The following is a 288358-nucleotide window of genomic DNA, read 5'->3' on the forward strand; positions in this document are numbered from 1 at the left end:
TACTCAGTTGGTTTCACCAATAATGATACAGGTGTGTTTTACATTGGAGTTAGTTTTGTGCCCGGTGCATCGGTATCAAACGCAGAGGGGCACTTACCGGGGTGGAACAGTACAGCCAAAGTGTATTCTTGCAAATATTTTCAATTTTTTTTGTTTTCAGATTAGATGTGTGGCTTGGGCAGCAAATCAATCAGTAAGTGCATATAGGAAGGAATCTGTTTGGTATGTGAGTGTCAGTACATGGACACGCATGTGCATGCAAGGGTCCAGCTTGGAGATGAAGAAGAAAGGGGTGCAGAGAAAATAAGACGTTAACATGAACTGATTGGGAGATGTTTTTCTTCTTCTTTTCTTCCCATAGGAAACCCTCAAGTGTTTTTCACATACAGTCTATGGTTTTTCAGCAGTAAGTAAGGGCCTCAGATGAAAAAAAGAAAAACATGCTGTACACGTGCCACAATGAAAACAGTTTGTATCATATCTTTCCATGCATTTTGCAACCAAAATGTAAAGTTTTTCAAAAGCCCTTCACTCCGTTTCCCTGATAACCCTGAGGGTTTTCTAATACCTGGAACAATCATTACCCTCGCATAAGGTTCTTATGCAATGGAAACGTTGTTCACGGCTCCAGTAAATAGGACGGACCTTAGATGCGACTTGGCAACAGGAGATATTTCTAGTCTGCTCACCTCACTGAACGCTTTTGCTAAAGTACTGCTAGCGAGATTCAAAATTATAAATATAGTTTGACAGTGTGTTTAGCAAAAAGACTTGCTAGCTATCCAGCCATGTCATTGTCCTCAAATCAATATGAACAAATGAGAGGCCATGTGTACTGTCGGCCACAGCCTGGAGTAGCGAGTTGCATAACGAATTCAGATTTGAGAGACGATTTTTTATGTGTCACGTCCAGAAGGGCAGTGTAACCAAAGACTGTAAGTTCTTTGGCTGTACTGCAAAAGTTTGTTACGACGGGCCCCAGTGCTCGCTACTTAACTTCTAGTTTTGAAGCACACACACCATCGTATTGTCTCGTCACAAGAACAAATAGAGACTTGACATTGGACATCTACATACACATCTACATCGGGTTTTTTTTGTTGATTTATAGTTTATGTAGAATAAGCACACACAAAAAAACATGACAGAGATGGGTTTGTATTTTCGAGAGATTATATATATCAAAACTCCTATAAACACAGTGTCCTTCTGAGTGGGCAAAATTAATCACTTGTAAGAGACTTGTAAGTAAGGGTGTCTATTTTTACACCCCTGACTGTAAGTAATGAGCAGTCTTCACCCTGTAATGGTGTTATAATTACAGCTAAAGATCTATGTCAGGGTCAGTGAACAAAAGTGTCACATGGTGTGAGGCTGTGAGAAACAAGCTGAGCTAAATAAGATGTGTGATCACATCTCAGCCACAGGGAAGGAACAAACACAGCTTTCAGCTGACTCACCGCAGGAAACAGACAACAGGCTATTGATCCAGTTGAAACACTGAAACACACTTTTCCCTCGTTAATGCATACTATAGTGTTTTCCATCACCATTTAATGTTCATGTCTCAGGATTGTTTATTTGTGCACTTCTGACAAGAAATGATCAAGCAGTTAATTTAAAAGACAAATTGTACTCTCTGCGCTGTTTATGTCAAATATTTTCTGTTATTTAGATATATTGTAGATGTGCATACAAACTGTTATTGTACAAGAAACAAAACTAATCAGTTTCTAAGAATTTAGTGACATCACAATTACTAAGATGGTTACAGATTTACATTACAAATAACAACTTACATGTTATTATTGGCAGAGAGGAATTCATTCAAATTGGGTCCATGAAGCAATAACATGGAGGTGATCTCCGGGGCTTCAGATGGAGATTGGTATCTCTGTCGTGAATCATGGAGGTGTTTTCTTTTCATAAATGGATGAGCATACTGCAACCCCAAAAACAAATATATATTTATGAGAGCAGTTCAGAATATGTGTTGCTTCTAAAATGAGCAATCTCATATGAGTGCAATCTCCATATGTCTAGCTTGAAGAAGAAAAAGAATGTGTACAGTAATTTCATGTATTTCAAAACTGTTCTTTGCCTTCCCCGATAGTGTACGCAGCAGTGATTTAGAATCATCGCCCTGATTGCAGCAGCTCAAGTCTCTTCCTTCTATTCCAGTAGCGTATGGGTGTTTGATGTAATCTCTGCGCAGCTTCATCGGGCAGGGTGTCGGGGCGTCAGGTCAGACGTTCAGTCGATGTATTGAAGCTTGAAAAAGGCCAAAGCTTCGTTCGGAAATCAAAAGCCCGGTGCTTCACCTGAGCCCCGCCGCCAGCTTCTCCATGGCAGCACTGCGCTCTTCCGCTTTCTGCTGCGAACGGCGCAAGATGTTCCTCAGCTCCTGGAGATGGTCCAGCGTGCCCACCAGCTCGCCCTTCACTGTCTTCATCTGGCTCTCCAGCATCTGTGTGTGATGGAGGGAGTTCCTCCTGTGTCGTCTGCTGGAGCGAACTCTTTCCTCCAGGTCCTCCACTGCAACAAGCGACCGGAAAAGAAACAGTCACTCACCACAACCACCAGTAAGAGTATGAAGGATAATGTGAAGTTAGTGTTTCCTTTGTGATACAGACCCATGTTCTCCTGGTAGGTCATGCTCTCTGAACCAGACTCCGTCTTCTTGTCCAAAAGGTTCTTGGTCTGCTGCAGCATCTTCTCCATCTTGACAAGTTCGGCTGCCTTGGTGTCGCTGTCGCGACGGATTTTTAGTAACTCCCGCTCCCTCTGAGTGAGCTCGCCGTGAAAGTTATTCATGTCGAGTTTTAGAAATCAAAACGGGACGATCTGCAACGTAACAATACGACTGAGTGATCTGCGATACAACAGCCGGCAACCTCAGTGAGCATAAGACACAAGGATGATTTTCAACATCCAATCATGTTCCACTCTGAAGCATAGACTTCTCTTCCTGCTGCTGCAGCTCATGAAACGCCGGTTTTGTTTGCAAATGAACTGCACAGCGGGTGATATTTAGCTTTTTTTATAGCTTTTTGTAACCTCGGCACATGTCTGAAAGTCATCTGGAAACAGCCGGTTCTCAGTACACACCATTACAATTGACAAGTCATAAGACTGGCTCCAAGCAAAACGGATAATTTTTACACTGACTCACTGGTAACAAAGCTCCCCTTACTAATGAGACACGGAGGAATGAGGTTCAAAACAACTTGAAAACATGAGCTGGACAGTATGCCGCCTGTGGGCTGTTCTCAACAGTATACTGGTGATACCTTTATCTAAATGAAAGATATCAAATACAAAGTAAACTTCATCTTTCAAAGTAAACAAAAACACACAAAATAGCCATGCTTTCTCTATTTTTGATCATGTTCCAAGAAACATTAACGGCAGCTTTAGAGCAGTGTGTTAACAACTATGAATTGTGTTACACAGTATATGTGAAAGGAGTCAGGCAGGCTGTGAACGATCTTCACTTTCGTCAGGCTTTTTCCCACATGCCATGCAAATGTGACTGTGTCCAAAGGCTAGCATGCAACAATTGTGTATGTATTTGCTCACACAAATATAATCCCTCTCAATCATCATGACCCACTAAACGTGTGTGTGGTGGTGTCGGTATCCCTCTGCCTGTATTTTCTTTGTGCTTCTTCTTTTGTTCGGGACGTTTCTGTACAGAAGGCAGGCGGGCCATAGCAGGATGAAGAGTGCCTTGGGCCGCATTCATTCCAAATCCGCCACCTTCCCGCAGGTTTGTGAGGAGGTGTGGATGTATTTATTGGTGCTTTAGAACGTATAACCGCTTTGTTCTCGCTAACATTGGTCCCTCTCTTCAATCACCCTCAAGCTTGAGCTACCACAGCTCTCTCTCTCTCTCTCTCTCTCCCTCTCTCTCTCTCTCTCTCTCTCCATAGAGCCAGAGAGGAGGGGCGCAGTTTGAATGCTATTTTTACAAACAGCAACCCACAATGTGACCATTGTACCTTTCATAATAATATACAACATTAATATAAATTAATAATTCAAAATAAACACAAGAAAATTATTTTGAATGTGCCAAACACTCCCCAACCAACAAAAGTGGCTCCTGAAATGTGTCCCTAATAATAACAAAAAACCCAAAAGGACACTGAATGAAAAACAATCATTCTTATTGGGAGAAAATGGAAATTGCAATTCATGCCCATACTTTTGCTAATTATTGGCAGCAGAGCCTCTTACTCAAACGCCATATGCTTCCAGTCTTTCTCAGGTTCCTTTGTGGATCATGGCGCCTCTTGTCTTTGCTGTTTGGGCTCCAGCGTTGTGTGGGCACATCATGCGAGGCCTTGAGGTGGGATTAGAGGCACAGTAGGGCATCAATGGAGACTTTGTTGTGTCTGATTTGAGCCAAGATTCAGAGTGTTTTGTACTTTTTCAGTCTCTCTCTGCTCTCAATCAGTGACCACAACATACCTCCTACATTTCTTCACGATGGCCAAATGCTTGATAGAGCATATCATAACTTCTCTACACTGCTGCCAGTTTGTCATATTGTATGATGTATTATATAGGTACCTGTAGGTATTATACACATAGGAATCTGGCATAAACCGCATTACTAATCTTGAAACCTATTTGTGTTACGCGCTACACAGAATTAGTGTTTAGCTAACAAATCTGCTACATTTGAATCAATAATCTGCGCTGCTCAAATTGAAAATCAAGAATCGGCCACAAATATCATTAGCACCAACAAAAAACAATGGTCACAAACTAGCTTGGTGAAATGTGACAATTATCAAGCCTCCTTTGTCACACTAAGTCTGAATGTAACCTTACCTGACGGGATGGTGTCCCGGATGAGGATTTGTGACATTGAAGGAGTCCTCGCACGATTACACTTAAAACCAACACAATGTATTCAACTCAGCCAATCAAATTCAATTCAATTTATTTGTCATGTGTGCTGTAGAGGTGTTGCAGGGTGGATGTCAGCTGTAGGAAGGAAAAGTGGACAGCAAGCACACATGGACCAGCTTTTGCAGTCCAGAAGGCCCCGATGAGCTTAATCAAACTGACGACTCTCGCTTGTCAGCCAACTGCCTGCTGAGGTTGTCCAGGACATCCTCCAAGACAGTGGGAGGGGCCTCACAAATCTCCAATCATGCCAAGTAAATGTGGCCTTCAATATCTTGAATTGAATGTTATGCCAACAGAAGAGCATTTATGCAATGATATTAGATTTCTTAATGGAGTAACATAGTAGCATAGGACAATTTGCCATGACAATGTTAGGGCGGACATAGATGCCAATACCTCCGCATTAAGTGAACTTTTGCTGCATTGATTTGCCCGTCCAGTTAGAGAGACTGAGGGGAAATGACCCAAAGTTAACGGTATTTTTAAAAACCTAAAATGATATCTGACAGTGGCATAAGCATCAAATTACATTTACCTGTTGAGTATTTATTTATCACGTACATTTTCAGATTTCAGTGGTTGCTGTTTTACATTGATGTTTACAATCATTATCAATGTAAATAAACCTCAAACTGCGTCATAAAACATTAACAACAAAGCTTCCATCATGGCCTATTGTTAGTTCAGACCTCTTCATTCAGTTACATTACAGATTGTGTCTTTAATGTTCTCCCCTTCTCTCTCGACAAACAATGACTTAAATCTGTTCGTAAGGTTTTCTCCTGAGGGCCCAGTGCTAGGTGGCCTCTCCCTGAGGCAAAGTGTTACCCGGCAATCTTGCTGCTCGCCTCAGTTATGGTGTCAACATTTGCATAAATACCAACAGAGAGCCGTCACATCCTGCGCATGCTGCACACTAGACAGGTGAGAACCGTGTTGCTGGCGCCCATCTGCTGTCTCGTTCTCCAGCTCCCCCTCTGTCTTATATGCACACGTCTCCAGAGCCAATCAATAGCTCCTGATTGCAGTGATTAGACATAGATATAAGCTGATTCGTGACAAATTACGTTCTTGTTTAATGTGTAATTCAAGTTTTCAATTTTCCTATGCTGTTAATACTTATAGCCACATGTCCCCTGCAAGAAGGTCGCTCTCCTCCTGGGCTTCCTGTGGCTTCATTTGTTCTTATATACAGTCTATGGTTATTCCTGCAGCGTGACTAGCGCGGCCTCCGTCTCCACCCCCTTCCTCCAGGCTGGCCACATGCAGAAACAAAAACAAAATCACATTTATTTTAACAACCTAAACCCCAACCTTAAGAAACTGAGGATGATGCAATGCAAATTCAATTTCAAAACAGTGAAATATCAGTAAAACTGATAACATTTTGCTGAGCAACGGTCACATTTCTACTCATCCGAACAAGAAAGCAATGTCTTTTTAAAACAGGGAGTTTACCAAGTGAGACCTCTTCCCTTCGGGGTAACCCAGTTGGAGGAACGCCCCATTAAAGGCTGCTGTGTTAGACATTTGATACACTTCTCTACAATGAAGCGATTGTGTTGCAAAAATCTCTGAACATGCACATGATCAGAAAGTGCATTTAGCATTGTTGATCTCGCAGTGTCCACAAGCCTGGCCATGTGGCACGCTGCACTGCATTGTGCGTCGTGTATTTGTTGCCGTGGTTGAAGATGATAGACCTACGTATAGGTCAGGAGTAGTCGTGTTAACCTAATCATTTGATGCTTAAATCGGCTGTCAACAGTTCAACTGTCCCAAGTTGTGGTCTCCAAAATCCTTCACATTAGAGGGAAAAGAGTGGGAGATAAAAGGGTCACTCTAATTATAATTTGTGCTGTCTCATTCCACATCCTTTCCATAATAACACTATTTAAGGAGCTATGGAAGTTAGACGGCATTAAAGGTAACGTAGAAATGCAAAAGGCCCTCTCTAGAGGCAGTGTTTGCCCGTTCTGGGCTAGAAACATGGCAGTGCAACATGGTTTATTCCACAAAGAGGACCCGCTCCCAGGTAGATATGAAGGGGTCATTCTAAGCTAACGAGAACACAACAATTCCTAATTTCAGGCAAATGAAAACATAGTTATGAATATTATATTGCGTATCCCGAAATGCTACATACTGGCCTTTTAATTCAAAATGAACTCCAGCAATTAGCAAGTCAGCCAGTCCAAAGTGTGGCTCATTCATGTGTTTTCAATGGCGCTCTAACGCACAGAGCAGTACGATAGGTCAGGCTGTGGATACGCTGACAATCCTAACAATACGGAATGTCACCAAACTCTCTTTAAAGGTCTGACAATCTTACTTTGCTCTTCACTGGACCTCTTCTGGTTAGAATGACTGAAAAAGACTTGCCTGTGCAGAAAAAAGAACTATAATCTTGGTGTAATCTTACATCCTTATAGCTCATGAACCCACTCCCTCCCATTCTGAATATCCATGTATTTTGTACCCAAGCTAGACACAGCTGTACAATTGTAATACAGGGGAGTCACCATGAGGGGGGAGGCTAACACCAGTTATTTCCCATGAGTCTGCCTGCTCTCTCTCAGCAAAACGCTTTTAATAAAGTAACATTTCTCTTTTGAGAATCATTTGAACATCCACTTTAAAATGAGAAATCAACCTCACACATCGACTGTCCTCGCTATCTCTATTAAGGTTAATCTGCAGCGCTGATACAAACAGATCCAAATCAGAAATTATTTCTGGCAGGCTGTGTGACAGGAAGCGTCCTGTCACTTGTTACCACGGTTACTTATTGGCTTGTGACGGATGTCAGTGGAACGAAGAGGAAATGAGCAGGTGTGGGCTGCAAGACTAAACAGGGATTAATGCAAGGTAAACTGAATTCAGGAGTGGAAATCTCTGTGGATGTTCTCCAGTGTTGATTAATCTGAAAGGTTATGTTTGTGGAGAAGGCCTTCATTACATTAGACATTGTGCGTGATTATCTATACTTGTCAGGCATCCAAAGAGGACTATTTCTGAAGCCCATCTATCTCAGTATTTCTATGTGCACCACTCCAGTGGTGCCACTTCTGCCTTCCTCTCTGCATCAAGGTTGTTGTTTGTTTGTTCTTATATGGAAAAAAAAATTTATCTGCCCACTCAAAGTGCCTCAAGGTAATCAGCATTACATAATCGAAGGAAACACCATATGTGCATCCAGTGTCTGTCCTCTGGGCTCATATAACTCTCCTCCAATCTCCAATCTGCTCTCCCAGCGAATCCAATATACCAGGCAGAGATGCCAGCTTTGTTGTGCTGCATGCGCTCTTTAGTCTTGAGCAAATCAAATCTCTTTCATTTCTAACTGTAAAGACAAATTGCGTTTGTGCTTTCGCACTCGGCAATGCCTTTTTCACGACATGCAATCGCAGAAAGTTTGTCTGTTTTGATGGATGATAATGTGCATCATGCTGCACCTGCTGGTGGGCTTTATAACTGTGTCCATTACCTTTTTGCTGGTGCATTCCTTCAGAGCACTCTAACAGTCTTGTATGTCTTCCTTTGTAGGATGCCAGCAGGAGATCTCACATGCCACTGCAGAATCAAGTACAGATTTTAGAAATCTTAACACATTTCAGGTAGCGTCAGTGCAAAATTACAGACAAAGTAATAATGTGATATTTATGCTTTTCACATGTCACATTAATATGCAAATCTCCATCCGAGCACATAAAGAAGAGGATGCTCTATGGCTGTTCCCTCTGCTCCCCCACTATTATGATTTAGTGACGGAAGAAAACACATCCATTCAATACAAGCTAATCCCAATGAGATGCAATGAGTAATACAATATATATCACAAAAAGGATGAAGGGAGTCATGATCTCGCTGAGGTAATGGAGCCAACAGCTTCGTATTCTCCACCCTCAACCGGACACAAGCTTCCCTCTCAGCTGGGAGACTTGTCCATGAAGAAAGCCTGAAGACATCTGTCTTTTTATGTCTTCTTTTTTATTGAAACCAGCAAGGCGTTACGAATCTTCCCTGAGGCAAGTTTTCATGGAAATTGAGGTAACATTTGTCGGCCATTTGTTTTAATATATTGTTGTAATGTATTACGACAGTATTGTAAAATGTTAAAGTTCTCTTTGGCTTAGGTAAGCTCAGTGGGTCTAACTCTGCATTCAGCCATTTCACATTAATACATTTATTTGTGACATATTTAAACATACAGAGTTGGTGAATGTTAGTAACTGCCTATTAAACAGTAAAACAAAAAAAACGTTATCTCTGCTTTGGTCTCCACCACTTCTTTAGGGTAATATGTGCTCTTTAGCTGCCACTATATGTTCCTCGGGACTGATATGAGATTTGAGACTGAACCAAAATGGTACAGTTGTGGACCACAAAAGCAAAACAATGAGCTGAAAGACACTAGAAAGCTCTGGAGGTGAGAAGAACCGCAGAGTATGGTGATAATAAGTGAAGGACCTATACGCCGAAAACACAACAGAGCAGCGGGCGAAGTGAGGCCAGCGGCAAGCTGCCATGCAGTGTCAATGGAAAGCTGCGGCAGCCGCTCTGAGCTCAGCGAGCCGCTGCCATTTGGATTCTGCGGCCAAACTAAAAGTTGGGGATGCTTTAACTTTTAGTTGCAAACTGCGGCCAGAGAGTACCCACCGCCAATCAGTGAACAGAGTCCTGTGACATGTCGACCTAAATAGTTTCTTCCTGCCTGAAATGCATGAACACGCCTCCTGGTCGCAGAAAAATGTAATTATTGCCGCTAGCCGCACTTAACCACGGCCTGGTGTGTTTTGCAGCCATCGCATTCATTTAGAATGGTGAACAGACAGTTTCACTGGAACTACTTAGTGAGTCAGGAATGAAGGTACACTCTGCAGCCAATCAGAATCCAGTATTCACCCAGATCCATACAAACATGTTGCTTAGTGCAGCTTTAATGAAGTGTTTAATGAAATGTGATTTTCTGCATGAAGCAATTTATTGTAAAGCTCATTTGTCTTACGTGATGTTTTAAATTCACATATGAAATCACACTAAAATAAATATATATATTTTCACATATAAAATAAGCAAAACACACATGTGGTTTTCACACACTCGTGAATGCTATGTAATTTATGCAAAAACACAAACAAATTGTCTGTCACCTAAACATATAAACTAATCTGCTATGGAAAACAGATCTTCATATGAAGGCTATATGAAGCTTGTTGTTGGAGGAGCCCCAGCGTGCCTGTACTCAGCATCCATCTTTTTACATGAAAACATATATACTGAAGGCTACACACTGTTCCCCATCCTCCTCCTGTAATTGGTCAAAACGCCCCGAGGAGTGATCGCGGACAATATGAGCCTCACTTCGCTGCAGTCGACGGCGCAGCTCGGTCTGGCGCCGCCGCGCGTCGCCGCCTCCAAACACGCATCATTCACGGTGCTGCCGACAGAATTAGTAATGTCTCATACTCGGGAAATGTCCAGGGTTCGTCCTATAGGCGTTGCCCGACACCGCGCGAAGCGTGCGCCGAATTTCCTTCCTCGACAGCTTGTGTGAGATGTTCTCCATTTGCCATGGCAAGAGGTCTGTTTCCATGGGGGCTCTTCAGAAAGCCGCTGCACATCCAGGTAAGCTTCTGGGAAATCCCTCCTCACTCTGGTGTCCAACTGGGAATCGACCCCTCGGGTCTGTTTACGCAGTAGCTTCTATCTGTATACACTCAGATGTCAGCTGTAGATAAGCCGCGATGCGACTGATTCATTCACCTGTTCTACTTTATCATTTGACCTTCATTTCGCACATCGATTGGTGGCAATTTGCAGGAATCACTGTTAAAGGCTTTTCCACACAGAATCATAAAGTCACTTGATGCTCGACGGCTCAACCATCCTCCTGATCCTCGTTGCTGTAGCAACCACATCCATAATACATCGTGCTGGTACAGCCAGTCACATTAAAAAGAGACTGTATCTGCGGCTGCAAAACTTTAGTATCGCCTTATGACATGAGTCATTCACTGTTTCCTTAGTCCTTCTTCGGGGTACCACAGAACACTTGGATTACATAAAATCATAGAGCTGCATATGACATGGCGCTGCTGCCCTGGTTCTCCTCATCTCGGAAGATGTTGAAGAACATTATGTAACATGTTTGATGTGAGTGAAATTAGGTGAATTCCACTGTGGCTTTCCTCATAAGTAAAATTAAACGCTGCTGCTAGGGAAGCCCCTCAATGACACGTGGAGGTCTCGGGAACCCACATTTAAGGTTAGATAATTGATAGAAAGCACATTCCCCGGCTGGCTCAAGTGTTTCAAAGTGCCTCCCTGCGGCTGCGTCATCACACCATTCTGACTCGAGCTCTCTGCTGTTTGTCTTTGAGACATTTGGCAAATGTTGGTCGAACGTGGTCTCATCTGAGCCGCTGGCGTGTGCTTCCTGCCCGCCTGCCCCCAATGCATTTCAGAGACAAAAACTGTCAAGTGCAGTGAAATAGAGGGAGAAACAGCCGGTCTCCAGGGACAGCCACCCGCATCGCTCCGTTTTCTAGGCCACCTCAGCCTTCCGGTGACAACTTAAGAAGTGTCAGCCTGTGATCCTGTAGAGAAGCTATTTCCACTGAAATACAAGAGCTGACAAGTCCTGCAAGCGGGAAATGTTGGTCTTGTTCCTATATGCAGATTTTTTCTATATCTGTACAGATATAGAAAAACACAGAATGTTCGTGCTCATCCTTCAAAGGTGATGCAAAGATCATTTTGTCTCTTGTGTCTTTAAGTCATGCTGCAGAGTTCAAAGACACCGTTTAAAGGCAAAGTGTGTGAAAGCATGTAGTGCCTATTGAAAACGTTAGAGTAGTTATCTAATGCTGTGACATCCATTGAGACAGTTTTCATGACGTTAAGAGCTTTGCTCGTTCCAAAAATGTAACTTTTTGAATGCAATTCAATATTTCAACAAGTCATGTACACATTACTAGTTTTTTTTTATCATTTCCATTTCTATTTAAAGGCTCCTTGTCGTAGTTTTTCTCGCTGATGTTCACATCATTACCTTGTACATGGTAATCTCCTGCATTTTATATTTAACATTAATACCCTAAAATTATAATAATCTGTTTTTTATATGCAGATGACATTATTTACATAACTGAGAGGAAAAGAGTTATCATTTTGATGGCTGTTTCTTACAGTAGTTTATTCTGGGGATTGGTAGTCCCTGCATTGTAAATATGTTGGATGAGGGTTAAAGTAACCTATATTAGTTACATAATGTTTGTACAAATAAAATATGAGTAAAAAAATGGCCCCAAAAGGGAGCATTTCAGCATGGAATAAGTTCAAAATCTATGATGATGTCTAACATATATCCTCCAGGTGAGTGCACAGCATCAACTTTAATTCCATGGCCATTAATTACATTCATTTATTAATTTCAAGTTGCACAAACTGCCAATTGTTGACATTTTGTTTGTCCTACAACCTTTTCTGCATATTAATGCCAAAACAAAACAAAAACACTGACATGCATTCACAATAGCAGAGATGGAAAGATAAAGTTCTAAAGAACATTTTCATAACCCAACTTTTTCACTGATATCAGCGTCAATTTTGAGGCTTTGTAAATATACACTCCAGTACAAACTGAGATGATGTTGAATCAGACCAAATGTATGTTGGGAGGTAAATCGTTAGAAGCCTTATTGGGATATTTTGCACAATGCACTTCTTGGTTCAGATCTGGGAGGGGGCTTCCCCACAGGGAGCTGCAGTCCTTGCCTGCATCGCTTGTGTGTGAACACCATGCTCTTGATGTGAGATTCACAGCACCATGACAGACAGAACAACTGCTGATAAAGTAATGTTCACATGTGTTATTGTCGCAGTATTGAGTCAGCATGGAAATATGTGGGCTTTGTGTGTGTGTGGGGGGGGGGGGGGGTTGCTTACTGTCTGGACTGTGATGACTCAGATCTCTGTAGTGTCTGTGCAGACAGCGTGGCATTCTTTCTTTCTTTTTCCTTCAGAGAGTCTGTGACAAGTGGAGAGGCATGCTACTGGTGCATAACTCTCAGGTTGTCCTCAGCATTTCATGCACAAACAGCATGCCGTATCTTTTGATTTTAATATTTGTCATGCAAACTATTTGCGGGTATATGCTGTTATTCACTCCCCTCGCCCCGTCCATCTTCTGTTATCATGTCTTTCTCGGCTCTGCACAGTGGCCCATTAACCGGCAGCCTCTGAGGGATAGCTTTATAATCATACATAATGGATGAATGGTGTGCAGGCTGCAAAAAGCCAAGTGTCAGAACAGTAATGTGCTGCTCTTGATCAGCTTTAAATCTCCTCTCTGCCTCAGTGGTTCAACATCAGCTTGCACGCTGTAACCGTACAGCGCTTGAGTCTTTGCATGTATAACTGAACCTTCGGGGTTGAGATGGTTTGAACACACAGGCTCCCCAACAGGGCTGTGGGTGGATGCAGACTAGGAGGGAGTTCAACCAGATCGAGGCAGACCGTTTCTTTCCACCCACCTCAGCACATGGCCACAGCTCCCAGTCAGTCTCTAATTAATAGCTGTCACAGCAGCCACAATCAATATCACCTCATTAGCCATGTTTGTGTAATTCTCTCCCTTCACAAAGGGTCAATACATAATCCCGCAGATAGAAATGCATCGGCCAGAGTTGAAATGAAAGCCACAGAGTATGTCGATTAGAAAAAGGCCAACCATACGTTTGTTTCCCCACAGAGTGTTATTTCCGTAATGCTTTTGCTGTTGATGCATTTCACCTACGGAAAAATCAATAAGGAGGTACTGGCAGCACTAGTGTGGTCACTGCTTTTACATTTCCTGTGGGCCAGCACGGTCAGATTTGTAAGTGAACCAGTCAATAAATAAAGCAGCAGAAACTATTTTTAAATCGCACGAGTTAAATTGCTTGTCAGTGATCATTTGATCATTTACCATTTCTGAGAGATGATTTGTATTGTATGTACAATAAAGGTATCTGTCAATTGGACTTATTTCCTTAACAGCAAAATCAGCTGTCAGAGAGTAATCTAAAATGTATAGAGGTGAATGTAACACAACATGTTTGATTTTTGTAGACTGGTTGAAGACCGTAAACCAGAAAACACACAGGAGCTGTCGGCGGATCGGAATCAAAGATGTGACTGACTGTACTCAGGGATTTTAGAAATACTAATATTGAATTAATAACTAATTATTAATAGTTAATCACTCCAGTGCAACTCAAAAGAATTAAGCTTGTGAAATGTACTGATTTCTTTTTTAATAATTGTATTCCTAAACTTAACTGTTAAATCATATTTTCTGTATCATAATTCTACTTTCTTTAAAGGGGACATATCATGCTCATTTTTATGTTCATACATGTATTTTGGGTTTCTACTGTAACATATGTACATGCTTTAAAGTAAAGAAAGAACACTTTATATTTATTATACTGTCTGTCTGTATTCGTCCTCTGTCTGAAACGCTCCGTTTCAGTGCCTGTCTCTTTAAGACCCTTATGTATGGTTAGTGACGGTCTGGTAAACAAAGCAATGCATGTAACAGTTAAGGACACATATACTTACTAATGATTAAAGACTAAACAGCTGAAAGGAGAGTGGATATTGAACTTAGTTCTTTCAGGTGACCAGATGTGTAAATTGGTAACCCATTCACCGATTTTCTATGGCGATAATATGTCAGTGTAATGTTGACAGGCTGTGATGCTGCCCCCAAGTGGCCACATGTAAAATAATGCAGGTTTGAAGATATTAAGTGTTAAAATGATCAGAATTAGCCTTCAAATACAAATCCTGTGCAACTAGAGTGTAAACTCCTCACGTTGTTAAATTCTCAGAATTAGAGAAGAACATAAAGACATTCTCAGCAATAATGAAGAAAACATGACCTCTACGTCCTCACTGGTATCTACAGCCCGGACAGCAATGGCAGGAAAATATACTGACATGCTTCCTCCTAAAAACAATAGAGTAACATGAGATTAAGGACCACTGCTTGGAGAGAAACTAGATTACAGAGTGACATATAGAGGCTGTCTGAAAGCTCTCTTTCTGTATTATCTGTGGTGTCAAAGGCACAAAATGGATGGGAAATCCATTTAGAGACACATACAAATGTAATCTCTTTGTCAACACTGAAAAGAAACATCTTGTGCTTCTAAGTTTGCTTTTTTTTATTAGTTTGAGTGCATAGGAAAAGAGTGACCAATGAGCTATTTCACATTTAACTGTAAAGTTGTCAGAAAGATGAAGATGAAGCAGCACAGAGTGTTACAGAAAGTAAAAGTAGTGTGTGTGTGTGTGTGCAAGAATCCATAATGGAAGTACTGTTAAAAACTCCTGTTCTCCAATTGGAAGACTGCCATTATTGATCTAAGCAGACTGTATTCATCAGCGGGGGAATTAGAAAGAAAATCAAAAGACAAGGTAATGAGGCTGGAGTCGCTCTAAATGTTCCACTGTTTCTGTGCCAGACCGCAAACACCATTTACTGTTAATTACTGAGCACCTATTTAGAGGCAAATGCACTAATGATGTACTCAGTGACACAACTCACTTGGGAGCTCATTTGTATTCCACTAACTGGCCCGTTCCCACACTCACAGACCAAATGACTTCACTGTAAACATCAATTAAAAGATTGCCATATTGGCTCCTGTATTCTAATCTTTAAAAGATTTGATATTTTTAGGTTAGGTTGACAGAACACACGCTGAGCACATATGTTCCATTTCATCAATAGTGATCCTGAGATGTTAGCCAAAGTGCTCCATGGGGGGTTGCACAGGAAATGCAAATTCATTGTCAGGGCTCACTGTGAGCTCTGCTCATGAAAGAAGAAGGGACTGATGAACCGGGCCTTTAACAACAAGCATGACTCTCATCCCCTCATCTCGTCTGAAAAATCCATTTATCCGTCTGGCCTCAGATCACCCCGGCCAGTTTAATGCACTGAAACATCCACACTGCCAATAATTTATCATTTGTATGGGCATAATCGGACGGAGTATTTCATTTAGAACACTGATTTACCACCGAACCTTAATATATGATGTAATTGAGTGATAGAAACCTTTGAAATCTGTTTCCAACAGGCCAAATTGTCCTACATGCATATGAAGTACCTGTTCTTTTCCTGGCTGGCCGTGTTTGTGGGGAGCTGGATAGTGTATGTCGAGTACTCGTCCTACACAGAGCTGTGTCGTGGGCACGACTGTAAAAATTCAATAGTGAGTATGCCGACCCATCCACACCGTGTTCTACATACTGTATGTCCTATATTCTTGCCGCTTGATAATATTGCTTTTTTTCCCCCAGTTCCTGACATGCAGCCTACCAACATTTCCATTGTATTTTTCAGTGTGATAAATACAGGAAAGGAGTCATCGACGGCTCGGCCTGCAGCAGCCTTTGTGAGAAAGACACGCTTTATCTGGGGAAGTGCTTCACTGCCAAGCCCAAAAGCCAGGTCAGTCTTTTTATTTCTTATCAAATACTCCTTCCCAGTCTGCTTGTAGTGAATCCAGCTGCACCTCAGGCCTACGCTGTTTATTTTAGGTGTACTCTGGCAGCTGGGGAGACCTGGAGGGTGTCATTAAGTGCCAGATGGAGGAGGCTCCTCATTACGATTTGGGAAGCGAGATGGAGCCGAGGAAGGAGACTTCGGCCTTCAACAAGCCCACCAAGGGGACCTCTGTGGAAAAGTTCAGAGAGATGATCCTCAACCACCTAAAGGTCAGGAAGCCCTCGTTAAAGCTGCAGCTGGTAACTTAAATCAAAACAACTTTGTCATATTTGCTGAAATTGTCACTACATCCTGACAGATACTATAAAAATCAGGTTTCTCCCCCTCTTCAGCGCTCCTAATTGGCTTTGGAAGATTCCACCGCGCCCAAAGAAAAACCACAAATCAGAGCTGAGGAGTCTCTGACGCAGCAGCCAATCACTGCTCGCGAAGCTCTTGAACTCCGATCAAACTGTGAAACCACGCAGCTACGATCAGATACGAATCGAGATTCTGATTCTGTATTTACTTTTTCTCGCCTCAAATGTTATCAGAAACATATTTTAGTGTATTTTTTTCAGCTGTAAAATGAGTAAGTTGGCTCTAGTCATTTTCAACATGGCGGCCGGGTCACAATCTTTCTCATTTGACAGTGTGATAGAACATTTCATTGTGCTTAATAATGTTCTACTGTGGTTTTTCTTCTTTGCTTTATTCAATGTTTGACAAACCTATATGGGATGTCTGCTCTAACCTCCTTCTCAAGGAAGGATCTGAAAGGGAGTGTTTGTGGAATGTTTAGATTAGATCAGTCGTATCTTTGATGTAGGGAGTGCAGACAGTAATCACAGAATGTTCAGTTTAGAGGTAGTAAACCACTGGATGGACAGATTAGGATCTGTCGTAAATGTTTTATTGCAGGTACTATTGTAAAATGTGTAGAGTAGAAACACACCTTCCCCCTTCTCTCTTGATGCTCTGACCTTTTAAAAGATGTGCTCAAACTGCACACAGGTCACTCTCTCCATCCCACAGACAACACAGTGCGATGATTGAGTCTTCTCTGCGCAGGGAATAAATACTCATTCCTTATTTCAGTGTTATAGGACTCACTCAGTGCTATTGTATAGTTTTTCCACCACAGCAGCTGAACAGTAAACTAAAGTATGTTTTTGAAAACATTTGAGGCGAGAAATAAGACAATACAGTAACAGAATAGTGATATAATTGTTGAACAGCGCTGCGTTCATGACCAGTGATTGACGGCTGCGTTGGAGACTCCTCGGCTCTGATTGGTTGTTTTCTTTGCAGGCGTGGTAGAATCTTTAAAAAGCCATTAGGAGCATTAAAAGAAGGCAGAGGAACCTGATTTTATCACAGATTATCGGTCTCGTGTGCTACTGTCAGGACAAAGTGACCGTCTGAGCAGATATAATAAAGATATATTTGATAAAAGTCACCAACTGTAGCTTCAAACACAAGATCAAATATAATCCAGCATTGAGTCCAACTTAAAAAGCTCTGGTTTGTCTTAAAGCTTCTTTCCTTTTCTTTTACAGGCTAAAGTGGGCGATCAGGCCAACATTGCTGACCTGGCAACCCAAGTATTGTCGATAACGGATGCCAACAAAGACGGTCACATCTCGCTGCCCGAGGCTCGCTCCACGTGGGCTCTGCTGCAGCTCAATGAATTCCTGTTGGCATTAGTCCTACAAGACAGAGAGCACACGCCCAAGTTACTGGGCTTCTGTGGAGACTTGTACGTGATGGAGAAGGTGCCACATTCCCCCCTGTACGGCATCAGCCTTCCCTGGATCATCGAGGTGTGGATTCCTGCGGGTGTGCGCCGCAGTATGGACCAGTGGTTCACCCCCTCCTGGCCACACAAAGCCAAGATCGCCATCGGACTGCTGGAACTGGTCGAGGACGTTTTCCACGGCACTTTCGGCAGCTTCCTCATGTGCGACGTGAGCGCCACCAGCTTCGGCTACAACGACCGGCACGACCTGAAGGTGATGGACGCGCGGTACATCGTTCCCGAAGCCATCTTCCAAGAAGACATCAGGCAGCAGCGCTGCGATGCGGACGAGGATTGCCTCTACGGGGCGGACTGCCTCACTTCCTGCGATCTCACCAAGCACCGCTGCACACCAGAGGTCACCAGGCCCAACTTGGCCAAAGCCTGCGAGGCGCTCAAGGACTACATCCTGAGAGGCGCCCCGTCCGATGTCAGGGAGGAGCTCGAGAAGCAGCTGTACGCTTGCATCGCACTGAAAGGTTCAGCTGAACAGATGGAAATTGAGCACTCGCTGATTCTGAACAATCTCAAGAGCTTACTATGGAAGAAAATCTCTCACACTAAAGACTCCTAATAAATGGGAAAGCGTTCGGGGGCAAAGACTGATTCCTTCCCTTCCGTTTTGAAATAAAATATTGGACTGTTTTCCACCGTGGAGACAGAAGTACATGATTCCCCGTATTTATTCATCTCGACGTGTAACTGACGTTTTATCCTGAAGCAGTTGTCAATGAATGTCACCTTTCATATTATATCTTAAGTTAACTTTATTATAGTGGAGCAAAATGAGCAAGTGCAATTTCTCTGAAACCGTGACTGACATCAATAAATTTGACTCAACTGTACAAAGTCTGAATAGTGAGCGCTTGCTTAACCCTCTGCAGTGCACCATGTAGTAGTTAGTGAGCCCTTGACTTCTTGATTTACCCTTTGGTTCAACTCACTCAATAGACAACTTCTGTCTAGAACACGGCAGTTTGCAGAAATTATTTCATGACTGCTTTTTTTTTTTTCTTCATACAAGCACATCAGCCTATAAGCCACGATGCCATCAAGTGGTTAAATTACACAACACTTTCCTATAAAAAAATATATATATAATAAGGGGCTCAAGAAACCCCCGACAGTGCCAATAAATGACAATACAATATATGAAAAAGTACACAAGAGGACGTGACTCCTTTTCGATAGATTTATTAGAACAAATTTCCACATGAGGAACGGAGCAGACCGACGCCTCAGTCTGCATCCTCCTGTTCCTGCGCCCGGAGGAAGCTGGCCTTCTTCTGGGCGACGCGGTCTTTCCTCTGGGCCAGAGAGAGCTTGGCACGGTTCCACCTAGGTCACACACAAAAAAGAAGCACAGTTAGCATTTGCAGTTTTTTGTATTTAACAGTTGCAAGTCTTGTTGTACTTTCCTGGTGTCCGAATAAGTCTTAACTTTCATTCCAAGCTGTACTATACTACGGCCATGTGGCAGAGTTGCCGTATTCAAGAGCTCAGACTGAATACTTTACTCCCAACTTTTAATCAAACTGGTGTGAGATCTTAGAACAAGCCTAAACAAATATTTTAACACATCAGCATTTCTCACCTCTTCTTCTTGACTTCTTTGGGGATCTTCTTTTCGTGGATTGGATTCTCGCGAATATCAGCATGAGCCTTTTTGTACATTCCCTCAATCTGAAAGAAAGACAAGACGAGTCATCAGAATTATGGGTGCAATTCATTCTTCACTCACTCAAGATGCAAATATTTGAAGTTTCATATCCAAGAAATTAAGATTTACTCAACATTTCTCATGTAGCTTCAAACTTGTTAGCTCTTTCTGTGGTCATTTACAATTACCAAGATTTAACAAGCAGTCTAAAGAGGCCGTTTGTAAATCTTGAACCGAGCATTTTCTACAGAGACAATCGTTAAATCTCGCTCCTCTCTTGTGCCACCAGGTGGTGTTGCTTACGGCCCAAGAGTCACAAAAACATGAAACCCTTCGACTGGAAAGATTTGAGAATGAATGTTTTTAGATGAAGCTCTGTCAATGGGATTATGATGTTAATAAACATGAATTACTGGGACAAATGGAGCCACTGCCCAATTACACAGGGCTATGGCTGAATTTAAGCTGTTTTTTAACATCCAACACTTATTTATTTTTAACAGTGCAAGCTGCGTCATCTATTACAAGCACCAAAACCAGATTAATTGTTGGGTAATTATGTATTTTTCCTTGATCACTGTGCCATGACTCGAGATCTTTCTTCTGATAAATCACTAGCAGCCGTGTGCAACTGTGGCTAAGTGGATAGCAGGGCCGTCTTTCAATCAGCGGTTCAATCCCCGGCTCCGGCTCTGCTAGTCGCATGTCAATGTGTCCTTGAGCAAGACACTTAACCCCAAAGTGCTCCCGTAGCTGTGCCTACGGTGTAGAAATGTGATAGACTCTGAATTCTAAGTTGCTTTGGATAAAAGCATCTGCTAAATGACTGTAATGTAATGTAATCTGCCACTAATGAGATCAGTTGATAGATAGAAGCTCTTCCACCACAAGTTGATTGGTTCACGTCTACCATCCAGATGCAGCACAGTTTCACGCTGCGTAAAGACGACTTGCCATATCGGGGGCGACTCCGTTCTTGATGAAGCGGGAGAACTGCTTCTTGTAAGCGTCCTCGTCCTCCTCCATCAGGTAGCTCATGTACTCGGACACGTTGACGCCCATGATGTGCTTGCGGTGAACCTCAGCGTTGAACTCCTTGCTCTCTGGATCATAGCCAGGGAAGCGCTTGGTGCTGTGGGGGGGGAATAAAAAAAAAAAAAGGTTAATCCCAGGAGGTTCAGTAAGCATTTAATAGACAATATTCAAAATAGTCAAGCAGAGCCGTGTGACTTTATATCAAGGCACAATGAACACAGCACTGCATCATGGTGCGCACAACTCCCGTGTGTGTTATCCAAACAGCATTACATTCTGTATGGGGCAACTACACCAGCTTCATAATGACAACATCTCATCGTGTCTTCTGCATTCAGGCAAGCTGTTCAGAGTCAATAGTCACACGAGCCGGACCGCCTCCACATGTGGCCAGGCAGATCCACCACACTGACCCTGTGGTGCACAGTGTAGTCAGCTGCAGGTTGTTCATTAATGCTCGGTGGCAGAACCTGCCATACGGATCCGTTTGTAACCGGACAACTAGCATTCAATTTCACAGCTAACTGAATGCATGTTTTAGTACTATGTCCTTGCAGTTTTTCCACGAGAAATTGTGTCTTTGAATCATCTCCTCTGAATTACGGGCAACACAAATCAGATGCCGTGTCGGCCATGCCAAATGAGAGTTTAAGTGCAACACCAGATATTTCACTCATTGTACAAGCGCACAGATGAAGCCAACATGTAAACTATGAGTGTCCTAATTGGCACCTCTGGAAGACATCCGACAGGATGGGGGGGGGGGGGGGGGCCTCTTCAAGCAGCAAGAAACTCAAGTAACTTTCATTCAACATGCTCGGATCCCTTTATACAACCCCCTTCCTACTCAAACCCTCTTCAAGCGTTCACAATTTTCTGAGAGCCTCTATTTAGATATTTCATGCATTTAAAAACAACACCGCCGCGATTAAACAGACCATAGCTCAATATCTGTCAAGGCGGTCACAGAAACATGCCTTGAATTACATCCACATCACCATGACAGGTGAGGTAATACCAACTGAACCATTTCTTCACTGCACTACAATTTTAATATCAAACCTCACCGGCTGTCATTACCACAAGTCAATTTATGAGACAGGCCGTCTGTGCAATATAACAAAACTATTTAAAAAGAAAAGCTTGTCAAAAGATGGCCTGCATTAAAAGGCTTTTGTCACAAACATTTTGACTCAATAGTTTGAAACTCAGAGGTGCGACTGATAACATTAACGAAGACTCTGGATAATTAAAGTCTCCCAAAGCAAAGCACCAAGAAGCAACATTGAAGATTTCTATAATGCAAGACGCAAACACTATAAATTATAAGTGTTTCCACCAGTCTGACCAACACACATTGCATTCAAGGTGTCACGTAAAAAAACAAAAAAAGACGAAAATCTTTTCAACCAAATCCTATTTTGGAATGAAACTTCATTGCTCTCACATAGCAGAGAACAGCATCAACTCTACTGTGACAGGTTACCTGTGTGGGATGGACAGGCCTCCATCCACAGCCCCCTTCAGAGCGCCGAACACCTTGTTGCCTGTGGTGGTTCTGGCAAGCCCGGCATCCAGGTAGCAGGTGAACGCGCCCGGCTGACCGTCAATGCTCTCCACGTTGAACTCGTTGCCCGTCACCTCTACCTGGCCCTCATACACCTTATCCAGGCCAAACTTGTTCAGCAGCTGAGGGCGAAAAAAGAGTCACCCGGTACAGCAGAATTTCTCTCATTCAGGTTAACCTGGATTAGAACACAAAAGGCCATTCACCATGAAAACGCACTTAAGTTAAGGGTCATATGATATCACGTATGTAAACAGATGTCTGTACGTACTCTACGGGCCAGCAGCAGACCAGTGCTGTAGGCTGCTGCGTAGTTCGTCAAGCCCACGGTGACCCCGTACTTTGGCAGCTCGTGTGAGTAGGCCGCACACACGATCATGTCGCCCTCAATCTTGGCATAGGCGATCTGCAATGCAATCACAATCAATCAATTTAAAAGCACACACATGTTGATCTGGACTGCAACAGCCCTCGACTGATGACGAGTATTTCTAGTACACCATACATGGTAAAGCAGTTCAGATTGATGTATGGATGCAGCATTCGACTGTGTGAAACAATTGGGGAAAAACTCCACATCATGATTTGACCATGTTTAAATTAACTCAGAAACTACCATTTACAATTTATTTCGTCTGATTCTCTGTTGTTGGCGTACTGCAGGCCACATAAACATACCGTCAGTTCAAAGATGTCAACAGGTAAAAGCTGTGTAATCTCAGCGTGTGCTCACCTGGCAACAGATGTCCCTGTTGGAGAAACGGACGATCATCCGGTACTTGGGTGTGTTGTACTTGTTCTTATCTTGTACGACAAGGCGCTTGCGGGCAAAGAAGTCAGTCTTTCCCTCTGGAAGAAACACACAAAAAGTATTTAAAAATGACACTAAGCTTACTTTCGAAATGTCACTGAGCTCAGACTGTCACAGGGGGTCTTACCTCTCCTCCTCCTGAATTTCACCTGGTACCTCTTGAAGTAGGACTTGTTCTTCACCACTTTAACAAAACCCTGCAAGAGGACACGCATCAACTTAGCATCAGGGATAAAACATACAGAAACAGAAGCTAGCTTCACGTTAGTGTACTTTGTCCACAGTGGTTCGGCTGTCACTGTCACCGGTAGACCAAGCTAACATTAGCCAGCTCGACCAGTGCAAATGAACGAGGAGTTAGCACAACCGCTACGCAGTGTTCGCGAGCAGCAAACGAGCTAATACGGAGGTGTAGGACATGGAAATTGGGGGGGGATGTGAATTTAAAGACCCACTAGTCAAGCACGGAGGAAAATATCACAGCAAAAATATTCTACAGGAAAAAGGAAGCATTGAGTTTGTGAGGGTAGCCATTAGGCCACGTTCAAGCAGACCGGGGGTAAGCATTACCAGGACTCAATCTATCTTCATCTGAACACCAGCAGCATGTTTTTAAATGTCTGACACCACACAGCGCTCGATGTATGTCTTAGGCACACATGTAGACACGTATTGGGACGAATTACAAACCATATTTGCAGTATTTTTGTCTCCTTATGAAGGAGCCCGGAGCCACAGATTGGGGCTTGACTCCGCTGCACTGGGAAAAGGAAGAGACGCCGTGCGCATGCTCCGTAAATACCGTGTCACAGGATGGGCCGCAGAGGCGCCATGCTGCAGAGGTTTCGCCACTCTGCCCCCTATCGAGCTGGGGCGGCCATTTACCCAAATAACAGCACTCTTCTATATTCCTTTAACCAGAACAAAAGTCTAATTGTGATTGAAATCTGGCCACGGTGTCTCTTTGTTTTGGTCATATTACCATTTTCAAGCCAAGTTCTTCTCGTGTGTTTTTTGGCATTCACTTATAACAACCTATTTTATCAAAACGACAACATGTTCAGCTCATTTAGGACATGGTGGCTATTCAATTCCTTCATATTGTTTTAAAATACTCAACTTTTTCATATAGAAAGAATGGGGACAGATTGAGGGGAGTTTTCAACCACATACTCATTCATAACTTCATTCAAACATTGAACTGCTCACAACCATTTTGTAACCTGCATGCATTTAAGATGTGTATGGGGTTATAGTGGGCTCAGTCTTTTATTCATTGCCCTCAAAGCGAAGGGTCTGCTGTCCAGACCTCATATTACCTCAATACCTCACACAAAGTTGGCAAAAACTAAAATGGAGACAATTTTTTAACCTGATTCTTCCCCTATTGTGTGCATAAATTATATATACGATGATGCACTTGTAACATGGGAGGTACACAATATGTGTGTCATTCAAGTGTTTTTAGTTGTGAGAACAGTGTTAGTGTGAGTCCTTGTTATTTTGTGTTCTCTACATTTCAGTGTCACATTATAGAACAATAAAATTGGTTGACAATGTGATATGGATACAATGCTCCATCATGGTAGGCCTACATATAGTTTTATTTTTTTGTAATATCAATAAACAGTATATCATGATATTGTTAGTTATGCAGTTGGGCGCCTTCGATAGGAAGCTTCGATTTTGGTACTGAAATATCATGTTGTTCCATCAAGAGCTGATTTTGGGGAATTTGTATTCCTCGGAACATCAGTTCACACGGTTTGCACACAAACAGATTTAACCAGCTGGAATCTGCAGATAGTTTTATTGGTGCTATTTAAAGATAATATCTATACTACTAAGTCTTCAGACGTCACCATGCTGAGTCAGGTATTATTACCCATTACTATAGCAGAAATCCAGCATGTACTTGGCCATTAGTCTGTGAGGATTAAAAAGTGCATCAGTAGAGCATCTGACATATGAATGCAAACAATAACAGCACAGTCACAGTTAACTGAGTAATAAGTCAATTAAACATCTAATGCCACGTAATGATTTTGATCTTTGCTAACTCACCCAACACAAATCTACTAATATTTTTCAGCATTTATTTTCATTCCATTTGAATCCTTTTAGGGCCTTAGTGAATCACTATTCCACCCCGTGTTCATAGCCATCTAACTATTTATGCCTGGCAGACTGAGATGCGATTGTTGTGACGGTGTATCAGATTCCGTGGCCTACAGTCTCCATGGTGTTGCCAAGTCTAACCTACAGCGTCAGCTGCTTTTCCGCTCCATCAATGAGCAGAGGAGTGTCCAACAACCGACAAAAAGACATGCGTCACTGCTCCCATGTAAAACCTGAAAAGTAGGCTGCAGGACTGTTCGGTATGTGAGTGGAGCTTACTCATATTTTCACCAGAGATGGGATGTGGTTACCTCGTGAGTTTCTATTGACAGCCATTGCTCAGTGAAAGCCAGCTGTGTGAGACTATCAAACAAAGAGAAAGAGCTCCTCGTCAGTTTCTAATTCATTTTATCCTAATTTAGGTTCATGGTTTTAGTAAGGACTAACCACTGAGTAAGAACAGAGGGTTTTTTTTTTGGTTTTTTTATTGATTGGTTATTTTCTGATTCAACTATTAAGACAACATACCTTAATTGAATGACAACTGAAGCAACGTTGTTCAGACCTCCAGTCTACTCGGACAGAAGTATCTTTTCTCTCAGCAATGAACATCAGGTAAGTGATCGTAGGTAGATACTGATTAGGAAGCCTGAGACTCTTTTCTGTGACCTAATGTGCTGGGTTGAAACTTCACTGTTACTTGAATAACTCTCAAGGTGAGGTGACATGTAATCATATACGTGCTGAAAGAATGAGTTTGGCTGAATCTGAGATGCTCCCTTTTCTTGGCTCCTGTTTCCTGAACACATTGTCATATACTCTCTATTCTGAGTGCTGCCAGATTTAAAATTTTATATCCAAATGTTGATATTGGTGTCAATTTCAAATTCCAACCAGTTTGCTAGCCCACATCAGTAGACATGTACAGTTTCCAAAAATCAATGTAAAACATCTGAATAAAAGTAAGTAAAGATAAGTCAAACAAAGCTAGCTTCCAGGTGGTGCTGTGGCCATAGCTGAAATACACGTCAGTGCCCTCTGGATAACCATAATGACATAGTCTGGCACTCAACTAGTCGTTTGTAAGGCAACTATTAGCCTACAGTGATGCAGTTATGGTCCAACCAGGATGACATGCTTGACCCCACTTTAGATTGTTTATTATCCAACACAAAGTCAATTGTGTTATATAGTCAGAAGTTTGTTTGCAACAAAAGTAAAATACATAATTACACTTCTACTTCTACTTCTCCTTCCACCTACAAATATTTTTTAATTCAGTATTTCCTCTTTCTGAATGACGGAAAATATATAGCCTAGTTTAAGGTCTCTAATGTGCAGTTCCTCGTCATGAACACTTGGTGGTAGTGTTGTGTCAGGTTTGAGCGGAGGGCGCATGCTCCGTGCGATGTAAACATTTGGTAGGCCGCCGCCGTCTGTCTGCGCTCTGCAGACATTTGTGTACACGTATTATACGGCTGCATGGGCTGGACCGGGGAGTCAATGGGAACTAGCTAGCTAAGTCAACACTGGCTAGCTTTCAAGTGGAAACCTAGCTATGCTAACTTGGAAAAAAATAGCTGATGTGTTCTGATAAAGTGTTGGAAAACCAGTCTTTTCCTAATAACAGTAGGACTATACTTTGGTGCATGGGAAGCAGACGACGTTCGCTGCGGCTGGTTGAAAACGCTTCAAGGTAAAGATGGTCTTTTTTTTTCGGGCTCTGACTAAGTACTGGCGTGAACACTAACTCATAAAACGACTTGGAAGTTACCACCGTATCAGTTCAAGTGAGTTGTATGACATTACATCGAGAAAGTAGACTGTGTCAATCCCAAACTCTTGCATTTGGCTAGCGCAATATTAGCTTTTGTCACAGGTTTCCAGTCAAGCTATTGTAAGTTTAGCTTACAGTTGGAAAAACTAGCTAATTAATTGGCTTGCGAAGGGCTCCAGCTATCGCCTGGAAAGAAAATATAATTAGGTTTGATGAGTTTTTTTTTTCTTCTTCTTCTTGGCAATGTCGAGTTAACTTACCGATGTAACTATTTAACTCTACTGTAAGCCTCGTGGAGCTCGCCAACGTCGGAGCTTTCTGGGAGAAAGACGCTGTATACTGTTGCATTTGATGCTAGATCTCCATTTCAGCTCACTACACCAGCGAGCCATAGAAGGATCTTCTCTGTGTCCGACGCATCGCTCCTCTGTTCACTGCCTGTAAACCAAATGTTTTTGGTGAGAGCATGATGTGTGGCCCCAGCAAAGGGTTTAAACTGCTCAGCAGTGGCATTGGCGGTGTTCACGTGAAGGATATATTTAACTCAAACTCCCGAGAAGTGACCTGCAAGTTACAACAACGCGGCTCTCGGGCCAGAGATTTACCCAAAGTTTAACTACTTAACTGCAGAAAGTACTTCTTACTCGACTGTCATGAAGTATTACAGTAAGCCACACCAGGTCTGATTAATATATGTGAGGACAAGGTCGTGAGAGAGTAAAGGAGGTTTTTGGTTAACTTGATGATCATGACTTGAACACTAGTCACAGCATGTTGATCCAGTGAACTGGGAAAATTGGGCTATTTGTATGCAGAGCCAAACTAATGCCAACCATAAGGATCCATTAAATGTAATGTTATAGTGATATTAGATTCCTCACCTAAAACCTCACCTTTTATGAACTCAGAAGTGTGAATCCACATTGTGCTCTACCAATGACTAGAGCTAATAGAAGAAGAAGAATACATTTAAGTATTTAGTCCTCTCAAAAGGAAAAAAAAAAAAAAATAACCCTTCAATGTATTTGGTTGATTTCATATAAATGTATTTTTGTTGTCAGAATTCTCTCTGTGCTTAGCTTATCATGTATAGTGACACTTCTATCAGTGTAAAACTCGTGCCTGTGAGACTAGAGTTGGCCATGAAGCTGCGATGGAAACCTTCACAAGCTTTACTCTGACCCCCAACCTCAGTATGGTTGCTGAGGAACATATCGTGCTTTAGGGAGTAATAATACATCTTTTGGAACTAAGAAGGGAGCAGAAGATGTGCGTGTAAGCCCGTATGTTGTTTGCTTTGTATCTACTTTTCAGTAGTATTATTTGGGAGGTATCACAAACATAAACAATAATAAACAGCTGAGTGACTTTAAGAAGTCGTGGCATCTGTCAAACAAAGTGAGTGCAAGTGAAAGAAGTGAGCCTTTCAAGTAATGCCACATATGGGCATATCGCAGGAAGTAGTCTGTGGAAGACCAAATGCCAGTCACTGATGGAGACAATGGAGTTTGCGCACGCTTTCCCAGCAGAATGCTTAGCCAAGTAGTTGGTGTATTAGATTGACATTAGCTGTCACTCCCACAGAATAAACTAGCCAAGCCTAAAATGTATGTGTTGGTGTTATTGATTAAAACTTCTTCTTTAATAAGGCTACTTTTTGCAGTGCAGGGTTTGCAGGCCAAGTGTAAAATAATAGCCGGTGTCTTTCGCTCTCATTATGTGGCTGCATCATGAAGAATGGCCTTCAGCAAGACCATTGAGATGCTGATTGTACTCTGGGAACATGTGAGCTTCCTTCTGTGTGTGAAGTGAAAGGCCTTTCTACCTCTGTGTCCGTGTGTCATTGTCATTGTAAAGTCAGGCCTGTGTTTTAATACCCTCACACAGCTCATGGGCGGCTTGTTTCCCTGAAGACAGACTCTCCTGCTGGGCACAGACAATTGTGTTCTTCTTCTTCACTGCCTCGAAATAGCAATATGAAAGAGAAGTAAAAGCGAGATGAATTAAGTCTTATTTTTCACCTCAGATGATGACTTTAAAACGACTTCTACATTTGTCCTGGCTTAAGAGTTTATGACAGTTTTCTTCCCCCTGGTCCGTCTGACAGCACTGAGCTATCTGTTGGGTGCCGTGCATTTTGAATTGGGGGAAAAAGGAAACGCGTCTCTGTTCTGCCTCTGGTTTTTCTCAGTTCCCCAATCGTCTTGAAGTTGTTTCGCCGAGGCTTTCTTCTCGCCTTGCTGTGCGTTTCATTAGCTATGCGCGCTGCGTCTCAGGGCCCCTTTGAGTTCTTTGACAAACAAAAGTAGAAACAATCTCCTGTATCCAGGATTTACAGGGAAGCCTTGCTTCAGTTTGCCGGGCTTGCTAGAAGAAATGTAGATTTCTTTTTTGCTGCTCGTATTTTGGTCCCTGAATTAGTTTTCAGGACATTTTTAGTCTGCTTAAAAGAACTACAATAAGGCACACTGGTATTTGTTTCTTTCCCCAATGTTTTATAAATAAGTAAGCCAATTAATAAGGTTAATTATCAATGAGGTACATCATTAATCAGACCTAATAAGAGCACATAAACACGGTCCAGGCTGTACCTCCACTTGGTTCATCGTTTCTCTCCCCAGTTAGTTCTGCTTGGCATCCCACATCATGCCCTTACTTCTTCTTCTTTGCTTCCAGAGAGAGATTACAGACACAATGCTAGCTTTGCTCACTGAGGCAACAAAAAAAGAGTTGGTGGAGTGAAAACAAACTCTTTTTTCAGGATCAGTTTTATATTAATGTTCACATTTACCAACATTGCTAATTCTTTTCACACAAATAATTCACTTTCAATATCCTTTTTAAAGTGTAATAATCAAGTTAATTGCAGTTATGTGTAAGTGTATTATACGATTAGACGTCCTGCATTTATTGTGCCGGTCAGGTGAATCTAGTCGCAGTGTGACTCTGTCGTTTCTTTGTAAGCTCAATTATGTATTAATGAATTTGACTCCCGTAATTGCTTTTGCTGTTGAGATGGACAAATGTGCTGATGGCCTTCTGAGTCAGAGTGCACCGCACGCACACACCCATGACATATTCTGTCTCTGTGAGCAGCGTATGTCTGGTGCTAACTTTGTTACAGGCAGTCGGAGTGAGTAAATGCAACCTGTGTTTTCACAATACCTGTCCTATTGTTTGTGTGAGCAATGTAGTGGGTTGTATGGACTAAAGATAAATCCTGAAGGTCTTCCTATATTGATATCACAGTGACATAGACGGATATCATCTGTCATATTGATAAATCACTATTTTAATTGTCGGATTACAGTACCAGTTGATGTGTAAGACCGCGATCTACATGTTCCTTGTAAGTCAAACTGAACATTTTCAGAAATCAAGTAGGGAGGAATTTGGCTCACTCAAGTGTTTGTATCGGAAAAAAATCTACAATGAAATGTATTAAAATATATCTACGTACATATTCTGCAGACCTTTGTTGCTCTTCCCTACAAAGTGAGTGTTGCCTTCTATAACCTAGTTGTCATCATGGTGTCATCTCTCCAGGCTCATGTAATGCAGCCAGCCTGTAGGATCTACAGGATGTGGATCTGTTGGTTTAGCTGCCTGTCATGTCAGATTGTTGAAGAAGGTCGGTAAATATGCTTCAGACAGGATACTTTGGGAGAGGGCGATGACACACAACTAGTGTTGTAACTACTGTCCCCAGTTGGAATAACACCTGGGACGTTTATCTTCATTGCGTCATAACCACTGGGCCACAAGGGCGCCTGGTACACTGCAACTGGTTTGATTTAAGAATGAGGACATAGTCATTTGTCCTGTTCCTACACACACTTCTCAAGATCGCTATCAATTGTCCTCATCGTCCAAAACTGTTCTGTTACGGTACCCTATATCTACATCTACAAAGGTAACCAGCTGTTAAACAGATAAATAAACAGTAAAGTCACTCAGTGTTTGTGTGCAGGAGGGTTAAAAAAACCCTGAGCTCAGCTATTTTCAGTGTGTACTATAGCACATTCCTATCACCACATTGACCACGATCCTTTCCTCCTCCTCCTTTGTTTTTTCTGATACTCACAGAAAAGTGACTCATCGTTATAGACACAGTAAGATACATGACATGTTCAGTATCCTGCCTGGTGGCAGTCTTCAGACTTCCTGTTGGTTTGAAACCAAAGGCAAATCGTTTCTTTATCAGGTGTGAGGTGAGTTTTTGCTGAGCGCAGAGGTCCACTTCCCGTTGTACGCTGATTTAGAAAGAAGTGGTATAATCTTTAGTGGAGCACTTTGACCCTTCCTGACAGTGTGATCAGCAGATGACTACAGATCAGTGGCCGAAGGTCTGACGAGTGGATTTCCGTCAGGATAGAACTTGTTTCTGACATTTCAATTTAATGTTTTTTTTTTCATTTCTAGTAGTGGTTTTCTCTTAATAAATACATACTGGACTTCCTCATGGAGTATATAAGCAGCTGAAAGCCAATGATTTTGGATTATTTGGAGTAGCAGGTAGGAGTAGACGGTTCCCTGCATTCAGCTTTCAGTATTGTGCATCAGGCACTCACATCCTCCCTGCTTGTGTGGACAGTAGATTGGCCGTTGCTGAGCACCGATCCAAATACTTGTTTTCAATTCTTCATGCTGTTGTCATTGCTGTGTGTGTCAAATGTCAGCTGTAGGTTATTGTTACATTGTGACAGAATGCATTCAGACCTGTGTTTGGTGGTGAGGTGTTACAAGAAGCTCTTCCTCAGTGACACTGAACTATTACATGTGGCACACCGGACTGTACTTGTGCAGAGGATTGGTCAAAGTTAAAGGTAAAGAAATGTCAATCATGTAGGATGATGATCTTCAGAGAGCATCTCATTTTTTATATTGAGTGAGTTGACAGAATCATTGGTGATTGTCACTCAATCCATCATTTAAAACACTGGAAAAGTCACTTCATGTATTGATCTTGGTATCAGAAATAGAGTAATTAATTTGCTAATTGCTCAATTTAAAACTAAGCCGCTGAATCGATCCAGACGATACTGACTGCTGGATCTGTGCTACCAGTGCAGCTTTTTCATGGTTCTGCCAGAAATTATGTTTAAATACATATTTAAATTTGATTGCAAGCAAAACATAACTGACATGGAGAGAAGTTAAGAAGTTGTCTGATTCAGGCTAGACTGCCCTGTGAATGCGGGTGGAAAATAAAAAATGCTCCCAAAAACATTGCTGAATGTCGTCTCCATCCTCTGCAGGTGGCGACAGACAAGGTTGCTTTTAAGCTGAGTTCTACTCTCTCATGGGTGAAGAACTCGGTGTCCCACACGGTCAGTCAGATGGCTAGCCAGGTGGCCACGCCCACGTCCCTGCAGACCACCGCCACCTCCTCTTCCACGTCTCTGTCCTCGCCCGCCCTCTCGCCGTCCTCGCCGGCGCCGATTAGTCCCGACGATGTGGAGCTGCTGGCCAAGCTCGAGGAGCAGAACAGGTGAGCAGTCCGTCTCTTAAGCTTCTCCTGCCCATCAGATGAACACGTTGTGAGGTAGAGCGTAGATTTCCACTGGATTAATACCACGTCTTCAGTAGTTAGTTACACAGAGATATAGAGCGCACAGGCTGGCTGACAATCACACAAGCTGTTTTTTTTGGGAAATAAATACAAATGTACTGAATTGTTATTATTAAAATAATGGTGTCCGATACGTTAGGCCATTGTCATCGATACCTGATCCGGTAACGGGCCAATATTCGTTGTCAGTATTGGTGTCGGTGCATCTCTGTTACAAATGTACAGGAAGTTAATTTTGCACAATATGTAGGAAAAGTGTTGGATTTATCTTCTTGTTGCTTTGAGGAGATATATTAAAATATATTGAGATATTTGAAGCTGCCCTTGCTTAAAAGACCCATTGAACTACAACAGTGTGAGTTTGCCTTTCGCTGAGTTCTCTTCTATTATATTAACATAACGGCGGAAAACAACGGTCATCAACAATTTGACCTTTTAACTGCGAGCCTGAGGGAAGCAGCTCAGACTGTACACAAAGAGGACAGGGTGGATACTCTCCCTCCTGCTGAACAATGTGAGACAGGTTCTGGCCTGTGAGATCACTGGACTGTCTTTGTGCCGTGCAGCTGGTTCTCAGCACCAGGAGACAGATTACTATGCTCAGAAAAGTGAAAGCGTTACACCCCAAACAAGTTAAACTTCCTCAGGAAGTACTACAGTTGCTGTTGGTCCGGCTACAGTGATATACAGATCAACCATTAATTTTTTTTTTCTTTGCCTTGTTTTCGTTACACATTCGCACCACTGTGACTGCCGTAGAATCATTCTGCACATCCCCCACCCGATCACGTATGCACACACACCTACAGGAGAGGGACGCACAACAGGTTGAGACTTGCCAACTAGTTGAGAATATAAAGAGTCAAATGTGGTCGGAAGAAAAGAATCTCAATTTAGTTTTTTGGGGGTTTAGCTCGTCTGTTGAGAAGATTTTGAGTTTTTGTTCTTGGACGGTTTGTGTGCTTTTTGTCAGTGTGTGCTCCTCGCACATGAAGGCAAAGTCGTGGGTCTGTTTTTAGTGCGTGCATGCGTGCGAGAGAGATGGTTTGCTCATTTGACTATAGCCTCACGTTAGACCCTGTCATCCTGTGGTTTAACAGTACCTGGGTCAAGATTTATAAAGGTTAAGATGTGGGTGGTAGACTGCACTACCTGCAGGGAGTGAAAGAGCAGAAAACACATCCTCTAATAGGTAGCAGGATTAACAGGAACCTCTCATTGATTCTAAAGGTGCAATTTGCAATGCATTGTGATTGTAATTGTACATTTGAATTGTTGTTACTTGTTGGTATTGTGGACTATTGCATGCAGAGTGGTGGATTAGTATTTGGAGGGTTATCCCCTAAAAGTGGTGTTGCTGCTTCCTTTCTTCTTACTCAGCATTTTTAACTCTGTGTGATGTCGAGCCAGATGTGCTTGTGTTTATTCTAGTGCTGGGCAACGATTAAAATATTTAATCGCGATTAATCGCATGGATTTTTTGCGATTAATCGCATTGTTATGGCAAAGTTCAATAATGAATTCAAAAGTAGTGTATTGCGCACTTTTATTTTAGAAGTACTGCTATATGAACAAAAGGTCAATAACATTTGGTTCGCGAGATGCAGGTAGCATGTTTTATACTTAATGTGAATATAATTCATACTTTGTTGGCATCTTATTCTGAAAACCGGATGTTCGTCTGAAGAAACCGGATGTTGTCTCGTTAATCTTTCCGCTAACTTTCAAAGTCCTTCGCTCGCTCCCGATCTGTGCCGTTTAAATGCGTTTACCGTGAATTTCAGCATATAGGTGCACTAACATGTAAGTGTCTGCTGACTTTACCGGAGATCTGAGTGTCTGCTGACTTTACAGCAGCGATGTCCAGTAGTCTCCAGGGAGAGCAACAGCTGGTGCAGCTTCTCTCTTTATTTCTGCCCCCCCCCCCCCCCTCGACCAGAAGCAGAAGTCGCCTTTTCTCTACGGCAACCCTGAAGGGACATATCATATCTCTAATACAAAACAATAAACATGAGACAGTCTGTTACAATAATAATAAATTAAAAATACTTACCTGTTTTTTTTTTTTGTTTTTTTAATTATTATTATTATTATTATTTTTTTTCCCATCTCAAAAGGCTCAAGGACACACCACACACACACACACACACACACACACACACACACACACACACACAACTGACTATAGGATGTTTGCTGGCTTTTATCCCACTGTTCTTGTCATCCTCTTGTTGTTATGTATATGTGTTGTCTCTTGTCTTTCAAAAAAAATAAAAAATTATAATAAATTTTAAAAATGCGATAAAATAATTGTCGGCGTTAATTAATGAATGCGTTAACGCGAAATTAACGCGTTAACTTGCCCAGCACTAGTTTATTCACACAATATGTGTCTTGGCCATCCATGGCGGAGTTCACAAACTTTTTTCCCAGGCCCCTGTTACAAGAAGAGGGTTTTGCTGTGTTGTCTGAAGTGTGCTAATTAAAACCAAGAACAGGCTCAGATTTGAGGCGACTCCTGGTTTTCCTCCTGCAAGTTGACCGATAAGTCCGTAAACCTGCCTCTTAGAACAAGAGCCTCCTTTGCATGAAATTGTTAATATCTCCACAAATCGACATCGTAGCATGCTTAGTTGTAGAGCTCCTAATTTATTGCAGATGTCATGCACCTCTGTACTGCGTCTCTGTGCATCTGCCACACATTGAACTGTACAAGTCTTTTGTAAGTTGAGATGCGTGTTCTCTGGGCCGTCCCTGACGTGCTCATTGTTAACATCAGATCCCAGTGCTGCTGAAGGGTGACACAACGCCCCTCTACTGCCAGCTTTGTGAATTCTTCCTCCGCTGTGACTCTCACCCATGGCTAGTGCACTCCGTGGCAGCATGGAAACCGAGCGCTCGGTTCAGAGTTGGGGGGATTGTGTCACGGTTAACTCCAGTGAAGGAAGACAGCGACGCTTTCTGTTGAATGCAGATGTCGGTGACTCATCGGTACACCCACGACCGCTCCAGAATGCCGAGCGCTTTTCCCTCATAACGGGAGATCAAAACTAACCAGTTTCACTGTTTAATTTTCTCCCTGATTCCCCTCATGAAGCTCTGAGCAGACTCCCGTCTGGTAAACACAAGTCGTGGTGTCGAGGGGCTCATTGTTCCTCTGCCCTTTGACCCCTGCCTCCACACAGCAGGGCCCCTTTAACGTCTTGTTAATTAAAACATTGCTCTGCTGCCACGCTTTGCTTCTGATTGATCATGCGGTCTTTTCTTTTGAAACACCGCCGTAGCAACATGCTGATACTTACCAAACATGCACATCTTATAATCGTGTGTGTGTGTGTGTGTGTGCGCATGTGTGTTGACAGACGAGTGCGACAACAGGAGGGAGGACTTTGGTATTCACATGTCTGTTACAGATACCACGGTGCCTCCTGCGCTTGTTTACCGGGTGTTTTGTGTGTTTGGTGAAGGCCTTTGTACCCTAAAGAGCAGATAAAAGGCTCAAGCATTCGTTCAGTAGTGACACACGGACGAGGAAGTCCCGCACTGACCGCTCCAATCTGTAAATCAGACAAGACGTTGCTCCAAAATTCCTAGAAACCAGAGACATGAAGAGAACACCATGAGTTTGGCTTGGTAAGGTTAAAAGTATTTTCAGCTTGTTGTCCTGCTGTAATGAACTGCAAATTGAAGTCATGATATTGTAACAGTCACATGCTGGGGAACGAATGTAAAACTAATGGTTTGGCATTTCGTCCGAGCTCAAAATATCGTTCAAACTCTCTTTTTAAACCCTGCAAGTATTGCTCGACTGCAACCAATTCACTGCAGTGTTCTGCTATTCTGTGTTTGTAAAGCTTCAGACTTGTGTTGTGTTTGACTACTGGTGAATTATTTGCAGAGGTGCAGGTATGTTCATGTGTAAACGCAGCCCGTCCCTGCAGCACGTGTGACCATTTGTAACGAACTTGAACGAACCTGTTCGCTCTCCGTCAGAGCTGAATACAAGTGAAGGAGCTCCGTTGCAAGCTGGTGTCTCTGGCAGTCCACTTCGCTCCCCCCCCCCGACCCACATAGGGCTGTAACCCTAGACATTTTGGGAGCACCCTCACTGACGTCACAGGCTCCAGTGTAGAGGCCCAGGCTTCTTCTTTTTTTTTTTCCGAGATCAGGTGTCTGAGCCTTTGTGTGTCTATCACGAGCTTCTCTTTCTCTGCACACTGATCCTTGATTGGGTCACTCTGTCAGTAACTGCAGCGACCAACTGATAAGAGTGATAGAGTGATACAGTGCTAGATTAACCTGCTGAGGAATGCATTGCTTGAGCTTGTCATCCCTCCACAATGCACTTCAAATGCCATCCATGATGGAAATTCATATTTTACCGACATCCAATATGCATTGTTGCTTTTATAATAGACCTGTTATGGTTTTTTATAAGCCACTTAAAGCAGTTGCAAGTAGCAACACGTGTTGACTTTGATAAATGATTGAAACAAGCATTTGTTGTTAGTGGACTTGACGGTTAAAACCCAATATTCTGTGTGTGCGCAGTGTTAACGGTCACCTTCCCTACAGGCTGCTGGAGACTGACAGCAAGTCGCTGCGCTCCATGAACGGCTCCAGGCGAAACAGCGGCTCCTCCCTGGTGTCCAGCTCCTCTGCCTCCTCCAACCTCTCCCACCTCGAGGAGGACTCGTGGATCCTGTGGGGACGAATCGTCAACGAGTGGGAGGACGTGCGCAAGAAGAAGGAGAAGCAGCTCAAGGTGAGACCGGTGCTCGGGCCTACCTGTGGAGCGCTGCTTAGGAGCGTACTGACCCCCGACTGCTTTAGGAGCTTACTGACACACATCTGACCCGTCGGCTGAGAACAAGGTTAAGACAATCATAGAGCTATGATTTCATAAATGTATTTTAGAGATCATTGTCCATTTGAGAAGAATAAAAGCATTCCAGGATAAAGAGACGGGGGCTCCAATGATATTCTGGATGCAAATTAGGGCGGCCGCGACTACTCTGCATGATTGATCATGGCAACGCTAAAAATGCTTCAACATCAATATTTTAAACCGACACATATTTTTAAAAATATATATATATATATTTTGTCCTTATAGCTGCTAAATACACTCATAACACCATAGCGTGTCTGCCTGCTGCTTTAGAAATAACATTGAAAAAGAGTTTTAAAGGAAGCATGCCGCTTTGTGTCACTGCGTTGTGGGCGGTGCTTGCGGATGAACGGGACCCTCTCTCACTCCGGCATTGCTCGGTCCGACAACTTATGCCGCCGTGCTACCGTAGCGCGAATCGATAGCAGGGTCGACCGATTCTGATAACAAACGGGGCTCAGTGCTCTGTAAGAATATGGGCAGCATATGTTGATTCTCTATTATAATATCTTCATTTAAGATTTCAGGGGTAACATATTTATGTCGAACAATATCCCCTTAGAGAGAATGCTCCCACTGCAGAATAGTTTTATATTACACCACTACTCACTCCATATTGTAAGAATATTGGGAACATATTTTTTGCAAGTCCAGAACCGCAAGTAGCACATCTTGATAGCACATACAAACCTACGTTTTAGCACTTTAACATGTAAACATAGGTTTACATGTTATCTTGGGCCGCAGGATACAGTTTGTCAAAATATAATACAACTTCATTTTTTGGGGGGAGAAATTAACCGTTTAGATTAAAAGTCAATTAATGAATCGTTAGAGAAATCGTCTTTAGTGGCAGCCTTAGTGGAGATGGCTTTAAACTCCACCAGAGAGTTCAGCTCTCGACTCTCGTGAGACACGTTTCACAGGCATTCGTATCAGCCTCTGAATGCCACAATGGCCATATCTGTTTGAGTGTTTACTCCGTCCAGAAATAAGTCCCCAGGCTATCTTTGTTGTAGGTGCCACTGTAGTGTTGTGCTTGAACTTGTTATTTTAGTTCTTGACATTTGAAGCTAATATTAGGTCGCTTGTTTCTACTGTTACTCTCCGAGGTCTTGTGATAATCATATGCCCAGTCGCTGGCAGTTTAGATTTACACTACAGGACAGTGGAACAATAGGAAACCCTGTTTAGTACTTTGTTGGATAACAGACATTATGGCAGTGGCTCAGCAAGGAACTTGTAGTTTTCTTATGTACCGCTGCTCAGCAGGTCCTGAAGGCCACGTCAAACTATTCCTGGATGAAGCATGCTTCTAGTCCATTCATTGCTCTGCTTTGAATTACACCCCAGCAGCCCAACAGTCATGGTGACACTTAAAACTCCCTCATCATCACCCATGATTATGCCTTTCTCATAGTCGGTCGAAATTAAAGTCCATTTTCTGTAATCCGTTCACATGCAAAACGAGCTGCTGTTGCATGAACCCGTTGATGAAACCACACACACACACACACACACACACACACACACACACACACACACACATGCAAATTTGATGGAACATCCTCTGCATGGGCAGGGTTTCTGTTATTCTTGCCACGTGAATGGGGAAGTGTTGCTCAGAACCTGTGAACATGCATGGGTGTTATTATGTAATTTAACAGAAGTAGTAATGACCAGATGGCGGCATCTAGACTGGGAGGTTAATCATAACTGCTGAGGCCTCCACAAAATGAGTGTTTTCTTCCCCTTGGCTTACGGGGAAAGACCGATTCTGTTGCGCAAAGCACTTTTCTGCACTTGTCAGCAAAACCCCTGATGTCTTCATGTTTTCAATACCCACGACAGCTGAAGAGAAATATATTTCATTTGGTGAATAAAATGGCTAAACGTGATGTTTGTGTCGTGATTTCCTGCACATCTACACCGAACAAGTTCTGGAAAACAGGGAACATTGAAGTCATTGATGATGTTGTCGCCTGTCACGGAGCATTGATTAGAATATACAAAGAGGTGTGTTAACGTGGCGGAGCGCCTCAGAAAGCAGCTTTCGTTGAGACGCAGTGAAGACATGAGACGGTGCATTGTTCCAGCACAAAGCTTGGTTTGTCTCTCTCTGGCCTCTGAGAGGCGAGAGGGATCCCCTGCTGAAAGCCTGTGTGGGTGGACCTCTGCTCCAGATGCACCCTGGACCGACCAGATGCACACACACAAGCAGGAAAGACCAGTGTTCCCTGTCAGCACAGGAAATTGCTTAATCAAATTGTATCAGCAGTAATATATGGAAACAAATCGCTCTGCAAAGTGCCTCACTGACAAGATTATATTTGTCAGTGGAAATGGTATTGTTATGAGATGCAGACTGTGCTGAAATGGGATGATAAGTACTAGAGCACAAAGCATGGCCGAGGCTGTATCCTGTTGTAAGAAATGCAAGTGTCTGTTCTTTCCACATGAAGCCGAGGAGTTTCCTTACTCTCTTACACTGTTGTCCACATTCAAAAAATGAACAAAGACCCCCCCCCCCAAATGCTCTTTTAAATTCCTCATAAATGTCTTTAAAATACAGCTAGATTATCGTCAGTCATCTATCCTTCTTCTTTTCCACAGGAACTTGTCAGAAGTGGGATTCCTCACCACTTTCGGGCAATAGTGTGGCAGTTGTTGTGCAACGCCCAGAACATGCCCGTCAAGGATCAGTACTCTGAACTCCTGAAGATGACGTCGCCCTGCGAGAAGCTGATTCGCAGAGACATCGCGCGCACTTATCCCGAGCACCAATTCTTTAAAGAGAAAGACAGCTTGGGCCAGGAAGTGCTCTTCAATGTCATGAAGGCAGGTCACCATTTGTGTTTGCAGATAAACTGATAAGCGCGTGTACAGGTATCAAAAAAGAGGTGTTTAACAGGAAGTCGTGTTAAGGAAAATAACTGAGTACAGTAAATGCATAATGAAGTTTGTACTCATCCAAAGCTAATCTGTTACCTCAGGCATATTCTCTGGTTGACCGTGAGGTTGGCTATTGTCAAGGGAGTGCATTCATTGTAGGACTGCTGCTCATGCAGGTAATGATCCAATCTTCACCACACGCGCACACAAACACACTGATTCACCAGCTTCCAGCAAACAGTTTTGACATGTTTTAGTGAATAACAGAACAATTTGAGATTTGACTTCATCCTGTTATTTCAATCATCTTTTTTCTAGATGCCAGAAGAGGAGGCTTTCTGCGTGTTCGTGAAGTTGATGCAGGATTACAGATTACGAGAGCTCTTCAAACCCAGCATGGCTGAGCTGGGACTCTGCATGTACCAGTTTGAGTATATGATCCAGGTAACTTAACATTTCCAACGGCCATTCCTGAAATCTATGTGGAATGCTTCAACACTAAGTGAGTTGTACGAGACTCGATTTGAGAACTATTATTTTTAAAAAGCCATTCTTAATTAAGATAAGTAAATATACCGCGGTGCTGGCGGTTGACCTAAAATCTTTACCACGGCCAACATTCACCCTGGATTAGACGGGTGGCAGGTGCTAATCTCATTCCCTGGTACAGTGGTAATAGTGTGAATCCCTTTTTTTTGCCTCGCAGGAACAACTGCCAGAGCTGCACATGCATTTCCAGGCTCAGAGCTTTCACACGTCCATGTATGCCTCCTCCTGGTTCCTCACCATCTTCCTCACCTCCTTCCCTCTGCCCGTCGCCACAAGGATCTTTGACATCTTCATGTGTGAGGTCAGATTAAAAGAACCACCATCTTTGAATTATCTCATGTGTCTGCTTACATATATTTATTCTGTGAGGAATTAGTATGCAGATTTGAAATCTAAAAAAGGAACGGCAAACCCCTTGCACTCAAGCCAAGTGTTTCCACTTAGAGAGGTTAACGTTTCCTCCACTGCTTTGAGATTGTCTACATTTCTAGATTACATGAAGGTAACTGTCATGGAAAGGTTATCCGTTAGCCGTTAGCACCACCTGGTGGAGAAAACGGAAACTCTACATTCCACATTTTATAGTGGCTGTGAGTTGTTTCGTCACTCCCTTGAGACCTGTTGTAACACATCCTAAATCCTCAATCCGCTTTAAAAGAGGTTTCACGCTGAACATTGTTTGTTTTTTCTTTCAAAAGATGACTCCTCAGTGATTACTGGTGATCTCTCTCTTCAGGGTCTGGAGGTAGTTTTCCGCGTGGGACTGGCCATCCTTCAGATGAACCAGACCGAACTCATCCAGCTCGACATGGAGGGAATGTTACAGGTATATCAGCCGGGACCTCCACAAGACTTGTCATTTAACCAGCTCAGATTTTCTGGTCTAGGAACCTCCACCACACCCAAATAATTGATGCATGCGTGTCTCCCGACCCGTGCCTGCTGCGTACATGTTGACTTCTGATGCGCTTTGATGTCTGACTAAGACAGCACGCTGCCTAGTTATTTGAAAGTAGCTGGTTTACGTGTGTGTGTGACACTTATCCTGTTTCATTATTGTGCTCAAGCACTTCCAGAGGGTCATCCCACACCAGCTGGACAGTGGGCCGGATAAGGTCATCCTGGCTGCTTATCAAGTTAAATACAACGCCAAGAAGATGAAAAAGTAAGTTCATCAACACCTACCAACCTCTCCTTTTGCTTATGCATTTATTTTGGAAATGGGGTAGAGAAAGTTATGACATGCAACAAATGTCCCACGGCTGGAATCGAACCTGGGACGTCACGGTAATGTCCTGTAACCATGAGGCACGAAACCTATGAACGTATTTGTTATCTTGTTGTTATTGTGGCTTAGAAAATACATTTTGCAGGTCTCATTTCTTGCAGAAGTTTTATATTTGGCCCTGTTTTCATTGCCATTTCTTTTTTTCAGTACCCCAGCCCACGCTAGACAGATTGTATTCTGTCTTCATGTCGTGAGTGAGCGCTAACGTCCTTCACTGACATTTTTTTCAGGTTAGAGAAAGAATACACTACAATCAAATCTAAAGAGATGGAGGAGCAGGTGGAGATAAAGGTGCGTGGAGGTTGTCGGGGGTTAAAAGAAATGCTCTGAAGGCTTCACTCTGTGTTTTTTTTTTGTTTTGTTTTGTTTCATGTGGTTTTTGCAATGTCTTGTTTTGCAGAGGTTGCGGACAGAGAACCGGCTCCTGAAGCAGAGGATAGACACACTAGAGAAAGTGAGTGCAGCGTTGTCTGTAACAGGCGCTCCGTCACCAGAATAACCAGTCAGACAATGCCCATCACCATCACATTAACCCCATCCAGCTGTGTCTGCTCATACGCCGTGCATCTCTTGTGTATGAAGGAGTCTTGTCTTTCACTAACTGGGCTCTATTAGTTGAAAGTCCATTTCCATGATAAACCGTCACTGGTTGGCTGGTACAGCATGGTACGTTTTTTCTGATCGCAGATAAATCAGAGGTTGTCTTGGTGTCTCTGTGACTGTCTGTGTGGCTCGAATAACAGACACTAACCGAGGCCGATACTTTTTTGACATGCCTGTTCGGAGCGTGAAAGTGGCCGTGGCTTGATGCTGTCGATGCAAAGCACTGCATGCCCAAGTTGCACTTTCTGTGTCTCTTTTTGAATGAGCGCTACCGCTGCCAGGTGAAGGCACCATGCATGAGGTCTGCCATGGATAGCGAGGGCTACGCCATGTTTGCCTGCAGGGAGGAACACCGTGGTCTAAATGAGTCTGTTACTTACAACCAGCTCGGGGGCTGCAGCTCTCTGTCACGTAACTCCCAGCGCCTTTTTTTTTTTTTTTTTAACTCTCCACTAACTGAACTGTTCAAAAGTTTACATGAACCACATCAAAGTTCATAGCTTCTGTTCAGATAAACAACACATGGCTCCTTAACACTGTGACTGTGCTGCCGTACCACCAGACTTCACTCTCTCTTACTACCGGAGCTGTCCTGTGCTTCTTCCTGTCTGAAACCTGTCACTTTTATCTGCACCGCCTCCAGCTCATTTGCACCCTTTTTCACCACACCTGCATGCAATGTTCCTTTTCTACCCCCGAATGTAAACACGGTTCTACAGTCTGTAAACAGATATGTCTGGATGGGAAATGAACATTGCGTTTCTTCTCTTAAACAATCAATTGTTCTTTTGTTGTTGTGTGCTTTAAACTGTCCTCTGGATTGTCTCCCTCTGCTGTCTCTTGCTGATATTTCTGTTTTGTAGGAAAGTGCTTCCTTGGCAGATAGATTGATCCAGGTATATTCCTCATTTTCTCTTTTCTCTATTACTCATGTTGCAACTTCCTTCTCTCTCTTTAGCAGTGCATGCTCATGATTAGTACAATGAAGGACATCTAATGAACTCTAATGATTCTCTGAATTAAGAACTAAACCAGATTGTGATAACATTGTTAAATAAGTGCATGAAATAGCACATTGTGGCATGTCAGGAAAGGTCAGACAATCACACGTTACGCTGAAGAAAGCAAAGGAATTGGAATGTAAATCACACGTTGCTAGAACTGAGCATGTCCTTAGAAAATCCAATCCCTCGTCTCCTCCTCTGATTCGCCCATCCTTTCCGCCCCTCTGGTTTTCTCACTTCTTGTCGTGCTCACGCCCCTCCTCCTCGGTTGGTTATGTTAAGGGACAAGTGACTCGGGCTCAGGAGGCAGAGGAGCTGTACCTGGTCAAGCGGGAGCTGGCCACAGTCAAACAGCAGAGCGAGGAGGCCAGTGCTCAGCTGGAGCAGGCCAAGACAACCACCAGGCAGCATCAGCCGCACGCGGTAAGGAGGGGCCACCGAGTCCCCAGCTGGCAGGTTGCACCGGCTCGGATCCCGCCCGGTCTGTGACGGGAACTGAGACTTTTTGAGACTGGGATGTTTCCCCCCGATCAGTTTGTGTTGTGCCGAAAGCTCAGGCCGACCCTTTCAAGATGATGTGTTGTGCTAGACACCTGGGCCTGTAAACATGACATAGCAGTGGCAGAGCAGGGCTTCTCTCACTTTGCACATCGGCTTTGGGTAATGATCTGTTTTGGCATGCATGAATTCAAATTGGGACACGGAGTACTACACAGTTCAGCCACCTTACTGTCCAACTGCATTCTCAGAAAAGCATTCATGAATATGCAAGCAGTCGTCTCACAGGCCGGCAGATTTCACACACGGCACCCTGTTCACAGAATCCTCTCGTTGCATATCCATCGACCTGAACGCTCTTAATTATTGATGGTTGCTTTCCAGATGATAATGTGCAAGCGTTGCAATGTTTTACATAATTTGCTATGTTGCTCCACAATGAGCAGTCATGAAATATTGATGTGAAAGGCAAAATGGTTGGTGTCCGCTGCAATTAGGGTTCAGTTCTTAGTAGTGGAGAGTGAAGAGGCATTGAGGTGTATTTTCTCCCAGAAGAACAGAGCAGGGCCAAAAAATAGTCTGTGAATCAACTATATAATAAAGTCTGTTTTTCTATAATCCTGTGGGAATTAAGTTCTTGATTAATTGTGTATCACGATATCTCTTCATTAAATGCCAACGTTGAGGACACTCGGGCATCAACATGTGTAGCTCTGCCTTGCTGTCTGTGCTCACGCACATGTCCTGTTATAGAAGGGAGCCCCTCGGTACTCCGAGGAGGCCGTCCTGCAGCTGGAGAGAGAGCTGGTGCAGGCCCGTCTGAAGGAGGCGGAGTCTCAGTGCGCTCTCAAGGAGATGCAAGACAAGATCCTGGATATTGAAAAGGTGTGTTTCTGCCTAATATTCGCAAACATACAATATGATTGCATTAACCTGGCTTGTGTCCCTGTGCACCCACTGCTGCATTTCTACAACATGTTATTGTTACACTCCTTGTGCAGAGGAACACGTCGCTACCAGATGACACCAATGTGGCGCGTCTTCAAGAGGAGCTGATCGGGGTGAAGCTGAGAGAGGCGGAGGCTCTGACCGGCCTGAAGGAGCTGAGGCAGCAAGTCAGAGGCCTGGAAGAGCACTGGCAGGTGAGCGCCAACATGTCGATGTCATGTCAATACATTATTTCTGTTGTAAATACTCGAAGCCAAAACAAATCATTTAATGACAGGACAGTCCTCTCCAGGGTATTGAGGGACAGCAAGGGTTCAACTGGCTTTAAGATAAGGATAGGACGCCGATGGGCTCAGTCATGGGGAGGAGTGTCCTTAATCCATGTACACATTGTGGGAGGAGCATATAACTACCTGACTCCTTGGGTGTGTAAAAACCACATTAGAGAAACAGTTCTTCAGTCATCAAGAAAGTCTACGTATACAAATCTGAAAGGTTCGGTGTCTAGAATGTAACATTTGCGTACATTATCGCTGTCCGACGTTTTGAAAGGGCAGAATGTCCCCGTCAGTGAAATGGAAAAAGGAAAGTGTATCTGTTTAATAAGTAATGGAAATGTGACGGACCGTAACGCCTCTCCTCAGCGTCACTTGGCACGCACCGCTGGTCGCTGGAAGGACAGCTCCAGGAAGAACACCTTGAGCGAGCTGCAGGACGAGCTGATGAGCGTGAGGCTACGTGAGGCCGAGGCCCAGGCAGAGCTGCGGGAGACACGGCAGAGGATGCTGGAGATGGAGACACAGGTCAGATGTCACAGCAGCTTCTTAACCACATACACCCGATAATTATTCTTTTGATCATTTTTGTCCAGCATTTTCAGATTCTTAGCTTTACTGGCCTTATAATGCCAATAATCATAGGAAATCAAAAGGCGTACTGTAGTATGGAGAGTTTAGTAAGTACGGCGGAGCTACAGTTTCTCTAATTAACAGTAAATACGCTTTAAAAAAGTGAATTCTCGACCTGTACTGTCACACAGTATCCTTCAGAGGGCAGCAGGCATCTGTTCCAAACAACTCACAAACTAAAGTGTGCGGGCATCATCCCATTTTAGTATCTCAGATCTTTTTGGATGGAATTGATTGTTTATCAAAGTCAAAATATTGTTGTTGTGTTTTTTTGTTTTTTTTTTTACAACCTGTGCTCACACAGAATCAGATCCACAGTAACCACCTGCGACGGGCGGAGCAGGAGAGTCGCTGTCTCCAGGAGTGTGTGCAAACACTGACGGTGCAAAATAAAGACCTGCTTGGGCAACTGCAAGAGATCAAGCGGAGACAAGCTGAGATTGAGTGCAAGGTGCGACTGCTGATCCACAATACTTCTCTTCTTATTGTGTAAAATAGAATTATAGATTGATGTTTTTTATGTTCACGGTCTGCTTTTCTCTTGAGCTTGATTTAGACATAATGTATCATTTAATGCCTGAGATGTCTTGTTATATATTTTGATGGTTTCTGAAGAAGTCAGGAGATGCTGCTAGATTTCTGTTTAAACTGCTCTCTCTTTCTCAGGAAATTCCACCTGCATGATTCACGCGTACAAAAATAGAAAATACTCAAATGTTGTACAATACGTGTTTTTATACCTTTCAGCATCACCCCTCCCCCCCCGGGGCTTTGGCAGAGAACCGTCTTTAGCTCCTTTTGTTTTTATCTGCAGAGTAAGGAAGAGGTGATGGCAGTGAGGTTGCGGGAAGCTGACAACATTGCTGCGATGGCTGAACTCCAGCAACAGATCTCAGAGCTTGAGATTCAGGTAAAGTCCCAGTACACCTTGAGACGTCTGGAACGTTTAACACATTTAAACTTCCCTCAGGCAGAGAGAGACTTGTCCCATCCAGGAGTAATCGTGCATGAGTTCTTATTTTCACAGATGGAAGGGAGACGTTGTTTCTGAGTTACTGGTCCCGACATATTTAAGTTAGAACTAAAGTGCTTATTTAACAAGACAGATTTCTTTATTTATGGTTTATTCTGAGCTCCTCCCACTCGTTTGAAATAGAAAGATACTCTGAACCTGATAGCAGTTGAAGTGTTGCTTGCTTGTGTTTCCAAGGAAACACCGGTTTCAATGAAATCTGATCAACCCACACGGCCCCAATGACGCAGATTATCTGACTTATCTCATGTTCTTTCTAACTTTGACTGTTGCTCATTCACTCATGAATATGTAAAGTGGCGCAGACATTAGACATGCAAATCCAATCATCCTTTCATCCTTTAAAACTGCTCAAATGTTACATCTCATTGGGACTTAAAATCTGGATGATAAACGATGTAATATTTGATGATATTAAGAAAGATTGTCTGGAGCTGCTCTACAAAAAATGCGATTATATTATTGTAGTTTTTCAGTTCAGACACTGACATTTAATGAAGTTGGGGGCGGATTCACACATAAAACGTACATCCTCGTATGAACCAGTCTCCACAAGCAAGAGAGAGCCCAGTGTTATTTATCCCCAAACAAATGTAACGCCACACACAACAAGGGTGACCAAAACAAATACAGGCCTGTTCTTACACTGCCGACACGCAGCAGCTCTGATTGATAACCGATAAAGTTATCTAAAAACAATACAATCATACGTACGTTTGAGGCTCGTTTGTGGGCTCAACACGGCTCACTTTCCAAATGAGTAAAGCTGTGCAGCAACAGGCAGATGCCGATCGCGTGTGTTTTTGTTTTGCGAAAGCAAAATAATGTTCTGATGATTCTCAGTTAGCAGTTCAAGGAGCACTTTCACATTGATAACGCTTTCGCTGGGAGGCTCCATGGAAGAAATAAAATAAACAATTTATAGTAAAAGACAAAGAAATACAACAATAATATCATCATTATTGCTAGAATGGTTAAATACAGTATGAGTAGTATTCATTGCTCACACTGATTTATTTAATTTGGAACACTTTACTTTATGTCGCCCTATTTGGCATCTATAAGAAGTACATTAGCACTCAATAAATGGCTGTAATAATGTAGTTGTCAACATCTATACCTGCTGTTGTGGACACTTATAAGTGGAGGCTGGTGTATAAGGACGATGAATGACAGTATAGTAAAACACGGCTGTATTAGTATAGAGTGTGTGTGGGGGGGGGGGTCTGTTGGAAACATTGGTGACCGTGGGAGTAGGTTTTTGTAAAGTACCGTTCTAAATGTATTCCCGAGTTTAAGGTGTTTCAGAGAGTCTAACCTGAAGACTATTTATAAGTATGAAACCCTCCCCCTCTTCCCCTTCACAGGCACACACACACAATCACACAGTGTGGTCTGAGGTTTTGTTACTAAGTGATGGTGCATCAACACGCAACACCAAAGTTACCACTACCGCCCTCGTGCTTTTTACAATCCGCGTAAATGAGCTCTCAATAACGCACAGAAGCATTACACTTCATTTATTTCCCCTGTTTTGAATTGAGTGATCGGCGTCTAGAACGGCGATGCAGAGGCTGCTAACTCCATCTTAACTTCTGTCTGAGCTGAAATCACTGTGTCAGCGTTGGCTTCTCGGTCTGTGGTTTGGTTACTTGCTCTATAAGTTGTGGGTGAAAACTGTTTCAATTACAAGAAAAGAAAAAATAAATCAGTTTCTTGCTTTCCTCCGTCATAGATGGAGTGACGCGTGTTGGCGGTGAACATCTGCAGCTTGCGTTATGATGCGAGAAGTCACCTTATGATCAGATTAGCTTCGTGTGTGCCTTATCGTCCTTCAACAGATCATCCTGCAGAGAGTTAATCAAGAGATGCAAATTAATAATAACCACCGAGTATTGATGGAAAACATTCGTTCAATGAGACTAAGACGTCTAGAGGTTAACGTGTAGGACTCCTTCACTGTCACAGTCGTGGCCTCGGCTGAAGGCCACAGCTCCAGAGTCTCTGGGCTGATAGGAAGTGGTTTCTCGTCTTGAAGCAGAGGCTCTACCAAACGTGACATGCATGGTCTATTTTGAGGTTTCTATGGCTTGCTCATAGATTTATACTAAATGTTTCAGACACTAAAGGACATCCTCGTGTTTACTCGGTAAAGAGATTGTCATTTTGGGCTATGCAAAATACATTGCATTGATTTCACATGTTAAATATGCTAAAAAAACAAAAAGTCAAACTAATGACAGTTTAAAACTCTATATAAATCACTTGGAAGGGTCATTTTTTTTTTTACAAATGGTATCTGGTCTTCATTGAGCGGCAGCTCATTGGTCCATTGAAAGTTTAGTCATAGTAAAACTTCAGTCATACAGTTTCACACGTCCCTCGCAGACGTCTTTGCAGATTAAAAAAAATAAGCTATCGGTTGTTGCAATGGAGACAAACAGTGTAAATATGAATGTGCTAACTGAAACACGGGCATTTCTTTTTTTGAGCCATGATTTTACTCAAGATGTGATGTTTGTGATGATCGGCTGCTCAGTTCACTGCTGCTGGTTAAAGTAAACAAAGTCACTTTGCCTGACTTTAGTCATTGGTTGGTGTCACTACACGTAGTTTCCTCTTCCTTCTATTCCTCCGTCTGTTAGAGCTTAACAGAGCTCTGCAGACTGAGGGGGCAGGAACGTGAGGGAGACATTTTTGTTGAGACGTTTGGCGTCCCCCGGCCACAGCCTGACACCTGTTGATCCACACAGCTGAACACCAGGAAGTCTTATTAACTGCCTGGCCCCTTATTGGTGCAGTGTTTTGCAGCGACCAAACCTCAAAAACAGTAGGTTCTTGGAATAATCTCACTTGTTTAGACTTCTTGTGAGGAAAAAAAAAAAGCCTACTGGGACCTGCCGTATTCACCCCCCCCCCACCCACCCACCACAGGAATCAGAAACCCCCATGTGTATTTTTGGGGTGTTGGCCAGCCAGAGAAGACTCAGTCTCACCTCTCTACCTCGACACCCCACCCCTGCTGTGGACACGCATCTTCCCTTTTTTTTTTTTTTTAGTTGCCTCAGTGTTGCTGGGCTGTGGTTTGAACTGGTCTCACTGTAAAGAACTGACTGGTTCGAGGGTGTGATTGAGGTTTGAAGCAGCATCCGTGTTTGTCTCCAATGCCTGCAGATGTCTTCAGTGAGGAAGGTAAACATCACATGGGCTGTTTAACTGCTAAAGCTAACAACCTGCCTCATCCCTAGGGCCCCAGGAGGAAATCCAGCACATATGACACTGTTTTTGTGTCGTCCCCCCCCCCCGACATCTGTCACTTTGTGAGGCGTCTTTTTTTTAAATAGTGGGGCTCTAGTACCTGTCGGTGTTTGTCCTGCTTATACAGTAATTCACAACATTTGAACCCTGTACATGAATGCTGCTCGTATCATTTTGTTCCATGTTGAACCACTTTGCTCTGCAGATGCTAAAATGTATATCTTCACGTCCCTCCGTATTTCAGGAACGCCTCGTGTCTCTTATTTTTAAACGTGTCTCTTCTACTAACAGAAAGAAGAAGGAAAGGTCCAAGGCCAGCTGAACCACACCGACTCGAGCCAGTACATCCACGACCTCAAAGACCAGATAGCAGAGCTAAAACACGAGGTGAGACTCGCAACAGGTCCATTAGTAACCGCGCTACCTTTTTTTTTTTCTGGTAGAGATTCAGATTTTGCCGTTTCCATTTCTCTGATCAAGCGTTCAAGAAGATTTCACAACATCGCCTCAGATATGGTTTCTCTTTGATGCTGACAGATTGGTAGAAGTGTTAACTACACCCAGAGACTTCCTGTGCAGAGTTGACAGCGCACACCTCTTGCAGATACCTATACAGATGTTCCTACAAGAGGGTTTTACCCTGCTGGTCAGAGTAGAGCCGAGACGTATCATAACCATGCACGTTGAGAGTAAAGAAGTGATGAGAGCAGATTTGATCATGAATCAATTCACCTGTATTCCTTGTTTAGTCCTCACCGACTGTGATGCATGTACTATGCAAGAAGGTCCAATGTCACGGGTTGAAAATCTGATGACTAGTTTCTACGTATTAATTATTCAGAACCGTGTCTTCATTGAGATGTTTTCCTTTTTTTTAAACACAGATAGAGTTCCTCGTTGTTTTCCAGCAAATCAAAACAAGCGAGAACAAACCAATGCCTGATGCAGTTGGTGGTTGTGCTTAATAAACCGGAGTTGCATTTAGTTTCTCCTCACTCCGGTTTATATCAAGTCAGTGCAGTCAGTCATTTCCCCTCTCACTTGGTTTGGCCTTGTGGTCATTTTGGTTTCAGAGTGGCCTGCTATGAATCATGCTAACTCGAGTGTCTGCTGCAAAGCAAACCCGAGAGTAGCGAGTGGTGGCTCAAGTCCCACCATCCTCCCTCCCTCACAATTTGAGTTCAAACCTGCATCATATTGCTGGAAATCTTGACTGCAGCCAGTCAGATCTTGATTAGATCACAATTTCCCTTTTTGTATTTGCTTGGCAACAACAGGAAGGCAGACGCAGGTAAACGTGGGCTTGTTCTTTTTGTTTGTCGTGTGTTGTGCTCTGAACCGGCCTCTGAAGGCGTCTCTTCCTACATGTCTGGCTGCTGCGTGGCAGACCAACCCAGGTGAGTTGGTGCCCATGTGTCACCTTCATTCCACTGGCCATCGCGTTGCTCCCACCTTAGCCCCGTTCGGGTCGGTTTACTTCACAGCGTGGGGGGAGGGGGGGGGGGGGCGGTCCTGGATGCTTCCACAGAAAAGTGACAGTGAACTGCTCTTAATTGGCGGTAGTTAAGACGACCTCATGTGCAATGGTCGAACTAGCCAGTAAGTCCTCATCGTTTTGGTCTTTTCACTTGTAAAAAAAACAAACATCCTGTTTAGAAAACACTAACCGCGTAAGTCTATAGTGCAGCCAGAATAATCTCATTGCCCCCTCTTGTAGCTGATGGAGGGGGGGGGGGGGGGACATCCACCACATCTGCACTTCAACAGCAATGTGTGTTTTCATCATCCACCACAAAGGGCGGCTCACTCTGCCTTGATGCAACAGAGAGAGGGTGAAGCAGGCCGTGCACTTGCAACCGTAGTTTGACATGCCGCATAAAGATGAGATTCACGCCTCACCAATAGAGGAAAAGACTTGCAGGATGAGGACTAACTTGTTGGTTTGACACATACGCTGGGTTAGCTTCCGCCCCTGATTAACAGCAGAGAACAGCAGAGAACGGCCAACAGTTGACACTGTTGTCCTAATAAACAAATTATTAACCATAATAAAGTTCTGCACCTTTGCGAAACCATTTCTTGGTGCACTTCTTCTCCCTTCTTCATTTCCTGTTAGTACAGAATGATGAATGATATTTATTTGTTGTATACTAGCTGCAAGATCCGTACACTAAGTAAACTGGTTTGTAGTATTGGGACACGACTCATATCTTAGGAATGACATTGTTGCTTTGTGGTTGAACTGGTGCATGCATGTTGGATTTGTGAAAGACTGTTTGTGCCATTGACGCTGTTTGAATATCTGCCATTTGACCCATTGTGTTTGCACATGTCATATCAGTCAGTCCTTGTTTCCTCCCTCAGAAGTTACACATGTATGTCTTCAGTCGTTGTGTCACTCCTAATACTCACCGTGCCCACTCTCACAGATTTGCTGCTTAAAAGGACAGAGGGGCCTGGCCAATCAGCCCACTTTTGATGGGATCCACATCGTCAATCACTACGTGGGGCATGATGGGTCTTACCAGTCTTCAGATGAAGATGGAGTCAAGGGCCCGAGCCTCCTGGACGCCCAGCAGAGCAGCAGGGGCCGGATCAGACTGCGCCCCAACCTCGGGGACACCAGCAGTGAGGAGGACGAGGACGAGGAGGAGGAAGACGATGACGAGGAGTCCCTGCGACTCTCTGTACCTCCGAGCGGCAGCCACAAGTCCACCACCGTGTGACGAGCGCCGCGAAGAGTCGGGACTGAGGCTGTCGGCACCTACTGAGGAAGAGGAGGTGTTTCCAGCAGCCATTTCAGAGGAGAAGCCTGGATCTGGAGTTCAGAAAGGAAATGCATCATCATTTCATATCATGAGAATCACAATTATGGATTTAGTTTTGTTTACCTCCCTTTTTGTTTTCTTCCTGAGGGCAGCAAACGCCTCTGCGTTTTTTGACAGACCATCAGCGTGGACCTCAGACTTTGCTAATGTGGAGCGTATCAAACTGTGGACGGGGTGGAGGGGTTAACCCCCTCCTGTAGGTACAACACAGAGCAAGAGACTGTGCAATAAATCCTTTTATGTCATATAACACACTTCATTCAACGTGTTTTTATATTTTTAAAGCATTTTATAAATTAACAGCAAACACGTATTGATGCCGTTACTACTAAGTGTCCATCACGCAGAGGCAGAATTGTAAAAGCGCTGTGTGTAGAATAGAAGTGTGTGTATATACATATCTATTGTCCTGGTCAGCAGCTATTATCAAATCCTTGTGTCGGCCAGCGCTGGCTCGAGCTTCATGTTGACGTTATGGCCTTAGCACATGCTGCATGCCTTTCACTAGGCTAGTGTGTCACGAGGTCAATGTGACATCTGCATACTTGTAGATATGTAAATCTGTATTATGTTTTTTTTTTTTGTTTTTTTTTTTCAATTCCTTTTGAACTTGAAATGATGTATCTATTGCATATCTGATGTTTAGAGTATATAGTCAAATGCAGAAAAAAAAGGGACGTACGAGTTTAATGTGGTAACACAAATGGCAAGTTACTGTTCAGAGAAAAAAAAAGAAGAAAGAAGTAGTTTTTTTGGGCAGTTCATTGTCAGGGCAGAAAAGGGGGGAGGAGGGAGGGGGGCAGGTTTATGTTGCTGTTGCGCCGATTTCTCTGAAAGCGTCCCCGCTTTGTTTTCAAAATGAGCGGTGAGTCGATTGAGCTGATGAGTCGAACATGAGTAATGTCTGTCACGTTTGTGTGTCACAAAATTTGCACGTGGGATGGATGGAGTCCTATAGGGAACTCAAACTGGGAGATAAAGCTGAGATCACACAACATAGTATATACACACTTTGTAACACAAACTGGGGGAGAATCGGGAGCCGTCTAGTGTTACCAAAGTAAGCACTATCTTCTGCACTGTGCTCGCCCTGCAGGCCAGTTCCACTCCATTTCATGCAGCGAGGACCCCCGGGGTGTGTGAGACTTTTGAATTCCTCTGAATGTCTGTATCGAACACTAACTCCTGAAGGCCCCGGCCTCGTCTCGTCATGTCCGGGAAAAGATTCAGACTGTTGAGTTGGTGGTGATAATGTCCCTTTTGATGAACGCGTGTTGTTTGACGGGAGAGGAACACATTATGGCACTTTTTGAGTCTGCAGTGCAGTAAGGACACGCACAGCAACACTATGGAGCAGTTGGCACACTCTGGAGACTAAATGAGATTGTGGTGTGTGTGTCTGTTTGTCCGTCTGTACGTACGTGTGTGTGTGTGTGTGTGTGATGAGTTCACAATAAAAACGTTTAATGAACTCCTTGACTGATTTCATTTCTTTAAGTAGGCAGCAGACTGCAGTGTGTTCAGATGACTGTGAGCTCAGGGGGATGTTGTGTCTCAACGCTTGCCTTCCTCTGTAAAGATTCTTGCTTAGATTGACTGCTTTCAGGAAGTGATTTCTCGCGGTTTCCAGAGCTGAGCCTCAACTACCAATCATTTCATGCAGAAAACCACATTTTTAAAAGAGCCTTTCTCTTTCTCAGGCCTCTGTAAACATTCACCAGGTCTGTGTTATTACCAAATGCTGCTGCTGCTGCTGCCGATTTGATTGAGTTCTCCGTAAAGTCTACAGTTGTGATGGTCAAAGTACTTTGATATCAGACAGAAGTGTCATCTCAGTGGAGTCGGCGGATTCGAAGTCCTGGACCCAGACAGCAAAGTACTGTGAGTAATTTAATGTTTTATATTGCAGTGATTGATGGTGCTTGACACTTTGAACATGCATTTCATGGCACAGTGCCAGTTAATTCACATTTTAATAGGCCGGTTGTCAAACATCTTCAGTCCAACTCATCCTGCTGCCAAACGGACACGCCCCCTGGTTCTGTTGCCAGATAAGATGTTTTAGATCATGATTTTAAATTTTAAATGAACTTGTTTAAATGAGATCCCTTTTGTTTAAATGTATGACTCATTACAGAATATGTGTCATTTGGTGTTTTCACGTGTTTTTAAGGTTGAGTTTCAATAGAAAGGGAAACAAATTTGACTAAATTATGCAGAAACTATAAGACATTTTAATTGTTAAATGTATTTAAAAAATCTGACAAACTGGCTTCTGCAGAACAGGTAATAAAACCTTTAAAATAGTATCATTAGCCTATTACTGTTATTTATTTTTCAAAGTTAGTATTTTGTTATTATTGGTATTATTATTGTTGCTAATATTAATATGGCACTGGATCTGTTTCACTCTTTTTCACACTCATGGCAGGATGCCACAGTTGGTATCACGCGGCATTAAAGCCCTCTCTGTCGGCCTATCGGCTCGCTCCGGGCAGCAGGGTTGGCCTGCTTCTACTTTTATCGTTTTTCGGACTTCATATCTCCACCAACACGGTGTCCGGATGCAACGGCCGTCTAATCGAGCCTTGACATGTGGCGCTTTGATTTCCTGCCCGCCGTGTACTGATAGGATGCTTTGCCTCAAAGCCGCGAAGCGCTGTTCTGATGGTGAGCGTGCACATCCAGTGCGATCTGCAGCTGTTCCAGAGCGAGCCAGTAAGATAATGAGTCCAGGTTGAAAACCGGTCTATGTCTCCAATATGGTTTGTTGTATATTGTACAACATCACAGATATGGAAGAGTAACTTGAGCGGATTTACATGTGGATGTAGAATATGATCTGTGATCTAAAACATGATCTACATGTTGACACCCATTGGTAAAATCTAATAAGGAAAAAATCAAAAATAAAAGAAGGATAGTAACATAACTCCAATTAAATATTAATGATTGCATTAACTCTGATGGTTCTTTGCCTCGCGATTATCTAAGTCCACCTCACTACATCACTATAATAGTCTTGATTTACTTGTTGCAGCTGCAGAGGATGAAAGGCACCAGGACGCACGACTATTGTTCGGTGCGCAGTGACGCCTAACCTGCGCTACAATCTGCGCCGAACAGAACAACAAATTGTCTGTTTTTGAGCTTCTTCCTTTTCAGCATACAGTAGCCTACAGAGTAACCTGAAACTGTTTCACCGCGGGCGTGTCGACGGCGAGTGTCTGTCACATAATTACAGCCTGAGGCCCAACCGACCACCAGACCGGGACGAAGCTCCACCAAACCTTGTCGTGTGGGGACTCGTGGAGACTGAGATTTACACACAATTTACGTGCGTTTTATGTGAGAATATATACTGAGTTATTGACAATTCTTGCATATTATTATATGGTGTTTTATTGGGGGGGGGGGGGGGGGGGGTTGCACCAAACGCACTGACAAACCAGGCTATAATGACAAAATTATGTATTTCTAAGTGATTAAGATCTGTATTAAGCAGGAGAGAACTGTTGATTCAGAGTTCCCCCCTGCACTATTACTTTGTTTACCATGCAGGCACCCTGGGGTGCGCCTCCGCGTTTCCTCTCCCCCTGTCAGTGTGAGCAAGGCGCTGATAAGGCCTGTCTCGTTTCTCCTGATTGCCACGAGCTCCTCTGAGACACGAGCCAAAGGGGGAACCAGATGTAAAAGTCGCTTATTGTCTAAATAAAATCAATTGCTGATAATTCCACACGGGTGTTATTCTTGAAATCCTCGTCATGTGTTTTCGGTTGAAGTTCTGAAATGAGTGATTTTGCGTTGAGGTGAAAGGACGTCGCCCCCGCTGTAGACGGTTTTCCTAATACCTGTAAAAAAACAAAAAAAAACGCACAACGTGCTGACTAAAACACTACAGGCGTCTCTTTTTCTTTCCAGTGCACTGAGCGGAGGAGTCTCTGCAGTGACACCTGTCCGCGCAACACCTGGCAGACGGGGCGGACGGTGTGCGCATGCTCCGTCGTCAGGTTGACGTCTGTTAAAGCACTTGGACCCCGCACCTCTCCGCCAGTGGAGATCGAGTCTTTGCAGGGTTCAGAGCGAGCAGCAGCGTCCACCCGCGAGGTCTCCTCTCTACACACAGCTGGACTATTTCTCTGTTCTTCGGCCGCTCTCAGATCAGAGATGCCTCGCTCCTTCATGGTGAAGAGTAAGAAGGCGCACAGTTACCACCAGCCCCGGAGTTTGGAGGATGATAACAGCAGGCTGGACACAATACTGGCGCACATTTGCTCAGGTGTGTGCGAAATGATTCCGTTTTTAAATAGTCTTCTTAAATTGTGTCATTAGATGTTACAATGTTTGTACCATTTCACTATAAAAACTGAAACACCTTTTCATGGTAACAATTGCAAATGTGTTGACAATTATTATTGTAAAGGCATATTAAATGATGACACACTGAGGGAATGCATGCATACTAATGGTAAATCCCTGATTGCACAGTTTAAAGGACAAACAAATGTTGAGTTTACTGAAATAAGCATTCAATTATTTTCTAAAAATGCTGAAACAAAAATCAAAAGCGGAATTTCTGATGTTTACATGCTGGTAATCTGAGATTTCACGTTAACATAAAACAGTGATGCATCTCTATTCTCAATTTCCTCACTATTGTTTTTTAGGTTATTGCAATATAGATGCGGTAATAGTGGCTTTACCATTTTGTAATTTTGCACACTAATCCTGTTTTAATTTTAAAATGATGTCTATAATGTCATCATTTTAATTTAAGTGTCATACAGTGGCCTTTTATTATCATGTATCAGTTTTCAAACCTCCAATAGTAACCAACGAGTGCAGGAGAGTACAGCTGTGCAGTGAGTTTAAAAACATCAGATGTCCCTCACTTCCTTTTCGTTACGATGCTGACTGTCCTCCGTGTGTCCCCGCAGAAACGGATAAATTCCAAGAGGACTCCGACGGGTCGGTGGACAGGTACGGCCTCTCTCCGGACTCCCACCTGGCCGACGCTGCGGATTTCTCCCCGAAGTCGCCGCTGAGCTGCGCCGACAGTTTGTGCGGTCGCTCCCCGGACTACGAGGACTTCTGGAGGCCTCCGTCCCCCTCTGCGTCCCCAGGTAAACACCACCACCGGCACACAGACACGCCACCTTCTCATTACTCAGCACTCAATAATTAAATACTTGTTTGGTGAATTAAGACGATCCTGACAAAAGTGGGGCCTTGGTCGTAGACGACTCTTACATGTTTTAGGATTTCTATGATTTCTATAAGAACGCTGTCACATTTTAAATGATCCTTCTTCAGCTAATTAGTCTACTTTTAAGCTATTTGGGTTTTGCTTGTTTATTTATAATTGTATTTAGGCCTAAATCACTTTATTAATAGTACTCCCCCTTTAGATCTGATATTAGGGTTTCCCCAACGGCATCATCATCTGGGAATTCTCTGAAAGAACATTGCATGACTTCTTCTGTCCCATCGGGCCCTTTGGGCTCCCGGAAACGCCCCGCTTTAACCCAGTTTCATTAAATTTTCATCTGGCCTCTGTCCCCCTCTCCAGTGGATTCTGAGAAATCCCTCTCCCCTCTGGTGGATGAGACGCAGCCCTTCGCCATTCCCTTCCGGCCGTACGCCTGGAGCAGCTACCAGGCGCCGGGGCTCAGGCCCCTGGTGCAGCATAACCTCCACCCAGGCATGGAGGTGGAAAGGGGCCCGGCGGCGTTGGCCTTCTATGGGGACAGGAGCGCCCACTCGGCCCTGTACGCAGACCGGACCCTGAACGAGGAGACGTACGGTGACTACAGGAGGCACGCTGCTGCTCTGCTGTTCCCCGAGGGAGGCCTGAACGGGAAAGCCCACAATATGAAGGCACAATCTGACCTGCTGTGCTCCAGTCTGATCCTCAATGGCGGTTATAAGTGCATCAAGTGCAGTAAGGTGAGGATGGAGGCACACGCACATTTTCTGCATCTAAAAGTATTTTTTGAAAAATAGCAAAAATTGGTGCTGCCTTGAAGAACAAGTGATTCCAATGGTTCATGACTTCAAGACGCTGGCTGACCTCTGACCTCCATGACGGGATTATTTTAAAGAGATTTCACAACTGGAACTCTTTACTGACCACGAAATATATTTATATTTTCACCTGAACTGTATTGTTATTTTCTTTCCACCAGGTGTTTTCCACTCCGCACGGTTTGGAGGTCCACGTGCGCAGATCGCACAGTGGCATCAGGCCGTTTGCGTGCGAAATCTGCGACAAAACCTTCGGACACGGGGTCAGCCTGGAACAACACAAAGCCGTGCACTCTCAGGTAACTTCAGACACACACACACACACACACACACACACACACACACACACACACACACACACACACACACTTCAAACCGCTTCCTGGAGCTCGCATATTTTCTGCGTGTTGTTGTCAGCCTGCTTTTCGGTCAGGATGGGCGTGCTGACTCGAAGTCATGACTAACCCCCGCTTCTGCGTCACGTTTCAGGAAAGGAGTTTCGACTGCAAGATATGCGGTAAAAGTTTTAAGAGGTCGTCCACTCTGTCGACGCACCTGCTCATCCACTCCGACACGAGGCCGTACCCCTGCCAGTACTGCGGGAAGAGGTTCCACCAGAAGTCCGACATGAAGAAACACACATTCATCCACACAGGCAAGTGGAGAAAAGGCAGACCTTAATACAACACATAATACAGTGTTGTTTTTAAGTGTGGTTTCTAGTGTTACTTAAAGAATCTGTGCGTAACTTGCGTGTAAAAGTCCCAAATCAGCCCGATGTCCACGATATATTTCATCTTTTGTTCATTAACAATACAAAAAAATAACCTATTTATGTGTTTCCTAATTGTGTTGTCCAGGTGAGAAGCCACACAAATGCCAGGTGTGCGGGAAAGCGTTCAGCCAGAGCTCCAACCTCATCACGCACAGCAGGAAGCACACCGGATACAAACCTTTCGGCTGCGACCTCTGCGGCAAAGGTTTCCAGAGAAAAGTGGATCTGAGGAGACACAAAGAGACGCAGCACGGCCTGAAGTGAAGCGACCCGTGCACACATGACGTCATGTAATCTGACTTTAGTATTTGACTCATTATTCTTGAAAGGAGTGAGGACATGTGACAAAGACATTTCTTTCCAACCGCTCAGTTTGAGGACATTTCTTGGATCAAGACTCATTTTGGTCCACTTTGTAAAAAAACTTAATGAAAGACTGCGTTGGAAATATATATATATATGTATATTTATAAATATAATTATCTCGTCCAATATTTATTTATTTTAATAAAGAAAACTCACGAGTAAGACTTGCTCTGACGGACATTTTGCAGACACTAATTATTCTACCGTCATACTGCTGGTTGTTATAAAGGTCCAGAGATAAGCTGTGAATTGTGCAGAAGCGTAATCAAATGAATGGATCACGTTTATATCTGTTGACTGATATGAATCAGCGTCAGAGGGCGTTGAACCCAAAATAGTTGTCCCCACAATTAAATAACCGGATCGACGATTTTGAAGCCAACAGAGATGGAAATCTGCGCTTCTTCAAAGAATCGAGGCATTTTGTTTTCAGTGCGGAGACATGCTGGCAAAACAGACTGTGTGATTTAATAAACATGGAGGGTTACCGCCTTACTCACCAAATTTTCCATTTTGCACATTTTATTGTCAGAATCAACTTTTTCTCGTGACGAATGAATATTTTCCCCTTGGAAAGACGAGTAGAAAATAATTATTTGTTTTTGTTATTACAATTTTTAAATGCAATAAAATCTGAAAGTGAAATGATTCAAAATTACTTTTTCTCCAAATAAAGGATGTATTTAAATATTCAGACTGAATATAGTCATTAAAACAGGTCATTCAACTCAGGGTTCACCCCGCAAATTATAGCACTTTAAATGATAGAACTTGTCTATTTTATATAATATAAATGTAATTATTATTATCATTAACTCATTTCGCTTTGGCAGTCATTTATCTTGAATTAAACTGTTTCTTTATAATCTCCCACCTGTAAAACCACACTTGTTTGAGCTGTTTGAACAACTAAAAATAATCTTTACAGACCTTTATCATGTTTTATATTATATATTTGTACGAATTGTATTTGTTGTGGCTGTATCTGGAGGGCTCTAAGGGATGAATGATATGATCTAAAATGATTATCTCAATAACGGTTCTTATCGTTATGCATCAGTCACTACATGACATTTCCTGTCTGGCCTTGCTTTTCTGCGTCACCTGTTTACTCATGAAGTTCAGTGTATTCATCATGACGAGAAGGCTTCTCAGCCTGCATAAACAAGTCTGGTTCTCGAGAGATCTTTCTTTATTTGAGAAGAGAGGGCGTGGAGACTCTAAATTCATGATGGAAAGCGTGTCTGGCCTCATTCTGCTTCTTTTATATATACATATGTACATATATAACGGTATGGCAAGTCTACAGTATATATATATAGATAGACTTTATAATAAACTTTGGTGAAGAGGTGTGTTTGCTGAGTTCAGTTTTGAGACCTTTAGAATGCGCGTTTCCTCGCTCTTGAGTCTGCAGTGCCTCGTGCTGAGTTGTTTTTGTTAATGAACATTGTGTTAGTTCTTGTCAGTTATAGAGAGTCAGATATTTGCTCCCTCTGTATTTAATTCAGTATTTGGTGATAATACATGGAACATATTTTCTGTTCAGATAAAACCAGCATCAATTGGATCCAGCCTCACCTGCCCTGTATACCACCTGTCCAAGTCTACAATAAATCAAAATTGACCCGCAACAATAACAGGAGGGTTAACAAGTGTTGGGGTGAATTAGTACACGCCGACGAACAAACAAACAAAGGGCCAAGACGTGAAACCACGGTGCTGCTGTGATTGTGATTTACCCAGAGGCGACCGCGGCTCCTGTTTGTTTTGACCACTGCAGCCATGTGTTTGAACCCTAAACAGTCTGAGCAGATTTAACCGTTAACCAGATGCCTTTGTACCCTCATGGCTGTTATTTAAAAATAAGAAGGCCCAAAAAAAACGACTTTTGGCAGGAAGCAGCAGGCAGGCACCCACATGCAGCAGCTGCGATCCACTGAGGAGGAGGGGGGGGGGGCTGCTGCTGCTGCTGCTGCTGCCGGAGTTAGAAATAGTTACAATGTTATAAGCGATGAGCAGGCATTGGTTTAATCCTCTGGGTGGATTACAGGACATCCATTTGAAATCAGGAATTAATAAATCCCATTAACTGACAATTAAATCAGGTTGTTTATGAAAAGTGGCCCAAAGAATGGTGCATAATGCGACAAAAAACGTCTTCCATTCAGTCATCATCAGAAGGTATAATCCATGAATATGAAACGAATTAATCAATTTTTTTGTCAGAAAAGCATTCCTCGTATTTTCTAATAACCCCCATCATGTTTTGCATCGATGCTTTAAACCTGACGGCTCTATGCGAGTACGCTGTCATCATTTTATTCTTTCACCATCTCCTCTTTTATAATTCTAACAAAGCTACAAAAAACAGGAACAATCAGTAAATCGTCTTCCTTCAACATTGATTGAAATCACTGACTCACAAGGATTTGTGAGCCAAAAAAAAAAAGAAGCCTCGTACAACATTCAGGCCTGAATATTTAAAACCCCGAGATGAACAGACAACGGGAAGGAGAAGAGGGAGGGCTCATTTAAAGCAAGACTCAATGGAGCTGTGCACCTTGGCGCTGTGTTGCACGGCCACGACATTTATTCTCTTCAAAACAAAATAAGCTTCCCCTCACACCCCCAATCTTTGAAATGGCATGAGACAAATGCTGCAGTCAGAAAAGCGCGCACTCTGTGTTCAGACTGCTGGAGCTCACGGGGACACGTGTCCTCCTGCTGGAATCAAGATGAGTTTGCCTTTAAGTGCCTTAAACAGTCTGAGGCAGCCTCGAGCCACCTGACCAGTAGCCTATATAACACTGTTATGACGGGCCCTAATGCATGCCAAACCAGTTAAGAAGCGCGCGCGCACACACACACACACACACACACACACACACACACACACACACACACACACACATTGCATTGTCTCGTAACATGATCAAATAGAAACTTCACATGGGATCAACATTAACATATACACACATATCAACATTCATATTACCCAGAAATAATCATTGCATATATGTTTATGACAGAAACAATACAAAAGAACACGAGGGTATTCATTTAATTGAATATTGTTTTTACATATCTCATTAGTTTTATAGTTTATGTAGAATAAGCATATCATTTTGTTGTCACCAATGACTATTTAACAGCACGTATCAATGTATTTATCTTTGCACTGTTATTCGCTGCTCATCCCTATCGTTTCCCATTAAACGGTGTGATGTTAATAAAGCGGAGTTTGACTCAACTTTTGACATAAACCTCACTGAATCAGAAGGCTGGACCCATTGCATGGTTCCCTCTGAGAGCGCGCTCCTCAAGCACAATCACAGGGAGAAGCTTTCCGAGCAAAACAATCTCCAAACGAGCCATTAGGCTGACCAGATTTCCTCCAAGGGCACGGGGTGTATTTTTTCCTTCAAGCATTACCCCACTGCCCCGAGGCATATCAAATATGAATAGAAGACGGCTCAATCGATCGCAGTAGGCGAGTAATCAGAGCATTGCAGTCTAAATGCTCCAAATCTAGGCCTGCGTCTTGGTCCATAAGTGCACACACATCTGTGCACACGGCCACGCGTGCGTGCACCCAGCGGTATGACTGGATTCATTTCTCTTGACAGACATAGTTGTGCAATTAGAAAGTTCAGCAGTCTGGGTTTTGTGGGTTTTTGGATGATTCATTATTAATAGAAAATTAAACATGAATAATGAAAGAGAGATTTTAGAGAGACACTTTGCTGTTTGATTTTGATTTCTTTCTTTTTTTATAATTGTATTTTACATGATTAATTCTCACTCTGGACTTGACTATTCGGGCTTTTATTGTCAGATAGATGGTGGGAAAATTAGTTTTGCAAATACCATGTCGGCCAAAAGAAGACGCCAGGAGAGAATCTGATTAAAACACAACACGCAATACCTCACAGATAACAATAAAATGATCCAGGTCACGCCCACACAGCTGACTATAGAGTAAATACGTAGAGTCAGGGACACCTGGTGAATGGACAGATTGATCACGAGAGAGCAGATAAGGAAGACGCCACGAAGAGAGAGAGGGCCAGTGTGATTGTTTCCCTGAGGGCGAGCAGAGCTGCTGTGTATATTGTAATAATAATGTGGTATTTGCTCTCACGCAGTCAGCAGATTTCACACAGGTTTGACGAGTTACAGAGACATAACCTGAGAGAGAGAGAGAGAGAGAGAGAGACATGATTTCTAACAGCAAGCACTGATTATTATGCTGTTAAACGATGGTAAGTTCTTGGACACTTAACATTGATGAAATCAAACCGTTTTCATACATTCTGGATGCCCATTTCATTTCAGAAACTTCCTGTACCAGAGAGACTTTGCTGCTCACCTGTCCCCCCTCCCCAGAGGTTGACACGCCAACTAAGCTGGGACAGATGAAGGGAGGCAGGGCACATATAGGACATGGCTCTTTTGTTGCAGAGGCTTATTCATTATTCACCTGATCTGAAAAAAAGAAAAAAAGAGACTGCAAAACCAACTGCACAGCTGTCATCAAGCAACAAGGCGTAGGCACAAATTATTCATGACTCTGCAAAAGAAAAGGCAGCAGAATGAGAGGAAAATAATAACAAGAGACACCAGCGAGGCAGCTGACAGGCTGAACACGTGTGGGGAGGAAAGCCGGGCCTCTCCAGGGCTGACAAGCGTCCTCTGCCCAGCCACTTCCCCTGGACCCCAGCTACACAGGCAGACCTGCTTCTACAGTGTGTGGCATGTTGGCTGATGACTTTTATACTTTTAGATTTTTGCACCATGAAAAAAATATACATGAAGTTTCATAGAGCGAGCTCAGGTGACAGTTAAGTATTTTGTGATGTTATAGCAGCCCAATCGAAGGTGTACCCTAACTCTTGCCCATTGCATTCTGGGTGAGCCCCCCCCCCCATAAATGTGAACAGAATGAGTGGCTATGACAATAGCTCACTGTTCAAAGATATTGGAGTAATCCACCTGATCAGAGAATGTGTGTCCTGTGAGCCTCACTGTGCTTTGTTTACATGGCCGGACCGGCTGGACTAAGTGCATGTGAGCTAGCGCTGGCTGTTCCTCGTCCGGTAAACACTGTTAGCTCTGTCGGCGCTGTTGCTGTGTTGTTACTGTTAGCTGCGAGCTGCCGGCTCAGCTGTCGCCATGTTGAGAGCTGTGTGGAGGCAACTGATATGCTCTGAATTTTGGATTTAGCACCTTTCATAATCCAGAATGCTATTTTACTATATTTTCTCTGTTTTTACTCCAACTTGGTGTGAGATGTAAAAAAAAAAGCCAGAAAAAAAAGCCCACTGCGCCTTAGTATGCGGCACGCGTTACAGAACTGTCTATACTGATACTGAAAACTATTATTAACTTTACCCTGCCAATATAGGATTCTTATCGTGCAACATTAAAGCTTTGCTATAAACTGGTATAACATCTGATCCCATTTTGCATTTAATGCATTATATTTCCTGCCTTGATCAAAAAGGCTCAGGCTTTTAACTACTAAGATACAGGATTATATTACATTATGTTAGACCTGTTTAACTTCTCTACATTGGCTGCCAGTTCAAATTAGAATTTTAAAGCATTGCACGACCAGCCAACTGACGAGGCTACCACTTTTAAACCACTTCTCAAATCACACTTTTATCAGTTTACCCTGATTTTAGTAAATTCGACTGCCTCTAATGTTACCCATGTTATCCAGTCATTTCTTCATGTTCACAATTGTCTTTTATATTATATATTTATTTCATATTTTCTATTTCACTGTTGTGGTTGTCTGGTTTGGCTTTATGTTGTCAAGCACTTTGTAACGTTTGTTTAGAAATGTGCTCTATACATGTAACTCCTTCTACTAGTTTTTATAATAATAATACTTTTAGCTCAATATGATCTGACACATACATGCAGGCCAATGCTAGTGTGTGTGTGTGTGTGTGTGGAGGGGGGAGGGGGAGGTGGTGAACAGTCTTGTTGTTTTCAGTTTTGGGGCCTGTTTATAACGGCGTGTCCCAAGGTGTTTGTGCGTGTGTGATTCTAAAGCCATGACCACACACACAAAGATGGTGGAGGCCAAATGAGTGCCGACATTTTTTTTCTCTCCAGCCGCCTTGAAAGCTTTCCATTAGCCGGGCTCTGTTATGAGGGTCTGGGGGCCCTGAACAGCATGAGTCCATGGGGGACTGGTGGTGGTGTGTGAGGGGGGGGCGCTGAGATAGGGACCCACAGCATTGATGAAAGAGGGTAGGGGGTGGTGGTGCCAAGGCTGTCCGCTCATTTAAAGACATGTTTATCCGGTTCATTTAGCATTACATATCACTAGACAATTTGGATGTGAGCTGTCACTCAGGAATAAAAAAGGCTGCTCTGCCGCCGCTCAGTTAGAACTCGTGTGTGTGTGTGTGTGAGTGTCACACTCATCTGCTCTCTGGGTGGTTTTTACACAAATCATTTTATATTCTGTAAATGTACAAAAAGAACCTGTGTTCAATCCTTTTACTGCCTCTGCTCCTAGAGCAGCTCTCTCTCTCTCTCTCTCTCTCTCTCTCTCTCTCTCTCTCTCTCTCTCTCTCTCTCTCTCTCGCTCTCTCTCTCGCTCTCTCTCTCGCCTTGTTGGCCTGGTTTCATCTTTTATCCGAAGTCATGTCTAATAACATATGAATCCTGAAGGTGACATTAAAAGGAATCCGCTCCGGCTAAAAGGCCCGATAACAAAGGATTCCCTTCTCTTCAGGGGAACGAAAACACACGGAAAGGAAATCTTCTGAACACAAGTGACAAGATTGAGAGTTTTGTAGCCTTTTAGTTTGCAGTTTGATATTCTTGTTCACTCGTAAAAGGTTTCACATCGCTGGGTATTGGACGTGTGGAGTGTAAAGCTGTGAGATTCATCCACAAATCCTTACATATGTTAATTAGAGAATACGATTGTGCTCTTAGTTGTGCAGTAAAATATTAGAAAAATACTCGTAGGGCTGGAGATTGAACCTCAATACTTTTTTGGTAGCGATGGAAACTTGAATATTAAAAGAAAACGTCATATATCGAGGTTGGAACAAAATTCCTGCTCAGATTTTCCCTTTATTTACCTCATCAGAGAAGCTTCTTTTATGAAACGAAAAGGAGTTTTGGACATGATTATACATCTCAAAGTAAGGTTAATATCAGTACTAAAAGTGAGGTTTTGTATCTACTTCTATTGGAAAATTCACAAATGATACCGAGCCTTAAACATTGTGGAACTCAGCAAAACAACTTCAAAGAACACAATGTTGTGCTGATGTCTATTATCCTACCACTCACAAGTCTAAGTTACAAAGTACTCGCTGTGGCTACAAAAAGTATTCACCCTCATCTGAAGTTTTCATATTTGATTGTTTTATAATATTAAATCAAAGTCTACTTAATGTGACTTTTTCTGGCTCCGATCAACAGACAAAGACCGGCTATAATGTCAAAGTGAAAACAGATCCTTACAGAGTCATCTATCTTACACTTTGTGTCAATCACGTGTGTAGCCATCATACACCTGTATATCTGGAGGGTCCAACTTTCGGGGAGTTGATATTGTGGCAAAAGACAAAGAAACACTGAACATCGCCCGGAGTTAAATCAGTCATTAAGAAATGGAAAGAGCGTGACATGCTGTGAATCTGCCCAGAGCAGGCCGCTCTCAAGAACTACACTCTATGTTATTGTCCTGGAGCGGCCGAATCAGATCAGAGTCCAGATCTCAGTTCAATCGGTAATTAGTGGCTGGACTTGATCCCCATGCAAACTGACTGAGCTGGAGCAGTTTTACAAAGAGAAGAAAAACCCAGTGTCCAGATGTGCAAACCGTATCCACACAGACCCGAGGTTTATCCGAGCTGCCGAAATAGCATGTGTGCCAAACTGACTTGGAGCAGGTGAATACTTATGCACACATGCATTTTGTATTTGTCATTTATCTAAATCAATTTGTAGGAATCCGATTCACTTTTTCTGTTCACCGTTGTCAAAAAAATCTATTTTGATTGAGTTCTTGTGAATGAATAAGTCAATAATACTTTATATAGGGACTATGCATAACTAAACAAACCGTGTACAGTACAACCCACCGTTGTGTAGCCAAAATGTAAAAGCAGCAGTAACCGTTTAGCGTGTCCTATATTGTCTTTGCAGGAAGCACATGATTTGTGAGCGAGCGTGGCAGCAGAACGTGTTACTTTGTGATACAGCCTTTAACCAGGCCTGATTTGCAGCTATGAATCTTTCTAAAAAATTCATAAGATCTGTTTCACAAAATGACCAAGCCCAGCATGTGCCTGTATCCAAAACAGCAGAGCGAGAGAGAAAGAGAGAGAGAGAGCGAGGCGATGAAGATCTATAAGAGGAGCCCCGCAGCCAGAGGGAAGGAGAACAAAACGACAAAGATTTATTCTCAGCCGCGATCAAATATTTATGCTGAGGCATTCAAGTAAAGTTACTTTTTGTGTTCTGATTTAATGAATGATTTGAGCAGTGGCAGTGCTGGGAGGCACAGATGTTGGGTTTGCTGAAGCCTGCACTAATGCCCATTCAGGGGTCTGTGTGGTCATGTGTCAGACTGCAGCAGGATCAAAGCACAGTAATGACATTGTGGGGATCCCAGCATAGAGGAGTAGGAGGGAAAGTACTTCCACAGCCCCAGAGGTTTACACCGGGCCATGGCTGGGGAAGATGAAGCGAGAAAGTGGCGGAAATAATTATTTATATGTTGTCTTTGTTGAAAAATCCTGCAGGAGAAAAGGTGTTTTCCTTTTTCCTTTTTTCTGTTCTCCATGAATAAAAGATTCATTTATCAAAATGCACGTGTCTTCAAGGCAAAAACATTAACCCCCGATACCTCTGAATCTTTTCATCACGTGCCAGTATGTTGCCAATCACTCCATTAGAGACGAGCCACTTTACAACAGGCCTGTGTTGGGTGGGATTGATCCAAAATGACAAAGCCACGGTCAAAGGAAATGGATCCCGGCAGTGCAGTGACTCTCCCATTCTCCCTCTGGCATCCTCTGAAACATTAATGACCCCAAGCTGAATCTGATCTGGCCTCTTTACTCGCTGTTGTATCTTTCCTCAGAACCGTCTGCCCACTGGTAATATTCACTTAACATCATCTGAAACTAAGATAAGAGGATTAGTGATTAGTTGCGTCAAAAAATGTCTATAAATGTTTTTAGGATATTTACCGAAATTGAAATTACAATGTTAAGTCATCACAAAATCCATAAATTAGAAGTAATTAATAATATATTTTCTGGAAAAAAAAATGTTGGCCTTCATAAGTAGCAGTGAAAGAAAAGATAAAGTTGTCAAGTCTGTAAATTCAAAGAAGGGTCCGGATCAGGTGACCTGAAAGGAAGCTGTGAGTGGGCAAAATGTGCCAGGAGACGTCTGTAGCAGGTGGAATAGAAACTCTAACACTTGAGTGAACACTTAAACGGATAAAAGGAGTTTAGAGGAAAAAAAAAAAAAAAAAGGCTAAAAGCCTCCATCACTTCCAAACAAGACATTGGTACCCCAAACACAGTGTGGCAGCATCTTTAAACACCGGAGAGAAGGGGAGATGACAAAATCGTTTTGACAGCCAGTTCACATGTAACATCTCCGATTCGTCCACCTTGGGGAGTTGCTGGGCAGTTTTTCCCCCAAGCTGCCGGGGGAAAACCAAGCCCCGTGTGTGATAGCAGAGTGGGCAGGGCCGAGCTTGTGCATCGTGCCACGCGTCACTTATTGATCCGAGTCAGACAGGGTGTCAGTCTCCTCAGCCCAGAGATACAGCGAGAGCAAGCAGCGGTTATCTGTGTCTATTAAGGCGTTCGCTCTGTGTGTATTGATTGGGAACAGCTCGACACAGGAACTTGTCATCAAAATGACGATATACAAAAGGTTGAGCAAGGCGGTGGTGGATTCTGCATGGTCCAGGCAGTATGGATTTGTAGTTCCCCCCCCCCCCCAAGCGGTGCTCGATGCCAGACAGATGCTGCAGCTCAGGAAACACGGAGGCGTCCGGCCTTTGTCTCACTTGGGGAGCTTTCACCTCACGGTACACTGGCACATAAAGCAGCTGTACGCCATGTTGAAAGATGCGTGCTCACACACTCAGACTGCACCCGCACAGCCCCTCCCTGCCATTGTTTGCTATACAGGGGCAAAGCTTTTACAAAAAGGGGCCACGGTCAAGATTTTCCCTTGTGAGACCACCATCTCCATTAGCTCTCAGTTCACTGGGGTATCCCTCGCCCCCTAAACATATAAAGATATTCTAGACTCCACTTCCAGACCAGCACCGTCGGTGAGAGAAGAAGAAAAAGAAAGACAAATGCAAATTGACCTCCACAGAAGAAGTGTGTAGGAGTTGGTGGCATCTAAGCTGTGAGTTTAAAGATTGCATCAATTTGAATACCCCTTAGTTAAGCCCTCCCTCTCCAAGCGTCTAGGAGAACTACGGTGGCCTTCAGGTGACATAAAAACATGAAAAGCCCTCTCTAGTGTCAGTGTTTGATTTGTCCATTCTGGGCTACTGAAGGAACATATACATACTGTAGATATAAAGGGCTCATTCTAAGCTAAAGAAAACACAAGGCTACTTCGTTCCAGGTGATGACACACGTATGAAAACAAAGTTATGAATATTATATTCCACTTAATCCTACACACTGGTCCTTTAAGTACATTATTGAATGCAGATATAGGGTATTTACATTGTGTGGGAATCTGAATACTTCAACTGCTTCTGGAAATAAACACTTATTTAAGGCTCGGGTGGCTTGAATGATGAAATACCGTCCATTGTTCTTTCTGTGACTGCTTCCTTTAAATGTAAGTCGGGGTAAATTAAAAAAATATATCTTCTGTGTGATTTGGAATTCATTTGAGATCCTTTAAATCAAATAGTAAAGCAGCAATCACAAAGCAAATCTGAACGATATAAAAATATGTCCGGCTCAGAAAGCATGCAGTGGAGCTGAAGCAGGGCCCGTGGGAGAGGCCCCTTAAACACGGCAGTTTTTCCTGACAAGCACAGCGGGGCCCGGGGAGGGTTTTGGGGCAGACAGGAGAGCTTGCAGCAGTCTGCGGAGGCCTCCGGGGGGAGCCGGCTGGATAAATAGTTCACTTAGAGCCTCTCGCTCTCTAAGAGGTCACCAAGGAAATGTGGGACGGAAAGGGAAAATGGAGAGGCTTTATCTGGCTCTCATAGGATCGCTGCTTGTTTGTATACTAGACTGCTCCATAAATAAATACTGCACTATCTGCTGCACGGCTGAAATGATACAGTCAATCCTTTTTTTTTCTTTCTTTCAATCAAAGAACAAACTAATGTCACTCTCTCTTGTCCAGATGCAACGACTTGGAATAGATCTTGAGCATGCATACACATTTCATCAGAGAAAAGGACATTTAGAAATGAGTAATACTCGTGCTATAAGCTCTTCAACTGGAGCTGGGACTGACACAATGCCATCCCTCCGAACTGTGTTGTTGTAGTCCAGCAAATTAAATATAAATGGAGATGCGATATCAGTGACCCGAGATACATGTGTGCCTCTGAACACTGCCGACCGCTCCCCACATGCCTAGACAGCACGCAGACCGTCACACGGTGTCTTCACCTGGCTCGAGGATCGCTCAGGATATTCATTCATGGAAATGGATACTTACGTCGGGGGCTTCCAAATAAATGTGCCTGCAGATAAATTGCAGGTTTAAAGCAGCAGACTGTGGGGTCAGATTTCACACTGGAGCGTTTTATCTCCTGACACAATGATACCGGTATAGCAAAATATACATTAATAGCCTCACTGTATGCCGATAGCTGCTGCTGTGTGTCATTTAATCATCAAACCAAATCTAAGAGAAAACATTTGCCAACAATCTGTTCAACAAAGTAAAACAAAAATGCAGATATTTCCTACTTAGTAACTTCATTTTTTTTTGCATTCTTTTGTATATACGGTGGTAAAATATGGATTTAATTTGAAGTTATAGTTGGTGATAGATGTATAAACATAAACATTAAGGCATCAGTAGTTCCTTGATTCCATAACAAGTACTGTTACTGATCATTTCAAGGTGCTGAAGGCCTTATTGTCTCAGCTTCTTACTATGAGTAGCGTCCTACATGAACACACATGTCAAAGTTAGATCCACTTTGGTTATTTCACATGACAGATTTCTCTATTTCTTTTTCTGTGAAAAGGTGACATCAAAGGGTTTAGTTTTTCAGATTACTGTACAGGAGGAGGAACAAAACACGAGCATGTTTAAAACAAAAATAATTACAAAAACATTTTACACAGTAAAACACAGCAAAAAGTCATCAAATGTATCAAGACATTGACTCACCCCATAGGCAAAAAAAATAGTTTAGTCATACTATAGTGTATAGTGTGTCAAAAGCTATAGTCAGGTATGGCATAAAAAGGTCATGGTTGTCTTTTAAAGGAGCATACATAAATATAATATCATAACTATGTTTTCATCAATCTCCTGAACATAAGAAATGTGCTTTCTTTACCTTAGAATGAGGCGTTTATACATATATAAATATATGTATATGTATAAGGTGTTTATATATACATAAAGGGTGGGTCCAGCGCCATGTTTCTACAGTAGCCCAGAACGGACAAATCAAACACTGGCCTTTAGTTGTTTTACGTTACCTGAAGGCCGCTGTAGTTCTCCAACACGCTGGGAAAGGAATGGGTGAGCAGAGGAGTGTTCAGCTGGAGGCAATCTGCAACCTCTCCACTAGATGCCTCTCAATACTACATACTGGTCCTTTAACCGTAAGGTTGGCGGTTCGATCCTCGGCTCCTACTGATGCTCAACCCCAAATTGCAATGAAAGGTGTTCATTGTTGAGCTTGTTCACATTAGTGACAACATATATAGTGAAAGCTTTGAGGAGTGTGAGGACAGTATTTGATCCCTCAGTTTCACATGTCATGTCCTCGGGTTGAGCCAATTACCTCTCGGACCTCTTCCCACCACTCACCATTCAGGCAAACCTGAGAATAAACCATGTCAGTGGCCAGTTTCCTGCTGTCTAAAACAAAACTATAAAACATGTAATTTATCCTCTAAATAACAATTTGCATTTGTTCTGACTCGACCAATATGTCCTTCCTACCTGTAGACAAACAAGTGACACATTAACGCTAAATTACCTTATTTATTGCTCCAAAATGAATCCAATAATGAACTCAAATCTGTGAATCTATCCAGCGAGTTCCACAAAGCTCAACTAATTTTTGAACCTTTATTTATTATTTATACTTTGAAGCTTGGTTCTTACAGCAGTGCCCTATGACTCCACACTTATTTATTCATGACTTTGTATGACTGATTCTCTTTTTGAGGAGAACATCTAGTAGTGTAGTAACATTACATTCATTTATCTGACGCTTTTATCCAAAGAGACTTCTAATAAGTGAATTCAACCGTGTGGATCCAACGCCAAGATTGCAAGAAACATTTGCAAAAACAACCTCAGCAGAGATGCTGAACTGCTTCAAGTGCTGCATTTAGAATAACGAGAAAGATAAATTTTTGTATTATATATTATTTAATGGGACATGGTGCAGTCAGAACAGAGGAGTATTCAGTCTGCGACTGAAGACGTGTTGAGTTCCTGCTGTCTTGATGTCAATGGAGAGCTCACGTTGCAGCAATGATAATAATGATGAACTTCATTTATACAGCACTTCTCTTTAAACAAGTTACAACGTGCTTTTCAGAAAAAACACAGATATAACCAAAAACCACAACAGAATAAAATGCAAACAGCAGTGTGATCTCAATAGATGGAGTGCTCCACATTGGGGGCTCTAACAACAGCAGGATAGACGGACTGACTTAGACCATGTCCACACTACTCCGTTTCCATTTGGAAACACATGTTTTACTACGTTTACACTGAGCGTCCACACGACGCCGGAGTTTTAGAGCACCGTAAACGGATACGTTTGAAAACGCTCCCGAGGTCGGATGAGTTTTCGTGTGGACGGCCGAAATCGGATACGATTAGAAACGATGACGCCCACACCCGCGTTCGCTACTTGATTGGTTCTTAGCAGTCATGACGTGTCCCTCCCTGATTCGTCACACGTCTATCACGTGACCCTTACCCGGAAGCTCACAAACGACAACATTGAATACCGATCGACTACCAGGTTAATTTAACACGGCATACTATACAGTGACATTTTTAATGAAATTCTGTACAGTTTTTATAAGATACTATATTATGGCATTTGTATGAAATTCATATGGCATAATATGCTATGACATTTTTATTAGATGCTATATTATTTGTTATATGGCACACTGCACTATGACATTTTCTTTGACAATGTTATGGCAAACTATGCTGTATATTATTCTAAGATACTATATTATATATGTTTTATGGCATACCATGCTATGCCTTTTTTATGATACACTATATTATGATTTTTTATGATTCTTAATGACGTACTATATTATGACTTTTTTACGTCATACTATATTATTTTTTGTTTTATGACAAAGTATATTATCCATTTTTTATGACACTTTTCTTTAAATTCTTATTGCATATTATGCTATGACATTTTTCATGAAATACTTTAAACAGTAAAAGCAAAGTTTAACAAAAAAATATTTACTAAATTATTGATTTAATGTATTAGATGATCGGCTGTATTTCAGCAATTTAAAGGTGAGAAGACACAAATAATATCCTAAACACGCACTGATCCTAGACATTATTCACTCTTGTGTTTCATGCACCCTGTCAAAACAAAACATCATCAGCCAACAATTAAAATTGACAAAATCAGGGACAAACATGGAGTGAGCAGCAGTGAGCCCTGTGTTTGCCTAGTGGGGCTTTTGTCTAAAGGCTTTCATCACACAGCAATACAGAGAGCAAACCTGAGCGGCAGATGTCGGCTAAATCCGACCGTTCAAACACGCTTCTCTCCCTATTCATCGAAAATCAGGACTTGAGCTGCTTCTCTACTGAAGCTGTCTGGCTGCAGCAGGAAGCCAGTGATTGTACTTCTATCATATTACACATGCACGCGACCGCTGGGGGGGGAAAAGATGATCCGAGCCTTTGAAGCCTTTGTGCTTACAGAGAGGAGCAATATGTTGTCATCAGGCAATCATGGAGAAGCATTCCTAATCCTCCGTACAACAGGCTCCTCCATTTAATTAGGAATTAGAGAAGTCAGCACGAGTCACAGGTGAGTTTATTTGTCCATACTTTGGAATCACAATGAGGCTCAGAGCAGCGCTGCTCGTGTTATATGACTGAACAAATGTCTCCTCTGTCATGAAATCAAAATTCAGAGGAACTACAACACATACGTCACATTATTATTGACCTTTTCCCCAAATCATACCATTGCAATGTGCACTAAGATGCCTTCCTGTTGTGTACAGCTGTGCAGCAACATTCACGTGACAGTTACAAAGTCAGACATGATGTTCTCATACGGTCAAAATCTTCTATCCCGATATAGCTCATATTATATCTCGATAATGATATACATCACATTATATCTTGTTTTCTGGTAATTCAATAAATTAACAGTCTATATGAAATAACCACATGGCTTCTTTACGCCTGTGTGAGTTATAATACTAGACAAAGGAACAGTATTTAGCATTTAGGATCTATCGGCAGAAATTGGAATATAATATTAATATTATAACAATAATTATATAAAATAAATATTTCCAGCTGTGTGCACTGACTATGTTTATAGACGATGCACACATCAAGAGTAATCTGATTAGTCTGATTCAAATACACCATCAACAGGATTATTATCACGTCACTTCAGTTCGTGTGTTTGTTAACATCGATTCAGCCGACAGTGTGTTGCATGATATCGCAATATTCAATATTCAATATCATTCTAATGACACACCATGAATTATCATATTGAATTATCGCCCAGACCCAATTTCACGACAAGAGACAAAAAAACTTTCACGTCGATACAATCAACTCAAATATTAACACAACATTTAAATTTCCCCAAATAATACAGCAAGTGGAGAGTAGATTGTGCTCGATAAGCACAAACAAAGTCAGTGGACAGGTTTACAAAGCTATTCACAGAGGGGTCCCTGGTGTGGATATATCTGAGGTCCTCCCTCAGTGTGACCACCTCAGCATTATTCCTTTCACACAACTGAACGTGTTCTTCAGCTCGATCCTTCCAGACTGTTCCACGTTTTCTGTGCTCTGGTTTAATCCTATTACATGTCAAGCACAAAGGGAGATAAGAGGTTTATGTTCTGGTTCCTTACAGACAGTCTCTCTCTCTCTCACTCTCTCTCTCTCTCTCTCTCCCTCGCGTCACCAGGAGAGCTACACATTTGGTCCTTTAGATACTGGTGCTGACACCGGTTCTTATAGCTGCCAAAGGCATCTATTGTGGAGCCTTGAATAAAGACGTATTGATAAGAGGATTGCCTGCGAGGGCTGAGGAGACACTGATGGCGACTGAAGATCAGGTGAAGGACATAATCCACAGATGGGTAAGCCAACAATATTCTATCATTTTAATACATGTCAGCTGAGGCAATCATCATCACCTTTCATAATGATGCCAGTGGGGGCGTGACCTTCAAGCGAAGGGAACCTTTGTGTGCACTTTTTAAGAAATCAATCAAATAACACGCCCACTTTGAGCTGCTGGCAGTCTGCATTGTACGCCATGCCGTCCTCCTCATTCACTGACACGACTTATCAGAATACAAAAAACAGAAAAGAATCAATTTCATTAAAGTATTCGTCTCTTGTGGTTTGTGCTGAGAATAAAAAAATCTGCCGACAGTGGCGATAACTAACAGGTGTTCTGCCTCCGTTTTAGCAAAATACTCCAGAGGACGAGTTGAAGCCAGAGGACTACCAGCGGTTCAAGAATTTGGGATCTGCCTGTCTCACCCGGGGGGACGCTGCACAACTACTGGAATTCCTTCAGGATGACAAAAACCAGGTAGTTCCACCGCCAGAGACGGCTCTGTTCCACCGTCTGTCCTTTCTACTCACACCTCACACGCTGAGACAGTGACGTTCAGTGTTAAACTGTCATACAGCACTAAAAGCACACACACACACACACACACAGTCACACTGCGGCCTCCTGAGCAACGACGGCCACACATATACCGTACAGCCACTGAGGCGAACAGCAGCAGCCACTTCCCTGCTACCCAGCTTATTGCTGACTCTGGGCCTGCTGCTGACCTCTTGACCTGGAGGTGCGGGGAGGAAACAAACAGATATTCAGTCAGATTTCTCGCTCCACTGGTAACCCTTTTTCGATACGGCACTCCTCTAAGTGCCCTTGGTTTGTCCCTCATCTCTCCGCTCTTCACGCAGTCGTGTGCAGCGTATACTTTCAGAAGCTCTTTCTGGGGCGGAAACAATCCCAAGAGGTTCAAGTGATCGATTATCAGATGAAGAGATCCCTGGCTTTGTCACGGAGGGAGATCAAACGGCATGTCCATGATGTATGTTCTAATGAATGCAAGAAAAGTCAATATTAATAACTAAGTTTACATTAATACATGTGTGATGTATTCATCTTAGCTTTGGTTTAAATTGTTTTTTTTCTGTCAAGGGTATTCGTCTTTTCCCTCGTACCAAATGACATCATACTTTCCAGGCACTTTTTTTAGGAAATGACCGGTTAATTCCGGTGTAATCCATGATAAGGTAATAAATATGATCGTTGTCTCTTGCACTTAGGGGATCGTGAGGTGTATGGGATGCGTTCTCATGGCGCCTCTTCTAAATGAAGTGGTTCAAAAGGAGAAGAGTCTCGATCGCTGCCAGGCTGCCATCACACATCTGACCAGGGTACAGGTTCATTCTATTCATCTAGAACGTGAGACGTGCCTCCTGCACGCTAGATGTAAAGTCGAATCTGTTGTGCAGACTTGCAGGCCCGATGAACTCCTGCACAGCTTGCTTGAGCTGCTTGAAGACATTGATCCGGGGGCCATTTGTGAGACCATCTTAGCCCTCGTTCCCCATCTTCAAACAGGTGACACGACTCACGACGCGATGCTGTTACTGTGCTCACACATACTCAACCCTCAGGGACATAAAGCACCGCATCAGCACGTTCTATGACACCTGGAACTCTTTATGCCAATAACCATAATACTTAATACAAGGTCAAATGTTACATTTGCTCATAATCTCCATGATGTGTTTATGAAATTCATGCAAAAAAGTACAGCGGACAAAGAAACCTAAAGGCCGATATCAGCTGCTAATATTCCCTTTAAAAAATGCATAAATGTATTGATATTACTTGTTCAACGTGTGGTAGTCGTGGTACTCTGTAGCCAGTTTATCCGGTAGAGGAGAGGTGTTTCTGTTATTTTGCCTACCCTCCTTGATATAAATGGGGTTGACAAAATAATAGAAACACTTGTAAGTATAATGCAAAACGATTCACCAGCAGATAAAAGTGCAGCCCCCAAAATGACTATGAAGTTCAATCAACAACAATATTAATACAACCTTGATGAAGGGAGGTGTGGTTGCAGGACTTTGGTATTACACTGCATTTGTTTGGTAGTTAATAAACTGGCTACTGAGCAGAAGTCAAGTCCCTCTTGGTGTATTGATGGGCGGTTTACTGCTGATCAAACAGTTGTTTTTCTTTATAACGTGGGGTCTGTCTCCCCCTGCTGTGCATCAATGCAAACAACAACAACCTTGTGTTGTGGAGCAGTGCTGCTGAGGCTGGGTGACAGAAAGGCGGCTGGCGTGGGCTCGGCTCTGACCGCCCTGCAGAAGCAGCTGTCCCGGCTGCCCGTGCCTTACAGCCGGCAGCAGGAGGAGGCCGACGAGCACGGCCTGTGCCGCTGCTGCAGCGCCCTGGCCGTGCTCGCCAAGCCATTTGTGGAGGAGGTGAAGGGGAGGAATGGAGAGCACGTGGCCACCGCTGAGGATGAGGAGCTGAGGACCGAGCTTCTCAAGTTGTAGGTTTTTGTCACTATGTTTTGGTTGGCCTAAAGGCAGAGTGATGGGATGTTAATAGATTATTGTTTGAGATCGTTTTACCGGTTTTGGTGTATTTTTTTTCTTGTTTCTTTAGTAAAGAAAGACTTAAGAACACCACTTCTCATTTTAGTACGTGGTTAAAATAAAAATGGTGGATAAGCACTCATGACATTTGTGATTTTCTGCAGCTGCATGAGGAGCTTGAGGGAGCCCTTGCTCGAGGCCGAACTGACCCGGGACAGAAGATCCTCCCTGTGGCTCTTTGCGACAGAGATACTGGTGAGAGCGGTCAAAACATCAGACGGTGTTTCAAACGTTCATTTGGTTTCTTAATGTTGCCACCGTGCATCACTGCAGGTCACGCTGCCTGCCATCCAGGAGTCTCTGCCAGAGCTGCTGTTCTTCAGCCCTCTGAAGAAAAGCAGCAGTCAGTCCAAGGAGTCCAGAGCCTGTCTGGCTTACCTGCTGTTCGTCCAGCTCATCGGCATCCACAGCTTCCCGGCAGTATTCAGGTGAGCTGCTGCTGAATGTGATCAGACTGACTGATGATGCACATTCACCGACGGTGCTCGTTTTTTACTTAACGAGTGACATTGTACCGTTTCCTGCCGTTCCAGTCCTCTGTTTGTTCTTCAGTGCAACATGGACTACATCAATCAACTGCTCAGTAGGTACGCTGTCAGGCACGACGTGAACTGAATCTTTGTGTCATTTTCAAATGATTTCATTGTGTAATCTGTAATCTGCTTTCCTTGACAGCAAAAAGGAATCACACTTGCTCAAAGGACTGGTAAGGCCACGCCGACGTGCAGAGTAAGAAAGCGGCGGTCGTGTTTTTTGGTGCATAATTGTGTGTGTTTTCCACACAGGCGCTGTATGCAAAGAGCTTGGAGAGTGTGCAGGACAACAGCCTCCCAGTGAGTCTGCTGGAACTGAAGAGCTTCTACAGCGTGCCACAGGTAAGACAAGCAAGCCACCAGCCTCCGTTTTACGCTCCTAAAAGCAGCAATGTGTTATCCTCCATTAAAATGACCATTTTCTTCTGTAGGGGTCTGGTAGGATGTTCAACTGCACACTTACTTTGATGTGACGAGACATTAGACTGGTTGGCGTTATTTAAACCGTAGATCTGATGTAGGATTAAGCTTCTTTTTAAATATGGTAATATTTTTAATAAAACACAACTAAGCCGGGATGCTGATCTGCAGAAGTAGCTGATTGAAATGAATCTTGCTGTGCGCTGTAATTCACAGAATCTGAGGCAGGTTCTTACCGACTGCCCAATGCAGCATTTGGTGAGTAGAGTTATACGCTTGATGAGAAAGACGTATTCTACATCTGTTGGTGTGTAAAACGCACCAATTTGTTGCCTTGTCTCTTCTGTCCCCAGAGAGAATCCGGACTACAGGTTTTCCAGCTCTTCATCAACAAATTAGACGCTGAAGCGAAGCACAAGTTCTTCAGGTGAGAGGAGGAGGAAGGAGGAGAATACCGAGCCAAACGCTTGTGCGTCAACAGCACAGATACAGACAGAGGATGCTTTTATACGGGTGCACGATTGATGTGGACTAGATCGCTGGAATACAACATATTGCATGTGATTTAAATTCACATGTGATTTTATTCCACTGTCAAATGTATTCAGAAGCTACTATAGATTTATGTTTATCTAATTCATAATGATAACTCACATTTTTGGTACATTTTCCCATCATAATTTGAACACATTACTCCTGGTTTAAACAGCTGTATGTTTACACCCATTTGAGGGCGGATCTATACATTTTCCTATTCTGCTCCGCTGCTAAGCTGTTGCACGTGTTCATGTTTAACTGTATTTCAACTGATGTGTTTTTCTTCACTGTATTCTCGCTGCAGCTACATCTCATCTGAAGTCCATCAACAAAAGTCTTGTGTTGTGTTGCAGGTGCATGTTAAAAACCAGCAACCATGCAGGAGTCGAGAGTTACATAGTAAAGAACATCAGGAGTCAAGTGGAATTTGCTATGAAGGTGAGAAAAAGTGAAAAATCATTCATATTTATATATATAACATGTTTTGTACGGCTTTAGGAGGTCCTGCCTCTGTATTGGACCGTGGTCTTGATTGTGTTTGCGCTGGTGATTTTATCCTCACTTGTTTAATCTGTTAACTCTCCTCCAGCCGGGTACTGCCAACAAAGGGTTCCTGGGGGCGGAGTTTCTCTCATTGATGGGACTGGTGTTGAGTTTGCCAAAAGGTGCTCAGACAGATTTGCTTCACAGCATGGACAGGTCAGTAAAATGAGCAACAGTTAGACATACAGACAGGCCTGCTCCGATATGTTTGGGCCGATACGTAAAATACAACAGGTCTGTAGTTGTGAGAACTGGAGCCACTGAGCGATGCCCCGTCTGCGTTTGTCCATCAGGATAATGGAGAGTCTGAATCTCCTCCGCTACCTCCTCATCAGAGACACAGAACTGAGGAGCGCTGTAAGTCTCACTTCTTCAATGCCTCCACAGCTCTTCAGCCTGGTTAATGCACTAAGCTGATGCTCTACTCCCCCCCTCCCCCCCTCAGACAGATGTGTGGGAAGAGCTGAGCGGGATTAAAGAGGAATACCTGAAAATGCTGCGTGTGTGCATCGGCAGATCAAGAAGACACTATTCCTCTGAACTGAAGGCACTGAGGGGGGATCAAAAGCTGAGAGCAAAAGGTCGGTGTTAGCTGCTAATCTGTGCAACTAAACAACATTGAAATAACCTTTCCATGCTGTGAACTTTCTCCACTTTCCTCTCCAGAAGCCAGAGAGGCTGCCAGATCCACCAGAGTATTAAAAAGCATGGCGGTGAAACATGAGGAAGTGTCCGATATGTCCCCAGAGGTCCAGCACCAGGTGAAGACACTTCCTCTCCTTTTATTTAGCACTTTGGATTTTGACCCTTTTTTTAGGATCAGCAAGCTGACTGTAGCCATGTGCCCCACAGGTGCTGCAGAGTGCTTTGGTGACCTTTGACCTGATGGAGAGTCTTATAGTGCGTATCGAGGAGATCACGGAGGAAAAGCGGAAGAACTGAATCCAGGTGTCACTTCAGACCGCCGGGATATTTTCAATAAACACCGTTTTATTTCTGTTTGACTGAAAAAACATGCAGGACAAAGAACCTTTCCTTTTTTATGAAACAATGTAAAAGAAAAATAGAACAAACTGTGCTAATATATTGAAACACATCTTTTAAATTTGCTTTTGTATATTTACCAAGTAACACTTGTACTTTAGCATCAAATAAAACAACACACGTGTTAAGTGTGTGAACACGCTGAGGTTCAGAGAATGTCTCTCAGCATCTCCCACACTGGACTGCTTTCGATGACGTGAGCCCGAGCCAGAGACATCCGATCGCGGATACGGTCTACATGCGGCTTACTGGTGGCCTGCAGACAGAGGAGCCACGGCTAACTTCAGAGTATCATGAGGGAACAGCAGCATGTCTAGATTATCATCAAGAGCTACCACATAACTCAGCCTGTATCTTTACCTTGGCAATTGTCAACATTCCTTTCACAAGCTCTGCGTTGTTTCGCACAGGGAGGATCCTGAGACTGCTGCCAAAGAATCTGAAAAAGAAAAGAACATGAATCTTAGTATCATATTGTTACCATAACAATATTAACAAAACAAGAGGGTCACACTCTGCCAGGTTGAGAACTTGCGGAAGTACCTGTGTTGAATCACCGATAAGACTTCCAATTCCTTTTTCCCATTAAAGGGCGCGTACAGGAGCAGGAAGCTGTTCCTGTGTACTTGCACAAAAGTCTTTATCCTCTCAATGAGTCCAGATTCCTCAAAATGCTCCAGGAGGTCTTGGGGGTCAACCAACAGAAAGGCAGTGCCTAGACAAATAAGTTACAAACGGTCCACCTTATTCACCTAAACACAGCATATTACTTGTTGACTGTGAAGCACTGATGTTGCATTTGTGGTCCGCTTTATAGATCAGGTAAGGGTCCAATAGCAGCCTATCGAGGCACTGCTGTGTGTGTGTGCGCGCGCAGAGCTCATGTTGATAACGTGCTTATCTAACAGCAGCTGTACCTGACAGAGGGAAAATAAAGGCTCCAGACTCAACGCTGTCTGAAAAGCGGATTCGGTGCTGCTGCGCGCTTAACATCCTGTTTGTGTCATGGTTCTGAAAAACAAATAAAGATAATTAGACAAAGTTGAACGAGTAACGTTTCACTAACTCTTGTTATTCGAGCGCACACTTAGCGTGTCTGTCCGTGTTATAGCTTTAAGCTAGCTAAGTTAGATAGCTAGCACACCAGGGTCAGGAATTAGCATCAGAGGCCAGACTGCTGGTGACACGTGCAGGTGGGTTTGATTCACTGGCAGACAAAACAAACACACATTGGTAATCTATTGAGTGGCTGCTACATTTTCCAACTGCCACAAAAAAAAGGGAGTTTCTAACTCTATAGCAAACCCATATATCATATTCTTCACACCTGAGAGCAAACTCCAACTGTGTGACAGCTGAAGAGACCTGAACACCTACCTGGAGAGACGAGCTCACTATGATCGTTGTTTTCCACTGAGGACTCGTTTCTGCGTGTGACGCCATCACCGGCTCATTAAGAGTGCACTGCTGGTAATGAGACACACTAACTTTTTTATTTGGCGGGGGGGGGGCTCGGTGAATTAATGTCGTCGCGGTACATTCGCACGAGACAGCCGCCTCTGTATCTTGAACACAGCACGAGCGTCAGTTGTAATGCTAGCATGAAGCCACGAGAGGGCGCTGCGGTACTATCTAACAACACTTCCTGGCTTCTCCAACGTTTTAGTGTCTAAAACCGGCGTAAACTAACAAACCAATGTGCAAAAAATACAAAGGACTGGAATGCACTTTGTATTTTTTCACAGGTGAGTTTTTTTTGGGTTGATATTTTGCGGTGGACAGACGTTTCTTTATTAGTTATGCTAATTTACAACAGCTGTGTCTTTAGAAATATCCGTCCACTCGTGACTGTATAATTATACATTTTAACTCGTCATTGCAGGATAATGAATTCAAATGTTTAGGATGTCAGGATAAGCACAGGTGTACGAACGAAGGCTTTACAATAGAAAAACAGGCGCTAAATCAGTGTACAGTGTCACATTCCTCTATGACTTGACAGTGAGTGACACTTCTTTTTTTCAATAAACACAAACCTTTATTTTCAATATGACACTAAATGCAAGCCACTAGGCCAATCTTATTTTTTTTTTCTTTAAGAAACTTCAGTCAACCATATTATCAGAAGACTGTCATGAGAAAGAGGTGTTTTTTTTCTTACTCTATTCTTTTCTAGAGCTTCGAAGCAACATCAATTAAACAGTCAGACATACAAAAATAGCATGCATAACAGCCTGTTTGTGTCAAAAAAACAGTCAACCGAGGGCATGATGGGAAATTGCAAATAAGCTGCTGCAAAGCCCAGAGTTCTGCAGAGTCCAGAAAAAAAGACATGTCAAAAAGACAGACAGAGCATGATTATAAATCATAATGAATTAAGACAAAGTTGATGTAAAGACGTTCATAGAGAAGGTGTGAACTGTCCGGCAGGCTCTCTCTCTCTCTTTGCAGTCAGTGATGCGTTTCCAGTTCCACGATGGTCCACTCCCCCTGTGGAGATGCAGCGTCTTCCGGGGAGAAGCTGGTGACTGTGATGCTGGTGGAGGAGTCGTCCATGGGCGAGATGAGCTCCGCCCAGCGCTTGAAGGTCTCCTTCTCCGGGTACAGGAAGCCCTGCGAGTCCAGGCAGTCCCGCGACAGCGACAGCGTCTGCTTGATGAGGTACTGGGCCAGGTTGAGCTCCTCGGGCACGGGGTTTATGATGCCAAGGTTGGACTCGTGGTCCGAGAGGAGCTGCCTGAGCAGGCTCCAGTCCCGCTCGGCAAACTCATTGCTTTTGTCATCGTCCCCTCTTTGCTTCTCCTGCTTCTCCTCCTCCTTCCCTCTAACATTCCTGTCCCTGTCCGAGCAGCGCTCAAACGCTTCTCCCACATCCGTCTCGTAGATGGGGGAGAGGGCTTTGGACGGTCGGCGGTCATGTTTGCCGGTTTGATCCAATCTGTCACAACCATTGTCCCCTAAAAACAATTGACAATACTGCAAAATGACAAAGTGCTTCACTGCTCCACAGTTCTTTTACACATTTCAGAGACTAGTGACTGCGCACTACAATAAAACACTGATAACTGAATGTTTACTCTTAATGCAACTGTGTCCTGTAACAAGCAGGGAAGTTAGGTGAGGACAGCACGGAGAGTGACACTGACGGTCACATTGGGGTCAGTTAAATGGCTAAACCATCACAAAACTTAAATCCATTAGTTTGATATTCACCAACTTCCAACATGGATGTCAACGGTATACAGTTGCTTTAAAGGTAATGCAGGGAGGACCGCTGACCTGAATGCATCTCTTTATCCACCTGTTCAAACAAAGTAAGCCATGCATCGCCAGCACCAGTGAACTGGACACTGCATGTGTCCGTCAGTAACAGTGAGATGTGTTTTTGAGATTTACGTGCAGGTCTAATAAACAGACTTAAATATTGTCCAAAAAAAAAAATGCAAGCAACGGTGCTTTACTTTAGCAGCACAAAAGATGGCACACCACCGAGATTCTTTTGACATTCTGAGTTTTCTGTTTCTTACAATTTCAAAAAAAAAGGCAAAGGATGACGTCACCGATCACCGTTTGATAATGAAAACAAAACGATTGACATGTTTGCAGCGGGATGGACCCTCAGTAGTGGTGCAGCAGGATTTCTTATTCTGACTATGGCAGTGAAAAAAGAGAGACATGGCAGGACCGTGACGGCCGCTCTAGAGACGCATCACACACACTTTACAGAGGAGGCTGCTGACACTACACCACAAACCTACTGAACACAAGCTTATAGACAACAACAACAACAGTCTTCTTCAAAAGTAAAAGCCTATGTATCTAGACAGATATACGTCTACTGGGTATGACAAAAGGTAATATGTATGATGGAGAAAAACAAAGATGACAGATGGTAGAGGGGAATGTCAAAATAATTTAATAATAACATGCATGTGTGCAGTGCAAAATAAAACAAATACAAACAAACAAAAAGAAACCTCAGGAACAGGTACATTCTCCAGTAGAAATAACAAAAATGAACAGCGAGGAGATGCAAGGGGAAAGTCCCCCGTTTAACACACTTTTCTGAGAAGCAGTGGCAGTTTAGTGTCATCTATTAAATGATACCTTAATGTCAGGTAGTCACTCAGAAGAGACTTCAAGGAAAGCATTACTCGCTTGTAATTTACTTGAACACAAATAATAAAAAAAGGTGCCACACAGCAGTTTAACATCAACACATCTTTGGAAATTCATTTCCAGATGTTAGTGTGATTACTGTCAACTGAGAAGTCGAGCAGCGCCTAGTGATGCTATAACTGACGTGGTGTACCACAAGGTCCAGAGCTGTCTGTGCTTTTTTTGGCACCAAAGAAGAAGAAGCGTCTGGAACCAGAAGTTTGTGTTTCTCAAAATGGCAACGGTTCAGTACATGAGAAGCCAAACACATTCTTCTTTTACAATGAAGCAAAACCAAAAGCAACACACGCGGCAACATCTGCTGGGGGAAGGGGTTTATGGGACATGTAGTCGAACATTTGAAGAAACACAAGCTTCATCAACATCACTATCGGTGGCATAAAATGATCTCAACGATGGTCAGTGTAACAGTAATTATACCAACAAACCACAATTGATTTGGCAATGATATGTTGATGTTAAAGTCATATTTAAAGCACCTTCCACTATGTCACATGATCTATGGCTTGAAAAAAAAGGCCAAAGACTGTTCCACTGCATGAAAGAAATGACAAAAATAATCAAAGAATCTTATTTTTATGTACATAAAAGTGCATTGGTATGACTATGTCACAGGCAGATTCTTTTTTGACAAATACAATTCTCTGATCAGTCTTAATGAAATGTACACTGCCCCCCCCCCCCCCCCCCCCCTTGATGTTGAGTTACCAAAGCCTGAAAGCCTCTGCCTGAAGGTAGATCAGTTGTTTTAAAATGTACACTTTAGGTTACTTGCTATGATGAAACCAATCTCCATCTTTAAAAGGATATCGATGTTGCAAATTCAAATTGACAACAGCTACACAATCAATGGGTTGAAATGAGAGGAAGCTTTAGCTATGAAAATATGATGACTTCATTTGAATTTGAACTTGTATGTTTAACTAGGTACTGCACTATATCCTTTTTTTCTGAGAGAGGGATGGGTATACGCTGGATGTGGGTAAGGTCTAGGGATCAGAGCGGAGGAGAATGGATCTTGCGGGGATAAACTAAACCTTCACTGATGGAGTTTAGGGATAAGAGATGGCTTTGGATTTGGGGTCTAGGAAGGGTCCGTAGATCATACGTTACCTGCTGGAGATTGTGCAGCATGTACAGGAGACTCCCCTGTCAGCTGAGGCTCATTTAAGTCTAGATGTAAATCAGCTTTCTTGCTTTCTGAAGGGTTGCTGTGATTTTTGCGCAGCCCTCCGTTGTATTGTTCAGTGTGCCGCAGATCCAGGTGGCACGGGCGCTCCTGGGGAGGGAGGTCTCTGGCGTCGGCGTCGGCGTCCGGGAGGGGGCCGCTGCACTTCCCTCCATCGCCCTCCTCCCGCGCGGGCTCCCGGATCTCTGTGAGGAACACGGAGGATTTGTCTTCCCGTTCCTTGATGCGTTTTCCGCGCCCCGTCTCTGCACTTGTAAGGTGGCCCGGCAGGTGGTTCTGTTGGTCGCCGGCGGGGGCGCAGTTGGACCGAGGCGCTGCAGAGTCGGACTCAAAAACGTCACAGGGGGTCGCCGCGTCATCGGGCTGTTGAGGCGGAGTTTGGACGCCGCCCTCCTCTGAGCCCAGCTCCTCGCACTCGTCGACGGAGAGCAACACTGAGCGACGGAAGTTGGAAGTGGACTGGTAGTCGGGCTGGTCGTTCTCCTGGTCCACGCCGTCGTCGTCGAAAGCCAGGTTGATGATCCCCTGGAAGAGCGGCGAGGGCTCAGTTGGCGGCAGCGGGCCCGGAATCACCTCAACTTCGGACCTCTCGTCTTCTGTGGCCTCCTCATCTTCGTCCTCCTCTTCTTCCTCCTCCTCGGAGGAGAAGAGCTGCGGGTCGGGCACGCTTTTCACCGTCACGGTGGCCTCGACCTCTGAGGGCTCCTCCTCGTCGGGAAGCTCGTCTCTATGCAACCAGGAGCGAGGACGCTGCCTTACCGCCTCCTCCTCGCTGGTGGTTTCTGCTTCCCGCCCGCGCAGCCGCACCTCCACTCTCAGCCCCGCCCCGCCCTCACATATCTTCAACTCCTCCGGGGTGCTCGTGTCGCTGCTGCTGCGGCCCAGGAAGTCGTGACAGCGCATGGTGCCGCACTTGGACACGCCCCTGTCGTTGGAGCAGTCGTCGTCCTGCGAGCCCCCTGCGTCGTAGTCCTCCGAGCGGGGCTTGATGTCGTCGGAGGACGTGGTGTGTGTGCTGCCGGTCTCGGACCCCGGGCTGACCTGATGGTGGTTGCCGCTCCAGGAGGAGTCCTCTAAGGGAGTGTCGGTGCTTCCCATGCTGCAGGGGGTGTCTACGGGCCGTTCGGTGTCTCTGGGAGAATTTTGGGAGCCGACCTCGTGAGCTTGCTCTCCGCTGATGTGAGCTGGGATGACACCGCTCGGAGATGGTTTCACTTTACTCCCTTCAGTGTGCTTGCAAGTGTCTGCGTTAGCACATTTGCCATGGGGGGGCTTGTGAGCTGCTGGTGCACTCGTAGTGCTTTGTGACAGTATTTCAGTCTTCTGGAGACTCTGCTGAGGGCTTGATTCTAGTTTGAGGCTGAGTGGATCCCCTCCGCTCTGGCTTGTTGGCTGTGTACTACGTGCTGCAGGCTGGTCAGACAGCGATACCTCCTGACTTTCTTCACGCACCGCCACATTCCCAGTATTTACAGTTGGTGCAAGCTCGGTTTTACAGTCTGAATTATTACCATTCGCTGCCTCTTTTCCTTTGGTTCCTGATTTCTTGGAGGCAGATGCAGCTGAGGTTTTGGAATGTCCTCCAGATTTCGGAGAAGCTTTCTCTGCAGATGAATCAGTAGCGCTTTTCAGCTTTGGCCCAGACTTGGCAGCTACAACTGAAGATGGCTTGGAGGGGGCTTGAGAGGCTTTTGGTGGTTTAGTGCTGGATTTAGCCGAGGCTCCAGTCACCGAAGCGGGTTTGGTGATCTTCTTTTTATGAGCTTCACCGGCTGCTTTGTCTGGTGCTGAAGATTTCAACCCGTCTTTGCCGTCTTCTCTCCTGGGGGAGGCTGGCTTTTTCATGGAGGATCCATGCTTAGAGACTAACCCAAAGACAGAACAGGACATTAGGACGTTGCTCCAGTATACTGACAGACATTTGGATGAAGCAGACTGTGAACATCTCACCGTGGTGGTCCGGTGTGCCTCGTCCCTTGGCGTCTGCCTTTGCTGCCGTCACTCCGCTGGACGCTCTCTCTGCTGCACCAGTCTTGACTTTGCCACTTTCTCTCGTACTGGCCTTGTTGGTAGGACTGTGATTGGTTGATCAGAACACACACAAACGACAGAGTGACTACACACGTTTTACCAAAAAGATCTCAAATAATGAATACCTCTGGCTCACATCATCGTTAAACAATATTTAGGAGAGGAGCTGCAGGGAAATAAAACCTCAAATAAATATTCGACACCAGAGCGGGGCAGCAAAGCGTTTTCACCCAGTTTGTCAAGGACAAGCTGCTTTAGACATGAGCTGATTATCAATGCAAAGAATTTCAAGTTGTTACTTGTGTCCTTGTGAAGGATGTTGCATCCTGCGTATGAACAGAATATGACTGTAGGAACCGGAGAACAGAGAGCACACTTTGCTGTGTGCCAAAGGTTGATGGATTTTCATTATCTGACATCTTAGCGAATCTACCGAGGACAGTTTGATAGAATCTACCTGAGATTGTCACAATAGAAATAATATTACAAGTCAGCTTTAAAAAATTCATAATTTACAAATGATTTGTATCGAGGAGAGTTCAATGTTAACTACTCTCCCGGAGTATCTTCCCTCTGAGGGTATACAGCTAACTTCAGCACAATGTGTATTCTCCACAGATGAACACCTGTGCCATCTGTTTCTTTACACAAGACTGCAATGCAAAGATGTTTTCTTAGGCTACCAGCTATTTTGTTGGCTAACTTGCACGATTGCTTTCCAGGGAGACTGTTAAATATTGATGTGCTCCCGGGACAGATGGAGTTTGGATGATGCAGATTGTAAAAAGGGATATTTTTAACATCTTTGAAGGACAGATAAGAGGCTCGTCAGAAAACGCTACGCAGATGCTTTAAAACCTCCCGACAGCCGCACGTGGACTAAAAAAATCCACCAGGTGATACCGTCATCATATTTGTCCTACTTTTACATTACTGAACATGTAGGAAGGTAGGTTCGTTTTGCTTCCTAGGCCCGGAATGCTTTCCGCTAATGGAGGTGGGTGTATTGGCATTGAGCTCAGATTGCAATTTGGCCTGGCCATGTTAGGAATGCAGTGAGGATGCATGGCACTCAGACTTGTTCAGACTAAACTCAAACTCAGCCTTACAGGCTGCAGTGCGACCGAACACACACACAGTCAAAATAGTCAGTTCAACTGATTTCAGTCATTTTAGAGTAGGTGACTGCGGTCAAAAGTGCTTTTGTACAATTTAAATTGATTTAGCGTTCCTTCAAGATTTTGATTCTCATGATATATCTTTGGGTTACGTAAACTTTTGTCCTTCTGATATACAGTGCATCCGGAAAGTATTCACAGCGCTTCACCTTTTCCACATTTTGTTATGTTACAGCCTTATTCCAAAATGGATTAAATTCATTATTTTCCTCAACATTCTATACACAACAACCCATAATGACAAAGTGAAAACTGTTTTTTGCAAATCTATTAAAAATAAAGAACGAAAACATAACATGTACATAAGTATTCACAGCCTTTGCTCAATACTTTGTAGAGCCTTTTGATGTTACACCTAGCATTTCACCGATTACACAAGACACAATGAGAAAGCACTGACTCACCTGCTGATCTTTGCTGTATCCGATTTCTGAGGAGGTTTCGTCAGTGGGGATTTGTTCACCGCCTTAGCCTGCTGTTTGGGCTTTGCACCTAAAACACAGGAAATGAACCACATGCACAACTGTTAATTAGAATCTCAATTTGCTGAAGAATAAACCACAAGATCTTCAGGGTAGCAAGGATACACAGTGAGGGAGGAGGATGTGCTGCTAGTGAGCAAGCTCACACCACAGTCACGTAGAAAGTCACTTTCAGGGTGGGGTACGGGGACACATGCTGTGATTGTACGGGCAGGACAGGAAGCTGAGGCCCACTAACATCAGTCTGGGTTACCCTACCTCCTTAACCCCCCCCCCCCCCCCCCCCCGCCCCAAAGAAGCTCAAAGTGATCAGTCACACGTGACAGCTGCACAGGCTTTGACCTCTGCTGAGAGTTTCTACGCTCCGCTTTGCTTCCTCAGAACATCAACATTCATACATGACACTGCCCTCGTCTTTCACAAAGCCCTCTTGGCCATAACACAACATTCCTCATACTAATTAGTCTGCAGGTCCTTTCCGTAGATCAGCTACGGTATTCTGCCTGGAGCGTAATACTTGCCGACGCTAAAGCTCGTCTACTCTGTTGTCCTACATTGTAATTGGCGTCCGTCACGACGATGAAATGTAAAGAAGTCAAGAAGGAGAGTGAACCTGGGATGGAGTGGGTGTCGTTGCGAGGGCTGCTGGCACCGTTCTCTGGCGAGGCGCTGCCTGATGTGGATGAGGCGCTGGGCTGAGCGTGGCTGTTGCCAACAGTGCTGTCAGACTTTCCCGCTGAGCTCTTTTGAGCCTTCACTGCCCCAGTCTGGCTTGTAGACGTGCAGCTCGGGGGAGACGTTTTAGGCCTTGCACCGGGGTTTGGCTTCTTTTCCTGCTCCCTAGCGCCATGAGAGCTCCTGGGGCCATTGGCGCTGGCTACGTCCCGCCTGGCCCCCGCGGCTCCTGTGCCATTGACAACCGGCGTGCCAGCTGACGCCGTCTTTGCTTTTGCGGCTACACTGCGGTCCCCTGGCTTCTTCACATTCTTCGCCTTGGGCGTGGGACCCTCTCCCGGTTTGGTGGCTGTCCCCAGTCCATCGGACTTCATGGCTGATGCAGCGCTACGGGAGACAGAAGTTGCGTTTTCAGACACCCTCTGTGTCCTGTGCACAGGAGGACTCTCAGGTGCAGATGAAGGGCATTTTACCGCCCTCGACTGCAGAGAAAAAAATGTACCAAATTAGTCACGTAACCGTGAGGCAGGATTAATCAGCAAAGACCCAGGGCATGGTCATATGGAATATGAATAACATTAGTACAGATTACAGACAGGCAACGTTCTTCTTTTGACTGCATCAAACCACTTTGCCAGAGATCTGTAGGAGCTCCACTGCTCTTAACCGCTCATGCCTAACACGTTGGCAATCCCTCCCTGGATCGCCTCAGGCCGGCTTATTTTAGCTATACATCTGTTTAGAGAGGCCCTGCTGCTAATTCTATACTGCATCTGTAGGTGGGGCATTTATGACATATGGCATCTGTTGGCTCCAGACCGTCATCACTGTCAGGGATTAGACAAACTCACACGGATGTTTCTAAAACGGCCTCAAAAGTTCACATCATCAAGCTGAGTCAAAGTCAGAGTTACAAGTCAAATAAAACGTCATTGTGTTTTTGTTTCTGAATCAAAATTAAACCGTAAATAAAAAGATAAATGTTAATGCATGGTAGGATAATATTACCTGGGAGCTCGTGAATACAGGCTTTTTGCCAAGTCTTCGATTGTCCCCTTTATCAATGGCATCTGTGAAAACAGGATAAAAGGAAGACCGACGATCAGCCATTAGCCAGTTAGTATGCAAAACACACTGTTCAAGAATAAAAAAGATGAAAAGGGCTGCACCAATTATTATTTCCAAGATGCAAGAGGATCTATTCTATTCATTCACAAATCCCCATTTCCACACCCTGTGTTTACCCTTCGGGAAACAAACAATGAATCAATGGGTCGATCAGTCAGGCAAGGACTAACCCAAACAAAGCACAGACATTTCTAGACTTAATACAGTACAATTATAGAACCTACTGATTTATTTTATAATCAAAAGCAAATGAGGTGAAATGGACTCTATTTGCTTGTGTTATGTTTGCATGTGAGACCTGGAATCCGATTTCACTGGCAAGAAATGTACCAGTAATAGCAACACGCTGATACCAGCAGCCAAATTAATTATTCATGCGGTGAATTTCAACACGTTACAGCAAAGAAAACAGCACGCTATTTGTAACTGAGGAAGCTTCTAGTCATGGTCGGACCCACAAAGAATCCAGGCTTTCACTCCCACCCATGAAAACAAGACGGTTAAGAAGGTAGCTCACATGAAGCAAAATGTTTAAGAGCAGCACTGTGCCAACTGTATATGGGTTAGTAGTAGCCAGGCGGCTGTGTAGAGAGAAGCCATTAAGTATTAAATCAGCCCACAGCATATGCTCCAAGGGCTTCGGTTCATCTGCAGAGCCACTGCTTCAGCGCCAGGCTGGGTTAGGGGAGGGGGGCAAATACAGACACACCGCAGCATTAATATCCTGCTGTGTCTCACAGCGAGGAGTTCCTCCCTTACCTGCCAGTATCCTCTCTCTGTGTTTGGAGGACAGGGTCTCCCATCCCTGCGTGTGGCGGACGGCGTAAAAGGTCTGAAGCAGGAAGGTCCACAGCCGACTGCGCAGCGTACAAATCTGTTGCCTGAACGGCTGGCGGTAACACGGAGGAGAGAGTGAGTGAGAGAGCAAGAGAGAGAGAGAGAGAGAGAGAGGGAGGGCAGAAGAATGGAAAGGGGTGCGCTAAGGCACAAGCGAATCAGCAGCTGCTTGGAGAACCTTTCACCATGGCAACAAATACCCCTCCCTCACTTTCCCTCCCCCCCCTGTCTCTGTTGCAGAATCCACTTGAGCTCCCTTGAGCGGAATCAGTGATGTCAGCGGCTGATGCCCATTCTCCCGTTTCCACGCCTGATTATAAAAACAGGGCTGGAAGGCAGGGGAGGAGCCATCTCCGCCTCCTCCGCTGCACTGACCACACACACACACACACACACACACACACACACACACACACACACACACACACACACACCCAGCAGATACACAGCCAGAGATTAGTGAAGGCCGCTGGCACACGTCACAGTCTCCCTCAGCCTAATCCATTCTGCCGTACTGTACGGTGGTTACAGGGGTTATGTGCTCTAACTTGTGCAGCCAGGTCCCTTTCTCCTGGAAGTCGGCTCACAGGATTAACCCGTCTGCTTTGTTCGTCTTTAATCTCTTAACTGTTTGACAGACACGATTTAAAATTATTCTCACCGATATTAACAACGCTCACAGTTTGAGACTTTCGAATGTATCATCTTGATTTCATGCTTAACTACCACAGGCCAACATTTCAATACTTGTTGATGCATCAACTCATAGCTACAGTCGGCTTCCTCTATATTTAAAGACGTCGCAGGTGAAGGATGGAGTTGGCGGCTTGGAGAAGTGATGCCCTCCGGCATTCAAACAAACAAACGTGCTATCATCAAAAACATTTCTAGTTCTAAATAACCGAAACTGCTACAGGTCAAAATTGGGATGAAACTTGTGATGATGTTCTTGAGACTCACTGGCTGCATCCTCTGTGTCGTGTGTTGTTAACGGTAACCTGTGGAGTTTTAGACCTCGACTGGAGAGCAAAGCAGCGTCAGACCCATTTCACATCCGGGTTAGGAGCAGCGCTGCAAAGTCACGTTGGACAACTCATGCCGACCCATTCAGACCAAACCATGAACACATATTTACCCAAAAGTCCTTGCTTTGGTCTGAAATGCCAAGTAAATGTGGAGTTTGCTCTTCCAAAGCTGTATCCAGAATGAAGTAAAGCATATTGCGATGATGAAGATGAAAAAACACGATGGTTGTTAGAAAGGATGGTCGAGTAACTCTAGTGGAAGGAGAGAGAGCAAACACTTCAGAGCAGAAAGGTAAAGCTGTGTTCACACCTGTAGAAAAAGCACTTTCTCCATTGAATACTAGTCTGTTGAGGGTTCAAATTGACTTACGACCAACAAAGGGAAACTCACCACCTTCTATGTGGCTGTCCAATCAGTGTCTATGGTAAATGTATTAAATTAAAGCAAGAAATTCCTCAGTGCCCGCTATACTGACCCAGCAGGATGAGATCTGTTGTCCTTCCTGCATCCAGCGCCGTCATGTGACGCGACAGTGACGTAGTTGGATGAAAGGAAGAACTACAAACTACTTCAGCTTGGATCTGTGTAGCCAGGCGGCGTGCTCTAAATGCTGCTCAAAAACAGTTCTGTTTGCTTGTATTGCAAACTAGATACATCTCTAACAGAGAAAATGACATCCCGAAAATATGAGTGCAGAGGACGCGGATACATGTTCCCGTGTTTTGGGTAACTCGGATATTCAGCTGTATTTAATTGGGCACGGCCGAGGAAATGCAGCATAGAGAGGCCAAGGCTGCAGCTGCATTAGCCGTAACAGAGGATAAGGCCGGCGGGGATCAGCTAGCGCCTAATTTATACTGCTACATGTGAGCACTGCCGACACAGCTCCACAAGCAGGACAACTCCGCTTCCTGGTCAATACAGCAACGCACTGAGACATGTATTTCCTCATGGACTAGATTTATCATCCCTCCAGGCATTCCAGAGATATCGCGTTCACGAGGATGGACACAAAAAAACAACGCATCTCAAGGTCCAATTACTAGCTTTTTACAGAGGTCCCAACAGCATCTTACAGTCTTCTCTGGGAATCCCACCATTGTTGAATCAAACTCTCTAATCTCTGACTCAAGTCAGATAGTTGGACTTACTTTGTCCAAACATCGAATCCTTGAGGAAGATCATTAGCAGCAGTTGAAAGCTCTGGCAAAAGCTAGTAAGTGAATATTGAGTTTGCTTAGAATCAGACCACATGTCACCTTTTCGGGCAGTTTTAGTGCACTTGTTTGGTCAGAATTCAGGCTACATCGACTCCGTTCTCACTGGTCTTAAATGAACGGGACTAAATGGGACCAGGACTACACAGTTCAGATGTGAGCACAGCACATTAGTCTCAGTGGGATGTCTGATTTTGAAAAGACAACTGGTTCAGTACAGAGAATGTGCTTCATTTCACCTCCTCTTGTTTTTGCCCCCCGTCCTCTTCCATGTCATCTCCACACAGATAGTGCACAGCAGCGAAAAGATCACAGCAGTTGTCGACAGCCACACCTTCTCTGATGGCCGAACACAGCTTCTTCAACAACGTGGGCTCACGGGTAAACTCTTCCCTCTGTAATGGAAGGTAACAGACACTGAAAAAAAGCCCCCGTAGAAACCAAAGCCCCATCCGTCCCCAGGTCGTCACAGAAAAAGCAGAGTGCATTAGCACGACTGCATTAGCACGACTGCATTAGCACGACTGCACCGCCGCCTTACCCTGCAGAGGTCCTGGAAGGCCTGAGTGTGGATGACTCTGGGGAGATGCTGGACGATGACATGCAGGCTCTCCTCCTGGAGCTCTGTGGCGAGACTCCTCACCTGTTGGGCCCACTTGACTTCCGGGAGGCTGCCAATCAACTGCTCGGTGCCACAGAGCATGGTCACCGCGTTCTGCACAGTCTAAATGGAAACGTCTATTAGCTAAAGAAACTCTGGCAGAGGTGCAAAACACAGAATAAAGTCAAATGAACACAGCCCGATATCAAAGCACTCTCTTATCTCTGCCCGGGACCTATTGATCGGTGGAGGGAGTCCCAGAAATGCGTAATGGTTCTTGGCCGGCTCTGAATCTTAATACTTGCCAAGAGCGAACAATAGTACATTTGTCTTGCTTTACTCACAGAGTGCACCCCGACTCTTTGATAGTGATGAAAGACAGACTCGAGATTCAATTACCAATTACAAGGCTGGATCACTCTGCATCCACGTCGTATTCCTAAATGAGTCCGTCTTTAATAACTGACAATTTAATAAAGGTCATGTTTGATTGGATTATGTTTGGAGTTCCTTCCTGTGGAAAAAACAACTCTGGAGAACGGGTTGATGATATTTGTGCAATTACATGAACACAGTCCTGCTGATGACTCCGGGGGGGAGGAACTCACCATGGTCTCAGTTACCGCCGTTAGACAGGCTCCGTGGAGCTCCGGGGACAAGAGGGAGAAGTTCCTCTCACACCAGGTCTTCACATAGTGATCAGCGACCCACCTGGAAACACACACATCGTGGAGAGTATCTGTAGATCATTGCCTTTGGGTCTCTGTAACAGGAGTGTTTGGTTTCTGGGCAATTTGACTTTTTCCACCTTAATCAGTCAAAAGGAACTCACGGAGGCCCTTTTCTACGTTTACTGCAGCGTCAAACCGAGGAGGCTCGGTCGGGCAGAGCTTTGCTCGAGGGACAAACGGAGCGAGTGAGGATGAGAAGGTCAGTAACGCACTGCTGCACAGAGCAGCGCAGCTTCCATTCACCGTCACACTCGCATGACTCATCAAGACTCAGCAGAGACAACCCCCCCCCCCCCCAAAGATCAGGAGCATGGTTTGCCTGCAGAAGAATCAGCTGCAGGAGAACTCTAAAGGAAATATTCTCAGTTTGTGCGCACACAAATGCATCGGAAGGAAATATAAAGACATGACAGCACATAGGTTTCCAGTTATATCTCACGTTATAACGCAGCACACTAGTGTCGATGAAGTATTGTTTCCTGGACAGCAACCTTTACAGATGCCTTTAACTCTGATTCACTTCACTTAAATACAGCTCAGATAAAACAACACAAATCAATCAAGACGTGTGAGAAATTTATGCAGATTTTTCTTAGAGTAATTCATTTTGAGAATCACAAATATTGATACGTTTTTGCTCAGCAGAGCGGTGCATTGAATCACATTAAAGCAAATTGCATTACACAACTAACCCCGAGTGACTTAATAACACAGAAGTGTGAACCCACATGCTGGTTACCTAGCAACAAGATGCTGATGTAACTTGCAGCGGTGAGAACGGTGACAGGTTAACATGTCGCCCTGGATTTTATATTACACAAGCAACTTTTAAGGTCAAGTTTGACAAAAGAATCAATTTTCGGGAGCATTAATAAAAGCGTAGTGACTTTTCCAAATGTTTACGTACATCATTTTCCATCTGTAACACATTTCTAGGAAAGCAACCACAGACACACTCACCTCTTACACAGCGTGTGCAGGTTCTGAAGGCCTAAGGCGTGCGTGAGCGACAGACACTCCAGAACCGTTTTCTGAACCCCGTCGATTGGCTGCCGAGAAGAGAAAACAGCATCACTATTGACACTGAGCATGCAGGCGCCATGTGACAGCAACGAGTGTAAAGCCAAAGCAATGAAGAAGGGATTTGTTCTCCGTGTCTTCAGCTGTGATACTCCACATACTGCTGTGTCACTGTTGTTCTGGACTACAAAGGGATCACTGCACTGAAGAGCTCTGATGTACGATGATAAGATTATAGAGAAGAGAAATATTAGAAGTAGAAAAAGTCGAACTATCATTTAGAATCAGTAACATGTGATGAGGTGCGATGATGACACCTTGCATTCAGAGTGCATGCTGTGTGGATCACATCAAGCACTCTCTATTGACAGCTGACTGAAGGTCAGCCTTTCAAGTCGGGGTGCATTGATCCAACTTTTTCTCTCCCGATACTGGTTGTCGTACCTAAACTCTAGTGCTCTCCTTCACTAGATCTCACTAACTCATTGGAATAACTCGTATGTAAGGTAACTTGAGGCCAGGGATTATTGTGGTGCAACAAAACTAATTCTGTGGCCCGCCGTGATTAAATGAATGGAACTGAATTTTTTTGTTGATGGCTTTGACAAACAAAGAAGAACTGGACCACTCAAATCATGGCAGATACCCGATCCACTTAATGAGGTCGGTATTGGCCCAAATTTCAAGCAGTGTGGAATGAACCGGTTCTCGCTTCACAAACTCAGTACATTCAACAGATTTCCCAGAGCACAGGAAACACGCTGCTGTGATGTGTAAGAGCGTTGTTCACGGAGGCCTGAAATCCTTTCATCTGGTTCCATGCTATCATGCTATGGTGGCATATCAAGCCTAATATTATTCATGTTTGTGTTTAGGTACACGTGTACCTACCGCACACATAATAATAATAAACCTATGAAATCCCTCGTTTCTCCTCTCATATTCACTAGTACTCCTGATGTATAGCTGACCTTGGGGAAGAAGCGGCAGTAGTCCCGGGTCAGAACCATCTCCACCACATCTTTCAGTCCCTCTAAACCCAACATGTCTGCTGCCAGCACCACCTGACTACGGGACAGGAGACACCAAATACAGATCAGGTTGTATTCTATGGCCCTGTATTCAAATTATGAACAGTCTGCTCAAATACAGCACCTGGCACTGGCTCCAGGTGGCAGATCCACGATGGCCCCATACATGAACTGGAGCAGGATCTCCATCTCATCTGGCCCTAAACTGGAACGGTTAACAAAATGATAAGTTTACATGTCATATTCCTCGTGTTAACATACAGAATTGTCCCCGAGCACAGTCTAATGTTATCTCGGTGAATCCAGGCACACCGTGTTTTATTGTCTGTACTGGAAACACGACTGAGGATGCTGTAAACAAAGCCCATATATCATGCAGCACTCGAGCTATGTGACTGCAGCCCGAGGTCCACTTCACAGGATTCGCCCCCCCCCCCCCCGCCGCCTCGCACGTCAACGCAGCGGCTCCTCACTCTGACAGCCAAGTCTTCCCCCGTTACCCTCAGATCAGTAATGCTGAGGCGGGTGACACGTCTCTCCCTGGAGGAAAAAAAAGGGGCCTCATTTGCCTTTCCCCCGCTGTGAAGAGACTGCGAGACCGTGGTGAGAGGTCGGGGGGGGGGGGGGGGGGGGCGCGCACAGGCAACGTTGCAACCTTGCTTGGTAGAGAATCAAAGCGAGCCATTTGCAATTCCTCCGGTAGTGGGTGGCTGTGTGAGTGTGGAGTTCAAACATGGCATTGACAGTGAGTGAAACCCCCCCCCGCCCCCATACTGTACGGAGCCACCTCTGTAGCGAGGCCTGAATAATGAATGCGGCACATGCAGTAATTCAGCCGTGTCGTTCAGGAATGAAATGTAGCCCCGCTCGAACCAGGAGCGGAGGTGTTATTATCGATCCATGTGACCGGCTGCACGACGATGCTGACGCGGCAGTCTTACCCTTGCAGAGTGATGCACTGTCTGGAGCTCTCCATCCAACTCCCACTCAGCATGGCTCGGAAGTACTGGGACCGCGCACACAGGATCGCCCTAGAAACCCATCAAAGCATGTCAGATCCGCCCACCGTTTTAATATTTCACATGTCATCACTTAAGCCTGTGTGTGCTTAAGTGGCTTTGAAGTGACAAAAATATAGTGCGTGTTCTGTGGTCTCTGGAGACGGTGTATTTTCTGAAGATTGTACTGTCAGATATGGAAATATAGTACTTAATTAGCTTCAATAAAGAATAAGGCTGCTGATATTCTAAATCACATGAAAACCAAAATTGATCCCTCTAACAAGCACTGCGTGTGTATCAAAGCATGAGGCATCTTATTGCTCTGGAGCTCCGGAAGCTATTACACACTCAATGAGCCGTTGAACCGAAGCACAGGGTGACATAAATATGACACTGTTGCTCAACACAAACACTGTCCTGCTGCCAGAAACACTTACTGCAGCTGATTATAGCCCCCAGCTTATGCACTACGTCCTCCTGTCTGAGTTAAGTTTGCTAGAAATGACGGTGCCCATCTGTTTTAGGAAACGACTTAACTTACACGATACGTTTGAGCCCTTTTGTAAGTGTACATGTAAAGGTGGAGAATGACTTTCTCTTGATACATCCTTCTACTTTCCCCTGTCTCGGCTGGAACAGTTGTGTGTGGCTCGGTCCGTTTGTTTCCCTTTTACAGAGCCAGTGCTGTGTATGAACACTAAATTAATTTGAAGCATACACACAGTCTACTGGGTTAGAATCGCTGACTCCACCGTCAAGTGTTCAGTAGGAACCAAAGGGCTCCAGGCTGAGAGCCACAAACAGGGTAGATATAATCATAAAGTACTGTGAGAGCCACAAACATATCGTTGCTGTTACGTAAAATAATATGCAGAATAATGCCAGCCGTATCATCTTTAAATACATGACACTGTAATGGAAGTCAGTTGGACCCCTCTCTGTTCACCCATGAATTCTTCCAGCATAACTCGTTAACTGCTGATTCTGTTTTACTGCCGGGTGTAACACCGTGTGACTTCATAAAAGGAGTTTATAATACGGATACAATTCTTTATCACAGTATGTGTCATTTTTTACATCAAGATTGTGTTATAGACCGTGGAAGTGAAACTGAGGAATAGTTAACTACATGGTAGATCAGCCCGAGGCAATACTGACAAACCCACATGATGCGATCTTAAGTTCACACCAATAACTTGTATCCATACAGAAGAACTTCATCTAGGTATCAATATCAGAGCTATGAGAAACATATTCAAGAATAATGTGTAATGCCCAACATTCATTTAACATTGACCAACATTAAAAGGACACCTCAACATTATAACCACATGAAGCCATAATAAATCATATTCAATTCTTTGCCATGCTCTACTTTCTATGATGTGCAGCCGATATATTCCTTTCTTAGTAAGTGGAATGAATCACTGTTGAGCGCAGTGAGAGGTGAGATTTCTTCGACAAACCCAGACTAGGTTTTTATTTGTATTTGTATTATTAGAAATTCCTATTTGAGCAAAAAAGGCTGCAGAAGCCCTGATTCAGTCTCTGGGTGCAGCGCCTCACACTTTGCCGTTCAAGAGATCACTGCTGCAGAGCAACCAAAAAGAATAGCCCAGCTTCCTCTCTCTGACAAGCTCTCTCTCGCTGGCTGCTCCCCCGAGCACGAGCTGGGAGAAACCTGTCTCCATGGTTACCAGCTGCTGGTACCACCTCTGCATCGCTGAGTGACCACCCAGCGCTGAGAGTTAACAGCAGATGTGCGACCTCTGTGGTGTTCTACATCTCGTGGAGGTGATGTGCCGACGTGAGCGTGCTCTCACCATGCCTGCAGCCTATGACGATGACCAGACGTATGAATGAAAACGGCTGACAGGCCACCAGAAGAAGCTCTACCTGTGGCAGCAGAAGACCTGCTCCGCTACCTGGATGGTGATGTCACACTGCTCCCCCCTCTGGTACAGATCCAGCAAGTCAGCTCCGAGGCCCGAGGCCGGCTCAAGAGCAGCGTCTGGAGGGAAGTTGAGATGGATCATGAGGAAGGGCGGGGGGGACGAAGAGAACGTGTGAGACACATGACACGGGTATTTGTGTGTGTGACAAAGCAGCAGTAGCTCTCACTAAACCGCTAAAAATAAGGCAAACAGTGAACAAAAAGGTTTAAAAGTGTCCATAGTGTGGCCATGCTGCAATTAGCGGTAGCGGCAACAGGGATCCAAATGAGATTAGCTCCTAAATGGATTACCGCTGAGATAACATGATGTGAAGAGGGGGAGGGAGGGGCCACATAACCCAGAATAAACCCTCTGTGGAAAACGCTGTTCGTCTGTTTACCTGAGTCATAGGAACTATGAAGGTCCGCCAGGTTGGGGACAGGCGAGGTACTTTGTGGTGCTGAGCCCTCCACGCCTGAGATTATTTCAGACGAGCACGTGCTCTGGTCTGCTGTGTACAGGCGCCTGCAGAGGGGGGGGGGGGGGGGGGGGGGACTAAAAGTTAATTAAAACTAGGCCTTCACACTTATTTGAGTTACAGTCTCATGTGATGCAATGCGACTTCAGTGACACACAGTGCAAAGCCACAGGCTGAGCAGGATTTTCTATTTAACCTCAGTGAAGCATTTCATAAAGTGACCAGCAATCCTCTAAAGTTACTAACAAACTGTTACAGTACATTTGCCACGAGTACTTCTGAAATATGCCGTAGCATCCCGGCATATTCTGCCATATAAATCTGGGACCGGAAATTGATATCGGTGCCAAATCTGACTGGAATCGTTACTAGCTGCTTTATTAAATTTGGAGGCAACCTCCAGGATTAAGATATCATCATTAATTAATCTGTGGATTCTGTTTTATTTGAATAATGGATCAATCATTTTGTCAATTCTCCAGAGCACAAGTGGATTCAGATTGCGTGTTTGGTCCGACCAACAGTCCAAGAAGATATTCAATGCATATAAAACACAGAAGAGCAGAATTAATCAGGTCACCAGCAGCAAAGACACTCAAACAAATAACTTATTGTCAGAATAGTTTCAAATCAATATTCTGGTGATTGTCGAACCGATTCATGAAAAAAAGGATCTAACTAAACAAATCATTTTAATAAGATACCTGTGAATGCATAAATATGATGTATTACATGGAAACTGAACTTTGGTGTAAAAGGAGCTCTGAGCACTCTAGACTCATGATAGTGAGACCAAACATGACGACTCTTTCTTCTTGTCCTGATTATAAACTGCTAACGAGACTCTGAGGGGCCGCTCTGCAAAACCTCGAGGAAAACGGCTCAGCTAGCAATTTACAGATGATTGTAAATACCGATACACTTCAGGATGCGTGCGACTCAACACCGACATGAAAACGAGACGCATTATAGAATGGCTGCAGAGTTTGTGATGCCCGTTGCAAACAGCAGCAGATCCTGCAGATTAAGGACGGAGCGCATGGCGCCCTCTGTCAGAGAGTCTGTGAAACTGTAACACCACAAGAGAGGGATAAATGCTGTCTCCGCACGGCCCGACTAGAGAGCACATGTAGAGATGTTGCTTCATGTGAAACTATTCAGCGGTATTATTTTTTTTCTACAGGGGCAAAAATAAATAGTCTAAAAGCCCAAGGCGGAAAAAGAAACAGCAACTATAAGCTTTATTTAACATTTGACCCCCCACGGCCTACCTGAGGAAATCCTTCAACCCGGACAGCTCATAGCCGGACAGATGGACAGCGGAGGGGTCTTTGTGTGTCTGTCCCTGAAGGACATGAGGAGCTCTGGCCAAGAGCACGGCTCTGTGAGCCTGAAGCGAGCCGGACCCAGCGTACAGAGAGACATCCGCCTCCAGCTCCTCCTGCAGCAACCTGGGGAAACGCATTAAAACACTTTATTAGGGAGCAATGTCCTCAAAATTCTCTTTCACTAACTGATTAAAGGGAAAAAAGCATACATGCACACCATCAGTGGGAATCATTGCCATTGACTAGAGAAAAAAACAATACAACACAAACTATGTTTGGAGCCAATTTGGCCAAATTAATAGAAGTTGTTGTGATAGCGATACTGGAAACACCTGCTGCACAGCCTGAGATGCTGGATTGGGTATTTAACGTACATTTAAAAGCCAACATAGAAACAAAGAGCTTCTTATCCAACCTCTAACATCTACGAGGCCTATTTCTCCACTTCAGACCACCACGAGCACAGTCCTGAGGCGGTCTGCTTCTTCTTCTCCATCATTATCTCTCGTCCCGCCTCTATGACTGATCTGGGTGACCCAGAAACCAGTCCGCTAAAGGCCAACGGGGCGGTATGAGATTCAATTTGCGTGATGCGATGTCCATTACTGTAAACCTCTTATTGAAAAGTGCCCGAGTTGATGAAGCACTAGTGCAACAAGCAGACTCACATCCCTGTCAACTAAAACCCAATAAAACTGCTGCAAAGATCCCCGTGAGCTTGTTTCTGGTGAGTCATCTGTGAGGTTTACTGTGATGTTGCTCTGCGCCAGGTTTTATATTCCAGATCCACTGATCCTGTTAGCTGAGGGGAAACCCCCGCTCTTGTCTATACTAATATGTAACAAAAGTATCTTACATTTTCTAAATTCTAGGATGTATTTTGAGACTTAAGAGCAGTATTTCACCTGATTATTACACATAATTGAAACCTGAACGGATTTGTCTCATTTCACCGAGTTAGTGAATTGATATGTTTATTTGCTGTCAAATGTGTGTGTACGGTATTTTTCAACTCTTCTGCAGTTTTCTACAGGATTCCTGACATTTGAAAGCAGTTTGACAAAAATAATCTGAAGTCACAGTCCTTACTTAAAGCTTACTTCACGTTTTCAACTACACCTCGCAGTCTTTCTCAGCACAAGTTCACATAATATAAATTTGTATTTAAAGCAATAAAAAGAAGTAAGGGTATTTTAAAATGTAAAAAAGTAATTTCTATGACAACTAAGGAAACTCCATCCTTTGAGATCTGTGTTTGTATTGTACTTTAATAAAGTTAGAGTGGGTTCCCTCCGGGTTCTCCGGCTTCCTCCCACAGTCCAAAGACATGCAGCTTAGGTTATTTGGAGACTCGAAATTGCCCGTAGGTGTGAATGTGAGCGTGAATGTTTGTCTGTCTCTACATGTGCCCTGCGATGAACTGGCGACCTGTCCAGGGTGTACCCTGCCTTCGCCCAATGTCAGCTGGGATCGGCTCCAGCGCCCCGCGACCCTGAACAGGATAAGCGGTTTGGATAATGAATGAATGAATGAAAGTTAGAGGACTCACAAGAGAGGGATTACACAGATTAAAGCAGCAGCAGAGGCCGGGATATCCTGACTCTTTGCCTCTAAAGGATCATGCTCTTTGACAGTGTTGACAATTTGATTGCATCTAGCGGTGGTTTTGCAGACCTTTTCAAGACTGTGGTAACATGAGCCACAGAGTGCAAAGCCGCGGTAACGCCACTCGCCTCACTCAGAGACCATCCTCACCATAATGACACGATTTAAGGAGCAACGGACTCTGGCGGCGGCTGGCGGTACCACGGTTTGGCACACTGCGGCTCACGTTACCGCGGTTTCACAATCACGTCGGAGAACTACGGTGGCCTTCAGGTAACGTAAAAAAAAAAAAGCAAAAGACTTTCTGTAGAGCCTATGTTTGGTTTGTTCGTACTGGTCTAAAAAAGTAAAAAAGAAAGCAGTGCAACACATTTCCATTAAGAGGACTCCTCCCTATGGAGATATGAAGGGCCCATCCGTAGCTGATGAAAACACAGCGAGATTGCAACGAAATCATTAGACGTTCCCGTCTGATTTTAGAAAAAGATTTTATGTCTTAAGTAAAGGCTGAGATCCCCCCCAATGACATCATCAGGATTGTTTTTCTAACTGTGTAAAGCTCCTCTCGAGCCACACGAGAACCGCTTTAAAAGCAACTACACTTTGTGTCAAGTAAACTACACTTAATGACTGAAATTGTTGAATCGCCCCTTTAAAAACTTAAAAGTGGTAATTGAGTAAAGATTTTTGTGTCAAACTTGTTTTATATGACAGCAATGATCCTGATCACACTGGATGAACCAGCTGGTCTTTATACCAGTGTAGTGACCGTTGCTTCCCAATAAAAAAGTCACTACGGTTGCTGTAATGTTTGATCTGACGCGTGCCATAAATAACAACGTCCAGTTTCGAATATAGGCATTTTATTCCTCACATAATCAGAGTTCACCACTTTGTCTTCAGTTATCCATTTTCTCCTCATACCAATAAATCATAACATTTGCATTCGTTAAATCTGCACGTTAAATCTTCACGGTCAAAAACTGTTTGCTTCTACCTATTAGCAACAACCTGTGTCCAATGACCCCACTGATTATATTACCTGTGGCCTGAATCACACCGGTACTACGCCCCCATGTGGTGGGAGGTTGTACAAAACAAAAACAACATAATGGCTCTTACAACCAGTTCAGGCCTACTGACTGGATGATGGCAGGCCATTCACAGGCTCCAGATGAAATCTGAGTTTTTTATATTTCACAGCCCTGCGTTGCTTTGACCACAGTGGGAAAACTTTTTTTTTTTAATTGACATTTGCCAATGATCAATTTTTTAAACCGTGCTTTTGCAGTCGAGTGTGTACCGTCACACGCCTTACCTGTCAAGGTCTGCAGATAAAGCAGATGATAAACATCTCCTCAGCTGCTCTTTGTGTCTGCGCTCTTTGGCCTGGAACTCTCTGGCAGCCTCTGTGGTGATCATGGTTCACTGGGTTCTCTGAGACAGAGACAAGACGGACACATGTGAACTCAAAGAGTAGCAGGAATACATCCCAGCGGCATGAAAAGGAAAAACAAAACAGACACTGCTGGAATATAACAAGCCACATATGATGCAATTTAAGGCTTTTATATTTTTGAATCATATGAGGTCAGCTTGACCTGACTCCCTGAGGTCACACGAGCTGATTGGCTCTGCTGTGAGGAGTGCAACACAATCTCTCACCACACAACTGACTCACGTTCACCAGCAGTACAACCCAGAGAGGCGCTGTTTACCGATTTGAAGAAAATCACTTGAAATGGGAAGGGATGACCTCGGCAAACCCGACACGAATTCAGTTAATATTATGTGTCCAATAAAACGATTTAACAGTAACGTTAACGTTACGAATAAACGAGAATAATAGCTTAATTAGAAAACCAGCTTCCCCTTATCTTCCAGGAAAAACACTGACAACATCACCAAGACTGACCAGCTTCCCTCTATTTTCCTATTAGTTTAATTTATTACACAATAAAACACCCTCAGCCACACTCGTACAAACATAACGTCACCTCTGCTTACACGTGTATTGTTCTTGTTCTCTGCCCGACTCGTTCTGTGCTGTGAGCTGAGTAACATCACTCATTTTCCTCTCGTAGCTAGCATGCTAGCGCTAGCTAACATGGGCTAACGTTACCGCTAGTAACACTAGTTAGTTATTTTCTTGACCCTTAACCCCTGAATGCCTGCTGACATAAATGGACCTGTAGAAATTAATTGTAGCAAATGTCAGTCCTTAAGTGTGAGGTTCCGTAAGGAGCTTGAGTATCTTCATTAACGGGCTGACCCACTGACCGATGTTGTTGACATCGCCGCTGCACGCTGTTCGCCACCCGCTAGGACGGGACTCACAAAACGCAGGAGGAGTGGACAAGTCGTCACACCCGGAAGCTACGGCACATGCGCAGTGTAAAAGAGGGCGGTGCCGTGCCCATGTGGACTCAAATGATGCGTTCATGTACTGCAACTAACATCGAAATTCTAATCAGTATTTCATAATGAACGTCTCTGGTCTGCCCGGTGATAATGAGAAGGTTGTGTATACTGTATGTATCCGACTTATCTCATAGAGCACCTCACGTTATAACTAAGACTACATCGTAGAATCAGGGCAGCAATGATCTGAATTGATCTGAATTGATCTGAATTGATCAGTAGGCCTATTTTTGCAGTTAATATTTCATTCAGCTCGGTGCATTTTTTCAATGATATTTTGTTGTTGTCTAAACGCTACACTGTAAATAGACAACTTTATAGTAGACTATAATAGCCAAATAGTTTAATAAAAACAGTGTCCCACAAGCTTACATTTCTCTCATTCATGTATTTTTGAATGTAACAAAACAGACAAACATCCTATTAAAAAAGCTAATGATAATAATGATGCTTATAAAGAGGAAATAATGTATCCGCTCCAATCTGTATGATATTCATATGTTCTTCTCTTAAAAAAGGTAAAATACTGACCTGAAAAATATGTGCTGGTAACAATATTTCCGACTGCCGATGAAGGCAACAAAAGAGCTTGCCCCTCATTGGCCTCTCCTGCATCATTGCTCTTAACCTCTGATTTCAGTGCAAATGTAACTGCAAATGTTTGAATCAGCATTAACACAGAAGTCAAATCTGATTGGACGGTGAGATCTACTGCAGAGTGATTTGGTGCAATATTGATTTTACAACTTTCCTAAGGCATACTTGAAACGAATGGGTCCATTAATAGTTAATTCACTAAAGCTTTGTAAATCATAGAATAAGCCACTAATAAGGAAAACAATCAAGAATGGTTTATATTGTTTCTGCTGGTTTGAAACAGACAATCATGCATTGCCTGAATGATCTCTTCTCTAAAAAGCTCAGCAGTATCCGTGTGTGTGTGTGCTGTTGTGTGCAGACACAGCACTAAAAAACCTGTTTATGTAAGACTGATGAATACGCACCTCAGTGTAATTCCACATCAACAATTCTGTTGGCATGAAACCACGTCGAGAGGGAATATGAATCTAAAAAAAAACATCTAAATGTTTGTTCTACTGAGGAGACCCAAAATAAATGCCGTATCACTCAGGTCTGTTCTATATTTAACAGCACGTCCATTACTATTTCTGGTCTTTTTCATCTGTTCTGCGTAAAAGCTCGGCATGACAGTTCAGAGACGGCAGCAAACACATGGGGACATTAGGGCACGCCGCACAGCTTCAAACACACCGCTGTTATCATCACCTTAAAAAAATAAAAAATAAAAATAAAAAGAGTAGTGTGGTCCAACAGATTGACACTTAGTTTATTTATAAAATCAAATGGTGTAGACTCAGCTCAGTGAATTTCAAAATGCAGTGTGTAGGAATAGATACAAAAAGAGTACAATAGTCAACCACATTTCTGAAGATCAAGGTAACAACATTCTCTACATTTGAGTATCTCTGAGGAAAAACAAAATACAAAAAAAGAAAACTCCTCCAGACAACACGACCTGATAAAGGGAGAGGGAGAGTCACGGCTCCCAAAGGTCTGTGCCCGAAGAAGAGTGGAGCGACCCGGCCAAGCGCAAAAGTATAGCAGGACGACACCGCATCCCGGTCTCTCAGGACATCTTTACAACGGCGACAACTCGAAAAGTTAAAAAGGCACCACACAACACAAGTCACAAGGAGATTTTGCCACACATTTTGTAATGCTGTAACCGACGAACTTTAAGGCGGGTGTCATGTGCAAAAAACCTCTTGAATATGTGTCACACATGCTGCTCAGTGTCCTCTCCAGTGAAGTGTGCTTTGATTCTTTCCTCTACTGCAGATTTCTTTTAAAAAAATATTTGAAATGTGAGAGATTTAAAGAATGATTGCATTTTCACGATGTCGCAGGCATATTCCAGGCTTCCGGGTGTGGCAAGCATGGAGGGGGGGGGGATGCTGGAGGAGGCCTGGCTGTGGATTTAGTTCCTGTAGCTTTTGCGTCCCTCTCCCTCCTTGAGGAAGGTCCATATGAGGGTGTTCACAATATCCGGCTGGTCCTGCTGCAGCCAGTGACTGGCCCCAGAAATGATGTTGAGACGGAAGTGATTCCGGATGTACAGGCGGCATGCCTCGGCCATTTCCTGCTCCAAGAAGGCGTCCCGCTCGCCCCACAGCAGCAGCACCGGAGACCTGACATGATTCTGAGTCAGGGGGAGGGAGCTGAGGAGAGGAAAGAGAAGAAGAAAAAACCTGAGTGCATCCAAAAGGTTCTTTCATGAGAGATTTTAAAAGGGAAAATGTATCTTAAAACGTAAAAAAACAGAAGTAATTATGGACAGTAAAGTCAATATCTACAATTTAGGTAAATATTTAAATTCATGACGTTGACAAATGACACTTTTTAAGTTGTTCTGAAGTCTTTTTTTAATAAAGACATTTTGACATGTCACAGTAAGAAAAGCACATATAAAATGTACGGATAGATGTTGCTGTGTGTTCACGTATTTGTGTCCCTAGTGCTTTCGGTACAGAATATGCGCTGGTGGAGAGACTAATTGGCCATGGGTCATTGAAATCTCTTTTACATAAGCACATAAAAGCTATTCTGAGATAACTCATTGCTTGAGAAGGGAGCAGATGGCGCGCTCAGCCATGCATGTGCAGTTCACATGTCCAAAATACATGCACTGATATTTTTCTTTGATCCACTGTACGATGTGTGTAAATGATATTTGAGCATTGCAGCCTTGTGTTCTGCCACTTCAGCGCTCTGACCGCAATGAAGATCGGAATGCTTCCTCCAAATCTTTGTGAAAACGTCCGGACAAAACAGCCTTTGACGGGCTCCATGTTTTGGTAAAGTATCCCCCACCTGAAGACATTCCTGTAATAGTTGAGGGCTCCGGTCAGAGCTCCCGGCTGTGAGAGTGCATACAGATAGGCCTCCAAGTCCTCGGCGGTGAGCCATCGGCCTTTCCTTCCGATCCCCGTGTTGCGGCTGGTGAACAAGGCCTTCAGAGCCTAGAGCAGAGACGGCAAAAAGCACCAGGGTGAATTCATGTGACTGGTACTGTTTGATCGAGAAAACATTTACAGCCGAGTCAGGAAAGGTGCTTCAGCGGTGAAATCGGTCCTCGTGACCTTCGGTTGCAGCTCCGGCACTCTGGTTTTATACTGCTGGCTCCACAACATTACATGCTGTGTGTTTACCTCTGAAAAATCCAACACAGGCACACACAAACATCATCCAATAGTACATTTAATATGCAAATATCTAAACTACGTCAACACTTTGAACATTAGATTCAATTTAAAAGGTCATGCAAATCTTTTAGATTTAAGAAAATGAAATGGTTTGCGTAAACAAATGAAATATAACGTGTTCATTGGTCGTTTCCCCCTGCTTCAGGTCTTCATGCTAAGCTAAGCAGCTCCCGGGAGCTAGCTTTAGGTTTACATGTGAGAGTGGTATCGATTTAACCACATATCATAATCATATAGTGGTATCATCTAACTCTCGGCATGAAAGGAAGTATAAGCATGTTGAAAAATATGCATCTACCGACACACACACACACACACACACACACACACACACACACACACACACACACACACACACACACACACACACACACACACACACACACACACACACACACACACACACACACACACACACACACACACACACACACACACACACACACACACACACACACACACACACACACACGACCTTGAAAGCGCTTAAGCCCACACACAACAGCCCACCTTGAAATCGTTGATGGAGAGCATGAGCTCCGGGAAGCGGGGCAGCTGGAAGAAGAAGAAGTGGCTGGATTTCAGCAGCTGGCTCGGGTGACGCAGAGCGTAATCTGGAGGAGAGGAGAGAAGTTCAGCCGTTTCACGACGGTAATTCAAGGCCGGGTTTGCGCACGCTGGCTGCGGGGTCGTGGGCGTGATAACTCAACGACTTTTCGGTTTAACCAGCTGTTCCGGCTTCCCATTAGCCTCCTGTAATTAGCTTCTCATCAACTTCTCCCGAAGGCAGACGAGCATTTGCCAGACGGATGCAAACACAGAGCTGGAGTAATGATACTTCCTAATTAATCATAATAATAATTACAGTAATAATCCAAAAGCCAAACCAGAGTCTCTCCAATTAGCATGAAGAACATTGGTTTTCTTTCACAACATAAAGAATGCCATCTGGGGATCCGTTCGTTTGCATATTGTCAAAGTCATACCTGTGAACACAGAAGGATGGGGGCTGTTCAGGACGATGAGTTTCGTCACCATCTCTGGGTAGTGAATGGCGAACAGCCACGCTACGGTCCCACCCCAGTCGTGGCCAACAAGGCAACATCTGTTGTATCCTTGGAAGCAAAGCAAACAAACATAAGGTATTGTAGCAGAAGGGCATTAAAGGCATGTCAGTGCCTGGAAATCAATACTGTTCTCACTTCTTTATTGCTGGCTGCCTCCCTCAGAGGACATTTACACCCATCAAATGGATGCATTTCATGACATACAGCCAAATGCAGATCAAGGTCAGGGCATCAGTCTGATCACATTACTGTTCCAATGACTACAAACTAATCCTCGTACATTTGTTGGTGCCATTTACAACCACCGGTATGAATCACACCAGCAAGCCTCATCTCAACATCGATATCACATGTTCTTCACAAGGGATTGTCATACAAGCTAAGTCCGGGAGCCACTTTTGGAAAGGGCCGTTGCCGTTTCTGCTGCCGGCATTTTAGTGTTCGCTGTCAGCACCGATGGTTGCTGTGGCCATGAAAAGGGCAATGCTACATGCCATGCACGGTTAAAGGCCAAACCTCTGATTGGTGTAGCCCCATTAGCTGACCGTAATGTGGACCATGTGGGCTCTATGAGCATGGTGTAAAAAAATTGCCCCATAGTCCAATCACAGATCAGAGTACAGCAGTTATCATGCGATCAATGTGAGCCTCCCACTTCCACTCAAATGACCATTGAGGGACTCATTGGCTGCAATATGCATTCTTGAGTGCTAATCTCCTGAAAGCACTGATAAGAAATTAGCTTTAGACAGCTGGAACAATGTAAGGAGCTACACAACATTAACTATAGACCTCTCTCAAAAGCACTTTGTCAGAGAATGTAAATATTTATTAAGAAATGTGTTGCTTGAGAATATTTACAGGTTATTGTGGTTCTTCTGGGCTGGAACTTCACTTGGTTTAAGTTGTGAAACAGACTGTTGTGGCATTATTTAAAGCTGCATTAGTCAATATATAACAACAATGGACTGCGTGGCTCGTAGTGATGAACCCACAGAGAATTATCACCTGTCTCTGCAGTTCCCCTCGGCTTTATGGAGCATTTTAGCGTCTTTCAGCTCATTTTTGGGGTTTTATAAACTAAATCAATTCCGTTTCAGACAGCCAGTTGTTTGTAGTGAAAAAAATGCTCAAAACCCAGCCCAGCACCAAACTCCTGAACATCGGACTTAAATGTGCCAGATAGACATCAACACAACTTCAAATAAATGCTTACGATGCTGGATGTCATGCAACATGTACAATGTGTAAAGAAGCAACTGTTTGCGAGCCCATTTGCCACAACAACATAGTACGATTACAAAAAAAATCACATATGAAGAATATCTGACATATTGCCATTAGAGAGTTTGGGTGTTTTGAAGAGGGGTTGAATGAGGTACTCATCCACAGTCAGTGTATTAGCTACAGTAGGCAGCCCCCAGTTTGGAGAAAGAGACAGGAGTGCCAGCTATAGGGAGCATAGCAATGTACCGCTGTGGACGGAGGCAGCAGCAAAACACGGAACTAAAGCCGTTACCTATGCTCTCTAAGCCGTAGAATAAAGTGTGCATTGATAATGTATATTGTGTTTTAAACTCATTTACATTATATCATCAATTATAATATCATTTAAGGATTGTATACATTTATATTATATATTTTATAAATAGCAATGACTCGGAGTGAAGTTGGTTCAATGTAGTTAAAAAGAACTTGCTTCGATGTAGTTAAACTACCTTGATCCATGTTGTTGTAGCTTAGATTGCTATTTCTCGGGGGAGGAGCTTCAGTGTACGCTTCATTTAATGCAGAGTAACTGGTAGCTTCACTCACTACACTTTCCAAATAGCTCGCCCAACACTGACAATCAGTTAGTTTGTGTTATTGTGTAACTTTAGTGTTTTAAAGAGCTAGTTCAGATTCACCGAAGTCACACAGTGACGCGAACAAACTGACCGATGGAGGCAGCGTTAGAGCTGTGAAGTCACTGTTTTTGTAAAGGGAGTCTGGTGGCTTAGAAGAGAGCATAGATAGATATAACAGCTTTTTTTTTTTTAGGAGGGCTTTTCTTTTAGGCGTCTAAAACACATTTTGCTGCTTCCCTTCCGTCCACAGCAGTACACTGCTTTGCTCCCGTGCTGGTGCTCCTGTCTGTTTTTCCAAACTGGGGAAGTTTATTATAATTGGGTGAGGATAGTGGGAATGGGTAGCAAAAATCAAGACATGACCATCCAAATGATTTCAGTTTTCTTGTAATTAGCACTAAAACAGTAGCCTGACTGTGCCACACTGGAATATGAGGTGACAGGTGTGAAGGAGGAAACAGTACTGAATTAGCCCGTCATCAGCCCCTTTAATGACATGTCAATGCTAAGACAGGTTATTTCATACATCCTGTAAGCAGTGCAAAAACTGATATGCTGGCCAGTATAAAAATGTCACTCTGGCCAGATAATCATTAGTGGTTGCTGGTGCGTGTGAAGACAGCCCCGGGCTATAGCTGTCCTGCTAGTGGTAGCATGCAGTCAGCGGGGCTGTGGGCTCTGTATCTGCACAACGTGCCATGTTCAGTATGAATGAGTCACAGGAAGTTTGTCATGCCATGCTGCAGGCCTGAGGGAGCGCCCACAGCTTAAGACTGATAAACAACTTTATTTTTTGACTGGAGACGCTGTCAAAGCAGTGTCCACTGGAGTTATTTTAAGATCGCAGGCGCACAGTTGGCCCGCGTCCTCTCACCTAAGTATTCCACGATGTCCTTGACGTCGGTGACCAGGTTGTCGAAGCGATAGCTTTCGGCGGAAAGCGGCAGGTCGGACTCCCCGTAGCCCCGCATGTCGACGGCCACCACGCGGAATTCACTCTTGAACTCGCGCAGCTGGTAGCGCCAGGAGAACCTGAGGCACACAAACAGATGTCAAGATGACTTCTTTAAATTACTTGCACACTTCTTCCACAGCAGCTCGTCATTTTAAAGGGGTACACCAGTGACTTTTGTATTGCAGTTGGGGAACTTGCAAGAGACCGATTAAGAAAGAATTGCCAAAAACAATGCAGCAGAAGTTGAGATATCCAGACTTTTAGTCTCTATGGGGTCAAACCCCCAAATCATTGGTTCCTACACTCATGATGCAATTCAATAGTGTCTTTCATTTATTCCTTCCTTCCGGGTTAATGTCTTTCCAACTCCAACAGGCTTTTCGTTCAACTTTTCTCCAAACAAGAGTCTCTGAGCCCAAACCCAGATAACCCCGGTGACATCATGTCACTGAGCAGTACTCCCTGTGACGATTGAACTAAACGTGATGTGCAAAATTGGTGGGGTGCCCCTTTAAACTCTTCTATCGTACAACTTTGAGATAGTTACAAAATAACTGCACACACTTTGTTTTAAACCACTCAGCTTTCTTTCCAGCAAGAAAGTCACCGCAGCATAATAGAAGTTGTTTCAGATTCTAATCCGCCCACTGATCATGTGGACTGGGATGACTTTCTAATTTAAGATCTTGTCTGCTGCAGAGGCTCCTCATCCAGACTGAGATCCCCCCCCCTCCTCCTCCTCCCCCCATTGAGGGGAGGCAGGATGCAGAGCCCTGACTGTGATTCTGATGAGTCAGTATAAGACCCCAGCACTGTACCCTCAGATCTTAGAATATAGATGAGGTTTAAAGCAAAGTAAGCCCCTCAGAACCCCATCCACCCTCCCTCCGACACACGCATACGCACCTCTTTCTCATTTCTCAGAGGGAATTAGCCCGTTTTTTTTCAGAAAGTGTTAAAAAGAGTTCTGCCCGACCGTGTCACTCTCTGCACAGTTCATCAATCCCGTGACGAGTGTACGGGAAGTGAAGCAGAAAGAGCTCCCCTCTCCCGTTAATTAATCCCTGTCCTGTCAGCAGCTTAGATAGTATGTTAGAGATATGGACGGGCTTATAGCTCTTGACAACCTCTTTGGCCTCGATCCAGGAGCAGCGCTCAACACCATTTATTTTCCCTCTCTCTGCCATTTCATATCAGGAGGAAGAGATCTTGAATGCTTTGGACCTTCTTTTTTTTTACCCCCGATGGCAAATAATGACAGAGGACTCTTCGCAGAAATGCTGCAGAGATTTACCAGTGCAACCGAAACGTGACGGCTAAAGAATATAGTCAAGGGGGAAATTATTAGAGAGGGGACCGATGTAACAAACACCAAGCAACTGAACAAACGTAATCTTACAGTCGGGGTTGTCCGCTGCTGTTGAGTGGAGCTGCTACTGTTGCCGCAATTGCCCCCCCCCCACACATTGATTTCTTCTTTTTCTTCGACCTACCAGAACTCAGGGAAGCCGTGTAAAAACAGCATGAGTGGCTTTCCTCTCTCTCCAGCAGCAACATAGTGGAACCTGAGGCCAGACTCCTGGCGGACAAAGAAAACACACTTTTTATATACGCACAGACGTCCAGTCTTATCCACCGTGTAGTCACTTAGTGGGAAACAAGTCAGCATTTGTAAATGACTATTGCTGAGTGAAGCTGCATTGAAAGTACAGGTGGACAATTATGTCATTATCAGAAAAACAATACAGGAATAGGCTTATTTACTTCTAAATGAACACATAACATCACGACCTTGTGATGTTGTGCATGTGTGTGTGTGTTTGTGTGTGTGTGGAGGGGGGGGGGGGGGGGTTGCTTTATGACATCTCCTAAGTGTTTGCAGACATACAAATAGCCTGCTTTGATCGATAATTTGGGTGCGATGTAATTGTTGCACGCTAAACTAAGCGGATCTCAATAAACAGAGATGAGCTTATTCTTATACCTTTTCTAAATCGTGCTTAATGGACATCCCCGGACGATGAATGGACATGTCCACTGAGGAGCGATACACTGGAGATGCGGTGATGCATGGACATATTATTTGCTACTCTGGCAGACTTTTTTTTCTTCCTCTTTTCTTTGTCTTGACCGTGCTTGTTATATCTGACTTTACCTGCATATATCTTCAAAGAAATAGTCAACTTTCTACAACTCATCCCTTGTTTAGCTTCATCTGCATGCAACGTGTACCAATCATGAATCAAATCAAACAGGATTCACTGCTCTCACGAAAGCTTTGGCTTAGAGCTAAAGTTATGGATAAAATAACACTAGACAGAAGAATGCAAATCAATGCATTAACTCGAGCCTACTACATGTACTGTTTTGGTATTGCTTGAACATTTCCATTTCCAGCTACTTTGTTCCTCTACTTTGCAACATTTAAGAGGGGTATATTGTGCTTATGGCTGCATTATATACAGTAAAGTGGTTACTTTGCAAACAAGATTTTACATCAGCATATTATCCGTTACATCATGCACTGTTATAGGTTAAACCGTCCAACAGAGAATACAGTAATTCAAATGAGCTCACCCTGGACCGCCCACGACATTTAAAACACTTAATTTTAATACCACAATAATCCAAAACAACATGTCATATACCAATAAATGAATAGTGAGTAATTTTGGTACTTCATAATACCGCTGCATTTTAGATGCAGGACTTAGAATTTCAATGTTTATATTGCTGTATCGCTTCTTTCCTTACCCAGATAATGATACATAATTCTGGTAGAACGGACAGGCAGATAGTTGTTGTTTTCCTGTGTGTAACTTGCATGCCTTGGTATTTAATCACAGAACCGTGAAGACATGAAGGTTGTTAGTGGCTGGCAGCTCGCCGCACGTTGAGGCGGAGGAGCTGTTCTTTCAGCACCACCTGAGCGCAGCGGACAAAAAAACGTCTCAAAAAATAAACAGACGCCTGATGATCTGCTCAAAGATCAGGCCTGTGTGTCTGTGCACGACTGCGACACGGCGGGCAAGGTGTTGTAGCATTTTACATGTGAACATCCTAGCATGCAAGAGACACACACACACACACACACAATGCCCCCCCCCCCCTTTACAGGGACCGGACACCTTTCAGTGTCCCAAGTGCACGCGTCTTACCTTGATCCTAACATAACAGTGGGTTCCCAAGGACGTGTCATTCAGACAAGCCGGGGGAGTTTCACGAATCGACCATTGGAAGGTTGCCGTCGGCCTCAACACGATGTTCCACCAAAGTTTCAGCAGGGCCACGATGGTGCACAGCGCACAGTAACCGTAGATCAGGGACCAGTACCCCGAAACTCGGATTTTCAGCGCAAGTCGGATGAGAAATAACAACAAGTTGTGGAGCACTCTCGCCATCTTTACATTGCCGCAGGAAAACAAAAAAAATCAACACGGATCAAGTTACCTATTGATTGGCTTCTGTTAATCGCTGGTTTCTGTTTTCTGAAAAAAAGCTCACGATGCCGTTGTGTCGCTTACCAGCGCATTCGCACACGCACGACTGGCTGAAGGGAGGATCCCGACAAACGCTTGAATGGGAAAGGCGGCGAGAGCCATCGCGTCAGATTGCACGCTTGCGTGTGACAGCGCAGCGGCGGCCGTTTAGCGGGAGACGGCGATGTCGTTGTTGTTGACTAAACAAGGCAAGTCCGAAAAAGCGCGTTGCGGCGATTCGAGCGCAGCCGGGAGGCGCTGGGCGCGAGAGGAAGCCTGGAGAAGAAAAAAAATCCCTGCAAACAATGGCAACAAAAGACAGCGTGCACGTGCTCGTATATCAGTCAATGAAGTAATTGAGTAATGAGTGGCTGCTCGGCGGCCTTAATTAGCAGCCGTGCTGTGACGCTACAGAACGCTACAGACGCAAATAGACAAACGTAGTAAGACAAAGACCTAAACGTTTATCCTGGATGTTTTCTTTCCACTAGTCTGACAGAAGACACGTTATGGAAGTGAAGTAGCCCAACATCTCAGAATAGACCATAAAAAACGAAAGAACAATGTGTTTGCCTCCCCTTTAATCAGCTGCACTACAGTCACAGGTGAGGCTTCATCAGTGAACCTCTGATTGCGTTAGAAAACACAAGTCGAGACAAGATAACGCAGCACGCTGTAAACCAGTTAACCAATTTCAGATTATACCTTAATCCCTCACGTGACTGCACATGCAACACACTAAAACCGCTGTACTCTTCGTTTGCCCAAATATGGAGCCACAAAGCTGCCCAAATGAGGCACAAATGTAACTGAATTCATTAATAAGTAATATCATCACATGAATAATTCAAATAGTGTTCAAAGAAAGCATTATATTTTCCCTTGCAGGCTACAAGCAGTCTGGTTAATTGAAATGATCAAAATGATTTGAATAAATTACAAAATACAGGCATAAAGGTAGAAGTATTGTTAGCGTGTATATCACCAATTTATATATATATAAATAAATATATACACACACACACATAGTGATATATAGTCATGAAGTGATAAAGATCGCTTAGTGAAAATAATTTTATTATGAGTAAAAAAAAAAGAATAAAGAAAGAAATTCTTATTTATTCAGCATATACAAACGTAACATACAGAACATGCTGATAATCTCCAAACACAACTTTGGAACAGCCAGAACTGTATGAACAACAAAGTGCAGTGCGTGTACTTTTCAAGTAGTCAGGCAAATAAGGAACTGACATTATTAACTTCAGTTCAACACTGGAAACTCTTGACGAGACCCTACCCACCTTCTATTCAAAACTTGTATTTACTTTTGTGCAATGACAACAACAAAACAAGTCATACGTGCATGTAACGTAAATATATAAACGGCTGTTTTGTCGACATTAATGTCGGGGTGAACTGAAAACTGGTGGTAAGGGTTCATCAAATGGAATAACGTAGCAGAAGAACTAAACAACACATTTCAGCAAACTAGACAAGGTGGCGTTTGAACTTCAGTGTATGAATGCATGAATTAGCTCGTCATACACAACTGTCAGCAGCAGGAGGACTCATCCACACGAACAGAACAGAAAAACACGCTGTACAGATTACCTCCAGGTATTAAGTTTGACAGTGCGACACCCCAATCATCTCCAATTCAACAGTGCATCAGCTGTTTACCGTTTTATTTTCTAGTCTCAGGGACATGCATACGGTTGCTGTTGAAGTTGTCTTTTGTGCCCAAGAAAGAAGCAGCAGCTGGAGCTATTCGCCGAGTCTTTTAGTCCAGGTTCAGTTCAAATGAAGTCATGATGTCCCGCTGCCGAGTCATGTCAATACCAGACATCTACGAAGAGAGAAAAATGAACCACAGGACAGTTGTTAGAAAGCCGTTTCCCACCAGAACAACAACATAACCCTGAAACATGGCCGAGGGTTCTCACAGCCTCTCGTCTGCGGCGTTCTTGCTCCTTCCTGCGGGCCAGCTCTCTCTCCCGGTCCACCGGCGGCTGTGTGGCCACAGGCTGCGTTTCTGCGGGAGACGTTTGCTGCTCCACATCTTTTGCAGCGTCCGGGGTAGCTTCTGTGCAAATGCTCTCCGGTGAATCGGGATCCTCCTTGATAGGTTGTGGGTTCGTTTCTGCTCCACGTGGGCCCGGTAAGCTAGAAGGAGAACATCCTTGTTGATCGGAAATATTCCTCTTTAACAATCAAAAAGGTTTTCACAGAAAAATACTGCTTTGCTTTATCAGGACTCTTTGAAGTATGCATTGTAGCCTGGAAAATGAGATAAGGAAATGAAATTTAGAAGCAAGTTTGATGCATTCGATTACCTGCTCTTCTCAGGAGCCTCCCTCTCCGTGCTGTCGTCCATCTGTTTCTTCTTCAGGGCTTTTTCGCGTTCTTCCTTCTTTATGGCAGCCCTACGGAACTTCTGGAAGCTCTCCTTTGAGGACTTGATTGCAGTCGCAGTGACTGACTGCTGCACCAGTTTCGCCCAAGACTCAGCATTTTTCAGAACAATGTCCTACACAAGACAAAGCACCGTGTTCATTTGTCCATCTCAAGAGAGGTGGGAACTGGTGGCGCCAAATGTGTTCAGGTTCAAAGTTTAAACGCGCTGAGCAGTAAAATACATCTCTGTAGACCTCTATGTTGTTTCCACATTACGACTTCAAGCTCATGAACAATGGGAGCTTCTGAAGAGCATGTGAATGCACCACAACATGTTACTCAGGTAAAACAATGCTGACCTTTTTGGGAACTGGGTTTTTTTCCTCTTCAGCAGAGTTACTGGCTGTGTTGGTGTAAGGCACATTGGTCAGCCGGCTGTCAGGGAAGTCCTCCGGGTATCTGGAATCTGGCACAATCCATATAAAAATAAGTGTCCTGCTAAAGGATTGCTAACAAATATAAATAGTGATGTCAGAGTAGCGGTCTTGGAGTGACTTACTGGACCTGGTCTCATCTTTGGACTGCGGTGGGCTGTCTCTCAGAGGAGACAGCACCGGGCTGTCTCTCAGAGGGGACAGCACCGCGCCGTCTCTCAGAGGGGACAGCACCGGGCCGTCTCTCAGAGGGGACAGCACCGGGCCCTGCTGAAAGGATTTAGTTCAACATTTAAAAATCTTTAGGTGACATTTCTAAATATTTAAGTCCAAACAAGCCGAAACATTATGACTATCATAAAACTATCCGTGATATAAAACCGTGAAGAAGACTTAGTATAGGAAAGGTCCTGTTGGTGTCTTTCTTCGTTCCGATAGCCCTTGAATACTTTTCTTACAATTATGAGTCTACAAAGAGAAAAACTGCCAGGGAGCATTGAAAATGTACAATTACTTCTACTTACAATTTAGTGTTGTTAGAAATAACTGAGTGAACACAGAGACACAAGTTAACACTGAAGTAGTGATACTGCAAAAGGATTTGTAGAATCATTGGTAATATGGAGGCAATGTATTTGTTTGAGCAACCAGTTAAATGAGGAGCAACACTTTTGATTCCGACAATTTAAGATCATCTACTTTCTATAAGAGCACTGTGATGCACCTGATCTGGGACTTTCTGTTGATCGACTATCAAACAGCTCTGTAAGCACAGCCAGGGGAGGCCTGTAAATGCAACTCGGTCTGGTGTATCATACAACATGAACTCAGTAGCAACCAGGATGTGTTGGCTTTTAGGTTACTCAGTGTAAAATGATAGTCGGTCAGCAATAAGGCAGAAATGACACGTAGAACCACTACACTACCACTACATTAACTGACTTGTATGATCTCATTGATACTCAGGTCGTTATAAAAATAAAAAAAGGTGCAGTTCGTAACAAGATTCAGCACAAGAAATGTGCGTCACAAGATTTTTTAAAAGTTCGAATGATCAAAACAAAGGGTGTGTGTGAAGTGTTGCCATTTCATCAGAAGCACCTCAAATCTGGTGGCAGTCCAGTCCAGCACAACTCCCGGAGATGTCATGGGGGATAAAAGGGCAGACAGATCTGTCAACGGCAAAAGGGCACATATTGATATTCAACACATGGCAACCATGTGAGAGGCAAGGAACTACTGTGCCTTCATACGGATTAGAGCAAGAGCTAGTGCACAGATAACTCAGCTGAAGGCAGCATGAGATGGAAAGAAAGAAGGGCACTAACTGACTGGACCTTAACGTTCCTGCTCAGCCCTGTTAGAACGAGAGCGAGTGAAACTTCCTGAACTTCTGTTTCTGACCGACACCGAGGACACGAGACGTTTAGAGGGGAACAGGCGGCCTGAGGGGAACAGGCATTGGAAGGGTAAGGGTCAATGGATGAGCAGCCACATCAGTGAGGGAGGAGGAAGGAATCTCAATGAGAGTTCAGTGTTTTTGGGAGGTATTGATGCCGTCTGACAGTTCTTAATTCCCTGTTAGCTGAGGGACATGAAGGATACATGGAGGCAGTACCTGGAGGAGATAAAGTCAGCTCCTCACGGTGTGCTGGGTGTCCTCTGGTTTCCGTCACCGAGGACTGCACAGCAAGAGAAGCTGGGCAAGTCTTGACCGAGGCTTTTGTCGAGTCTTTGGCCTCCGATATCCGCTTGCCACTGGCAGCACGAGTCACCTTTGACTTAAGGAGAAATGACACTCTTACTTTTCATTCTAACCAGTAAGAAGATTTCACCATGAAACCGATTACAGGAAGCAAATACTGAGCTTACCTTCGTCTTAATCTTTTGGCAAGAGTCTTTGCTTTTCGTCTTCTTTGCTTTTGGCACTGAAAGACACGCACATGACAATTAAATGTTGTATATTTAAATATCTATTGTCCAAACTATTTTTAATGATTAGCTCACAAATAACTTAACAAATCAACAAACAACTATTTCCAAACACCAAAGAAAATAAATAGGTAAACAGATCATTTTATTCAAAAAAAATAGTTTAGAATTTTCCTGAATTCCCTTTTTTTTTTTAAATAAACATTTATACATTTTTATGTGAACTTTAGCCATGTTGATCACAACTCACGCGCCTTCATCCCAACCCCACCTTATAATAATCCCTTTATTTATTTCATACTTTAAAAAGGTCTTTCAAAGAAATGTCTGGAATGCATTTCTTTCCCCCGTGCTCAAACAGGACAACAGAAAACATATACGATGAAAGAGAATAAACTAGTTTGCAAGTCTCACACTAGATTTTGTCACAGCCCCATATTGAAATGCTTTCCCACTGTGGGTTTATACCGACGCACAGACAGTGGGGGGGGGGGGGTTCTTGTACAAAGTGGTTGGTTGAAAGATGAAAGAACAAAGTTCCCAGGCAAGGCTTCTATTGACGTCAGAACAGACATAACTTTTAACTAAGCTAACTGGGTTCCATTGTCACAAAAAAAAACCTAACGTTAGCTACAGACTATGTTTTAGAAACTTGTTTTCGTAGGCATATTATTCTGTAGGCTATCATGTATTATCATAATAATCCCTTTAAACATGTAGCGCCTCTTGCTCGTCAATGTGGAGGACAATTTATTATACATAGAAGTTTTTCTTTCATCCGTTTAACTTTACTCGCTGGTAAACTAAATAAACTGTTTCTTGTAACGACAGGTCTTAGTGTAGAGTGTCAGACTGGGGTTTTTCGTGCCTTCTTCAATGTGCTTTACTCATCAGTGCCGCTGATGACGCAAAGCAAGACATAAATTAATTTCCACAACAATTAAATGACCGTCTCAGGTGTCATGGGGACACACCTCTTCTGTGTAGACAGATTATCAGAAATGTGAGTGAGATAAACACAAAGAGCAAACACTTGATGAATGTGCAACAATACAAAACAATTAAATATTTGGTGTGCAACCAAGAGAAGGGTTGGAACCATAGAAAGGCACCCAGGTGAATTATGCCCGTGGCTTATCTCTTGTCCTAGGAAAGGAGAGGAGGGAAGGGTAAACCAGAGGTAGGTGAGGAGCTAAGGAGGGAAGCAGCTGACCTGATTCAGAGTCACTGCTGTTGGACGTGCTGGAATGACTGCTGCTGCTGCTGCCAGAGCTGTTGCTGCTGATTTCACTGAGGTATGAAGGGCAGCCGAGGGCAGGAGCCGCCATGATTTTAGCTGGTAACAAAAAACAAAGAGGTAATATTTACACTCAATGCGTCACATGTGGAAGCGTAACTGTGGCGATTAGATTGTTAATCAATTTAAGATCTTACCTAATGGCTTTTTTTTCTTAATCAAGTGCTGCTCTTTGTTGGCAGCCTGTGATGTCTCAGCATCCTTTAGTTTGCCAGTCGGCAAACCTCCTGTGGGCTTCACCAGCTTGTTTTCTGCAGGACAGAAGAGACAATAACCCTCCATAGAGGCTGCTTCCACAAAAGAGGCCAGCATATTATTAAAAAATGTTGCCGTGGGAGTGCTGCGCTGAGCGTTGCCCGATACTGCCTTTTCCTGGTTGCAGAGAGTTACAATATTTTAAACTTTTTACTGCGTAAAACGCTGCACTTGTCACTGTCACTTTTTACCCAGTCATCCAATCACAGTGGAGGAGGGGCGGGACAAACAGCCGACCACAAAGGCGAGATCGAATGCGTTTTATTCGTATGTTGCGGCCCTGTTGTTGTTTGTGTTGTTTTTTTCTATGTTTTTACTGTGGACTTTATGGTGTCCTCGTGTCTGGAGCACTGTACCAAACAAATTTTGTGTGGGAAAAATAAGTTGATCTGAAACTGGTTGTTGCCGAGATGTTTCCTCCACAAAACTCCATTAGCCATATAGACCGGCAGGCCCTCTCTCCCTACATGCTCCATCCAGAGCAAGTACTCATCCTTGTGCCGACATTTTCACCTTTGATGATATTCCGCATCATAGCAACTAGACGCAACCAAAGCAGCGGAAAAAACACTGCGCCTCAATAATGCTCTCAAGCACTGCCAGCTGGGCATTTTCAACTGGGAAAAAAACGCTTTGGACACAGTGCCTAATTGCACATTTTACAAACTTAAATGTGATTTTAAATGCTGAATAAGCCTACCACCGCCAGGGAAAGCTCTCTGTATTCTTCAGTGTACCACAGTCGTGGTGTTTGTGGTGACATTCCCGCACTGAGAACACCACAAGAATCTCAAAAGTTCTGCACTCTAGCTTTAAGCAAAGCAGGTTTGAGCTGTACTTACTGCCAGTGTCCTCGTTGCACTCCCTCAGACATGCTGCGACAAACCTCTGCAGGGCTCTCAGTGTGGAGGGCTTCAGCACCTCAAAGTCCACCTCGATCTCCTCCAGGGTGGAACTTTGCATGCAGGACTCCCTGGCATGAATGATGTTTACCAAATTGCCCAGTTTGTCACCAGGCAGCTTGTCGATGTCCAATTTCAACTGTTTTTTCTCCTGGTAGGTGACTGGTACTGATGAGACGTCGTCCTCGCATGTTAAAGTCACTCCATGAATGTTGGGTCTGCTGCCATGCCTCGACATAAATAGATAAACATCTAATGTTAGCACATGTGGAATGCTTGGTTCAACAATACAAAATATAAACCATATTAAAACTTACAAAGTAGAGCTCTTGCGGTTGGCCATTTTTTCGACAACAGACTTGTATTTTGAGAACTTGTGCTTTAGTCGACGGATATCCTTTTCTTTGGCTCTTTTTTCCTTTTTCAACTTGTCTTTCTTCTTAGGTTTAACCAGGGGCTCTTGGGTTAGTCTCTTCAGCTCGTCACGGACAGCTTTCAACTGAAAAGCCAGCCATCAATGGGCCAATTAGGTCAAATGCAGCGGAAAGAATAACTTCTCTAAAGCCATTTGCACGGTTACAGGCATGAATGTATAGCAACCTGCTCCTCCAGATTGGCCAGCTGCGTGGTCATCTGTCCGGAGGAACTCTCTGCCTCTGAGGAGCTTTCGCTTTCAGAGGTTGAACTCTGAACTCGGTCTTTCTTTCCCTTGTCAACTCGCTGATGAGGTATGGGACAACGCTCTTCTTGGGGAACCTTCAGATATCGGGCCTCGAAAACTTCCTGTTGATTCAAACACTAAGGTTATTATAGTAGTAACAGAAATGATGATATTGACACCAATGCTTCGACTTCCATTCACTGAATGACGTCTGTGTTCACAGCATGTCTAGGCAGGCATAACGTACGGAGACATTTTCATTCTAAATATTCCTGCTAATAAACATATATATTATTATATTAACGACTTTAAAAAGGTGCAATGTGTAACATGAAGCCATCTGCTCCTAACAAATGAGGGGGGGAGCAGTATTTCATCTCTACTATTTGGTCCATGAAATCTACATTTATAGCAATCAGTTATTTAAAAAAAAGTAATAATAAAGAAGCCAACTACTACGTCACTGCAGAGCAAAATTATGCTAAATTCAACCAAACTGCTGAAACTCTAAAAGCAACCTCTTCACATTCTGCCGACAACGCTCGTTCATTTTTTAAAATGTTTTGAACTAAAATTCTTTGCAGATGTTCCACATTGCAGCTTTGCTGGTGGGTCCCCCTGCTGTTAGTTATGTGTGATATCCAGTCCTGCAGATGGTTGCATACTATTCCACTGGTCAACAGCTGGTGGTGGTAAAATGCCAGGAGATGTAGCAATGTGCCAACAGAAAAAGGCGAGGAGGAATGGGCCTGCTAGCAAGCACACATGGATGTAAACAATGTCGGTTTCACAGTCTTTCAAAACATTGGGTCTGCTAATTGTGTATGTAGAGGAAAGTACATTCAGCACACGTATTAGGCCGTAAGGACGCACAGAATGCATTTTGATGGGAAACGCAACATATAGAATCTATACCTGCAGTTTCCTTGCCATGACGACCACCTCATGCGTTGGTGGATTGTATTTGTAACAGTTGGAGAACATCAGTCGGACATCGGCGGCAAATTCCTTTGCGTTTACGTACTCTCGTTGATCCATCTTCCTCTGAGGAAATGACACTTAATGAAAAACTGATCAGACTTGCATTGAAAATAAGTGTGAAATATATTTTATAATCATCTTACCCTGATGAAGCTCAGGTCCATAGGCTGCTTGATGACCTCATGGTAGTCGTGCAAGCCAAAAGTGACCGCATCGACGGGGGTGTAAAAGGGCCAGGCACATGCGTAGTGTCTCTTTGAGAGCATCTCCTTCAGGATGTCATCACAGCACCGGAGCTGATCGGACAGTCGGATCTTCTTGCCCTCCAAGGCTGGCAAGTCCTTCTTCGGAGGTTTGATGGGCCTTTGACTGCCTCTCTTGGAGAATAACGCGCACGGTGCTGAATGATGCTCAGCGAGGGAGACGTCACCACTGGTGAGGACTGAGGTGGTGGAGGTCATGATGTCCGCTTTCCTCTTAAAACCTTTTTTAATCTGGATGTTCAGGAATAAAAGGTTGCACTTGAACGGTAAATCACGACATAAGTTGAAGCATCGGGACAAAGAATTTACAATTTGAAAGTTTGGTTCAAATAGTATTTGGCCGTGTGAATGACTCAAATTTGTGGAAGACTACCAGTCTCACTGGTTTCATGCAATAGAGACAGTTTGTCTAACATGAAAAAAACATGTATTGTAGTCTGGTATGAATGCAGCCCACAGAACGAGCTACTACTGGTCTGGTGCATCAGAATCCAAAGTAAAAACATTTATTTTACCTATTTTTTCAAATGGAGAAAACATGTAATTTAAGACATAAAAAACAACATATTTGTGTTTCTAATCTTACTGAAATAACAGGCCAAGCGTCAGAACCTTGTCATAAACACTACGACAACCAATCAAAGTAACCTGTGCATGTTTTCACACCCTTAGAGACATTCGATTGCATCGTTTAAAGCCAGTTGGTTTACTGTGCAAGTTGTTTGCAAACCATTCAAATACTCACTGTTGCATCAATCTGTGAGAGCTGGGTGGGTGGGATGAACCGACTCATTTCAGGTGGAATGACCGTCACGGTCTGCTGGAGAACAACTTCAGACACATGGGACCTCTGCTTTATAGCACCTGCAGGACAACAGGTAAAGGGAATACATGCACAGGAATTGGATATTATTTTGAAATTGTTAAAATTAGGCTGCACAACTAGCATCCAAACGACATTACTGCAAAGTTCAAACATGTCAATATTTGTGCGTGTTTGGGGGAGTTAAAGGTCCCTTTTTTGTGGAGCATATATTGTGCACATATATTGTGGAGCTCCTATATATATATATATATATATATATATATATATATATATATATATATATATATATATATATATATATATATATATATATATATATATATATATATATATATATATATATGAGCTCATCTTTAGGGACTGTTAATGTGCAAGATACCTGCATTGGTCTTCCTCCCTTTCCCTGGCTCCTTTGCAGTGATAGCTGCAATGTCACACTCGTCCTTAGGCATTGTGGACAATTGCTGCAAAAAAAGCTTCTCCAGAGTCTTTGCCATAAAAACAATGTCATCTCCAGGCTGTGAAAAGAAAAGGTATAGATTATAATGAAATAAAAGCATTCAGGTCAGTTCACAGACCTACTTTTAACATTACAAAACTTGCCCACAGCTAAGTCGGTATGTCTATTATTGGGCCGTTTGAAATGCCGTAGTACCAACATGTTGGTGGGATAGACAGCGCCACAAACAGGATGCTCTTACCCGATTGTACACATAGCAGTTGTTGAACATGGTATTGAAGTCCTGTATGCACTGAAGTGCTTGCCAGTAGTATTTGTTCTGAAGACGCTTCTGAATAGTGCTCAGATCCATAGGCTTTGTTATGATTGTGTGATAATCCTGAAAGACAACAAATAGACTTTCATGACTACACCAAGCTCTGATGGAACCTTTCCACCAAGACCTCCTTTAGGTTCAAACACTAACACACTATGATGCTGCAGTAACCATCTTATTACTTACTGGGAGACGCAGTGTCACTGCATCAACTGGCTGGCGAAAGGGCCACGAAAAGTTATGCTTCCATAAAGCTTTGATCGCCACCTTCTCCAGGAACTGCAGCTGATTGGTTACACGGCCAGGACTCTTGGGGTTTACGACCTCCGGCGGAGGGGGGTTCCCGCTGACAGTGGGACAGACTTTCACGTCAGTCATCGTGTCGTCCAGAGGCCATTAATGGAGAAACAGGCACTTGTATGCTTTGCTGCAACTTGGTGTTCATCACACGTTTTCCTAGACAAGGAGTGAAGAGTAGTTTCCAGTGCGTCAGTAAAAAAATGTACATTTGGGATTACATTTAGTAAAAGAACAAAAAGGTTATTCAGTCAATCAGTCTCTCATTAATACTCCATCAGTGCTGAAACCTACTCTGCCTTAAATCTGACCTCCTTCAATATGGTGCCTCTGTTACCCACAAAGCAATGTGGCCGCTGATAGTTCATTACATCTGGATTTGTTCTGCTAGTAGCAGCTAAAGTAGCCTTAGGGATATAGTGTTAGCCAAATAAGTCAATGGAAAGACCAAAATCAACAATAATGGTGCTTGTCTGTTAACAATCAGCATTGTTTGTGGCTTTTCAGTGGGAGCAAATTGGATTGTGGGTAAGTACCACAGACAGAGTAAGGCAGTCAGACAGTCGTTGGTTTTGTTGACAATAACTTTCATACGAAAGTATGAAACAGTCATCAATATGTTTTAAGTTTGTTCAGCTACTGTCCTAAAATCCTAACGTCCTTTTGTTTCATTTGATGCTAAACTGTGTTGAACTCATTTAGCAGCTCAGGATCTCAGTCATAATACATAGTCTGATCCTAATCCAGTTCAACATGAGACAAGAACGAGGATCAATGAGCCAGCAGCTCGGATGTGATCACATATATGTACATATACATACAAAGAGAAATACAAAAATGTCTGCACTCATTACCGCCTCTCGGACATGACATGGTGAGAAAATAGCTTATTGATTACAGTATGCTCAATATTGCTGACTGGCTATGAAACTTAAAAGTCACTATTAATTATTTACTCAGAGCGATGTTTGATCGTGGCATATAGGCAGAAAACCCTCACATGGGGGTAATGTAAAATAACCAACAAGTACAACCGAATTTTGGAGATTACACCATCAACAACTCTCCAATTAATTTACTCTGAACACAGGATGTGCCTTCATTGGGTTTGTGCACTTAGAAGCTCCCTGAGAAAAACCAGAGGAATCACAGAATGACACCAACGTATATTTAACCAGCAACACTCACACACACACAGCGGATGCTCAGGAGCATCTTTCCTGCAAAACATGGGCAACACTGCCACCTACTGCATCTCTCAGGAAGTGTTCCATTCAGCATCGTAGCTCAGCAAAAACTAAGCATTTATAGATGTTTCCAACAAGGAGGAGTATTATCAAATGGTAAAACACTAAATCATTAACAGAGGATACACCATGCACCAATAACAGAGAGTACTATAAACAAACTTTGCTATATAATTAGGTAAAACATAGTTAAAGTTTACTCCTGCCTTCTGGAAACTGAGGTTTGTTTTATTAAAAAAAAGCACCTTAAATACAAGATACACAACAACATTAAGGATCCAAATAACCAAACAGGTAAAAAACAAACAAACAGATTTGTATTGACAACTGAAATCCATTCTTACTACTTTTAATACCATGATTCTCAATCTGCACATTTAAAACATTGTCTTGTCAAACATACAGATTATTTTCCTCTGAAACCCAAACCAAATAATTTTACATTGCAAGTTCTGTTTCTTATTTCCATTTTATTCTTTAAAAATAAAAGAGGACAAATGAAGACAATACTTTCATACATGAATAATTCCCAGTGAAGTCCACAGTGTTGTCCTTTTGTTGGGTGCATGAGGGCCTGTGACAGGTCTGCGACTAAATAAGGAGTCCCTCACAGTGTCACGCATCATGATGTCACAATGATCTGGTAATGAGTTTGTCATTAACTTGCAATATTGGCAGTCAAATGCTATTTGACGTTCTCAATTATTTCACACAGAAAGCATGATTCTGACATGTTTTGGACACAACAATTGAAACAATTTGTAAATTTATTTGGCTAATAGAGAAGTACTTGTACTCAAACATTTCAAATAAATCAGTTTAGGTACAATTGCCATGCGTTAACTGGTACCAGCTTCTAACATTAAACTATTTCCTGCTTTTATACATTTCATATTACTGTAAGGAAAACATCAATTTCCTGACTGTTTGCCATAATTTGGAACACCGACAACATTAACAGTGAAGGGCATAGACCAAAAGATAAATCAGTCAATTGAAAACAATTAATTAATACTAGAGAATGAAAATCATTTCTTTCAGATCTTAAAAAGTTACAAACAAAACCATATTAAGATGACACTATCCTACAGTAAAAGTGTGGCAAGTGACATCAAAGATATAGGAGACATAAACAAAGTACTGTGGGCAACTGAAACATTCCACAGCAAACATTTAACTATACACATTTCACAGTACACCGATTCCGTTTGGCCATTTGAAAACACATAGGGTTTAATTGCTTGCATTACGTCATCAAAACTACCAACAGCTGACAGCCGTCCTGCATGTTAATGCAAACCTAATAATGTGGAATAACATTTAAATTACAAACTAGGATGAGGGAGACTAGTCAGAAGAAAACCAGGTACATCTTTAAAAACGTATCCTGCTTCCCATCAAACCCTCACATTAACACACACCGTGTTGCATTTAGGTCTGCCAGTGCCCTTGTAATGTTACCAACCATATGACAGTGAACCATAACTTCATAAAAAGAAACCCGTTAAATAGAGATACCAGTCTATTAAACCCTGTAGCTAGCGTTAATGATTACAATAATCGCACAATGAGATGCGGAAAGTGCTGCGAGCTTTGCTGAATATAACGGTTTATCGTTTTTTTTACATTTGTATTAGTTACGTAAAGTCTTGAAGCGTGCCTGCATGCTGCGCTGTTGACAATGTCAGGCCAACACGTGAAGCCACCACCACGCCCACCGGCAGCTTTAGCAACTAGCGTTAGCCAACTCCGACATCGCAGAGAGCACGTTTACGTGAACAATTAGAGGGCAATGAGTTTTTACCGCTTCGCATAAAAATAATCTGCACATTCAAATTTCGTCCGACGAGTTGTGTAAAGGACGGAATGGTGACCCGCACCGTCACGTTAGCTAGCTAACGTTAGAAATGACAAATGCTGGAAATATCTGATAAATGCTAACATTGCCCGGCGACTTTGACCACATTAACCTGCTTGCTAGCTAGCTGACAGTCGGAGCGGCTATAACCATACTATTTATCATTATATTTATCTTGGCAACAGCTAAGTATTTTCACTTTTGCACCAATTGTACGACTGTTTTATCTACCTCAATAAGGCCGGCACGAATGACTTTACGCTAGCATCTAGCATAGCTAACAGCGTTAGCTTAGCTGTTGAGATGTGGCTGGTTAACCTTAAAGGCTCATTGCCAACTTATGACAGCGTTCGCAAATGTTTCGCACAGTAGTACGTTAACACCAGCAACCGTGACAGAAGTTCGCGTCCGGACAACATGGCATTTAGTGAACAATAACATCATCGTGCTAGCATTACCTTACGAGATATCACGGGTTCTTGCGTTCAACTCTTCAGTTGCAGACGTCTCTACGGCAACTGCCTCTCATTTATACCCCTCTGCACGAGGCTCTACAACTGATTGGTCAACACACTAACTACACGTGCTGCACTTTCCTTCTCCGCAGGAAAAGGCGCTCGACACATTTTCTTTCTTGCAATACAAATAAAAAATACAACCCACTGTGTTTCCTGCAAATGTGAAGCTACCAGGGTTTTTAAAGCATTAGGTAAACATTTTTGTTGACTTTTTCCAAAGAAAATGGCAACTCGGCGTCATGGATGGGTCCTGGAGAATTATCGATTGGTAGGAATACTGACTGATCGGTGCAAAGTCACCAACCCTCCTGTAAACAGTGTCACTCGTTTGGGTGCCTCTCAGGCAGAATGGCTCTCCGAATGACAGCGGAGGGAACACGTGTGCATCGACGGGAACGGAGACCTGGATGTGGGCGGAGTGGTGACTTCACGTGCTGACCCAGAAGCGGAAAATTTGGTTTCACTGAGCACATTTAAAGTTACCAGCCCAGATCTACCTGGAAAATGACTACTTGTATTGTGCAATATGCCTTAAATGTGTTCCCCTTTTACAGGTTATATAAAATGATACATTGTATGCTGTAAAAACAACTTGTGTAACACCTCTCCTAGCTTCAAAGATTACTGCATTTCACATATGCTTTTTTCCGGTACGGTTAAGTCAGGGGAAATGCGAAACGTAACAATGAGCATGACCGACATGTACAATCACAAATGTTTGAGGAATACTTTTTCTTGGTATTGAATGTAGAGTTCACATTATTGAAAAGGATTTGGCGTTGTGCACTTTACCAGGGTAACTCGAACTAGGCATGCGTTTACTTCCTGTGAGCTCGAGATACGGAGGAAATCCTGCACGACTCAGGTTTTTGCTCATAATCGAAAATAACTTAAATAAAACATAACCACCCATGATGGTGAGGACACTGGACTGAACGTACAAACTGTTAAATAATTGTCAGAACATGTCAATAAGTAGGTAAGGATTGGTAAAACCAGCCAATGAAGAATACAACATTGATTGGAACAAATCCTCCAAGTCATTTGCATCATAATTTGATATTTGGTTTCTTGGACCTTGTAGCTTCCCCATGAATTAAAAGTAAACATATAATTTCAGCACATTTAGGCTTACAATGTCGGTTTTCAACATATTGCAGAATTTTTAAAAAGTTGCTTTAACGTTAAAGCTCAGGGAATGTCGGGAATATCCAACAATAACCACAATAGAAAAAAACGAATAAATCTAAGAGGCTTGCAAAAACATTGCACTTGTGAAACACTCAATATCTTAGCTCATAAATAAAAGGACTTCAGATTTATGATAATCTTGATAATTTACACCTTTTGGCCACAAGATGGAGCCATGGGCCAAAATGTGGAGTTTAAACTATATCCTGCAAAAGAGGTTTGATGGCAGAAGCCTGAGGAATGTTGTTGTGGTTTGTGTTTTTGAGAGCCAAAAGTGGTTGACTGACAATATTTACAGTTTTGCATAGACACGAGACATTTCATTGTGATGTGACATAATGTTATTTCACTCCTGAAAGCAAACACAGGAGGTTGTGCAGACTCTGTTGTGAAGGGTTCAGTGTTCAGTCATATGGACCGACTGGGGAGACCGGGGCCAATTGTAACATTTTGTACTCTTTCCTTCATAACTTCAAATACAGACTTTCCCCTTCTCCGTGCACCTTGGAAGCAGGCTAGGTGGTGGACCCCCCCCCCCTCTGAGTCCACAAGACTACAGCACAGTAAATACATGACCGCGTCGCAGGGAGAGAAAGTGAAAGGCATGGCTGGTAAGTCACATTGTCACATTGCCTGAATGAGTTTTGAATACTGACACAGTGTCTGTTCGCCTGACAATGACAGGAAGCTCGTTCAGAAGGGAAGAGGTCATACAGGAAAGGGCTCTGCCCCCTGATGTTTCAAAAGTGAGGAGTAACAACAGCTATTTGTTTTTGAATGAATACATATAAACTCCTCACACCAAGTGAGGGAACAAGCAACGTTTAACCAAGTACATTTACTCAAGTGCAAGTACTATGTGATTTAAAAAAAATACTGGTATTACCTTGATCTTCACCCTATAAGAGGGCAACCGAATCCACATCCTTGTGTTTACTAAATGATGACATTACATGGTATGAATGAATGTTGTATTACTCAGGTTTATTCTAAGTTTAAAATGCTGAATTGTTAATTATTATTACCTACTCTCAAACATACAGATTAAGGTACTTCAAAGTCTAAACATGAGTACATTCCACTCACTTTGGTAAGTATATAAAGCAGGTGGGAGGGATGCTGAAAGAGATTGTCAGCAAACAATTTTCAAAATTTTTATGAAAAACTGGAATAGACAGGGCAGCATGAATCTGTTATTAGCTGGCTTTCTGTCTACGTTTATTCTTAATGTACCCCACATGTTTTTTGGTAAAAGTTCTGTAGTTCTGTAAAAGTTCAAATAGCTCAAGAAGTTTGGAGTGGCCTATATGGTAGCATGTGGTTTGGTTTCTAAATTAATAAAAAAAGGACAGTCCATATTTGAATAGAATCCAGGTGGGTTTCTGCTTTGATTCAGGACATAAAACTTAAAAGAAGAAAAAAAAAAAACATGCTGTGCAGCAATGAAAATCATCCCATCTCTCCTGCTTCTGATAGGTGTTTTTAAATCAAAGTGAGAACAGAAACATTCGAAGTCACGGTGTATGTATACCAAGAGACAGCTGGAGTAAAGTTGTAACACCATTGAGAGGGTAGCAGATCCCTCTTTGCTCTGGCCCTCTGATAACTCCCTGTAGCTGAAGTCAGGAGCCCTCCAATAACACTCTCTGCCCAAATACAATATCTAGAGTGTCCCGAAGACGACGCTGGAGAGGAGACAAAGAAAAGAGGATTCTCACAGTGACGACAAGTTATTCTAAGTGTTTTTCTTTCTTTTTTTTGTCTATCGTTATTTTATTCTGCCTGTATAGCAGCTTATGCTTTCTACTGTTTCATCACTCTGTAAAGCACTTTGAATGGCTTTTTTTTAAATATCAAACTGTGCTCTAAATTAAACCATATCATTCTATATACATTTTATTCTTCTCATTACTGTGGATTAAATTCGTTTTTTTTGCCCTTTGTAAAATGAATGTGCTGCCCACGCTTCCTTTTTAAAATACTGACTCAGCAGAATAGTATTTCAGGATATAACATCCTTTAGTTACGCTATGGTCACAGTTTGATCTCACTACTCTCCATCATGCCTTCAGTAGAGTCGGCAGTTGAAGGCATCATGGTTGATATGGTGATTAATTGATCTGTTACATGTATACTCATTCACTGCACGCACTCTAATAGCCATACCACAGTGCCATTAACGTGAACACATTGTTAGAACTATACTGTCTTTATTGGCTGTATTACAATCCATCCAAATGCTGATGTCATTTGTTATTCTAGACCATCAGCCCACAGTAGCCCAACTAATGTCACACGAGCAATAAGTGTGTGTTGAAGTGTCCCCTCGCCTGCATACCAAGTTACCTCTTTCACAGCCACTGGCAGTTGCACGGCCTGTTAGTTACGGTAGTTTGATTGGTTTTTCTTCCCACCTGCAAATACCCGCCCTACTCCGCCTCTGATTGGCTACTCCTTGCCTTCTTTGCAGAATTTGTTCAGTTTATTACTGATAAACAAGATTGATGGAAGGTTGGAAGGGTTAATGATTTCATTTTCATAAGGATGGCAGTGAAAAACGTTTTTTAAAGGAGACATATCCTGCTCATTTCCAGGTTCATATTTGTATTTTAGGTACTTGGAACATGTTTACATGCTTTAATGTTAAACAAAAAACCTTGTATCTTTCTCATACCGTCTGTATGAACATGCTCGGTTTTAGATGCATTTTAATGGAATTGCGTTGCTGGGCAACAGCTTGGGTCCGTGTTTGCTTCCTGTCAGCTGATGTCTTTCACACCGGAAATAAACTGGGACACATTTAGAAAGTTTGCATTTAAAAATGTGAAATGGTTGGATATCTTGCAGCTGTGACATCACAGCTCTCTGACGGCTAGTTTAAAGGCATAAGCGTGTTGATACTTTGAAATATCAAATACTTTGATATTTGTATAGCTGATTTGTAATTAAAAAATAAATGAAAATCTCCCTTTTTACAATATGGGACCTTTAAAAATGTCGCTACACACAATGCTTGTATGAACGGAATGAAGTTGATCTGTTGGAGATTTCAATTTCAATGTGGTGTTATGATCAAACATATACCGCTTCTTTGCCCGTTTTGACAGACAGTACAGCGGAGCAACAGCTGAGAAGATCCAGCCCAAGGAGTAGCAGACACTCTTCCTCCAGCACCACCAGGTGAGGTCCGCTCTGAGGAGGATTGACATCACCAAGGCAGCGGGACCAGACAAAGTCGGGCTGCACACTGAAGACCTGTGCCGACCAGCTAGCAGAGGTTTTCACTAACATCTTCAACCTCTGCCTGCAACAAGCTACAGTCCCCACCTGCCTCAAAGCCACCACCATTGTCCCTGTCCCAAAAAAGACCGCAGTCACCTGCCTCAACGACTACTGCCCAGTCGCCCTGACCCCAGTCATCATGAAGTGCTTCGAGAGGATGATACTATCGCACATCAAGGACGCCCTCCCAGCAGGCCTGGATAGCCACCAGTTTGCATACTGAGCAAACAGGTCTACGGAGGACGCGATCTCCATCACACTTCATACGGCCCTGTCTCACCTGGAGCACCCTAACACATACGTCAGGATGCTCTTCATTGACTTCAGCTCTGCCTTCAACACCATCATCCCCCATAAACTGGTGCATAAACTCAAAAATCTTGGACTTTCTACATCACTCTGTTCATGGATTCTGGACTTTCTCTCAAACAGACCACAGAATGTCAGGATAGGGAACCTGACATCAACAACCACCATCCTGAACACTGGTGCACCACAGGGCTGCTCAGCCCGGCCCTCTTCACCCTCTTCACCCAGGACTGCTCCCCCACCTATTCCTCCAACACAATAGTGAAGTTTGCTGACGACACCACTGTGGTGGGACTCATCTCCAACAATGACGAGACACACTACAGACAGGAGGTCCAACATCTGGCTGAGTGGTGCTCGGACAACAACCTGGTCCTGAATACCACCAAGACCAAAGAAGTCATAGTGGACTTCAGGAGATCCAGGAAGACCACACCCTCTCCACTCTACATAAGTGGGGAGGAGGTGGAGAGGGTGGACAGTATCAAATTCCTGGGGCTCCACATTACTAAAGACCTCACTTGGTCCCTGAACACATCACACCTGGTGAAGAAAGCCCAGCAGAGGCTCTTCTTTCTGAGGAAGCTCAAACAAGCTGGCGTGCCCTCTGCACTTCTGGTTAACTTCTACAGAAGCGTGATCGAAAGCATCTTGTGTATGTGCTTTACTGTGTGGTACGCCAGCTGCACAGCAGAGAACAGGAGGGACCTGGCCCGGGTGGTTAGAACAGCACAGAGGATTGTGGGAGTCACCCTGCCTGACCTGGACACTGTGTATGCTGGCCGTCTCCAGAAGAAGGCCAGAAACATCTGCACAGACATCACTCACCCGGGTCACTCTGTTTGTTCCACTACCATCAGGAAGGAGATACAGGACCATCACAACCCGGACTAACAGGCTGAGGAACAGCTTCTTCCCCAGAGCGGTTTCCTCCATCACCCCCCACAGCCACCCACCACCCCACCCAGCTCACACTGGACAGTGCTGAAACAAATATAGTCAATAACATGACACTGTAACCAAGCACATTTGTCACTTTGAAGCCATTGATGCCTGTGCTTTATCTTGTATATATTTATTTAATGTCTTGTTTTTAAATCGTCTTGTCTTAATGTTTTTATACACTTTTTAACTGTTGCTGCTGTACTGATGAGTCGCCAACTCAATTTCGTTGTATGTTCGTACAATGACAATAAACATCCTTATCCTGAAAGTCATGTTTCCATATGGAATGGTTATGGAGGTAATTTGGTTATTTTACTGTTTAGGTTATGTACATGTGGGTTATATAATGTGGGTTATTTTGGGGCGACCGTGGCTCATTGGGTTAAGAGGGTTAAGAGGGTTGTCTGGGAACCGGAAGGTCAACAGTTCGATCCTCGACTGGGATGTGTCACGTGTCGAAGTGTACCTGAGCAATACACTGAACCCCTGGGCGCCTGTCATTGGCAGCCCACTGCTCCCTATATACAGGGATGGGTCAAATGCAGAGACAAATTTCCCACTTAAAGGGATCAATATAGTATAATAAATAAAAAATAAAAAATTAAATTATAAGGGTTGTGTTTGGCTGCGGAGAGAGGAAAGCACTTGCCTAGGTTACATCACATTCATTTGGCAGATACTTTTGCTCAAAGCAACTTACAATGAATTAATTTAAACTTCCATAATAAGTGCACTCAACCTCCTATAATACATTATTGCTTTTGATTTAAGCCAAATAGGAGTTCAGAGTAACTTTCTTCTCATACGAGGACAGATATTAATACGTATGTAAACACAATAAACATCAATTGCACATCGTGGCTTCTCCCATGTTATATTTTGGGTGGCTTCTAATATTAGGATGTTAAAAAAAATAGCTCTCACAAGATGTTTTTGTCACACGCTTTCAACTTTCACCACCCCACAACCCAAATCACAAGCACTAAACTGTGTGCATAATGGTTTCTCCGTGTGAAATCTCTGCAGGAACAAACACTGACTGCATTGCTTTGCTGTGATATCAGACTTCCAGTGAAAAGAACATGCTGCGTGACTGGGTACAACATAAATGTCAGCTTAGTGATTTACCGCTAACGAGATGGCACCTGTAAAAACACACACACACTCACACACAGACGCTGCCGCTTCTGAGAGCTGACAAGGAAAACGCTCAAAGGGATCAAATTATTTTACATCTCATACATATGCATGTCTCCGTTAAAGTGTTCCACTTTGTTTATTTGCACTGTGTTAGGGTTGTGAATACAGCTGAGAGGAAAGGGAATAGAAAGCGTAACAGTGCATCAAAGATACATGCAATCTGAGGCATCTTCACGTTCCATTAATGTAACCGCAGTTCTTGAGTTTGTATTGACCCAGTTGATTGCACTAGCTGTCAAGACCAACAATGCTCTGTGAGAGGCATCATGCGCAGGCATCATGCTCAGTGCGCATGCCCCCGACTATAGAACGGGGATCGGCTACCTTTTTGATATGAAGAGCCATTTTAAAAATTTTGTTGGAGATGAGTCCCACCACAGTGGTGTCGTCAGCAAACGGTCAGATTGGTCGGGTCAGATTGGTCGGGTTTGCTTTATCTACTCGCCATTCGAGCATTTCAAACCACTAATTCAAAACACTACTTCAAAATTCATAATTCTTGATGAATGCTATTCCAGAAGCTCCAGATGGCTGTTATTGGCAACATATTATGTCAATAAAGATATGAACTTCCTGGTTTATTGTTCCATTCACCTAAGTATTTAATCACAGCATCTCCAGTGGTGCCCATACAGATGTTGCTTAGGAAACCCAAAGCCTGGACATGGCCCAGTCTGCACTGCTCTTACTCCTTTGATGGTAAATGGTAAGGCCCAGTTCTAGAGCGTGTCTGTGTGTATAAATGTATTTTAAACAGCAGACATGTCGACTTGTCATATTAGAAAAAGCACAGGCGTTACTGATAACATTAGCGTGCTGTGAGCCATGACAGTGACTGTCTTGTGTCAAATTTCATACCCACTTAAAGTCTGCAAGTGTTGTTTCTTATGGTCTAATCATCAAAAAGGTCAAAGGTCACTTTCAGTATTTCCTTTATCCTAACTACACATTTTGAAGTGCACAAAACGAATAATATTGATTGAATTGTGATGCCAAATATGCATATAAATATACATACATATTTATACAGTTTATGACATGTATTGTGAAAAGAATAATTGCTGCATGGATGGATAAGGTACAGCTGCCAAGAGATATCTGGGAGTTAAAGGTGTTATTTCTCTTCTGATTATTTTTTTCGGGTTTGATCCGCGCAGCAATCAGTGTTTTTTACTTCATTTTAATGCTAAATCTTATGTGGCGCTCATTTAAACAACTTTATACACTAATGGTTACTTTTATTTAGCTTTTTCAAAGCGGCAGCATTCCTTAGTGATTTTGTTTCTGGCGCCGCATCAATCCAACAATCTAACAGGGTTTTTAATGTGGTGATTTTGATGTTTCAATGTTCTGTAAATGTTTGCCTTGTTTTTTATGTGGTCAAACATGATTCAAAATACACAGTAAATATATATCTTGGTCCACAAGGCATTCCGTTGGAAACCAGCACTGCTTTAATCTATAGCAATGCATTGTATTTTATAAACTGATCTGTAAATCAATGTGGTAAAGTAAAAAGTACTATCGTTTCCTTTCAAATGTGATGTGCAAAGTATTAATACTCTAGTCAAGTAAAAGCACTTTATTAAATGCAGGATGTTACCACTATTTGTTAGTTAAAATGTTAACCAGAATGATATCATTTCCATGCAGATGGATCGCCCTACATTCTCATTATCTTTTTTTCAACAGTAAGCAAGATATTTAAGCCCTCTTTCAGCAGCAATAGGTGCTCAAGTGCACAGCTGAGTTATGTAAGTGTGCAATGATTAGTAAAAAGACTGCTCAGCCAGACATTGCCATAATCTGGCATCAAGGACCCCCATATAAATAGAGATCACTCCGAGGGCCCTCTTGTGATAAGAGTGACCTAGCAACCCTACACAATAACAGTTTTTAAAGATTTTGTATTGAGTTGCACATCTGTCTACACTGCAGATGGGGACTGAGTGCTGAGACATTTCAACATACTGTCGCGCATTCTTAAACTTTGGACTAAAGTGCGTCATATGACAATGAAGAAGAAGTGACCGAAGGACCTGCTGCCGCTCGTGCAGGGGCTCGTGAGGAGACCGTGCGCCCCGCTTTGTGAAGCTCCGCAGCCTGGCACATCTCGCGCACGGTCCCAGCCTCCTCCCTCTACGCCCCGCCCCCCAAATGAAGCCCCTAGTAAAAGAAAAGCAGAGAGATAGTAGTGAAGTGTTTAAAACGGTGAGCGAGAGGGGCTGTTTACGCAGACTTTTGCTGCTTGTGTGTGTATACATCACGTCCGAAGCCGTTTCCCCTGAAATAAGTGTGAGTGTAAAAGCCGAGAGAAGAACGACTGATATATCCGCATCCACCGGAGCGACTTCAACTTCAAGCAAGTTTACTTGCTACACTTTCTGGAGGCTCTTCATGGTACGTTCTGGAGGGGCTAACGCTTTGAATAGTTCACACGTAACCTTAGCTTGTTTCTAGAATAGTACGGTTTATCTAGAGACTGTCATTGTGCACGGTGTCTGTGAATACTGTTACAAAAATATATATATATTATTCTCCAACTAACTGTGTTTACTCAACCGCCCATAAATCCAGCTGGACATCTGTCTCTTGCATGCGTTGACATCGTGCAGCTTTCCGCCTTGAAGCTAACGTTTCAGGCTATTAGCTAAGTCTACTTTTTTATTAGAAAGCGGGAGATAAACACGCGACACAGGTAAACAGAGTGTGTGTCCAGAGGTGTTCCCTTCATGTGGCGATGTACGCTCCTGTGGGATGAAACGTGACTTCTTTTAGATGAGTTCAGGGTCACTGGGACTTTATTTGACTTAGGAAGCTGGTGAATCGCTGTGTATTTACTACCACTAATGTCACTCACAGGTGCTGTGACAGAGGATAATGTTGGTAATTGTTTTGGACCCTGGAGAAGCACAGTGCAGATAAATTGACACCAATTAACAATGTTATCTATGTTATCTATGTGCTGCACTAATGTATTGCCGGTTAGCCTTTAGCCAATTAGTTGAGGGAGAAACATTTGAATGCAACATTGTCATCTATAGCCATCAATTGCATTTAGGCCTAATACAGAGCTGCAAGTAGCAATTGTTATTCATAAATTAGTGTGCTGAGTATTTATCCTTTAATCGATGGATTCTTGCTGAGTTGTGTTGTCTGAAAACAATGAAAAACAAAGCCCACGGTGACGTTTTCAAATTACGTCGCAGCAGATCCTCACATTTGAGAAGATGGATGGATTTCATATTCTGAAAATAGTTGCATATTTATTTTCTGTCAATCGACAGACCGCATATCAATACTAATACTTTAAAGTCACATACATGAAGCATTTTGACAACAGCAAAATGGACTTGTTGCTTGTTCACACGTGTCAAAGATCCATCTGCATGGTGTGACTCATTTCACAAAGGTGCTCGTCATGCACAGGTGTGAAGGTGTGAAGGCAGTCCAGGGTGTCACACGGCACGGTGTGTGAGTGCGCTGTGGCATGTGGCCACAGGGTCTCTAGCTCTGCTCAGAAATAAAGGGCTTAACCAGTCAGTCAGAGAGGGGCTGTTTGTGACGGAAGGAGTGGGAGGTTTGGTGGTTTGTTTGTCTTGAGCCTGTAAGGGAAGATCTCATTTAAAGGTCCATTCACCACGTCATAGGACCACATACACGTCTGGATGAAAGTGACCGATAAGTCTTAATATTGTACCACAAAAGGCAGCATGTAACACACACACGCCGCCTCAGCCTTTTGTGCCGCCGCTCTCCTCACTCATGGCTTTGTGATTACGGTAACACGGTATCTGCCCTCTGGACCGACCAACACTTAACTGCAGCATATGCACACATGATGACACGGATATGAGCCGGGCCTTTAACATCGAAGTGACCACAAGTATGCAGCTGGGTTTCCGTAATGTGCGGTGTGTTCGGGGTCTTGCATGTTTTGATGTACTTTCCAGATCTTCCTCCTGGGTGAAATAGTTGCTCGGCTTTAGACGGCCGGGGTTAAAGAGAAGTCACATGAGGTGATTTGAGCTGTTGCTGCAACAAAACAAGCGCCGCGGTTAAAAAAACCTGCACACTCGACCCAAAACAAGTTAAGAGACGGTAAGCTTTGTGGCCCTGACTGTGACTTTAACAGTTAGTTTGTTAGTTTTTGTATCAGGTATTTCAATTTGCGACCCCAGTCCTCACTAACAGAGTAGGAGACTGCTTTCTTTCAGTCTTTTCCTTTTGATTTTGTCTTCGCCTCACACCGACAGCACAGTTTTTCTTCATTTAGTCAGAGAGGAGATGAAGGTCGAGTAAAGGTGTTAATCAAACAGAGGGCACTGGCTCTCCTTGACTCGCTGAAAGTGCAATATTTATATATATATTACACGATCTTCCAAAATGACTTGCCCGGCCTGCCGTCTTCCGCGCTCTGAAAGGCTCCTTTGTCCCGTGCAAGCTCGCTTGCGCTGCAGAGCGCTGCACCTTAGTGCTTTTGTGCATCACTTCCCACACAGCCTCTATGGTTCACTACGAGTCAGATGGGTGCACATCTGTTTGTTCCGTTGTGGCAGTGTGCCAGTCACAGACGCCGCAACACCTTAACTACACGGGTTTGACATTCAACTTGAGCTACAGTGTTGTTGTCTTTAGAATCAGATGTCAGAGAAAGAAGTTTGACTTTTCTCCTAAAAAATATATTACAACCCCTCTGTAACAAGAATTAGTCTGAGCCCAAAAAAAAACTGTTGAAAATGATTCACCAGGATAAATTTTTCCCAATTTAATCATATTTTATATCAATAAATCAATATTTCAATAAAAAAAACCTTTGATCCTTGCTGGGCGTAGATTGTTGTAATTAAGAAGTATTATGTTGGATATAATAAGGTCGAAATGTACAAATCTATTGGTCTGAAAACCCTCTGCTTCTCTACTGTGAACCTCACTGCTCCCTGCATTGATGCAGGGTCAATAATATCTGATAATATCTGATGCCAAAAATCAGAAGTGGTGATGTCAAATGACCAGAATGTGAAATCTCACAGTAACAAGTAGTGGTAACCGCAGCGCTAGATCACTGATGTAAGGAGGGCTGTAATAACAGATGGCACCAAAGGCCTTTACAAATAGAAACGACACAAAAATGTGTCGCTGTAAATATAAATATAGATGCAACTCAATGCGTTCTGCACGACGTGGGAAAGCTCAGAAAAACCAACCATGTTCTGGGAAAACAAAATAATTGTGAAAAAAAAAATCACCCCGTGTGTGTAAAGGCCTTAAAGCAATGACTCACGACGTCGACCCTCCACGGCTGGTTAACCTTCTATGTGACCATTGGAATTGAAGTGATATAGCGGCCGATTCTTCACAGGTGTTGCACCAACCAAATTACAGTACAGAACATTGCAAGTCGGAACAAAAAAACAAATTTCTTGGCAAAAAAGCCCAACATTTTAGTTCGAGTCACATGTCACTTGTTTGTTTACACATTCATTTGTTTAGGTCGGTTAAGAGGAACTCTGTTGAACATCCTTACTGTATAAAAGTAAAGGGACTTATTGCCGCGTCATGTAGTCTGTGTCTGAGGTCAGATTGCTGCAGTGAAAGCTTGAGGCGACGTCATGCTGATTAGCGCGGTGGTGCTAAGCTGCTTACTCCAGACCCCACCGGAGCGTTCGCTGTTTCCTAGCACTCTCAATTAAAGCGCTGTAATAACCTGTGGCATGTTCCAAAGTGTTTCACACCCAGCGAGCCAGTCAGCCGTCCCACGCTCCTCACACACTGTTGACCGGCCATGGGCGGTGCGGGTAAGGTGGTCGCAGGATGCATGACCCCCCCCCCCCAATTAACCCTCCTGGATTAATCCCCTGGGCTCCAAACTTCTGCTTCTCTCGTCTCATCTCATCACACCCACGGGGTTTTATTAAGCTGAGCCCAGCTCCCCGCTGTGTGGCCACGCTCAACACAACCCCCCTGCTTCTCCTTGGTTTGACTTTTCTCTACTTCTGTTCACTTTGCAGCTGCGGCTTGACGCTGACTTCCTGTCGACTGCTTCGTAGAGAAGGAAGCCCTCGTGAAAAGCAGGAGAAAGTGCCTGTTCACTCAGCATCCTCATACTGGAAGCTGCAGGATGGCGAGAAGATTCCCCATTCCCTTGTTGCTTCTTGCGATTTGCTGCCTGGCATCTGCAGGTAAGTTCCTCTCATTGCTCAGCTACACGTGAAGCTAATCGTCATATACACATCCGTGCAAATCACTTAAATCCTCATTGGTAGGAGCCAAAAGTCAAACCCGTGCAACTCTGGTATCAGGAATAAAAAGGCACTGAGTGTGCACCAAGCCCTGCAACGCTGTGTTGTCAGACAACCGAAACCTCGCCCGTACACTGGGATCTTCCACTGTTCTTCCCAGCATGCCTTTCTAGACAGGGGATTTACATTTCAGAAAACGCTGACAAGTTCAATCTGAGAACACAAACAGTCAGCCGGCCGACACGTCTCTGTCAGATTGATTGGAAGGAGGCTCAGATGCTGCCAAATGCCTCTCAACGTGACAGCAGTTTAAACCGGCAAACCAAGAAGAGAGAGAGAGAGAGAAAATAAGTAAACCGCCACAAAGGCGAATGCAGGAAATGTATGTACGTTATCAGTGTGTCATATCAGTTACTGCAAGGCTCTGTCACAGCTCACCCCATAGGAACTTTATCTAAAATCAAATGATGAGAAATACTTTACCTCTCACTTTGAGGAGTGCGCATGCTACTCATGACCTTTTATACTCTCAATAGGGAGTTGTGACTCTGAGCAACAGGTTCCCAGAGTGCTGAGACTTTTATCTGTGACACCTAACACTTACTTTACTTTGTCACAGTCAACTCTATCGTCTTAAGATTGCACTCCTTGTTTCTGTTCATCGCTGAGAATGTCTCTGGCTGCAGGAGGCAATGACGCATGCTCTCAATGACAATGCCAACATGTAGGTGTGTTGCAGGTATAATGCTTAACATGCTCACTAGCTTGGTTTAGCATGTTAGCGCCTTAACATTTAGTGATTAGCACTAAACCCAGAAGCTGTGTCCATGTTTTTTCTTGTATACTACCTGCTAAAATCAGTCAATTAGACATTTGTATTCAGCAAATATTGTATACAATTACTATGGATTTGGGACAGAGCAAGAGTACAGCTGAATCTGAGGCCTAAAGTATCAGTCAAATTGAATCTGACCTGATGATAGCACCACGCTGGCTTCAAAACTCAGCAGCGGTTGCACAATGTACGGCTTTAGACTTGAGCTCGCTCCAGTTTTAATCTGCAGCATTCCGTGTTGTCTCTCCGTGATGGAACGGGAATAATTACCCGCGGTAGGAGGCGAGCCGGCGCTCCAAAACAAAAAAAGTGTTTGCGTTTTTTTTCGTGCCCTCAGTCTGATTGCCGCCATCGGTTATTATTTTTCAAACGTTCTTCTCTGCTCTCCAGAGAGCTGACTTTTCCCTCAAACAATAGCAGTGCCGTCGGCATGCGCTGTGGGTAGAGCAAACATCATTTCCACCACAATGCCAGGATCTCCAACACAATGAAGTCACGTACAAAGTTTTCCTCTAAATGCCTCCTCATACGGCTCAGCGCATTGTTGTACAGTGTCACAAGGGACCGATATTTACAGACAGTCAGCCAGATGCCCTTTCCCCCAAAGTGCGCTGGCAGCGAGTGTACTCACTGATTTACGGACACATCTTCAGATGCTCTTGGCAGTCCAATAAGCCCATTTTTGTCCTCTTTATTTTTCACACTACCTCTTCAGCCTATCTTTCACGTCTCTCTCTCCTTTTCTGTCTATTTCTATCATCTCGCAGCATCTGTGTAAACAGTCACATCTGCCCTCTAAACTTGTCAGGAGAGCTCTTACGTAATGTTTAGATTCTCTCAGCGTAATGCTATCCAGGATCTGGGCCTCCCATAACTCTTAAAAGTTGAGCCGAGAGCACCTTGACGTCCATATTTCAAGGCTCCGTTCTGCTGCTTCACTCCGTGTTTTTTTTTTTGTTTTCTGCTGTTTATAACTTTGTCCTCCATATCCCTTACTACCAGTTTGTGGTTGCCTCTCCCCAGCTTGCCAAGACAGTTACTTTGTGAAGAATATTTCGCGCACATTTGTGCTGAGTTTGTGCTGTGGAATAGAGTCCTGCAGGAGCCATTGCCAGGTATTAATTTGAGGCACTGGCCAGGAACAGCACCGGCATACTGCTGGTTCATACTCGAGGCACAACGCCGGGCCGGTGACTCACTGAAAAACACACCAGCTGAAGCACTTTCTCCTCCTCCTCTAGCCTTTCCTGGTTTTGCTTATGGGTCGGCTTGATGAGTGATGGAGCTATTAGTGCAGATCTGTCTTCAGCTGCTCATTGTGGAAACACATAGTTCTACAGCGTTAATAAAACAATAACTGGAAAAAGGGAATTGAATTGTGCTCACAATCACAGCGCGTATAGTTCAACCTATTACAGCAACGTAAACAACTTTCTCGTCGGTCTTCATTTTTGTATACTCTTGGCAGACACCGGCCACTGTGATGCCAGAAGGTTTTTTTCAAGTCCCCCCCCCCCCCCCCTTACGGAAGAGCAAAAGCTTCGTCTCTATACGCACAATGCTTTCACAGGGCCAGCGAGAGGGGGACTGCCTAAAAAATGCATTGCGCAACCGCTGTAATGTGAGAGGTGGGGGGTGGAGAGAGGCAGGCGCTGGCGTGGGTCGGCTGGTCCAAATCGACACACTCCACACACGCACAGCGTGCCAAACCGACAAGAGTCCCTTCCAGCGCGCTAAAAAACCAGATGTTGCCTCGCGATTCATGCGAGGAGCCGCAGCACAGAGGCAGAGGCTGCTAGGCCCAGCGGTCGGGATGTTTACGCAGCAACGGGAGTCCCGCGGGTCTAGTTTTGCTTATTGAATACAGGTCACCCTGGTATTGCCCAGCTTAATTAACAGCAGTGTGTACATTAGATTGTGGGGTATTGACTTTGGTTCGCTGTGACTCTCTGTGTGTGGCTCTCACTGAAGGAAGAGCACCGGAATGAGCAGACAGGTCTTCACAGAGAGACTCGTATCTCCGTCCAGCGCTTTCATATCTCGTCAGCCTCCCGTTAAGAGGACGCTGACGCAAATCTGCTGGAGTAAACCCAATCCCTCCCCCTTCACTCGCTCCCTCTCCCTCTCTCTCCCCCTCTCTATCTCTCCATAGTTCCAGTAAGCAGGCATGTAAATAATTTTGGTCAAAGCCAGTAATGGGAGACAGCTGTGGCGATCGTGCGTTTTCCATTGTGTTTCACAGCCCTATATAAAAAAGAAAAGCAAAAGCTACTGGAGCTGGGGAGAGTTTGAGTGGGAGAGTAATCCGGAGTGTGACTTCATTAAAGAAAGAGTAATTGTACAAAATTGGACTCCCTTTATTCAGATAACCTTCGGAAGCACCGTGGAAAAAAACAAATAACTTGTACTATCGCGTCGTATTGGATGAGGTGTGATTTCTTATTTTTCAGCCGTAACCAGTGTGCGTTTATTAGAAGTCGAGTTACCTAATGAGGCTGCAGAGGTGCCAACTTTTCAGCGCACAACTCTTTATCTGCAGAATAAGTCCTAATATGGGATCCTAGCTGGAGGCTTCCAGGTGGTGTCTTTCAGCAGACCGGCCCCTCCTGGGGCCTCACCTTCCCCACTCCTCCACCAGATGAGTGCCGCTGAAACACCATGTCCCAAATTTGGAATGACTCTTTTGGAAAAAACAAGAGTGTCAGTCCAAAAAATAGCTGCAGGCTCTTTACTTTGCCCAAACAGACATTTGGGTTAGATCACACACACACACACATACACACACACACACTCTTGGAAATGATCTCTTTTTCCACTTGATTTTCAAAATTTGATTGCAGATTTCTAACAGACGGTATTTGTGGTCTGTTTGTTGAAGGAATAGAATAACCCTTAGCGACATTATGCCCTTTAAGAAGCACTTTAATAGGCTGTTATGGTAGCTGGAATACAGCCCTGTCGTTATTTGAAGCATCTGCACAATAAAAAAAAAAAAACTATTTATATATAAGTTACCATTTAGGAGCACATCACTGTATTGCACATGTGTGGCACTCCCTCAGCATCGCATACATCATGTGCTATCTTTGTATTTTTTACTTGGTGAACTTCTATTCATAGCGTATTTTATTGTCTGGTGACTGTTCAAACTGTTGTAGTCACACTTTTCCGTTTGTGAGCTGTCCAGTAAAGAGGCTTTCCCAGCGTCCTTTTGAACGACGGCAGCGCGGCATTTGACAAGTCATTCTTCTTTTCCTCGACCCACCCCCCCCCCCCTTTTCCTGAAGATGAAGGACCCCGGAGGAATGTAGTCCCCTTCCAGCTCATGTGAAAACGCTGTCCGCCTTGCCCTTTCTCACCTCGCCGACTCCTTCATGCTGGCACAAAGGGCCGCCATTGTTTCGCTCTTTGCTTTCTGTTGATGGCAACCTGCTGCTTCTCAGAGGCCCCCGTTATCGCATCTGAGTGATGATGTTTTTGTAAGATATCACAGGATCACAGGAAGGACTTCTTTTTGTGGTTTTTATTTGATTAATGTTTTAAAAAGGGAAAAAAAATCAACACATTAAATGCACTTGGCGTTATTGATTTAGCGAAATCCTTTCCACACGCCCTCTTGGATGTTAAATTCCAACAGAAATGGCTAAATCTGGCTCTTTTTGCATACGTGAGTGCATTGTGATTTACAGTGTTGTGGAGGCTCTACAACATGTATTTCAAACGTCTTTCCGTTCTGTGGTTTTTGGAATTTCCAGACTTTAGACAATAACTGGACAAGCGTCCGTCAAGCTTCCAGCTAGCCTTTCACCCCCACCTGTCCAAATATACTAACTTTCCATCACTCATATTAAATACTGCACGTTGAGGGTTGCTGGCGAGGTAGACGATCCGACACAAATGGAATGAGGCTGGTATGAAGTTGGACAACACAAGCGACTCGAGGTCACACCTCCCTGCATCCCCGACTGGGTTTGAATCTTCGTGAATGCAGATGAAGTGGGTGCTCCCGAACCCCCCCACCCCCCCACCGAGCTGCTGTCTGAGAACATGGCTTTTGCAGGCATCCATGATTGATGAGGGAGATGCCCTCCATTTCTCTCCTTCTCCCCGTTTAACCCGGGGAGGCACTTCTGCTCGGGTACTTTCAGTACCGCTATAAGTACTGATGAGCTGATGGCCGATGCGGTCCACTTATGGTACGTCAACACCGCATTGCATCCGTCGATTTAATGCAATGTGTGACGGGTCCACTACCAGAGCAGCTACAACACATACAGGCGGTTCTGAACACAGAGATGTTTGAGCCGGTGGCTAGAAGCTAACTGTGCTAACAGAGTGAACAGCGCTAACCACGGTAACAGTGTTAACAGAGCTAACGGTTTTGACCTAGGGGGGGAAGGGGGGGTATTTTGTTTTGCAGAGTAGTTGTTTTCACGTTTTACATTCTTAGCGTTACACTCCAAACTGTACAGTTTTAGTTGACTGATACTGAACATGGATACTCGACTACTTAACCATTTACTGCTTTTGAGAGACGCGAGCAGTTCTTGTTTCCTGACAACTTTTTTTTCGTTCTTTGATATTATCGGTCCAGACAGCACATGTCAGCACCCATCAGTAAAGACATACAGTGACAGCACAGCCAGTAAAGTCTTTAGTCGTATGCACACATGCTCAGCTGTCTCACTTTACACAGTGGCTCCTGTGTTCCTCTGGGAATTAGTCTTGTCATCCATCTCTTCAGAGCCCTCTGATTTATGTCTACATTTAGAGGTAGAGGGAAATGTACCCGCTTCCATCTGCCGTGCTCGCCTGGGGCTTCTTATGCCGCTCGTAATTGGTCAGGTTTTTTTTTTTTTTTCCCAACTAATGGTGATGGTTTACCAACAGGTGCCCACTTCATCTGTCAGGGCGGATGCATAGTAACAAGGCTAACTGTCAGTAACAGGAGAGTGTTTTAACTGCCTTTCATTGCATGTAACATATCAACTACTGTAGCTTTAGCAAACGGAATAGTTTAATTTATTGTTTTAGATCAATTACAGATAAACCAATAAGCATGGTTGTAGATGCTTCGTCTTGTTTTTGGAAACTATAATCATCATGGAAGGTTCGATAACCACATTATTAATAATTTACTACATTGATAAACATGTACGTATATCAATGCAGGAAAGAGCATTCATATTTTTCCTGAATTATTATTATTATTATTATTATTATTATTAGTGCAATGCATTGTTAATGGCACTTTGTTTTCCTTTGCATCCGGTCCCTCCACTGATGGATGTAATGTATTGTATGAACACCGGTTAATATACTTACAAACTGAAGAAAAATCTTCATATCCATACTTTACGTTTGCTCCACATTTCCCATATAAATACAAAGGAATCCATTTAAACTCGTGTTTTTGTCAGTTGCACGCCGGCCGACGAGATTGCGGCCGATGACCAATAGAGCGTGCTCGGGTGTTATTGAGTTCCAGACAGGTTTGCAGGATATGCAACTTCAGATTCCACACTTTGATGGGTGAGTTTACGACTTCCCCAGAGGAGTTCAGGCTCACCCCTTTCCCTCCTCCCTTCATCCCGTTCCAGCTTCCTCCTCTTATGCCTTCAAGAGATAAATCCTCTTCAGAGGCAGCCCAATGAAATGAACCTACACTGCCCTTATGAAAGGGCTTTACTCACTTCCTGTAGTAGTGGCTCAAGGTTCAGGGGTGAGTGGGCTGCGCTCATGTCAACACTGCAGAGCCAGCGATTCTTTTAGTCCAAAGCCCCTTAGGAAAACAAAAGCAGGCCGTATATTACGTTCCCTAAACTGGTTTGCATAGTCCATGGGAATCATGCCCTGCAGTAAAACAGAAAGGAGACCAGAGGATACATTTAATCCTGTGGTTCATATGGGAACTTATCTCAGGTATCGGGAGGAGATGTATAGAAACAAAGAGGCCCCTTTGTGCTGCTTTCATTAAATTGGCCTTATTATATCGTTGCATTATTGGAAAAGGTAGTCGGTTTCATTATTGTGCTCTTTTTCCAATAGGAAATTATAACTTTGTGTTATCTGTTGACATGTGCGAGGTAATCTGCACTGCTTTCACTTTCTTATGAATCTGGAGAAACACGATTAGCTTGCATGCTAATACTGGGAACGCAACATGTGAGGGTGTGTATGTGCGCACACACACACACACACACACACGGGAGGTTCTGTTTGTTTATCTACGGAAATGGCTTTGTGGGAATATCAGATTTGTCCCTAACTGGCACACAGGCTGACATCACTTCCTGTGCCCGAGTCTTGGCTCAGCGTCGCAGGGTGGAAGGCAACAAAGTGTTTATCTCCAGTGAGATAGGAGAGCACTGCATTGATACATTCATCTAACAGAAAGGGTCCTACTTTAGTCATCTTTCAATTTAAAATTTAAAGATTTAAATACTTTTTACATTTCCAAATCGAGTAGAGCTTTGAAACTGGCAGAAGCTTGGATTATACATAATAAAAGATGAATTATTTTGTCTAAATCTGAAATGATTCATTCATTTTTAAAGTATTTTGGTAATTGGTTAGTTTTTTATTATAATATTTTAAGCAAAATATGCTAAATATCCACCAGTTCCAGCTTCTTAATTGTGACAATTCAATGTTTTTCTCTGTCTAATGTGATAGTAAACTGAATATTTTTAGTTTTTAGGACTGTTAGTCGGGCAGAACTAGTCATTTGAAGGCATCACCTTGGGCTTTAGGAAACTGTGATTGGCATTCTGCTGTATTTTACAACATTTTATAGATCAAATGATGATACTTTTATATAAATAATGCATATTGATACCAGAGTTTTAACCATAATGTTTAAGCAGAGAAAAGAAAACACTGCTTTCCAAGTTGTAATGTTAGTTTTCTAAACTACACAATATTTGCACTGCGGACAATTTGCACAGAAACGTCCATATTTATCTAATATTTTCAGACAAATATGAACAAATATTTTCTTATTTTATCTAATCATTTTAATATATGATGTTGATGACAGTACATGCATTCTTCAGTTTTTTCCCTCCATTTTTATGTTCATCTTCTCAGTGAAATTGTTTGTGTTCCACCCATTAAGTTGGTGGAGTGATCACAGAAACCACGTGATTAATAGACAATGTGTGTTAATAGGACATCAGTCTACATATTCACTGGAAGTACAACAAAATGAAATACAAGTATTTCCCCGTCCTTTTGGCACATGTTGGAATAGACTGGATTACAACATAACTGAAAGAAATATCAGCACTTAAATTAATAAAAGAGGTGATAGTTTAAAAGGAGGCTGCCAAAGAATGTGAAGTAGTGACATCACCGTCTGGATCTCTCATTGTTTAAATATATCAAGAGTGAGTATTTATACAATGCTCCCTCTTTCATTTGGGATTTACTACGTTCACTTCCTGTCTTACCTCCAACACGATCACAGCCAAGCCTGCGTGCATTTTAGGCAATGTAAATAATTAAAAGACGATAATATCTTGTTACAGAAAATATATTCCTGGTGCACGTGGTCTTGTAATGCCAAATCCAGTGTTGCTCTTAGACTCAGTCCGTGTATATTCAGTGCAGATCCCCCCCCCCCCCCCCCCCCCCCAAAAAAAAAAGGCACAACTGAAGAAATAAACGTTTAACTTTGGGTGGTTGGGAGGACAAGAGGTACTTTAAGGTGTCAGTCACAAGTCTTTCATGTCCATGTCCTCTACGTCTTGTGCACAATGAGTCACACAGGTCATGAACTGTGCTGGGGTGAACCACCAAGAGAAACTTTATTCAGTGCTTCAAACTGAGAGCTTGTCTCAGCACTTCCCTTAACTTCAGTACCTGTAGTTTGACTCTAAGCATCACAAACGTTTCTTTAGAATATTTTGGCATTTTCCAGTTCATTTACCTTCTATGTTGCACAGTGAGACAGGTAAAATGTGAAATTATTGTACAGTTGGGTCTTTATTACAATGTGTGTCGGGATCCAACACTTACTTTTATACCAGATACTGAGTATCGTTAAGCAGCTATTATTGGATGTGTAATATGCTTTAGCTATGTTTACGGTAACCAGTAAGTTAAAGAAGTATTAAGATAACGTGGTTTGGGCAAACTGTAGTGGAAACTGATAGGGTGATGAAAGTTATTTTTTTCCACCCAGAAATCTCCCTCCAACTTGTCCCTTTCACAGCTGAAGCCACAGAACTCCTCTTACACTTCGATGTGGTTTTACACCTGAGAGTTCTTGAAATGCTGCATTGTCTGCTGACCCCAAAAAAGTCAGTCCTCACCCTCAACAACAGACCTTTAAGGTTTAAGGGATTGTGGACCTGCACAGACGAGACGAGGTGATCTGCAGGGGTTTCTGAATAGCTGGCGATAACGAGCATATTTTGATAAAGTCCGATCGATATCCGATCCTTTGTTTGTTTGATATGGCAGCTATTAGAAATGTACCGCTGAGCAGAACAAGCTGGTGGGTGGCACCCAGTCGTTCAGAGTGTCAGATCATTCCCCGGTTAAAACTGAGTCACAAATCCCAGCATGCAAAGCTCAAAGAGCAGATTTAAACATTTCTGAGACTCTAAAAAGACATAATGTAAAAGTTTATAACTTTGCAAATATAACAACAACAAAAAACACAGATCTCTACAGAAATGTAGTTAAATTAATGTTAATGTATTTTTTTCTTCCATGCCTGTCAACAGAATGAATTAAAAGAAATTGGTAGAATTGTTCTTCTGTGGATTGTCTGCTTTGCTTGGCTGGGTTGAGATTGATCTACAGTATAATGAAGGTATCGGATCATTCATCTTTATGCCACGATGGAAACCACAGATCAGATTTTGCCCGATCTTGGGGAAAAGAAGCGCCTCACCACTTTATTCCAGTGTTTGCAAAATGAACGTAAAGCCCAAAACGTGCACTGCAATCACCTTTTTGGTAATACATCACGTTTCATCATTTTCATGTATCAAGCTGAGGTTTGGAGGTATTAGTCTGTAGCTTACGACAATACAGTTGTCCAGTAAGTTTACCACAATATTTTAAACTGAGGTACCAGGAGTGGTGAGCTGCAAGCTACAAAGGCGTCTAGATGGACACAACAGATTTGTAGTTTTTGCACATTTCCTTGCAGGATATAGTTAGGGTTACACTCTCTGCCCTTCGTCTTTCAGACAGTTGGTACTCTCATGACTCTGAAGACGTTCAATAAATCTGAGAGATTACTGTTACAGCTGGAGTATCCCATTTAACGTCCCGTTTGGCAGTATCTGTTGGGTTAAGGCGGTGCTGGTGTTATAGTCAGAGTGTCTGGCTGGACTTGTTTTTCAGGCAGACCAAACAACAGCGTCTCTCATTCCTCCGCTGTGGGCGTTTGGCCTGGCCGGCTAAAAGGCACTCGTACCAGCTGGACAGGACAAACTCTGTCCTCCATCGATGGCCGAGGAAACATGGCGGGAGAGGAGGGGGAGACAGAAGCGGGGGGGGGGGGGAGAGAGAGGCAGAGGGACAGACAAGGTGACAGAAGATACAAAGCTGTGGCACGGCCAACACTTGCAAGCATTTATTTTTTATTTTTTTCTCCTTTTAAACTTTTTTTTTTCTGTCCATTGAGGCTGTAGGCTGATGGTAATAACATATGTGATGGAACTGGATAGAACAGTTGAATGAGTGATGGAGGCCTGATCTAATAAAGTAAAGAAGCATGGTTAATTTGAAAGCATCAAGTGAATCTAAACGATTATTTGATGAAACACAAATATACATATATAAAATATGATTGCTTTTCATGTTTTTTTTGTTTAATTGCACCGCAATTTACCTGTTAGTTCAGTCTCACGGCTCTCATGATCGTAGTTACCAGATGCAACAGGCAGCTGTTTTTTAGGGTAATAGCACTGACAGGCTCACTGTACCTGCCCAGCGCTGAACTGCAGACTTTTATTCCTCAGATGCCAATAACACGACTCCAAATATAAACTAATATTGCTCTGTATCTGAGGATGTGAACAACCTTGTGCTAAAAGCGTTAGCTACATCTATTTAAAGGTGACTCCGAGGGGGTTTTGATCAGGATTTTTGGGGCCGATTGCTGGAAGCAGTATCGGTCGATATCGATCAGCGATCTTCTGATCGGTCTTTACCGTTCCATTCAATTTCAAAATCCATCCAATGTATTTATCAGGAATAGTCTCGTGACCCTGATGTTTGTGATTTTGCTGCATAAATTACATTCTTATTCCACATATTTTCTCAGTTGTGTATAAACGGAGAGTGTGACGAGGAGATACACACACACACACGCAAACAGACTGAGAGACGGATAGCAGCTGAGGAGCAGAATCGGCAGACCAGTGTTAACCTGGCATCAGTGGTAGTCATGATCAGGGATCATCTTCTGGGGACCATGAATATCTGGATAATGTCATAAATGCCTATGAGGTATTGCACAGACAGACTTGCCTCTCTTAGACTCTAAACTTTGAATGTCCTACTTTTCTATCCATGTGGCACATTTCTTTTCTCCCACACGCCACCCTTTTCTGTTGTATTTTTAAGCATAAAAAAATAAATAAAAAAATCCGATCATTGCTCAATGCGTATTGTGAAGTGTTGGCAGTCTCCCAGAAAGAACTGCGTTTTTCTTTGTCTGGCAGTTGTTTGTTATTCTCCGTGTGTGAGGGGAAAAAGTGAGTTGGAGTGCCCTCAGACGTGTTTGTGGGAGTGAGTCCTGATGACATGGTTTGACGTCGGTCCTTTGGGAGGAAAAGGGAGGGAGGGGGTTAAAGCGGGGGTTGAAATATTGATGCACCACAGGTTTTTGCCATTAACAAGCCTTGTCCTTTTATCACCATAAAAAGACCCATGGCTTGCTTTATTATATATGTATGCTCCCAATAAGAGGTGGCACAAAGTTCAGGTTGAGACATCTGTCAAGGGCTCGGGATTTGTCTCAAGAGACAAATATGGTTACAATAAAGCCTGTTTTGTTTTTTTCTCACAAGGAGAAGGGAGCTGTCCATACATAATCTCTGGCTTTATGCCGAAGTACCATAGGCTTATTGGAACGCACGGGAGAGAGAAAAACAATAGCTGTGTGTTCTGAGCAACAACAACAACAAAAAAAAGTCTCCCCCTTAGCTGTCCCCCGCTGTTGAGGCACCGTGTTTTTGGAGTCAGTCGGGGGAGAATTAAACATTGTTATCTAACCGTCTTTCACTCAGACTTTAATCATTTCCAAATGTCCCATCTGATTGCTATTGGCAACCTTTTGCGTGTTTAGCGTGATGTGTTTGAAATGTGAGCGGGGCCTGGGCTGGCACAGGACTGTGGCCTAAAACACGAGGTCTGACTTCGTGAAGAAAAAATACTTGGCCGCTGACGTTCTCGCAGTATACATGACGCTCTAATGGAAACGGGCTGTTCGGTGCCTCACTCAAACCTCAGCGCTGTGTTTCTGTGCCACACTGGCTTCATGTGAGATGGGTGTATACTTGTGTTACACCCTGAATGTGAGTAAGTGGAGTACATCATACAGACGTAGAACATGAAGAAGCTCACACTAAAGAAGGAGCTGTTAACCACCTGAAAGCTTGTGGCTGAAACGGAAGTTCCATATCATGTGAGAGCAAATGTGCACGTTGAGTGCCTTCTTGTAAACATCGGTGAATTATTTGTGTGAGCCAAGGAGCCCAGGCATTCACAGGTCACCGCACTGTTCATTACAGCTGACTGTGCGGTAGACAAAACACTGATAGACACCCGACTGACTGAGCGTCGGTGTGCGTGCACCCTGCTGAGTGCTGCTTTGCTCACTTACTGTTTTCTGTAGTGGTGGCTGCTATAGAGCAAAATACAGATGATACCTCACCCTTTTATGGAATTTCATGGCCAATAAAGATCACTGATGATACAATTAGGACCAAATCAGATTTGATACCCGATGACATTACTCGTAGGATTGCCAAAATGATAAGCAGTCAGCCGAGCACTTTAGTTAAGACCTGTGTTTATGTTTGTGCATCAGAACCAGAGATATCATCTGTTTTTATTCCATGCATTCCTCTTCCTTGTCAAAATCTGTGGCCTACATTACCCACAATGCAAAAGGACTGCAGACAGTCCGGGTTGGAGTGTGTTATAACAATAGCAGCTAATGTAGGATACAGTCTGGTAAGCTCACTTCTTTCTAACTCCACATCACCAGACATTTGTTTTTCAATCAAGGCTGACTCAAGTGACATCACTTGAGGACAATTGTCCGACTTTGTGCAGAGACACTAAAGTCTTTATACAGCTTATATTCACATATACATCAGCACTACCCAAGACCTGTACACAGACGTTGATGTTTAGTTCCCTTTTAAAGTGCTACAAATGTATCTGTCTACCTGTGATGTGAATGTTATTCAGTCACAGTAGAGAAAGATTTCCACCTTAACAGACGTAGTTATTGGCCAAAATTCCATACTGGGAACAATAATAATATGTCGGCAGTGGATTTACTATTTAGAGTCATGATCATCGTATTCATCAGAATAAAATAAGTGATTTATTTGTTTTGTCCTTACAAAAAGGATTTCCAAGGTTATGTGAATAACAGTGAAGACTTAATTGCCTTAAGAGAATTCAAATTGGAATGCAGTGTGTTGATTATATGTCTCTCATGTTACTCAGCTCATAGGTGGTCAGACTGAGAGACGCTACGTTGTGTCGAGAGGAAAAACCTACATTATAGAGGACTGGGGAAAAGTGCATCTGCTGAATTATTTTGTTTAAGTAAAATGTGTTGGTATTAGTTGCTTTTCACAATGAGGATTTACTTATAAAACCTCAGTACGAATGGCATTATAGTCACTTTAGCAGAAAGATTAACATTTTGTATTTTTAAGTTCCACTTACGACTGACTCTTATTAGGAGGAGATCATTACAACCATGTGCACCAGAGCTCATACACAATTTACATAAACAAGTCAACACTCTTCTTCTCTTCACCGCAGGGCGGTTGTCTCGCAGCCCGTGTGAGCTGCTGCCGGTGGGGACGGGACACCCGGTGCAGGCCACGTCCAGGACCTTCACCGTCATGTCCGGCTGCGCCAGCCGGGGCACCACGGGCCTCCCTCAGGAGGTCCACATCGTCAACCTGAGAGGACATGCTCCAGAGGGACCAGACGTGAGTCATTCTGAGTAAAACATCTAAACTTGGAGTCATGTTGTCTACCACCATAATCAGCCCCTCAATAAAAAAAACATTCAAGATTGAACCAAAATAGTACGTAGGGAAAACATTTCTCTAAAAACATTTTTACTATCAGTGTTTTTTTTCTTCTGTATTTTTAAACCTGGACCCTATTTTAATGCTAGTCTTTGTCCCGGGACAACATGAAGCATGGCCAATACCAGTTGACATGAAAGAACCATTAAAACTGGCCCAGTTGAAACCAGTTCCCCTCCTTTTTTTCCATTGTGCATTTGTTAGACAGCCAAGGCGACTTGTTTTGTTCTCCGGGTCGCAGCCTCTACATCTTCTACTCCGTTTACTTGCGGATTACAGCCATGCATAGAACATGGCGCCAACTTCTGACGAAACTACGCGGACTACTTTATTTGCTCCAAACAAGTTGATAAAAACGCACCTAATTCTTAGTTCTTTTTCGCGACACTTCAAAATGTGCTTAAAAATTGAGGTACAGTAGACCTCATGACCAGATGAGCTTACCTTACCGAACACGTGACTTTAGGGGGTGAAAAAACAAGACACTGATTAGTCAGTCATTTAAATGTCTGCACGGAGGTATTTTCCAACCACTTATTTGTTTTTGAGCAGATCTCCCCGGTGCGCTCACTCAAACTGTCAGCACATCTCCTGATGGTGTTCCACGGGTCCTAAAACAACTCCCTGTCTTCAGATGTTATACAGCGTGTCTCATGGCGGGACGCCTCAAAGTTAAGCCATAGTTTGAGGGTGAATCACGGGCCCACGGCCTTCGAACACCTAAAACAGTCCCACGTTCCCATCCCCCTCAGTCACAGCGGTGTGAAAAGCAGCGTGTATACACTTGCCATTGCAATTTTGCTGCTGATGCAGGCTTAAACATCCCCAAGCCCAAATACACAGAAACACAGTGTGTTTGAGTTTGCTGCATCAGCAGGTAAATATAGCAATGACTCTCTGGTTCCAGAGGCTGTGCTTGTTCTGAACTTAAATGATAACAGTTCTGTGATCATAGCAATGAGAGGGATTTGTCTTTTGTTGTAATCCCTTATGTTTACGCCACACGATGTAATATGGAGGAGTTGAACCAGTGACGGGGCTTCTCTTACATTTGAGGTTTGACGGATGTTTTGATTACAATCTTCATGCAGGGCTGAGTAGGAGGTTGTTTCAGCATTGACATTGCAGAGATGCAACGCAATCAGGCCCAACATGGTACCATGTTACAACCATTCTCCCTACTTGAATAAAGTTACAAAGTTTACTTTTCATTGTCCGACAGACAAGCAGTTAATATCAGTATTTATTGAATTATAGTGTGTTGTTTTTGCATAAATAAATACCCAACAAGTCACAGATATTAAGAATGCACTGATTTGTTTAACACACAAGGAAAAAGTGAACAAACGTATAACAAACATACACTTCCCTCTGAAAGACAAGAGACAAAAGACGCTGTCAAAACAAACAAAAATAACTCTTGAGAATAAATTCCGCATGCGATTGAGAAATATTTTTTAACAGAGGATTTAGAACAGAAAACAGAAACTCTTTTCAATTTCAGCCATGCAACTTATATTGCAAAAATGTCTCGATGCTATTTCTTTTCATACATTTATTCAGCCCTCATAAGTCTGACTACTGGCGTGTTTTGTCGTTTCATCTACAGCAGATATATCTATCTATCTATCTATCTATCTATCTATCTATCTATCTATCTATCTATCTATCTATCTATCTATCTATCTATCTATCTCTCTCTCTTGTGTCAAGATGGATTATGATTAGACACATCGATATTAACACTAAACCGGGTTTTATTTTTAGACCAATTGAGTGGTGTTTTATGGGACAGCTTGTTGAGTGCTTTTCTGTTTTGAATTTGTTCCATAAGGACACTTCAGAAAGTCAAACAATCGCAACCATATTTTTTCTGCTGCGGTTGAAGCTGCAACAACCCTTGAGACTGGCTGTCTAAATCTCAGTTTCACTTGCTCTCAAGGGACCCTTCTGATGGTAGTGATGGACCAGGTAAGGGTTCATGAATACAGTCAACTGACAAGGTAGTGAAACGGATTATTTGTATGCTTTTTTTTTTTTTTTGTCCGGAGTTAAATATGTTTGTCTTCTGCATAGTTTTCATTATTACGATCTAAGGCAGAGGGAAGGCAGACTCTGGTCCCCTGACCTTTTTTTAAATTTTTGTCTTTTGGCTCTGTGCTGAATTGAATGGATCTAAAACAATGATGAAGAGGCATATTTATTTTACAACGTTAATTGCATTCGGTGTATGTAATACTTAGCTTCGTAAATGACCGCTCACAGCGTAACTGTAATAGATAGTCCAGTAAAACCTTCTGTGAAATCCATCTCTTCAAGTCAGTTTCTCCAGCTGTTGGTAACCCGTCACCTCCGTGGTCAAGTGAGGACGTTTGCGGAGGAGGCAGACATCTGTCTGTCCCCCCCCCCCCCCCCCTGCCCACAGCCTTGGTGGTTGGAAGGTCACCCCAGCTCTGGTTGAGATTAGGTGGCCTGGCAGGAGTTCGTTCCGTGACTTTTCTGCTCGTGATACGATAAGATCCACACTCTGGTCCTTGATTGGGTTTCCACCTGGGTCGTGGGCACAGATCGGCCTGTTCGGACGCAAGCAGCCTCTTCCTGAAGTGCTTAGCCTTCGACAAGACTGTGTTGGAGGGCATACAGTGCGTCACGCTGTCGTCTCATTGACACAATCCGGCCCTGATCGGTGATCTTTTGAGACAGGAGGAGGTGATAATCCAGTAGATAAAAGGAAATTACAAATTGAAAGGAAGGCGATCTTGAAATGTTTAGCGTAAGAGACCGTGAAAAAGGGACCACAGTGCACTTTATTATTTATCTTTGATCAACGTCAGTCTGAAGCATAAAACATAGTCCTGATTTCTGAAGCAACTTTAAAGCAAGTATAGTTGGAAGTAAGGAGGTTCATCTCTTCCAGTGGAAGGTTTCTTGAACATACTTCCAAAAACAAACCATGAAACTTCACGTCTACTTCTCTTAAAGCGGTATTCCACTGAAATAAACCGCTCACGTAAACTTCTCAAACCACTCTCGCTACATAATCCATTCCTCCTCCGTCCTTCTGTATGCTCAGTTTGTGCCGATCCCTGATATCGGTGCTAAGGTACGTCTGTGTACAGCTGGATGTGTTGCTTTGTATTTAGTGTAGAAACACGAGAAATCTCAAAAGGAACCAAAAATGGTATTTTCCAAACTGTTGAACTATTTCTTTTATTTGAGTGCTTTTGGCTGTCAGATTTGGAAGCGTCCAAATTGAGTTCACTTTCCGTAATGGGTCTTTTCCCGTGTTTGCTGTCACATGTGTACCCTTTGCTTATTCTCAAAGTCAGCAGAGAGCTGCCTGGTCAGTGTGTGATTCTGTAGATTTGATCACAGAGCGCTCCTCCTCCTCACCTCTGCTGATGGGTGGAGGAAGCGGTGTCGGAGCAGACTGTATTTGGATGTTTTGAACGTTACATTAATGTGGACAAAAGGGATCACATGGTCGTGGGGCTGCGACGTGTGAGGCCTGCTTCACATCTCTCCCACATCCACGTGCGAAGGTGGCAGCTTGCAGTTTGTCCGTGTTTCCAGCGAAGACGTGAGAGCAATGAATTGTTTCCTGTCTGCACCGGTGAACCCGTTCAGTACGGGTATTAGCTGAGGGATACGAGCTGTTATCCACAGAAAGAAATGCACAGCTGGACCTGACTCAGAATACACACTTTGGCTCCGGGCCAACATACACACACACACACACACACACACCGCAGCTGAGTTATTAAGTGCAACAGAACACCTCAGTAGTGACTTCGCCCGGGATACGCTCACCCTCACAGGGCCCGCAGTCACCGTAGCATAACACAACAGAAGGAGGAAATATGCTAATCATTCATTCAAGTAGCCCAAAGCTAGAAATACCCACCATAATATTTTGGATAGTATTCTAGTGATGTACAAGCCATGTGCTCAAAGCTGCTGAGGTGAAAGTGTAGCTGTGCTCGATTTAGGTGGAACGCTGAATGATTGGAGCTTTAATGGAGTCATGAATAAGTTTTCTTTTATTGTTCTCGATGCATCGCTAATTAAAGTATGATCATCAGTGCCCATTTTATTTAACAAAGGTGTTGCTGATTTAAAATAACGTGGAACAGCTTTCAGGCTCTTGTATCAACATAAAATAATGAATTTGTGACGACTTTGTTGACTCATTAACATGTTGTCTTGCGCCATTATCAGGTTAAAAATGACATTAGTGCAATACTTGAAAAACTTCAAAGACTTAAACAAAATAACACCAGCTGTAGCAGATGTTAGCATGATAACATGCTAAACTAAGACAGTGAACATGGTTAACATTATTGTTACTTAACATCAGCATGTTAGCATTGTCGTTGTGAGCATGTTAGCATGCCAGCATTAGCATTTATCTCAAAGCCTAATTACGGAATCACAAAGCAGCTAGCTTGGCTCTAGGCTCTTGTTAGAACATTTTAAATGTATCTTGTTAGAAACTGATTTTAATGAGAAGTTCAGGAGAAGTGTAATGTTTCCAGAAGAGTGTATTTAATACCATTAACGATTGCTGCATTCCACTTAAGAGAGGCGCTGGTATTGTGCTGTCTCACTGGAATAGCTTACTGGGACACATAATAGTGCTGAGTCTGTGCTTTTCCTACTATAACGAGTCAAATAGTCCATTGGTCCTTTTGTTTTTTTAGTCTGAAATGACCCACCTTACACAACGCCCACTGAGCATTGCCAGACCACAATGAGGGAGATTTGTGGGCTGGCTTTATTTGCAACCAACAATTTTCTTTTTTTTTTATCATACATACTCCAGATTTATACTTGACGTCTCTTTCAGACAATGGGCTGTTTGTTTCATAGATTCATAACCATAAAATGACCAGTACTGACACTGGCTCGCCTGTACAATATTAATTTTTTATTATTTGAAGTGTTATTCACATTTGTCTGAAAAACAGAGTGATGGTTTCCTCAGCTCCAATGGTCCTGATCAAAGAAACAGAAGCCCTTTTTCTGTCTTATACCCATCTGGGCCTCTCAGTATAAGACCACGCTGAGAGCCAGTATCCTGGAACAGGACGAGTGAAGTGACTGCTCGGGCCTGGCAAGTCAGAGTAAAGGCTGCAGTGCCGAGTTGGGGCTTTGCGTGAGTCGTGATTTCCTCAAGTAATGCTGGAATCATTTTCACATTTTCAAACAATCCAATTCAACCAGGATTAGTATAAAAAAAGATCTAATCTTCTGGAGGGAGAGGGAACAAATGAGTTACAGTCAAGGGGAGCTCTGCTGTTAACTCGACTCGCTGCTCAAATTTCAGCCAAGCTTTAAACCCCTTAGGATTCCGAGGCAAAATATCTTTATGCCGGTTGACTGTTGACCTGAAGGTGTTGGTGTTTTGCCACTTAAGCTCTACCAAAACAATGACCTCATCATGTGTGCCTCTCCCCCCCCCCTAACTTTGGTTTCAACAGTGTAGGTATCAAGTTTGAACATTTTTCCATATGTTCCTCCTGTCACATGCCCAAGTGGCCTTTTTGCACCCTGCTAACAAACCCCCACCACCACATGTGCGCTGATGCAGAGCTTGGCACTTTAGCAGACACCTAGTTCCCCAGTTACTGCAAACCGTGGAGCAGAAAACAAGCGACTCAAAACAGCCAGGTGATGGGACAGAAAATAAACACAAGGGGCCGGTGATAGCGCCAATCTGCCATCTCTCTCCAATCAGCTTACCAAAAGGCAAACATCAAACACGGCCACTGGCTCCGAATCAGGGTGAGGCAGAGCAGATGATTGTTTTATCGGCTGGAATTCGTGAGCTGGAGGAGCTCACCGGGCACAAACAGCTGGCGAGAGCATAGTGTCAGATAAGAGTAGGGCTCGCACACAAGATGAACCACACACACACGCACACGCACACGCACACACACACACACAAAGCAGGCAACGGTTTTATTTAAACTTGCTTTTAGGGCTTACCGAATGTCATACTGTTTTTTGCTCACTAGGACAATGGTTTTTTTTCTCCTTGGAGTTCTCCAGATGTGAATACATTTTATATAAAAGGTGGAACATCTGAAGTCACGGAGGAAGCGCTCAAATCACAAATGGAACATCAGCCCAGAGCTAAATAACTGGCTGTGTGGCCTTTTGAAATTGAAGTGATATTACGAACCATTATTTGTGCCTGCACACACAGATATTACCAATGAAATCACAGCACCCACGTTCTCAGATGGAACTCAGGTTTCATACCCTGGTGAACTCACAGGGGGGAACTAGACATAAATACAACTTTGTTGCACAAAAAATTTACTTTATTTCCTGTTAAACTTTAATCAGAGCATTATCTCGGTCTATCCTGCTGACCCATCCCCCCCAACCCCCTGCCTGGATGCTGAGTTATTTTGCTCAGCATGTCCTGCCATTCTGCCATATCACTCACAGATCGCTATCCAGCAGGTCCCGTCTCACTTTGACGTCTTTTCCAGGCTGTGTTCTCGCAGCTTGTGTGCTTGAACTGCGTGCAGACTGATTGCCATCACGGCTCAGCAGAAAAGGCTCCAGGTAGCGTCCCCATCGCACTCAAATATGTGGGTGGCGCTGATAAGAGCGGTCAACGGGTTTTTGGTCCGGCTCACACTTCCCTCTGTACGCCCTCGGTGATCCAGAAAGAACTAAGATCCAGACAGACAAGACACACGCACATGCGCAGGCATCAGATAACACGCTGTGATTGGTCCCAGGCAGGCGGCCTTTCTCAGCTCCCAGCCAGCCCTCTTTGTAGTCTCCAATTTAAAAATGTGCAACCCAGTCATTGTTATTCAGACATTGCGCCGCGCGTCTGTTTCATGCCACAGAATACATTGTGCGCTCTTTGATTATTGTTTCCTGGGAGGGAGAGTGTGTGTTCCTAGATTAGTCCCACTTTTTTGGCTAATTAAAGGATGTTTTGGGGTTTTCTCTGCATCAACACAGGATCATCAGGCGCTTAATCAGCTCCGTCAATAGAGGAAGCTGCAAGGACACTGAGCCGTGCTGATACTGAGCCCCGGCTGCAGGGCGTCTGCTGGTTAATACTGTGAAAGTATCGCATTGCAACATCGATGCACAGTGTTGGTGAAGCTCACTTGAAACTTAGTGTGATTTAGTTTGGCCTGAAAGGTCCCGAAATTGCAACCACATGCTCAAGACAGCACAAACAGATCAGGCGTTATAATTACAGTGTCACAGGCATTGGCACGTTCTAAATCTACCCATGTGGCGTTGTTATACAATTAAGGCCAGCGTGGGATTCGTAGTTTTGGGTTGTGGCTCCAGTCGGCTGTTGATTTAGAGCTTAAAGTTGAAGCTGTATTGTTTCTTTTTTAACATTGCCATTGTTTACACATGCTACCACCACTAATGGTATGCTCTGTGACAGGCCCGGCTTATGCTGCTACAGCTGTCGTCCCCTGTGTGGAGTGTAGTTTCAGTAACGTGATAGGGTGGACAAGCCTCCATCCCTGGCTGCTGCCCCCCCGTAACTGTAATGGACACTGGACCCCCTAAATCCTTGTGCCAGCCTGATAATCAATCAGGCGTGGCCTCCTGAAGGTAGCCGCAAGAGGGACAACTCAGCGCCACCTGATCCTCGCCAACGCCATTAGAGGCACTCTGATGCCTGGTGTTTCTGCACCTCGTCTCTCCACACCCTGGCTGTGTGACATAGGCCGCAGCGACACTTGTCTTCTCAATGGGACGTTTGTCATCCAGTCACAAGCCTGTACGGCCCAGAGATCGGGTCTCGCTCGAACTTGGATCCGAATCAGCCGGACCACATGCCGAGGTTGCCTGGCTCGCACTGGGTTCGGATCTCAGTGAGGTGTGGACAGCATGTGGGCACAATCCTGAATATTTATCAAACATACATATCACATCATCTTCCCCCCCACACTGGAGTTCGTCTCCTGAGGAGAGCAAAGGGAAGAGGGTAGGAAAACCAGGACTGGAGCCCACCTGAGACATGCCGTCTGAGTCCTGTTGAGTTACTGCTAGTGAAAACCCAACACAGATACTTCGTTGAAGTATCAAAGGTGGACACACATATGCGGATTGCGGACACGGCTATGTTCCGGTATGATCGTGCAACCACGTCCAAGGTCTGTTGCCGGTCCTGCCAGACCTCGTGACGGCATCTCCGCGGGCAGAAGAGATGCACACCAGCTGCTGCTTCCATTGTGCAACCCAAGCTCTTGTCAGAACTGATCAAGCTTGGTATTATCACTGTTTACTCGCTAAAACCTTGAATAACGGCAGATAATGGCCGCAGTGTTCTCTTCCTCACCGTCGGTGCCTCTTGGCACTTCCTCTCCACATCACTCTGTTTATGCCTGTGTTTTCAGGTGACTCACGTCTCCTGGAAATGTTTCTGTCTGAGTTTAAAATTCCTCTTCTTTTTACAACTCTCTCCGTCGCTCGCTCCCATTCTTCTTCTGCCTCTCTCTTCCATCTCCCAAAGCCAGGGCCTCAAAGCCAAGCCAGGTATGATTATATCTTGGTTGTTGTTATTCTCAGAGGAGCGATGCACTCACTTTTTCCAGAGTCTGGACTAAGGGGGAGCAAATATGCAAAAACAATTTTTAAAAAAGAGAGAGAGAGAGCAGTGAGTCTCTGAGTATCTGATCTATTTGTTTGGATCAACATCCAGTAATTTCTTCCACTTTCCTCTCTCAGAGGGACTTTTTAATGATTTACGCAGCACTTTCATGGACCACATCACTAAACACTCGTTTGTGTCGCTCTCCTCCGGGGCGTACATCTGTGGAGGACTGGTAATTAGGCTTTGATGCTTCGTGTTCACTCTGTCTGTGCTGTCGGTGTCTCTTGTTAAATGGCTGCATGCAGCATCACAGTGACAGGTCTTTGAACGCAGAGCATCTGCCAGGAGATAAAAATCACACTACTACACTGTGTGTGTGTGTGTGTGTGTGTGTGTGTGTGTGTGTGTGTGTGTGTGTGTGTGTGTGTGTGTGTGTGTGTGTGTGTGTGTGTGTGTGTGTGTGTGTGTGTGTGTGTGTGTGTGTGTGTGTGTGTGTGTGTGTGTGTGTGTGTGTGTGTGTGTGTGTGTGTGTGTGTGTGTGTGTGTGTGTGTGTGTGTGTGTGTGTGTGTGTGTGTGTGGTATTTTTTCATATCTTGTCTACTGACAAGATCATTTCATAATTTTTCTGAACAATTATTGAGCCAGCTCCATGATCACCTTGTTGATCTAGGGGAAGACTTACTGATGTGTTGATGTTACAGAGCGGAGTCTCTGGCGTGAATAGGACAGACACAGGCATACAAAGAACATATTAATCCGACAGAAAATGGTGTACCAACGGCAACAGTCCAGATTTTCATTGGTCAACTCCTGGAATGAGAGATCACCATCATCGTCATCAAAGATCGCTGGTTCCATTATCAGCTTCAGAGGCTGGATTGATTGAGGAAAGCGCCGGGCCAGTGTTTTTCGCGAGCTGTGACTCATTGAGTTACCGTACGGGTGGTTCTATTATGTAATATGAATCCTTGTGGGTGGAATTAGTGATTTGCAGCCTTTCACCGCTGACACACAGGACGGGGCTAATGGGATTAGTCTGGGAACACAGAGGGGGGGAAGTTTAAAGACGAGTGTCGGAGCGATCACCGTAGCCTCTGGAGCATCACTCCTCATCAAAGCGGGAGAGAACAATGGAGGATGTTTTAACAACTCTGGCGTCAATGGCAATGTTACCAATTAAGCAGTGCTATTTAAAAAGCTGTGCTTGTCTGCAAGGAGGGCGATAGAAATCCAGATCCTTGCCCGGGATAAGTGTAAGTTGAGTGCACGCTCAGGCCATTAACCACCTGACTAGATTTGGTCCAAATGGTGGAAACAAGAAAACAACAGTTTATGTCCCAAAACATCAAGTTTGTTTTCCCCGTCTCGCTATCAGACTGTGAAAATCCATTTTAAATGGCAGGCTGAGTACCAAAAGGCATAGCTGCGTGCTGTGGAGATAGTAACAGGGACCCGCCACTTACTACCCCCCCCCCCCCACCTAACAAAGACTCCACTGTGTGAAAGTTCAGACCCCGCTAAGGCTTCGTATCGGAGCTAAGCAAGCGCCTTTTAGGGAGAACACAGCATGCCGTCTCTCTGAGTTTATCAGCAAAGGGAGTGCATAAACAACCACAAAGCCCGATAAAGAAGAACAATCTACATCACAGCGCAGCAATTACACCAGGATAGTGACTGTACCGCCTGGTGCTTTCGGTCGTGTTTCAGTGAACACGAGAATATCAAAGCTTTGACGGTTTGCACAGTGCAAGCCGTGTGAACTGGGATCACGTGACGCGCTGGGAATTCTCTCTCTCTGTTTAGGCCTAAATCTCTTCCACGCTCTACATTTTTATTTTTACTGGTGTGTTGTGCCTTTTATGTGACTTCAATCCCTTTCTTTTGCCTTACCAGGTTGAGCTGCACCTGAAGCCGATCCAGTCTCTGCTGCGCCACCAGAAGCCGCTGGTCTTAGTGCTGAACTCCCCCCAGCCGCTGATCTGGAAGATCAAGACGGAGCACCTGACCCTGGGCGTTAAACGTACCTTTCATGTGAGTCCCCGCATCACTCGAAGCCTTTTAAGCCCTACTTCCTAAAAGTGCGTATTCATTTCCTCACATGCTGAACCGTGCTCCCATGTCAGTAGCCCGCTTCACTGAGAGCTCCGCCCCGATAACGGTGTGCGCATGCACGGTCATTGTGGCGAGGCATTGGTCTCTGTATATATATATATACACACACACACACATAGCGTTTCATCAGCGCATCCTTATTTAGCTACAGTTAATATTAATATAGTTAATTTGTAATATAATTGTGGAACTACGAATACTCTTTGATTCATATGAAGTTATTCAGTATGTAGTTGTGGAGTTTTTAAAAACATTTATTTTGCCAAAGTCAAACCAATATCACTCCCTCACACCGTGGTGTACAATGTATTTATATAAAAAGATGTAATGTGCCCTGTCAGCTTTATTCCCACCCTATAACCGCCGGGCCGTACCCCCCCCCATCCCTTCCTCCCTCCCGTTAACAGTCTTGTTGATAGCTTGGCAGCTGTTCAAATCAGACAGGGCGTATCCGTACACCATGAAAACCCTAACAACGAGGAATGTGTGGCAGCAAACACGAAACCACTAAAGCTCTGCTGAGCAAGGAGTTGATCCCTCACCCACTGGTATTTGATGAAATCCAGGAATCATAATGCCTATTTGTTTGTAAAATAATGAATGTCAACAGTTACATTTTAGTGTCCGATCTGAGATGATCCAGATGTGTAACATCAACGAGACACATCAGCAAGACACTCATTAAAAAAAATATGCAGTTTTCATCGCCGTCATTAAAGTGAGACAATGTGGCTTTTTGCAGAACAGCAGCCTCTGTGGTTCAAAGCGGTAGTTACAGGACAACGGCGCATTGTGAGTGTAGCTTCCCCTCCGTGTTACTTTTCTGCGGTTTGTTAAAACGTAGTGCAACAAGAGCACAAGTCGAGGACAATCATAACTGACTCACTCAGGTCAGGTTTGCTAACATTAGCCGCCATAAGCTACTAATCACACCAGACCATCGAAGGATGTAGCAGCTAAGAGTATCGAGTTGGACATTTGTGTGTTTTATTGAATGAACTCAGCTTTTAATTTGTAGGAAAAGTGTTTGTTCCTTCTTTTAAAAGGTACACTGTGTCACTTTAAAGTTCTGAAAATAGCTCAACAGAGTCTGGATCGGAGCACACAGGGAGGAAGAGGGATATGTCAGTGCAGTTGGAGCCAGGTCCCCTGGAGAGCCAGCCATTTTTAGTAAAGGTACCAGGGGGCCTTGCTGGGAAACTTAATAAAAAATGTAAAAATGGACTGCTTCATCGGCCGTGTTCAAAGCCTGTGTATTACATGAGAACATCACAGCGAAATGAGACCCAGAAGCCTCAGCCTTGGCGTAACGATACTATATTGCAGTGAAAACTTTTTTTTTTTTTCTCCTTGCCTTTATATGCTCTGAAGGCTTTTCTATATTTTTTGGCTTCCCAGAAGTAATCACTTTCAATTGTATGTCAACACCACAGCATTCTCCAAGAATGCAGTATCTGGTACACAAATGAGTTCCACATGGGGCCCTGCGATGTCTTGCTTACCCCTCACGCGCAAAACGTCCCGACACGGAGAAAAACATTTACGGATCCTAAAATACTGTCTTTGTCCCAGCACCTTTTGACCAGAGTGTTAATACGCGTATTTGTGACCACTTGGAACTATTTTAGACTTATATATTAATGAATCATCACCTCTGCATTGAGGGATTTCTGTGCACTAAAAATGGTTCCATAGTTAAAGGACAGAGCTCTGAACCTTCGCTCATCTTACATCCAAATAATTACATTTAGAAAATGTATCATTTTAAACAAAACTCGTTGGATTTAAAGATCATTTCCGCAGTAGGACCGCAGCTGTCCGAGAACACCATGAAGACAGAGTGCCTCCGTTTAATGAATGCTTCCTGTAGTAATGGAAATAAATGCTCTCGTGTCGAAGGAAAGCGTAGCATTTCATGCAGATGGATGTGCATCTGGCCTGCTTGTATTTTCCTAAGCTGTGATAATGTGTGATAATGTGTGATACTGTGTGTTTCTGTAGAGAGCAGCAGGCCTGCATCACAGTAAATATCTCCCCTTGTCAGTGGTGGCAGACAGCAAACAGCTGACAGCCATCATCGAACGCCACAGAGCTGTTGCTGTGTGTCTAATGATGTCGGACATCAGTGCTTTTGCAGTTTTTACATCTTCTTAATCTCTGCTGAGCAAGAGGCTGCCATGGATGTACTTTTTAAATGATGCATCTCTGTAGAAGGGCAATGTGTATTTTCAGAATAATTTACAGCAGCAACACATCTGACTGGAGACCAAACTGAGGTATTGGCCTTCTCTGTTGGCCCTTCAGTGGGACACTTGTCTGACGTTCATGATGATTTTAAAGTGGGGCGCGGACAGATAAAGGGGATCTTAACAGTGAAGCAGGAGGCCTCTGCAGTCTGACACAAAGCCAGATGAATTAGCTGTTATGTCATTTGCGTTTGAGTGACCGCACCGAGCCCTCTGGCGGTGCTCGCTGTCGGTATCTCATCGACCAGCCTGACTGCACATGGCCGTGACCCGGAGGAGTCCCGGGTTCTCAGGAGAACAATCGCCGAGCCCAAAAGTGGCGTCATCGCATCATATTTTGCGGGAGGCTCTGTAAGTTGTCGTGGCGCTTGGTCGTGCACCTCCGATTTTCTGTAGCTCGGCACGCGCTGTGTGTGTGCGCGGGCTTTTCATTGACCACTGACACATATACTGATAAAAGCAAATTACCTAAAATCTAAAATAATATAATGAATTAATTTATGCTAAGAAAGACACACTATGTATTTTTAATGCTCTAAAAACTATAGATTTTAGAAACCTACAGTTGAGTAAATATTCTGCAGCTTGATAAAGTTGATTACAGGATATTCAACCTATCATCCTTTGTTTAATTATAATGCATTTGTTGTTTCATATATTTGACTCCTTTCTTTACGGGAATTGTATAAAGGCGACAAAGTATGTCCATGAATATTTTTTACATTAAATATATATAATAATATATATAACAATATATTAAATACGAGTTAAATATTTAGTTGGTACACCCCCTGGTGTTTCGGAGAAATGCTGCAACAAACGTTACGTTGCTCGTAGCGAGTATAAACAAGACTTGATCCCCTCTTATTTACTGTTGCTACGCCTGTCAAGCTGCCTCTTTCATATGCAGTTTCCACAAATTCACAGTAAATTTTGAAACAAGGGTTCCTTGGTTTCAAAAAGATTTAGACAAAAGCCGGCGACTGTTGAAATGGCAATTTAGCTAATTAGTTAGCTTATTGAGCTAGCATTAGCTCCATGGATACAAACACCATATCTGGATGACGCAATATTTTTTTGTTTATAAAATGAGAACCATGTGAAAGAGGTTTTAAATATGTACTTGATGGCCACATACATGATGTCCCAGACAACAGTCAGCATTCTTCCCAGAGTGATGATCAATGCAGTGAATGGTGTTATCGGTAAACACATGGTGCGATCTATTCCTGACACTTATGTTCTTGTAACCACCCTCCACATTATTTAAATGGTGAGTCTCTATGCCCTCTGCACACCGCTCCAACATGTGGTGAAATCTAAAGCACCTGGTTACGGTTGCTCCTTTTGGAGGAAGGTTTCAGCAAAAAAAGTCAGGTGATTAAATGAAAAACTATGTATGCACCACGACCACACATGCAAAAAAATCTCACTGTATTAGTGGCCTTGCCAGTTGCCACTTATTTCCCTTAACCTTCTCAGGTGGAGAAGTCGCTGTGGTGAGAGAGGAGCTGGTTTTGAGCTTAACACTTAAGAACAGAAACCCACAGCCAGACCTCCCTCGCTCTGCCTTTCCATCGGAGAGGCTGTTTCCCGGGGCTAATTGGACTCTGATTCGGGCCTGCCATCCTAGTTTCCTGGTCCCAGGGCTCTGGGCTCCCTGGACACAGATGGGCTGCCTGGAAAAGCTTCAGAGACGCTGAGCGCACTGTTGCTGTTGGCCACCGGACCCCTCCGCCTTTTAAAATGACAGAATCCAGACTTTTGTCGTAAAACATGTTCCGCGCAGTACTCCGCGTCAATCAACAGCAGGCAGGAATCATCGTGGGTCAGAAGTCACATGGAATATGAACATTGACATCATGCCAAATTTGATATTTACCAAGGGACACTCGGGCTCCAAGTGACACACATGTGCAGAGTGAGCTGTGTTGACTTTGTGGCCAAGTGCATATATTTATTTTTTGATGGTTAGGGAAGGAGGGCTGTGTAGCATCAGTGCTTGAAAGACTTGATCTGGATCAAATGTTTTGTGACTCTGGATGGAACAAGACTGTAAAGCTTTGCTGTTGGCTCGCGTTGCCTATTGTTTGTTTGCCAAGCTTTGCTTTTTTACGCTCCCGTGTTTCTCTCGTTGGTTCAGTGCTCGTAGTACGAGCTCGTTCGCCCTCTCACAAGAGCTCTCTCCGTTAATGGAAACCTCGGGTAGCCGCTATTGGTTTTTATTTGGAGACAGGAATGGGTAGAAGATCGCTCCCGAGTGGTGCTGAGACATATGCTGTTGTTTTCCCCACTAAAGAGCCCGCCAGTTCACACGAACACGCGCACGTTTTGCAGCGCGATCAGCATCTCATCAAGAAGAGATGAGATCCAATCAGCCACGAAAGCATTTATCACATTAATACCACCGGAGAGTTTATGCACGCTCGTATCATCTGTCAACCCCCTTTCTGCACTTTCCATCTCCCTTCCTCTGTTTGCAACACCTCCTAATTTCTAAACAGCCTTTTGCGATTTCCCAGGCTCAGGGTGTTGCTCAGTGGAGGATTACAGCTGCATGATAATTGATCTCAAACATTTGGCATGGCTTCTCCTTTTTGACTGCTCATATGGCCATAATATGTTGACACTTATAGGCAGAAAGGGCGGCAAATATACTGTTTAATGTTATCTTAGAATGTAAAAGACATTGGAATAGTGCTTTAAACAGATATAATACTGAACTAATAGTGGTTGAAGTAAAATTCCTGCCTTTTGAATACATTTACAAACATAAGTTACATGAGTTTCTGTCATTACGAACATGAAAGCAAGAGTCTCAGTCCACCGTGGTATGTAACCAACTTCTCCTCTACATTCTTTGTTTGCGCTCAGCTGTCTGCCAAGTTTCAGGAATTCCTCTTAAGTCGAGGTTACATCCAGTTTTCATGTATTTCCTAACTTCAGAACACATTACAAGGTCTTCACAAGATGAGCGTTGTGCTTTAGTTGGCCGTGGGCTGCCGCTTGCAGCTCAGAAGAACTCGGCTCTTGGACCTTTTTGGCTTAACGTGTGTACGTCAGTATGCGGTAGTATATTTATATTTACAGTATATATTCCACTTAAGCCCATGAAAGAAATTGTTCTATCCTTTCCAGCACTTTAAGGGCTCTATTTTCCTGAAGTTGAGCGCAAACACAAGTGGGCGTGACCAGCACATTGTTTTGCAATTTTGGTTCCCACGGGCGTTGGCGCAAATTAGGAGCAGCCAGCTGGAAGCAGGATGAATACATTATTAGAAGAAGGAATATAGAGTGAGTGGTCTGAGTCGGGGCAAGTTTCAGTAAAGACCAATCACCACATACTGTATATAACAAATGGACGTAGTTCCAGTGACGCTGGTTTGTGCGCTGCCGTTCTGAGGCCTCAAGTTCGACATTTTCTTTTGCAACTAGAAGGGACACGAGATCTGAGAGGAGCTAAGTACAACTGTACGCTAATTAAGGTTACAGTTAACTTTCATCAACTGAAAACACTGTGAAAGTCTTAAACATCGGACAACGCCGTTGTAGCGACCTGTCAATCACAAGGTAGCCCCGCCCTAAATGCACAATGTCAGTTAATATTAAATCCCGGTGCGTCGTCAGAAGATGTAAATGATTAATGAAGTTGTCCAGGTGTGTGTGGGGTGTGAGTGTTAAAACATGTAGAGTGTTTCCTCCCCTGCAATCTACACTTTCTGTTTATTTATTTTGGAGAAGACTGTGCGTTCCTCTGCCAACTAAAATCGCCCCGTGTCTGCGATAAGGTCGACACGGTTTGAAGAGGTTTCAACGCAAACGCAGTTTAGTGCCAAATTGAGCACCAAAATTCCACCACGCCAACTAATCAGCATAACACAGCCTGGTCTGCGCCTCACCTCCCACCTCGGCGCAAACACGATGCTTGTGTTGCCAGGAAACTACCAAACAGGGGCAGACATAAAACAAAATAATAGAGTTGCACCAGAGGAAAAAGTTAAAGTATTTTGGGTCTGTCAACTGAGCATGCAATAGAGAGAGAGGGGGAGAGAGAGAGAGAGTTTGTTAAAGCCCACAGTGGGTCCCTCACTTCCCTGGTTCAAATTCCTGAGGTTTTCAGTGCTCTGGGAGGCCTGGAGCTAATTTGGCTTTCAGGCTTTCCCCTCTAATTCTTTGCGACTAATTACAGTCGTATTCCTGCAATTAAACTGATAAACTCTGCTGCGCTTGGCAAGGTTAGCGAAGTAACCCCGGCCCCTCCTCCTCAGGGCACCACCTCTTTCGCCATCTTTCTCTCCGTTGCTTCTCGCCGTAGTAAACGCACTAAAAATAAAAACCAACCTGAGTTCTTCGACAGAGCCCGTCTCCTCGGCCCCGGTATTTACTGCCTCTGGTGACGACGGCAATAACACCGAGAGGAGTGTTCCAGAGGTCAGGCAGATGTTGTGCATGAGGGAGATTCGAATGGTTATGCCTGAAAAGCCTCAAAACCCCAAAGGGATATTATTCTATTATTGCTCGAGGCGATTGCGATTTAGGGACAACTTCATAACATCATCGCAAAGAAGTGGTCTTACGTATTCCTCTTGGATCCAGGAGGATTTGGTGTTTTAATTGGGCCTGCCAGCACCGGCTCAGCTCATGCATACAGATAGGATACCTAGGGAGGAAGAAAAACAAGCATAGAAATGAGGTAGACCGTGTAGACCGTTTGCTCGAACTCCTTTTGGTTGTTCGGTAGAGTCTTTCGGCACACGTGAACGTTTATCACTCTGAAATTAAGCGTATTGGCTGAGTTCCGATGAGTGCCAAAGGGGTGGTCCCTCCTCAATACGGCTGAAACAAACGTTCTGTGCCCTCCGTAGTTTTAAGACTTCCCCCTCACTATTTGACCGGTTATGGCCGACCCGTCCCGTCCTGTCTGTAGTCAGTACGTCCGTCCGCGTCGAATATTTGTGTCTTCTACCCCTGTGGCCATTTTGACGCAGACCTACACCGCGGTACAAACACGGGAAACCAGACACCTTATTGTGTGGCGGAACATGTGTAAAAATACACGGGGCATATTTGTAGAAGCTTTTGAAATAACGGTTTGGGATGTGAGTGTGAAGGATGGCTTCCACCAATGTTTAGAGAGCAGGTTTAAATTTGGAAAAAGCTTTTTTCTTTTTTTTTCAGTCCGCCTGCAGGTTCTTCTTCTTCAGTTGACTTCTATGTGCTTATCCTTCTCAACAGAGAGGTCACCGTCGACTGTAATCTTGAAATGTTAAACTGTTAAGTGAAATACGGAATATTTTAGGAAATGAATCAACGGAAATAGATGCTAGACGTCACTTAAGCGCGAATAGAAAACATGCAGTTATCATTTACTATCCCATTGCACAGAGCTGAGATAACACAGGAGCTCCTTTGTCCTCTAACACTTGCGCTTCCCCTTCCTCAAGGTATCTGAGGGCTCAGAGGTCCACTTCCAGCCGGGAAACTTCTCCCTCTCCTGCCAGATCCAGAAGGAGGCCCTTCCCCATGGCAACGAGCACCTCCTCAACTGGGCCCAGAAGAAGTACAGGGCGGTCACCTCTTTCTCTGAGCTCAGGATGACTCAAGACATCTACATCAAAGTCGGAGAAGGTGTGTGTGCTAGATTCCCAAAATTCCCAACATAGCTCTTTGGGCCCCCGAGGCGCGCCTCCCCCATTCCCCTTCGGCTCCCATAACTTTACTTAGCTTTTGTGTTTGAACCCCGGCTGAAGGTTTACGTGCACTACTCTGGGAAAATAATTTCCTTCGCTCAACGGGCATTCGCCCTTTTACTGTTTAACAGGATACCCGTGGTAACAGTGAGCTGCTCACAGCCTCAATAGCTGGTGGAGCCTGACAATATCAAGAAAGTGCATGGACTATGAGTTTGAGTATTTCTGCTGAACTATATAAAATGTTCAGCATTGCATGCATTTTTAGATACTCCGTATACTGTTTTTATTAGAGGTCAAAACAATTAGTTGATTGATTTAATTCATCTGTAACTATTTTGATTTTTTTTTTTGTTTAATGTATCATTATCATTGGACACCTGTCCAGTACAGCCACAGACCTGCTGTCCACTGATACTTGATTCTTTATAGCTACACCACAGGTTTCTGTAATTCATAGTTATTCCTGAAGATGTAAAGCACTGCCTAACTTAAAGGTGCACTGTGGAATTTTCTTGTCAACAAACAAAAGTTATGCTTACGTTTTAATTCCCACAACACATTGTTTGTATCCTTGATGTCTAACAAACATATTGAACACATTTACTTCCTTGTGAGACACAGACTTTTTTAAATATTTATATCCGTGTTTGCTAACTGGCTGTCTTCTACTTGACTTGCTCGCCACTCATCAATAAATATTGTTCCATAACACACCTAGTGGTCAAAAACTCCAAAGGGCATCTTTAACAGAACAGATGACATTATGTTTTCGGGTTGTCTATTCTCGTGAAGGCAATAGCTCAGGAACGTCGAAAAGGTATTTCCTCCAGAACGTCCACTTGGGCTAATGGTTGAACTGAGTAGAGTTTGCTGGTCAAAGGTCACAAACTATGTTTCTGCCCATAACTCAAGAATTGATATGCCAATTAAGACAAATTCCCACAAATGTCTAATAGGATAAAATGATCAAGTGATGACAATGATGCATAGACATAGATGTAAACTGCTACATGACTGATTAGCGGAGGCATACAACCACGAGGTTGGAATTCTAGTTATGTACGTATGTGAGATAATGTGAAAGTGTGAGACAAATAAAGATGCTGCAGTTACAGAAGCTAAATAGGAAGCCAGGATAGTGATTTGAAGTAAAACTGTAAAATAGTCGGGTTGCTATTTAGGACTTTGAAGTGTTAATTGGGTCTCAGACACACCGGCTGATTGGAAATGTCTGTGATTTGTCTCTTTTTCTAAGTGGTGGTGTAGTATCACATAGTTTTCACTTAATATAATATGGCTACATAAATACAAACCCAAAAATGTACAAAACCTGCTGGAGGGCATACATAGGTTGACCAAATGTCAGGTGGAAAAAAACAACCCAGCAGAGGTGAGCAGGTAATAGATCATCAGAGGCTTATGATTGATCTCCTCACGTGGACTTTTCTCTCCACTGGCAGGCCCAAACAGTGAACAGCACGTCCAACTTCACATTGCATCAGCTCAGGACATCTTGACTTTTAATGAGAATCCTTCACCGCATGGAAATAAAACAAGGCTCATGTCTGGAGAGAAGTAACAGCTCCACCGCTGCCACTGATAAGTTCTCCCTCTGTGTTGTTAGTTGCGGAGCACAGAGCGGTTGCTCAGCCTGCAAGCGTTTGACTTGTGTCATTAGAGGGGCTGCGGTTTGGCAAAAGCCCAGAGTGCCACAGTGTTTACTTCAAGCTAAGAGCCGTAGTTTTCCACTCCTCCGCGTCGTCAGTGGTGTCTCGTGAAGATGGACAGATCCTTCACTCTGCTTCCTAACCAGCGCTCAAGGTCTCACCTTTAGCTCTTTCAAGAGCTAAAGGGTTCCGGAAAGGAAGGTGCCAACTTTCAGTTTACACTTTGTCCGAGGCTCTGTTTGCCAAATAAGGAAGCAGCTGTCTTGTGTTTTTCTCCGAGTGCTGAGAAGGGGTGTAACTTTTTAAAACTGTCAGCAGTTAACGAATTTTCAAACAGTCGAGAAAGTGGAGGAAAAAAAACCACTATACTGATATAAAAATGTGTTTATGAATATTATTGTCCTGTTATTGTGGAGGAGTTCTGTTAAAAACATTGCTTACTTTTCCCACGTAAAAGCCAGAAACTACGTTTCTCTGTTGATAAGTAGACGGCACAGGGCGGGGCCCACTTGGTGCTGAGACAATGAGAATACCAGCTGCAGGGCTGTGTGGTGAAGGGAGCAGGGAGTTAGTCAGCTGCAACGAATGGGTCAAAGAAAGCAAACATCCACCCTACCGAAGTCTCCATGAGCAGAGCGAGGGGGGGGGGATGTTCCTTAGCCGACCTCGTGCTCTGACCTCCCGGTCGCGATGGGGGTTAACAAAAAGGCTGTATTTCTCCTCATGGGAGATCAAAATAGCCTCGCGGAACCCCCCCACCAGTAACACAAACAATCTCTCCCCTTTCAGATCCGCTGTTTTCTGACACCTGCAAGATTGATACCAAGTTCCTGTCTCTGAACTACCTGGGCGGCTATGTGGAGCCACAGGCATCAAAGGGCTGCGTCCTATCTGGCCCCGACAAAGACCAAGAGGTCCACATCGTTGAGCTCCAAGCCCCCAACTCCAGCAGGTGAGCGGCCAAAGCCAAGAAAACATGTTGTCAGAGTTTATTTTCGAGGTCAAGATGCTCTCACTAAGCTCTGAGGAGTTTGTTTTGGATGGGAACTCAAATTAAGGTGGGGGGGGATGGGGGGGGGGGGTGGGGGGGGGGTTACTCTTCACTTAACAGTGTTCTTTTTGAGAAGGATATTTCAAAACCAGATAATCTCCTCACTCCCCCAGTGGAGTGATTATTTAGATCTGGGAATGTGTATGTAACTGCGCTGTATCTCACTCCAGCGCTATCTGGTCTGTCGTGCATATGTCTGCATCTTTTTTTTCTGGGAATGCGTCCAGCTTTTTTAAATTAGTTGGCCAGACGCTGGAGGCGCGATAACACCACGTAGACCTCACCGTCCAAAATTCTTTTTTCCCCTCCTCTTCTCCTTTCCTGCAGTGCTTTCCAGGTGGACGTCATAGTTGATCTACGACCTCTGGAGGACGATGCCCCGCTGCATCGTGACGTCGTCTTGCTGCTCAAGTGCGCCAAGTCCGTCAACTGGGTCATCAAGGCCCACAGTGTCATCGGAAAGCTGGTTGTGGAGGTAAGCGAGCAGCGTGACGACACACAATAGCTCCTCATTCAGGAACATCTTCCCCACTGAGATTCGATGCACTCTTATCGCACATCACAGTGGCTCACATGTCATGTCGCAGACAGAAATGTCATCGCTTCGCACCGATGACTGAAGAATTTTGTCACACCAGATTATTTTCGTGCGTTGAATCGGCGGCGCCTGGTCCCCGCTGCAGGAGAGGGCGGGGATAACGGGTTGCAGGGGAACTGTGAAATTTCACGGTGGCAGCTCCAGGCATTGTCATCACGTTCAGAGCGAGCGGCGGGGGTGTCACACATGTTTTTTTAGAGCGTAGACTACTGCTGTACTTCAGCTGCTCACCCCGTCAGTCACAACGTGCACTACGAGCTCGCTTTAGGCACCTTCTGAAGCTGCTAAGAGCTCCTCGCCACACACAAAAGACAAACACTGGCTGATTACTGCGATATGTCAGAATGTCCTTTACTGAGAAATATGGTTTTATACTTATCAAAGCTGAGTAGGAGTCCGCAGTTTTGGTATTAAATCTTCATTAGTGCTACCCAAGTCTCCCAGGACCCTTAAGAACTATAAGAATATGACACCTACGTACACTTTGGAAGAGTAGTTCAACTGTAGATTATGTCGACAGGGAGTTGGCAGTTGTCCAAACACTGTAAATTGCTCCAGGGAATTTTAAACCTTGGCTTTCTACAGCTCATTAAAACTAAAGGAGACCCACTAATGTTGTGCATTAATCAGAATACTTCATTTGTCTAGTGACTTTTGGTATTTCATGGTTTGGATGATGGACTCTCGTTGCCCGTCAGCTTGCTGTTGCTAGGCCTGTACTGATTTCAGTGGAGGTGTGCATGGGGGTCTGTGTTTCCTCACTGTGTAACGCTTATACTCCTACAGGGCTGCCTCAGCCATGACACTGCACTTTTGCCAGGCGCGGCGTGTTTGCACAGCTGCCGGGTCACCACTGTACAGTGAGTCAGTCAGGTGGGGTGAGCGTGATGCCAGGTCAAAGCCTGTCGTGCGGCACAAGTTGATTGTAATGCCTCTGGTGGATGGAGGTTCCCAACAGATCTGTGTGTTGTTAAACCCACTTAACACTTTGCCCCTGTGCAACAATAAAGCAGTTTGGATCATGAATGTAGATCAGTTTTTGGCATGGCTTAATGGATGGCATTGTCTGTCCACCACTTTGGGGCTGCGATGTCTCCACTATCAGATGGATTTATAACTTTGTTCAGACATTCATGGTCCACAGAGGATGAACCCCTCTGACTTTGGTGAGCTGCTGGTTTCCAGCACCAATATGAGGGAGACATTTTTGTTACTAGTGGATGGATTACCATGAATTTTGATATTAACTTTAGTGATCCATGCACTTTTCTCCTAACACCGTCATCTGAAACTTGCAACACTAATGACATTCCCATCAGCCTCAGAAGTACTTTGTGTGTGGTGCTAATGTTAGAATGCTTCCACGCTAAACTAAGATTGTGTCCATGGTGATTAATCAATTATGAAAAAACCTTTTCAGTTTGATATCAGTGGCATCAGCGGTTATGCACTACATAGACCATAATGCTCATTTAACAAAGGAAGACCGTGTTCATTGTGAAAAAGATGGAGACACAGACTGAAAGTGAATCGCCTAAAACAATGCTAATTTTACTCTGTAGTGTCTATCTACTACATTTCTTTTAGCTCAGAGGTTTCTAAACGTTTAATACATGTTACCAACATACATGGTGAATGTGTGTTCGGACGGTTTGTTTGTTGCTGCCGCACATTATCATCCATTTAAAACCACAGACGGATGGTCAGTCTGAACACAAAGCCCCGTTTTTGTTCCCAAACAGCTGACATTTAAGACTTTTATTTGACAGCAGAGTCACACGGGACGCTGTGCTTGTGCAACCAGTGTTTGGGAGAGTGACAACAGTTTATGTGATATGACAGCCTCGTAAAAAAGGAGGCCTTGCTTCTGTCGGAGAGCTGCCTCTCCTCAGCGTCGCTCAAGAGACCTGAATGTGTGGGAAATGGGTGTGAGAATGAATCAATATTCAGTATGTTATGTAGCAGGGCAAGACACGACTTTTAGGAGCCAACTAACACGTTGGTTTCTCAGCATTGATCGAGAGCCGACACGCCCATTACCTCACATCCGTGCACATGATTCACACTTGACGCAGAATGAGAGCAGGACTGTACTTGAAGTTGAATACCTGTGGAGCAGTAAATCATGTCTTTTGTTCCTGAAAATCTTAAAGGAGCTTACGTTAAATCCATGGTCTTTTAGAAATGACAATTTGTTCTTCGATAAGACAAGATAACGCTTTCTTCTCCACAGGCCTCTGATACCGTGAGTGCCAGTGTTAATACGGAGAGGCTGATGCAAGTGTTAAAATACACCAAGCAGCACTTGCCGTCTGGGCCACAAGCCCTGATCAATTGGGCAAGGGAGCACGGCTACGGTCCAGTCACCTCTTACACCAGCACTCCTGTGGCTAACTACTTCAACATCCGACTCAGAGAGACAGGTAAGCTGAAGAAACTTCCTCCGAATTGAATTAATCTGAAGCAGAAATAGAAATAGTGTGTTCAGGTAAATTATAGCCAGACATTTAGCAGCTGCTGCAATTGTTTCATGACCAGCATTGCACATTTTACAGTCCTTATAGAGGAACTGGCGTGAAATCGTGAGACGGTTTTATAGTCGTGGTCCCGTGTAATTTCCCCGCCTGTGAAATCAGCCTCATGAGGTTCTAACAATGTGTGACTTCCAGATGTGGTGGATCCTCTGGAGAGCATGTTGCCTCCAGAGCTCTCCATCCCGCACGACTCCAGTCCCCACCCAAGAGCTGGAGCTGCAGCCCGGCGCCCCGGTCTGCCCTTTCCCTTCCCCTTGCCTGCGTCCGATGGCCGGCCCTTCTTTCCTCTGCCCTCCTCCCTCGACGACTGGTCCTTGGAGAACGCGGACCCCGAGGAGCTTCAGGGCGCTCTGAGCGTCGGCCTCAGCGTACAGTGTGAGGACACGAGGATGGTGGTCAGCATCGCTAAAGAAAGCCTGCAAGTGAGTGGGCAGCATGATTTTATCCATCATGCATCCTGCCTAGAAACATATTATAGGGCATTAAGTCTAGTTTTAATTTGATTGTGTCATAATGCAACAAGTATAACACATGTCCAAATATGCACGACCAAAAAACAGAAACTTTTATTATTTACTATCAAAAGTATTAATTTATTCATTTTATTAAGAAGATTAGGGCATATGTAGCTCTAACCAGGAAGTTATGTTTTTCTTATTCGAAATAATAATAATCGTATTAAATAAATACTTTTTCTGTCAATCAGCTAATTAATTAAGCAAAAATGTGTTACAGCACAGAAGCAAACAGTCCCCTCTAATGTAAAATAGACAGACAGATTATTATTTTTATAATACTCGATGCTCGATAACAAAGAACAAAACAAAGGAAATGTTCTGTTTCCCAACCAAACTTAATCCAGTGTCATCGATTCAAATCGCGTATCTGAAAATTGTTCCAGGGTCTGATCAGTCACATTTGCCTCTGTTTTTTTTCTCTTTTTTTTTAACATCTCTGCTCTTGCGACACAGACTTGATGTGACAAACTGTGACAAGATAAAACAGAAAACAACAAACATGAAGGACAGCCAAAGAGAATGCCAGTGTCAGGACCAATTAGGGGGCTGAATGAATGTCTTCTGCACTGTGATTAGAAAATGCCAACATCAACCTCCATGTTGCTCGGCTTTTGATAAAGTGCCTAAAGCTTCCACTTTATTACACAACAATGCTCAGTGTGGTAACAAATCTAAAGGTCACTTGTAGATTGATATGAGGGAATTCAGCTGCAGAGATCAGTATTAGCAGCTGATAAACTGATTTAAAGTAAGTTTCAAGTCTACAAAAGTAAAATATAAAGAAATACTGGTAAGTACAATGAGAAATGTTGTCATTATTCCATTCGTTTTTACTAAACGGCAGCTGACATTTGAAGCAAGCACGACGTTTCCCAACATTTGGTGTCTGAGCGCGGGGCTGGCGCAGTCAGCCCACATCACAGAATGGAAACTGGCATAGACTGTAATTAGGAGAAGCTGGGGCTGGAGCTAGACCACCTTGTGGGATTTGTTTATTCCTGGGAACTCAAAGTCTCACACAACCGCTTTCCTTTATTCTGAAAATGAGTTAATAAAGGAAAAGTTTATTTTTGATGGTTATCCAATGTTGCCATTTTTTGCCGTTTCCTCAGGTGAATGGGTTTAGTCATGCCAACCTCACTCTTCAAGACCCAGCTTGCAAAGCAACCGTCAATGCCACCCACTACACTCTGGAGACTCCTCTGACTGGCTGTCTGACCACCGTGTTTCCCTTGCAGGGGAGCCCAATGGCCCTCCACATCAACTCCGTGAGTACAATACCCATTATTACATTTAAGTCTAGAACAAGTCATGCAAATACAGCTGGTTTACCTGAAGCATTTAAAGTTGCCCTCTAGTTTATAATATAAATACAAAAAAAGAGTTTCCAACTGAAACTAAGAATCATTGTGTTTTCGTTAGCTTAGAATGAGCCCTTCATAACTCCATAGGGAGCGGATCCTCTTCACAAAGTCCGCCATGTTGCACTGCCATATTTCTACGGTAGCCCAGAACGGACAAACCAATGTTTTTATGTTAGCTGAAGGCCACCGTAATTCCCCGACACACTTGAAAAGGGGGGGTGAGCGGAAGGGTATTCAGTTGGTTACAATCTGCAACCTCACCACTAGATGCCACAGAATCCTATACTCTGTCCCTTTAAAGTTTAACTGAAATGAAGACGTGAGTGTTTTTTTAAATTTTTTTTATGAGAAACCCTTTTCTGCGTGGAAGCTTATTGGCACAGCTGGCCAGCTTCCGTTTTCTGAGTGGAATACAAACATCTTGAATCGCTGATGGTTGTTGAGAAGTCCTCCAGTCAGCAGAGCATCACGGAAGTTGACACCATGTTTCCTCGCATCGCCAGCTATCAGATCTCAAGAGCTGATAGGAAACGCCCACTCAGAGGCTTGAAGCTTAAACACTTTTTCCACAAACCGTTTTTTATTTTTTATTTTTCTGGATGACTAGAAAATGGAAAAGTATGACGAGTTTAAAGTACATTTCCATGTAGTGGTGAACAGTGTGGGATTCAGCATTCACATCTAACCTCCCAAGTTGTCTTCATCATTGTGGAATGCATTCATTCAGCGAGTTTGTTCTAACAAGCAAGGATGAATCGCTTCCTCCCCAACCTTTTGAGATCTTTTGTGGGGGAAATTTGGAACAACACATTTGCTGTCCAATGCAGATTGAAAACCTGGGCACACGTCCAAGGTTGTCTTTTGTGTTAGCACTTGGATGCAGGGATAACCTCTGACCTCTAGTCAAAAGAGATACAAATATCATTGTCTGGGGTCCCTACACATCAAAGATAATGTGTTGTGGCTGTTGTTTCTGCTGTCCTGTGACACGTTGATTTAATTCAGCAGTGGCACCAACGGCAGATCAACTAACTAATTTGTTGCAGACTGAAGAAAAACATGGTCAGCGTCACTGAGATTGTCCCCTCACCTCATTAAATCTGAATTTTCTTAAAGCCATGTCAGACCCCTGACATTCTTCCGTAAGCATGTTTTATGTTTTTGTCCAGGATGAGTCCCACTGCTGCAGCCACGGGACATTCCCACATTTTTAATCCAACTCATCGGTTGCAGAATGTCTTTTTGGCAACTCCTCTCAAAGATTCGAATCACTGTGTCTTTGCCTTACGGAACACTACTCACAACTGGATCTGCTTTTAAAAAAGGAAAAATGGGGGAAAAAAATCTGAAAAGGATTCTCGTGAAGCTTTTCCTTTCACTTACTAACTGACGCTGCTCAGGTTTTGTGAGTAACGTGCATCTCTGTGGATTGCAGGTTTTGATAAGTCATGCTGAGCCCAAGGATGGGAGTGGCAGGCTGCTGGATTTTGAGGATCTGGAATCTGGAGACGTGCTGTTCCCAAGAGACCCGGTGGACTTAGAGAGGACGTTTACGGAGCCGGCAGAGCATCAGTCCTTCGTAGCGGTGAGAATCACTGTGGCTCTGTCTCTGTGAGAGCTGCGGCTCATTGCAGGGTGAAAGTTGACAAGTCATCTACATCTCTATGTAAATCATTCAGAGTTAGAGGAAACTCCATTTCCCACTGTCCCCTGGTGCACGTAAAGACTCGTCTTGCAATCTATCCGTCTTTCCATGATGTCTGTTTTATGGACTTGACCTGAGAGTTTCCATTTTGAAGTTTCTTATTTATTTATTGGTTTATTTGATAAGGGACAGTGCACATTAATAAAAACATTTCTGTAAATGCGCCAGAGTTAGTCATCTTATTCCCTCTACGAACGTATTTTCCCTTTTGTCTCATCCATTCCTCGCCTCCCACTTGTTGATACAGTTTGTGTTCCTTCCCCATTTTCCGATCCGTCTTAATGTGGTCATACACTGCCCCACACAGGGTGACGGTGCTTATCAGTGGCATCAGATGTCAGATCCCTGCTGATAATTGTGTTGGCGTCGTCTCATTCTCCTCCTAGTTCAACTGCACGTACCGAAGGAACCGGGAAAACCCAGCAACGGTTCCCAGGATTGTACCAGGACCAGGGAGGCAACCGGCGAGCAACATGACGTTTAACATGGAGTTGTACAACAAGCTGCCATTCAACAAGCCCTCGCGCCAGGCCTTCTACACTGTCTCGCAAAAGCAGCAAGTCTTTGTGGAGGTATGCCTTGCATTTCTAATAAATCGTCGTTTTATGTCAGGGTACGTGTTGCAGATTAATGCGGTGTGAGAAAACTGTGCTCTCTGTCTGGGACTTTAACTGCTTTGATCTCTTAGTGTGGCATCCACAAAGTCAATTTGTATTTCGTCTAGTTGCGGCTTAAAAAGCCAATACTCACTTTCACCCCCTTATAGTCTTTGTGTCTCCTCCTCCTCTCCTCTGTCTGTCTGCCTCAAAATCCTCCTTCCACAACACGATTATGGAGGTCGTGTAAGAGATGGCAAAGACTCGTACTCTGAGGTCATTTGACAAGATGATTTATGATGATATCAGCGGGAGGTGCTTCGCTGAGCCAGCTGGTTACAAAGTCTTCTCTGTGTATGTGTATGCGAGACCTTCTCAATGAGGACACCACCACTGATGATCCAAAAGACGGAGGAATAATAACTCAAGGGAAGGTTGTTGATGGAAAGACATTGATGGCATATTAACTGAAATACAATGCAGTCGACATAGCTAATGATTTAGCAAACAGTTGTTACAATCCAACAGGCATTAGCATTCATTTTGAGTCGTTTTGGTGTCCACCTGATGAATAATAGTCCAATGTTCACTCTCTTTTCAGCTCTGGTTTCTGGTTTCCACCAAATATCCGTCTCATTAGCAACTAAATGCTTCACCGTGTTCACCAGCTAGTCTCTATTGGTTTCTGTCAGCTGTTTGGTGCTGTTTGGTGTATAGTGGGATTAATGAGAGTGATTTTAGCATTAAAGATGCGGCCTTAAATCCAAAACAAGGAGCTGAAAGGTGCTTAAAGGTTTGGTAGAGCTCATGGAAACTGGGTTTGCAACCATTTCCACATTACGTTATGGGATTTGATCAATTTTTTTGTCTAAAAATATTGATCAGAGAGGCTTTAAAGGAACAGTAGGAAGGTTCGGGTAATGAGCTTATCTAGCTTTAGATGAGAAGATCAACACCAGATACGTATCTGAAGAATGAACTTTTTTTTTTTTTTTTCTCTGTCATGCACTCCAGGTCACATCAGCCGCATCCGATCCAGAGCTGGGGTTCCTCCTCATATCGTGCTTCATTTCTCCCGACTCCAACCCCAGCGTGGCCTCAGACTACACTCTCATCGAGACAGTCTGCCCCTCAGACGACTCCGTCAAGTACTATCCTGATAGGGGCTTCCCTGTCCCTCACACACAGGCGGAGAAGAAGAGCTTCAGCTTCACCTTCAACTCAACGTTCAACAGGTCTCTGCTTTTCCTGCACTGCAAGATGTGTCTGTGCTCCAAGAGTTCTCAGAGCAACCAGAGACTACCAACGGTATGCAGTATAATCTTCTCCAAATGACTTCTTTATTCTTTGGCCTATGCGATGGTTTTACTATACTGTCTCTCCTGAGGCATAAAAGATTCACAGTGTTTTTGTTTGGGAAGATCTCGGTGTAGCAGTGCTCCATCTTTACTCTGGCTGGCCCGAGCCGTTCAGTATCAGGTCTGCACCCAAAGCTAAGCAGGAAACATGAATCAATGGAAGGTTTTGCCAAGTATCCGGCTGCAGAACTAAATAAGCATCTTTCATTTTTATCTCACTGTTATCTGTCCAACTCATGCAATCTCTTGCAAGCATTTACCTCTACTTTTAATTTTTTGTACCTCTTTTCACCTAAAAGAAGTTGTGGCTGACTTGTGACAGCGAATCAAATTTTTATACTCAGATTTCCGATCAGGTTTGGGTTCATGCTCATGAGTTTGTCATTTGTTTGGTTTCCAAGTGTATACTCCTGTCCAGTATGACAGAAGACATTTGTTTTTATAAAACCTTTTTTTCCTGTAAAAATCGCAGCGCGTTCAATCCTTTTATTACAGAGTGACGTGTGTCTTTTTGGGGGGGGGGTTTCATCACTGTAAGTTTTAAGTTTAAGTCAATTCTGTCCACACAGTGCTTACACCCCAGGGAGCCCTGTGATTCTCTTTCTGGGGACAACATCATGGCGATGATGATGAACTACAAGACGTCTACCAAGCCGCTGGTCGTGGTGGATGGAAGTGGTCGACCAGAGGAAACAGGTTAGTTGAGAGCAAAGAAAAACACGTTTTACACCTACTCAGATGGCACGAGTTCAGCATGCACGTGGGTTTGAAAATCTCTTGTGACTCTCGTTTTTTGGTTTTAACAGCGCTACATTCAGCTCTGACTTACATTATTTTGAGTATAAAGAGTATAAAGCAGCCAGAGAAAGCTCGGTCCGATACTTTGCGATTAGACCGAAACCACAAAACGCTGCACATCACTTCCCCACATCTGGTCACCATTAACTGCGTGTGTGTGATTGTGTATGCGCCCACGTGTCTGTTTACATTAACATCCGTACACAAGTGTGTGTGTGTGTGTGTGTGTGTGTGTGTGTGTGTGTGTGTGTGTGTGTGTGTGTGTGTGTGTGTGTGTGTGTGTGTGTGTGTGTGTGTGTGTGTGTGTGTGTGTGTGTGTGTGTGTGTGTGTGTGTGTGTGTGTGTGTGTGTGTGTGTGTGTGTGTGTGTGTGTGTGTGTGTGTGTGTGTGTGTGTGTGTGTGTGTGGTGGACTGCAGTAAAGGGGATCGTGCTGAGGCCCAGCTCGGCTGCTCTGGACCAGTCCATGCTGAGGGAGAGGTGGAAAAAGAGGAATCATACAGCACCAAGCTCCAGTTGTTTTCACTTAGGACCTTCACTGTGGCCTCTCCTCTCCACTAGAGGAGGGTGTGTGTGAGGAGAGTGGAGGTCCTCTTGTTGGCTTTGGGAGTCCAGCCAGAGCCTAAAGGCCCCTCGATCATCACTTGTTTAGCCGCTCATTGTGTTGCGGAGTCTCTAAGGGCTGTGAGTGTGATCGGAGGGAGGGAGCAGCCTGCAGATGTGGGGGGAGGACTGAGGTAACCACGGTCACATTTGACTAATTATGGCCTAAACTGAGATGGGGTGATATCATGAGTGCCCGATCTGTGGTGGACTGCCAGAGCTTTTCGAATCAGCATCCCCTCTAAGCAATGACATCAACATCAGCCGAGTGGTCAGTTTGAGTCAACTGCATTGACTCATGGTTTTAATATACATCACATCGTTTTAATCAGTGTGAGCTGGAGCCTGAGCGATGTATCAGCACGGCCGATACTGGCGGCCTATTTAAGGTTGGTGTGGATATGTTGTATCGGTTCATGCATCAACTGATAAGAATCACAAGAAGTGACAAAGACGCGTAGTTTGTCACTTGCATAGTTGGCCGCCCAGACAGCACTGACGAGCAGGATTAAGATAAAGAAGAATCAATTAATCCGGAATGAAATTATTTTTAGCTGTAGCCATACATACATGACGTACATTATGTTGGCCACAACTCCTTTTCAGGATTTATTATTGTTATTATTTGCATTTTTTTAAAACTCTCAATTATCGATAAATACTGTTAATCGGCCTCAAAAATCCGGTATCATTCGGCTGCAGAGTGAGTGGTGAGGGAGTTGCACAGAACATTGCTGAACAGAAGTGGGTGGATTTCTTTTACATTTGAACTGGTCATAGGGTTTCAAGGCTGGGCCGGTATATAGATGGAGTTACTTTTCAGCACAGAAGTTCCAGTGTTGATGCTAGAGAAGCTGCTGAAGCTATCGGTGAACAGAGACTCTGAAACCTCCAGTAATGAGTGAGTGAGGTACACTGGTCCAGAACAGGCACTGCCCACCACATTACTATGCCAGCTCTGCGGGGTTTATTTTCCATGGAACAGATAAAGTAAACACAAATTTGCAATAAACACACAACTCTATTTAAAAGGCATCTCTTGTGCTAGGAAGATAAACAAAACAAGCTGCCTTTTCAAGGGCCACAGTTCAGCACTGGACAGTATCCCAAAGAGCTCCACTTGATCTACAAATCCAACAGGGCCACTTTTGGCCAACTTGGTGCATGGAAAAACACAACGGCCTCAAAGCTCTGCCATCAGAAGTGGATTTACTGCTTCACAATAAATGTTACTGGATGTGGTAACGTTCAGGAACGGTTGAAAAGTATCATTTATGTGAGAGGTTGGCAGCGTTGATTGTATTGTTGCACGAGTAGAAGCAGTGCTTCTGCAAAGAGTAAAGGAAGAAGATGGAAAACCTATAATAAGTCTGGTTTTATTACATTACATTGTTAACAGTAATGTAATCCGCTTCAAAAGAAAACAGGGTTATTGTAGTAAAGTCTATTGGCGAGGCCGAAGCTGCAGTGTTTGAAATGTGCTTTGTAAATGAATGTGTTGCTCTTCTGTGATAGATATATCTGTAATGATGTATCACCTTAAAATCAACTGAATGAGGTCTTTTTGTTCTCACCATGGGCTGCTGTATTCACTGGCTTGATGTCAAGACTTATCGTTCTAAAAACTCAAAAGACAATAATGTTTCTACTCGGACACCAGTTTGGATTCAGGCTTCAGCAGACTGTGGCCATTAGAGAAATGTGTGACCCAGAAGTTGGCATCGCACTGGTTCTCTCGACAAAAAGTCAATGGGATTTTTCCATTGGAGTTTGGATTATTGCAGGACATAAACTCTGTGGCAAACAAACGATACTTTTGATACTCGCACGTTTTGTTCAGCAGGACGATCTTCACAAAAGAACACCACTTTTATGTTTTTTGAAGTGTGAATGCAATCGGCAGAAGTAGAAAGCTAACGTTAGGCTGTAAACAAATCCACAACTATTGCATGAGCGCGAGTATACCCAACAAGGCTGTAATGGCGGACTAGTTGGTGTTAGCAACCTCCTTTTCTAAGACATTTAAAAGCGTCAAAATTCCCAAGTGGGGCATTTACTGACGTATTTTATGTATTAAACAAAACGTTAAAATCCCTTCACCCTATTTCAGGCACCTCACCAAAAAACAATTCAAAAAACCCATCGACTGTGAGACGAGGTAGCCGGAAGTGCAAAACTGCTGACTCGTTTCCTTGTTTTAGGAACTCATTCCTGCAGCACTCTGTTGCAGTAACAAGCTTTAGAAGTACGAACAAGCAGGCCACATCCCTGTGAGGAGAGGTCAGAGTTCAACAAAAACATGCTCGCTCATTCCACCGCAAGAAGACTTCTATAATCAAATGACGTTCATAGAGATATCAAACTGTTCCAGCTCTAGCAACGGCTTAAAGCTGCAAACATAGGTTGTGAGTTTAACTCCTAGGGTGCTGTCTGGTTCTGTTAAAGTAGTGAACGGCGCTAAAGACCTGACAGACGTCCAGCAGAGTATTGTTCCCCATTGGCTTCAATTAGAAAAGCTACATGGAGGAGAGTCATGTAAATCTCTCCACACTAAAGATAATCTTTAGGTCGAGTTTAAGACTTTGGTGGCCTCCGTTCGTCAAGGCTCTTCCACTCTCTTCTATGCGTGGGGCTGACAGCATTACTGACCACTCTCTGCAGTCTTAGCTCAAGTCCCACGGGACAGATAACGCTGGAGCGGTGTGACGAGGGGCGGAGGGTTTACAGAAAAGGACGTCCTCTGGCCATCGTCCCCTCTGATATTAAAGTCCCCTCTGATGACCCGTCGTCATCCATTATGCGATATGAAAACTCAAAAGGTGTCCCGTCCAAGCATAGCACCCATTGTGCCAGAGTCTTGGACATGAACCAAGCTCGCCTCTTGAGTTTTCCCGTACACAAGCGCCTTTTGTATTTTCTTTGTTAAGACATCATCGCAGCCAAGTTCACTTTTCAGCCTTCCAGATGGCTTGAAATACACCAGTCAGAGGGAGTCAGTAGGTTCATCCTTTACGAACCCTGTCAGCTTACAGAATAGCGTTTGTCCTGGTTCAGGTTTCTGTGTCACATTCCTCAAAGAGCTGCTTATCAACACAGGACAATATCAGTAATGTGCTTATCCTCCAGCCTGGGTCTGAGTAATTAAAATGTATAATGTGCATCACTAGACATGATGGTCAACATCCATTGAATTGTCCCCATTTGTTTTTGTTTTGCAGTAACTCCTTCTCACGAAGCGACCCGAAGCCCACAAGGTCCTCGCGATGAAGGTAAGTTATTTCACAAAAGCTTCCCAATATATTATTCTCGCTGTCTTTTACATTTACATGTGCGTCTTTGTATGTCAATTATATGGAGCCCCAAAATGTAAATAAATAAATAAGACACGGATAATGAAATGGTGAGAAATTAGCCGTGTTTCCATTGACATATTTTTAAGCACATTTTAAAGTATCTCATTAGAAAATGGCACAAATTTGATAAAATTTCCCCAATTGCTGCTTACGCTCGCTTGAGTTGGTTTTTGCCTTTGTCGAAAAAGAGTTGATGTGTTAAATGGGATATGGAACTACCTTTGCCGAATCAATTCTAATAAATTCTGACATAGCAAACATTAACCCACATAACGGATCAGCTCTTTCTGCTGCTGGACAGCTAATACCAGCTTAGAACGGGCCCCATTAAAACAAATTAGCTTGACAATTGAATGGAAACATGGCTTAAGATGAACCAAGACATTTTGAAATGATTTAAGAAATGATGCATCGGTTATTTTTTTCATTATTATTATTATTTAACAAATGATTGGCTCATCACACAATTTACTCATGTTATTATTTATGTGTAATGTCTTCTTATTCATTGGATATTGGGCACTTTGGGGCTCCGTAGACTTTAAACATGTCAACGTGTATGAACCGTGCGCCGCTTTGTCTCCCCAGACGCGCTGTACGTGCTGGACACTCCGACGGTGGTGGGGATCGCCTTTGCAGCCTTCGTGATCGGGGCTCTGTTGACCGGAGCCCTGTGGTTTATCTACTCGCACACAGGTAGGTGCCTCACCTGCTGCTCCACGGCCCCGGCTCACCTCTCTGCCTTAATGAAAAGATAAGACGCAGAGGAATGTCCGAGTGTCCTGCTGCCAGAAATGTGCCGCGGGGAATGCCAAACATCCTGCTGCTCACAGAGGCCAGTCCACAATAACAGATTGACTCCTTTACTGTAAATATATCCTGTTGGTCAGCAGCGAGGATCCTCTCTTTCCTGCCTTTGAATGTTTTTGGGAGCTGCGGGGTGGTCGGCGAATGTTGTCAGTACAATGGCAGGAGACGAGTTGGAAATTCCCCCTGTTGGGTTTAGCGGCACTCACAGGAAAAGACACACAATCTGTCCATTAGATGCCAAGATCTTCCCCATCGTCCCCAGCCCGCCGACCCCAGCTGACCCCTGGGAGGAAGTGTGCTCCCAGCAGCCCTCTGGAGTTCACCGTTGCATAAAGCTGCTCTGTTCTCATTCGGCTTGACCGCTGACCTGTTGATCGCCATGAACGTCTTTTGTAAATGGGGTCAGGATGTTTGAGTGAGGTCATTCAGCAAATACACCAACGTGAGTGTTTTAAGTTTGAAGCTCACATTCAGCCAGCGTTAAATGGCCCGATCAGTAAATGATAGTTGTGAGCGTGGCAAAGATCCGGACACTCGTCAGAGTTAAACTGTTCCAGTCATGCTGAGTCACATCTATAAGTGTTTCGTTAAACACGATTTCATGTAGCAGAAAAGATCAGCTTTTAGTGCCTTTTATCTTTATCACAATATTGGTATTGGCTCCGCTTTAGAAAGCCACTTTATTGAAGCTTTATGGGTTTCCTAGAGTGCCTCATTGGCTGCTCTTCTAAAGATATCAGAAGTGAATATGTAGAGAGAAACAGGTGTGAGGATGGTAGTACTAGAAAGACTTTTTACAACATGTTCTTGTTGATGTTATCAAAATAGGCCTTAGCTGGGCGTGTTACGCTTCCTTGGCTGAAATGACCTTACATGGCAATAGTGGCAGTTCCATGTAAACCCTAAGAATGTAGATCCCCCAAAACAACCACCAGAAATATATCAGTCCAGCGTGTATTTTAAACTACAGAGTGATGAAGCATGAAAACAAAATTGGGTCTTTCCCCCCCAGGCTCTGAGGACAATGGCCTCTTGAGAAAGAAACTTTTTTTTTTTTTTTTTTTTGTATCTGATACGGTTTAATTCCATAAAAGGCAATTAGAAGAATCAGCGTTTTAGAAAAGCGCCCCACGATATATTATTTCGACATGTTGCTCGTTATCTTGGCGCGTACAGAAAGGTCTGCTTTCTGCCAGGGCTGCAGTCATGTCTGGCAAGAGATCTGCTCAAATGGTGAAATAACATACGGACGAATAATTCTAACCGATTGTGAAAACAGGCTGAATAATTCACAGGGGGAGAAATTTCACACATTATCTGCTCTGAAATCCAAACACATGCTACAAGATTAGAAAACAATGGTGACGGATACACAGCAGCTTCATGTTTTAGCCCCACTAGCGCCTTACGTCGGTCAGTCCTTCCTCCACTTTGGTTCAATCGGAAATATCTCAATGACGACTATTGGATGGATTGACATTCAATTTATTCAGGACATTCATTGCACCCAAAATATGGATTCTAGTGACTTTGGTGATCCGCTGACCTTTCCTCTAGCGCCACCATGAGGGGGGGTTTGTAGTTTTGTTCCACTTAGAATAAATTATCACTTTTAATTCAGATTCAAAACTGCAATTTTGTGCCAAATCAAAAATGTTGTGCTAATCAGCATATGTTAGCATCCTAAGAGGCTAAACTAGGATGGTGAACGAGGTAAACATCATACAGTGCAAACTTCTTATAATGTTCATGTCTGTCTCGATCAAATTGATCACTGTAAGCGTATTATTTACTATAACCAACGATTAACCAACGATTGGGGGCGACTGTGGCTCACTGGGTTAAGAGGGTTGTCTGGTAACCACAAAGTCAACGGTTTGATCCTCGACTGGGACGTGTCACGGTGTCGAAGTGTACCTGAGCAATACACTGAACCCCAGGCTCCCCGGGCGCCTGTCATTGGCAGCCCACTGCTCCCTATATACAGGGATGAGTCAAATGCAGAGACAAGTTTCCCCCTTAAAGGGATCAATATAGTATAATTAAAAAATTAAAAAAAATGTATATGTATATCAAACATAGCTTACTGTAGTTCAAATTATTATTATATTGCGCTGTACAGTGGTCTCAGTGCATTTCTACATTTTTAACAGACAGGAAAATAAACCGTCGGCTATCAAAGCCCAACTAGTAGCGGAGTTTGAAAACAAACATATTAATAAAATACAGTATCAGGGGTGTAAAATACAAAAAAGAAATATAATCACCGTAGTCTTGATTTTGTTCCATATGTATGAAAAGACCGAAAATAAGAATGATTCTTCCCAAGCTTTTTGATCCATATAAGCGGTTTTCATCGTGTCTGCTAAATATTAGCATGTTAGCATCACTGCGAGCGTGTTAGCATGCTGACATTAGCATCTAGCCTCACAAATCCACTAGTATGGCTGTAGACTTGTTTTCTCAAATGTGTCTCTCTCTATCTCTCTCTCTATTGCTCTCTCTCTCTCTTTCTGTCTCACCTTGTCCATTCAGATACGACGTTTCATGTGAGACAGAGGCAGGTCAGAGATAATAGAAGATGTCTCTATATTTGATTCTAGAGTCCAAACTTCAACCGTAGTATTCCTCAAGCCGCGTGGTGACAATGTGACTTCATACACAGTATGTTTCTGTGACATAAAAGCAGCCTTATCTCCGGTCCAGAGAGATAATATTTGACTCTGGGATTGATATTTCCCCAGACAGATGAGGTGAATCCGAGGCCCCTTTTTGTTTGCTAGAGTGCTCGGTCCTGCGAGAGAAAAGAACGCTGGCAGCTCCACTCTGGTAAACATTAGCAGGACTGAGGGGCCCCGAAAGAGGGAGCGCCATGTAAGATCGCCTGCGGACACATGTGCCTGTCATATACACACACACACACACACACACAACTTTTAGTATAAACCAAACTAGCGATTGGAAAATCTTTGTCAAAGAGAACACGCCAGGAAGCAAACAAGGAAAATACTGCAGTAATAACTGCGTCCAAACGCTCAAATTAAACAGAGACTTGGCTCTTTTTCAAAAGCTGAATCATTGTCTGTCAGAGACGTTTTTGTAAACATTTGTAAGCACATTCATTAAGCCTCTTCAATTGAAGCGTCGGATCCCGAGAGTCTACCAAATGAAATGCTTATTTAGACATAGAACAATAAACCAGTCAGTAGTTTGAGCTCCAGTCAGAAGGTCCTGTCTTGTGTTTGCTCTGCGTTATCTATAAAGCCAGGCTAATTGAATCCAGATTACTCAAGAAAATGAACTCCATGAACGCCTCTTTCTCTCTCTCTGGATCAAAATGTAATCTGTCAGAGAGGATTCTGGGCTCTGTGAGGTGAGGCTTCTCTGCTCTTGAGCGTTGGAACACACTTTGTGAATGTGTGGCGGATTATGCTCGAAGATGGTAAAAGTTAGCACAAACGAAGTCCAGAGTTGTGTGGCTTTGCGTATTCGCTGTGCTGAAAACTGGATGTTTTTATAAAAATGTGTGAATCGACACAAGGCTTTGCCCAAAACATCGGGATAAAGAATTTTATTTTTAGCTAGAGTGTGAGGTTTATGTCAAGTAGCGACAGTAGGAGATTAAACGGTGAGAACAATGGAGGTTCCTGCCTCTCAGAGGAGTGCAATTTGTAGCTTTACCAAACCGAGTCGTCATGTTCCTGCCTTTCTCTGCTGTTCTGTAATACACATACTTTTTTTCTATCTTCCTTCGGTCCAATCCCCTCCTCTCTCTCTCTCTCTCTCTCTCTCTCTCTCTCTGTCCAGGTGAGACAGCTGGCACACAGCAGGTCCAGAAGCCCCAGCCGGCCTCAGAGAACAGCAGCGCGGCCCACAGTATTGGCAGCACACAAAGCACACCCTGCTCCAGCAGCAGCACGGCGTAGCCCAGGACGCAACCCGGCGGGTCACCGGTTTGTTGATATCCTTCCATGAAAGGAACTATTTTTTTGGAGGAGATGTGATAGAAAGGAAAGAAAAAAAAAAGTATGATTTGAAAAAAAACACACAATAACACCGTTGATCCTTGTGTAAATTCATCGCTGTCCTGGTGTTACTGGTCTGTAACAGTAGCAATCCCAGCTTGGCAGCCTCACCGCCATATTTAGTTTGAAAAACTACAAGAAACAAATGTGAGTTCAGGCATTTCTTTCCAATCCAAATGCTTTCTTTTTCTTTTTCTAACCACAAATCACAGCCTTTTGTTTTGACCCTAAATGGTGAGATTCATGCTGTTTGTAGCAGGCAGCTCTACTCCAGTAGCAAGGACAGCATTCAGGCTGCAGTGATGTCAGTATTAGTAAGTGAGACGTTAAGGGCTGGACTGTAACACTTCACAACGTGCAGCCCTGACGGTGGCAAAGGAGTGAAGCAACCACTATTAACATGCGGACAAAAGTGCAGTATGAGCGAAAGTCGTCATCTTGACACACAGAGAGAGAGAGAGAGAGAGAGAGAGAGATACTGATTAAAAGATGCGAGGAAGTGTAGGTATTGAATGTATACAGAAGAATAGACACCAAAAAATGTGAAAGAAAAATGTGAAAGACATGCTGATTTAAAAGTGCCACATTTTGTAATGTACGCATACTTCCCTCCTAATGGATTCATACACACGGGCTGGTGAGACGTATTTCACCAGCGCTTTCTGTGCGGCAGTTCTAGTCATGTTTTTCAGTAGACGGGCCTCTGAGCCTCACTTTCATTGATGTTACACAACTTCACAGGGGCATTATGGGTTCCCTTTTACCAGTCGTCGTCAATGGAATAGCTCAACATTTTGGGGAATGCGTTTATTTGCTTGTTGATGATGAGATCGACACCTCTCTCATGTCTGTACTTTAAGTACTGAGCTTGATATAGAAGGTGATCGCTGAGCTTAGCGTTACGACGAAAAGCAGAGGGAAACCGTTAGCTCAGAGAAATAGTTCAACATTTAAAAAAAATAAAGTTACTTAAACTATTCCCCAGGGTTTGCTATTTACCCCCGCTTCCAGTCGTTATGCTAAGCTAGGCTAATCACCTCCTCAGCATACAGACATCACAGAGTGGTATCAATCCTCGCATCTCACTCAAAATTAGGTGAAAAAGCCTATTTCCCAAAATGACAAACCATTCTTTTAACACCTGTATATTTTTGTTGATATTGTAAATACTCAAAATTGTTATGAGGCGGAGTCTGTGCAAATGCTGGTCTTGTACTTCTGGATTAGACAAGATCAATCAGTGTGAGATGCAAGTTAATACAATCCCTCATTTTAAAATGATGAAATAAGAATCAGGATGAAGAATATATTTCAACTTGGAGTATAAATGAAAGACCTCAATTCAAAATCATGGCTTTGTAGAGCTGATGTAGTTTGGGTTCTACTGTCGGCCCTTTACAGTAGGGCTGCTACTTAATGGAGTCTTCATCCATGAACATAAGAAAAGCATCAAGTCTTCATATTTGAGAAACTGTAAACAGCATTTTAACATGAACAATAACTTAAAGCTAGGGTTGGTAATGTTGTTCTTCTTCTTCAAAAAAAAAAAGGGGGGCGGGGTGTCCGTGTTGCCGACTTAACGAATTTCTCGCTAGTTTTAGCCACTTTTGGAGCTAGTGCCACTAGCTACTCTCATAAGAAAAGAGTTTTTCCAGTTGGGTCACTTAAAAAATGGCGTGCACTCTTGCTAGTTTATCAACATTACCAACCCTAGCATGAAATTATGATTATTGTTCTGTACACACTCAGCTGATTGTCCTCTTATCCGACAGAGTAGATGTGTGACATTATAAAGCCAGACAGTGTACAGATTATGGGGGTTTCTTATCTTTTTGTATAAATCTTGGCACTGACGGCGTGTTGAATAAGCTGTAGACGAAGCTCATTGTTATGGACTTTTATTTTCATGTTGATTTTTAGTTTTTTTTAAACTGCAACTCCACAACTTCCCCACGGTCTCAGAATGATATGAATGTTTGCTGTAGTGCCGTCCTTTAACCTGTATGTGTTTTCTTATCAGACTGTGTGGGACTAACTTTGAACTCTCCCTGTAACGGAAAACAGAATGTATATTATCTCAACGCTTTTTCTTTCTTATGTAAACATGTGTAAAGCTTTCTACAGAGGGAACAGAGTCTAAATATATATTTGTGTATAAAATTATATTTTGAAATATTTACCAAGAGAAATGTATTGTCTTCTATGTGTGTGTGTGTACTGTGAAATATGGATGTGCTCAAACGTAACACATGTTTATGCGGGATTTATTTAGTTTATTAATTAAAACTTCACGGCATGTTTTGTGACACTAACTGATTATTATAATAATTATTGTTATTATTTTGACATATTCACCTACATTTGATATAGTCCAGTTGTTGATATTAACACATTTTCAAGTCATTGTTTCAATTGACTACATTCACCATCAACACGGACCGGACATCCACATAAAAAGTGGTGAACTCTCCCTTTAATGTCCCCCCCTCAGTTACCGTAGTGTCACATAACAAACCCCACATCACAAACTGTTGTCACAATGACGTGAACCCCCTTTAAAGAATGAGAAAAAAAAGAATGGAGGGTGGAGAGCAAACCCAACCGTTATTGTGTTTCTGGAAACTCAACTGTTTTCAATAACACTCGAGAAATAATTGTTATTGAGCATTAGAACCACTTGGTTTTGTTTTGTTTTATCGGGCCGGTTGCCAGGTGTGTCCACGCCAAAACCTCAGTCATTAAGTAAATATGCAGCAGTGAAACGTTGCCGTTATCAAGCAGCATCATTGTGAACAGCCGCACTGTATCCCACTGCATGCAGGGAAAGATCCGTGTCCTGCAGAGTGGAGATGTGCCGCAGCCTGTAATCAGCGGTCATTGTGGCAAGAAGGCTTCCTGGCATTCCTCTAGTTTTGAGGTTTCTCTTATCGACTGCGGCGAGTCCGTCTCCCTCGTGTAATTATCTCTTCCCCCCCACAACCCCCTTGTGTCACGCTGTTCAGTGGCCGAGCCTCGACTCATGTTCTGGATCTAATCTTCCCATTTGAGAACATTTGGGGATATTCTTCTACTCAAACTGACCGTGCAATTCTCGAGAGTTGCTGCTCAAATATCAACATTCCTCCCTGCCTCATGCCCCAGTGCATGCTGGGGCTCCCCTCATGACCCTGAATGTGTTTAAAGTATGCAATATGAAATAAAGATGCTGTATCAGACAAAAGGAGCAGTATTATAGTAGTAGATCACGATATGACTTGTAGTTAATGCTGACCTGAAAACAGCTGTAATCGGAGCACAAATCCATGTATGTAGTTATCGATTGTATTTTTTTAACCATTTGACTACCTCATGTTTCTCTGTGAATGTGTAATGTGCGTGTGTGTGTTTTCTGTATGTTTGAACTTGAGAGACCCTTCTAGATGATACTGCAGTTGGGGGCGATTAGGGGGCCCCGCGTGGTTTTATTGCAGTTTCACATTTATTTTTCATTCTCAAAGGAAACTATGAAGAGTTTGAGCTTTCCCATGTTGCCAAGATTGACTTTTGTTTTCGCGGGGAGGGGAGCGTTGTAAATGTGTCAAACTTTGTTAAGCCGTTATTATTTTCTTTCAGGATTTAGAAACTTTTCATATGATGTAAATACACACGATAGCTGTATACCCCATTATGTCCAATAAAGTCTCTGTAATAATATACGAGAGTGTTGTTTGATGATTTCCAAATGCGCGAGGGCACAGCGTGGATACCTCCTGTGTTTAGAACAATGAACTGTAATAATGATGTGTTGGCGCATGGCTCCGTTGCGGTGAAGTCATGACTCGTCTCTGGTGAGCTCATAGCGTGATACAGACCATGCTGAGGTTTTCCCCTCCCCCACCGGGCATGTGCTCCATCTTTGTTTTTGATCACAGCTCCTTGGAGACGGCTGTAAAGCAGCGCGATTACAGGACAGGAGGCCTCCCGTCATGCCAGACCAGATTTGGGTCGACTGCTCCGTGTGATCCCCCTTCGAGGCCTCTGTGATGTCACACCTCGGTTCCCCCACAGTGCACCTCGCCCTCCTCGCTCTGCGACGCTCTCCTGTCCAAACCGATGACTAATATTGAATTATTTTTACACTCCGCAGCTAATCCATTTAGTCACTGATTTCTGTGCCCCAGACAATATAATGCATGACAAATACAAGATCGCATTAAAAAAGAGCTTTTTGGGGTTTATTTGATTTTAGCTGACAGGACTCCAAACAGTGACGCTGGGGAGGCTGCACTAATTTAGAGCAGACCTCTGCTCCAAAACACGATTACTTGAATTAAGTTAAGTGAGACTTTCTGGCTGGTTTACAACAGCGGAGGGGGATGAGAGCATATTTACAAGGCTGCGTGTACCAACCCTCACAGCGCCTCTTCCTGTCCCATGGCACATAACTGCAATGAGGTCGGAACAACAACAGCACGTCCTGCGAGGGACTGGGGCCCAAGAGACAGACTCTGAAGATCTTGCTTCACAGCATCAGAAGTGAATATGTGTAAGAAATGACAACCTTCAAGACTTTCACAAAGTTAAACCACGTTTAGTAGTTGTTTGCCAAAGTCGGATTTTTTAGTTATTAGCGTAAAAATGAGATTTTCTTACTCCTGGATCAAAATATGACGCTTCCTGTTTCACTTTGGCTCTCTAGTACGGAAGCGTGTTCACATTAATATAGAAGCTGAAGCTTCTTTTCAATAGTTTCCAGTATTTATGCTAAGCTAGGCTAACTGGCTGTAGCTTCAGGGATGTAAGTGCTATCTTATCTTATCAAATGAACTATGCCTTTAAAGTTACCACTCCCAGTAATCTTTTCTTAAATAACTTGAATGGACAGCCAATATTCCTGTTTTTAAAGCAGGCATTAGTGGTAACAATGGCCAAAGGATTTCAAACCTTCACACAGTTATACAGATACAGTACAGGCACTGCTCCCCTGACATGTTCCTCAGATCTCACAAGTTGAAAATAACATATTTAGCCATTAACGTCCTTATCTGCTCTAGTTGATATCCTTTTCACTGTCAGGTCTATTTTTTTTTAGCCATGCTGAAACTGTATAGCCCCCGAGCTAACTTTAGCCTCCCATCACAGCTGGTTCTTATGCTGCACCAACATATGACTGCGCTACGTTTCGTTTTGCTGCCAGAATCCATAAAACATTCCCATTTTGCTGAATTGCAAACCCTGTTTTCATTGTGGCACATGGGTACAGCATGTGTGTATTTTTTTAGACATCTGAGGCCCTCGAACTTACTGCTGGAAAACACTTGCGTGTTTCCAGTGGGAAGAAAAGAAGAAGAAGAAAAAATCTCTGTTGCCTAAAATTACATTGGTCATAATGAAAAGGCTCAATCATAACTAGCATTATACCACAAACATCTCCCTCTCGATTAATGTTAAAGACTTTTTTTTTTTCCTCTGTACCCCTTTCTCCTTCATCTCCAACCTGGACCCGTTGTACGCACACACACACACACACACACACACACACACACACACAAACACAAACAGATTCCTTCCTATGCACTTAATTGTACTGACTCATTTGCTGCCCAAGCCACAAATCTAAACTGAAAACAAAAACAAACTGGAAAAATTACCCATGCAGCATTCAGTACTGGCTGTACTGTTAGGACAAACTGTCTGTATTCCTGCTTTTCAAGTGGAGGACTTCAGGCACCAACGATGAAAGGGGACAACGACAGCGTCCAAAGATTCCATTAAAAACTCACTTTGGGCCTAGACATCATTTACTACTCCTTTCATCCAGATCCGCATTCGATTTACACCGGTCCACATCTTCACTCACACAGCAGGAGCCTGATTGCATCGACCCAACAGTTTCCTGAGGTGGTTGGTAGTGTGTGTTTCCTGTGTGGTTGAAGTCCTAACTTTTTAGAGGAGCACAGCGGTGCACGTGGCTTGTGCAGACACATCATTCATTTACACATGGCTAACTTGTGGCCTCGACCCCAAAGTGCCTCAAACCCAGAATGTTTGCATGGGTTGTGCGAAGTGAGCCTCGAGTGTCTGCCTTGCAACCTTGCAGTTTTTGTTTTTGTTTATTTTAAAATATATATATATATATACACATATACAGTGGGGCAAAAAAGTATTTAGTCAGCCACCAATTGTGCCAGTTCTCCCACTTAAAAAGATGAGAGATGCCTGTAATTTTCATCATAGGTATACCGCAACTATGAGAGACAGAATGGGGGGAAAGAATCCAGGAAATCACATTGTAGGATTTTTAATGAATTAATTGGTAAATTCCTCGGTAAAATAAGTATTTGGTCACCTACAAACAAGCAAGATTTCTGGCTCTCACAGACCTGTAACTTCTTCTTTAAGAGGCTCCTCTGTCCTCCACTCGTTACCTGTATTAATGGCACCTGTTTGAACTCGTTATCAGTATAAAAGACACCTGTCCACAACCTCAAACAGTCACACTCCAAACTCCACTATGGCCAAGACCAAAGAGCTGTCAAAGGACACCAGAAACAAAATTGTAGATCTGCACCAGGCTGGGAAGACTGAATCTGCAATAGGTAAGCAGCTTGGTGTGAAGAAATCAACTGTGGGAGCAATTATTAGAAAATGGAAGACATACAAGACCACTGATAGTCTCCCTTGATCTGGGGCTCCACGCAAGATCTCACCCCATCCATCCATCCATTATCCAAACCGCTTATCCTGTTGAGGGTCGCGGGGCGCTGGAGCCGATCCCAGCTAACATTGGGCGAAGGCAGGGTACACCCTGGACAGGTCGCCAGTTCATCGCAGGGCACATAAAGAGACAGACAAACATTCACGCTCACATTCACACCTACGGGCAATTTCGAGTCTCCAAATAACCTAAGCTATTTAGGTTCACCTTCAACGCTGCACATGCATGAACCAAAATAGAAGGTGAACCTACCACCTCGTGCTTGACTTTTATGATTCAAGTTTCAACTGAGGGAGCTAAATGTTAAACTGAGAGTGCGTGAAATGCTTTGTTTAGGCCTGCGTGCAATCGATTTATTCATTGTGTGAATGAATCACAGAAGACATTTATGTTGTATTCATTATAATACGTTGGACTAGTTTATGCATTGTGGAGATTAAATGAAAATAAAAATATCTTGACTAAGCCTTGAAATATTCTGTTGTACAGATGATGGCTGTTTAATTTAAAGTTTGCCGACAGGAGGAAATATTTACTAATTCATGGTTCCTCCAGTAACATAGGCCAACTTTTTTCTGGCAGTGATTTATGGATTTTTAAAAACTATTTTGTATTGTTTGAGAACGTACACACAGCGCTGTGGTTCTGATTAATATGAATGTATGGTGTATTGTTAGGCCATGCAGGCTGGGCATATTTACACTACATGCATGACACAATATCACAAACATTTATTAACGATACCCATTTCATAACAGGTGAACATAATAAACATATCTCATGAAGTCAAATGAACTGAATACTGTGAGTTATAAGTATGTCTATGTCTAACAGTCAAAAACAAGTGCCAATAACTGCAGTTCCTCAAACGGCAACTTGAGGCTTTAAAAGCGATTCAATTTCCATAGGACCCCATGTTAAATTGTCTAACTTCTAAGCAGAAATACAAATGCATACAGCTTGCTACAAAAAATAATCTGAGGAGGAGGAGGAGGAGATTGGGAACAGATGAAGATGATCAGGGCAGGGAGAGGTGATCACACTGGGTGGAAACACTCAAGGTCAAGAAGTGAAGTTATCTGAAACGAGAGGGAGAGGTGAGGGACAAAATATAACGGGAAAGATATAAATGTGAAAACAGTGAAAACAACTTGGGGAACTTGACAAGGTGTTACAATGTCATTTCTGAATGTAAACTGACTCTTTAATATAATTTATATCCAAGTAAACACCATTAAACAGATACAAAATATCCCCAATCAGAAGAATATCCACCTCTACAAACAACTCATGAAGGGCAGCAGATTGTCTGAACTTCAAACTATAAGAGCTCACTGTGTTCTACCATTTACTGCCTGCAGACATTTCTATTGGTTACTGTGCAGTCACACTGTTAACATGGTTCACTTTGAGTTGGCTCTCCTCAACATGTGTTCATGCTCAGTATGGACGCAGCAGGTGCTGCACGTTCTGAAAGATGATTTCTTTCTTATTTTGACTTTACACTCCTCCTGCGTGAGACAGATCAATATATTGTGAACATGAGTTAACATATTGTCAGCAGAAGGTACAATATCTTCTCTGTTCATTTCTGACAGTTTTGAGGCAATGGAAAATGATAAGGGACAACTATCATTAATTAGGCTACTTAAGAAAATGGAAACAGAACGTGACCGAGGTTACTCAAGGTCAGCAGATCTTTGCACTTTCTCACTTTGCATTTGGACTTCACAAGAGTTGACCTGCAAAAACAACCTGATTGCTGGAAAGCTGAACTCTTTAGAGATCTGAGGCCTGAAAGCATCCGGAAAAAACACGAGAACTTGTTGACGAAACAAACACCGAGAAAGAAGAAGAAGAAGAAGAAACCAAAACTGGTGGAGAAATGGCATCAGTCAAAGAACAGCAGCCTGGTAAGACAAGCTGACTTCATGTTTTTCCTTATTTAACGTCTCTAAGAGCATTTAAAGCTTCCTCAGTACAAAAATGAACATAATGTGTTGTAGTTTAAGATGAACTAGTGACGGAGTATTTGATGGCCTTTTTAGAAAACGCGTGCGCGTCCTGCGTCCAGGATGCCACCGTCTCCTACACGCGCTCCTATAACGTGGGAGAATAATAAGTTACTGTAGCTAATGTACACTGAAGCTCAGATGTTTGTGTTCATCTGGTAAAGCTGTTATACGATAATTGTCTCTTTCCACATTAATTGTATTATGATGTGATGCGACAGGATTTTGATGAATCGATTTTGCTAAATTGAAGCGTGGAGAGTTCAGTAAAATATCTCTTTTAGATGTGGAACTGTGCAGAGACATCACCACTGCATGTGAATATTATCTGAGTGAATACAGTCTTATTCTATTCATTTCAGTCACATTAATCATCATTTAATTAGGAACTTCACTGCAAAAATAATCCACATTTTTGAGGAATTTGAGTTAGTATGTGCTTGTTATTATCAATTTATTATCATTGACGTAATTGTGATTATTTTCATGAGGTTATTATGATGTTTAACTATCACCCAGCAATACCTATATTTAATAATACTATTACGTGTATGATTCATGTTATATTAGTCACGGTGAAATCTAGTGGTATTCATACGTAAAACAGCTTCTTGTGATATTATTCAAATATTCTTGGAGGAGTGGAAAATAGTTTTTTAGCATGTTTGGTCTTAACTGATTCTATGCCAATGCTTTTTCATATCACACGCCAGAGTGTCTGTATCGTTATGCACTGACGGTGCAATGCTGTGTGATAGATACATGTTGCTTTGTTTGACCATTGTTGAATTAGGTCCAGGACTATTTCTTCTCATGCCTCTGTTTGGTGAATAATTGTCCTTAACAGGAACTTTTTGCAGTGCTCATTTGGATGAGAGCCAAAGCAAGCATGTCATGGTTGATGTTATTCTGGCAAATATTTCATTGAAGATCTTCAATCACTGTAATACCTTTCTCAGTGGAGTTTTGAAAGGTTGTCTCCACTGTGGGGATGTTTGGGTTGTTCCATGGCCGAAATGACTGATCGGGCCTCCTGCCGTGAAGTGATGGTTGAGTATTATTGGCAAGTATGAGATCAAATGATTCTAATAGAAAGCATGTTCTTCCAAAAACACAAAAAAGAACCTTTGACACAGGGGAGAAGTTCCTCTGTCGATTACTTACATTTAGACAATTATCTTCTGTATTATAAGTTTTCTGAAAATGTTTGAATATGTATGAGGCATTATTTTATTAAATATGTGCTAATTTGCATTCATTTCCACAACAGAACTCTGAACGTAGGCGAAAGCCGCAGGTTCAAAGTTATTGTTTTATTTTGTTGACATGTTAGAGTCAAATGTTTTAAGCAGAGGAATTTGGATATTTCTTTTTTTCACTCCATAAATCAGAAAATACTATCATCTCCAATTTTGGCCATAGTTGTAGTAATAATATAGGTCATATAAATCAGGCTGTGAATGATATATGAAGAAACCCCTCTGCATAAATCTTCAGAATATAGATCAATCAAAATGGAAAGTTTGGTGTATGTAATGGTACTGAAGCACAGATTTCTGGCTCAGAGTTTGAGAAAAAACTCACTTTGAGAAAACGGCCTTTAAAGATTTGTATTGTAAAATTACACAAATAGACAAAGTGAGTTAAGACAACACCTAAATGTGTATTTGGGGTGTTATATTCCCATTGGTTTGAAAGAAGACATGTTATGGAAACTAAATAGACCAAAAAATCTCAAATTTGACCAATGAATAAAAAAGGTATGTTTTTGATTTCTGGTTAATTTTCCTCCTGATGGAAACACAGCCCTCTCTGCCGTCGGGGGCTGGCCCAGCGACACACAGCGCGAGATGCAGGAGGGAGAGGGAGAAGGCCAGACCTCATTAAGATTTGTTTTTCCATCCAGAATCCTGCACATAGAACCGCCTCGCCATGGCCTCCAGAGTGCAAATCTGCACTGCAACCAAGCCAAACAAGCCAGGTCCAAGTACCCGCTCCTAAATGCATCCAGATGTATGCCCTCAGCTCTAATAATCAGAGAAAAATACAGAACTTTCCTGCCATTGGTCCAGTGAAAGCCCCAGCTGATCAGTGAAAGCTGTCATCCAGAAAACAGATGTGCAGACTGTGTGCGTAGAAATCACGCTCGCAGCCCGAGGCAGCACTGAAAGATGAATGGAGCAGAGGTGTAGTTTAAGAAAATAGTTTAATACAGCGTGGAAAGAGAAGCTGTGGGCTGCACTGCAAAAAAAATAAAAAATCTGCAACTGATATTGAGAGAAGGGAACCAGAGCCTGAGTGAAGAAAAAAAAGGTTTGATTAGAAAAATCATAATTAAATCTTATTCATTTAACATTTTGACTTCACAAAAAAAGAAGAAACATTTATACTCTAACACCAGTGACTCAACGTGATATGTTCCAAATGACTGAAAAACTATACTTCTTAAAAAAAAATATAATAATTAGAAAAGTGTGCAGCAAATAAAATTCCCTTCAATCATTCCAACAGCGGCCAATGCACGAGCAGGAAGGGCGGTAGAAACAGATGATGTCGGATCATCACATTCAGATGTGAAGAAAAGAAAACGGACTGTAACAATCAACACATTTGACTCAGAAATGGTTGCTATCTTTATTTCTGTACTTTGACAATACTGTAACCCTATTTTTAAACATTTCAAACTGTTTTAGGTTCCGTAAAAACATGACTTGTTTAAATCAAGTGGATCGGAGGCTCTTATAGCCAAGACTTGAGACTTACTCGTCATTTGCAGCAACAGTGACTTTGTCCCCCTTCCGGAGCATATATGTATAACATATGGTATAACTGCTGAGGGAAGAACAGCTCACTTTTATCCTTTCTCTGCGCTGCATCGCTCATATTTGGCCTTAAAAGCATCTGGTAGCAGCAAGTGGTGCCTTAAAGGTGAACGCTGATGTCCGTTTTTAGGGTATAGCTTTAAGGGAAAATGTGTAACTTTTTTTTCTTTCTTCCAAATATCGGTCACGTGGCGGGCGAAGAAAAACATCAGAGTACAATCGTCAAAGGTATACATCCCTTAAAGGGGCCTTCTATGTTGGCCGAACTGAGCTGCATTCCACAGACCCGATACCAGAAAGACTCCCTGAGGAGTTTTCATCTCAATCTTAATAACAGACTCTGGCTAGGGTTTGTCTCTCCTCCTCGTCTCCGTCTGCTAGTGCAAGCACTCCCCTCTCTCACTAAAACACAATACCCAGCCCCGCTGCCACTTGTCTTCCGGGATTGGCACAAAGACCGTGGGTGTTTTGAAGCGAAGCTGCCCGAGCTCCTCATCACGAATCTACTCGTTTATACGGTCTGACAGCTGGGCTTGACGTGCTCTTGAGTTCCCCCCCGAAGATCAATAATATCCTGCAGACAAGCAATGGTAGGATTGCGTAAACAGCTCTCGTGATGAGGGCCCCCCCCCCCCCCCCCCCCCACACCACATCGTGACTCTGTGAGCTTTTGGAGACACAGCAACTGTTCCCGCCTGCTTCTTTTTACTCTGCAAGCTGTCAGGAGGCACGCTAACGCCTGCTGAGAAACCCACCGATTCTTCTAAAAGTCCCGATGGCCTGATTGCTCCGGCGTAAACAGATCCAGCCACGCTCCGCTGCCCTGCAGAGAGTCGACACCCTATATGGTCAGCGTAGTAAAAACACTCGGGGGGGGGCTAGGGGCCTAAAGCGAATGATTCACAGGGACCTCTGTTTATGGAAGTGTCACCGTCTCAAGGTTTCACGTTTTTTTGTGGAGGTTCCTGTCGTCCGCTGGAGCCCAGCTGCACAAAAGTTCAGTCTGAAAACAAAGGAAAGTGAAACACCGTGTACAGTAAGTGTGCAATCGAATAGCAAATCTCAATGTCGTAAATCCCCCGTGTCCAATAAGTCACATACAGGATTAAAGTTGAGGTCCATGAAAACGTCAAGCGGGACCAGCAGATGTTGCTCACCATCAGCTGTTTGGTTTGTTGGAGGAATACACACGAGTGTTTACAATTTTCACTGTTTTTCCCGTAATGAGGGGGAATTTACTGGCGCGCAATAAATCAGACGTGATGCAGAGCAGAGCGCTGTGACCTTGCCGGGCAGTGGTGAGAGCGTGCTACAGGCGGTGTTTGGGTTGATCTGCTAATGTGTTACCCAGCTGCTCACACCCCCACGCTCTTATTATGGAGGTCTCGCACGTCGGCAAGTCGGCCTTATCAAAATTGCTACTGTGAAGCAAGTATCCAAACTGAATGTTTTTGGAATGTGTTAAAGTTGATACGAGGAACTTTCATTTTGTCTTACATTTTGGCGGTTACTGTGAAGAAAAGCGGTAGTGTTTCCTAACAATGGTGAACCTGCATGATCGTGTTTGATCTCGTCGGATTTCGCGCGGAATCCGACCTTGTGGCACCGATGACAAGCGTTAAGAATAACTAGAAATACACAATCTTCTCGCTGATGGTCTCTTTAAACCTATGAATCCAAATCCAAATTTATTTATAGACACATTTAAAGATAATAACAGTTGACCAAAGACGATCCAATATAGCAAAGACATAAAAACAACACAGCAAAACTACATAATAATAACATAAAACTAAAGGACCATAAAGGGTCATATAGAGGCATCAGTGTTGAATTGAGGCTGTTTCATAACCTGTTACAAGTTCCTCATAGTGACTAGAATAGAAATAGAACTTCTATCTTTTCAATTTTCCATCCTTCTTTTGACCTAATTTGTATGTGTTGGCATTAGGTGATACCCCATACTTGATGCAGTGGAATTGAACTGCTAGTATCAGTTTTAGCGAGGCTTTGGTCTTCTTCAAAACAAATATGGTAAATAGATGGAACTCACACAAATATGTGTTAAAGATGACGTACCATCACCACAGCGATACCCAGAATAATATCTGCCAGAGCAGCAGAGAGTCTGTCCCAGCTGTTCTTATTCCACTGTCTCCAGCCACCACATCACCCTCCCACCTGTCCCAGTCACCTGACTCTCACTTCCACCCGCTCACCTGTTTCCACTTTCCCTCATCAGCCCGCAGTATATAACCAGCTCATTTCCTGCCGGGTTGTCGACCCCAATATGTGCCTGCCTGTACTTCTTACCTTTCCTGGTTCCTGTCCACTGGTGGACTCGCCGTTAACTCTGTTCAGACCAGCTTCCCACGCCGGTGAGCTCTTGTATTTTCGTTTTGTCACTGAACTCTTCCTGTCTGCCTGCACCAGCTGCATGTCATAGTCCAGGCCGAACCTCAACACAGAAGCTTGAGTTAGATGTACAAAAACCCCACTAATAGTTGCTGTAGCAGGAAAAAAACATGCATTCAATTCTTATCAAAATTAGTTGAGCTATCAATATTAGACGCCCGATCATAGCATTTCATTGAATGAGGCCAATGAGACTTAAAGGGCAAAATTTGCACATTTTCAACCGGCTTTGTATCGTTGCAAATGAATGATGTTCGTACCGCCGAATGATTAGAAATGACACTTTTTAAGACTTGAAGTTAACTCATGCAACGTGATTATTCAGAGGGTTCAGAAGGCTTTATGTTGCCCAAAAGCTTTACTGTACAACCACTGCTCTGGTCATGAGAAAAAATGTCCATATTTGAATGCCCAAGCCGACATTTTCTTCAGCCGGAGCCACTCGCTGGCCCTATAACATCAACTGTACTGACCTTCATCACCATGAAAGGGGTGAGTCTCCTAGTAAAGTTACCGTGAGTTTCAAAAAAAGTCTAGTCTTTGTATAATCTCCACCGCCAGCTCGGTATACCTTTATATTTATATATTTAAGTGACTGAATCCTAAGATTTCTCTCTCACCAGCCTCGGCCCTTCCTCTCAACCTTGACAGAGTAGCCTGTTTGAGCCTCCACTCATTCGTTCTACTGTCTCTACTGTGTGAGTGCTGACTGACTGGCTCTCTTGAGTTCTATTTTTTGCCTCGCCGCTATTGTCCGCCAGGCACTCATCAAGGTTAACTCTTTCTCCGCGCTGTCAGCATCTTCTCCTGCTGTTCCCCTGTGTGTTTACCATGACCATTGACGTGAAGGTCCTCTTAACTCCCTGTGGGCTAAGTATGGTCTTCTCTTTATTTTTTAGACATGTCATGTGACCTTAGACCTATTTTGTACATTCGTACATGAAAACATTCAGTGCTAATTGTATAAAATATGTTTTTAATGATTACCCCCATCACTGTTGTGGAGGAAGAGCTGTGCTTCCTGCAATGTCTGTCTCCAGATGCTGCCGGGAAGCAGTTAAACTGACTTTAAAGCCACAAAGTGTGTGATTTTTGAAATGCAAAGGCAGCCCAGATCCACTCCTTCCGTTCATACCTTTCACAATAATAGCCCCAGACATATACACTGCACAGCTGTTTCTTGGAACCAATCCCAGATGACATTGGGCGAAGGCAGGGTAGACCCTGGACAGGTCGCCAGACTATCGCAGGGCTGACACACAGAGACAGACAACCATTCACGCTCACATTCACGCCTACGGGCAATTTAGAGTCATCAATTGACCTACGCTGCATGTCTTTGGGCTGTGGGAGGAAACTGGAGAACCTGGAGGGAACCCATGCTGACACAGGGAGAACATGCAAACTCCACACAGAAGAGCCGTCCAGCCGGGGATCCAATGCAAAAAAAAATGGTTTTCAGTAATAGTTTTTCTGAATTGGTGAATGTTTTTAAGATGCTATGAGTGGGTCAGTAAAGTACTTATATAAGTATTCCTTTGCATTATTAATCATTTTTGTGTAAATACAAGAGACTGAGCTTATAATCAATATAAGAGAGTTTAATATACACATTTTCCGATGTTAATTGTGCTTTTCAGTGTAAAGTGTACAGGTGCGGACCTATCAGAAGCAGTCCAAGCTGAGGGCAACCGTACAGTTGAGACAGAACAAGGAGATGCTGCAACGAGGGAGAGTCCAGTGTGGACATGTCCGACAATAGCTGACTTTCTGGGAGTTCTTGCACCTCGTACCTGATTTTACCTGAGTTGTCCTCTCCTCGTCCTGTCTGCTTCCTGGATGGGTGGAGCCTCGGAGTTAAAAAACGCATCCAGCTAACTATTGACAATTTTTTGAGAACCAAGAGGCTGGCTGGCCTCATGTGGACACCTCGTTCCTCCGATAGTTCATCTGTGTGTGATATCTAAGTTTCCTTTGGTTTAAATGTATTTATAGCAGCTTTTAGTAGTTTGTGAATTATTTCGAGTATACTGATTATGTTTCACTCGTGGTTAAGTTATTTCTTCATTCCTAAAGCTATGCAGTAATTATGTTATTATGTTATATAAGATAATTCCCTTTGTTGGAAAATTAAAGTGCATAGCATATAAGGGGATCTATTGGCACAAATGGAAAATAATAAGTGTTTTCTTAAGTGTATAATCACCTGAAACTAAGAACCGTTGTGTTTCTGCTACCTTAGAATGAGCCGTCCATATCTACATAGGGAGCTGGTCCACTTCACAGAGTCTGCCATGTTCCCGCGGTCGCCTAGAACGGACAAAACCAAACACTGGCTCGACATGGTGCACTTTTGCATTTTCGTGCCGGCCACCGTAGTTCTCCTGTACACTTGGCGCACATGAGAGAAGTTTCAGTTGTTTGCAAGCTGCACCCTCACAACTAGATGCCGCACACTGTACCTTTAATTATTGAAATTAGGAATTATGACGTCTATCCTTTTGTTATCCATCTTCTTCTGTTGTCAGTTAAATCAGGTGAACTCTGCAACATTTGAAGATTGGACTGAAACTTCAGCCTTTGGTCATCTGTCCTGACCAACAGGCCAATGACTTGGTAATAATCCTGGAACCAGACTGTCCTGATTCATAATATAAACATAGATTTGAATGCATACTGAATGAATGCATCCTATATATATATGTGGCTTTTTTTTTCATTGGTGTTGAGTGATAGCTACAGATTTTCCCTTTTTATCAATCCTTTTTGATTTCTTTAAAATAGAACTTAAATCGGATCATCAAACAACCACCGATACAACGAGTGAATTAAAAACCTCAAAAAGTTTAGCTACCAGCGTACGAACTATGATGTTGCTTTGGCCCACGTTGGGACCTCTCCTGATAGTGTGGGCCCACAGATTGATGTGTGTATGACTTGTGTACTTGAGATTTCAAAGCAGCCCTTTGAGGCATCACAGAGCTGTAGCTCTGTTGTCCGCGTCATGGGGGACATGCACAGTCCACTGCAGTCCTTCAAGATCTCCGTCGGTGCCCTGCAGGAGCATCACTCCCGCTCTTCATCTCTCGCTCCGCTGTTGATCCAGAGACTTCAGTGGTCAGATACTCGCAGATGCAAAGTCTCTGTCATGGACTGTATCAAACATTCAGCGACTATCCCCCATATTCCCTCTGATCCGTTTGAACTGTGAACTTTTTTTGACACTTTGTTCTTAGTCCTTAAAAAGTGTCCACTTTGATACGTTTCTTTACACAATCTCTGTGCAGAAATAACGGTCTTGATGTGCATACAGCATGATGTGCAATCTCTGTCAACTACTAATTCAACCCCATGGACTTAAAAAAATCCGCTTTTTTGGGGGTTATTTTAGTTGAAATATTCAAACGTGACTTTGAGACTGATAAAAAAAAAACTCACATTATGTTAGTATAGTCCAGGTCTGCATCACAGCAACTGATACGCTGCGGTGCCAAAGAAATGTTGTGTAAAGATACAGACTGCGGGCTCAGAGCGGATGGGGGCCTTCTTGGCTATAAAGTGCGTGGTTAATGGCGAAGCCCATGTGGTAGCAGGGCCGCACCATATCTCCGTTCCCAGGGGTAAAACGCAATCACGTGGGCAATCGTTAAGATTTTCGGTTCTGTTGTGATGAAACTGCGGTGTACATACACCCCCCCCCCCGCTCTTTTAAAGCATATTTAGGCCATTAGATAGGCCACAACTGACAATCAGGCTGTTGGCTGGCCCTCCCACACACATTTTCCGGAGCCTGGTTCAGATTTTTAAACGCAAGCTTTGCACGGAGCGAGCAAGCGTCTGCCTTACCGACATTTTTTTTTCATTTTCTTATAGCTGTTAGAAATGTTGATTCTGTGCAGCGCTACGGGGAGCTAACCCTCTCACCGTAAATAACCTGCGTTGTCCGTCTTATCTGAGCCAGATGTTTCCAGGTTGAGGCCATTTTCGTTCATGTGACTTAGAAGGGTGTTAAGCAAAGGAAATTCCATCAGCTGTCTTCAGTTTGTCAGACAGACTACTCTCACATGTAGCAGCACATTCAGCACGGTAAACAGGAAATTGAATAAGAGAATAACAAATTGTTTTCAATGACTTCCAAGAGTTGCAAACAACTGAAGGAAGGTGCATCGTTTCATTATACCACAACTAACTGGGGAAGATTAAAAAACAAAAGAGTGAAAGTAAAATCCCTACAAAAGCCTTTCTGGGTTTAAGTTAACGTTTTTGTAAATGTGGCATCAGTTGTTGAGGTCTTGTGAAATGACGCATGGCATTTTCCCAGACTGCTCCTCTTCTGGAAGCTGCGGTCGTCTACCTGCAGTCCGACGGCCACCTGCTGTTCCCCACAGAGCAGCGAAAAACATCTGCCCTGGAGAGACTTGGCTGCCTGGTGTAAGCCCAGTGAGCAGACACCAAATCACATAGAGGGTCAGAGGGAGGAGAAAAATATGGAGAAATGAAGAGGGACTCACAGATGTTGCATTGCAGATTAATGCTAATAACCCCAGCGCAAGGACAGGAGAGAGAGGGAGAGAGAGAACGAAAAAAAAAAAGCTCAGTGATCCAGATGTGTGGAGGAAGCGACTCCCCGAGGAGTGGTGTCGGGACGTAGAGGAATAATTCATCCTGGCATTGGACTCTGCCAAAGAGTCGCTTAGGATGTCTGATGATCAGCCTCAGACAAACCTCCATCCATCCAGAGTGTTATCAAGAAAGATGGTGCGAGTTAGAAGTTCTCTATAAATACAAAACCACAGGAGCAGAAGAAGGGACTGACTAAAAAGTGTGTTTATCTGCTCGATATCTAAACCGCAATTGTTAGCACGTCTTGCTAACTAGCTTACTACCTACAGCAAACAGACTTCTATGGCCAAAGAGCACATCATTAAAGCAGCAGTTGCTAACTTAAAAAAACAATTGTTTTTTTTTTAGCATATATTTGCTCTAACTGTCACTTTATCCTGATATGTTTGCAAGATGCCTCCACATCTGAAGAAAAACAACCTATCAGTTACTCTATTGTCTATTTCTTGCCTCAAATGTTTCCAGAAACATATTTTAGTATACGTTTAGCTAAAAAATGAAAAGGTTTGTGAAAGTTGGCTGCCAGGTTGAAAATAGTCGAGCCAAAAAAACAAGCCCCGCCCACTGAGGGCGGGTCAAACTTTCTTTTTGTACAGCTTAACAGCAAACTAAAATTTGTTTCTGAAAACTTCGAGGTGAGAAATAGACAATATACAATAACGTGATCTTGATTCATGTTTGATCAGCGCTGCCCAGTTTGACAGTTTGATTGGAGTTCATGGAGTGATTGACAGCTGAGACTCCTCTGCTCTGATTGGAGGCTTTTCTTTTGGCCTGGTGGACTCTTGGAAAAGCCATTGGGATTCACTAAAAGGAGGCAGAGAAACCTGGGTTCCTCACAGATTATCAGGACATAGTGACAGTTTGAGCAAATGTGATAAAATGTGATATTAATAACAGTTACCAACAGCAGCTTTAACTACTTTAGTTTATGGAGTAATGGGTAACGTAAAAAATGCATATCCAGGTTTCTCAAAATGTATCTTATACGGTCTTATCCGGGTTTCTGAAACCAGAATAAGATGTTTATATTCGCACCACCTAACTGGGAGACTCCAAAGGGCTAAAAGAAAAAGTCTAAAAAGGCAACACAGCACATCTGTATTTCTCCTGCAGCTGCTCCTCAAGGCCAGCTGGGAGATGTAGTCCTGGCTCCGAACTAGCATTTCCATCAAGCCAGTTGTGCTTGGTGTACCTCCAGAAAGAGGCGTGGCATCATTCAACACCTTCAAATGATCCATTAACTCTTAATAAGACTGCAGCCGGCGATCTCTATTCAACAGCGTAATGAACGGCCGTGGAGCAGCGTGGCTCAGGTTCCAACACAAACAAATACAGGTCCTGTTTATTGATCATTTAAAATCTGTTCATTATGAGGGGGCAGTGAAGCTGTCACTTGTGTTCATTGCTCGGAGAAACCCCCCCCCCCCCCCCCCCCCCCCCCCCCCAGGTTACAAATGGCACAAAGTGTGGTCTCTGCTGCTGCCTGAGATGTGTTCGTTGGCACCGCAGAGGGCCGCGGTAACACACTGTAGAGGCAGAGAAGGTTTGTGTTGGATGGGAACCAGCAGAGAGGGTTGCGCAACGTCAGGCTGAGCTCTCCACCTGCGTAATATCTGGGACGGGGAGGGGCAGCGGACAAGCCGTCAGCTCGGAGAGTTATATGGAAGGAAAAGGGGGGAGCCAAGCTGTCCCAGAGCATCACTGGTCCAACTCCTCTTCCAATAAAAGGTGATGAGTGGAGCCCAACTCCGACTTTGTCACAGAGACTTTGTCAGGATCAGCTGGAACCAGGGCCTTCAAGTGTGTGTCCACGCGTGTCAGTGCGCACAGGAGACGCAGGGAGACTTGTCAGGAGGTGAAGCTGTCACGGTGAGCTCATCTTCAGGACAAAGTGGGAGATGAGATAACACACACAACATCATATTTCTCTTTGAGGCCAGTGTGGTTACGCTATAAAACTTTGGCTCATCGCTGCAAAGTTCAGCTGCGTGCACACACACACACACACACACACACACACACACACACACACACACACACACACTGTCGCCGACCCAGCTCTTTGTTGCGCGCACACACACATGCTTGCCAGATGCACATATAGCATGCTGTAAAGCAAACATTTGTGCATGCATGGATGCATTGAACGGACTTGCTCACATATGCATTGGTGTGCACGGAGTTAATTCAACGATGCATACATTATTGTATATTATACACTGCCATATAATATACATGTTTATTATGCATAGTTAATGCAGCATCTACAGAGCTCGGCTCTGTTGGTCTTATTGCTCATAACCGTTGCAAGGATGCAGAAGGAAGTCACTGAGAGGAAAGCGCTCATCTGCAGCACCCTCTAGTGGAAACAAAATGAGCTTACAGCAGGATGAAGGGAAACGCCTCAGCTGTGGTAAAATCATACACAATAAGAGAAAGCATTGGAATTATTAGTGTGATTGACACATTTGGAAAGTGTGTTAGTGCATAGTGTGCATGTACATCTATTGCATGGACGGTCTGTCTAATAATGTAGGTAATACCTGATAAAAGGGGCACAAGGAAATGGTAGCGTTTTAAGTTATAGTAAATTATAATTCTGGGTTTTGGCAGCTTGAAAAATAATTTACCCAGGGGCAGTAGTGGCCTCACGAATCATTATATCATTATACTATATTTTACCTTTTTTTCAGATATTGCACACATTCAAACACCCGGTTTCTCTCTTACACAGATTTGGTTGGAAAGAAGAAGTAAATTTAAACCTAAAACTTCAGACAGAAAAACATTAAATGAGGCAGTTCTTCCAGAGTGTTCTTTGCAGTCATGCACACAGTGCACCGAGCCCTCCTCCGACTGAAATGCATGAACAAACACAGTGCAGTGTACCTTCAGATTGTAGTTGAACTCGATCGAAGCCCTCCAGCACAGACAGACAGACAGTGAGAGGGATATGTGTGTGTGTGTGTGTGTGTGTGTGTGGGTGAGGAGGAGTGCAGACTACAAGTGGGAGCCAAAGACTGCATTCCACGGCGGCTCTGGCACCGTCCGGAGAGCTGTAGCACATTTATTACAGCGGCTGAATGTACAGGAAGCTGCTCGGCTTCACCGTGCCGAAGTGTTGGCGAATATCTGGCCTGTAGGCCTCTGAGGGCATCGCATGCTACCACGCTCCCAGTGAAACTGCACCACGCCTGTCTGGGAAACAAAAGAGTTAATCTTTGATATTGAAATTGACAAGCTGGGTGCCCAACATATACACACACACATATATATATATATATATATATATATATATATATATATATATATCCAACTGGGATGTTTCACAGAAAACGATGATCGCAGCGTGCTGTCATTGTGAGATCAGAGTGCAAAGAAACTCAGTTCACTGTGGATCTTCTAACTTCTCCGGTGGGGGAATCATTAAAACAGTCCCATCACTTGATTCCCCATCCCCCCTATGGCAGTGTTGCCCTCATACCCAATTGCTTCTCAATTAAATTGAAAGCGTTGCAGCATGCAAGTGCAACAGTAAATAAATCAGCCGCGCGAAAGCTCAAAGACTGTCAATCAATTATCCCATTAGTGAAGAACTTTACCCAAACAGGCCTTGTTGTTCTTGCGTGTGATTACCAGCTCCAGTGGACCAGCGTGTTCTCATCTAGTCCGGGATAACAAGGCCCCAAACCAGTTGTTTTCCTCGCGTACAAAAGCATTAACTTAACAACAGAGCCAGGGGTCATCCGCTATTCTCTTTACAGAGCAATCACGGGAGGCAAAATGGGCTCGTTGCAGTAATGAGCGTGCACGCACCACGCCCTGACACGGACTCGCAAGATCTCTCTCTCCCGCTTTGAAGAGAACAAACACGTCGGTGAAAACTTTTAAGCATTCCCTCTCTGTTTCTCTTTCTCAGATATGTTGCGAGAAGCAAACAAATCTCGTTGCCCGAACTCCAAAGTGCCGCCGCTCTCCAGTGTGCAAAACTAATCAGCCCGTGTTACTCACCCAAGGTCTTCCCACTCTTTTTTTTCTTTTTTTTATTAGCAGTGTTCGGCCCCCACTGTGAGGCAACATGAAAGGGAAAGCATGGGCGCTCAAAAGAGGGGCTCCGTCTTTCACAATTTGTGTCAATCTAGCTTGCTTTAGCGTGTTTACAGAGAGATCAATTCCCCAACTCCGAGGGGCCGACATTGTCAAAAATGAATAATTTAATAATGATAACCTTAAACTTTTTCTTTTGCCATAATTGCCTCTGTAATATTCTTCCAGATTTTTTTTTCTTTCTCTCGCTCAGCCAAACACGAATCAAAGTGGTGCTTGTTTATTTCGTGGTGGTGACAAAGTAAATGTTTCTTTCTAATGACTTTGACCTTCACTTGTTAACAGATTTGGAGAGGAAGCTTTTGTCTTTGAGGCTCTGATGTCTTCTCATTTATCCTGACGTCTCCGCAGTTTTAAATAAAAAAGACTTTTAAGCATTTGAAATGACTACAAAGTTCACACACATTACTTTCCCTTGCCCTCTACTTAGCCCTTAAATCCGCGGCACCATTGCGGCCAGCAGCCCAGCACCGTGCCACCCTGCTGAACCCATCCCACATCTAAAAACTGCTTAAGATCTCGCACGATGTGGATATCTGCGCCCCACATGGCTCATCAATGAATTATGGGCCCACTGCTTTCCAACAGACGCCGCCGTGTGAGATCTGCTTAGCTGATGAAAAATTACATCAACATCAAAGAAGTCCTCTTAAAAGAGCAAGTTTAGAAGAATTAATATTTGATGGTGCTGAAAGCCTTGCATAAGCACACAGGCAAGGAGTGCCTGGTAATCTCTTAAGAATATTAAAAGCCCTAATATGCCATATTTACTGATATTAAGGATTAAAACAGCATATAATATGCGTTTAAAAAGCATTTTGCATATCAAAATACAATTTGTGAGCAGTGATTTAATGGTAGTTAATAAGACTCATTTCAAAAGGCATAGCAGGAGTGGACACAGCAGGCTTCCCTCTGCCACCTTGTGGTCGATTTATACCACTGCAGGGGAGGAAGGGCTGTTCAAATATCATGACATACTACTTGACGTGGTTCATGTTAGAGTTGCATTTTCCAGCAATTCCTCACGATCAGTAATACATCACCTGAGATATCCCTCATGTATGCTCCCCAATGTTGGCAGAACTGGTTTAAGATGCACAGTTGAACAGAGTGAACTGCAAACTGCCCTCAGACTAGAGTCTTGCATTCCGCCTTGGAGATTTTAAATCTTTATTAATTATTGGTTGTTTTTACGATTCTTGTCACTAAATTATTGAATTCCTGTTTATTGTGTAGTTGTGTTGTTTCTGTTTCGCCGATTATGTTCTCGTGACACCGGCTGGATAAAATAAATACATAAATAAAAAATCTTCATGGTTATTTAAGTTTGGGCTCAGAAAGACTGCGTTACAAACTGGGTGTGTTGAGTTTGAAAATAATTGACCACACACACACACTGGGAACCAAGAGTCAAAATATTAAAGTCTAAGTATCCTGCTTTATTTTGACTTTTTTTATTCGTATGATCTTTCTTGTCAGTTTTTTGTGGGTCTGCCTGGATCAGAATGCGTCTGATTCTACAAGCCAATCAGATCCGGCTCCCCTTCCTATGTCACATGCTGCTAATTGGCATATAGCGCACCCCCCATCTGAGTATCCACCCACCACTTGAGACCTACCTTTGCAAAGGTGCGCCATATTAAGCGGTCTTAAAGAGACAGGCGCTAAAACAGAGCGTTTCAGACAGGAGGAGAATACAGGCATGTTCTGACAATCAGTATGAGAAAAATAATGTGTTTTTTGAACATTAAAGCCTGTAAACATGTTCTACTAGAAACCCAAAGCACAAGTATGAACCTGGAAACGAGCATGATACGTCCCCTTTAAGTAAAGGATCTGCATACCTTTCCCACCCCTGCAACTTCGTAAACACATTGCATGATGGGTACTGTTACTGTGACCACAGGTGACTTCATATGGTTAAAATGAAAATGTCTGTCATCTCTTAAGTCAGATAGATCATGTTTTTATGGAGAGTATCGGGGGGGCCTTTTATGGACACACATTATGACATGTCACAGTAGGAAAGGCACAGGTGTAAATAATGTATGAATGCATGCCAATGAGTGGAAATGTAAAAAGGTCATCACTGGTGCTCAGCCGATGCAGACATGTGACTCACGTTTGAACTAAGGCATCATTTATGATAGGGAAAATGAATTTCAAGCAGCGAGGAGCGGTCCGGTGCCGACCTTGAATTCAAACCGAGGCCTGAAACAACCTTTCATTAGTGAGCCGTTTCACCTGAGCAACCGGAGAGAGGCCGCTGCGCCCGAGTGAGTGAACTCGGTAATTCCTCGTACTGTCTTGTGCCCCCGTGATTTAAACTTCTCTGCCTCTCTTTGTTAACTAGCTTCAGTATAATGATGTAGTTTTCTGTGATGTTCCAACACCATGGCTGGAGGCAGGAGTTTAGTCAGCAGCATGCAGGATCAAGGAAAAAAAAAAGGAAAAGTGAGCCACTGAAAAATGGAGAAAAATGGCTCGCAGTACCCCAAGGTAGGAAATAAATTGCAGACGATAACTAGTGAAGCGAGGCACAAACAGCATAATAAATTGTTCGAGATTTTTGCTCTCATTTCGCGGAGCAAAATCAAACTTTGGAGTGCACAGTTGGCAGGCCATTAAAAGAATTACTCCATGCTCTGAAAACAGAGGGCTTGTGTCAATCCCTATATCTTCTCTGCAGAAAGACAACGCACTCCTCGGAATTGCTTTGTGTTGTCTGCCGTCTGGGCGGGTGCGCTGATAAGCTCAGATCACAGTGAGGCAAGCACAAATACAGTAAGTGACTTGGAAACAGCTTTGAAAGAAACACATCTCTGTTGAATGAGGAGCTAAAGCGCGCGCTAACACACACTGGCGTGCGGTGGATGAATATTAATGCACAAATATTTATGTTTTACAGTTTCTCTCAATATATCAATGTTAATGATTAATGATCTGCATTCCACACATTAAATAATTGAGCAAAAATAAATAAGTCATATTTTGCCCACTTTAATAAATATTCAGCAGATTTGGAGAGTTGTCTGCAGACTATTTTGTGTTGATAATAGCAGTCACTGGAGCAAAGTACATTCAAAGATTTGTTAGTTGTTTGCTTAATTCAATCAATGTTTTATATGTATATGCATATGAGAATTACCACTCCAATCAACCACTGCACGCACACACACACACAATATGTTTTCCCCAACGCACAGCGAGTGTTATACACAATAAAAGTATATCACGGTTTGGAACGTCGTGTAACAGTAACAGGGTCTGTCGTAGCATTTGGGTGGACTCACAGAGGAGTGATGGCAACCGCACAGTGGCAATGTGTGCCAATGCACAAAGCTTCCACTTTCCAGTCAGTTTAACCTTTGACAAAAATGCATCCAGACATTTTGATCGTCTTCTAATAAGATGGAAGGGACATACAATTAAACGTATTGGCTCATCATTGCGTCAATCAGAAATGAGGCTACCCATGCCTAAAGCTTGTGTTCCGGTCCGATGACGATCGTGTGAGGTCAAACAACATTAACAGGAATCATCATTGTAATAAAAACACGTCGAGGCTGACATGACGAGGTTTGAAATGCCTGATGGTTTCCCGTGGAATCATGAAAGTAACACTTGGGCAGGAAAAAAACAAACATGTGACAGTATTAATAATGTATTTCCAGCATGCATTCTGCATCAATATTCTGCAATTTAAATGAGGGTTAAAGCGGGACATATATAAATAAATATATAAACAGTAGCATATTTTTTTTCTACCATTCAGTGAAACTTTCATTTCATTTTTTTGAGAAATTCAGATCTTGGTCACAAAAGAGGAATTTAACCCTTTGTGTCCTAGTTACGCTGTGGTCGACACCGTTGTGGTTTGTGAAACCCAGAAGAGAGCAATTTATTTTCCCTGTTTACAGTCATATAAGCTAACTTAAATAAATAATAAACTGCAATAATATTTTTTATTAAATGTTGGTTTACCCACGTGATATTGACAGTCTACTCACTAGGCAAAGCCTGTGTGTCTCCATGCGAGAAAGTAGGCCAAACGTCGATTCATGTTGCACTCAGTTCAAGGTCATGTGTCCCCCCCATCACAAACAAAGATGTGTTGATACATTTTGTAATCCTCTTAATTCACATTCGTCGCGTTAGTTATTGTTAGTTAGTTACTTGGTCTAAGTGTTGAATGGCGGGGAGACACTTTGAAGTGGACATAAAGGACTCGGTGTGCAGTTTGGGCGACGCTCATTCCTCCACCTCCGCCGTGAACATCCCTCTCCTCTGGACCAGAGTGCAACCTGCCTGATTTTTTTTTTTTTTTTTTTTAAAGCAAAATGGCGACAGTCTGAAAGAGGGGAAGACGGGCAAACGGTGTCAAGTGCAATGACACACTTGAGGACACGACTCGTCGTCCTGAGGTAAGTGCCTCATCGCCCGCTGTCCGGTTTTGATGTGCGCAGGGATACGTCGCGGCCAGGTGTGGTCATTAGTCAGGGATGTGTCGCTGTCGTGGGTCGATGTGAGGGAATAAAAAACACTGCAGTGACCGAGAACTGGGGAAAGCTGCTGCTACCTCAACTTCAATTGGCTCGCGTTTGCTACACAGAGTGTCTCTCTGAGACGTTGCTGTTACACTTTCGTCTTTGAGGCTCAGTCTGTGGGCAGAGCAGCGAGCTGACTGTCGCATAGTATAGTCCCAGCTAACGTCAGGAGGAGTAGGCAGCTCTTTGCTATCTAGCTAAATATTTCCAGTTTGTATTGACTGTCAATTTGTGGGAACACGGAAAAGAGCCTTTCTATGACTTTAAATGGCCCATTAGAAACAGAGTGACTGTGAGAGTGAGGCACACTGTAATGCCCATATTGTATGGAAGTTGTTAAATGCCAAAAAGTGGTGCCAGTGGCTAAAGCAAAGTTCAACTGGAATCCACCTGCAAGTCGACATGAGATTAGAGCTGCAGGGACAGAAGTGCAGAGCGAGCGCAGCAAAAACACCAGGAGCCTAAACAAAAGCTTGGAAATACAGAAACAAACCATCTAATCTTTCGGAAGTTCTTCAATGACAAAACTACAGAGTCGGCATAAAATAAAGATACCATTGCGAACGCTAAGAACTTAAAGACAAGAATTTTAGTTACCTGGCATTACTCCGACCAACTTCTACCCGACTAAACCTGTGTCCAAAATCAATCCCTATGTACTTTATAGTGCACTATATTTACCGTCCCCTTATTTTTTGTGAATTCCCACAACCGAAAAAATAGGCTGTGTCCATGGCATTTATTTCTATCTACTTTCCGCTAACAATCCCACAATGCAATGCATTGCATTTGTTATAGATGCTGGAATTACAGTCGTGCTATACTATACCGGTCAGAAATAACCCACGTGACGTTGCTCAGCAAGTGTCCAAAATCTCTGTTGACTGCTCATTATGGAGAGTAGGCAATGAATAAACAAGGGAGTGATTTCTGGACACAGCTCAGGGTTCTAATTAGCGAGTGTAATCAAAGTACATGTGTACTGTATGTGTGCAGAATTTGTTTTTTGCAATTATTGCCGTCAAAAATGACCGAACATGCGGAAGCCCCAGTTTGTCCCCCTCATGCATAGCAATAGCAGGGGAAAACAACGTTGTACGTGATCAAGTGAACGTGACACATGGCCCCACCAAACACTGTGCAACTATCAGAGCTTAATAAGGAATTCAGGGCTGACCAGCAGTCACTTAAACTGGAAGAAACAGCAATGTACAGACACTCGCAGACACAAGCCAGACAGCATCTAGTAGCCCACCTGCTAGCAGAGATGCTACACAGGTACCCACATGATTACTGAGTGTGCTTTGTGACTAAATATCAGCAGATAAGACCCCTTTCATTAAAAATGGTGATCCATCTACATCTGGTCTACTGTGACCACTCAGAATCGTTGTACCAATAATGTGTGAAAAATACGGCAATAAGTGATTTTCTGTGACGGCTGTCAATCATTACCAAAAGAGCTGACAGCCGAGATAACGAGCAGGATGGTAGATGCTAATGACAGCCATGTTTTCCACCGCAGACATCGCATCTTCATGTCCCTGATGTCAGCGCCGGGAACGGAGGTTTGCAAAGCGTAGGCCTACTGTACATAAGTGAGTGTCCATCGCTCCCTGCAGGTGTCTGAGGGCGAGCTTACGTTTCCATAGCAGGGAGTCAGTGGCAGCTTAACGGGCCGGTGTCGATTGTGCTGCATTAGTATACCGCCGAGAGGGAAGGAGTCAACCGCTCGACTAAATAAATGAGATGGTCGAGGCGTGTTATCCACACATTGATTATGTGTCACTTGACAAGGTCAAATATTTTAACCACGATGCCTGAAGTTCCTGAATGCTCGGCATAGCAAACAGCTCTGTGTTCTCTGCTGGCCTGGCCGGCTGCTTACACAGCTATAAATGAAGACACCTGGGACTACTTAAATGGGAGTACACTGGCCTGAATTAGCAACCCAGCTGAGGAGCAGCTGCAGAGATGGGATATTTTAGTAATCAGGTGGGTCTACCAAGAACATTGAGGTCTGCAGAAATATATCAGAGACGGGGGGGGGGAGAGATAAGGGCGGCGTGCCTTCATAGAATCACACTGGCTGAATCACTGCCTTCCACTCCTTAAGTCATCCGCATTAAATGAGTAACGGTCGCGGTTGTTTCTCTCGATAAAGAACGCATTGAGCTGTTCAGTTTTCCACGTTTTCACTCGTATTCAATACAAACGGCAGTTCCCATTAGAGCTGCAATCAAAGACTATCTTCATTATCACGTTGAATTGTCAGAAAACAGTGAAAAATGCCCGTCGCAATTCCCGGACTTCAACGTTACGTCAGTGAATGCTTGTTTTGCTCTGAATAACAGTCCGAAGGTCAGTTCACTATTACATAAGACAGCAAATCCACACATGCATGAGAAGCTGGAATCACTGGTTTGTGGGGGTATTTTTTGTCATTCTTACTTTAAATATAGGTACGTTATCAGAATAGTTGTAGGTACATATTTTTGTTGATTTGTTTGACAAATTATTTCAGCTCTAGTTTCCATATTATTTACATTGTACACGTCAAGGCACTACTTTGGCAAAACATATTCTTGATGTAAGTTAAAACTACGACAAGGAACTTTCATATTGTGTTGATTTTGGCGGCCCCTGTGGTCCCTGTAGCGTCTCCGACCACCAGAGTCCCTTTAGAAAAGCTCTCATTTTACTGCAGCAGGCGTCGTTCTGGTTCTCCCGAGCCTCCAGCCTGCGTCTCCAGCAGCGTGGTGTCGGTGGCGGAGACGACGCTTAAGACGGGCAATGAGCTCTCCTCCTCCTGCCGGATTCAGACTGTAGGTCGTAGGCTGCAGCAACGCCGGGTCTAGCCGCTGCCGGAGCCCCCCCCCCCCCCCACCCCACCCCCCACACACACACTGGGGTCTGAGCTGGAGGAGTTTCTGAATGATTTCATCTGATTCTGCATGGAATCCGACCCAGGTGGCACCGATGAAACGCGTTGAGAATAACTATATAGAGAAAGCCAATCGTCTCGCTGATTGTCTAGTTTAATTATAGGTCATAGAGAGGCATGAGTATTAAATTGACACCGTTTCAAAATATAGTTCCTATGTAACGTTTTTAACTGACGTACTTAACTTAACTTACTTTTGTACTTATTTCAACCCCAACCATGATATTGTCCTAAACCTAACCAAGGGGTTTTGTTTGAATTCACAACGTTAACTGCGTGTTCAAGTCTATCGGACTACCCTGCACTTTGAAAAATGGCGTTAAAATATGTGAAGAGTTGGGGGTGAGAATGTTTTTGCTACAGCAGTAGGGTCTGTGTGGGACCCCAAACAATTACCAAATTAAGCCAATGTAAAAAAAACAAAAAAAAAACACGGGCTGTAACTTCTACATCAACTAATCATGTCAGCACTTCCATCATAATCCTTGTGTAGATGTGGATGTCCTCAGCTTTCACATTTGGGTGTGTCAGATGTAATCATGAAATCTTTTTTCTGTTTTATTTTTATTTTTTAAAGAAAGTCACAGGGATCTGTGTAGTGAGCAGCTTCGTTAACGTACTTAAAGAACCCTTTCTCTCTGTTTACAGGTGTGTTTTCTCAGAGCCATGGGGTGGAACCGGTGCTTCGACATAGACTCGTAAGCACACATTCATTTCATTTTCACCTCGTTAAACATTCTGCGTGATTATTCAGATCCACGCCGCTCAAACGCGGGTGGCATTAGCAGAATATCGTCTCTTATCAGAAGTGCTATTGTCAGCCCGTGGCTCATGATTGAGACAAGAATCACAACAAGGTGACCCCGCTGTGAAGCGACGCGCGCGTTCAGAACTCCTTTTTCAAATAGCCGCTGAACTGAAATGACTGGTATTTGAGCGAGCGTTGATTGGCGTTAAAAATTGAAAAGCAAGAAAATCCATGTTGTGCGGGCGTCTTAATGTTCTTGTTATTAGCATTATCGTCATTATAATCACAATGGCGGAGCGTAAAGCTAAAACGTGGCCCCGCTCCGAGGAGGTGTGATCATTCAGAGGCACAGTCGTACGTCTCCTCGCCAGCTTGACACCTGAAACTGTAGCTCAGACGTGTGAAACACTCTGAAACTATGGCTGGGTGTGATTACCAGTCAAATTAAATCTGAGATGTCAGTTACATGTGTCAGTGCTTCCCCTCCTTACACTTGGCAGGTTGCTGGGAGTGACAAGCCGGCTGTTGATTATTCTCCGGTGTGAAACAAAATCACTGACACACAAGTGTTTACGATGCTCCGGTCTTTGTTTAAATTTTCAAATTTTGTTCAAAAATATCGACTAAATAGTTATTGTGTTACAGTTCAATGACTAAACAACACAGAGTTGCACAGAAAGCTGTGTATCTATAGAAGTTACTCTTCACTTTATGGATGTATTCTTATGATTACTCTGTGGTGTTGGCCCTTTAAATGAGGAGCTCTACACGGGCTACACTTCCTGTGGATGTCACTTTTTAAAAATATTTTTTCTTTTTTAATCATTTGAGTCATTTTCAAACAGAAACACCTGAGATTCTCGATATGAAACTCGTCAATATGAAGATTTGCTGCATGTCTTTGTCTCCAGTGATAGTAAAGTATCTTTAGGTTTAAAGGTCTTCACACATTGTGGACTTTCTTTTCCCATTCAATGTGTATTTTCAAACTGTTGTTTTTGTCATGAGTACTTTAACACAGAACGCAAATATTACCCGGCGAAATAAAGGCATCAACCAATCGCGTTGCGCGGAACAGACATATTCAAAGCGTAGAGTACATTGAACAACAACATGCAGGCTCGGTAGTTTGAACCAAGACAGCAAACTTTAATACTGCTTTCAACCTTGACAAAGGCAGCGCCGACCAGATCCACTCCTCCCGTTCTTATCTTTCACAATAAAAGCCCTAAACATAGGCAATGCGTACCTGTTTACCAGAGGGAACTCAAGTTCACTCAGAGCATTTCACCAAAAGAAAACTAAAATAGCTTTCAGTAGCTTATACACCAGTTTACCTCGGACAGACTGAAGGACGCTGCTCTGGGTCATTAGGATTCTGGTAGTTGGTCATCTGCCTTCACAAATATTTTACAACCTTTCTATTCAAAGTGTTGCAACTGTGGCAAATTTGCATTCTCATTCTCCTGTTGTTTGTTGATGACGTCCCTGGTGTGTAACGGCCTTTAGACTGTTCGTTGGACAAAACAAGTAATAATTGGTCTCGAGGCATCATGATGGACATTCGTTATTATTTTAAGACACAAAACCAACAAAACAATAAACATTGAATCAAAAAGATTATTATCAGATTCATTGATAATGGAAATAACCATTGTACTGCAGCTGTTTCTCAGCTTCTTATACAGTGCCGTATAGCTGCAATACTGCTAAACTTTCTTTATCCAGTTTTTAGCTCTTTTTTCACATTTTTATTTTTTCATATTTTTCTAGCTAGAAATACTTTCAAATCCACAAAACCAAATGCATACAAGTAGCATGCATGTAGTAAAACATGTATGGCATGCATGGATAACCTTAATGCCTTAACAAGGCCTCCACCTCTTTATACATTTGGAGCCTTATATTATTTGCTCCATCTCATAAAGTCATGCGTTTTGAATCCAAGTGTTGCATGAGGGAGGATCATCCGATTGTAATGCACTTAATTGTGGCCACTAGAATGACCTGGAACAAAGACGGGGTTTTACACAACTAACTAATCTAATTTCAACGCTCGTACTGAAATATCAGCTTTTTTCCTTCCTTACATTTCAGCTCACGTCAGCTCACGTTCACGGTCTGCTGCCGCAGTAGCAAACAGTACGGAGTGAAGGGAAGGGATCGTTTTTGCTTCCTCAATTTGCAGCTCAACTGAGAGGGATTCGCGGAAAACATACTTTGGATGAATTTCCAGGGATCAGGGTTCATTCTCTGGTTTCTGACTCTCGACGCAGCCTGATTATACAAAACCCCTCAAGCCAGCAGCTTTTGAAGCCAGTTTATGTCACGGCAACATCCATACCTGAGATTCCCGTTGTCTTTAGTTCTGCGTTTTGGATTATGTACATGTAAATCATGTGGCACTGTGCTCTTTACAGTGACTGGGATTAGTTTTTAAAGGATTTCAGCTACTTAAACCTAAGGGAGCCGGGTAGGTGAGACCGCTTTGGTTCTTCAAGAGCTGCAGATGTCTTCAATGCAGCCGGCTGCTCAGCCTCTGCAGATGAGCGTCACTCCGGTTATGGAGCGTTTCCTCCACTAAGGGGCAGAATATGATCACTGATGCGCTCAGCCCTGCTCAAAGGGAGGATGCATTGGAAAGCAGCCTCAGTAAAATGTGCACTGTGTAATATCATTAAATTGAATTAATAATAAAAAGGAATGAAGGGGGGGGGGGGGGGGGTAGCTTATTATTTAAAACCTATTATTAACAGGGTTGTCATAAAAGGAAACCTGGAAGTAAATCATATATAATATATAACAGAAAAAATAACATTCAGTTATGACCAAAGCATATTCTGATCTATTATTACCATAATAAAACTGATAATATGATTACATATTTGCGTAATTTGTGTTTGCTGTGCCGCAGTTAAGTAGAATAATAATACAATCTAAATCCCCAGGTTACATATTTATTCTATTTTAGGATCTGATCAGAATGTCAAATCAGAATTTATCCCCTCAGAACATTTCACAAGTCCAAACAGCGTCTTTCTCCGAGGGTTCGGATTAGCGAGCTTCTGTTGTGCATGAGCTGCGAGGCGGCTAACCCTTCCTGTGATACCTATCTGAGGTTGAGCTCAGCACTTTCCTCATTAATTTCCCCACTTATTCTCAGAGTTGGATGTGATATTCTCGAGATCGGAGCAACGCGGGGCACAGGTTAGGCGCAATTATGCTGACGGAGGGCTTTTTTTTTTTACAGCTATGCTCAATGAAGTGTGGAGTACAGGATTAGACGTGTAGAAAGTTATATAGTGATTAACCTTCATTTGAGTCCCCTCGGTGATCTCTGGAAGGCAAATCTTCCCGCCGCCAGGTACGTTTCTCCGCCTTGATAAGTGACCTTCAAAATGATAGATTCCCGCTTCTTCTTTATGCTTTCGAGGCATTTGTTTGGCCTTTCAGTGAGTTCAAATGCTTCCTTAAACTACATACCACTTCGATTCCTTTCAGCCGCGCGGCCGGATCGATTCAGAGGCAACTTAAAGTTCCCCTGTGTAGTTTGTGACCACTAGAGGCGCCATGGAGCACAGCACAGTGCACCTTTAAGTTAGTGCGTTTTATTACCTTTTTTAAATGAAAGTGTCAGTTAACATGGCATGGTGACTAAAGTAAAGTTATCATAGTAAGAGACGGGGAAACAAGTCATGCAGCTTATCTTTTTGTATTTTACGCAAGTTTCCATGGCCGCAGCAGCCATCTGTCGGTGATGACGGGTACAGTAGACTATTTGGTGCGCTGTATATATTACAGTAACAACTGTAATGACGGAAAGTACTGAAAAACATAGAGCAATAAACGTATTTATGCATCTACAGATTTTTCTGTGGGGTTCCGTTTATCAGTTTGTAGTTTAAGAAGATCAAATGGATTATTGGCTGGCATCACTGTGTGAATGCAGTTGATCTATACAGGGTAACATGTTTGTTTAAAAAAAGAAACTGAGGTGCGTTCAGGCACCGCAGCTAAAGTCTCCATCTTATGAAGACGTTTTGTTTATTGATAGCAACAACAAGTAGACATCTGCCAGTAGGGTAGAGATTCTTTTAACCAGGTTCCTCCACAAATTCACTCGTTTCATGAATTATCTAGAAATACACGTCAGTCATTTCAAACGAGACACAGTAAAACAGATTTCTGCAGCAGGAAACAACATTTAGATTGTTTAGGAAAGTTCTTCTAACAAGCTTCTTTTTGTTTGACAATAATGTTTCCCAGATTTTTCATTTGTTTGAAGGAAATACACATTTTGGGGCTTTGCTTGTTCAGGTTTCTGATGTGGTATCAGCAGTTATTGCAACCTAACCTATAATGGCTAAGATTGCATGGAAATTCATTTCCATTTTCAGCGAAGCTAAGCGTTCCTTTCACACAAGCAGCTGAAAAAACATCCTGTTAATCCGTTAATGATAAAGGAAAAAAATAAATTAATGAGAGCTCAAATATCACAGTTGCTAAGCTCCATTTAATCAATTAAATGTATTGATGCCATCATTTTCTAGTTATTATGCAAAGACATTTAACACTATCACGGTTTGGATTCACATTATTTCATGCCACGACATTCTAATCACCGCTAATCCTTTTCCCTCAAACGCGGCACGATTGGCGAAGCCACTTCTGCCCGATGCTATCTTGTGTTTTACGTGCGTCTGATGCCGCAGAAGCCGGCTTTCACAACAATGGCGGACTCCCTTCCCTCGCCCCCTCCGAGAAAGGACTTTTTTTTTTTTGAGCCCCTTTGATTCGTCCCGATTTGTTTTGATGTGAGGAGTGAGTGGTTTTTAAAATCTCCTTAACTCCCCGGGCCTGGCCCAGCCTCCCACAGGGCTAATGACCGCAGCCTGGCCCCGCGTTGAATAATACAGACGCTCGCGAGGTGGAAGTGGGGAGGAGGGTTAGGGGTTAGACACGGGCCCTCCTCCTACAGTACACCTCCATTGATAAGATTGCATTAATTGGTATGAATAGAGAGGAGGTTTTTTCCTCTCCGTCTCCTTGTATACATTTACCATTATACTCATTAGCTTCCCGTTGCCTCCCAGCGAGCTTCTCCTCCACATCCCCCGGGGTCTCCTGGGAGGCAATTTGCATCTCTCCATGGTGTCCCTCTGGGGTTATTGAGGAAATATTAGCCCCTTTTCTTCTGTGGCCCGACCCCTTTGATTTATTTGGAGCCGGGGCCGATAGAGTGGCCCTCACATGTTAATGACTGGCGTTGATACAGGCCCCTGGTGCAAGAGGACTCATTGATCTGGGTTGAAAAGGTACAATTGACAAGCAGCGCTGAATAATCGCCTTACATGCGTCTGTGTGTGTGTGTGTGTGTGTGTGTGTGTGTGTGTACGCGGACCTTGGGAATTGACAAGTGGGAATCCCGTCGCTGTCAAGGCCGCGGCGCTCAAGCTGTCCACTTCCCCCCGATAGAGTTGGATAAATAGGCGCTTCTTTTGTCGGCCCTCCGCATTCCGCGCGACTTCTTGACGGCCTCGGTTTTTCATCTCTTTGACCCCCGCGTGTTCACGCCGGAGCTCGTTTGAGCCACTCCGAGCTCCCTAAACCCAAATCAGAGGCTGCACACGACACACTTGATCCAGCTACTGTTTGGAGTTGTTTGTCCCGGTCTAATAATAGAACTCAAGGTGCCTGCTGAGGGGCTCACTACGGTTGCCATTAGTGACTGCGGGGCCCATGCTCCCTGCTTTACCCCTCCCACCTCTCCCCATTCCTGCCGCGGTGCACTCGCATTATGTTTTAAAGAAAGATAATGAGAGGTTTCATCCTAATACCTGCGATACTTGACATGCCTCCGAATTTTAAGCTCACTGATGTCTGCTGAGCAATGTGGAGCCCGTCCTCAATTTGGAGAGCAGCGTGACACCGACTCCCTTTCATCTGAATGGTCACATGTCTGCAGCAACAAAGTTTGATATATATATTAATAAACGTATCTCAACCGAAGAGGGAAGCATCCGCCCAATCCCAGCAACAACTTCTGTCCTGCCTCGTGTTTGTACACTTTTGGTTATATGCTAATCATAACATTTAATAAAAGTCAACACCCTAATTGATGCCAAACAAAAATACCCGGCGCCGCCATCGCTGCATCTCCTCTGCGTATACTTAGAACAGATTAGAGGTTATGTGTATCAATTGCGCAGCTCATGCATATTGTTGCGAACTGTGTGGGGGGGACGCGAGAAAAATGGAAATGTGCCATTTCGACGAGCCGGCGCAGCGTGCCAAAAGTGGGCAAGTGGGTAGCGCTGGCGGTGATGGTCGGGGTTTGTTTTCCTCTCGGCGTCGGGAGATGAGAAGTCGTGTATCTAAACAGAGCAGATATGATGTTTATGAGAGCCATCTGCTTCAGCAGCCCGCTGCCCTCCTCAACGTGAGAGCAGCCTCATTAAAACGGTCACATGCCTGAGAAATTTCTTCTTCTTTTTCCCCCCTTTTATTTTTTCTTTAAAAGGAGTAGAGTTTAAAACTAACAAAGCCTTGGGAAATCCCCATCAGACACCCCTCCCTTAATCCATTTAATTTTGAAAGGTATTGTTTAAAGCTTTAAAGTTTATATCGTTTAATCCCCCTCCAACACTACGGGCAGCAAATGAGGCCGTGTCAGCAGCTTGAACAGATATAATCTACTCCACACAACAGAAAATCCTCCTTCAAGACAAGGTTGCATGGGGTTTCCTGTGAACTCCCTGTTTGATGTTTCTACCTGCTATTGAACATGACTTCTGTCTTAACCCAACTGTCACTCGCTCCCTGTCCCCTTTTATCACTCCCAATGTTCTCGCTTCACCTTTTTTCATCAGTAAATCTACCATCACAGCCGCCTCGCTCGTTCCCCCTTTTTCTTTTTTTCAGGAGGGGGGGGGGGGGGGGGGGGCAATGGGAAGTTTGTTGTGGGCAGGTTTGGGGGCAGGGTGGTTAGGATATGTGTCGCTCGTGTTGGACGTCGGACGAAGGATTGTTTTTTTGGGGGGGCCAGATTCAGTGTCACCTGTGGTTGAAGGCACCACTCTCACCAGTTTAACCCTCGTCCTGTCTCCAGGTGTCTTTTTTGTTTTAATGTCCACTGCAAGTGCACGTATTTATTTTGTATGTGCGTGTACCTTCCTTTTTCTATACTTTTCAACATTTTATTAGTTAAAACATTACAGTTCAACATTTTGGAAAATTCTCTTTTTCCTTTTCTTGCTAAGAGTTATAAGAAAACATCGATACCGCTCTCATATCTGGCTGCTAAATGTGAAGCTACTGCCAGCAGCTGGTTAGCTTAGCTTAGCATAAAGATCGGTAGTGGGGAAACAGCTAGGCTGGCTCTGTCCGAAGTAACAGAATACTGCGACAACAACTACTTAACAAGCTGTAGAGCTGCTGATAGGTGGATTTTGTTACCTTTTGACAGATCATGCTAGCCAATATCTTGAGGTCATCAACTGTTCCCTCTCTGTAACTCAATGTAATCTCTCATTCATCAATCTGTGAGAAAAACTGAAACGTTCCTTGAAACTTTCTGTCCATATTCACGAGATATATATATTCACATATTCATCCGCTACAACCAGGGTCAGAAATGAACACCCGACAAAGTGGCAAATGCAGGGAGATTTTCCTTTTCTGAGTAAATCTCGGAAGGCTATGATACCTTGATGATGACACCTTATTGTTGTTAATGAACTGTACTGAATGAACTCATGTACATGAGACACAACACGGCAAATTGGCCGGTGAGTCAAGTTGTTTCTGTGACACTGAATTAGACACTTTAGACACGGTATTAGCAATGGAAACCTTCACGACTTTCACAAAGTCAAATGTTTGGTATGAGTATTTTCCAAAGGCTGGATTTCTGGTTAATAATGTAGTTAAAAATGTCAATGGGGTTTTGAATGAGATTTTCTTACTCCTGGAACAAAACGTGAAGCTTCCTGTTTCTTAAGATGCAATTTCTACCGACGTTTTTTTTTTCAATAGTTTCCAGTATTTATGCTAAGCTAGGCTAACTGGCTGCTGCAGCTTCATATTTAGCAGACGGATATTATTGCTATTTTATGTTATCGAATAAGATTATATCCCATCAATGTGGAACTATTCCTTTTTAAAGTAATACTTTTTTTGTGAAATCACTTGAATGGACATCCAAGTGTTCTTAAAGCATGCATTAGCGCTTAACTTTCTTACAATAAAGCACACCATTTTCTTTGCAACACACCACCTCTGGCACTCACACGCTTTCCTTTAATGTATAATTTGAGTCATATAACTCGGTATCTATTTTCACTCAAGCAGTAAATTACATTGTTTAGTTATCAAAGGCTTTGCGTAATTACATTTGTGCAATTCAGGATGACAGGGCTGATAGTGTCTGCACAAGACGCTGGCATACATAATCACAGCCAAAATCCCATTAGGGAGAATGGAGTCCATTATTATGGAAATGACCTTTGGGTGACAAGAATTCAGTGGGATAAAAGAGTGCGTAATCCAGACAAAGGCAGCGTGTGAAGCCCCTCTCTTTATTTTCTCTTGTGCAAATTTAAGACATTTGGGGTGTTTCGTGAAATCTGCTGTTGCCGTGTTTCTTCACGGTGTTCCGTGAGTCACATTGAAGAAAGCGAGATCTGCATTTTGCCATATTTTGCTCATTTCCTCCTGCTCTTCTGCTGTTTCATACTGTGGGTAGAACTGCAGGGGCAAAGAGAGGAGAAGAAGAACGTAACATTGTTTTTCTTTTTTTTTCCCGCTGTGGCACCTTCTCTGAGAGAACGTACTCACCTTGGGATTACCGGAATGTCAAGCCGAATCTCCGTCTGTTTGTTTTTTGAGCCTCGCTTTGATACTCTCACGCTTAAGAGGCAGCTTCATAAATTCACATTGTGTCAAATAAATCAATAGATCCCATTAGCCGAGGAAGTTGTGTAGTGCGGTACTTGAGGGACCGCGTCTCCCCTTGTTTAGACATTTCTCCAGCAAGAGGCGATGGCAGAGGAATACGAGGTTGGCTGTTGATCCATACAGACAGCTCCAGCGGTTGAAATGGTTTGGCTGACTGGTCCCAGTTGGTTTTTAGCTCTGTCTCCACTGTGCTGCCAGCCCGCGCCTTCAGTCGAACAAGGAGAAGGAATTTGCTTAGACACTCGCAGCCCTTACGAGCCTACAGCGCCAAACTCAATCTGTGTGTTGTCCTCGCAAGACTTTTAAGTTTGGCTATTTCCGTTGTTTGCATTAAATAATTGATGATAAAGAAATGTCACTGTGGATATATCTTTTAATTGTTTATGTTTGTAGTGGACGGCAGGACTTTGTCTTGGGTTGCAACTAAATTATTTTCTAAGCGGTTTGTCTTATATCGTTAAGAATATTTGTTTAAGATGACCGTTACGATTTTCTGGCTCACAAGATGACTTCGTCTAATGGCTAGTTTTGTTCAACCAACAGTCCAAAACCCAAAAGATTCCATTTACAATGATATAAAACCGAATAAAAGCAACGAATACTCTCATTTAAGAGGGTGGGACCAGCAAATGTTTGGCAATATTTCCTGATAACTGACTCAAACGATTACGGATGAAGTTTCTGTAAATTGACGAATCGGTTAATGGATAAACCCCGTGTTCTGCGAGGTAAAATTACTGTTCTTTTTTTCAATGGAGTCTTGTGGCTTTGGATACAAAGTCTAAAATACGTTTTGCTGACGTTCCAGTCCACAGCAGTACTATTACAGTAGGTAATACACTGACTATGTATAAGTACCTCATACAACCCCACTTCAAAAGACCCAAAATATCCCTTTAACTTCTTCCATAGTCCAGCATTTGTTTTCTGCCTCAGTCAGTCCCCTGCATCTTGTCGTGTCATGCATGTTTTCTTACTATATAGCAGCTACACTTTTCTTTGGTCTTGCTCAAAGGCCACTTGCCCCATGTCATGTAAAGTCCCACAATGGCATTGACTAACTGTTGTCAGAGGGTTATATTTAGTGTACTTTACGTCTTAACGATTGTAAAAATAAATGTTATTTGCTTTTAAGGAACATAAAATGAATTCAGGCAAGCATTTTTTCCAGGCGAAGTGTAAGGCATTTTTATGAAATGAGATTGTGCGCAGCAGAGAATGACTGGAAGATGAAAGAGAACAGGACCCGACATGTGCCGAGGTTGTGTGCCAGACTCAAAGCCACGCTGATGTGAGTACATGGCACGGTTCCCAGCCCACCAGCTCGCGCCGCGCAAGATCATGTTTAACTGCATGACTTAAAGTGATTCAAATTTCTTTTCTCTGTTGGTACAAATTAAAGCTTTTATTGTTATGAGCCGGCAGTCTATCATGTACACCTGCGCGATCTAATGCAATCCAATGCAACAGCCTAATAAACCCTGTCTAAACTAAACTGTACAAGCTACAGAGGCAGAGCTGAACACATCTGTTCTGTTGGATTGCATCACATTGTGCCCTAATACTGTCCACCCTGGACAGATTAGTAGAAACGCCTCTGACGAACCTTATAAGCTTCACCAAGATGGAACTATTCGTTGTATTGGATTACATCAGATTGCACAGATGTACCTAATAAACTGGCAACTATATTGTACCAGAAGTTTACAGTGTCTTTTTAGAAAAACAACTCTCAAACAGAGAAAAGAAAGTTTAAAAAACCAAAAAGTCAAAAGACGTGGGCTAATACATAACTGTGTTCTCTATTGTCTAACAGTACACAATGATAACGACGCTCCTCCTAAATCTCATTTACAGAAACCGAAAAAAGCAAACGGGGTTGGTAAAGGCTCACAGCAGATTGATCTGTGCATACAGCTTAACTGTATTAAAGCTCATAATCCCTGTAAATATCTCCAGGCAAGGCAGAGTCAGCCTCTTAACATCGACTAAATGAAGTGAATAGAAGCAAATAAATTCATAAAGAATTGCATTTTCTGTTGAACCCCTGTTTGTTATATATATATATATATATATATATATATATATATATATATATATATATATATATATATATATATATATATATATATATATATATATATATATATATATATATATATATATATATATATATATATATATATATATATATATATATATATATATATATATATATATATATATATATATATATATGACACGAGTGTTGTGTGAGCTGGCTGCTAATGAGGCTTTGCACACATCTCCAACCAAGATATTTTGATGGTTTTGCCACCCCGCCGTTTGGGGGTAACAGTGAAGTTCGCTTTTAAATGGAGAGCGTCTGTTCCCCCTTCCATCCTTTTTACACCACAACAGATGGGGCGAACATGGAGCTCGGAAGGTTTTACCTCGGAGGTGGTAACAGTGAAGCCACTCATTAACACTGAATTTACCACTTCGTTAGCAACGCAGCTTCCTGTAGAGAGCGACCAGCCCTGGATGTCGAAACCCACTGAGCGCACATTTTGAACTAAATGAACTCCGGACAGCACATTGTCATCTGTCACAAGATGCAGCTTACACACGTTCAATCACATTCTGATTATGATCCTATTTAATAATTGTTAAAAAAGTATGATTTAAATGTGTGTGCGCAAAGGCGTAATCTTTTCTTTATGTGTTTGCCTGTGTTTGTGTTTGAGACAGATTGTGTGCCTGCCAATTTGTCAGGATTCGAGTAACAACAGTCTCATGCTGGGATCCGTGTTGGCACCATCACAGAGTGATAAGACGCAATATGATCTCATTGGAGGTGTACTTTGTTCCCATGGAAATTGGTCAATTTTAGCAGACGACTGAGAACTTTAGGCGGAGAAGCAGGGCAGGTTGTGTCCCAGAGGTACGCTCACATAATTAAGCATCTTCGCCAGGGTATTCAGGGCTAACAGCAGGGTTTGTTGTGAATAGAGGTGGCGAAAGAGGGTGTTGGGGAAATCAGAATGCGGCACAGAATAATACCGCTCTTGTTTTATGGAGAAAAGTACTTTTTGTTTTTTAACAGCACCACATTATCAGTGTGAAAAAAAAAAAATGAGCTAGACTTTATTAAACCTGTTGTGCAAGAGTGTTTCATTTTGTAATTTACATCTGCATTATTTCCTCCTGCAAATTGTCTTCGGATGGTTGAACACTGCACATGAGTAAAATAAATATTAGGCTTGTAAGCGATGCCGGCTTTGCACGGCTGGCTTGAAATGAATAGAAATATGAAATGCACTTGATCAATTTGTGATATTCTTTCATGTTTTCAGAACGTATTGGTGCTATGTCTGATCTGGGGCGAAATGCACGAGAGGACAAAGACGTGGAACGGGTGTCTGACAGCCCAGGTCGAACTCAGGAGCCATTACAGAGTCACACATTCTCCCCGAAGAACAATGCTGCAGGTCTGTCCTCGGATGAACACGAAAACCTTTTAAATGGAACCCAGCCGAATCCATTTGTATACAGCGGGGTCCCCGCTGTTCCCCATGCAGGCAATTCATTGCCTTCAGGAGCACTTGTTAATGGACCTGGTTCACACCCCACCTCAGAGGTACACTGTGTCCTGAACAAAGGCACTGTTTTATCCAACAATGTCCTGGATGCCGCGTGGCAAGCGGGGAAGGACACGAGCCCCGAGGTGTTACCACCACCTAGTGAGCTTCAATCAGACGCTTGGAAGAACACAGCGGGGCCCGTCGTGAAAACACTGGCCACACAGCCAGGTGTCAACACGCCACTGTCTCACTCGGAGGAGAATGAGTCCAAACTGGCCTGTCCCACACTGTCGGGTGCAGGCGGCACGGAGCAAATGCACATTAGCCAACCTTTGACAAAGCAGACCACGAAAAGAAGATCTCGCCGGGGCGTAGAACGGTCAGAGAGCTCCTCGGATGATTACGACGACGCCGATGCGGTCGGGTGGGATTCAGCAAGGGAGCTCTTCTTGCACAATGACAGAAGGCTGGAGACCAGAGTGATGCACCAAGGGGACAGGAAGCACAACACACATGCAAAAAGCATGTCAGGCTCTCTGGAAAAGGTTAACAGCAGCTTAAATCACACATACAGACGTTTCTGTTCCTGCAGTGATGTTGGAAACGTTGACGTCGCCAACCAAGATGATTCTTTGGGTGCCCGATCTGATATTAAATATTCTGTGGTGCCACTCAAAGATCTTTCTGGGAACACGGCGTCAGACTCGCAGCACCATATTTATAGCACGGCAGCACAGGGAGGCTGTAATGAGGAAAATGACCCTGAAGATGAAGACAATTGCAGCTCAAAAGTGGAACGGTTGAGGACGGAACAAGTCGAACGAGATCCACTTTTCTTTTCATGCAGAACATGCAATGTTAATTTCAAGGAGAGGAGACATTTCCATAGACATATGATGTATCATTTAGGCAAGCATAATCAGGTGAACAGTGAGAACGTCTCGCAGCCCTTTATATGCAGGGAGTGTGGGCGTTTGTTCTGTGATAGCAGCTCCCTCATGAGGCACATCATTATTCACCGAGACAGGCTGGAAAAACTTCTGGAGGGAATCAAAGATCTCAAAAACGCCGAAGTGGAAGACGGGGGCGCCACAGTGCACTGCCCTCGGTGCGCATCCGGTTGCGATTGCCCTAAAATCTCCGTCCAGCACGCCAAAACGTGCGATAATCTGAAGCACTACTACTTCTGCGAGGAGTGTAACTACATTACGCTGACACAGCAGGCACTCGAAGCACACTTGAGCGTCGCGCACTTCGACACGCACAGGCCTCAACGCGGGGAAATGACTCGCGCTAATGAGGCCGGGGAAGCGGACCGTGTTCAGCTTCGGCACAAAGCGTGTTTTTTCCCGAGCAAAGACGATGAAGTATTGCAAAGACATTCTGAGCTGGAGCGTCTGCGTTCGCTTGGTAATTATAAAAAGGTCGCCGACCAGCCCGAACCTAATCTGGATAAGTCGACTCTTGGAGAAACAGCCCATTTCCCCCAGCGTTCTCGTAAAAAAGGGGAGTTTTACATTCAAAAGTCCAACGACAAAACTGTAAATTCTCCTCAGTTTAAGTGCCGTGTCGACTGCGCCGAAAACAGGCTGTCACCGTCTTTGTGGAGGGTCGACAGGCATGGAAAACTACTCCTGCAGCCAGTAGAAAAATTAGATGTGGCAACTGATCTCACCTGCGTGGAGGAAGACTCTGCAAACAATGACTGCAAGGCTTTTGGCAGCTCAAAGCAGGCAACCTGTCCTGCGACCGCCGATTTCTTACTATCAGCCAGAAATCTTAAATTAGACCAGATGTTCCGTCAGGGTGGCAAGAACGACCCGGCAAGCGGGAGCTTACAAGCGCAAGCGAACCATTATTCTCCGTCAGTGAGAAACATGCCAACGCCCTTGCGTAACACTATTGACAATACGAATGGTAATATATCGGGACGGTTTTGCCAGAGACTAGAGAAACCGTCTGCAGATAAGAAGATGGGGAAAGGCTGCGAGGGCAGCAGTGACGACACCAGTGGAGCTGCAGGCAGCTTCTTGGAAAGCGAGGATGCGAGGAACCCATACGCTCGGAGGTACTTCACAAAGAGGCAGAGGTTTTCAGCCAAAGACCAAAGCTCTCGTTTGCTCAAGGATGAGGAGGATGGAGGTGAAGACTGTAGTGACATAGAGCAACTCATAATCAAGGAGGAGTATATCGAAACCACAGCGTGTGGCGATTCCCCAGAGTCGCCTTGTATGTCCACAGGGGACAGCTCTGATGTTTCTCCCACACCAGGGGTGGAACACAGGCGCTGTCCCTACTGCCCGGCCATGTTTGAGTCCGGAGTGGGCCTGTCCAATCACATGCGAGGGCACCTCCACAGAGTCGGCTTGAGCTACAACGCTCGGCACATGGTCTCGCCGGAGCAAGTGGCACTGCGGGACCATCAGCCACGAATCCGCAGAAGGATCCCCAGCGGCACGAGGAGAATGAGTAAAGGTACGAGTATCGGTGTTTGATTTATTATGACATTAGTTGAGCTAACAAGTCAAGACAAAAGGGGGGTTTTGTATTCAAATTTGATCCAATCTTTGGATCTGGAGGTCAAAGGTCAGGGTTGTGGAAGATCGTGTACTGTCACATGTCACGCTTACACACCACTTCAGATTGAAATATCCCTGTTGATAATTTGGTTTATGACCAAATACCTGCAAAGCTAACGACATTCTCGTCAGCCTCAGATGCAATTTGTGTTAAGTGCTAATTGGCAAATGGGCAAATGTTAACATGCTAAAGTGAACATGGCAGCCATTATACCTGCTTCTCAATGTGTTTGTATTGCCATTGGGAGAAACTCACTATAAAGCTCCAGTGGTAATTCTTCTGTATATTTACAATGAGCAACCCCTTTTTAGATTGTCATTTGGTTACATTAAGATTATAGGCGCTTTAGATGGACAGCTGCATTACGTGATCCTGTTATATTAAATGTTGTCATTACGGAATTCAGAGCATATCTAATGCCTGCACAACATGGCACGGCTGAGCCGGCAGCTAGAAGCTAACGGTGCTAAAAGCTCAAAAAAGTGCAAACAAGTGTGTTTACCTGAGGGGGAACCGGAGGTGGGCGCTACGCTTCTGCGACAAAGCCATCGGTTGGGGCGGCGTTATCAGCTGCAACCGTCATATGATCAGTGCAGAGCGGTGACCGTCGGCTAACCAATGGGACACGTCCCAGCTATGTACAAGAAGCTCCGATTACAACACACACAGAGGGAGAGTGACTTCATTCTCTGCTCAAGTGGACGTTCCTCCACTATATATTTACACAGCAATTAGATGTTTCCTGCTATATTAATGCTCTGAATCCCGTTTATAGAACCTTTTAAGGCTTGTCCATTACAGAGCAATCCAAAACAGTATATCATGAATATTGGCTTTGTGTTTTTGTTCTTTCATTACAATGTTTTTTTTTTTAAACAAATCTCATCTGATATTACAGCTGTTAAGCCAGAAACCCAAGGAGCACACAAATGTCCCCTGTGCTGGGGTTGGTTTGCTACTAAGACCGGCCTCTCCAACCACGTGAGGGGACATCTGAAGCGAATCGGTAGAAGTGTTACCAGCACCGGCAAGTCCCCGCTGGGCATCCTAAACGAACTGCTGCGGGAAAAAAAGGAACATCAGAACATCGTCCAGGTCCTCAACAAGAGCCAATTCCCCTCACGGATCAGCAGCGATGGCCTGATCCTGATGCGCATGGGCATCCCAGTGAAAATCCAGTTTGAGATGAGGAGTCCGCATCCCATGTTGGACAGCCTTGTACCAAAACAGGAAGCAGAGGCCTTCTCAGATAGGAGGCTTCAGGTAGAAGCACAACGAGGCACTGAGGCCTCCTCAAGCACTTTAGTTGAACTGCTCAAGGTGAGACGGCAAAGTATGGAGCTCTCGGCGAGAAGCGACCAGGAACCCCACGCAACCAGGAAGCTCCCTGATTTCACCAAAGATTACACGGAGGAACCAAACTGGGCTCATGGTATGGAGTCTCATGCACGAGCAAAATAGCAACTTCATGTTCCAACGGTTTCATAAACATGGCTGGTTCTGCATGTTTAAGCATCACAAGTCTCTGCAAGTAGATTCTCACAGGAAGAGGTGGTACAGTAGCAAACTAATCTTAACAATGTGGTAAATGGTTTAATGTAAAGTATACTTGATTTGTAGATATTTGGCAAAACCACTCATACGATATAAGAAGCATTTCAATACAAGCTCCCCCACCCTTTACCTGGGAAGGTCATGACTACTCAATAGATCATCCATGTGTTATTCCTATACACATTTAACACGTTTAGCCCTGTTCTACTACAGGGAAGTTCACTCTATCACAGTGTTGTGTACACGCTAACGTTCAGGCCTCTGATTGTCATCAATATTTTATACATTTTTCCAGTATCTCTCCACAGATCGCTGTATACTGCCAGTTAAACAATAGTTCACAATCATTTGATTTTTATGGAAAAAACAACAACAACACACAAATACGGTAGATTGAATGTCGCCAAAGTGCTTTTGAAGTTCATATTAAAAAATCATGAGATCCTCTTGATGTTTAGTTGGAAGCCCGTCATCCGTGTTTCCACAATTTTGTTTAATGTCTGTCCAAATCCAACTTTCAGTGCCGGGTACTGAGATAAAGATGAGATGGAGATGTAAACATCACGTTGCTCTTTGTCGAGCTGTAATGTTCTCCAGAAGATGTCTTTCTCTGCGTGTCCGATCCTGAAAGCTGATTTAGATTAAATTATTCGTATGCCATTTAGGGTGTTAATTATAATGCTATTTCATCACTGAGTTGTCGCTCACATAGCATCATCACTCGCAAATTACATGAAAATACAGAACTTATTTTTTATCAATATTTAGATAGTTTAGTGGAAAAAAAAAAAAAAAAAAAAATCATTTTAATTTTGAGAGATCTTTTGGGATTACTACTCGACAAATATTGTGGTTAACAGGCGATGGGGCACAGCACTGTCAGAGGACTAACACGTCTGTGATATTCTTGAGTAGTTTATGAATCCTCTGTGACTCCGGTGTATGTGAAAACATACGCCCCCCCCCCCCCCCCTGAAGACACAAGATTGTGTTAAACTTCACCATGTAACACTTTTCAAACAGGAGAGTGCAAATCAGATGCTTAGACTGAAAGCAGGTGGAGGAGCACACTGGGAGTAACAGTTTTGCTTGATAATAAAATTACGGCGTGAACTCGCACACCCTCCCACAATGCTTTATTCCTTAAATTATAGTGTCGCACTACGGATAATCTTAAAACCTTGATTCAAAAATATCAGCTAAACTGTAATAAGAACATCATCCAATCAAATAGAAAAATATAATCAAATATGATCCACTTGCCCTGTTCTCGTTGAGTTTAATTTTGTTTTTTCAACATTTTCATCTTTCAGGGGAATGCGATTCGAATACGATTTGTATTCAGTGTAACGGAGCCTTTCCCGTGCTTCCTGGTCATCTTCAAGCCTATGCACAAAGGAAGAGGATCGCCATATTTGAAGGACCAGGTACGTCGATGACGATACGCGTGTAGCAAAATGTCAACATGTGTGTTTCCTGTGCCGTGCAACCAAAAGTGTGCTGGAAGCACAGGATTGAAGTGAATACGTGTGATGTCTCATGATGGATGTTGACTAGAATAGTAAAAATCAATATTGGGATTATTTATTTATGCCTCTTGTCGGAGATTACATGATGCATTTCAGATAAAGCGATGTTTTGTCTTTTTAGGCTACGATTACAAACCGAAGAAGCCAAGGCCTGGGCTGAAGAAGAAGATGCTACCCTCCTTGAATGCTGAGATTTACACGCTCTCCTGCAGGTACATGCAAGTGAAGGTTACATATGTAAGCGAGAGAGCTCCCTACCCAGTTACGTATCTCATATGTAGGCCCCAAATGGAAGAGATGAGGAGATGTAAGGCAGCACAGCAGTCAAAACTCTGACCAGCCGCTCCTTATCTGGGACACCCAAGAAGTCTGTTAGAGTAGCTGCTGCTGGGCATCTCCAAGCACTCGCTCCCTAAAGAAAGTGCTTGAAACCACATTGCGATTGGCGGAACTGTTGAAATGATGACGGCATCAGGCGGCAACCTCCGGTTCTGAATATTGAAGCCAATGTAGAAGTGCCTTTAACCTGCATTCTCTCTAATGGCCAGCAGGGGGCGACTCCGACGCAAAAAGAAGTTAGATTGTATAGAAGTCTATGAGAAAATGACCCTACTTCTCACTTGAATTATTACCTCAGTAAACATTGTGAACATAAGTTTATGGTCTCAATCTATAGTTCCACGTCTTCGTCAATATTATTTGACTAGGTTACGTTTGACCACATCATGATAACGTTATAATTTACCTTTGCCCGATACTCGTAATATAATCGATGCAATAAAACAAAGCTTTCCACACTGAAGTTGTGCATCGACTCTAGAAACATTGACTGGCTCCTCCTCCCTCTCTCTGCAGATTCTGCGACCTGGTCTTCCAGGGTCCCCTGTCTATCCAGGAGGACTGGATCAAGCACTTACAGAGGCACCTGCTGCACACCAGCGTGCCCCACTCAGGGACCGGGATGGTTGAGGTTCTGGGTCTTCATCACAAAATACACACGAGGATGTCTCGTGAGCGCCCAGACCTGGAGTAGAGTTTTACCTGTCGAGAACGTCCAGCGGCCTGAATTTGCACATTGTTTCTACGCATCATCAACACATTGTTTTAGACCTGTTTTTAGGAATATATAAGAGTTAATCTAGACTGCTTAATAAAAGTAGTGTATTGATAATATTGTATATATTAGCAAAAACGTTACAAAGGATATTTAATATGCTTTGCCTTATAAACTGAGCTAATCCAAGTTGTAGGATTTATCTTTATTGACGCTATTGAAGCTGATCTGGCAGTGCAGAACTGCCATTGTTAGAAAACCATTGTTCATCTGTGTTTGTCATGATAAAGAAAAGTGCCTTGTTAAAAAGCATTTTGTTATGACAAAATATCCAAATATCTCAGTTTCTTGTAACTTTTTAATGTCATAAACAGAACATTTCTCATTATAAAAAGAAACATTTCTCAATAGCTTACTTCTCTTTTTATGAGATTTTTTTTAGTTTTTTGTCACAACAACAAAAGTTAAAAGGAGCATGCATATATTGGCAAAACACACGAGTGTTTCAATTGAGTTCACGCCTCGCTTTCTTCTAGAGACGACATCAAATCAAACGGCGCTCTCGTTGAGCGGTGTACGCGGGGCTGTCGCTAGCTCGCGGATGCTTTGTGGGATTTCACCTCCCTGCGCCTGCATCAGAGGGAGCATCTCTCTTAATCAAAGCGACATTCATTATGTTGGGACAGCTTGTTCTGTCACTGTTCTCCTGCTTAACCTTCACCCATCAGCGCAGGTTCTGAAATCCGGCTCTCATTACAGCCGCGATAGCGACATCTTTTTATAATGAGGAATACTCTCTAGTTATAACGGGAAACCTTTTCCCGTTATAACAACAACGTGTTGTTAGAATTATTTATTTTCTCATTGTGGCAGCTCTGTATTTCCGAAAGCTCAAAAATTGGTGGTTCTTGGTCGGGTCGGTTACTATTTAGATTTTACAACACTGGAAGATCACAGCTACAGTTTGTCCTTCTTTGAGTCAAACTTCACAATTCTGATAACTACTTTATTTTTGTTTAAAGTTCAGTATTAGAAAGAAACCATTAATACACATTATAGCACCAATATAAATATGAATGTGTATATTTATTTCAGCAATGCCTATCCCATGATAACAACTCTAATGTAAGGATTTAAAGATTTAACTAAATCAAAGAAATATCATTTTATCTATTTATTAGTTGTTTTTTTAATATTCAACTTTTTTTAATTTGTAGATATGTAGTGCTCCCTAATATATAATTATGGATTCCTATAAAATATCTCACTTCCCTACTCAGGCTTGATAGGTTTTAGACTTGCTCAGATTCAAATGCAACATTTTGTAGATGTTTGTATAGAAATCAGTGACATTAATAGTAAACTTGCATGATTTGAAAGTGTCACTAAATTGAAATAACGTGAATTATTCTTAAACTAAAGCATTTATTAGTGATGCCATGTTAAGTTCTATCAAATAGGCAATGTAGGTACCGTGGCCCCTTCATAACGAGGATATATGCAGAACAGTACCGAGGGCTGCTGAGGTTATCTACTGCGGTGCTGGTGGAGCGGACCAAAGGGTTGACTCCAGTGAGCAAGCTGTCTGAGATTTAGAAAACAGAAGAGAACGTAGAGCCAAAAGTCGTTGGACAGTCGAGGTCAGGGTGAATAAGAAGGCCAGGGAAATCGTAATGAAAGGACGGCCGCGCTGAATTTCTCATCATCACATTTAATCTCATTAGGTTTATTTTTGGAAACTCGATATGGAGAGCCAACCAGACACATGGGAAGGACAAGGACGTCATCCCAATGTATGATCTCAGTGCTTTTCCATTTTATTCTGCTATATCTGTATTAAAATAATAATTCATATGTTCATGTCAATAAATGATCATTATGCTTCCTTCAGTCACTCGTGGATGTGACAATACTGACTAAGTTTAAACACGGTAATGACTTAACTTTTGCTGCTCCAAACTTCCAGTGTCTGTGTTGGGGGGGGAGAATGTGGCAAAGGAAGTGATGCATTTTATGATTTGGGCAGCAGAAACTGAAGCAAAAAACACATGTTTCCTCTTACCTGAAGTGCTATTTATCAATCTAGATTATTTTGGTGTGACTTGCCGAGTTTTAGAGACATTGGCCGTAGAGATGTCTGCCTTCTCTCCAACACAATAGGACTAGAACAACACAGGACTAGAACCCTGGTTTGTGGTGCTCAAAGTGTCTTTTTTTCCAGAAATCATGACCCGGTGGCTCCAGATTATCCACAGAGCTTGCTTTGAGCAGTTTTATGTTAAAACTAGTTTTCCTTTAGCTGTAGTACCTAAACAAAACTGCACATGCAATTACCATCGAGTCCTGTAATATTGAAGAGAAGGCAGACTTCTCTATGGCTGACATCTCCAAAACTAGCCAACTCACACCAAAACAATCTAGAAATGTATGTGTTTTTGATCTTAGGGTGAACTGTCCCTTTTTAAGGAACCTTCAAACGTCGCCATCATGAAGAAAAGCTATTTGAGTAGCGTGATGTGTGGGAGTACGTCTATTGCAGTAATGATAAAACAAAGATTTCAGCACAATAAAAACAAGATGCATTTCTGGTGGATTGTGACGACGGCTTTGCGTGAAAACTGGGTTTGAAAATGCATCGTGCCATCTCGAGAAAGTTCTGATTAAAAGTTGACCCTTTCATGATGGACCGTTCCCTGCCCCTCAACCATAGACCGTACACGGTGGACGTAATCATCGCGACGTCACCCACTGGTTTGTGGACTGCCGTTATGAAGCCTCGAGTTTGGCGATGCTGCCGTCGCCATCTTGGATTACGGCCGTCGCCATCTTGACTTTTTGCAACCGCTGAACAGAAAGTGACCATATTTGGAATGCTGAGGAGTGACGTAGAGACGCCGTATACGGCTCTGGTAGCGGCAACTACCTGTCAGTCACAGTAAGCCCGCCTGCTTTATGGTCTTTTTGACTCTAAATGGACCATTATTTACTAAATGAACATCATGCTGTATTGAAGAAGACTTGAAACTAGAGATTGAGACCATAAACTCATGTTTACAATGTTTACTGAGGTAATAAATCAAGAGAGAAGTAGAGTCATTTTCTCATAGACTTCTATGCAATCGGAGGAGTCGTCTCCTGCTGCCCGGTAAAGACAATGCAAGTTTTAAGACACTTCTGCATTGGCTTCACTCGGCAGAACCGGAGGTTGCCGCCTGCCCTCAAACACACGGGCCTATTTTATTTGTTGCAATGGTTTTGGGCCAAACACAGAGATTTTACTGTGATGTTGCACCATTATTCCCAACAGGAAGTGATTTTTAGGCTATGTGCTGTTTTAAACTCCAGTTTTTAGCGTTCCAGGCTGAGTATTTGATGTATCCGCCGCTTGATAGCCACTCCTGGGTTTTCTACTTACCAGTGGCAAAGGGGGCTAACCCCGCAGTTTATCTTGGGCAGTATTTAAAGCAGCGATCAAAGCTGTACAAACCAATTGTCATCACGCGTCTCCGGAGGGAATTTTGAAGTACATTAATGCTCCTTCTTTGGGAAATAATTGTGCCACTCTGTGACTTCATTAGGTCTCCTGGCTGTTTCAAAAGATGTTCTCTCTGGAGGTTGAAAGGCACATCGCTGGCAGACAGCATCCCAAGGGGCCGAATGAATAAAAAAAGGGAGATTATAATGAGATTGAGTTAGCCATGACCAGAATTGGGCTTTTCATTATTCCAGTGGCTGAAGAGAGAGAGGGACAAGGCTGACATAAAGAAATGTGTTGTTGCAGGACCCACACTCGCCATCTGCCACGGGGGTCCAATGGTAGGCAGCCAATGCATGCTTATCATCGCCATGGGTATCAAAGGGGCCTCCTCTCTGGAGATTGCTCCATTAAAACTGCAAATCTAACCCCTGTATGCAGAACACAGAAAACCTGCAACACTTGCTTTTTGATTTATCACATTGAAATGGGGAACACTGGAAAACTTTGGATAGCTTTGTGTTTTTGGTGTGTTTGTCGGCTACCGACGTGTAATTTACATTTTCAGTTATTCAATTTGATTATGTCTTCCTTTTAATGATGCCATGTGTGCGTTTACCATCATAGGACTTTTTGTCAGCGGTTTTGTGTTACTCCCCCATTCAGTTGCACGTGGCAGCAGTGATCCCGAGGTCAGGACCATTGATCACGACCTGTCCTTCTGCCAGTTGTTCAGTAGTGCCACAGACTGCCTGTGTGAGAAAAAAAAAAAGCAGAAAAAATCAATAGGTTTCCATTATGTGGTTGGGCAGTGTCACTGGCCCGTCAATGATCCCGTTACAGCGGTGGTACAAGGGGTGACACGGGCCCGCGCTCGATCGCTGCTGACAAGAGGAAAACATGCTGACAGGCACCGGGAACAAGTTGGAACACAGATTTGCACTTCAAGCAGCCGTCCGAGGAGGCGTATCGTGCAAGGCCACCGCGCGGCAAGGGGGTCGAGCTCAGCTGGGGCGGGGTGGGAGGGTTGAGAGGGTGTGTGTGTGTGTGTTGAGAGGTTGGAGGGGGGGAATCCCAGCCAGCCTCCTTCTACTGTCTGACTGTCTAGCTCTCTACCACAAACGCTTTTATCCTCCCATAAATTATTCACCTCTGGATACACCAAAGGAAAAACTCTGCTGCACTGATTGTGGCTGAGGGGAAATTCGTATGAAAAAACCTAAGGCCCAGTCTGCTCGGGCCACTCCTGCAACAACAACAAACACCCACCTTAACAGGGTGCTGCATGTGAAGCACCTGCTTTGCATTGTACAGTATACTAGAAACGCTGTGATGTCATCTGTTGCAAAAAAAAAAGAAAAAGAAAGAAGATCATTCCGGGGGGAATGTTGCGTGATATCTCAATTGCATGTCAACAGATCACTTTTGTAGTTTTTGTTTTAAGTGCACTCATTAGGTCCCTGACTTATTGGCCGACAACACGGGAGTCTGCTGAGTCAGTTGGTCCAGATGGCCGGTGAAAGAATTAAGGAAGACATCAACTGTCTCTCGAAAGAACGGGAATCTATATATTTTGACAAGGATCAAATGTGCTTCAGATGAACCCTTTTGGCCCTCCCAAAACACTATTTCCCCCCTCACGTCAAACCTTTTTACTTTTGTTTGTCCACGCGTGCGTGATCAGATGACTCCTGATTGTTGAGATCACATATAAAGCAACAGGATTTAATAGTTATACGACAGTATTACCTCCCGTCTGAGGCAGCCTATACAATTATTAAATCAGATGTATGTCAACATGGTTTTCATTCAAGCTCCTATTGTCTGAATTTATAGGCCTTGGGACATTATGTGACCTCACGCTGCCTGTTAATATACATTCTTTTTTTTTCAATTACACATATGTGTATAATCTTCCCTCTTTATGCGGTGCACATCGGCCCATAATGACTGGGGAATTCAGGTTAATATGTTGACAAGCTTTAACAACAGCGGGTCATGTTGCACAACACGCATGGCTGCCTCCGTTCACTCCAGCAGCTGACAGGTCCTAATCACGCGCTGCCCTAAAGGCACTGGGGGCAGAGAGGGGTTTTAATCACTGCGTTATAGACCAGCGCGAGGGTTCAAATTGAGACGTAAATAAAGTCAAAGTCGTAATAATTGTTTCAGCTAATTGGGCAGACAAGTGCGTTATGTCTATGGTTACATTATCTGGCTGTAATAACCTGAGTCGGAGGATTCTTTTTTTATACGACAGTTGGTGCATGAAAATTCATGTTGCAAATGAAATAATTAAAAAATGAAAAGGATCAGTGTTGCTTTACAGCCTGATGGCACAGCTGATGGGTGCATTCTTTATTTATTTTTTAAAAATTGCATTATTGAATGCCAAAATGCACCCAAAAGAATATTTTCACGTTTCAAATAATTAACGTGGCCTTTATTAATTCAGCCGAGGCGCGCCCCGCATCGCTTGCTGCGACCAGGCATCATCGTCGTCAGCATCAATGTGTCATTTACAGTAAAGGGGATTAATAATGCAGCCAACAATATGCACCGGTCTTGACGTGCTCGGTGGCGATGCCGCACCTTTCGGCAACATCATTATTTCCTATTAATTACTCGCCAACCGGATGCCTTTGGAAACGGAGCTGCAGTAGGTGTGACGGGGGAACCGGTCAGGGAGCAGCTGCCCTTCATCCCGCCGGGCTCAGGCTGACCTCCTTTTTCTTCTCTTTTTTTTTATTTATTTTTTTTTTACATCACTAAACTGGAGGCTTTACAAGCCTTGTACGAGCGCGCGGAGGCATTTTGATTTGGATGAAGGGAGAAATGTAGAATATGAGCCAGAAATGACGAGTCAGCCACGGTTTCCGGTAAGAGTAAATTGACGAGGAAAAAAAAGAAAATCTGCACGTGTCTGTTTTTGGGCCAAAGTGTCTGTAGTCATCCATCACCGGGCTGCTTTAATAAGGACTTCCATCCACACTGTTTCAGTCACATTGTGTCCGCCTCTGTACCACTTCCTGTTCCACACAACAACAACAACAAATATGGTGGACATCATGTGCTTTAAATCCCGCAATCATTCACACAAAAAGTGAATGTTTACGGTTGTGATTGCATCTGGTGATCACTGAGAGGGGCGTGAAACGGCTCTGTGGGATTAAAAAAGTGTTCACTAACCACTGAGGCCCAGCAGCTTTATGCGTGCATGACGCCACGGTGCGGTCTCACGCTTCGGACGGCAGGGGGCGCTGCTCATTTCGTTCTGAGAGAACAGGGAGGGCGAGACACAAAGTGGTTACACTGGCATTGAAAGCAAACAATGATAATAGAATAAAAGGAAGAAAAAATAATAGCTGGGAATTAATTCGACAAAATAAAAATCATGGATTCAGCTTAATCAAAAGAAAAATGTAGCATTTTATCTATTTATTTTCTCTTCTCATTTTCAAGCTGTCTGAGTTTATTGTGATTACAAAAATAAATAAAATATTCCTGGTATGATTTCTCACTTCACACACACACACGCACACGCACACACACACACACACACACACACACACACACACACACACACACACACACACACACACACATTGCAGCCTTCTTCTGCAGGTTGAAGGACAGCGAGTATTACGCACTGATGCAGGAATCAAGCCGGCTTCCAGACCTCCTTTAAGGCCCCTTTTTTATTTACAGGCGATTCCTCTCCGTTTCCAACAATCAGCTGTGGCTACTGAAAAGCTAAAGTCCCCGCCTTGCTCTCAGTCTGCAGGAGCTGCACAGATTGTCTCAACATCACATCAGTAATCAAACAGATCCCAGAACAAAAAAAAAAAAATTCTTTGCCTTTGTCGCATTTGAGGGAGAAATTTAATTACAACCGCGGGTGTACGCAGGTATTGAAAAAAAAAATAAATAGCAGGCGACAAATGAATATACAGAGCAAATGACAAAACATGAGGGGGAATAACTGACAGATGAAAAGACGGAGGATGTGCAGCTAACAGGCAAAACGCGCCGGTACAAAGCCGCGCACACCTTTTGAGAGCAAGAGTTTGTTTTATTGCAACACTCCCGGGTTGTATCTCCTGTCGATTTGCAGGAAAAAAATGAAGAAAACATGCCCTGTTTAAGAAACAAACATGCAGATTAGATGGGATTCTGACAACACACAGCTCAGACTTCATGTCCCACAGCTCACATCTCAACAATGAGGGGGAAAGGAGGGATGAAAACAATCCACTCAGCGCGGTAGACAACACTTACCGGCATTCTGCAAAAAAAATAAAAGTAAATGCAAATAATGAGGTGGCATGTGGAAATAAATAGTAGAAGTTAAGACAAACTGATATCAACTCTGGTCCGCTTAAGACCCAATGGGTGGCACTGTGATTCTTTATTTAGACGTTTCAAGGGTATATAGACACAAATATCAAATAATAAAAAATAAATAAATAGTGTGATAAACATTGACGGATTTGGTACACAGGTATTATGATCTTCTAAAATTAAACGCCCCAAAAGTCTGCCTTCATATACAGTGGCGCACAGTGGATTTGGGCGTAGCCAGCAGGAAGCTTCTCTAAAGAAGAAAGCCTCTCACAAGGCATGTGTAGCGTTTACTTCAAGTGCAGAGGGTTGTCACCTGTTCTGTGGTAGCAGGCTACATGTCAGCAGCAGCACACACAGCCTCCACTCACTCACCTTCCACGATGCTCCACTGTGGACTGTTTGCCACGACACGCGGGCCTACAGCAGCTGAACACATACTTATACAGCCACATACACACACACACACACACACACACACGTATGCTGCAGCGGCAGCGGTGGACAGACCTCAGAAGCCTGCATGCGAATGTGATGTATATTTTCAACAAGGAATTGTTTAAAATATCATCAAGAAAACTGATCATTCAGTGTTGATCTAAATACATAACTCAATATCATTCATATTGGGGATTATGTGTGTCATCATTTACTGGTCATTTTATTAGTTTTAGAAATGTTAATTAAAAGCAAACAAAAAGAAAAGCAAATAACTAAATAAATATGTTTAAGGTACACAATGTTATATTTCATTTATATCATTATATATGGTCATATATATATATATTTTTTAAGACAAACTCAAAATATCTTTTCAGGTGTCACGTGCACCATGTTTCTCCTTACACACAGTGTCAAACACATAAATAAATAATAGATAAATAAATAACTTCATACATCTATTTTTCAGATTTATTTAAAACAAATCTTTTTCAGCCCACGGATTTGAAAAAAAGAAGAAGAAAAAGTCACTTGATGCTTAATTTGGTCATGACATCATATACATCCAGGAAATACAGGTAGCAGAGTTTGTCGTAAAATACAGGTTGCAGACGCTTTGTTTGATTCCAATACTCGGAGAATATCGCCACAGTTTGCAAAGTAAGTGGCGGGAAGTTATGAGAAAGCTGGTAATTGAGAGGCGCACACTGCGGCCATGTTTGACTCCCAACAGGTCTCGAGATACATCTGAAGGGTCACGAGCTGATAAGGGATATAACATAGTAAAAAAATACATATTTCTATTAACCAAACACAATGACATGTCGTTTTTTGTGTGTATTCTATGTGAAATACTGGCTGCAGCCTACCCTTTCAGGCTTAAACTAGCTTACTTACTCAAATGAATCAGAAAATTAAGCCCAAATCAGTCTTCTGTTGAAAAGCTCTCAGGTCATGAACATGACTAAGGGGTCACACATTGACATGGAGACTGTGTTCATCTGCTGAAAGTAGGGAAAGCTTCTCTGTGCTCATCTCAGTTTTTGTATGTGCAGTATGTGTTTTTTTTGTGACATCACAACTAGTTTGAACCAATCACGGTCCAACATGCAATTTAAACAACAGTGATGTGGAAACCGGAAGCCTCCAGTGCACGGCCATCTTTTATCAGTTAAACATTTATAATTTAAATATATTTACAGATTATGCATTTTCTAATGAGGTAGAAGGTTTAATGTTAATTTATTTTTATTGTTAACTCATTAATTTAAGTTTTTTTTGGGGCGATAAATAGATCGTTAGCCAAAAAAGGTTGGGTACCACTGCCCTAGTCCGTGAGAATGAGCTATTACACATTAGAGAACAACAAGCACATCATTGTTGATCTTCTGAAATATGAACTTGAACTTCTCTAAATTAACAATTTGTTTCCAGTAATCCACTAATGAAGCTCCTCGACTATTCAGAACGACTTCCTCATAACCTGCAGACCGGTGTCAAGTAATCTTTATACTGCGCTTTAAATGCTCTTTTCTTGGGGGGGGGGGGGCAATTTCCCACTTTGTGAGCTGTAGCGTCGTGGCAGCGTCCCCCACAGGCCTCAACGCTATGTGGTGCTGTGCATCAAATCTCCCCCGGCAGCCTCATTATTCCATTCTCCTCCACTATCCAAGGTTGATCTAATCGCCAGATCAACAAGCGGGATGTGTGAGAGAACAAATAATGGAGACAAAATGAACAAATGATTAGTATGCTGTGAAAAGTACAATACGTTTCTTATTTAGCATTTAGATAACTATCCATCCTGAGGAGCAAGCTTCAAAGTTGAACTCAGTTTAGGCGAGGGGGATTAATTCTCTCTGCTGCATGCTTCATTGAATCTCTCATTACCAAACTTTGTCTGTATTGATGTTAGATTTGATTGAAGATTAGAGCATTTAGCAAATCTTGCTTTTCCGCGTGTATCAGGCTTTTCCAAGCGCGGCACACTGCTCGCTGGTCAATACCCTCACTTTTATCCAGCGTCTGCTTCATTTAAACTTAATCAACTCCATCAATGAACTGGAACAGCGAAACGTCCCCTGGAACAATAGCTTTTGTTGGATAATGCTTTGGTCTTATTCCCAACCGGGTGGCGATAAACCTGAAATTACACTATGATGAACTATTTCAATCAATATGATAATGGAAATTGGCTTTGGTGACTCTTTGCAGGGCTTAAGGAGGCAGGCTAAAGCCTATGTGACATTAATACATCTCCATGCTCTCTCCCTGCTGTTGCCACCCCCCTACCTCACTTTATTGTCCCATCTTTTCAGTGACATTGACTGCACCATATTGCAAAGCGCCTGCTAGTTTAATGATCTATCTGCACCGGGGAATGCTTGTGCCGAAATGGATGCACAAGCCGACGGTCTCATGCATTGTTTTCCAACTAAATTATAGGCTCTGTACTTTGTTTCCTGTAGTGGCTCAGCGGGGTGTAGATCAATCATTGATGGCACTGCCGTAAAGCAGACACAACGCGACTTTTCGCTGCTCATTTGGACATTTTGTCCTTGTGTGGGATCCAGTGCCTGTTATAGGCTACAGTTCATCATATTTATACTGCCACCAAAAGACCAATTTCACAAGCCGTAGCAGGGAAAAACGCGTGCTCCCCATCTGTTGCATACCAATAAATATGCCACCTTCTGGGACAATCCAGGAGTGATCATGATGATCAACTGCCAAGTGATATGACTTACCATAAACCTGTTTATTTGAAAAGTTTCCCCTCAGCCAATAATTGTCAAATTTATTTCAGCATCTATTATCATTTTCTGAGGTGATTTATAAAAGCGGCGGCATTGTTTTCCTTTCCTCCACACCTCTCACAGACATTTCATTATCATTTCTAAGGGCGGCGTTGGCACGCGGCACACGGAGACGGATGCCTTTGTGTTGTTTCACGCAGAACTGAGCAGTTATCACCGGAGCTGAACGTCACAGCTGTCCTCTAGCGGGGGAGTCACTGATCAGCTCAATCTCGTATGAGTGGCAAGCGGCGATGGAGTTGTGGTCATGTTTTTACAATCTAATTGTAATTGTATTGAAGCCAGCAGCATTAAAATGATGGAATATCTATGCATGCAGGTTGGTGAGTGCATCACATATTTAGTACATTTGTATTTCTCACACACTGGCCACCAGGGCCCCTTTAATTACCTGAACTACAGAGAGAACTTAGACATGTTGGTCCCAGGTTTCCTTATACAATTTGTAACAGGAAGAATTTTTGAAAAAACAAACTCACTGAATGGTAGGAAATTCTTTTTTAAATACAAAAAAAGAAAACGCCTGACAGTGAAAGCCTCCTCTGACAAAGTCTGTTAAAGTCAATAAAGGCAATAAAAGATAGCAGGTTGGTTTTCTCCAACGTGATCTCACAGAATACTTGAAACGATGTGTAAAATGACGCGTTAGCGCCACGAAAGCACTTTAACGTTGGGTTAAAGATGGTCTATAACAAAGACGATGCATTACAAGCACCGCCAGTGGTTTCAAGTGGTATGCACTTCCTGTCTCCTAAGTGGGCGTGGTCATGGTGTGTACATGGTGTGGATGGATGAAAGCAGATTGAGTTATATTTAAATAATATATTTCTATTTTCTCTTAGTTAGCTTAAGGAAAACCATCGTGGCTCTGTTTAAAATTAATACAAAAAGTAAAATACGTAACCGCGCCACGAACATGCTAATGTAACTTCACAATAACTCAACAACACCTCGCCTCCCGGCCACCATAAGTAATGGTGTACTAATTCACCAGCTCTGAGCATTGCATATTTTCGTGAATTCGTTTAACTTGCGTGTCCACCACGACGAAGGACTACAATTGACTTTAATGGACATCGTTTCCGTAGTTTTAACATATTGTGTGCAGGCACTATGTGATGCGCTGTTAAGAGGTCGCGGTCGTTTCATCTATTTCTGCGACAACAGCCTGGCTCAGTGCCACCACTGGTAATGTTAACATAACATTAAAGGACCACACTGATATTTGTGCCTGCTTTTGTCCATTTGCTACAAAAGACGTGTACTTTAAAGTCTGCTTCATGATGGTACATGTGAAGTCTTTAACTTTGTATCCACATTCTAATTAGTTAGTTTTGGGTGGAGGACGGTTCATGACAGTGAAGGATACTCACTGCCTCTCTCTAACCTTTTGCCTCCTGCGGCAGCCAGTGTCAATTAGCCCGTCCTGCATCTTCACTGACTGGAGCCGCTTCCATGTCACCGTAATCCAGCTAACATGAAACAGCAGATGTGTCGTTTGACACTTTTTGAATATGTTGTTTGCCTTTGTTTCCATGTTTTACTCCCAGTGCTGGGAATGATTTGAGAGGACAGACATGCACAACAGATACAGCACCTTGAACATCAAAGGGCCCGCGCTGCAGTATTAGAAACAGTGTGTGTGTGTGTGTTTCTGCTGTGACTCTGCACATGCTCATGCACACACACACACACACACACACACACACACACACACACACACACACACACACACACACACACACACACACACACACACAGACACACATAGCTGCCATAGGAAAGCATCCGAGACAGCCCAGAATATAAAAATTTACAGGCCTTTTTTTCCTGCTTTGTCTGTCTTCTTTCCCATTCTCTTAGGTGAACGGGGCCTGAGCGATGGAGCCGGAACCTTTCATCTCACCCAGCGAGTGTAAATAGCTGTCATGTTTGATTGACGGTCTGACGTGCACATGTGTGATGCCCTGGAAGAGGGGAAGATACTCAGCGAGAACACAGTACATGATGGCTCTCCTGTCTTCCAACCAAAGATGTGATGAATGAGTAATTACACCAAAACCAACTGCATTTCCTCAGATGAGACTTCTCAGGGTTTATGCAGAGACATTTGCATAAATTCCATAACAGCTTACATTGTCCACGATTGGATCCACGTTATTGGCTTTACATATTATCATGCTAATATATGTCTTAGCAGATATTTTAAAAACTGGCTTTATTGTGTAAGTGCATAAAACAGAAACCTTCTTCATTTTTCACTTTGGCTCTGTTGAGCTTGTAAAGCACTGAAGCACTTAAGCTTAAATTTACATATCATGATTGCTAACTATTTGTTATACCAAGCTACATTATAAAATCATCTTTTATTACATTCATACTGAAAGGGATGATGATTCTGTGAAAGGTCCTATATGTTGCCCCTTCCAAAAAACAATAGGGCACAGCCAAATAGCAAACTGCATGCTACAGGCTCAGATCTGTCAATGTGTCCTGGATCAGTGGAGTTATTGAAAGGTAACAGATTAAAGGTAGCATTCAGCTGAGTTATTGTGGGGTAGAAATAGACTAGAAATAGAAAGAGTCCAGTCTGTCAGAATTTAGAGTGACACCTTTTCTGTTCAAGCTGCTCAGACGACAGTTACAACTGAAAACGCTGTGTTGACCCGCACAGCGTCTTCGCGGAAGCATAGCACCCCCACCCTCCGGATCCCGCTCAGATCAACGCCGTTAGCTCTGCAAGCACTTTCGCCATCGTTTGCTCTTTCAGTGCGGTCATTACGGTAAACTGTGAGCCGCCGGCTCGCCGTCATTATGTTGAGAGCCGTTGAGAGGCTATCCCGTAGTTTGCACCTTAAATTTGTCTGAACCACTTTATCGCCTCAACTTCTAGATGGATTGCCCTGCAAGTTTATACAGATGTTCATACCCCCCCCCCCCCCCTCCTTTGTTGTTCCTCTGACTTTTCATCTAGCGCCATCATCAAGTCAACATTTGAATTCGTCCAATACTTGGGTTTATAATCTATTCCCATCAGTCTGAACTGTATGTTGTGTTTAGTGCGCATTACCAAATGTTAGGATGCTAACAGGCTAAACTAAGAGATGACCGTGGTAATACATAACCTGCCATACATCAGCATGTTAGAGGGGACGTATCATGCTCATTTTCAGGTTCATACTTGTATTTAGGGTTTCTACTACAGCATCTTTACATGCTTTCATTTTTAAAAAACACAAATTTTCTCCTGTCTGTCTGAATATACCTGTATTCACCCTCTGTCTGAAACGCTCCATTGAAGCACCTGTCTCTTTAAGAACCCCACTTTACACATTTTCAAATAAAGTAATCATATTTGGTTACAAAGACCTTTAGATTAAATTGTTGTAACATCGGGAGTGGGACTCACTTAAGATGGACATGAACACCTGCAGACACACTCTAAAGTCATTGCTTCGTTTCAAATCCAGTACACTGGAGCGCAACACCAACACAACAACGTATCTTTTTGATATTGTTTGTATACATTATGCAGTGAGCGTCGTGACGGCTGTGTATTTTGACACACATTTCTTCGTTTGGCCTCACAGTGGTAATGCCGATACATTTCACAACAAGCTTTTGCTTTGATTCAACCAACAAAAAAAAAAGGCACTCTCATCTGCAGTCCAATGGGCTGGAACTGGCGAGAAGGAAACAGTTTAACTAAAGAGAATATATGCATCAAATGAAAAGCAGATGAAAAAAATATGCAATTATGTTCCTGATTGGGTTAAGTATTTCTCTGCCAGCACACGCCAGCTACCACTAGAACCTGTCCCAAATGGGCGGCTTCCAGGCCCGGGCGAGGCCCCAGAAAAACGTCACATCAGAACGGTGCCATCTCCCGCTACGTCTCCCGTTTCCTCAGATCCACAGCCAGTCCGTCCCCCTCTTTCCCCTCTCCTCTTTGCCGCGTTCAGCCCCTCTCTGCGTCCCAGATAATGGAGCTCAGCTTCTGTCTGCCAAAGGGTCCGTGGCTGCCCGGGAGTAATGACCTGAGGGGGTACTTTGTCACAACCAGGGTATAATAATGCCTCCAGCCACGGACAAAGCAGACCCTTGGGGTCAATTTTTAAATACTTTTATGTTTTTCACCGAGGGTAGGAGTCATTTGTTTTTATTGCAGGTCATATACTACACATACACTGCAGAAACAACACATTTATTCCCTATAACAAGGGATATCAAGTGTGGTTAATATTGTTTATTTCAGCAAAGCACGGTTAAGTTTTGATGGAACCACGCTTGTGCTGACCTATCGCTTCTGATGAGACATCTTCCACTTTTCAACAGAATTTATCCGTCAAATGTCTGTAGGCCATGGTCCCTCGGATCAAAATAGTGTTATTGAGGCACGCGAGGGAGTGTAGAATCACCTGCGAATGAAAGGCTTCTCGTAATAGGTTAATTGTAACAAAAGCACAGGGTCTTGCCCCATTGAACAGAAGAGGATTGTGGAACACAGGCCTGTGGAAATGATGTCAAACAATGTGCTGCCTGCTCTCCCCTGCAGGGCCAGAGTTAGTCTGTCAGCAGTTAAATGCTTACCTCCCACCCCTCCCCGAACACTCAACAATCAATTTACCTCCTCGGGGTCTATGAACCCAAAGATTTGACCTTCCAGACTCGAGCTTTGTTCCCCCCCTCCTCATCTCGCACACCTCAAAGAGTACTTATCAGAACACGGACAAAAGGTATTTTGAAGTCACTTTTTTTTTTACACGTAGAGCAGATATATAGTCAAATGTTTCTGTGGCCAAAATTCATTTGGTGAGTGAAACTAAAATGTTATTATAAATTCAGTTTTGTCAAGTAAGGATACAGTGAAACAGATAATTTTTCTTCTTCTGGAAAATGCTGTTTTGCTTCAATAAATATAATCAGGAATAGTTTGACATATTGGAAATTTTGTCCTTTTTATGGAAAGTTAGATGAGAAGAAGATACACACCATGAAGCTACAGGTAGCAGCCAGTTAGCCTAGCTTAAAGTCTGGAAACAGGGAGAAACATCTAGCTCTGTCCTGCACATAATAAAACCACAACATGTCTTTTTTTATAGATTAAACACACAACACACACACATACATACATATATATATATATATATATATATATATATATATATATATATATATATATATAGTGGTATAAATCTTCTCATCTAACTCTCGGCAAGAAAGCACATTTCCTAAATTATCAAACCATTTCTGGAATGTAATAGTAGCAAATTACAGCATGCACACTTTTGTTTTGGCAGGTTGTGCTGACAGAGGAAACCGTTTATGAAAGATGTCACTACTGACTCCTACTCCATAGCCTGCCAACCAGGTAAGTCTGCAATGACACTGTAATAGAAAAACAAAGCCAATTCCTGACGAATGACTACTGAGTTAACGGTAATGACCTCGTGAATAGACAGAAATGAATTTATCTCACTGACAAAAAATGGATGAAAACAGCACAGCAGTTTTTGGTACCTGTATATTTTACTGTTGATTTACCTTTATGTTGATGGGCACACAGCCCCGGGATGTCTCTATGTCAATCAAAGACTTAAAATCCCAAGATTTATTCAGTCCCCCTCCTATTTGCACAGTAACCAATGGTGAGAGTGCACGCCCAGCAAGGTACCAGCTAATTGGGCATACTGGGAATACAAAAGAAAAGTGTAAAAGCAGCACCATTTTCTCTTATGTGATATATTGAAACTGTTGATGGTTCAACACAAAGCTTTCTTTCGGGTGCGCTAGGAGAGCTTTGAAGTGAAACATTGTCTGCTTTAAAAGATTATCTTTAGGGAGTTTTTGCCTCTTGCTTTATGGTGTTTTAGTTTATAGCAGAGAATAGAGGACAGGAAATAGTGTGAAAAGGGGGGACATGGGACCATCCCCTGGCTCCAAATCACTTCACTTCACTTGCTAATCCTAGATGCTGAGTTGGGATAAATTGCACTCTTTATATTTCATCAACTTTTGAAGGGATTGTCATACAATGTCATTCAAACTCAACCGGAAACTGAATCCTAAGAATCTTGGTGATCTCCTGTCTCTTTCTCTAGTATCAATAGCAGGTCAACATTGGCACAAACGTTTGCACAAACATTCTTGGTTCCCAGAGGGTATGTCCATGATTGCCTTTCCTCCACTCTAAGGTTGACATTTTTTGTACTTTGTCAAATATCTTGACAGGTATTTTTTGGATTCCCAAGGAACTTTGTCCAGACAAGGCCAGGTGTCTGCAGTATGTATTGCACAAACTTTCGATATCCTCTGACCTTTTATTCTAGAGCCATCATACGGTCAAATTCTTCCATTTGTCCAATACTTTTTGAAAACCACTGACATTCTAGTCAACCTCAGCTGTACTATGTGTAGAGTACTAATTGAACAGCCTCACAGAGCCGCTAGCATGGCTGCTAACATTTGCTCGGGTAGACTCTTAGTCTTGTTTTCTCATTGAATGAAATCAAGAAGAATTCAAAATGGCTAATACCGAAAATATGCATATAGCAGCTGTGACATCATGTGAAAACAAAAGATAATAAAGTTGCTTTACATTGCTCCACAATTTAGGTGTTTTTACTGGTCAATAACCAATCAATTAAAAAAAAAAAGCTACTGTATTTGGCCTATATGTCTCAATTGTTTTTTCGATTACTTTCTTTGCTCCTGGGATTGATGTGCTACCATTTTCTTTTGTCTAACTTCTAGAGGGATGATAATAAGACGCTTCCATTGTACGAGTGCATGTGTAATAGCAGTGTTTCATTCCCAAACAGAAGCATCTGACACCGTTCTCTGACATTCGTGTGGAGGCTCGGTTTTTTTTTCAGCGCTGCACTAACCATTAAGAGAACACCATATAGTTTGTGTTGGTGGAGTTTTCAGTTGCTGAGGGGAAGACAGAGCGGTCGAGGATGTATACACGTGGGGGAAGAGCTGCAGCAGCAGAACTCAGCTGGAGTGGGTTACTTGAGGGAACGCTCCGGGAGTGGGAACAGAGCCAAAAGAGCGAGGGAAACATACTTCACTTTATTGATTTTGTCGATCGTCTTAAATGAGGGGCACTCCAGGCCAAAGGCTCACCTCTGCATTTTCTCTCTCTGCTGCTCGAGCAGACAACAAGCAGCAGTTACAGGAACTGGGAGAGAGGAATTATGTCCATACCGCATGTGTGAGGAGAAAGGTGTGTGTGTTGTGTGTGAGAGCCCGTTTTAGTGAAGTTCTTACTAAAGTTTAAGATTTCAGAAAGTGTCGGGTATCAACCTTTTCGGCGGCTGTCTTGTGAGGTGCGCTGCCTCTAGTGTCCGTGGCGTAAACAAGCCCATTGTTTCGATCACATGCATCATCTTGAAGTCTAGAAATGAGATGGTGTGTGTCCGCAGAACACACCCACACCACCCCCATCGCAGATCATGACCTTTTGCTTTACACCAGAGATGCACTCCACGATTGTGACTTATTCATCACTTGTGACTTGGTTATGAATGGCTTCTCAAGGCAAATATTGATTAAGTCAAGCGTAGCGTCACTTGGCTTAAAGCAAATGTCCATAAGCAATTACGGGTTGCGGTCTTGTGGTATTTTCCATGTTTGCTTTGGCTGACATACTCATTTGTTTTATATTCCCATACGTCCTGTCAGGTGGGACAGGATGTCTTTGCGTGCAGCCAGTGTCAATAGCTATTCAATAACCACTACCCTGAAGTTTTCACCTCTGGCCCTAAAGACGCAACATTTGAGTCATTGTATAGTTTATCGTTGAACTCCAGATCATACCTTTTTAAAGATTTTAGTTGAGCGACAATTGTTAAACATTATAACATAGATATGGATAGTATAGAATAATAATAAGTATATATGTGTTTGACACTAGAAGGCTGTTTTCACGAGGGGAAAGTGGAAAGTTTCTCTGCGCTCACCTTAAATGTCAGTTATCAATATATGCATTTTCACATTTGTGGACATTCCAATGAGGACAAAGGATTAGATGTCATTTCACGAGTTTTAACAAGGTTGTTGTTACCCAACAACACAATTATTATTCAAAGCAAAGCATTTCTATAAGCCTGATAATATGCCTGGAGGGGGATCTCCAAATACAGGACATTTTATTTGCTTGTTGCTGTAAAAACCCTGTAAATCCAATACTGCCGTAAAACATTGGGAGACAGAACAGAAAACTCTCTTAACAGCTGAGGAATTTCTACCATCACCAGAATAATTACACATGAACACAAATCTGGGGAAATACAGGAAGTAAACAAGCCACCATTACTGCTTAGGTAAGGTGGATAACGTTAGCGGTTGGTCAATCAAGTAACTGCCGTTATTGTGAAATCTAATGTTAGCTGCTGAAACTGGGGCGAATGAATGACCACAAAAGAAGGGCTGGGCGATAATTCAATTTCATTTATCGTCTCACTGGAATCGTTCCCTGATGAAATCGAATATCAAGATACTGCGAAACACAATTACGTTGTCTAAATTGCTAATAACAAGAACACACTAACTCCAGTTTCTCAGAAAAATCTGATCAAACTATTTTGTTAATCTAATTATTTTGTATTTGTGTGCATGCATGTAAACATAGTCAGTGTCATTTTGCACTAAAGTTCTTAATTATATGAGAAGATACTCAGTAGTATACAGAAATTGGCTTTACCATGTGGTTATTTCATATGGACTATTTATTGTATTAACACAAAATTTGCTGAATATTGCAATATCTATTTTTAGTTATTGAGATATGAAATGACCTAGGAAAGAAGATTTTGGCCATATTGCCTAGAGGCCAACCACAAAGTTGTCAAATCGAGTTTAATTAAATTAATTCTCATCTGTGTTTTCTGAAACAGTCGATACGACCTGCTACCGTAATAACGGCGCGGCCGCGAGATAGCGGAAAACAACGACTGAAACAAACGTCAATTATTTTGATGATTGATTAATTGTTTAGTTTGTTTTCTGGCTCCAGCTTCTGAATTGTGAGGATTCATTTTGCATTTTCTTATTTTTTCATGATAATAAACCGAATATCCTTTATAGGTTTTGGTGCGATGGTTGGACAAAACAAGCAATATGATAATGCGATGGGCATTGCTCATTATTAAAAAATAAAAGGCAGATTATCCGATGATGAAAATAATCTTTAGTGGGTGCATTGGAGCATGTTATGCTCTTTTTCTACTAATTGGCGCAATAAGTCGTATTTCATTATAATACATTACTGAGCACTCACTGCTTGGAAATCTCAAGTGTTGAAATCCCTTTCAGGTCTTCATTTGGTCTTCATGTAGACTTGTTTCTGGTGTTAAATCTGTCTGTGTTGTTACTCTACGGTTGCCATTGTTGTGGATCGTGACATATGTTAGAGGGTGAATGTTTGCTATTGAACCTGTTTTATCTTTGTTGGTTTTGAATCTCCCTGTTATCCTTTATGATTGCCTTATCTCAGATAATAATAGTTTTGCCGTGTTGAGGGAATGGATCAGATTTTTTTGGCAGCCCCCCCCCCCCCCCCCGCATCCCCTTGTTGTTGTCGTCCTACTTATCATCTTCATCTGCGTCTCTGTTAAAACTACCCTAAGCTCCCTTATCTTTTGTCCCTCTCATTTCATTACACACAATCCCAAAGAAAGCACCAGGCAGGATCAGTCGGTCCCAGCCAGCTCAATGGTTTCTCTTCTTCTTTATTAAAGTGTAATCAAACATCGGTTTAAGTGGAAAATAAATATCCAGATCTAATAAGCTGCTCAGCCGGATCATGTAAATGCAAATTTTCAAGCTGGTTCCAATCCGTCCCGCCGAGGGGAGAACAAGCCCTGGCAATCGCCTCCTCCGCCCGCGACTGTAAATCAAGGGAAATAATGGCTGGATAATGACCGGTTTGCGGTCTCAAGCAGATTGAATGATAACAAACGGCGCGTGTTGCATGCAGCTTTCCATTTAACATCCTATCACGGGGAAAGCCGGCGAACAGCTTGGTGTGCCTCATTAAAGGGGTTGTCGAAAGCCTTGTATATTTCTTGCGGAGCAAGGGGTGGAAAATTTTACAAGACAAACTTCCTGATAGGGGAAGACAGGGTTTATTTCCCCGCCCATAGGGGCCTCCTGCGCCGACGCGGGGAGCCCGAGGATCTGAGAGGACCGGTGGGCCCAGCCGACTGCACCGAAGCCGTCTGTTTTCTAATGTGAAGGAGTAAGAGTGTGAATGAAAAAGGGAAGAAAAACCCACTCAGACTAGCGCTAAATAATAATTTATAAGACATATAAATTGCCCAGTTTTCTTGTTTGCGGAGATGCTGATTTAGCTGCTAATTGGTGACAGAAACTGTCACACGGGTGGCAGATAGTGATTGTGGTGGCTTCTGTCAGGATTAGGTGAGAGGGAAGAAGAAGAAAAAAAAAAGGAGCTTTCTTCTGGTGAAGGCGAAAAGACAATATGACGGCAGTCCCCTCCCTTCCCTTGTCTGATATTTACCCAAAACACATTAAACAGATAAAAAAAGGGAGAAGAAACAATAAGCTCCGGATTATGGACCCTGTCTCTTGCCTTCGTCTCGTGCTCTCATGTCTTCCTTTCTTTTTTCTCCCCTCTCTCCTCTAAGCTGTCTCTGTGATTGATTAACGTGTTTGTTTGAAGAAATTCACAATGTTTGCTCGCACAATAAAATAAAAAAACACACACACACCGGTGCAGTAATACGTGCACAGGGTGTACGCGGACGCGAGCGCCAGGCACGCACGAAGACAACGAAACCGGCTGCAGGCGGGAGAGACAGCGAGAGAGAGAGAGAGAGAGAGAGAGAGAGAGAGAGAGAGAGAGAGAGAGAGAGACGGATAAAGACTGACTGACTGATCTCTGGAGGGCATCCTCCTCTAACCCTGCCTTGACTCCCCTCCCTTCTCTCCCGAGCATTAATATGAACAGTAATTAGGCTTTGATACTCTGGCAAATGAACAGTAATTAGAGTGCAGCTACTGTGGATCCTCTGCCTGGGCCGCTCATTGAATATTCACACCATTATTGAACGTTAAGATTAGCTCGCCGCTGTTGTGCACAAACAGTGTGGCATGGCAACGGCCCTTTGCAGATGGTGTTAGGGGGATGGTGGAGGCTGTGTGTGTGTGTGTGTGTGTGTGTGTGTGTGTGTGTGTGTGTGTGTTTGTGTGTGTTTGTGTGTGTGCGTGTAGACAGGTCACCCGAGCCCGGCGGACCCTCAGAGGGGATTTTCTGGTTATTAGATCCTTGCCAGATCATGGGCCAATTATAAAGAAAACTGTCAGTCAAGGCAAAGTGGCTATGTGATTAGCGGAAAAGGACAAAATCAGGTGAGGAGTGTGAATCTTTCTGGAGGCAGCTTTGATTTGCTAATAAGAGGGAGAGGGGGGGACTGGGGCAGGGTCCCCAGCTGTAGTCCTGCTTTGCTCTCTTCATTTTCACTATGACCTTCTTAGCACTGCCGGCCTAATCTGCGCTGCAGAGGAGACATAAAGAATGGCTCTCGAGAGGGTTTTTTCTTCTTTTTTTCTTTCTGGGTCCTGGCTCCCGAATGAGGCACAAGGGGGTTAGCCACCAAAAAAAACGAGAGCAGTACCCTCTACTCCCAACCAGAGGGACATGAGTAATCAAACAGTTCCTTCAGCGCGACAGGGGCCAAATGCTGCTTAATTACCCTAATAGTTTTTAAAGACCTTTTTTTTTTAACTCCTGATAAAAAAAAGTGGAAAACACTTGAAGCCATGTCTCAGAGAGAAGGAGGAGTGAAAGGATAAGAGGAGGGAGGGAGAATCGCTTGTCTCCGAGAGCATCTGCGGCAGACAGAGACTCTGTCCGCTCCTTTTCATAATTTCTAAAAAGGCACAACAGTGTATCCTAATTTAGTGGCTGGTGACCAGGGCTGACATTGAGGGGCGTGGTAGGGCCTCTGTTTTTTTTAATATATCATTTTCTCCCCCGGCCGTGGTTTCTGGCTGGGGAGAAGCGAGCAGCAGAGGGGAGACAGGCAGCACAGTGCCAGCGCTATAATGAAGCGCGGCAGACAGCAGGCCTGACAGCTCTGGCAGGTGATGCATGGGGCCCATGCTAATTCTTCAGCGAGCCAGTGATGGATCCTGAAATCTTGACCACACATCCCATTAGCCCCTGTCTGTGACAGGAGAATGAAGATATTAAAAAAATCCGGGAGAAGTTGGGAGAAGAACAGGGGGGGAGAGTTAGGGGGGGGGGACACGGACAGCCAGTCAAAGGACCTTACGCAAACCTCCAAGTCCTCTGCAATATTTTCAGCAGCAAAGTTATTGATGACTTAACCTCTGGGGTGCAGGTTATGGGTGATGGATACTGTGCATCCGCAGCACGGAACAGCAGAGGATAACAAGGTAGACAGTGAATCACCTGCCTGCAGCTGGTAAAAATAGAATATGACATGTTGTACGGCGTACACACCGTATTACTCTGCAAGTTCTAAAGAGATGAGCGATACCGGGCTTTCCCGTAAATAGATTAGCTCAGTGAATGGCTTTTTCTATAGTCTCAGCCGTCCTGCGCATCCCCACCGCCCCGGCTTTTGCATCTCAGCACTATGAATGGAAGGACTGTTTATTAAGGCTGTCCCCGCCAACTCCTCTGCGGCCTCCCCTCCTTTCCAGGAGTAAAAAAGACTCAGGAAATAAGAGTAGAAAGGGCGGAGGAGGCTGTGTGGAACTCCTCAGCCATCAAGCACTCAGGTGTGTTTACCATACATCTTGTATCCTCCTGTGCAGGATAAGGCTAATATTTGTGACAAGTTTTGTGTGAGATATAAATGACCCAGTCCCGATACAAATAGGGAAAACCGGCAGCGAGGCGAGCCGAAGCGCAGCCGGGCCCAATCCTTCCCCCTATTTTCCTCAGGGTTGACAAATGGTGCCGTGCGAGTTCCAGGGGAAACTGAGAGGTTACTGTGACAGACAAGGAGCACAATTATCACACCATGATGAAAGAGCCATGGCGAGCGCGCGTCGCGCCGTTAATTACCGTCCTTTTTCCACCAGCCTCTAATGTGAGGAAAAACACGCGATGACAAGTGTGTAAAAGAGCAAGCACTAAATTACTGTCAGGAAAAATAAACGGAGGATCGTGCGGCCCGCGCAGTGATTTACGGGGGCAATTAGTCACCGCCCCACGGAGATGCTGAGGACAGCAGTGCGGCGGGAGTGTGTCAGGGAGAGAGGGAGAGAGAGAGAGAGAGAGTGTGAGAGACACCCCTACGCTCCACCCACACTTCTAAAGAAATGGGATGGGAAGTGGGAGAATGTTCTCCGTGCTCTTGGCTGAGTGACCTTTCTGTCTGGCAGAGGGCCCTCATCCAACTTTTCCCCGGCATTAAAGAAGTTCAGGAACGCATGATCAAGCATACAACATGCTGCTTCACATCAGTGCCACGTTGTCATATGCATATGTATCATAATGGAATGAAAGGAGCGACATCAATGGGCGATATGGAGCAAATATAGGTCACCGTTGCTTGTTTTATGCTGAAGTAGGTTGATTACGGCGCAGGTGTAAGACAAGCTAAAGCAATGTCTGTCATTACACCATCAGTGGGATGCATTCTCAAGTCGAATGTGTCAGCGTGCTTGAAATGCTAAACGTCTAAAATGAGCAACCCCCCCCCCCCAACCACCCGCTCCGCCATCAAACATCAATGGGCTCTAATTGTTTCTAAACGTGACACAAGTTAAGATACTTCAGTTTAAAGCCCGTCGTCACATCTCAAAAGTGACGCTTGATTTCTCATCTCGTCTCGTCTTCTGAGAGGGGGGGGGGGGGGAGGGGTCGCGTCGCCGTCGTCACATGTCCCTCACATTTCCGAAACGAGCCCTTTCATCGCGCATTAAAATACCTGCTGTACTTTTAAGGAAGCGAAACCATTGGGAATATGCCCGAGCTGCGTAGAGATCCCATTGATTTGTAATGGGCGATGACAGATAGTGTCACATCATCTTTGTTAATTTCGCTCATTCCGAGCCACTGAACAAACATGGCGTGCCCATTTTTTTTCTCTCTCTGAAGAGAGAAATTTCTGAAGTGATGGGCTATTGTCGAATAAATCTGAAGTGTGCCTTGTTAAGAAATTGTCACGCCGTGTGATATCTTAACAGACGTGTGATGAAATAAAGTAAAGATGGAGGAAGGGGGGGGGGGGGGGGAGGGCTATCTTAATATATCCATCACAGCCAACTAAAGACAATTACAGTCGAGCACCTTAAAGTAAAACCCTCAAACATAGACTCTTGACTCGCGAGGCCTTTGAAGCGTTCACTTCACTTACCGCTGACACTCGACGCCAACGTGACAACAATGCGTTGCAGGATATTGACATTTTAATCTGCCTTGTCATGCTCGTATACATATTTAGACCGAGCATCTGCACACGCTTTTTAGGACAATAATAACACTGGCAGTGAGCTGAGCTGTTATGGGCAGTGTGATATGAAGTAGGAGGGAGGGAGGGGGTGGGGGTGGTGGAGGGAAGGGAGGGTGGGAGTTCACATTCTCCGGGCCATACAAATCCAGTAGGGGCTAGTGAGTGGGCTCGCTAGGTTGAGCCACGTTTCCAGGTCAGTGGCCTTGAGCATGCTTGGTTACAGCTGCCTTGCCCATTCTTATTGGCAAAGGTGCCATAAGACGGGGTTGCGAGGGGCCATAAGTGGTGAGGAGGAAGCGGCGGAGAAGCTAACCAGGAGAGGACCATATGCATGTGCAGTAGTCTGCTTCCCTCAGGCTCTCGTTCTCTCTCTCGCTCTCACTCTCTCCACATCCCCTCACTTCACTGCATTATCCACTCCTTTGCCAGGGCTATAAGTGCCAGGACATCAGACTTCCTCAAGCTGTCAGCCTTGCTTTTCCCCCGGAACAACACCATGTGAGATTGGAGGAGAATAGGAAAAGAAAAGAAAAAAAAGGAAAAAATAACAGCTGGTGAAGCTTGAGAGAGCGATGAGTAGAAACGCAGAAAAGTTTTAGCTTCAGCCGCTGCCATCGCCAATTAAAAGGCATTCCCCTCTGTGGCTGTCATGGACCTTATTATACTTACTGTTCACCACATAATGTTATAGACTGAGCCATTTCTTAAAGATATTGTCTTGATCATTTTAAACTGACAGTGCACTGTGACATATAGTTTACAAATGGTCACAGTCTCTGTTATGTCCTTCTGTTGTTGCTTACATTGTCATGATGTATTCTTGACTTTTATAAATCATGGCTAGAACCCACAACAATAATTTGAATAAGCTTTGTTCTGGGGTTTCAATAGGCTACATGTTATTGTAATGCACATTTCATCTTTATGAGTAACCTTCATTGCACTAGATGGGTGTAGTAGGGTGTAGCAGTTTGGCTAGTTTAAGCCATAATGCGACATTTTGGAAAATAGACTTATTTGCTCTCCTTTGGAGAGTTAGACAAGAAGTTGATACCACGGTCTGCACGGTCCATGTGTACCAGGAGCCAGCAGCCGGTTAGCTTAGCTTACCACACAAACTGGAAAAAGCTAAGGCCCAGATGAGATGGAGTATGTTTTGCAGATGGAGAAAGAATTTTTGTTACCCAAACAGATTTTAGTTCATTCATTTTTTTCTTTTTACTGTGACAAGGCAAATACTGAATGCTTATTATCGTAACATAAACCATTTCGCTACTTAATACTTAATATTACAGTTTAAGTGAATGGATTTACCAGAAACCTCAAATTTTCTGTTCAGATCATGGAAACACCGGTTGGTAAAGTCATAGCTCCATGATGACAACAAACATTGGGCGCTTTTGACTTGAATATTTTTTCAACTCGAAGTGTTCAAGGGTGCTCACGTAAACAATGCGAGGCACATAGATCGGAAAAAGTATCGATCCTCTCATCTAATACTGCCACTAAGCCTTTGTTTTGGTTGCGAAACCGACGTATTTTACAGCAGTAAATGTAGAGTTTATGTTTAAAATAAACTGTGTGTATAACAGATTGGTATTTGGGGTCACAATGAAGAAAACACATGAGCTTGTTTTCTATCTGTTAGCCTATGTCTTCACAAATCTGTGCATTCTCAAAATATTCTCCACAAAACCCACATTGGGGATTTCAATTTGTAATTTTTTTCATCAATGTTAAGTTAGTTCTCATCAAATGAATTTAGCCACCCTTATTGTAGATACGCCTTTGTGTTTTCTTGTTTATGGAGGAAAGCTATTTGAAAATGTATCGGGGCTTTTCCTCATAAAAGAGATGCAAGTGTAAAAAACACACTCTTCCACTTTTTATGTCTTTATGGCTCCTGGTGTTCTACGACAAACCAGGCTGTGAAATTAGACTCACTAACTGGCTACGAAATAACAGACTGCCTAGGAGATGAGGAGGTAAAAAAAAAAAAATAGGGTGTATGAATCAATATGGGCAATGGGGGAAGGCCAAATGTAATAAATAATACAATAACAAGCCTAACTAATGAGCTGTTGCGACGCTGCAGCTCACAGTCCCTTTGTATGAATCCCTGCTAATAATCTTGGGGAGCCGGCGGATGATGAAGTGTTGCCATAAGGCAACACCTGTGCAATTAAAGCAGCGGATTCTTTTGCACGCAACATTAATTTCAGCTCTTTATAAAGGCCCGATGAGCACACTAATAATCTAGTCTACTTGACTCCGTGTCTAGCTGAAACAGAGCATCTAATTAGGTAAAGGTAATTAATTAGAGATAAACGGAGCTAATCAGGGCCCGTTAGCACTCCCACTTTCTTGGCATTAAGACACGGAGCCTCCCGCTCTCTCATTGGCCGCCCCGTCGCCTGCTCGGCGAACATGAAAAAGATATGTTTTTAATAGAGGCTCTGTGATCTGACAATGAACTGGCCTGCTCCCTCAAGATCCAGATGTCGTTCTTCTGCTTCTCTAATGATCTCCTTAACCGCTGAATTTCTTGCTAAATTACTGTTTTATTAAATGTGAGGCCGCTTCTCTTGAATAACACTCACGGTAGTTACTCGTGGTCTAATTGGGGTTAGTTAAGGTGCATAACAAAATGGGATGTAGATATAGCAGCAGCTACATCACATAGAAATACGACTATAATAGAGCTTTACAAGTCAATCAACAGAAAATGAATTGGCAAATATTTATAATTGATATAAGCCACTTCAAGTAAAAATGCCAAACAAATTCAGACTCTTAATGACGTTTTCTTTGTCTTACGTGATACAAAATAGAATCATTTTGGATTTCTGACTATTAATAGGACAAAACGAACAATTTGAAAATGTAACTTACACTCTGGGCACTTGTGCCTTTTTTTGTTTTCACCCATTAGACCAAATAGACCGAATCATGAATTGTTAAAGTTGAAAGCCCCAGACTGTAAAATAACATTTCTTTTAATACATAAATGGAAATACCAATTATCCATCCTTTAAAAAGACCAAAGATGAGTTGCATTTCAGACCTAAATTGTGCAGCCTGCCGGTGGCTAGGAGGTACAATACTTAACAAGAAATAGTCAGAAAAACATGAATGTGATTTTGTCTCCTCACCCCCAATATTTCATGAGGGAACATTGAGCCCCAGACAGCAAACATCCAACTCCCTCTCATTTTTGCTCTAATTATAATATGAAAGGCGAAGGGGAAACCTGAAATGTATGCACGGGGATGGAACGGTTGCTTCCGCGTTACGACGACGCAACAGCAGCATGAAGACCCCTGTGCTTCCACTCGTGTACCTATCATGTCCAATTTCTTTCCAATAGATATTCCAGTCTGCGCATACGTGCAAATACTGTTTGAAAGTGGAAATTTAATGGTTATTGTAATGAATGTTGACTTGGCAGATCAGAAAAAGCAGGGAGGAAGGAAACGCGAGGGATCCTGAGAGGAGGAGAGGTTTGTTTAGATGCTCGGGTGTCGTTGGGTTTCACGAGGAGAAATGATTTGGGGGAAACATGATTATTTTTTTTTCCCCCTCTGCTTTTCCCCATACACAGGGGAGTCGTCTGCTACAAGAAGGCAGGGCGCTCCCTCGACACGCATCATTAGAAGGTTTTTTACAAGCGACAAGCAGGCTATTTGGCTGTCATTGGGATTGTTTGAAGAGAATATGTTTCTGCACCAGACTCCAGGGAGCCCCACATCAGGAGAAAAGTAGATCACCCTTGAGCACTTGACACCGCTGTTATGCATTTGTCAATATTAAGGCTAAGAGGTTGGTCCAGTGTGTGTAAATTGGGAGTTTGGTGCCGCCGCACGCCTCACATGTGAGTTGACCTCTGACCTGGCATGTCACTCAATCGCTAACCTTGTTCTGGCTAATTGCTGCATTCAGCCTCGCCAGCGCTGCTCGATTATACCAAAAAATACTGAGCAATTTCAAAATATGTTTCAATTGCTGCAACTAGGTTGTTAGCTATTTAGCAGGCATTGAGCACAGTAATATGCACCACATTTGGTTGTTTTATCACCGATGGAAAGCACATTTCAAACTTTCTCAAAGCAGCAAAAAAGCTGAAAAAAGGGTGTTTAAAATGGACCGCACGAGACGTCAGTGAAAAGCGAGGCGGCGCGTTGCGCGGACATGATGGACTGTCATATCCTGAGCGCGGCCCATAATGCAACCATCACCGGTCCAAAGTGCAGGGTGTGTGCAGCGTTTACAATTGAAATGAGGCAGAGTGTAGGCATGGAGATCCTCATTATATCATTTCCCCGAGGGCCGAGGGCAGCGCTTCAGTCGGCGAGGAGGGAGACGAGTGCATCCTCGCCGTTCCACAAAGACAGAGACGAGTAACAGTTTGGTTTTAACACCAATCTCCAAATGGCTTTTGAAAAGGCAATGAAGACTGAACACAAGGGGGGGGGGGGGGGGGGTTTAGAGATTTGTGTCGTTGTCTGCGATTCTGGTTCATTTGTCTGCTGCTCACCATGGGCGAAACAGGCAAACATGGCACCCGGGTCACATCTGATTCCCCATTGGAGACGAGACGGTGAAAGGATGGCAGCAGCGCGAGGCAGCATTGCAGCACTCTGCCGTGTCCAAAAGTATCTGCATCAGTGCTGCGGATTGTGAGGCACCCGCTGGCGCTGTTTAGATAGTTTGACTACATCAAGCTCCCCTTCCAGACGGCTCTTACTGGTGCGATTAGAGGAGGGTGAAGATGAAAGGTGTTCAGTGTATTTTTAAAATTGTTGATTTTCCGTGTAATGATAGCTGGCGCAATTAAGCACTGGCTTCAGGCTCTGCATGTCCTTGTGAAAAAAAAAAAGGAAAAAATCTCATTGGTGTATATGTGTGTGTGTGCGTGCATGTGTGTCTGTGCTTCAGATAGATTTTCCTACATTGAAATTTTAATTTTATGCACCAAACAGATTTTCCATACTTGACATACGTGATGATGAGCATTGACTTATAGCATGTTCATGTGTTTTATGAAATTAGTCCAGATGTATAGTGTTAAGATGAAAAGCCATTGCAGAAAACAGAGTAACAGAAAACAAAACTCCATAAATGAAGTTGTTTCTGTGCGTCATACTTCTATCCTGATGCTGCTGTAAAACTTGCAGTAACAGAGCCAAGACCAGTGTCCTCATGTTGTTTCTTGAAATGAACTTGCCTGGCAGCAAATCTTTCCTCTTGGATTGAAACATAAGCCGGCGTTTTCTTTGTTTTCCAATGTATAGTTTTTTCACGGTAGGAATGACGGGACATTGTGTGTTTGTGTCTGCGTTAAAAGTGATGGGGTTGGGTGGTGGGGGTCTAACCTGTAGGGGAGATTGTCAAAAGGGCTAAATTTGCCATGAGAGCATTTGTGCTGTTCCATGGCATTCACTTCTGCTAAATGTAATCACTTTAAATAATGTCAGTGACATCTTGTGAAGTATTTGGTGGAAGAAAAGGCACTATGTAGGGCAGGCATCTAAGTGTGTGATCCCGACTGTCTGTGCGTTATCTTCTCTTTCATTAGAGATGAACAGCCTCGGGTTGGATTGGCGGGAGGGGGGGGGGGGTGCGTGTGGATGCAAGGGGTGGGCAGTGGGTGCGGGAGGGGGTGGCCTCACTGGAAATGGTAAATAGGATTATAAAGAGGGCTTCAGCGTTGCCTTGAAGACAAAAGTGACTGATGATTAGATTAATATTTGTTGCACAATGCAACACTGGCTGAACATTGTGAACATTTATTGCTAGTGCCAGGCACTTTCAGCAAGCATTTCATCACACCCAACTCTGGCCCTGTGAAATCCCTTGTAATTTCACAAACAGTCAGCGTGTTAGAGTAGCAGGAGGGAAAAAAGAGAGAGAGAGAGAGAGAGAGAGAGAGAGAGAACATGTTATCGGCGGCTGCCTGATGTGCCTTCTATACCTTGAGGCACGGTGCTGGAAAATTCAGCGTGAACTTTCGACACTTAAATGCTAAAATGCGACGGATTTGGGATGATAATAGGCGCCCTAATAGAAGCTGATCCTTTGCAATGGCTTCGAGTCTTATAGCACGCAGCTGTAATGCAATGTGAGTCGACAGTTCGGAGGGGAAAAGGAAAAAAAAAACTGGAGAAAGGCACAGATAGTGAGAGATAACACAACACACAGCCCTCCTCGCTGGCTGAGAGGGAAACATGTAGTGCTCCGCTATGCATCGGGGTCGGTCGGAGGTAGCGGCAGATTGGAGCGAGGGAGCAGGAGACGGGGCGGGAGACAGTAAGTGGAGTTGGCAGAGTGAGGATCCAGGCAAAGGGGGCTTGACGGTGTAAGAACGGAGCTGACCCCTCAGCCCTCCAAGATCCACAAATGGACGGAGGCGTTGGACGGGACAGGCCTGGAGTCAGAGACCTGCTCAAGGTTGACAACAGCTGGGGTCAACCTTCAGCAAACCCGACTGTAAACAAGCTGCTGAAAGCAACCTAAAGGGCTCGGATCATGGCTGCTTCCCTGGTAATTCTTCACTTATTGCCATGCTGAATTGGCCTTACATATTTGAGGGCTGCCTCAAAGGAAACACTCTTGTAAGTGTACCACGCCAGTGTTGGCTGCAGCTGCAGCAACACTAGCATGAATGATATAGTGTGAACTTTAGATAAGAATCTTAAAGGGTTGGTTCACCTAAATTACAAAAGAAGCACATTTTTATCATTTGCTTCTAGTGGTGTTTAGCCTTTCAGAGAATTTGGATTATATTGGAGATTTCTGCCTCCATCTGAATGCAATGGAGGGAAATAAAATGAAGAAATATTGAAGAAATAGTTCCACTGAAAACTGAAGATGGTTTTCTTTTTTTTGGTATTTAATGTGATTTTTATATATTGTGACCAACACATACAACATTCCATTCACCTACATTATATTAGGGGATAAGGCTGTAATCTTGGAGACGTATATCTCAAAACCAGACCAAGCAAAACCAAAATTGAGCGTGAAAATTAACTATTGAGCATGCAAATAGCAGTTTGAATCTAAAAAACAACCTTTAAGGATAAGGCCAGCGTTATTCTGTAGGCCTATCTGTCTTATTGCCAACAAACAAAGAAAATCAATGTGTTAGTTTGTCTATGACTTTTATACCCTTTCTGTGGAATTCAGCCCCGAGCCCTTTGCATCCTATAGAAGTGTACTATTATTATTTTTGTTTGTTTTGAAAGCTCAATCATTTTCTAAAACAGCTGGGCACTGTCATTTTTTTGCCAAGATTGCTCAAACAGGAGTAAATAGTGCAATTTTTGGGAACTATTTTTAGCAGTGGATTAATACATATGAGCATTTTTATAGCAGAGGTACAGTGCCCATGATCATGGTAAAGGAACGTGTCACCCAGTGCAACATTGTGACTCACTGACGTGTGTTAATAACTGGACATATTGGAATGAAACATTTTATAGGTCTTGGATACACAGACAAAGCTGGTGCTGTTAGTTTTGAATAAGAGTATTAAGAAGAGTATAGAAAATCGCCAATGTCAAAACCAAATCTAAATGCATGGCTAGATACCATAGAGATAAGAATAAAACAATGCTTTTTGAAAAAAATGTATTTTGGTGAACAAAACCTGTAACTCTGTTTGGAGGGATACGCAACAGAGAAGAATGAGATGGAGACAAAGCGGGATATGTGTTGACTTAGCAGCAGGCGAGCTGCTCCATGAGAGCACATTTACATGAGACTAGCTGTCCTGACTTGTGATAAATCCAAAGAACGGCACAAGCAGGCTCAATTATTGTGGAGATAAATGCGTCTGTCCTCTGACAAGGAGGAGAATGTGTAAAAAAAAAAAACTTCTGCTCATCTGCATTGTTCATCATCTCATCAACACGTGGGGGTCCTATGGTGACCATGTCCCGGGCAGACAGACACTTTGTCACGAGTTTTAATTAGTAATGGGGGATCTCCAGGGGATGTGTCTCATGTAGTGGGACATGTGTGCCTGTGAATATATGCATGTATGAAAATAATCTTCCTTTTCATGTTGGCTGATGGCAAAAAATACAGTATTTCACCAGTTTAAAGCATCATTGCCACATGGCGGCTATTAGCACACACTCACACTCTCTCACACACACACACACACACACACACACACACACACACACACACACACACACACACACATCTCGCCTGACGGAAGCCACCAGCAGTGACGCACACGCTCGCATTATTATTATTTCTGATGCATTTAATATCCTCGGTTTAAGCTTTGAAGACAATCTTTGGGGAATACTGAATCTAACCATTCTCTTTTGCCCCCGATTCTCTCTCAGACAAAACTTTGTTAATTAGCCCCATACCTATAGGCAGAGTTTTCATTTTCTGAGTTTTTCCCTGATATTATTAAAGATGCTGCTGACTCTTCCTACCCTGCCTCTTCCTCCTCCTCCTCCTCTGTTGTCTTGTTATCCGAATGTGCCATTGGCATTTTCTCGCATGCAAATTTGGGCCAAGCGTTTTTCCAGCATCCTCCCATCACATTAATGGTTGTGGCCCACGGTTGGCCCTCCGCGCAGGTTGAAGCAAAGTCTTTGACTGTTTCTGAATGTCTCCTTAAGGCACTCTTAGCCCGGTCCACACCAGCGCTGTCTTTTTAGGAGTTATCGCAGCACCCTTGTTCTCGAGTAGTTCAAAGTCTTCACAAATCCGGCTGTCAAACTAAAGTTAGGCATGGGACCTTTTAGAATGTATTTTAGAAATCAATAGGGCTTCCCGAGCCCACCGCCTCCTTTTTTTACTTTGCTCCTTATTCTATAAACTTACCACAAATTCCTTCACAGTCTGACTTCATTTTGCTGATGCTTCTTTTTGCCTGCAATATCTATTCTATTCAGTTTCTTTGTCAAATTAGCAAAAACACTGTTTAAAGATAGTTTGCATAATGCAGTGCTTTAATATGCTACCCAGATTACAGAATTATGTCAATGTACTTATCTTAACATATAGATGGGCTTGGGGTAGCTTGATGGACAGATAGGTGCCACAAAATTATTTTAATCACAAGATAATATTGTAATGTATATTAATTCTTTATAAAAAACAAATTGGACACCCGTCGATGTTTTCTATAATAAATTCTGACATGCTATATTCACATTCAAATGAGTGATGGACAATTTTTGTGAGGATCTTGGAATTTAAAAATAGCATCATGGCCCAGAAAAGGTTGAGAATCTTCCGATTGGACATTTAAGACCTTTACACGCCGGGGACGAGACGAATAAACGACATGCAAATGCTAAATAATTTCCTGCGAATATTTTATATAGGGCTTCTGTGAAAAGTACGGAAGGAGTGAATGTGGTCTCTGGTTGTCAGGAGAAATAAAGTTTGGTTCTGGTTCAGACTATGAAGCCTCCGTGTTGTTGTTGTTTCATCATAAATATAAGAGCAACTTATCCCGTTCTGCGCAGCATGATTGGTTGATGCCTTGATTTCTGTGGCAAAAACCCAGAACAATCAACGTCGTTTTTGCCACGTAATATCTGCACTCTGGGTTTTCATGACCGATGCAACCGTTCGAACCAAGTATATTTTTACCAATAGCAATAGCATTAGCCACCATAAAGGGCTGTTCATATTAGACCATGTAAGACTGGAGCAGCAAAACTACTGAGTGTATTAAAACAGACAAGAGTTCACCTTTTTCTTTATAAGAGTTTGTTTTTTCTTTCAAAAAGTTACATGATCTCGTTTGACGTATATACTCAGCCAAACTCAGTGGCCGATAGGGAAATTGGTTTGTTGTGATGGTGCACATTCATGAAGACTTTATGTGAAAACATCAATTAACAGCAGAAGTGACCCTTTAACAAAAAAGAAATGTCAAAGTCAAAATGTGAATTTGCACAAACAAAATTTGTTTGAATGAATGCGAATACAAACCCACGTAAATTACACTGTCAGGCAGTTTCAATTTAAAAAACGATTATCTGTTAGTTTTTTTCCTAAAGGAAAAACAATAGCCTTAACCGACAGTGGTACTAGTGGTACTAGTGGTAGTAGTCGTAGTAGTAGACCTACCTAAGAAGCAGAAGATTATTTGGTACAGCCAAAGGCCAGCGAGGAATAGATTTGGTTTTAAACTAGTACCCTGTAAAATGGGAACAAGAAGTGTTTTTCTCAAAAACACAGAACTGGCGACTGCAGACTCATGAGGAACGCTTTAATGAAGCAAATCCATCCTGTTTACAGAGTACACTTGCACAGCGTTTCTTTCTCGCAGTGTTGCAACCTTGCAGCTTATCTATAAGCATTACATTACTAATGGAACACTAATAACATGATTCAAACTATTACAAGCACTGCTGCAGATGAGTTGAATTTAAATTGTTTAGCTGGATGAACTCCCACTTCTACGAAACAGTCGAGTGTCTTTTGAATAATTACGTTCTCAGGCCTTTGATTTGCCTCTGACTTTAAGAATATGAAGCGATAACCCCTGGCTATGTGATTCGCACTAAAGGACTGCTTTACATTGCCAAAGGGGCAATGCCGGGTTCTCCCCCATCACACGAGCGGATGTTATTCACAACAATATGCAAAGTGCCAGCACCTGGGACTCTCAGAAGGAAGTAGACTTCAGCATTAAATCACTGGAAAGTCATTATTCAAAGAAGTTCGATATTTTTGTTTTCATAGCACACTAAAATGCATGATTTATCTACATTGAATAGGTAATATGGTGCTGCATATCATAACCCTGGGCGAGCGTTGTATTTCACGTCGAAGCAATTTCCAGCATATATAAGCAGCTGCATGACGGCGCCGTAGCTGCATGAGGGAACATTTTATGTGTGCGTCTACTTCGTCTGTCTAATGAAGAGTAAGAAGTCAAAAGTCTCTGCTGCTCCCAGCTCTGAGAAAATGAAGACCTTTTACATCCAGTCTCGCCTCAGTGGCTCCGTGTATCACTCTGCAAAGTGCCGGTCAGTTTTGTCTTTAGGCGCTTGTGTGCAGAAGAGGTGTATTTTGTAACCCCTGATCTAGACAGAGCGAAGCAGAGAGGGTGCGAGAGAGTCGCGTTCGAACAAGCCATTCGTTCTGACGCTGCACCCAGGCAGGCTTTAACAATGCTGTAAAGCATAATGACAGCCCATCTCAACAGCACCATGATCACAGGCAGTAAAACTATGCAGATGGTGGCAGATGATCACTGCCCTGTGAGTGGAATACAAATGACTGCAGTCCGATAGAGCGAACCGCTGGATCCCGTTAGGACAAAGGCGCAGTAATGGCCGCCTCTGGGATAATACAGAGCCGTCTGCCTTTGCCGCTTTTATGGCCGCAAACTTTTCATTTGTGCAAAGTTATTGAAGTTGTTTCGCAGAAAGCTGCAAAAACCGACACTGTGCTCGTGTTGCCCGTTAAATCCCATATGAAGGGTAAGTGTGTTC

The 288358-nt window shown here is 43.3% G+C and overlaps 12 protein-coding genes across 25 annotated transcripts; 7 read left to right on the forward strand and 5 right to left on the reverse strand.

Annotated features, from left to right (window-relative positions):
• The first annotated feature begins 10494 nt into the window (after positions 1-10494).
• dipk1ab (divergent protein kinase domain 1Ab) lies at positions 10495-18837 on the forward strand. Of its 3 annotated transcripts, XM_076079206.1 has the most exons (5): positions 10495-10548; positions 16056-16190; positions 16322-16429; positions 16519-16695; positions 18025-18837. In XM_076079206.1, exons 1-5 carry the CDS (start codon positions 10495-10497, stop codon positions 18835-18837), a joined length of 1287 nt encoding a protein of 428 aa, XP_075935321.1. The 3 variants fall into 3 exon arrangements, with proteins under 3 accessions (XP_075935321.1, XP_075935323.1, XP_075935322.1); XM_076079208.1 differs by lacking the exon at positions 16519-16695; XM_076079207.1 differs by lacking the exon at positions 16056-16190.
• Positions 18838-19441: 604 nt separating this feature from the next.
• rpl5b (ribosomal protein L5b) lies at positions 19442-24172 on the reverse strand. Its single transcript, XM_076079211.1, has 8 exons — positions 24027-24172; positions 23464-23533; positions 23259-23374; positions 22797-22931; positions 22445-22647; positions 20878-21055; positions 19858-19946; positions 19442-19601 (listed from the first exon to the last, which is right to left on the reverse strand). Exons 1-8 carry the CDS (start codon positions 24027-24029, stop codon positions 19502-19504), a joined length of 894 nt encoding a protein of 297 aa, XP_075935326.1. The 5' UTR covers positions 24030-24172; the 3' UTR covers positions 19442-19501.
• evi5b (ecotropic viral integration site 5b) lies at positions 23758-54974 on the forward strand. 5 transcript variants are annotated; one of them, XM_076079204.1, is made up of 21 exons: positions 23758-23895; positions 32490-32722; positions 37379-37568; positions 40308-40532; positions 40688-40762; positions 40905-41030; positions 41293-41436; positions 41872-41961; positions 42203-42300; positions 42654-42714; positions 42824-42877; positions 43890-43922; positions 44313-44453; positions 45282-45413; positions 45530-45670; positions 46121-46279; positions 46689-46835; positions 47199-47294; positions 50967-51062; positions 52027-52072; positions 53105-53287. In XM_076079204.1, the coding sequence occupies exons 2-21, from the start codon at positions 32571-32573 to the stop codon at positions 53152-53154; spliced, it is 2256 nt and encodes a 751-aa protein (XP_075935319.1). In that variant the 5' UTR covers positions 23758-23895; positions 32490-32570; the 3' UTR covers positions 53155-53287. The 5 variants fall into 5 exon arrangements, with proteins under 5 accessions (XP_075935319.1, XP_075935320.1, XP_075935316.1 ...); XM_076079205.1 differs by lacking the exons at positions 23758-23895; positions 52027-52072 and adding an exon at positions 26904-27150 and having other exon boundaries at positions 53105-54974; XM_076079201.1 differs by lacking the exons at positions 23758-23895; positions 43890-43922; positions 52027-52072 and having other exon boundaries at positions 53105-54974.
• Positions 54975-55995: 1021 nt separating this feature from the next.
• gfi1ab (growth factor independent 1A transcription repressor b) lies at positions 55996-61849 on the forward strand. 2 transcript variants are annotated; one of them, XM_076079209.1, is made up of 7 exons: positions 55996-56840; positions 57425-57782; positions 58441-58626; positions 59073-59449; positions 59689-59826; positions 60017-60182; positions 60388-61849. In XM_076079209.1, exons 2-7 carry the CDS (start codon positions 57671-57673, stop codon positions 60564-60566), a joined length of 1158 nt encoding a protein of 385 aa, XP_075935324.1. In that variant the 5' UTR covers positions 55996-56840; positions 57425-57670; the 3' UTR covers positions 60567-61849. The 2 variants fall into 2 exon arrangements, with proteins under 2 accessions (XP_075935324.1, XP_075935325.1); XM_076079210.1 differs by lacking the exon at positions 55996-56840 and having other exon boundaries at positions 56952-57782.
• Positions 61850-77209: 15360 nt separating this feature from the next.
• Positions 77210-82795, forward strand: LOC142935051 (glomulin-like). Its single transcript, XM_076079142.1, has 18 exons — positions 77210-77251; positions 77587-77712; positions 78468-78578; positions 78657-78765; positions 79465-79714; positions 79925-80015; positions 80094-80248; positions 80354-80407; positions 80496-80526; positions 80606-80695; positions 80990-81031; positions 81127-81200; positions 81664-81748; positions 81900-82009; positions 82147-82210; positions 82299-82434; positions 82520-82614; positions 82706-82795. The coding sequence occupies exons 1-18, from the start codon at positions 77210-77212 to the stop codon at positions 82793-82795; spliced, it is 1755 nt and encodes a 584-aa protein (XP_075935257.1).
• Positions 82796-82863: 68 nt separating this feature from the next.
• cunh1orf146 (chromosome unknown C1orf146 homolog) lies at positions 82864-84644 on the reverse strand. The gene is made up of 5 exons (XM_076079138.1): positions 84263-84644; positions 83815-83908; positions 83441-83612; positions 83258-83336; positions 82864-83153 (listed from the first exon to the last, which is right to left on the reverse strand). Exons 1-5 carry the CDS (start codon positions 84338-84340, stop codon positions 83046-83048), a joined length of 531 nt encoding a protein of 176 aa, XP_075935253.1. The 5' UTR covers positions 84341-84644; the 3' UTR covers positions 82864-83045.
• Positions 84645-84935: 291 nt separating this feature from the next.
• btbd8 (BTB domain containing 8) lies at positions 84936-108950 on the reverse strand. Of its 5 annotated transcripts, XM_076079137.1 has the most exons (19): positions 108576-108841; positions 107887-108005; positions 104907-105086; positions 103558-103682; positions 103120-103234; positions 101164-101253; positions 100347-100427; positions 100163-100259; positions 99132-99220; positions 98049-98151; positions 97381-97563; positions 97079-97234; positions 94519-94648; positions 93640-93701; positions 92570-93113; positions 91879-91966; positions 90216-90340; positions 88190-90130; positions 84936-85854 (listed from the first exon to the last, which is right to left on the reverse strand). In XM_076079137.1, the coding sequence occupies exons 2-19, from the start codon at positions 107988-107990 to the stop codon at positions 85349-85351; spliced, it is 4719 nt and encodes a 1572-aa protein (XP_075935252.1). In that variant the 5' UTR covers positions 107991-108005; positions 108576-108841; the 3' UTR covers positions 84936-85348. The 5 variants fall into 5 exon arrangements, with proteins under 5 accessions (XP_075935252.1, XP_075935250.1, XP_075935248.1 ...); XM_076079135.1 differs by lacking the exons at positions 84936-85854; positions 108576-108841 and adding an exon at positions 108849-108950 and having other exon boundaries at positions 86791-90130; XM_076079133.1 differs by lacking the exons at positions 84936-85854; positions 94519-94648; positions 108576-108841 and adding exons at positions 95732-95873; positions 108849-108950 and having other exon boundaries at positions 86791-90130.
• A 2038-nt stretch (positions 108951-110988) lies between these two features.
• On the reverse strand, positions 110989-119543 carry ephx4 (epoxide hydrolase 4). Its single transcript, XM_076079336.1, has 7 exons — positions 119301-119543; positions 117636-117721; positions 116062-116219; positions 113260-113388; positions 112784-112887; positions 111882-112030; positions 110989-111229 (listed from the first exon to the last, which is right to left on the reverse strand). The coding sequence occupies exons 1-7, from the start codon at positions 119541-119543 to the stop codon at positions 110989-110991; spliced, it is 1110 nt and encodes a 369-aa protein (XP_075935451.1).
• Positions 119544-120677: 1134 nt separating this feature from the next.
• brdt (bromodomain, testis-specific) lies at positions 120678-134598 on the reverse strand. 3 transcript variants are annotated; one of them, XM_076079277.1, is made up of 20 exons: positions 134211-134598; positions 130532-130801; positions 130271-130408; positions 129949-130087; positions 129489-129607; positions 128624-128974; positions 128415-128543; positions 127439-127621; positions 127156-127337; positions 126779-127068; positions 125819-125932; positions 125598-125720; positions 124325-124380; positions 124071-124233; positions 123554-123624; positions 122578-122722; positions 122378-122484; positions 121958-122151; positions 121568-121787; positions 120678-121470 (listed from the first exon to the last, which is right to left on the reverse strand). In XM_076079277.1, exons 2-20 carry the CDS (start codon positions 130721-130723, stop codon positions 121405-121407), a joined length of 2982 nt encoding a protein of 993 aa, XP_075935392.1. In that variant the 5' UTR covers positions 130724-130801; positions 134211-134598; the 3' UTR covers positions 120678-121404. The 3 variants fall into 3 exon arrangements, with proteins under 3 accessions (XP_075935392.1, XP_075935393.1, XP_075935391.1); XM_076079278.1 differs by having other exon boundaries at positions 122578-122719; positions 134206-134598; XM_076079276.1 differs by having other exon boundaries at positions 134206-134598.
• Positions 134599-135531: 933 nt separating this feature from the next.
• Positions 135532-140199, forward strand: LOC142935136 (uncharacterized). The gene is made up of 2 exons (XM_076079279.1): positions 135532-136067; positions 138564-140199. The coding sequence occupies exon 2, from the start codon at positions 139144-139146 to the stop codon at positions 139939-139941; it is 798 nt and encodes a 265-aa protein (XP_075935394.1). The 5' UTR covers positions 135532-136067; positions 138564-139143; the 3' UTR covers positions 139942-140199.
• Positions 140200-143393: 3194 nt separating this feature from the next.
• tgfbr3 (transforming growth factor, beta receptor III) lies at positions 143394-201653 on the forward strand. Its single transcript, XM_076079249.1, has 17 exons — positions 143394-143592; positions 147204-147374; positions 161299-161471; positions 172058-172195; positions 179967-180150; positions 182672-182834; positions 183261-183408; positions 185765-185954; positions 186201-186487; positions 187696-187851; positions 189383-189532; positions 190039-190224; positions 191263-191556; positions 192176-192302; positions 196224-196274; positions 196947-197054; positions 200976-201653. Exons 2-17 carry the CDS (start codon positions 147314-147316, stop codon positions 201092-201094), a joined length of 2535 nt encoding a protein of 844 aa, XP_075935364.1. The 5' UTR covers positions 143394-143592; positions 147204-147313; the 3' UTR covers positions 201095-201653.
• Positions 201654-244410: 42757 nt separating this feature from the next.
• Positions 244411-251328, forward strand: znf644b (zinc finger protein 644b). The gene is made up of 5 exons (XM_076079144.1): positions 244411-247107; positions 248111-248644; positions 250080-250193; positions 250417-250507; positions 251151-251328. The coding sequence occupies exons 1-5, from the start codon at positions 244419-244421 to the stop codon at positions 251326-251328; spliced, it is 3606 nt and encodes a 1201-aa protein (XP_075935259.1). The 5' UTR covers positions 244411-244418.
• Positions 251329-288358: the final 37030 nt, after the last annotated feature.

Source organism: Anarhichas minor, unplaced genomic scaffold, assembly GCF_050575085.1.
Source record: "Anarhichas minor isolate MPS153535 unplaced genomic scaffold, ASM5057508v1 ptg000071l, whole genome shotgun sequence".
Classification (NCBI taxonomy): Eukaryota; Metazoa; Chordata; class Actinopteri; order Perciformes; family Anarhichadidae; genus Anarhichas; species Anarhichas minor.

What these genes read in the sequence shown, in the direction of transcription:
- dipk1ab (XM_076079206.1), top strand. Translation starts at nt 10,495, where the DNA reads ATGGCAAGAGGTCTGTTTCCATGGGGGCTCTTCAGAAAGCCGCTGCAC. An exon ending in GAAAGCCGCTGCACATCCAG is followed by an intron (nt 10,549 to 16,055) that starts GTAAGCTTCTGG and finishes TGTTTCCAACAG; the next exon opens with GCCAAATTGTCCTACATGCA. An exon ending in TGATCCTCAACCACCTAAAG is followed by an intron (nt 16,696 to 18,024) that starts GTCAGGAAGCCC and finishes TTTCTTTTACAG; the next exon opens with GCTAAAGTGGGCGATCAGGC.
- rpl5b (XM_076079211.1), bottom strand. An exon ending in GGCCTGTCCATCCCACACAG is followed by an intron (nt 21,056 to 22,444) that starts GTAACCTGTCAC and finishes CCCCCCCCACAG; the next exon opens with CACCAAGCGCTTCCCTGGCT. An exon ending in AAAGAAGTCAAGAAGAAGAG is followed by an intron (nt 19,602 to 19,857) that starts GTGAGAAATGCT and finishes TGTGTGACCTAG; the next exon opens with GTGGAACCGTGCCAAGCTCT.
- evi5b (XM_076079205.1), top strand. Translation starts at nt 32,571, where the DNA reads ATGGCTAGCCAGGTGGCCACGCCCACGTCCCTGCAGACCACCGCCACC. An exon ending in AGTTTGAGTATATGATCCAG is followed by an intron (nt 41,031 to 41,292) that starts GTAACTTAACAT and finishes TTTGCCTCGCAG; the next exon opens with GAACAACTGCCAGAGCTGCA. An exon ending in TGGCAGATAGATTGATCCAG is followed by an intron (nt 43,923 to 44,312) that starts GTATATTCCTCA and finishes GGTTATGTTAAG; the next exon opens with GGACAAGTGACTCGGGCTCA.
- gfi1ab (XM_076079209.1), top strand. Translation starts at nt 57,671, where the DNA reads ATGCCTCGCTCCTTCATGGTGAAGAGTAAGAAGGCGCACAGTTACCAC. An exon ending in GTCCCCCTCTGCGTCCCCAG is followed by an intron (nt 58,627 to 59,072) that starts GTAAACACCACC and finishes CCCCCTCTCCAG; the next exon opens with TGGATTCTGAGAAATCCCTC. An exon ending in ACAAAGCCGTGCACTCTCAG is followed by an intron (nt 59,827 to 60,016) that starts GTAACTTCAGAC and finishes GTCACGTTTCAG; the next exon opens with GAAAGGAGTTTCGACTGCAA.
- LOC142935051 (XM_076079142.1), top strand. Translation starts at nt 77,210, where the DNA reads ATGGCGACTGAAGATCAGGTGAAGGACATAATCCACAGATGG. An exon ending in AGCTTCCCGGCAGTATTCAG is followed by an intron (nt 80,249 to 80,353) that starts GTGAGCTGCTGC and finishes CTGCCGTTCCAG; the next exon opens with TCCTCTGTTTGTTCTTCAGT. An exon ending in GCTTCTACAGCGTGCCACAG is followed by an intron (nt 80,696 to 80,989) that starts GTAAGACAAGCA and finishes TGTAATTCACAG; the next exon opens with AATCTGAGGCAGGTTCTTAC.
- cunh1orf146 (XM_076079138.1), bottom strand. Translation starts at nt 84,340, where the DNA reads ATGGCGTCACACGCAGAAACGAGTCCTCAGTGGAAAACAACGATCATA. An exon ending in CTTTATTTTCCCTCTGTCAG is followed by an intron (nt 83,613 to 83,814) that starts GTACAGCTGCTG and finishes TTATTTGTCTAG; the next exon opens with GCACTGCCTTTCTGTTGGTT. An exon ending in GAATGTTGACAATTGCCAAG is followed by an intron (nt 83,154 to 83,257) that starts GTAAAGATACAG and finishes CTCTGTCTGCAG; the next exon opens with GCCACCAGTAAGCCGCATGT.
- btbd8 (XM_076079137.1), bottom strand. Translation starts at nt 107,990, where the DNA reads ATGATCACCACAGAGGCTGCCAGAGAGTTCCAGGCCAAAGAGCGCAGA. An exon ending in GGGGGCAAAAACAAGAGGAG is followed by an intron (nt 94,649 to 97,078) that starts GTGAAATGAAGC and finishes TGTTACCGCCAG; the next exon opens with CCGTTCAGGCAACAGATTTG. An exon ending in TGCTGCACAATCTCCAGCAG is followed by an intron (nt 85,855 to 88,189) that starts GTAACGTATGAT and finishes AATTGTTTTTAG; the next exon opens with GGGACAATGGTTGTGACAGA.
- ephx4 (XM_076079336.1), bottom strand. Translation starts at nt 119,543, where the DNA reads ATGGCGAGAGTGCTCCACAACTTGTTGTTATTTCTCATCCGACTTGCG. An exon ending in ACTGTTATGTTAGGATCAAG is followed by an intron (nt 117,722 to 119,300) that starts GTAAGACGCGTG and finishes TTTGTCCGCCAG; the next exon opens with GAGTCTGGCCTCAGGTTCCA. An exon ending in TATTACAGGAATGTCTTCAG is followed by an intron (nt 111,230 to 111,881) that starts GTGGGGGATACT and finishes TCCTCTCCTCAG; the next exon opens with CTCCCTCCCCCTGACTCAGA.
- brdt (XM_076079277.1), bottom strand. Translation starts at nt 130,723, where the DNA reads ATGACTGACGTGAAAGTCTGTCCCACTGTCAGCGGGAACCCCCCTCCG. An exon ending in ACTGCTATGTGTACAATCGG is followed by an intron (nt 130,088 to 130,270) that starts GTAAGAGCATCC and finishes TTCTTTTCACAG; the next exon opens with CCTGGAGATGACATTGTTTT. An exon ending in CAGCAGTGACTCTGAATCAG is followed by an intron (nt 124,381 to 125,597) that starts GTCAGCTGCTTC and finishes CGTGTCTTTCAG; the next exon opens with TGCCAAAAGCAAAGAAGACG.
- LOC142935136 (XM_076079279.1), top strand. Translation starts at nt 139,144, where the DNA reads ATGGATTCTGGACTTTCTCTCAAACAGACCACAGAATGTCAGGATAGG.
- tgfbr3 (XM_076079249.1), top strand. Translation starts at nt 147,314, where the DNA reads ATGGCGAGAAGATTCCCCATTCCCTTGTTGCTTCTTGCGATTTGCTGC. An exon ending in GCGTTAAACGTACCTTTCAT is followed by an intron (nt 172,196 to 179,966) that starts GTGAGTCCCCGC and finishes CCCTTCCTCAAG; the next exon opens with GTATCTGAGGGCTCAGAGGT. An exon ending in CATCCGACTCAGAGAGACAG is followed by an intron (nt 185,955 to 186,200) that starts GTAAGCTGAAGA and finishes TGTGACTTCCAG; the next exon opens with ATGTGGTGGATCCTCTGGAG.
- znf644b (XM_076079144.1), top strand. Translation starts at nt 244,419, where the DNA reads ATGTCTGATCTGGGGCGAAATGCACGAGAGGACAAAGACGTGGAACGG. An exon ending in GGAACCAAACTGGGCTCATG is followed by an intron (nt 248,645 to 250,079) that starts GTATGGAGTCTC and finishes TTCATCTTTCAG; the next exon opens with GGGAATGCGATTCGAATACG. An exon ending in ATTTACACGCTCTCCTGCAG is followed by an intron (nt 250,508 to 251,150) that starts GTACATGCAAGT and finishes CTCTCTCTGCAG; the next exon opens with ATTCTGCGACCTGGTCTTCC.